A 240,527-nucleotide genomic window follows, 5' to 3' on the forward strand; every position below is an offset into this window, starting at 1 on the left:
AGGGGAGGACGGCGGGTGGGTTGTGGGAGTGGGGGTACTTTGCCTTTGCCTTTCTCTTTACTTTGAAGAAAAAAAAAAGTGAAATTGTCTGTAACTGAAATACAAAGTTGTGGCTTTTAATGTTGTTCTTTTTTTTCTCCTCATAGAATGTGATTGTTAAAGACATGCACCGAAGAAAAAAAAAATGTTTCCATGGAACTTCTTTCGGACTATATTAATAAACTGCAAATTTTCTTGTCTGTTATTTTGTATCTTGTCCTGTTTTTTTTGTTTTTTTTTTCTTTGTTTGATTGTATGTTTTTTTTAATAGTAGAAGGGGAAAAAAAGCTTTTTGGGGGGCAACTAAAATCAAACTTTTAAAGCTGTTTTTAGCATATTTTACTTGTGATTCCATACGTGCAGATTTTAAGGTCTGGTGAACATTTTTATAATGCTCCAAAGTAACAGCCAAGAGCTATGTTGAAGGTACAATGTGTAAAATCTCAGCACCTTTCGATTGCAGCCAACTGAATTCTGGTTTCTTACCCCTTCCAATTTAATTGCATAATCCTAGTTACAGTGGCTGCTGTAGGGAAAAACACACTGTGGTAGTTTTGGTAGTTTATCTGTTGTAAATGCAGGCTGTTAGTCGGCTGTTTACCTCAGCTGGCAATGCCAGGTGAAATGCGTGAAAACTAATACAAGTCGCAGAAGCTCACTTCTGCTTTTGATGGTATCCTGAACGTTTGTTAGTAAGCGCTGCTGTTGGCTGATATTAGTGAAACTTTCTTTGAAGTGGATCTAACATTGGACATTCCATTCAGTTCAGTTAAATTCAATTTTATTTATGTAGCACCAATAACAATAACTTAAAACCAGCTGTTTTAAGTTATTGTCTAGCCCACTTGTCAGCTGTCCAGAGGTGGAAGGGTGGCATGTCTCAAAGTAAGTAATAATAATGTTTAGGCATCTTTTGATGTGTTACAGCTCTGATGATGAGGATGAAAATAAGCATGTACAATTCTTAAATGATCATACATAGTTTGAAAGCAGTTTAATCCCCCCCCAAAGAAACAAAAAAAAAAACGTATAAGGTGTACAATAGGTCTGTAAGTGGTCGATCTCTTGCTAGATACATAAAACAAGATCAGGCAAAACGTGTCCGTCTCAGCTGCTGTATTTAAAATAGCAGGACAACATAGCAGCTTCCACAGACCGGCGCTCTTTCCTGTGTATTTTAAATGGATTCTTTTTTTTTAGTTTATGAGCACATCAATTTGTTGTAGCACATAATCACACACTAATCATTGTATAGTTATGAGTACATCATTTTTTTTCTATTACATAATCTCAAAAATTACTGTATCTTTAAGATTTTGTTTAATTATTTTTATTTTATTATTATTATGTATTTATTTATTTTACCAATAATCTTAAAACTGCAGAGTTGGCTGTAGCTTACGAGGTAGAGCAGGTCATCTACTAATTGGAGCTTTGGTGGTTGTCTGTTCGCTCTCTGATACATTCATTGGAGTATGGATGTCTGAAAATGTTAGAACTTAGGTGCAGACAAAACATACTTGTATGAATAAGTGAATGAGGCTGTTGTTGTTTAAGGCACTATACAAGAACCAGCCTGTCTTTGCCTTGCATTATAAAACACTTTGAGATAACTGTTGTTGTGGTTTGACACCATATAAATAAACTTGAATTGAATATTATTTTCTTAGTTAATAATTTGGTTCAGTTCTTGACTGAAAGTCAAAGTGATGTAAAATCCTTCAGAACATTTAATTTATGTACGACTTCACGGAGTGTGATGGGTTAGACAGACTCACCTCCCAGAGGTGAGCGTTGTACATGAAGTGAAACTTAGACCAAAATAACTCATTGTAACTGGAAACAAACACATTCTGGGCACTACAGCCTCACTTCACTTCTCCTGATCTGAGGAAACCACTGACTGTGTCTTTATAGGGCTGTCTGTACACACACAGTTAGTTTAGCTGGTGCCAGTAGCTAAAGCCAGTAAACCTACAATTAAATGACACTCACTAACTGATGACTGCTACGTAACTTAATAGCACCATACAGAGACAAATGTTCATAGCAATGTATTTTTTAAGTGATAAAACAAAAGAAAAAAGCCCACCGCCACCTGATTTAGCCCAACTGCTATTAAAAAAAGAAATCAGGCTTTGGAGTCTCAGAACAAATGTATGATCAAAGGAATAAACAACATTTAAACCTGCAACATAGTAAAAAAAAAAAACTGAGACTGCATTTGCTTTAAAATGACTTTAATGCAAACTGCAACACAATGCTCACACAAACAAATCTGGGATAGTAAGTGAAACAGTGGTAGCTACAGTAAACCACAGCAAATAAACACATTTAGAAAACAGTACGATGCAGCATGTAAAAAAAATGACATATTAACACATGACACAATTGGTGAGAAGTGAGTATTCACCGACCTTGTCCCAACGACGGTAAAATTTCTGATTCGTGTTAGAATTTCCTTTCATCGCAAGTGTCCTCAATCCTATAAACAGTACAGTTGTGTAGATGAAGTTGCAAAACAATCAAAATCAGCACAACTGCCAAAAATTGAGCCACAACAGTTTCTCATTGTTAACAGGTAATTTGCCATGACTGTTTGCATGAACTATATTTATTATATTTAACTATATTGATGACAACACTAACGGTCATGACGGTTTCAAATTAATAAAAGCAAAAATGGCTTATTGTTAGGCAATGATGCTAGTTTTGAATGTTATGCAACTGCTCGGTTTATAAAGCTGGGAAACCTGCGGTCAACTGAGACTGAAGAAATCAGTTGGATGAGTGATGAAACATTTCTCCCTGCAACAAGTACAGATTTCTATCTTTTTTTCAGAGCTAGCTGAAATATAATTTTGTGCTGTTCATTTTGCTTTAGGATAAACTGCTTAGTTTTCTGTGTTGTGGTGATGTTTGCAGCCCTCTGTGCTGGACTGGTGCAGGGCTAGGTGTGGTGTTCATTTTAGATGAAACCCCGCCAGATTCAATTCACGTCTGATTATTTTCCATTAACATTTTCTTACTGGTTTCCTTCAAAATGTTACATTGTATTATTGCATGGTTACATTGTAATGCTGGTTCTCTGAGTGAAGAGACTCACTCACATTCCATATGTAGCCGCTTACTTCCACCTATACTGGCTAGTGTACTTACTCAAAGAACCAGTGTTACAATGTAACCATGCATTCTTCATTCCTTCTTCCTGTTATATAACCCAAATGTTCAGTTTAACGTGTAAAAAGGTGACTGAATGTACTACAAGATAAGTTCAGTATATCTTTGTGTTGTCTGTCTTCACAAAACCTAAAAACCTCAGTTAGAGATAACGAGTATTGCAACACTGATTATCTACTTCCTTTGTCAACTCAGGCTTTCTGCTAAGTTGAGTCACCGCACACCAGAACGAAGCCCTTTGACAGATTATTTGGCTCTTTGTCTGCTAAAACGGATCAACTTACCACTATCTACTCCAATCTGAGACAACTGCTAAGTAACTGGAAAGGATATGTATACTGGGATATGTAACGGAGTGCAGAATAAAATTCAGTAATGTACAGAGCATTTAATCACTATGATCACAGCAAAAGCAGCCAAAGTTATTTTATAATAAGGTTAAAAAAAATGTCAGAATGCAAGCTGTCTAGCAATATGCAGGAGATTTAAAAGATATAAGAATTCTGCACACTAACTGGAGTTTAGTGTTTTTGGACACTCTAGTTTATGATGTTGATGAGAGCACCTCTTGAAATTCATAGGGGTTCCCCAGGTGAAGTTTACTTTGTTGGGAAGCTTCTGTTATTTCCCTCTGATGGGCAGGTGCTTGTGTTTGACTGGGAGGTGTTGCCCTACCCATTTCCTCGTAGACATCGGCTTCATGTGACTTCATACTCTGAGATCCTTTGCACTGACAGTCATTGTGAAAGGAGGAGAAAAAAGACAGAATTAACATACACTCACGATTTCCTGTGTTGAAATCAAAATGCATCATTTTCTCTCAATGCAGCATCCTCTGTGGAAATTTAAGAAGAAGTGTTAACCTAACTCAGACATGACTGTAATACCATTTTATTAGCGCTCAAATAACCTGAAATAAACTAGAAGAGGAGGGGGTTTAACTCAAAGGTGCCAACTGGCTGCACAAAGTTTTGAAACCAGTGGGGGATTCTGTGGTTAGCTGCAGAGGATCTTGATGGCAACAAACAGGCAGTGTAGGTGGAAATACTTGTGACACATTTCCACCTCTTGCCTCGTGTATATATGTATATTCAAAGTGGCACATAAAAAGCTACTCACTTTAGAAATCACCACAAATCCAGTGAAGAGCAGAAGGAGAAAAACCACAGCTGATGACAAAGTGTACACCAGAAAGGAGTAACTGGAGCCACCAAACTGAGCACCTGTAGGCACAAGGTCAAAGCATCCTACGAGGAACCAGACAGAGACGTTCAGAACCTCTGACCCTGTGCTAACATCATACTTGTTGCACAGTTGGCACAATTCTTGATTGATACTCCAAATCTCAAAACGACACAAACTCCTTCACAAACATTTGACTTGTGAATACGTTACAGATGATTTCTCATTCATTATTGCCATCTGCAAAAATGTAATAACATTAAGAAAAATGGGGAGTGCATCTTTGAACAATTATTGAATGTTTATTTCTTTACAATCCAAAAGGTCTATTGCATTATTTATAATTAGGTTAACTCTCACACATCACTGATACAAAAATCCCTGACTACTGTATACTATTCGAGACAATGAGTCATACATCCCCATTTATATCAGCAGTGTCACCAGACGTATTTGTACAGTTACTTATTTAAGCTGTCTCTCACATACAACACTGGCTCATTTGATGTCATTTACAGACTTTGTTTCGTCAGTTGTCCACATGCCCACAGACTAACTTGTAAAAAGGCAAACGGTGCTGTTGTAATACAGGGGTTATGTTTTAGAGCCTTTAAGTGCTCCGTAGCACCTGATCTAATCAATTAAAAGTTATCCAGGACCCTCTGGGAACTAAAAAGAGGAGAAAGACTGCCTCTTTAGAGTCATCCCTCCCAAGCCAAGCCTTCCTCCATGTTTGGGGAGGCAGGGGAGCATGGCTGAACCCCAGGCACACATCTCTGTCACCTCCATGTCCGCTGACCTCTGTCCTCAGCTCCATCTCCAGAGGGAAAGGCAAACAACGTGAAGTAACAGACAGGGGTACCAACAGTAAGGATTTTTCCTAAACTTTTAAAAAGCTAGGTTCACACTTTAATTCATCTTTTGATATTGTTGCTGTGTGTATGAATCTGGCACCGTGTGTTAATGAGCAAATTTATATTTAATTTCAAATTCTTACGCAAAAAGTTGATAAAAAAAACTGCATCTATGAAAAGAGAAGAAACTTGGGCAACTCAAATATTAAAATCAGACCTGAACTTTCAAGATGTTTGAGACACCGTCTTATGCTTTGTACTCCAAGAGACGGGTACTATAACTCAAACTGGCCAAAAAGAAAGTCGATGCTGGTTGTGTGTAGACCAGTCAGAGTGCCCCTGTCGACTGCTGAAATCACTAAAGCATCATTACTGGACACAATGGAAGAAGGTGACCTGGTCTGTTGAATCACGTTTTCATTTACATCACATGGCACTAGGATGAAGTATTAGAAGAAAGCAACATGACAGAGACGATGTGATGCTTTGGGCAATGTTCTGCTGGGAAACCTCGGGTCTTGGCATCCATGAGGATGTTACTTTGACACGTGCCACCTGCCTAAGCGGTTTTGCAGACCATGTACAGCTTTTCATGGACATGGACATATTCCCTGGTGGCTATGGCTTCTTTCAAAAGGATAAAGTGCCGTTGCCACAAAGCAAAAACGGTTTAGGAAAGGCTTGATGAGCACAACAACGAAGCTGACGAGTCGACTTGATTTGATGTGCTAGACAAACAAGTCCAATTCCCAATACAACAGCACCACATACTTACTTTGGAAAAGAGTAGAGAGATTTTTGCCTTTATACTCAACAGTTCTGGAAATAAACAAAAAAACCCTCTAGTTTGAATAAAAAACAAAATTGCACTCACCAGCACCAACAAGGAGGAAGAATTCCATCTTTCCACGTATGCGGTCATCTGCAGAGGAAAGATTTTCCACGACAAACTCGCAGCAGTAGCGATCTGTGTCGCTGGCGTTCAGCTGAGAGATGGTGATATTCACAGAATGAAGGCTCGGGTCTCCCCTGACGCGAATGCGGCTTTTGTCAGCAGAATTTTTAACTGTAAAGTCTTCCTTGGTGTACTTGAACAGCACTTCTTCTTCAACCAGCCAGGATCGTTTGAGTGAGACTCCCAGGGGCGCTGGGTACCTCTGTTCAATCTCACAGGGAAGAACAACGGATTCACCCTCATACTGCTTCAAGAAGTGAATCTCACTGCAAACTTGATGAAAATTTTAAAAAAGGAAAAAAAAAGAAAGGCATCACAAACAGAGAAGAACCACACGTGATTTATTTTTAGCCCGAATATATTTGTAATTTATCTCTGTCTCCTCTCGCTTTTTTATTACTCGTCTGACCAAAGCTAGCTGGGTTCTTAGGCCCTCAGATAGGGTCCTTCTTGTGATTCTACATACAGGGACGAAACTTCACTCCAGAACTTTAGAACAACTTACCACTCACGCTTTGCACCCGTGACTGTGTGGCCTCTTTTGAAAAGTAGCTTAAAACTTTTGTTCAATAGAAATTTGGGTTGTGGTTGTGGTTTGTGACCTTTTGCACAGTTTGTGTGTGTTCATTTCGCTTTCCTGGGTGATTTTTACTGATACCTATGCAAAACACTTTGTAACTGTTCCTCATCTTGAAAAGGACTATATAAATTAACTCTCTGTTTACTTAAAAGCGCATTTTCAAAAAAGTTGGGCTTGTGTAATACCATACAATGGTATACATTCAGTACATACATATAAATAAACAGTAAACAGCAGTGAAAAGTGTATATTCTAACATCATATTATAACAAATGTAAGAGATTATCCATCAGGACTTTTAAAAAGTGGCTTAGCCCAGAAATTATTCAGTGACTTTTCGGTTCAGCCTCACAGAAAAACGCAAACGATCAAACTGCCAGCCTGAGCTGTGCAAAAAAAAAAAAAAAAAAAAACTTACCAAAACCAGTCTGTGTGATGACAAAAGCCCACGAGTAAGCCAGGTACTGAATCCCAGACATCTGGTCCACTACCACAAAGCAGTAAATAAGATCTGGAGAGAATTATGAGATTATAGATGGCAGGACTCTTAAATGGACTTCAAAACTAGATTAATTGAAAATGAAACTATGTGAAACTTCATTAGCCCCACCTTCAAACCTCAAGACACAAACAAAAGGAAGTAAAAACTAACCAAGCGGTTAGTGGAATAGTTCTCCCGGCTTTCTGAGTGTAAAACACAAGTCAAAAAAAAGAAAGAAGAGGAAATTCTTTGGACAGTGGCTGCTTTTTCATCCACTTTCAGTCCAGTACAGATCATTTTCATTGACCACTAATTCTTCTTTTTTAATTTGCTTATTTGTTTGTTAGCAACTCTGACCTACACTATATTGCAGAGTCTTCTCTCAGCTTTCCAATTCATTGTATTCATGTGTTCCAGTTACTCCGAAGGCCACAGGTGTATAAAATGAAGCACCTAGGCATGCAGACTGCTTCTACAAACATTTGTGAAACAATGGGTCACTCTCAGGTTCCAGCTTGGAACAGAATTATAACAAAATGGAAGTGATTGGGAACGACAGCACTGCAGCTATGAACAGTTGTAAAGCCACAGAGTGGGGTAAACGGATCCGAGGCAGAAGTTGCCAACTTTCTGCAGAGTCAGTTGCTACTGGGGCTTGTTTTTCACGAGCTGAGCTCAGCCATAACAAGAGTACTTACAGAGAGCAACCCCTGCACCAAAGGGCAAGCTTTCTCCATGTCCTTTCATGTGATATGTTATACTCGCAGGCCTTGCAATCTTACAAGGCCTTGTTTAATGTTGTGAAATTTGATGACTGATAATATAATGTTTTGACTAATTTTCATTTTTGGTGTAACAACCAAAACTGAATTAGCTCGAGCTTGTACTAATAGCTACCGTCGCACAAAATTTGACAAAGATTTTATTCAAACAGTAGATCGCACACTCTTATAACAGAACCAGCCTCAGCTGTCGACTGGTCTGATAAACCTCATTGTGTGGGACCCCAGCAGCTGTTATAAAGTGGGGTGTTTACTAAAGCACAATGGAAAAAATAAAAAATAAAAATGAGGAAGACATGGGTGCAGTGAGACGAGAGGAGGGGAGAAGACGTTGTTTCCTGTTGTTGCAGCAGCAGAGACGGCCTCAGATACAAACTGAGGTTGTTGCTTCTCCACGTGTGGGCTGACTTGACCACAATTTGAAACGGAGGCCCTTAATATTTCTTAAATATGTGTTATTAGAAGGTAGGACTGTTATCATATATTTAGCAAGAGATTGCCAAACTGTCTCGCACGTCTATTTTTAATCAACTGAAAAGCTTACATCAGACAATATCACAAAATACCCACAACTCTATTGCATTACAAATATAAAACCATGCACAATGTTTGAAAGTTCATGCTTTATTAGAATAGAATAGAATAGAATAGAATTCAACTTTATTGTCATTGCACATGTCACAGGTACAAGGCAACAAAATGCCTTGTTTGTAGCCAAACCCACAGAAATGCGGCAACACCAATAAGTCCATGATGTCTTCCTGACAGTCCAAAAAGACTCGTATAGATTGAAATTCTTTGTTTTTACATTCATCAGAGCCCAGCGTGCCCAAATATCAAAGAGAAATTAAAAATACATGCCATGGAAGAGTTCGGGTCTAAGGAGGTTGAAGAAATAGACTCATGCCACCCACAGAAGATAAAAATCAATTGAAAAGAATTGGAATATTGGAATATTTCAATTCCAAAATGAATGTTATACATTTGTCTATGAGCCTGGGAGTAGGGATGGGAATCTACAAGAATTGGTTCTTCTAGATTAGGCTAGGGATTTGTGTTTCAGGAGCGGGACCTCGCCTCCAAACACACCCCTTCCGGGTCATATATATATATCACCCACCCAGTTCTACAAGCTGTTTGTTCTCATGTTCGGGCTCCACCTTCCATCCCCTCTGCCAGGCCTGGGAGCTGCTGCCAGTCCCCATTGAGGCCTTCCCCAAACCCCAGCTCAATTCTTGATTAAGCCATTCGCCTTTATCTCTTAAAAAAAACGCTGCCCGCCTAAAATGAAGACGTGAGCCCAGCTAGTGAGTTGGTTTGTATTGATAAACGGTAATTTTGAGACAATGCGTTTCAGCTATTTTACAGTAACATGAAAGTAATGTAACGAGTAATGGAAATTAATTACTTTCTCCTGGGAGTAATTAAGTAAATTTTTTGAGTAATTATTGTAAGGGAGTGCAGAATTATTGGGCAAATGAGTATTTTGTCCACTTCATCCTCTTCATGCATGTTGTCTTACTCCAAGCTGTATAGGCTTGAAAGCTGCCACTTGCCACCAGTTTGGCCATATTTCAGAGCTGCAACATCACTGGAGTGCCCAAAAGCACAAGGTGTGCAATACTCAGAGACGTGGCCAAGGTAAGAAAGGCTGAAAGACGACCACCACTGAACAAGACACACAAGCTGAAACGTCAAGACTGGGCCAAGAAATATCTCAAGACTGGTTTTTCTAAGGTTTTATGGACTGATGAAATGCGAGTGAGTCTTGATGGGCCAGATGGATGGGCCCGTGGCTGGATTGGTAAAGGGCAGAGAGCTCCAGTCCGACTCAGACGCCAGCAAGGTGGAGGTGGAGTACTGGTTTGGGCTGGTATCATCAAAGATGAGCTTGTGGGGCCTTTTCGGGTTGAGGATGGAGTCAAGCTCAACTCCCAGTCCTACTGCCAGTTTCTGGAAGACACCTTCTTCAAGCAGTGGTACAGGAAGAAGTCTGCATCCTTCAAGAAAAACATGATTTTCATGCAGGACAATGCTCCATCACATGCGTCCAAGTACTCCACAGCGTGGCTGGCAAGAAAGGGTATAAAAGAAGAAAAACTAATGACATGGCCTCCTTGTTCACCTGATCTGAACCCCATTGAGAACCTGTGGTCCATCATCAAATGTGAGATTTACAAGGAGGGAAAACAGTACACCTCTCTGAACAGTGTCTGGGAGGCTGTGGTTGCTGCTGCACGCAATGTTGATGGTGAACAGATCAAAACACTGACAGAATCCATGGATGGCAGGCTTTTGAGTGTCCTTGCAAAGAAAGGTGGCTATATTGGTCGCTGATTTGTTTTTGTTTTGTTTTTGAATGTCAGAAATGTATATTTGTGAATGTGGAGATGTTATATTGGTTTCACTGGTAAAAATAAATAATTGAAATGGGTATATATTTGTTTTTTGTTAAGCTGCCTAATAATTATGCACAGTAATAGTCACCTGCACACACAGATATCCCCCTAAAATAGCTAAAACTAAAAACAAACTAAAAACTACTTCCAAAAACATTCAGCTTTGATATTAATGAGTTTTTTGGGTTCATTGAGAACATGGTTGTTGTTCAATAATAAAATTATTCCTCAAAAATACAACTTGCCTAATAATTCTGCACTCCCTGTATGTATGTTTGGGCTCGCTAAAGTTGTTTGAGTTCATCCAAGCTGGTGAGAGACGGTGTCGGGGTTTCACAGGAGTTCTTCGACGAGGATTTCTTTGCTATTTAGAGGACTCCACTTCCTTTAACTTGAGAGGGGCTCGGTTTTGGGTTGGGACATTTCTCTTTGATCACCTGCTGGTAAATCGAGGGTTCAGGATGTTACTCTGCACGGTGGTGAGCTTCACGCTTACAGTCATCGAGAGAGGAAGGGTGGAGGAAAATCAAAAATCAGTGAAGGGTACAAACAGAGTTAACACACGCTCTTGATTTCCTGTGTTAAAATCAAAGTTTGTCAAATTTTCTCAAGACCACATCCTCAACCGAAACTCTTCAGAAAAGCTTAACCTGAGTCTGACCTGACCCTGAAAAAAAAGACTGCATTTTATCACTAATATGAATGTAATAAACAAGCAAGAAGAGGAGGGTTTCAAAATATGCCTCACTGAACTTTAAGAAAACATGCTGATAACTGCATGCACATGAAACCTGTGTGGTTTTTGTGGTGAGCTGCCGAGCAGGCATGACCGTAACAAGCAGCTACTTATTACACTTCCACTGTGCACGTGCGTTCTTATGTATATTCAAAGCAGCACATTGTAATCAGAAAGCCACTTTTTGCATACATCACCAAAAATCTAATGAGGAAAAGGAGAAGGAGAACTCCCACAGCTGATGACAAAGTGCACAGCAGAGAGGAGAAACTGGAACAACTATGCGACGCAAGGCCAGAACATCCTGCAAGATTCAGTTTCTCGGACACTGTGCTGCTGTCAGTTGCTTCAGCTCAATTTTAATAGTTAGTTAACCTAGTAAAAAAAATTTCAAATCCTACAAAACATTTCATTTATGAATGACAGATGATTTCTCATTCATTTGCGAACATTTCATCACATCAAGACAAATCATGAGTAACAGTTAATGGCTGCATATACTGTCATGACCTAAAAAATATTGTAGTTATTAGTTATTATAGACTATTCCATCACTTCTTTAACCCTTACTTGGCATCGCTGCTACTACTCCTCACTATCAGATACCATTCCCCATCTCCCAATTTATATCACCAGTCACTGCTGCTATCTCATTAAACTTACTCAGACATAAAATCTAAAAACATACGTAAAACTTGAATTTTATCTCTTTTTAATGTGTCTTAGTTTGATCGTGTTATTAGTTGACTGCACAGCCAAATAAGGTGAAATGGGAACATGATGCATAGCATGTGCTTCAGAGCCTCAGAGCACCGAGTCCAATCAATGAAAAGTCATCCAGTGATATTGATAGTGTTCGGAAAAGCTAGAAACTGTGGTGTGACCCACCTCGTACAGACATGCACAATGCTAGTCTCTCTAGGTTGGTACTGCTATCGGGTTGACTGTGCAGGATCAGCTGGCAGCATCATTGTTACCTGTGAATCTCTCCTGGTGTGCCCTAACTAATCAGAAGGATTGGCCATAGAGACAGAAACAGAAACAGACTTCATCCTCCAAGCAACATCCTCTGGGGCGATCGTGGCTCAAGAGTTGGCAGTTCGTCTTGTAATCGGAAGGTTGCCGGTTCGAGCCCCGGCTCCGACAGTCTCGGTCGTTGTGTCCTTGGGCAAGACAGAGGGCCCGGTGGTGCCAGTGCCCAGCAGCCTCGCCTCTGTCAGTGCGCCCCAGCTACAATGTAGCTTGCCATCACCAGTGTGTGAATGTATGGGTGGATTACTGAATGTGTAAAGCGCTTTGGGGTCCTTAGGGACTAAGTAAAGCGCTATACAAGTACAGGCCATGCCATTACCATTTACTCTGTTAGGCCCTACACCCACTGCCCTACATAGTGGACCCTGCATGGATAATAAGCAGAAGGGGAGCAAGAAGTGGCTGATATTAAAAAATAAAAAAACATAACAGCAGAGTGCAAGATGCTAGGATGCAGGCATAGATGGAACGTCAAAACCAAGTGGCCAACAGTTATCTGCTGGATTGTTTCAGGGACAGCTTGCACGTAGCAGAGGGCTGCCGTGGTCAAGAAATGACCGCAATCACTCTTCAGCTTCACTAAACATTTAAACTAAAAGAAGAAATCAAATTGTTGTATTACTAGCCTGAGCTGCAAACAAAGTTAGTGCACGGGTAAAGCAAGTAATCAATCCTGGATATCTTTTACACCACCACAAAGCACTGATTAAGCTCTGGAGGAAATCCACTGATCTAAACTATCACAGTATAAATAGTAAATGCATCAGGACTCAGAAGTTAAACCAAGGGAAAATTAATTTGCCTTGTATTCAAACCTAAAGATGCAAATAAGAGGAAGCATGCACTAACATTACAAGCTAAGCTCTTTAAACATTAAAAAGTTACTAAAACCTAGAACATAACAAGAAGCTCCCGAAGGAAACCCAGAAAGGTTCTTCAGTGTTCCTTCATGCTTTTGCTTGCAGGTTTGCTATTGAGACGATTATAGTAGCAGCCACAGTAGCGCTGACATTGAGTGCTTTTTCACATTCTTTATTTTATTTAGCCAGACCTAGGAAGCTGTCACATACATTATTCTGCAATAGCCCCATATTATACAGTACTGCAGCGATAGCATCTAACCAGTGCTGTGTAGGATTGGGGCTGTTGCAGAGTAATGTATGTGATTGCTTCCTATCACATACATTCATTGTAGACTGCTGTACTAAACTTCACCATAATTTAATTTACAGTTAATTCCATCATATCACAGGCACCATCTTACTTTCTTTGGTGTCAAAAAACACAAGGGAAATCTTTTTTAAGGTTCTGATCAATGTACAAGAATTTCATTTGTATGTCTTTTGTTTATCAGCAACATTTTCATTTTCATTTTTCTTCTGAGAGTCATTGGAAATGTGTTACTTTAACATACTGCAGTAATACTTCAATTCAATTCAGTTTTATTTGTATAGTTACCTCAAGGCGCTTTATATTGTAAGGTAAAGACACTAGAATAATACAAAGAAAACAGAAAATCCTGACAACCATATGACCCCCTATGAGCAAAGAAACTTCCAGCAGAACCAGGCTCAGGGAAGGGTCCCTTCTGTTGCTACCGTTTGGGGGTGAGCGGAGGAAGACGGGACAAAGACATGCTGTACTTGTGATCACTACAATAGAAACTTTGATTCAGTTTGCTCACTGCTCATTTATAATAAAGTCTTTAAAGAAATACCCAAATGCAAACATGTTTACAAACTGGCAATATGCACCAGATTCAAAACATATTATATATAATGGAAAGATTCTGCGTGCTAACTGGAGTCCAATTTGTTTGGACCAGATGAGTTGACAAGTTGTTGTAGTTTATGATGGTGTTGAGATGAGAGGCACTCTCTGGGTTTTGTAGTTTCAATTTAGATTTCTTCACTTCACTTCTGAACTTGGAGCACACCATTTCCTCCAGATGGAGGGGGGCTGCTGTTTGACTGGGAGACTTCATCTCCTTTTAGGTGTGAGGATGTCACTTCACATGGTGGCGCACTTTCCACTTTCATTGAAAGAAGAGGAAAACAGAGTTAACGCGCACTCTCGATTTCCCATATCGAAGTTTGTCTCAAGATGTCGTCCTCAACAGGAACTCTTACTTGACTCTGACGTGACTTACCTGGGAAAAAATACTGTATTTCAGCACTAATAAAAATTTACTAAACAAACAAGAAGAAGCGGATTTTCAAAGTGTTTCTGACTGAACTTTAAGACAAACATCCTCGTAACTGACTGAAACCACGTCATGAAACTAAGCTTTGTTTTTAATGTCTCCTGTCTTCGTCAGTGACAGGTATCTTCGTCATTAGACACTTGTACACAAACATGCAATGAAAGGTTCATAGCTGTTGTGAAACTGATGTAAAGCGTATGCTTCAGAGCCTGTAAGAGCCATGAAGAAGCCAGAGGTTGGCTGATGGTCACTAAGAGGATACCACAAAAGAGAAGGAAGACTGAAAATTTCCACTTCGAGCATGTTGTGCTTTATGGTTCCATGTGGTAAGCCTTGAGAGCTGCTCTGAAAAGCAATAACGCTTTCAGTTATATATGTATGTTTGGTTTATATCATTTTACAATCATCACAGTTTTGCTTTCTTTAACTTTTTAAAACTAAAACAGGTTTCTATTTTATAAAAATTTCACCGCTGGTTATTGCTGTGGTGATCAAAAAAAGTTTGGACGGTTGTTCGTGTGTGTGAATTCTTACGACGCTATAGCCGGTGGGCTTCAAGGTATATTTTGAAATCATATTATAAGAAATGTTAGAAAATATCCACTAGCTCTTTAAGAAAGTGACTTCCTGTGGCTCAGCTCAGAAATTACCACAGCTGCACGTACAGTTCCCACTGAAAGTTGACACCAAAATATCGAAATACCGGCCTGAGCTGCACAAAGAAATTTACCAACCCACTTTGTGTGATGACAAAAGCCCGAAGGCATGCCAGGCACTGTAACACCACCGCAAAGCACTAATTGAAGCCTAGAAGGTAATCTACTGACATAAACTGCGAGTATACAGCAAATGGATCAGGACTTTGAACATTTGAGGCAAAGTGAAACTTCGTTGGGCCCACGTTCAAACCTCAAGACACGAACAAAAGGAAATGTGTAACTAACCAACATCACAAACGTTGAAAAACACTCATGTGTTGAACATAACTGCAAGAACTTAATGGAAGAGTTTCACCACCAATTGTTCGAAGAATGACTTTGTTGTGTAATCATTATTAAAATGGTTCTAAGTAGAAGTAGTAGGAGTAGAAGTAGCATACCCAGAAAGGTTCTTGAGGGGTTCTTCAGTGAATCACTTTGTGATATCAGGGGTTTGCTAGTAGCATTGACATTACAGTGGGGCAAAAAAGTATTTAGTCAGCCACCGATTGTGCAAGTTCCCCCACTTAAAATGATGACAGAGGTCAGTAATTTGCACCAGAGGTACACTTCAACTGTGAGAGACAGAATGTGAAAAAAAAATCCATGAATCCACATGGTAGGATTCATGGATAGCACGAGCAAGACAAAACCACCCGACAATAAAAACCAGCACTATGGTGAAAAGCTGTTTACAGCTCATGATCACTTCTTGTTGTATTACTTCTTGTCAGTACTAGTCATTCTGAGAACAGCAGGCAGGAAGAGACCACAGAAATAAATAAGCAGTACACTGCACCGTTGGTGTCTGCAGACACAGTGGTTAACACTGTAGTCGTCCAGACTTTAAAGAACAAAATGTTAACTCAGTTTCACAAAGTTGGCTTTTAATCCAGAGCTGCTGCAGTTTGCTTTGTGTTGCTTTCCCTCTTTAATGCATTAGACAGAGATTACTGAGACATGTGACCACACTTCACTTCTATGAACCTGAGTGAAACCTAAGTTTCACTAAATATCTGTCTTCACCACCATTGGTCTTTATGCTCTTTGCTTTTCTGCGTCTGTTGCATCCAGCCAGAGACATGGCATACTTGTTGGAGTGCCTCTCTGGTAAGGGGGCCCCTTCTCACAAAAAAAAATCCCTTCAGGTGATGAGGAAGAGCGCCATTCAGACCCACAGAAAAAGAAGAACGGTGTGTTTTAATGCTACGGTTCAAAAGGACACATGAGGTACAGATTATCTGATGAACCCCTCCACCTGGCTGTCCTTTCAGCCTTTTTGTGCGGCATGTCTCTTTGCAGATGTCCATGAGGTGGTGTGGCTTGTTTTCAGTGACAGTGACACTGGTCACAGCTGGGTCACAGCTGCTCTATCAAAGCCCTCAGAGCTTGATTGAATTTTAGCTGTTTCTTTGCATAGTTAATTTGAGTTGTGCACCTGCAATTGTGGTGTGTGTTGACCCCTGGGCAGGTGTGAGATATTATCAGTTTTGGTCTGTGTGGAGTTTCTCCCTCTCTGCAAGTATAGTAACATAGTCAGTTCATGGGGGGTTTGTTGTGTGCTTGCTTTGGGCCTAATTGGGTTACTGAGTTGAATATTTAAACAGCCAACTGCTAAGCTTCTTAAAGTAGATAAGTAAAGGGAGGATTCCACTTTAGTTGAGGTACGTGTTTGTCTCTTTGCACTAAATGACCTGAGGCCATGCTGGGTTTCCCCCCCTTCCTGGGCCTCATGGCAGCGATAGAGGAATTTGTTGCGGTGCCATGTGAACGCTTTCTGGAAGGGGAACTAGTCAGACATCAACACTGCCAATTGTGGTTTCACCAGGAAACTTGACTAAGAGCTAATTTAGTTGTTAATATTGTATGAAAAGGAAAAAGAAAAGTTGAAGCAAAGCATAGACATGGAATAAAGAATGCTGAATATGGAGATGCCACGAAGGAAGAAATGAGGAAAACCTCAGATGACTCAGTATACTGAAAGGAGGATACTAGTGATCCACTGTGGAGACCCCCTAAAGGGTGATGGATGGACTCAACAAAAACAAGATGACAAATGAAATGAAACGTGTGCAGAAAAAACCTCCGCACGCACATCACGACAAACCAGCTTTGAATTTCAAGATGGATTTTATTGCAGCAGGTCAATAAAATATTACAAAGGATGCACATAGCCAGAAAAATATTTACGCCAAACCAGAAAGTGAACTGACCCCCACCAGCCAAGTTCAGGCACAAATGTCCAACTGCAACATTTTCTTCTGTGTGTTAACTGGAGTTGCGAGTGTCGCTCTAGGTTTTGATGCTGTTGAGAGCTGCTCTTGGAGTTTCATAGTGGTTCTCTGACGAGGATCTCTTCGCTGGGCTGTCTCTGTACTCGGAGCACCCTATGTCCTTCAGACGGAGAGGGGCCTCTTTTTGACTGGGAGACTTCATCTCCTCGTAGATAGGGGCCGGACTATGTGACTTCGCATTGTGGCGTGCTTTGCCCTGACAATCATTGAGCGAGGAAGAGAAGTAAAATAAAGACTTAACACACATTCTCAATTTCCTGTGTCAAAATCAAAGTTTGTCATTTTCTCTCAAGGCGACATCCTTAGTGGGAACTCTTAACCTGACCCTTTCTTGGAAAAAATAAAGGCCAATTTAAGCACATAATGTAAGTAAATGATACAAATTTGTTAAACTAAGAAGAAGAAGAGGGTTTTTGAAAGTGTTCTTCACTGAACTTTAAGACAAACATGTTGATAACTGGCTGCACAAAGTTGTGAAACCAGCGTGGTTTCTGTGGTGAGCTGCAGATCAGCCGTGATCTTAACAAACAGGTGCTGCTTGTGCTAATGCTTCAGTTAGATTTCACTCTCTTGCCCCTGTGTACGAGCATACTCAAGGTAGCACATCACAATCAAAAAAAGACACTCACTTTACATAACACACATCCAGTGAGGAGCAGGAGGAGGAGGAGAACGCCCACAGCTGATGACAAAACGTACAGCAGAGAGGAGTAACTGGAGCAACCGCACCAATGACCACCTGAGGAGAAGCAGAAAGAGGAAGGCGTGTTTAAAATGTGAAACTCCATACCATTCCCCTTTCTTCAACATAGACACACAATCAGAATCAGAAGTCACTTCCTTCTTAGTTTTAAGCTGCAGTTTGAATAATATACCTCAAAAGGATATCAGATAGTGTGGAAACTTCTGCAAACTTTAGGATAAACAGCTCCAAAAAAAAAAAAATCCCCTAAATGTTCATAAATAGGCAAATGTTATCAAACATCTGATAAGATTTGGTTTGCACATTAAAAGCAGGAGATATGCTAAGCAGCACAATGACCTTTAAAGCCTTAAAAACAAAGTGTACACATCCCTAAACCTGCTGAAGATTACAGGATATCTGTTTACAGAGGGGGAAATGTAGAACATCATGACACAAATGATTACAACTTTAAAATAAGACTTCATTAGAATAAAAAACAAAAAGCTTTCAGTTGTTTCCAAATTGAAGATAAGCTTAAAGGATATAGTTCACACTACATTCAGAAACAACCCCTCAATACCAGATACCATCAAAGGAAATGAGTCAGAAATATTCCTGTTCTCATCACTAGCGCTATCAGATTGATTTGGTTAGCACCTTATTAAACTTATCTCACATGCACAATATATTAATTTCTGCTATTGTCTTTGTGTTATCAGTTTTTCACATGCCTACAGAGAAAGAAAAGGGCAAAAGACATTGGAACATTGTTGATGTGAAACTAATACAGACCATAAGCTTTGCTGGCTGTAAAAGCCCCACAGCAACACAGTGTTATTGATTACATCATCAGTGGCAGCTTTGTTAGTAAAAGCTAGAAATTTTCACAATTAGTATGGAAAGAAGTTTCATCTTGAACAGCAAATACCAGTCAGCTGAAGTCACCTGGTGAGAAATTCTCACTGTGATGTGACCCACCTTGTACAGAAATAAAGAATACACGTCTCCCTAGGCTGGTACTGCTATCGGGTTGACCGTGCAGAAGCAGCTGGCAGCTGTACAAAGCACTGTCTTCTGGCTGCAGCTGCTGCAGGGTGAGGTTGTAGGTGATGCCGCCGGGGCCGGGCGCAGAGGACAACTGGACCCTCTCAACAGGGAACTGAGAAAAGGAGGAAGAACGGCTGCCGCTGTGGTGCTGCTTTGAGTTGTACAGCAGTTCTACAGGTCCCCGACCCTTCTGCCTCTTTAGAATCACCCCCTCCACGGCCAAGCCTTCCCCACGTTGGGGGAGGCAGGGGAGTACCGCCGAACCCCCAGCACATCTCTCTATCACATACTCTGGATAAGTGTCCACTGACTCAGGGACATCTCCAAAAGGAAAGGGAATAAAAACGATATAATGGATATGGGTGCCACTAGTAAGGATCAAGTTCCAAATCTGATTTTATTATGTGCATGAGTCTGGCATGATATGTTAAGGAGGAAATGTGCCATACTTAGGAAAAAAACAAACAACCAGAACTGCTCTGTTAAACTTTTAAGATGTTTGAGGCACTGCTGAGACGCTATGTTACGCTTTTTACATCCCCAAAGAAAAAAAGCTTCATCGTAGCACTGTAATATGGTTTGGAAAGTGTAAGTGTAGTTTAATGCTAAACCTAAAATAAATCAAAAAGTACACTCACCAGCACCAACAAGGAGGAAGAATTCCGTCTTTGATGGTATCTTTTCATCTGCAGAGGAAAGATTTTCCACGACAAACTCGCAGTAGTAGCGGTCTGTGTCGCTGGCGTTCAGCTGAGAGATGGTGATATTCAGAGAATAAAGGCTCGGGTCTCCACTGACGCTAATGCGGCTTTTGTCAGCAGAATTGTCAACTGTAAAGTCTTCCTTGGTGTACTTGAACAGCACTTCTTTATGATTCAGCCAGGTGCGTTTCAGGTAGACTCCCAAGGGCGATGGGTCCCTGTGTTCAATCTCACAGGGAAGAACGACAGATTCACCCTCATGCCGCTTCAAGAAGCGAATCTCACTGTGAGCTTTAGATGAAATTAAAATGACAAAAAAAAGAAGCACATCACAAACAGAGAAGAACTAAACATAATTTATTTTTAGCCCAAATTTTCATAAAACTGGGGTATGCAAAATGTAAATACCAGCAATGAAGGTGTATGTGTTTGTATACGTATACAGACAGTATGCACCTAAACAAATGTTTCTAGCGAACGATAAGCTCTTTAATGCGCCGCTCTGTTGTACTACATGCAAAATGTGGTTTGGCATTTATTGAAATAAGGAAGATATTCACTGAAAAGGATGTTATTCTCAAACCAAACGGCATTATGTGACAGATTTTCAGGTTACCAGTTCCACCAACTGGCACTCTACGCCAAGATCACAAAGTGGTGAACCACTTCCCATCTTTACTTTTGAAAGAGTGCCTCTGACTCATGATAGTATTGTATAACATAATAAGGCTTTAGCTGTTACATATTAAAAATTCAAAAGATCTCTCTACATTTTTTTCCGTTAAATGTATTGTTCAAATGATTTGCAAACCATTCTAGTTGCTTTTTAATTTCCATTTTAGATAAGCATGTTTTAAAGTGTTGGAAAAATAAAGATAATTTTCACGTATTTTTTAAAACATTTCACAGATAATTACTGCAGTGGGGGGCAACAAATATATTAAATATGAAGAGTATTGTTCAGCAGAATGTAAAACAAATTGTATGTTTGAAGTCTAGATTACAATCTATCATTGTAATAGACATTAGACTTGCCTAGTGACTATATTTCAATTTCACACTATAACAAAAGGCAAAAAGGTTCAATAAATGTGACCAGACTATTTTCACAGATTTCCAGTGCGCTCTTTTTTGCTTCTATCATTTTATCCACCAGCACTCCAAGTGACTTCAGATTCCTTCGCACAGAAATTACCCAAACCACTGTGCCGCATGCACAATTCACATTGAAAGAAAAACCAGTGATCAAACCACCACCAGCCACCAGCCTGAGGAACACAACCAAACTTACCAAACCCAATCTGCGTGATGACTACAGCCCACAAAAAAGCAAGGTATTGGATCCAAATCATCTTTTACATCACACACTTAAGATCTTGTGGGAAGCCACTGATGGAAACCATAACAGCAGAGATGCAAGTGTAAAAAACTGAATTTCAAGTGTGTCTTACAGTAAATGAAACCAAGAGGAACTCCATTAGCTCCACCTTCAAACCTCAAGACATTCACAAGAGGAAGCGCGAACAAATGAACATCACGACTGTTGGATCAGCTCCTCCTACAGCCATGAATTAAAGCATTTAACACCTCAGCTGAAACAGTTTAGGATCATATTGAGTATTTGCTGAGCACTGGCTCTAAAGAAAGAAGCAGCATGTGCTCTCTTTTGTCTTAACTTCAATTAACTTCAATAGCAGAGCTTTATTTGCATTAATTGGGTTTCACATGTTTCGGAAAAAAACTTTCCTCACATAGTATTTCTGTATGTCCCAGAGGAAATGATGCTGAAGACTCGTCCGTGAACAGGATGTGTCTGCTTTTTGATGATAATTTGCATCATTGGAGAGAGACTAGAAAATAGGTCCAGTGACTGAAGGGAGCTAAAAAGATATTTTATTACTGAAAAATTAATCAAGAAACTCAAGAAAGTACTCTGAAAACATTCAGATCTCAAGTTTTTACTGAAGAATGTAACAGCTTCAGTACATGTTAAATAAACTTGGTCTCAGCTATAAGACAATTGGATCATTCTTCAATATTAGCGATTCACCTTCTATCTACAGACAAAACTACCGAGTATTTCGTTAATCTAGATAAGAATCCTCATTGTTTCTGACTTATGGGGAATTCCAGTTATCAAAACATTCATCATGCTATTGTTCACATTCCAATTAGCAGATATAAGAAAAACAGAACAAATAGGACAGCAGTGTAATGTCATTTGAATGCATCAACAACTGAAGCATGGTAGAAAAAAGTGCATTTCGTGCAACCTCGACCTGCACAAACTAATTTCGTGCTCTAGATTTGTATCAGGAAAACCACAATTAGGTGTCAGAGGTGGCTTTATAGCATTTTTCTGAATAATGAGTCACAGTTTGAGAACTCGCTTTATTTTTGAACTGTTATCTTTACTTCAGTGGCTGAATGTGGATGCATTCAAATAAAAATCTATTAAGTAAATCTTAAGTAAGTAATACTTACTTAAGCAATTAAGTAAGTCTTACTTACTTAAGATTTACTTAATAGAATTTTATATGAAGACTTACTTAAGTAATTAAGTAAGTCTTCATAAATGAAGACAGAAAACTAAACAGCAGTGACGTTTGTAGGGTTACTGAAGTTGGGCTAGCTGGTATATAATGATGTGCTACGTGACCGCTAGCGACACAGCTATGTTAGCATAATATAAACAAGCTAACTTTCTTTCCACTTGATAAAAGTTTACGTGAGTGTTCTCGGTGGTCAGGAACAAATGTAATCGCATGGCAGGATGCTGTAAAAGGACCAAACTTCAGCCAGGAGAACAACTGAGATAATCCATCCACAATACGAGGTTAGTCATTCATATACTGCTGCATGGGCTGTGCTATAGTTACATCGTAAGGTTTTAAAAACTGAGCTTAAATAAATGATTAGCGGTAATAAAAGCCGAGAGAGGTCAACGGTGATCACTGACTTTTTTTAGGAGCTTTTTGAGATTAAATAGAAGAAAATACAAAACATTAAACATGTTAACAACACAAAAGCCATATTAAACGCAGACTACTTTAGACCCGGAAGTAGAATTCGTCACGTCATCACTTGATAATCGGTTTGCATGTCCACCATGACCAAAACCGGAAGTGACGTCATTTCGCGGAAATGTAGTTTTTTACCATCAGGACCTTACGAGTCTATACTTGTGTTTTTAAAAGTTATGTTTGACTTTATGACTTTCTGTGTCGTTTCTGGAATGCTTAGGATTCATATTGCACTACTGGAAATAGTTTATTTTGATGCATATGCTGTTTTTTTTTTGCAAATTTGCATTATAATACTTATTTTTGTTTTTCCTGCAGTATATAAAAATTGATGTATTTCAAAAATAAAACTATGAAGACACTTAAAATAAATTTCCTGTGGTGGGAAACTATTTTGTGCCACTTTTTTGTATTTACAGATAAACCTCTTAAATTTCTCTAACTAGAAATATATGTTAAAAACACAAAAACGATTTTAAATTTTTTTGTAACTTTTTTGCAATTTATGTAATTACTATACACTTAATGCATACATATCATTAAAATTTGGGCTATAATGGTTTTATTGATGTATATCAACTTGAAATGCTCCCAAAAATGGCACTACAACATGTAAAAATATAAGCTCTGGCGAACTTGGTTCTATGGTAGGTCTTAAAGGGTTAATACTGTATTGTACACCAACTACTCGATGGCAGGTGAAACAAATACCTTGATGAACTTTTGCACCTATGTGCACTAATGTGCAATAACATGTTTTACTTTAGGAGCCTTTTCAAAACATTCAAGGTCATGTGACACAGAAGAGTTAAAAACGGTAAGAACAAAAGTACCTGACAAGTCAAAACAAATTTGCATGTAAATTAACTCTGAACAGAGGATTCATGTGACAGGTGAGGAGCGGAAACAATACAATATTTAACCGGAAGCCAACAGAACTGCTGAAGGACTAGTGTGACGTGACTAACGGAAGGACTTGAAGTAACTTATTACACTAACAGAAATTAGATTCCACTGAAAGTCAAGGTTTTCACTGTTTCACAATTATTTGTATGTTAATCAGCAGTAAATCACAATTCTGACCTTAACTTGGGTTAACATGCATTTAGTGATCATGAAGTTGGGGTTAAAATCTGACTAATACTCTGTGACGGAGCAGTGACTCGTAGAGGGGCAGATAGTTTCTGAATGCCTACAAGCATGAACACGTGGATGTTATAAACCAGAATGTATTTTTTTTTTTTAGACCCGTTAAAGAAAACAAGTGTCAACAGAAAATTTCAATTATTTTTATTAAATTGACATGTATTATTTCTGTACTTTATATGACAGCTTATATTTATTTTACTATCTGGAGAGAGAAATAAAGCATCTGATACAGAAAACCGTTATGACATGAATAAGAAGCACATGTTAGACAGACTCATAGCTAAGCACATCTGAAATCCAATAGCTTGGTCTAAACATGAGCCTGATGCTAACCCCCCCCTCAAAAAAAAAAAAAAAAGAAAAAAAAAAAAAAAAACACCCAAAAAGCTGGGAAAAAAACAAAAAAACAAAACAAAACCAAAAAACACCTAACCAGTATCAATACTTTCACTTTACGTATTACAGACATTAGCTCTTATGTCAGAATTTAAGAGTTAGTTCACCCAAGTTTAAAACAACCTTCCTACTCAGCTCTCACCTGTGGTGTCCTGTTTTGCTTCTTTTTGGTTCAGATATTCTCGATACAATTTTATGTTCAGGAAAAAATGTGATATTGTTTTGGAGAATGTGTAAGACAGCAAGGTGAAGAAAAAAAAAATTCAAGTTTAGCCTAAATTTTACTGCTATATAAGACTAATCCTGAAATCATGGTGTTTTTCCCAAAAACACTTCAGGGGAAATTCATATTATCATTTTACTTATTACAAGGAACAAAAACAGTGATGATTCTTGAGACTGAAGGGAACTTCCCAGAGAACAATCACGTTGGTGTGAAACATTTGACAGAAATTCTTTAATGTCAATGTGCAAAGTTAGTAAGATGCTGGAATTTACCTAGCAAGCACAAAAACTAAGAGCAATCAGGTTAGACACCACTTGCGAAATCAGGGTGAACTGACCCTTTGACAGAAGCCCCGGTGACACTGGCGGCCCATCCCACGACTACTTACCATGTTTGTAATTTTCAAACTCAGACAGGACAAGAGAGACAAACTCAGTGCACATTTCAATGTCACTTCAGGCATAGCTCTTCTGACATCACACTAATGAGCCACAACCTTGAAACCACTCACAGATGAAGTGACACTAATCATCTTAAAATCTGCTGCTGGGAGACGTGTAGTCCAAGTGTTCATGTGCTGTGGCTGATTGGTGTGAAATTTAATAATACAAGGCCTAACATCCACATGTAGAGGATGGAGCCACACTAGAACATCATCAGGTACTTACTGAGTTTTAACTGACCTGTCATGCCAGCTGATTGGGTTTTAAGGCTGAAAAGCTGATATGGATGGGCTACAGACAAAAACAAATACAAAGCAGTAAGTGATATGGGCAGAGGAAACACTGTGCCACATCAAATACCTACAAGCACTTCTTTTTAAAAAACCTGCTATTTTTTGTTTTTAATCCATATATGCACTACACTCAGATTTGCACACCTGTGGTGTCTGTTCTTTCACAGATTGCTTTATAGACAGCAATCTGTAACAGGATAACCCCAGATGTCCGACAACTATGATACGTCTAGGATTTAAAACAAAACCACGCAGCAACACAGGCCAGCACTGTGGTAAAGACCAGCCAAACAAAGTGCTTTGGAAAATAATAATAGGCATTGATTTACTGTCATTTTAGAAATATAATGTTAAGGGGTTAGCAGTGGTCACAAGAAGACCCTCAGGTGTCTGTTCTTGCATTTTATTTTTCCTATAGAAATGACAGTGCTAGTTACTCTTTAAATTAAAAAAAAACTGCAGGGAGAAAGAGACTGCAGAAATAAGCACTACGCTGCAGACAGTGATTAACACTATAATCAAGTCTAAAGTAAATAGCAAAGACCTCACCTTAAAAAACAAATATGTTAAACTCAGCTGCTGCTGTTGGCTTTGTTTTGCTTTCCCTCTTCAATGCATAATAGAGAGATGACCACGACAGACACCAACATTATTAAAGCAGTCAACCGTGTGTGTGTGTGTGTGTGTGTAGGAGTTAATGGGTCAGAAATGAAACTTAGCTTTTCCTTCATTGCAGACTGGGTGTACTGCAACTGTATTGCTTAATTTGCAGTTAATTCCATCATATCACAGGTACCATGCAGTATTTTGGAACATAAAGTTAGCCAACATCTCAGTTTTTGGCTGGAAGTACACAAACTCAAAGCATGTAAAATCTTTATTAGGCTACTGAATTTATGTAAAGAATTTTTTTTTAAATTTATTTTTCATAATCAGTCTATTATTAAGGCAATGATTGATGCACTCAACAAAAAACAGATGATGGCAAACTTGGTCTTTGTCTACCTGATAAGATTCTGCCATTAAACAAATCCCTAAGCTGTGCAGAAAAACAAAAGACATCAGTACAAACCTTCATGACTCACCTCCACGCACGTCAGGACAAACCAGCATTGGATTTCAAGATGGATTTTATTACAACAGATTGATAAAACATTACAAAGGATGTATACAAGTAGACTTAGGACCAGGAAATATTTAAATCAAACCTGAAAAAAAGAATAAAACTAGAGCCTGATGAGTCATGGAGTTTATAGACTACGTAACTGGAACCAGTTTCTGAGACCCTCACCAACCAAGGTTGGGGACGAATGTCCAACAGCATCTAAGCATGCTGTGAGGGCCTCAATCATTCCACCAAAAGAAATAAACAAAAATATGATTAAATGTTTACAAGAGAAACTTGCCTTTGTAAGGAGTTGGTACGTTCATGAAACTCCAGCAGCTTCAAAAGAAATATGAATCATTTAAACACACTTCACTTCTATGAACCTGAGTGAAACCTAAGGGGAAAAATATATCCTCACATGTAATTAGTTAACAACGTTATAGTTGTTAAAAACTTATGTGGTGTTTGGCTCTTTTCAAATAAAGATGTTACATTAAATGTCCATGTGTTCTAACAAATATTTGTCTTCACCACCGTTGGTCTTTATGCTCTTTGCTTGCAGCTAGGTTTGAAAAAGCACAAGGGTGATAGAAAGGTGTTAACCTCAAACCTAATGTGCAGGTTGCTTTGCTGCTTCAGTAGCGTCCAGCCGGAGACATGACGGGAGGCCTCATACCCATGGGAGGGCCTCCCTGGTAAGGGGGCACCATGGGAGGCCCCTGCCCATATGGAGGCATCCCTCCAGGCATGTAGCCTGGCATGCCCTGAGGAGGGGCACCATACTGACCTACAGAGAGAAGAGCACGGAGTGTTTTAATGCTACTGTTCAAAAGGACATCTGATCTCACCTGCTGTGCACCATACACCTTCCTGTCCAAATCTACAAAATTCAATTAATTATATTTTTCAAACAGCCAAATATACTTGGGTTTTTTCCTGTTGCGGTTTCTTTTTTTAAATTAAACACCTACTTGACAGAGACTGCTGAGAAAAAGCTAAGCTTTCAATGAAATGTGAACTAAAATGATCCACAGACAGGTAATGAGCACAAGCTGGTAGAACAGTGAGTTACACAAAAAATGAGTTTGCTAGAACAGAAACAATTCTGTACACTGCCAAAAAAAACAAACAAACAAACAAACAAAAAAAAGGATTTTCTTACCATGTATGGGATGCCTCATGCCTGGCTGCTGTGGTGGCAAGCCTTGCTGTGGGGGCATTATACCACCCACAGCTGCCACTGGGGGAGCAGCCACATGGGCCTGACCAGGTCTTGGTGCAAGACGCTGGTAACGAGGAAGTTGGGCCTTCATCTCTTCCTGTTGGCAGGGACAATGCACAGAACAAACATTCAGACTAAAGAAACTTTGTTATGCCCCTTTACAGTACAAAAAAATGATGAGGAACTTGTACCAATGTTGACGTGCCCTGATTTCAGACTGAGGATGTTCAAGTTCAGAATCATCCTTTAACATAACCACAAAAGAAGAACTACTAAGTAGTATTAAGGATGTGCAACCAAAGTGTTTAGCTTCAAACATATTCTGAATATATAGCTGAATTATGATCAAGATATACAGAATCAAGCTGGTGGTCAAATACTGCACCAGTCTATTATTATCTATTGCCCAATGTGCTATTATAAATATGTATCAGTCATTACTTACTGTGAAAAGGGCAAAATAGAAAGCTCAAGCAACTTACCAGTGAGATATCCTCATCAGGGTGGATCAACTTACTAGTTGCACTCGTGGTGGTGAGGGTAGCAGGCTTACTGGTCACTGTGGCTGGGGGTTTGGCCACAGTGCTGCTAGAGGGATTAGAAGAAGTGGAAGAAGAAGAGACAGAGGGCTGGGTGTAGGCAGGGAATGTTGCTTTGGGTGGGTCAGTGGAGGCAGCTGTGCTGAGGGAACTTGAAGCTCCTGCGACTCCTGGAACAGTCTGCTGGGCCTGTGCAAAGACACCATACATATAACTGATTTTTTTTAAATTAATAATAAGATACTAGCTTAATGTTGCAATATGCAAAAAAGGAATGAAAATAACCCCAAAATAAATTCATTTTAAAAATTACAGTGAAAAGATGACATCTCAGTAACAACATTAAAAAAAATGGAAAAGTTAACTAATCATTTGATTTAAGCTTTACATTTTAAAGCACTGTAATGTACAAGTGTATTATGATTTGGTTACTCTGAAGCTTAAATACACAAATTACACATGATTTTAATAATCCCAATTAATTTGTTTCCATTTTATTTTAATTGGAACAAAGCTGTTGCACTATTTTGTCTCAACCACAGTGCAATTTTTACATTAAATGGAGAAGAACTAGAAGTATCTATAGCACTTCAGATGGGAAGAACTCGGGTTAAGGGAGAAAAATAAAAATCTTGCAAAATCTGTTGGGTACTAATTGCATCATGCTCCTGAGGTTGAGAGAGAGTGGAAGATTCTAAATAAAGTTCATCTCATCTTAGGCCTATTTTAACTAAAGCGCATGCACACTAATGAAGCTCACAAACAAAACATGTCAGTTCTTGTCAGAGATGCCCATCCTGTGACACCAACATCATGGCCAGCATGGCTATTTTGGTGCACAAGTAGACTTATGAAGCAAATATGGTTAGTATCCAGCCATGTTTAAGTTTGCAAATTCAGAATTTACAGGCAGTGTTAATAAATATTCAACATGCAGCTGCCACAGAGCACAGAATCCTGTCTGTGAGCATACTTGTAGCATATTAGGAAAGGGAGGCTGGGGAGACGCAGACTGAGGGTCTGCAGATGGAGAGGAGACAGCTGCTGTGCTGCTGTGAACACCAGAGCCCATCTGCAGCATGGTGGAAAGGAAACCACAGCGTTTGCATGTAACATGTCTACAATGTTTTTTAATCTGAATTTTACCCTTTACAACATACCCTAAACAAGGTTAGAAAGCAAAGGGACACATCAGAAACAAGAACAAATGGGAAATAAAATATGAGGGTTTTTTTTCCTCTGGTATACAAGACTAATTTTAACCAGCTTATCTGAGTGGGGTTTCTTTTATGTTCTACTTCTGACAATTTGTTTATCAATCAACCAGAAATGTAGCAAATATGAGCAAGTGACACAGACTCCAAGCCTAAATTTTGAGCCTGGAAAAATCCTGTTATGTATACAACGACATCATAAAACACCCTGTTGACGGTTTAATTCCAGATAAAGTAAACTACATTAACAACATGAGACCTAAGAAAACAATAACATCTCTTTGAGGCAAATGTCTAAAGAAGTCACTGCATGTGTGTTAGTGGGGTTACAATGCCCACCTGTGCTGCACTGGGGAAGAGAGGTTTGGTGACAGCTGGCTGGGCCGCAGGTGCGGCTGGTCGAGTGACTGCAGGGGCTGGGGCCATGTGAGGAATTCCTGGCCTTGGGGGTATGTGGGGTGGGACTGCTGTAGGATGAACCGGAACCAGGATCAGAAGTGTTTACATGATCACATTTGTCAAATTTAGTTCTTTGTGTAATATAAGTTCAACGGTTGTTTCTGAAATGCAAGCACAACTCACCCGGGGGTATCCCTGGCATCATTGGGGGCATCATCCCTCCCATTGGCATCATACTGCAAAAAGCAGAGACCCACAGAAAATTGGACACACTGATCTGACAGTGAACTACAGTAAAACTGCATTTCAGTTAGCTCCATGATTGTATTATCCCTACAGACAAAACACTGGATAGTAAAGTTACTATTAAATCAAAAGTTAGTAAATGAATTACCCTGGTGGCATTCCAGGCATTGCAGGAGGCATGCCATGCATCATGTGAGGAACACCGGGCATCATAGGAGGCATTCCTGTAACAACGGGTTAGAGAAGATTTATTTAGCAATAACTCATCATGCCACACAAACAATCAAACAAGTAGGCAAATAAACACAGCAAAAGGATACACATACATAAACTACATTTTCACAGGCTCCATTTAGTTTCTTGAATGATTTCAGTCGTATATTTAGATATTTGTGGCAAAAAACTGAAGGAGTGTGTTAAAAGCATACATGACAGATCATCTATAGGGTTAAAATAGATACAACCGCTGAACAAAAATTATTTGTTGGTGCTCTCTGGTGGACAAACTGCATTAATACTGTCAACTTTTTAAGAAGGTAGCTAAAAACTTACAAAAATACTAAGATATATACTGAGGTGGATTTGTTGGTTAATTACGGGTCATGCGTGCCCAACAATTACACCAATTATCTGAGATTGTTGATGAATTTAGAGACACATCCAGCAGGAATGTGTTATGTAACGTGCTACAGAAATCAAATTCCCATGTCTCCTTAAATGCAGCTGTGATTCAGCAGTAAAATCCATCTAGCAAAAACATTTAAAAATATTGTGAATTTGTGGATGCAAGATTTCCTAGCATTAGAATTACAATTCAATTGGAAAGAAAAAGAATACTTTTAAACTGAAATAAACCTGGAATGAACTTGAACTTCTATCGACTGGCAAAAGGAAATGAAAAGGATGTGAAGGATGGCGACATGAGAAACTACTGCAAAACAATTCAACACAATAACGGTTTTAGTTAAAAAGCAGAACTGCAACTGGAATTAAAAGTTGATCAGCTGCGAAGCCAGTTTCATATGTGTAGTTGATGCATAGATTTTTAAGTTTGTAAAAAAAAAAAAAATAAATAAAAAACCCTGCCTTGATATCCTGCAGGAGGAATCACTGGTGCTCCAGCCACAGGAGGGATCCCAGGTTGTGCCATTGGGGCAGCATAACCTGCCTGGGCCTGGACCACAGTGACCTGCTGAGCTGACGGTCCAGCTTCATCATCATCAGACTCATCAGAGTCATCCTGATTGTTTGACTTCTTCTTTTGACTCTCTGAAAACAGAAAATGTTGACACCTAAGCAAAATCTTATGTAACCCATACCATAACACTATATTAGATTACTAAGACTCGTGCATCATATTACAAACTAGGGCTGGGCCATATTATACCGTTCACGGTAATACCGGTATAATGTTAGGCAACGATAGGAAAATGAAATATCGCGATAGAATGGGAGTAAAACGCGCATGCGCAGTGCCTTTGTTTTCATACGCACATGCCGATTGTTGAGTGAAACAGATGAACCAGAATTGGTTTGTAAAAATGGTGCAACTTCCGTGATGTGGAACTGGTTTGGTGTTTGTCCGTCAGATACACGACAAAGCACATTTTTTTGCAGAACATGCAAGCGGCCGTTGTTATTGTCGTATTTGTCGGACTAAGATGCTCTTAAATCTGGGAGTAATCTGGGTCCTAAACTCCGTATGCTTCAGGTCAAACAACACTGCAGCATCACTTAGAGTTAAAAACTGTCTAAATTCTTTCATCTTTAATAAAACGATCAGCATTGCTGCTTTACCAGGTGTAACTATAAAGTGCCTCTCAACTTTAACTTCCAGGCATCCATGAAAACAAAAGTTATTACATTTAATGGAGTTAGAAGTTAGCAGGAAGCTAGCGGAAGTTAGCTCGCTAGTTTCGCTAGTTACCTAAGCATGATATAGCATGTTCTGACTGAGAGATTTCTGAAAAAAAATCAAACGTACAGCTCTGCTATCACTTCCAACATAAATGAAGACAGGAAACTAAACAGCAGTGACGTTTGTAGGGTTACTGAAGTTGGGCTAGCTGGTATATAATGATGTGCTACGTGATCGCTAGCGACACAGCTATGTTAGCATAACATAAACAGTGAAGCTGGAGGACGAACACTAACACTTTTCCACTTATAAAAGTTAACGTGAAGGTTCTTCATGGTTAGAGACAAATGCAATCGCATGGCAGGATGCTGTAAACGGACCAAACTTCAGTCAGGAGAACAACTGAGATAATCCATCCACAATACGAGGTTAGTCATTAATATACTGCAACAACATGGGAATAGAGCAGCTGCCAGAGAATTCAACATTAATGAATCAATGGTACAGAAGTGGAGGAAGCAAGAAGAATGAGTTTAATAAAGTTTGATTTATCTGACTGCTTTGTTTCGCTTAATGTGCCTTATAATCCCGTGCACCTTATGGTCCGAAAAATGCGTACTGCACACTGCAGTTTAATGTTGCAAAGCACCTCTTTTTAACTTCAGTGGATATTATACATGGTTATGCTCAGGATATGTCAGCCCATTTCTACTGGAAATGCCTTTTGGTTAAACTTTCAGCAAGGAATTTGCATTTGCACTGTTACATTTTTATAAAGCTTTAATGTACATAAAAACCAGCTTCTTATTTAAGTGAAAATAAATGGAAGGTTGTCTTTTTGCGCTAGTAATGTTGTGGAGTTGTATTTTGTCTCGCATCAATTATATCGTCGGTTATATCGTTATCGCAAATTTTCAAATATATATCGTGATAAATATTTTTGGCCATATCGCCCTGCTCTATTACAAACCCTATAATATAAACCAGGTTTTAGTCAACACAAGCACAGCCCTTGCATAGGTGAACAAACCTTGTGATTTCTGTTCTAACGTTCGCCTTCGTTCCTGCATGTCTTTATCTGGAATTCCCTCCATGCCATAGATTTCCAGCTCGATGTCTGTTCTTCCTGGAATTGCATTTGGTACGCTGTCAATCGTCTCTTTGTGCACCTGAAAAATATGCAAAGTGAGTCACCACAAACTCGAATAACTACTCGATTACCTGTAACTAATGTGTGTGTGTGTTTTTTTAAACAAAGATGCTACAAATCTTAATAAGGTTATTAATAACTAAAAACCCATACCTGCATGCAATGAATAGCCAAGCCAGGGCCAGTGTACAACTTCTTGTGGCAAATGTGGCATTTAAAATGTTTTGCCTTTTGATGCTGAATGAGGATCTTTTCATCGTCGAAGTCTCGATTACAGTACCTGGAAACTGAAGTTAAGGACTGCCCAGTAACACTGTACAAGATCGAAATTCAGCGACCATACAAGCCGGCAAAATAACATAAGAACTGCTTAAAATAACCATCACTCAGCGACTAAGTAGCGCAAATCGTCTGGTTACACAAATCTAAAGACGGATCAGTCCTGAAGATTGAATCATAAACGAAGCTAAATGCTAACATAGCCGTTAATATCCAAGGTATTATTCGATTCCTGTAACCAGCACCACGAACCCAAACTCTACTAGAAATGAAATACAACCGATACCGAGTATTTTACAGCTTTAAAAATATCTCATTAAGTAAAAATCAACCAGCAAAACTCTTAAGTTCGTGAGTGCCAGTCGCTAATGCTAACGCAAGCTTTAGGGCGTCAAGAGGTTAGTTTGGGCCTTCCCTTTGTCGAGCTAACATGTAGCCCCTCGTCTTTCCACAGCGGCACTTTATCGTCGAAACAAAAAGGATACCAGCACCATGGCTTCATCTGCTTCTTCTTTTTTCGCCCCATTTTATGAAATACTGGAAAACCGGTATCAAAACTCTAAACACTTGTCTTATTATCTGTTTGAGAACAGCATGCTGTAATCCCGTGACAAGGCCGAAAATGGCGCTTCAATGGCGGAAGTTGTAACGAACGTATTCTCGCGCGAATACGAAATGAGCGTCACAGACACGCCCAGAGGTTCAAAACAGGAAGCACGGTAGACAGGATAGCCGACAGGTGAAGTAAATAACTGATTTCACTGCAATGCAATATTCTGGCGAACCTTTGGTGCTGAATAGCACTTGGAGACTTAAAATGAAGTGTGTCTCATTCCATCATTCCTTTATAGCAAAAACACTCCCCGATGGACAGACCTCCCAAAGCCAGCTCGCCATGTAACATGCAACTGTCTTGATCATGGCCAACACACTGATGTCTCACGAAAACGTTCATGACTCACGAAGTCTTAAAACAAGAATATTAGCAGATTGGGCTGATAGTCAATGATGTCTTATTTGGAACTTAACTTACAGGACGGTTTTTCTCTTTACATATTATTTATTCTAACAGATCCGTTTACTGAAATAACTGCTGACATTTTCTTGTATTGCTATAACCATTGTTAGAAGCGTTTATCCACCAACATATTTAAAAGCTTTATGGACACTAAAACATAGTTCATGATTGACTGGCAACTGTAACCCAATAAATGTGCAAAGATCTACTTTCACCAGAAAGATGAACTAAAGTTATCATCATGATAGGTATTACGTGTTTCATATATTTTTAACAAGATTAAAAACAAGAAGTAATGATATAGCTGCATGGGCACAGATTACAGCAGGGGGATTATATCATCAATAAATAGCTGCCACATTATCCATATTTTTCTTTTAACCAGTGTTGACTTTTTTCTTGTTGCGTGGAGTCTAGAGGTTTCCATCATATAAATGGAAAAAAAATATACTAGGTGTAAAAACCACAGTTTTGTCGATAACAAAACTGGCTTTTGTGCGCCACTTTTGCATCTGAGGATGGTTTTTATTTAAAAAATGGTTTTACTATAATGTAATTTAATATACTTATATTAATATAAGTAGGGCTGCTCGATTATGGCAAAAATGATAATCACGATTATTTTCACTGAAATTGAGATCTCGATTATTTGACGATATTTATTTAACCCTTTAAGACCTACCATAGAACCAAGTCCGCCAGAGCTTATTTTTTTTTTTTTTACATGCTGTAGTGCCATTTTTGGGAGCATCTCAAGTTGCTATACATCAATACAACTGTTATAGCCCATATTTTAATAATATGTATGCATTAAGTGACCGAGGACAAGCTGATGACATAAGCTTGTCACTGGCTTGCCATCACCAGTGTGTGAATGTGTGTGTGAATGGGTGGATGACTGGATATGTAAAGCGCTTTGGGGTCCTTAGGGACTAGTAAAGCGCTATATAAATACAGGCCATTTACATAAGATGTAAGTACAACTCCTCCGGTTTCTTATGCAAAACAAATTATTGCGCTAGCTTACGCGGTTCTGGTTCTACAGGGATTTAAAGGGTTAACAATAACAATGTATTGAATAATGACTTTAAAAAAATAATATAAAATAGTGTGCAAATACTGATAACAGTGCAAATGTTTGCAATATAAAAAATAAATGAAAAATGTAAACATCTATGTTTAGTGAACTTTGCAGTGTTCCTCTGTGGTGCAGCTACTACACCGTAGCAACGTTTACACACTATGTCTACTTGACGTCTGACTCTGCGAACCCATAATGTTTCCACACCACTGAAGGTTTTTTTTTTACCTCTCTTTTCAACCAACGGCAGTCACTCTCCTCTCCAAATAACTTCTGCTTAGCTTTCCGAGCTTCCCTTGGGTTCTCTTAATCCGGTTGTTCAGTCTGACGTCACTAGCCGTGTCTGGGTCTAAACTCGCTGCAGGTCCATATATCAAACGATCACTATGGCATTACTGAGAGTTGAAAAACTGTCTAAAGTCTTTCATCTTTAATAAAATGATCAGCGTTCTGCTCAGGTGTAACAATTGAGTTTAACATCCAGGCATCCATGAAAACGGAATTTATGACATTTAAAGGAGTTAGAAGTTAGCAGGGAGTTAGCTCGCTAGCTTCTATCTAAATACAATATAGCATGTCCTGACTGCGGGGTTTTGGAAACAAATTAAAACGTACAGCTCTGTTATCACTTCCAGCATAAATGAAGACAGAAAACTAAACAGCAGTGACGTTTGTAGGGTTACTGAAGTTGGGCTAGCTGGTATATAATGATGTGCTGCGTGACCGCTAGCGACACAGCTACGTTAGCATAATATAAACAAGCTAACTTTTTTTCCACTCGATAAAAGTTACCGTGAGTGTTCTCGGTGGTCAGGAACAAATGTAATCGCATGGCAGGATGCTGTAAAAGGACCAAACTTCAGCCAGGAGAACAACTGAGATAATCCATCCACAATACGAGGTTAGTCATTCATATACTGCTGCATGGGCTGGGCTGTAGTTACATCCTAAGGTTTTAAAAACTGAGCTTAAATAAATGATTAGCGGTAATAAAAGCCGAGGGAGGTCAACAGTGATCACTGACTGTTTTAGGAGCTTTTTGAGATCAAATAGAAGAAAATACATAACATTAAACATGTTAACAACACAAAAGCCATATTAAACGCAGACTACTTTAGACCCGGAAGTAGGATCCGTCGCGTCATCACTGAACAACCGGATTGTTGTGACGGGTGTTCGAAATGCAGAGAGGTGCGCTCGATTTGCCACACGGAGCAGCGCGAGAGTAAAGCACGAGGGAGGGGCTAATAATCGGCTCAGTCATTTTTAATGATCGTTGAAAGCCCAGATCGTAATCGTGATTAAAATTCGATTAATTGAGCAGCCCTAAATATAAGGTCTGTGGGACTATTTTGATGTAGTTCTAAAGTTTTGTCACAGGATGGTGGTGTTTTCTCCTGCATAACATGCAGTCACTCCAGTAAAACGTATACAGAACCAAAAAAAATGCTCTATCTTCAGGATTATGTTCACGTAGCCAGACAGCTAAATATCTATACCTTTTGCTATTAAGTTGTTGCAATGCCAGGTGTATTTACAGCTAGGTCCATATATATTTAGACACAATACAAATACAATTATTGTTATATAATGGACATGGGCATAATGTGTAGAACTTTCATTTGAGGGTATCCACATTCAAATTGGATGAAGGATTTAGGGGTTTCAGCTCCTTAACATGTGCCACTCTCTTTTTAAAGGGAACAAAAATAATTGGACTAATTAGCCCATGTATTTCATTGGCAGGTGTGTGCATTCCTTCATTATGCCATTAATGTGGTGCTTGCATTTGGAAGAGTTCGCTGTCAACAGACAATATGCAGTCAAAGGAGCACTCCATGCAGATGAAAAAAAGCCTTCCTTTAACCTCGAAAACAGAAAAAACCATCAGAGAAAGACAACAGTGGTGGATGATCAACAAAAGCCAACCAAGTGAACAACATTCAGAGGGTATCAATATCCAAGTCCACCATAAAGAGAAGACTACATGAAAGTAAATACAGAGGGTTCGCTGCCATCTGCAAGCCACTCCTAAGCCTCAAGAAGAGAAAGGTTAAATTTAAATTTGCTTAAAAATGAAAAAACAAACAAACAAACAAACAAACCCCAAAACAAAAACAAAATCCATAAAAAAACAACATAGTCCTGAAAAAAACATTTTTTGGCAGATGAATCCAAAATCAACCTCTACCAGAATGATGGCAAAAAATGGAAGAGCTCATGATCCAAAGCATACCACATCATCTGTAAAACACGGTGGAGGCACTGTTGTGGCTTGGGCATGCATGGCTGCCAGTGGCACTCTGACACTAGTTTTTATTGATCATGTGACACAGGACAAAAACAGACGAATGAATTCTGAGATGTTCAGAGACATGTACAAAGAAATGCTCAAATCCAGCTAAATGCAGTCAAATTGATTGGGCGTCATAATACAGATGGACAATGACCCAAAACATATAGCCAAAACAACCCAGGAGTTTATTAAAGCAAAGAAGTGGAATATTCTTCAAATGCATTTCACTTGATCAAGACTAAACTTCAGACAGAAAGGCTCACAAACAAGCTGCTGCAGTAAAGGCCTGACAGTGTTAAAAAGGAGAAAACACAGCATGTGGTGATGTCCATGAGTTCAAGATGTCAGGCTGTCATTGGCAGCAATCTTTTGTTCAACCCACTGAATTAAAGCTGAAAATCTGCACTTTAACTACATCTGAGTGGTTTCATTTAAAATTCTTTGTGGTAATGTGCAGAACCAAAATTATAAAATAAACATTTGTCTCTGTCCAAATATATATGGACCTAACTGCAGTTACTAAGTAAAAGGGAAAATGGGGTTTAGGAAGAGAGACCTACTTTTCTGTCTTTCTGCTTTCCTCCTTCTTTTCTTTTATATCTCTCCTTATTTTTTGTTCTGTTTTTCTGTTTCTTTTTCTCTTTTTGCATTCCTGTTATGTTGCTCTTTCTTCAACTTTTTTCACTTTATGTTCATGCTTTCCTAATCTCTTCTGTTTATCTACTACTTCCATTTCTAGCCTTCTCCCTTTTCATCTCGGCTTTGCCTTCGTCAGTTTTTAAGGTAAGCTCCTAAAAAGACACACAAAGCATTTTATTTTCATTTTGAAAAGAAAAAATCTTACAATCCATCATATTATCATGTAACTCAAACGATGAGGTAAAATGGCATTAGCTCAGCGTTTTACATGGCTCGTGAGCCTGATGAGCCTTCTTTCTTTCTTTCTTTCTTTCTTTCTTGCTGCCAGCTCACATCTGAGACAGTCCTCCAAAGCTTTGAAATTTTTCTGGCATTCAGTTTTGCTCTGGTGGTGTTTCGACTTAATTGTTTTCAGCTTGGCCAAATGTTTTTCTACCAGTGCCATCATTTCAAGTTTGAAAATTCAGCTGTCTTGGATGAAGTTTTTCCACAGTGTTCCTACAGAGTTTTAAACTCAATGGTCACCCCCCCCCCCCCCCCCCCCCGCACCCCCCTGCCAGCTTTGCTGTTGTGTTTAGTGACAGCTTCACCTCATTGCCTTGTTTGCACTCTGTCGCTTGGTGTTTTTTGACCTTCTCACTCTCACTCGGCTGGATGCTCAGATTTTCTTTTAAGATCCAACCTTACTTCTCCTTTTCTTTCAGTTTTCTGTCAGTCTCCTCGCACATAGTGTCAAACTGTTTTTCACTGCTTTTACAAAGCTTTCCAAGTCCTGTCTGGCCATTAAAAGTGTCGACACTTTCTTGAGCTCCTTTCCAGCAAATACCTCTCCACACAGCAGCATTTTTTTCTCCTGTCAGCTCCTTGGATTTTTGTTGTTGTTGTTGTTGTTGTTGCTTGTCTTTTTAAGTCCAAAAGGGGTTTGTAGCAAGATGTGCTGCATTTTGCTGGGGTATGTGCATGTAGGTATGCGATTTCCTTAGCCTAAAAAGTTCAAAAATGAAGTAAAAATACATGTTCACAGTTAAATGCAATAAAACTATTTACATTTTGATGAGACCTAACAAGAATCTGTGAACTATGAATGAATATGAACTTTTAGCCAGCTAAACATTCATCACTTATCTTATAAATAATTTATAAAAGTTAATTATCACAAGAGTTTACTTACATGCGCAAAAGACACAGAGGATTTAATGTCAGAGAAATTTTCCATCATTCACAGATTTTTCCACTTTCAGTCCAGTCGCCAACAGTGTCTTCAGCCCTTCAGATTCAAAATGTAATGCCATGTCATGTATTTGATATCTCTCTGAATTTCCAACTTAGTTATAACTAAAAATATATTTTGCATTCAATTTGAACCCATATTGTGGACGCGGCGGATTTTTGTCCCAGATGTAATAAATTCCCTCCAAGGCATCCTGATAGATCACATTTACAAGAAATTGACAGATTTTTGACCGGTGACGCTGGAAGCTCAGGTAACACTGATAGATGAAATAGAACGGCGCACAACTTGTTTTGGCCACTAGGTGGCGATAGTACTTCAAGAACAGTACATTGGGGGTTTCAGGCTGTGGAAATTGGGTGGAAAGGCTTTCCAGAACAGCTGTTAGTAATGGTTTATATATACATTTCATTAGGAAACGCTCTCATTAGAAAACGTTCGATGGTTACTCTATCTGTACCAACATACAGTGTTGATTACGCTTATGGTCCATTACAATTTAGAGCCAAATATACATGTATTTGAGAGGTTTAGTAACCGTTAGGTAATCAACCCAAACAGGAAAATAAGGTGTAACAACATTGACAATTTTAATGTATTACAATACCCAGTATTTAAAATCAAGTCCAGACTGACCCACTGCAATGTAATAGTGATATTTTTATCACTCCTCATTACTTTTGGTCCTTTAAGTGTACTTCGTACTTGTCTCTGTGTGCACCTTCATGTTTAAACAAGGATAAATAAGTAACAAGTGTTTCTCGCAGCAGGTTGCATAAATGCTGAGATGCAACAAATGTTTCCAGACAGATTTTCCTTTCCTGCGGCCTCTCGTTTTCTTCATCAAGGTGAATGATTACCTCTGAAAGGAAAGATTTATGAAGGGGAAACACAACTGAGGCGGCTTTCCTTGGCTGCATAATGAATTTTTCATCGTAGGCCTTCAAAACTGCTACTCCATGGTTGTACCGGCTAGACAGAGAAGATGTTCAGTGACAGCTTAAGGGGTCCCTTCTCTGAATGAATTATAGCTGATTCTTGTATTCTCACACATTTCATTGATCACTCTGACATCTGCTTTTTTTCACAAAGGCTCTTACCCCAGCTCTCTACTCTCTGTATGGCCCTATAATCGCTTCCTCCAACTTTTAAGTTTACATTTAACACATAATCCTGTTTTAAAGCTGCTCAGTTTGAGCACTTTTTTCTTTGATATTGGACAATATCCTCTGTCCTTCCTTCCTTGATACTGAATCAACCGACATTAATGTTTCCAAAGAAAGTTGTTTAAATACAATCATCATAGGCATGAATGTCATGGTAATTTTTAATTTATTTGAACTGTTCTTTCCCCAGGATGGATAGATAGCAGTGACGTTCCTTAATTTGTTTGGGAACTGCTTCTTTTAACAGACTTTAAATGTTTGGGAACTGAGAAAACCACTTGCTGCATTTCTGAAAGCCAAATGTTTTCCCCATTTCTACTGAACAGCTGTTCAACACTTCAGGGCCTCCTTTGTTGTCATTTTTATTTCATAATGTGTGCAGTGAAGCTCCTCTTTATTACTTCACAAAACAGCATTTGCTCATGGATAAATTGTACACATTGTACAGATAAATGATCACACACACACGCAAAGATTGAGGTTATGGTTTTTTATTGATTAGTGTTGTTGGCAGGGTCCAAGCTGGGAGTCACAAAAATAAAGATTAGATTGGAAATCTTGGTTATGCCAAATAAACAAAATCATTTTAACTGATGTCGCTGAAGTGAAATAAAGGATAGAAGTTAATGAGTGCAATAACTAACCCTTTTATCTGTGTTTCCTTTCCCTTGTGTAAGTATACAAGTATAATAAGTATACAAACTTATATTTTCAATGATAGCTTGTCGGTGAATTGTTTTCTATTTAAATAAAGTTCACAATATTTGTAAATTTATCTAGTACTAATAAAGTTTAATATTAGCAGTCTGATTGTGTAATCCATTAGTTTAGCTGACTTTTTAATAGCAGTCCACAGAAGTTCAGCCAGTTCACATCAGAGGATGCTAAACCCACATGCCACCTCAGATCACAAGTGGTGTTTTGTGGTTTGTGATGTTTGTCTAAAAAGGCTCTATAGAAATAACATTTTACTTAATTACTTTTTAGTTTGCTTTTTAATGTTTTGTCCAAATTCATTGAAGCCATCCACAGGACGGGCCACAAGCCAGTGTCAGTCCTAGTGTCACTCCTAGTGTCAGTCCTACACCCAGATAAAAGGGCAGGACTACGTCAGGAAGAGCATCCGGCTTAAAATCTTTGCCAAATCAGACATGCGGATACAAAGACCACAGATGAGGTTCATCGATGGAGTGATGGAGGAGATGCAGAATGTTGGTGTGACAGAGGAAGATGCTTGGGACAGGGTGAGATGGAGGCAGATGATGAGTTAATCTCTAATGCAGGTTTTTGATGCGTCCTCGATCCAGCACAGCTGATTTAAATGGCTAAATTACCTCCTCAACATGTCTTGAAGTTCTCCAGAGGCCTGGTAATGAACTAATCATTTGATTCAGGTGTGTTGACCCGGGGTGAGATCTAAAACCTGCAGGACACTGGCTCTCGAGGCCTGGAGTTCCCTACCCCTGCTCTAACAGGAGCAGCCAAAAGAAGATGCAGCTGAAAGAAGACCTGCTGGTCTGTACTTCATTTCCTCCTCCTTTAATCCAACTGCCAAATGTTTTGGCATTTTGTGTTTCAATCTTTGATTAAAATATTTGAAATGATTTTATTTGATCAGTCCGGTGTGTGTGTGTATATATATCCATGTATGAAACAAATTTATTTGGTCAAGATATTTCTTGGCTTAAAATATTTGAGAACGTGCTATGACCTGCTGTCAGGATGCTGTAGTAACAGAGAGTTGGAGCCACCCCGAGCAAATGGAAAAACAATGACAAAGGCATGCATGAGTCCAAACACTCACAACAAAGATGAACAGTACACTTATTGTTGGGCACATTCAGATTCTACATTGCTAAAATATATTATTGTAAAATTGTGTGACAGATGGACAAACAGCATCATTAAAAAAACTGGTACAGAAGAGGGCAAAATCAAGCCATACGTCATCTTAACCACTTTTCTAGTTCAGGGTCAGAGGTGGACTGGGGCTTGTCTCAGGTGTTACAGAGCGAGAGGCGGGGTCCACTCTGGTCAGGCTGTCAGTCTATCACAGAGATTGCAAAAATCCAATATATCAGTATTTGTTTCTGTATAAAACTGTTTAATGCACTCCAGTATTTACATATCAAATCTAGAAAATATGCACAATGTTAAAATAGCAGTGATTTGCCCCTCATTCAGTTTTGTGCCATAGCCCTTATTATATACAATCCCAGGCCATTAATAATCAATCTTTAAATAGGACACATATAGTATATAGCTAACATATCACAATGCAGACCGACCAGACGATTTACACAACATACCAATATCACAATCTTTTTTAAAAAAATCAACAGCAAACATGTTAAAATATTAATCTGTATGTAATTACATTATGTTTGTGCCAAGCAGTTACCAGTGTAACATGAGGTTAGAATACAGTACAGTTTAAGACTTACAGCTTGGGGCTGGGGTCGCTTTCTGTCTCGGTTCAATCAATTAACAAATTAAGTTGTGTCAGGAACTAATGAGAAGACCATTGATTTCTTTGCCCAGTTGATCCTGAACTGAGAGGGAAACAACCCCAGCCCAGATGTATTCGAGGTCAGGCATGTGTGTTTGTCTACATTTGGTAATGAAGAAAAAGAAAAAAAAGATGTATTCAGAATGGCCCGGATGTCTTTACTGCTGTGTGTATTTATTACATTTCAATAAATAAACTTCTTTTAACTCTTTGCAGATTTTTATTTTCACCTTTGCAAAAACTACTTAAAATGAAAATAACTTTACTCTTCTTGGTGTCAGTAAAACATTTGTTAGAGAAAATATAGCATTCAACTGAAAAAATTAGACCTATTTCACGTCAAAAAAAGCAACACTTGTTACGGGCTGTGCTCTTGCTGCTATTAACAATGTTTTGGCATATTTTTTTAAGCAAAAAGCCTGAATGGCACTTCCGCTTCTTTTCTTTTCGCACACACAATGATACATTTGTTGCACTCCTTCCAAACACACGAAAGACACAAGTTTGAGGTTGAAATTGTGCCGAACACAAATTGACTGAACCCTGAACCCACAGTCTCCTTCAAACGGTAAATTCATAATAACCTCTGAAGGTAAACTGTGCCTACACACTCCTCCGTTTCCTGTGAAACTTGGGGAAGATTGACTATCCTGTTGCCTGTTATATCCTCTCATGCTCATGGGGTGCTTGTAATTATGACAAAACACCAGCTTAGACTAAGTTCTGATATACTCTCCTTCATTTAGAGGAGTTTCAGAGACGTCTCCCTTCAGAAAATGGTTGTAGGATTTTACTGCTGTCACCCTACACTACAGGCAATTGTGCAGAAATACTTTCATCAGGCTGATGTCTCCATGAATAGGCACCATTGGATCGAGGGAAAAGAGGCAGAGAAGGTCAGGCCATGCAGACAGCTCTTCTTCTACCTTCTGTCCCACTGGTTGATACTCTTGACACCAACATCCAGCAGACATGGAGACAAAGAACGAGTGGAGATTAACTTGTATGGTGAGTGTGAGCCAATGTAAGGCTTAACCAGAAAACGTAGCACACGTGTCCAAAAAAGTTTAGTGTAACACAGAGGGCTTCTGCATGCCAAGTATCATTGCATCGGAGCACTGGATGTATGAGTAAAGCGGTTGTCAGACAACTCTGACTGGCTCAAGATGAGGCTCAGTTAGTGAAGGCCCGGGTGACTCATCCAGCCGGGCGGTCAGGCGTCTACCAAGGGAGGAATAAAAGGGATACAGTGTCTTCTGTGCCTCTAATAAGCAACTCATGGTGGTGGGGGCAGTCGCACATCAAGCAGGCTGTAGGCAAAAATGTTCCAGAAAACAGCGCAGAGCACAAACAAGGTGTAGACACAGAAAAATATCCAAAACAGGGACTGCTCCTGGAGCCGCTGCTCATAGTTCTGCAGAACAACCACACCAAGCGTCAGGCCGACCACCACTCCTCCCAGGTGAGCTACAAAGCTGGGATTCGGGCATGGAGGAAAGGCCGGAGGGTAGAACCGGAGCCATACTGCTCGACCAAACTCTACACTCACTGTGGACAGAAAGGAGAAAGGAAGACATAATGGCAGCGAGATGTGAGCATGTAGGTGACAACAGCAGCACTTTATTAAAAATAAACAGTCCTGACTTTGAGGTAGATGAGCTATGATAAAAAAAGAAGGATGTCGAGATGTCTTAAAATAAGACATAAAGCAACAGTGAACCTTTGTTATACAAGTTTCAATTGCTCTCATCCTTTCTCTTGTGTATTTGACTTGATCTGCTCCTAACAACCTTCTAGTGGAACTGGGGGTAAAAAATTAGACAGTCCTTGTGCTGCTGCAAAATTACATTCTGAAGTTTTATGCAAAGTTATTATGAGGCTTCAGCTTCAATAGCCAGGATTATGCAAATCAAGTGGATGAGCATGTTACACACAAAGTCAATATTAGTGCAACTTTCCCTCTTGGGGTTTCACAGACATATTTTGCTACTGCGTTTATGTGGCAGGATAGTAACAGAAAGAGGGAGGATTTTTATTTGATTTAAGACTGACTGGAAGCAACTCACCCAGCTATTTGGATGGAGTGTGTCAAAGGTTACGAGCAACAGAGGAAATTTAGTTTAATTTCAGTGAATCTGGCACGACTACAGTTTTTGATTCACTGCTTGTTTAGTTGTTGTTTTCTGTTTTTGGAGAAAATCACTTTGAACTTGTCAGATCTGGGTTGCCTGGAATCCCATCTAGCCTTGCAATGAAGTTTGCTTACATCACCCCATTGCAGTGCATCACAACAATCATAGTGTCTTAGCAGCGAGAAATCCTTCATGTGCTGAAGCTCCAAAGCCAGAAAGCTTATTATTGTAGCATTTGGAGAAAATAAACACTTTTTTTTTTCAAGAACAGGAACATTTGTTTTGACATAATTAATTTCTGGTGCTGAAGTAGTAACACAGCAAAACTTTTCTGTTGAACGAGAAGTGTTAAGAGTGGGAGTGTGGCATATTTATTCAGACTTACTGCAAACCAGAGCCATGGCCATCCGAAATAACTTAAACTGACACTTCATTCCTGACCAATTCTGCAAAGAAGAGAAAGAGAGAGTGGAGAAATCATAATGAAACACATTTCTGATGATAAAGACAGAACTAACTCTGCTAGAAGAGAAAGTCCTCCTTACATACACACTCACACACACAAACAGACATGCATGACTACCTGAAATGACCTTAGATTGTGCCCTTTGTCTGAATTCACGTCAATTTTAAAGGCTCCAGAGACACTCTGACCCCCAGTCTGTTCTTGCTGTGTTAGATAATAAGATTTCAATGGAGAGGAGGAACACAAACTCCTCCATACTGACCTCAAGAATGCTGTGAAGGATGTGGCAGGATACATAATGAGAACCCCACTGCACATAATAGAGGTTCACCTTGACTGATATTTGCTACATGTGTCTAATGACCTGCTGAATGGGTTAGACCAAACAGAGTAGGCATAGAAGTCAAAGGACAGCAGAGTGCATTGAGATGGGATGCATTTTATTCGCACTCTGTCACGTAAACATGTGCACACGCTCAGATGGTTTTCTGATCTTTGAAGGAATGGGAGAAAACTGACGGTGAGGAATGCATGGCATCTGTAGATAAAGCGGCACCTGTCGAGGGGCCACTGTAGGCTACTTTGACGATACGACAATGATGTGTAGAGACAGGAACACTGAGTGATGTGGTAATCACTGATACACATGTGCGCACACATAGCATGTGCATGTAAATGGAAAACTTACCATTACTACATTGGCTAAATGTGCAGAGACCAGGGCGTAGACTCCCCCAGACGAGCCAACCACCGGTGCCGTCATATCCGTGACAGACACGGCCAGAGACCCTGCAGTGATGATAAAGGCCACATGTCAGTGAAAATTTATAAATAAATGATGACATCATTTTACTGTCTGATAATTCATTGAAGAATGATCTTTTCAGTCAATCTTTGTTAAAACCTTTGTTTAAAAAAAAAAAAAAACGCTGGGGGTTTTCTTTCTTTTTCAAAGCTGCCACTGAAATTTGAAGTAATGATCAAAGCCTAGGGGATATTTAAAAGGTGAAATTAGACAGGTATCCAAAATAGTGAAATATATAGGATTTCATTCAACCACACCTAAGAAAACTTTCAAGCGATTCAACTCCCTGACTTTCCTTAGGATTAATTCAGTTTAACTCTATTTAACAAATCTATCAATTATATACTTTCTGTTGAAAAAAAAAAAGTACTTTGAATCTCAGCTTTTAAGCAGGCAGTCACAAAAACTACTTTATTACTAGAGGAAAGACAAACTTAACCAAACCACTGACTGTATCACCGGCAACCTCTGGGGTCAGTGTGAAAGCACAAAAAACTGCAATTACCCAAAAGGCCACTTGAGGACGGCTTCAAAAGCAACTCAGTCAGACCCCCACAGACTCCTCTGTAAAAATCCCAAGTTCAACGCAAAAAGAAACATGTCTGCAGTCTAAATGTTTTGGTCTCTGTAGCCTCTGTTCCTTTACCTTGAGAAAACTATACGAGAGGCTTTTTTTTTTTTTTTTTTTTTTTACAATTTTTTTCATATCTATAAATCCTCCCTTTAAAAACTATTTTAAAGTTGCCACTTTGAATCATAGGTATGTGCATGCTGTTGCTTCTTGTGGCGGAGGTGTGGTCCCTGGCTCAGCTGCAAGGGAGGAGCGGTGCAGTGAGCTCAATGGGGCGGTGCTGGGGAGGCAGGTGAGAACACAGCTGGTGGCGTTTGGACTGATGATGGTCTTTTTTCCCCTTTTAGACGAGAGAACTGGTTGTTAGAAAAGCTGAGACCAGCGCTGACCAGAGTGTGGGTTGTTGCACAAAGAGCCCTGAATAAACATGACATCTGGGAGCATAAACAGTGTCTGTGCAGAGTGCATTCTACACTTTTTAGCATCTGGTTAGGTATAACAACCTAATGCCAGCAACTGCACTGACCAGCTCAGCAACACCAAAAGGCCTGAAAAGTTGATGATTGCAGAATTGTTTCCTTCTAGAGAGATTGTCAAGGTCTACAATCAAAACACTTTCATGAGTGTAAATAACTGGTACTTATAGCCTCTTTCTACTCAATTTGAGCACTCAAAGCACTTTCTACTGCAAGTCACAAACATTCATACAGTGGTTTAACCTATCTATGACTAAGCGTCTTATCTAACAGTGCACACGCTGAGGGCAGCTCTTGCCCAAGGATGCTTAGACATGGGAACTGGAGGAGCCGGAGATCGATCTACCAACCTTCTGATTGGTAAACAACCACTACCAATGTACTGTAACGACAGAACATATCGCAAACTACTGGTTACACTCAAGAGCAGGAAGATCATATTAGACTTTCTAAAAGAGCCCTGCACAGGTCTGGGAAAAAAAATATTTGGACAGATGAAAACTGAGCTGGTGGTGGAAGCGGAACAGCTCATGATCCAAAACATACCAGACATTATTTGTTAAACATGGTGGAGGCAATGTTATGGTTTGTGCATGTATACCTGCCAATAGAAACCAGCTAACTAGTGTTTCTGATGTGACTGCTGATAGATGCAGGAAGATGGATTCTAATGTGTAGAGGCCAATATCACCTACTCAGCTAAATGCTGCAACGCTGATTGAGCTACAGAGCACAAATGGATAATGACCCAAAAGCAAAAGCAATCCACAAGTGTTTCAAGACAAAGAAATAAAATCAAGTCAGTCACCTGATCTCAACCCAAAAGAGCATGGTTTTAAGTTGAAGATAGAAAACTGAAGTTAGAAAGTCCGACAAACAAGCGAAGGTGGCGGCAGTAAAGGCTTGGGATAAGTCCTCAAGGAAGGAAACAGCATCTGGTGATGTCCATTTGCTCTAGACTTCAGGAAGTCATTGATTATAAAGGAGTTTCATCCAAGTACTTAAAAAATCTTTATATTTGAAATTATGTTAGTTTTGTCCAATTACTCAAAATTACAAACATTATGTCATCTTAGAAATGGACCAAACTGTACATATGCTGCAAACTTTCTATAATATGACAGAATGCTACATGGTACAAGACTTTCTTGATTTTTGTGTCACATATTTCAGTCTTGAGTTTTAATTTATTCAAGAGGAAATACTCTGACAATATGTCTAATTTAAACTGCTTTCACACCAGCTGTGACCATTCGTGTACTGAATATCTATTGTGAATAGCATTTTGGCAGCTTTGCTATTAGCTATTTAATGTGGGTGTATTATATACAGACCTCCGTGAACTGAGGCTTACTCATACCGTAACAGCACACGCTATAATTTAATGTAAGACAAAAGCAATCCAAGCAAATTGGGCAGCAGCAAGGAGCTGCTCTCTTTTGTGCAACTGGTGGCAATTCATTGCATACACAAAAGATCCAATCACGCATAGCAAAGTTTAAACATGCGGACATTCAGAGGGTGAGACACATTTGTTCTCACAGCACTCACTTTACAAGAGATGGAATAAAAGGAAACAAAAAAGGCAGACATGTTTAGCTGGGCTATTCAAATGTCCAAACACTTACAGTATCTGTTATCGTCCCTTTCCTCTCACTCATTTCCTTTCTTCATTTACACTTTGCTTCTCTTTTCCTTTCCTTCACTTTTTGGCACTGAATGTTTACTGTATTGATGCAAAGTACATAACACACAACTGCCCACACTATGAAAGAGAGCACAAGGAGATGCAGATAAATATTCTCACATTCACTCTGTGTTCTTCCACTCTTGTTCTCAAAGTACGAATACGGATGCATATTACATATTTCTCCTTTAAGCAATACACAATAAAATGTGCATCATATACTCAAACGCATAGAAAATCTAATGGGGTTATTCTCCACCGTTTCTCTTCACCATCTTGATTTTGATACAGATGCTTTATTAACTTTCTATAGATGAAGATTCGATTTTTTTAATGTCTGGTACTGGTTCCAATAAATTCAAATTAAATTTTTAAAATGGAATGGAAACTCTTGAACTGGATATTTTCTATAATTCTGCACCTTTGGCCAATCCCATAATGTTTAAATTAATGTTAAAACCCAGTTTGATCAATGCTCAGTTTTACTTTCTCCTATATTTCTGTTGCTATTGCTATTTCTCCTTGATGTACAGAATTTATTACACCATACTTTATCATTCATACATGCCTTATTCCAAAAATGTTGTAAAATGTGAATAAAAAAATAAATAAAATAAAAGGAGCATCTTAGAGAAGCAGATGTTCACCAGTTTGTTGAACAACTTTAGATTGATGCCCCTCAACATTTTGAATATCTCATCATCTACAGTACATAATATCATCAAAAATCTGGAGAAATCTCTGTCCACAATGGATTAAGGCCAAACATTGGTATTTGATGGGAAAAGCATGGGGCAAAACATGAAATATTCTGTCACTGAAATCACTGCATGGACTCAAGAATTACTTCCAGTAATTTCCACAAATGTTATACTATCCACAAATACAGGTTCAAGCTCTAGCATGCAAAAAAGAAGCCTACTGGTGATGGCCAGAAGGGCCGATGGCGCGATATGGCAGCCTGTCAGTCTGCCCCAGGGCAGCTGTGGTTAGCCTCCACCAGTGTGTGAATGGGTGGATGACTGGGTGTGTAAAGCGCCTTGGGGTCCCTAGGTGGGACTAGTAAAAGCGCCATACAAATACAGGCCATTTACCATATCTAATCCTTTACTTTTAAACACTGGCACCCAACCTAACAAACAAAAAAGAACAAATAAAAAAAAGATAATCAGATTCCTACCCTAACAGATCTCTCTTTCTCTCTCTTTCACATGCGTGCACGCACGCACGCACGCACGCACGCACGCACGCGCGCACACACACACACACACACACACACACACACACACACACACACACACACACACACACAAAGAGCAACTCCACCTTCTAGTTCCTGTGTTTTGGAAGTGTGTCTCTGCAGGGTGACCTCCATCTCTGTAATTACCTTGGTTTAATAACATTATTTTAGCAGTGTGCTTCTGTGTGCACATAATCTCACACACACAAACACACACACAGACAAGGACACGGTCTCTCATAGTCATTCAGCAGGCCCCAGGAGGCCTGTAGGTTTTACAGTTGAAAGTGGCAGCTCATTTTTCTTGGCTCTTCTTCCAAACTGCAGCGAAACAGCCAGACACATGAGGAGAAATAATAACGCACATCAGTGCTCATAATGAGAAAAATCAACAGCTTGGCTGCATGTTGAGCCAACTGAATATACCGAGCCTTTACAGTAGTGTTTTATGTGTGTGCCCTTTGTAAGTGACCCCCATGTGCCCATAGTCAAGTCTTTGACTTTGTGTAGCTGCTTTATTGTCTGTGTGTCTGTTTTGTCTCGTCTGAGTCTTAGTTATCATTGTCCACTGCTGCACCTGTCTTATATCCTTTGCTCTGAAAAGCCACTTCTTGTCTGTTTTCCATAAGGGGAGCTATGACATTAAAGTGTCAGAGTGTGTGTGAGCCCTAGAGGGTCAGACACCCTTTTCTGAGTCATTACTTGACCTCTGAACTATGCCTTAACCTCTGTATGTGCCAGCTGAGCCCTTTTCTGTTTGATGCAATATTTCCTCACATAGTAACCTATGTGAGGAAATTATGTCATTATGCAGCAACAGAGTAGCTGTTTGTCCCCTAATATATAAGGATTAAGCTAAAATGTTTAAATGGCCTCAAATCAAACAAGGGGAATGTAGGGAATTCAAAGTTTTTTGTTAATATTCATTATATTTGCCTCCCCAGAACCCAGACCTCAACATTTATGGAAGCAGTGTGTCATCTTGACAGAGATGATCCCATGACAGAACAGAGAAGAAACAAAGATATAGAGCTATCACGTGTTCTTCAAAAAATCTGGAGAACTGTTCCTCCAGAGTACTTAAAGAAACTTGCATGAAAGCTTTTCTAAGAGAGGCCAGACCACGTGGAAGAATTCAATTCAGTTCAGTTCAGTTCAGTGCAAATTACAACAACAGTTGCCTCAAGATGCTTTATATTGTAACACAATATAACCGAGAAAACAAAGAAAACCTCAACAATCCAACGACCCACTATGAGCAAGCACTAAATAAATAAAGGTGGTCTTACCAAATATTGATTTAAAGCTTGTTAAAATTGTACACTCTGTTGTTCTGAAGAGAATTGTTCGTAGAGTTGTGATACAAACAAAACCAAAAATAGAAAAACTGAAAACACTTTTGTATACACATGTATGTCTACATTGAGTTGAATTGAAACAGACTCAGAAACTTTATTGTCATTGTAGCAATGAGAAATTAAACAATGCAAAAGAAGAATAGAAATTAGAATAAAAATAGTCAATTATTCCTTATTGTGCAAATTCCCTGCTGACTCGGCCTCAGGATGTCTAGAGGCAAGAACCAAGCGCACCCAAATGAGCGCACCAGTGATCATGTGCGCATCACGCAGAGGGAGAGTGAGGGACGAAAAGCAGCAGCAGAGCATGGCAGTTGTATCGCAGTTTGTGTGATTCCGTGTGCGTTAATGAGACTGTAAGTGTTATTGCCTTTGACAGGTTAACTGGTATGATAATAGTTATAGTTGTTTGTGTATGTTTAAGCTAAAGTTATGCCTCAGTACACTGCTACCACGTTAGTAGGTTTATTTAATTATTTAATTAATAAGCACTAAGTTAATACCAGTGGCCAGAATCTCCCCCAATGATTATATCCCGCGGTTAAAGGATTTTTCTGTTGTTTATTGTTTAGTTTAGCTGTTGTTAGCTTGCCACATGCTTGCCTTAGTACTAGCAACTGGGAAAATATGTGCTATTTAGCCAACTTCTGGTCTTACGGCGACCCCTTGTGGACATTGTAAAATATTGCTGTGTCTGAGTAGATGATGTGTTCTGATTGTTGTTTGGTTGTCTTTGAGCCTGCTAATTATAGTGTTACCTGTTTCTGTTTCCAGACAACCATGCTTATAGTCACCGATACTGCACCTGCCACAATTATCAGTGCATATCTTCTGTGAAGCTTCATTAAAGACAGTGAACTAAACTCCTGGACTGCTGCAGTCTTTCTGACCGAAGACTTAGGCCAGACTTGTATACCCAGCACTTCCAGTATATATATATTCTACACTTATCATGAGAGAAAAAATTACTTGCTCAGTGGCTGTGGCTATTGCGCCTTTGATTAACTCCTCATAAACCAGTCAATTATTATTCCTAATGAGTTATGCATGAGGGGCTATATTGCAGGCCATAACTCACTAGAGTCTCTTCAGAGTATTATCCGCCTTAAGTCTCAAACGCTGATTCATGTCAATTTTTATTGTACCGTTTTAAAAGTAAATAAATACATAGAAATTGAGGTCCAGAGCTTGATGACCTCATAGATGTTTATGGCCATGTGTCCCTGTGAACAAGTTCAAATTGTGCCCCTCCAATGACCTCGACTGTTTGAAAGACAAAAAAACAATCTAAAGCCGGCCTTATATTTGATTTATTACACTGATAAAAGCATCTAGTGTAAAGAATAAAAAGCTCACAGTAATTCTTTTAAAGATCCTTTACACATATGTTTGAAATCATATACAAATACTCCACAAACAGGTTCATTCATGTTAAAAAAAACTACTGGCACCTCTGAGTAGGATCCACAACAGTGCAAATAAAAGTAAGTAAGTGAGAACAGATAGTAAGGAAACACTTCTGGCAATTTAATGTAAAAGATTAATATAATTTAGGCTAAAAGGGGCAAAAACTAAACATTAAACCTCAGTGAAAACTTCCTTTTTTTAAATTTAATTTACTGTTTACTATTAGAAAGTTTCTGTTAAAGATAATCATAAATCTACAGTCTACACAATACATGTGCTGTATATGTGCCACATACACAAACATCCGGTTCTTGTTAAATATTACAGATTTTGGTTGGAGTCTTTCTGCTGCCCAATTTTACCTGCTGAGCTCAGTCAGACACAAGAAACGCAAACATGGCAGCCGGCACAACCACACTGCAACTCCCCTCTTCTTCTTGGTGGTCAATATCTAATTAACAGACATTTGTGTGTGTGTGTGTGTGTGTGTGTGTGTGTGTCTGTGTGCATATGTAAGTGTGAGTGATTTATGTGCTCATTTCCTCATCCTCATTTCACTGTGAGGTTAATGCTACAGGCCGCCGCAGCTGGTATCCCCAGGGGTGTTTGTCAGTGACCCTTGTGCGTGCACGCACAGACACACACTCTCTTACACACAATGGGGGCTCGCAGACGTGTAGAGAGAAATGTTCATGAATATTAAACAAAACCTCAACGGCTGCGATTCATATCACACAATCATTTTTTTTCAGTCTATCAGTAAAAACCCTCATTTCCCGCCACGAGGCATCATGTTTCTAAGTCTCGTCTCAAAAAGTAGCCCAATATTTCCACTCCAGTTGTTTTGCTAAAAATGACACCCCAGGGTACCAAATAAAAGGGGGGGGAAAAAACAGGAAAACAGCACTGGGGTTGATCACAGATTCAGTGAAGAAAAACGGTGCTTATGAGCTCACACATACACATGCTTTGTCTCAGCTGAACGGGCCTGAACACTCAAATTGCACCAGTGCTTGAGGTTGATAGGGGAGTAGGAAGGGAGCAGTGACATTTTGTTCAAAGCTGTGTCCGCTTTTGCTTTCTCATTGGTAGTTCCTCTCCTAATTCTCGCCCAGCTCTGCTTCACATCCATTTCTGCATTTCTCATATCCCGGCTCTCCTCTTCAGACTCTGTGTTATTAGCGTTTAAGAATTCATCACGTTTCTCTTTCTTCATCCCCCCCGATTTCATTATTACTGTGTGTGTTTCTCTGATTGAGCTTTATTTGAGATGACTCTCTTTGCTCTGCCCTTTACTGAATGAATATGGAGGACGCGGGGGCTTAAATAAGGGCTCTGAGAACCCCCTGCATCCCACCATGTCTGGTAGGAGGACAGAAACAGAAGACCATCTGTCCTGAACATGCCACACACATATGCACAGTTCTCTCCCTGACCAGTATCCACCAACACACGATGAAATCTGATAGGTGATTAAATGCATAAAACAAGCAGATGGAACAACGACGGAGCTGAAAGGGAAAACCCCGCCATGTCTGTTTGTGTTTTCATCCCTGGGTAGCAGAGAGACAGTGAAGCCACACACCTACCTGCTAACACACCACACACATAGACCAGTCCAATTCTCAGGGCACCGTGGACCATTTCTAGAGGGACGCCCACCAGCAGCTGCATGGCCATGTTCAGGCTCAGGTGTTCAATCCTGTAACATGAAAAATATATAACCCTGCACTTAATACAGTAGCAATATAAAAAGGTCATTGCAGAAATGTGAGTGGCACATGAGCTATTGAGGTCACACTGTGAGGCCTCAAAGTTTTACCATTTGTGTTTTCAATATTTTGAAACAGGATTTTGAAGACCACAACTTTGTCCTCCTTTTTAAATCAAACGAGGACCATGTTTTACAAAATTAACCCTATGTTGCATTAAATAAAACTTAAAACAAGCATTTGAGGAATTTAAAGTCATCAGGGAAGTGTTCTCTCATTAGAAAGTACAGCTTTTATACATTTCTACATCAATTTCAGATGTGGATGCTACATTCACCCTCTATACAGCCTATACATTCAGAGCAGGATACAACAAATGGAGCCCAGACTCCCCAGTTTATAGTGTAGTGTGATTTATTTTGGAAAAAAGTAATGTGTCATTCCAGAAACATTCTTCCCTAGAAACAGCCCCTTGTCATTTTGACAAGTTTCTTGAATCTAAACTGGAAGCTGGTTCCACAGAAGAGGGGCCTGAAAACTGATATGTGCATTGAAGGACATATCCTGGTCAATAATGACTCCAAGGTTCCTTACAGTGTTACTGGAGACCAAAGTAATGCCATCCAGAGTAAGAATCTGGTTAGATACCATATTTCTAAGCTTTTTAAGGCCGAGTACAATAACCTCAGTTTGATCTGAATTTAAATGCAGAAAATTTGAAGTCATCAAGGTCTTTATGAGACATTCCTGCAGTTTAACAAATTGGTGTGTATTTTTTGGTTTCATGGATAGATAAAGTTAGGTGTCATCTGCATAGCAGTGAAAATGTATGCTATGCCTTCTGATGATACTGCCTAAGGGACGCATGTAAACAGAATTGGTCCTAGCACAGAACCTTGTGGAACTCCATAATTAACCTTAGTGCAGGGGTGTCGAACTCCAGGCCTCGAGGGCCGGTGTCCTGCAGGCTTTAGATCTCACCCTGTTTCAACACACCTGAATCAAATGATTAGTTCATTTCCAGGCTTCTGGAGAACTTCAAGACATGTTTAGGAGGCAATTTAGCCATTTAAATCAGCTGTGTTGGATCAAGGACGCATCTAAAACCTGCAGGACACCAGCCTTCGAGACCTGGAGTTCGACACCTGTGCCTTATTGTGTAAAGAGTACTCTCCATTTACATGAACAAATTGGACTCTATTAGATAGATATGATACAAACCACTGCAGCGCAGTACCTGTAATACACACAGAATGCTCTAATTGTTCATTTGTAACCTTCACTAAAGCTGTTTCTGTGCTGTGATGAGCTCTGAAACCTGACTGAAACTCTTCAAATAAGCCATTCCTCTGCAGATGATTAGTTAGCTCTTTAACAACTACTCTTTCAAAATTTTTGAAGAGTATCTAGAATTTAAATTTTTGTTGCCATAGACGTCATCAAATGTTATTTTGAATTAAAACACACACACACACACACACACACACACACACTTTCTGCTGATTAACATAGCTCCTGGATTTGTTTTTGCCTTTAAGGCTTAAAAACATTTCCATAAAAATTAATATTCCTCCTCCATCTGCACAAAAAGAAAGAAAGATGGGGAAGAAATGGAGGTTGGTCAGTTTGCATACTTCTCCATTGAGGTTTATTTCTGAAGCCAATATTTGCAGTCAGTTTATGACTTAAGAATCTGTGCTGCTGAGCTGTTGACAGGATTACATGCTTTGTTAATGTGTGTGCACGCATCTATTAAGTGTCTCATAATTAACAACTAAATTTCTTACTATATTGTTTATTAGTGGTTCAAAGCAGTTGTTTTTCCATTGCAGCTTTTAAACACTGCATAATGTCATAAACACACAAATCCACCTTTAGTGTATCTAAATAAGCATGCTATATCATCGCATATGATACATTTATAATGATTTTTACCCAAATTTGCAATGAAAGAAACTTGAATATCAACAATTTCCCAGCCAGAAAACCCATGTGGCCTTATCACTCACTTATGAATGTGTAACACAACATAGCATTGCACTCAATTCCAAATCTTAAACATGTATCGTCTGCCTAATCTTGACAAATATGAAAACAGACATGAAAGTGTTGGGTTTTGCATTTCTCTCAAGCGACATGCTGTTTGATCATATTTAATTAGTTTTATGTCGCATTAAAAGTGCAAAAATGACCACTTTCATGACAAATTCCTTGTATGAGACATAGAAGTCTTTAAAAGGCAACTTTTTTCTCCTGTTTCTCTTCTGTAAACTTTAAAAGTGAAGACATGAAAGTGATAAAAAATTCTGTGATGGCAAAACACTTCTTTTTCCTCCTGCGGATGATTGGCAGGAAACGTACTGAACTCTGGCACGAAGAAGTAGTGAAACAGAAACTCTGATAAGAATCAAATTCTGGATTCATGTTTACTGGGATGGGAAATGTTTTTCACACTGTGTAAAAGTAAATGGGAGCTACCTCCTCAAAGAAGAAGAAAACATGATTTCATGAACGCTACAGAGCTTGCAAAGGCATTATCAGAAAAAAAGGGCAACTTGAATGTCACAAAGAAAGGAAAAAAAGCCATATAGGAAGGGGAAAAAATATGTCCCCAAGAGTAAATGTTTATGTTTTATATCAAAGTCTTACATGACTCACGTCTCATAATTTAATCACAAAAGTGATTAATTCACTTTTCACTTAATTCTCATGTTTTATGACACAACAGCAAAAGAAGCTAAACAGCATAATGTGAGATATGAGTCCTTTGAGATATACAGTACAATATATATAGAAGACAAACGCTTGAATTTTAGACAAAAAAAGAGAGTGGCCTCAGGGGAAAAAATCTCTCATTATTTTTATGGTTTTTTTAGTAGCATTTCCTTTGTAACTGTCCACTTTGGCCTCATTATTCCAAAACTTTCATCAAAAGGCTGAGTTCATACATTGGTAAGCTGTCAGCGAGGCAAAGGGAGGTGAAAGGATAAACAGCCCGAAAACAAGTCCAAAAAGTCTCTCTCACACACACACACACACACACACACAGACCTATTAGACACAAGGAATACACAGAAGACAAGAAACTTTTCCTCATCTGACAGTGTGCGCATGTTTATGTAAGCTATATCCTAATTAAAATCAAACAAACAAACAAAAACCCAAACAATCTCTGTATATAAATTGAGATAAAGTCTACTTGACGCCAAGCTGGCTCTCATTTAATAAACTTATCACTACCATAGCTCAACAGGAAACAAAATGCTTATAACCAGAAAAAAAACAAGTACCAAATTTGTTTTTTTTACAGGTAATTTCAGGGTTAACACCGGATTTTCAGGATTATGAAAGCGGTTCACTTCCTAGTGAGGTACATCATGATGGAAACTTGCACTGCCCGTATTCAGGTTATCTTCAGGTTTGATGAATACAATTAAAAAAAATACATTCTTTTGTTTTTTAACTTTGCAACCCTAATTCCAAATAAGTTAAGGCACTACGTAAAATGTAAATCCAGTAAATCCATATTTTATTCACAACAGACCACAGAAAACATGATTAAATGTTTCAAATGAAAAATAACAGCTCTTGAATTTGATGGCAGCAGAACATCTCAGAAAAAGTTGGGACAGGGAGAATAAAAAGGCTGGAAAAGTAAGTAGTAGAGATGGCACGATACAACTTTTTTTATGTTCGATACCAATAATGATATCATAAATTTGGATATCGGCTGATACCAATATGAATCCGATATAGTGTATTTTGTAATCAATACAATTTTTTTTATAAATATCTTGCTGCATTTTGTATAAGTTCACACTCAAGTTTTAAAAAACAAAACACTAAAACTATTCTGTTATACCTGTATGCAAAAAATACACTGCACCCAAAATATTTTCTAGTTCAGCTACACTGATCAATCTAGCAAACTTAAACCTACACCATCCTCCCTATTCTGGTATTTTAAAGAGTACTTAGCATAAATATTGAACAACCTAACTAATAGGGTTACAAACCCTATAGTTTAGTTATGCAAAAAGAAAACAGGGAACCACCCTCCACCCTGTGATGCATAATCGACTTAATGCTAATCCGCGAATCATGAACTAATCCTTCAGTACTCGAGAATCACTTTACTGACTCATGAATCATGATTCACAAGCCCAACTGACTCATCCCCGTTGCAGTTAGCAAACTAATTTTATTAGTAGAAATATATCTAGCTTATAATTAAAATTGTGGAGAAAAACACAACATCCAGTATCTTAACAAAAATATTTCTGCTCTGAGCTGGAAGAAAAAAAACCCTGAGTAGAAGCTCACATCAAGACAATAGCTCCTTGGTTCACAGTAGCATCGCTCTGCTAACATGCTAACAGCACATTTGAGCTACTCACCCCCTCCCTCCTGTGCTTCTTCCTGGTTGGCAACCAATGTTAAGGCGCATTACCGCCCCCTGGCTTACAGCACAGTGGACATTTAGATGAGAAAATATATATTTGACACATTTAAGGAAAATACTAATAAAATAAAAATAAACAAAATAAATGTTCCCTTTAGAATTTTTTTTGCTCTATAAAATAGTTGTTTTCTTTTAGAATCATTCATCTTAGCAGTATGATAAAATTGTTGATACTGAATATTTCATCATCTATATTAAATAACTTCATCAAAAAATGTCATAAAAATAATCTGTGTGCAAGGGACATGGGCAAAAATCCATATTGTATTTCTGTCCTGCTGCCTATATCAGACCAGAACGGGACAGCATACCTCTCTCAAAGTTTCAGCAGCTGGTCTCTCGTCTAAACAGGAGGGGATACTAAAGGGTGGCAAACATGGCCCTGTCCCAACTTATTTAAGAGGTGCTGTGTTGCGGATTGCTGTTCTATTTTTCTATTACTATAATCGCGTTGGTCATGAATGCACAATTTTGCTTGGCTTTGACTGTTACCTCAGAGCCCAGACTCAGTCTCCCAGCTATGATGCTTTGAAAGAAGAGAAAAAGAGTCTTTGGTCAACTAGAAAGGGTAAAGCCTATTCATCTGCTTGGAAATACTTTTTATTCAAGGGAACCAATGAGGAACAACAAATATAGAAAAAATTCAAACAAATGCACAATGTTTCAGAAGCCACTAAATCTCCGTGACCTCAGTAGTGACCAAAATGATTACAGTGTCAGCCATGATTAAGCAGCTCTATCACAGAGTCGCAGAGACATGCACCCAGCATTTAAATATTTCAAAAACAACAAAAGATAAAAGAGGTGTGCGGCTGCCATAAATGGACCCTAATCTGCTCACAGCTTGTGGTTCAATGTGATGACTGTAAGCAAATGATAGCTTTGCACACAAATACGTACACCCACACACACAAACACAGACACCCTGTGCCCTTCACAGCTAGAGAGTCCTTCCAGCCAAACCTCAGTCAGCAGCTCAGGCACGTTCGGGTGTCACAGCAGAATCCAAAAGGAAAGCAGCTAGCATAATCTGGCCTCTCAGCCTCTCTCTGCGTCTCGGCTTTGATAACTCTCTCTCGCTCTCTTCAATCACTTGGTGTGTTTTTCTGTTTCTAAATTATCCTGACGTCTCTTTTTCAGCGAATGTGTGAGAGCGCTGACAGAAACGAAGAGAAAGACATGGCGATGACTCTTGTAGGAGTCCCGTTTTTTTCCCCTGTTTGACAGGTTGGCAGAGGGTTCCAGTAAACGCTGCGTTTACAGACAGACTCAAACAAAAATAAACAAAAACTTTCCTAAAACAAATAACCTCTCTCTCTCTGTGTGTCTGACACACATGCTATTCCTTCAACTCAGGCAAGCCCAGTAATCTAGTTAGCTTGAAACAACGCAGCCACCTCAACTACTACGGCGACATAAAGCATCGCTCAGCGATCAGAAAGACAATGGGGATATTGATTGGCTGGGAGAACCCTGTTCAGAGAACAACTCCCCTCCAGATAACAGCAGCTATATATTTCTATACCACTAATGAGGCTGTGAGGAACAGGCTGCACTGTCAGGCAGATCCGTGGATACCCATGAGAAGCCCTATTGTGTCGAGATAACCGTGGCCTTTCAGGGCACTCAACAAAAGCACTGTTGAATCTTACTGTCTTTATCGCTGCTTCACCAAACTACAGAAAACCTTATTGTTAGTTCACGTTAATGGAACAACTTTAGCGCTGAACTGAGTGCAATCTCTTGCCAGTTTTCCACAAATTATTACACTATCATCAGGTGCTCAGGCTCCTCTGATTATTATTGTAGGTTACATCTTCCCACATTAGACTGAGAACTCGAGAAACACAACCGGGCAGAAACTTGTCCTGGTTTAATCTCAAAAAGCACTAATCTTTCTGAAGGCTTCACACTTGCTACAGACATCCTTCGTGTGCTTGTGATGGAAAGTGAGAGCGAGGGGAGAGAGAGCAGAGCAGGCTCTGTCTGTCTGAGAGGCTGCTCTGCTGAGGGATGTTTTGGGGCCAATATTTACATTTTGTTTTAGTGTTGGGAACTGGAGGGATCAGTGGTACTGAGCTGTTGACAGGATTACATGGTTTGTAGATGTGTGTGAGACTCTCACTCTCTGTTTCTGTGTGTGTGTGTGTGTGTGTGTGTGTGTGTGTGTGTGTGTGTGTGTGTGTGTGTGTGTGTGTGTGTGTGTGTGTGTGTGTGTGTGAGTGAGAGACACAGGGAAACAAGAAGAGAAAGCGGGCAAAATTCAAATATGGAAATATTGGTATCAGTCAGTTGCAAAGCTTTGTCAGTGCCACTTTTAATGTGAGCGCCGAGTATTATCTTGCAATACACATCAAAGTTCGTCTGCACCATTGGATAAATGAATCAGAAAACCAGCCTTGACTTTTGTTAAAGGGCACTCCATTTCTGTGTCTGTGCTCTCTGTCAGTGTTAAATCAATTACAGCTAAATAAAGAAAGACAAGACTTGTGCACTTTACACTCGATGATGCATGAGTCTATCTGAAGTGACATGAATTGGGTTACTTTGTCTCTAAAATCTATAAAAACTGAATGTATTTCAACATTATTTAAAGATCCAGAGTGAATCAGTGATTAAAGGTTTATATTCTCTGAATAAATAAGAATATTGATTTTCAGTCTGTAGGCGTTAGAATATCTTTGACAAAACACGATCCATACAAGCTGAAGAAGTTCTGCTGCAGTGTGATATAAACGATCATTCTCTGCATCAAAAAGACCAGCATCATGGATTTCACACAGCTGTGCGGTAGCTACTTGTTCAGCTATTAGCGATTAAATTATGTGGACTATCATCAAGTGCAACCTGGGCTACTGCTGCTGAAAGCAAACAGCACAAATCAGCAGCTTGATTGCAAATATGCAATATATCTGTTTAGGTGAGAGCAGCCAGCTACAGATGATGGAACATTTAAGGATTAAATTATGCAATCATAGTAATGCTTTTAAAACATGTTTGTTTTTTCTTTGTGATTAATCAATAAACTGTTCGTGCAAAAACTCACACATTCATAGGTCTCCGCTATGAAAAGCAGCTGGTCCATGTTTTCTCCATTATAGCCGAAGTCCTAAAAGCAAATCTTGTCACCCAGCAGCCATCTTGAATCTATATTAACTTTTAATCAGGATTCTTTGAGCTCTTTCTCTTCTGACAACGCATAACAGGGTTCCTGCGTACATCACATGACCGCGTGAAGCTGAATATCGTGATCATCTTTCAAACTTTTTTAAGGGCACTGTGCTGAATTCATGTCACTTTGTGTGATTATACATATGTCTGTGAAGGTTCTCAGTCATCCAGGTCATCGTAGTCTAAGGAGCTTGGAAAGAAAAGTGTCTTTTATGAGACGTTTCACCTCTCATCCGAGAAGGTTCTTCAGTTCTAAGAGTCAAATGGTGGAGAGTCCCAGATTTAAACGACACGACATCCCAGTGCATTTCCGACCCAGCAACGCACTCAGACAAAAACTGGTTCTCCCGAAAGACAAAACGCCAAAACACAAACTTAACAATGTGGTGTACGCTGTACAGTGTAACGAGGAATGCCCAGACCTCTACATTGGAGAGACCAAACAGCCACTTCATAAACGTATGGCACAACATAGAAGAGCCACCTCCACAGGACAAGACTCAGCAGTCCATCTGCATCTAAAGGACAAAGGACACTCTTTTGAGGATGCCAACGTTCACATTTTGGACAGAGAGGACAGATGGTTTGAAAGAGGAGTGAAAGAAGCCATTTATGTTCACTGTGAATGACCATCTTTGAACAGAGGCGGTGCTTTATGACACCAACTGTCTGCCATCTATAATCCAGTTTTGAGATCCCTTCCCAGACGCCTTAACAGCCACTCACACCCTGGGCCATCTGACCTCAGGAAATCACATGATAGGGTGGGGCCAGGTTTCACAATGAGCTCACCTGAAACCCTGGCTAATTGTGACCTACACCCGTTTTCACACCTTGGCTCATTGGACTAAGCAGAGGATCATCAGGGGGTCCTTTTGTCCATCTTTTGGGGGGATACTCCCACTGGGTTTAAACCTGGGGCTCTCCACCATTTGACTCTTAGAACTGAAGAAGCTTCTCGGATGAGAGGTGAAACGTCTTCAAGCAACTTAAAGAAGTCCAGACGCTTTTCTTTCCAAGTGATTATACATAGTTTCCTCAGTCAGACTGTTTAAATCCCAACAGTCCCTTTTCCCGCCAGCCACTTTCCTTGAGAACCGTAATCATTTCAGTGAGTTCCTCTGTGATTGGGGTGTGTTAAACATCACTCCATCCTTTCCAGTTTATCTTCTCACCGTGCACGAGCCCTTCCCTCGCACTGAACCAGGTTCTCTTAAGTAAATTACCATTTTATTAGTTCTCTTTATCGCCTGAAACTACATTTAGCCAGAAGAGTAATTAAACCTGGATGACCTGGCCGGAACTGAACAGATAATAATATAGTCAGAGAGGAGAGGAGCGGAGGAGGGAAGGAGGAGACTGAAGAAATGTAGAGGTGGTTTTATTAAATCTGTCAAGTTGATATTTGGTGTTTTCTCTTTTTTTGTGAAGAGTACCTGTAAAGATAACTGTTTTCTATGGTCAAATATGAGCACACATAACACACGTTACAATAATCCAACTACAAACAGTTATTAGAGGACCCGTTTCTTTCAGTCAACATTATTGGCTGCATCCATCGACTACGTTTCTCATCTCTTACTTCTTTGTCCTGCTCGGTGTGTTTGAACGAAAAATCACTGCTGTATATTTCTGTTGATGAATCTGTTGCATAACTTGTGCTGATTCACTTCAGCACCTCACATGCCTTAGGTAACACCACCCCAAGGCATCACAGTTATGCGGCACTTCAAATTAGTGTTCATCAATATGTCATATCCACCTAAAATGCTACAAGCGTACCTCCTTGATCTAAAGGCTGACATGAACACACTGTAGCAGATAACTTCATCTAAAATATGTCACCAAGTTGTTTCCAAGATCAGAAAATCTGAATGGTGGCAAAGTTATGAAAAGCAATAGATTTAAACTCACCCAGTGTGCATGAAAATGTAGCTGAGATACCTCCAGGCCTGGGCTCGTAGCTGAGGATGGTAAGGTAGGGGACTTTTAAGGAAGGATGGACTGGAAACTTGCAGGACCAAGCGGTCCATCTGGCACCCATAGTACATGAACACAGCTACCTGGGAGAGCAGAGAACAAACAATAAGTGACTTGCTGTAGTATTTATGATAAGAATAACAAATACACAAATCCATTCATAGATTATTATAGAAACAATGCAAATAAATTACTTCAGTAATTTCACAGGAGTTGAGCAAAAGCTTCTGATTTAATATTGTTTCAATCAAATTAACCTGGAAAAATCAGTGGTGGCATCAACATCAAATACTATTGTTTTTTTTGCTTTGTTTTGGTTTTTTTTAGGGGATTTGGGGGGGGCGGAGCCATCCCTTTCTCACAAAGCTTTGGATGTTTTGCATTTTGTGTTTTGTTGTTTTTTTTCTAAAATTTTTAATTTGATGATATGAAACATTAAAGTGTAAAAAACATACAAAAAACAGGAAACCAAGAAGGTGGCAAACACTTTTTCACACCACTGTATGTTTATCCTATTATTAAATGTTTTATATACACCTTATATGGGCAAACTATTATATCACCACCACCACTGACACAAGCCGGATGGATCCATGCTTTTATGTTCTTTATGCCAAATTCTGACCCCACCATCCCAATATCACAGCAGAAAAAGAGACTTCTCAAATAGGTAACATGTTATTCAGTCTTCTGTTGTACAGTTTTGGTGAGTCTCTTTTTCTCAGCTGACATCAGTAAAAAAATATATATATATGTGAAGAAATAATAATTTAAACGAATTTATCCTCTCCCAGTTACATCTCCCATCCATCGTCCATCCTCCCACCCACTACCCCCCTGCGTGTGCAGTGATTTTTCTCCCTTTGTTTGGTAGAAGGGGCAAAAAGGGTTCTTTTGACACTAAAAGTTGCAAACCACTCAGCAAGAAAGATGAAACCTGGACACATTTGGGTGTCCCAACAGAACAATGATTGCAAACACACAAAAACGAAATGGTTTAGGAATAGATAAAGCAGGCTAACATTAAACTTCTGGAATGATCTTCCCAAAACCCAAACAGATTTAAATATAGAAGAGTGTCCAAATACCCGACGAAAATCATGCCAAGAGCTTGTTGATGGCTAGTTCAGGGACATCTTGCTGAGGGACATTTAACCAAATATTAGTGGCTGTGTTTGTATTTATTTGCACCTTTATTTATAATTTTAACCCTGTGTGAATTAGAGAAAATCCATATTAAATTCAAACTTGTGCAGTCAATTAAAGATTACATTATACTAAAGAATATGTCGTACAGTCATTCCACCTGGAAAAAGAACAGCTCAGAAATCAGTAGCTCAAAATTACTACAACGATCATGTCCATGATGAGTGTAAGTAAACGCCTGACCACAACTGTATAACAGGCACACTGACATCATACTAGAGGTGCACAAGAAGGCACCGTTGAAAAGCATCATGGTCAATTCATATTAAAATGTACTATTACTAAAAGATTCATCACATTTTATGTTCCATCAACTTACCTCTGCGATGGTGATAGCCAGGATGAACCAGGGAGGGGGACAGTAGGTATAGCTGTCAAAGTACCACTTGCGGTCGACCTCACGGGGTAGCGTCTCATAGGCAACGTGGCGGACCAACCGCTGGGACAGTCCTAAGCCTGCCTCGTCTCTGAGACTGCAGCCTTTTAGCTGCCTGCTGCCCTGCAGAATCGCCCTCCGGAAACTGTTGGAGCGCTTGTTGCTCATCTATCGAAACAAACATAAAAAGAGGAAGAAGAAATATTAAGAATGGAAGAAAACTGAAGAGGAGATGGAGGTAAGTACAAATAGTTTAATATAACAGTGTAACTATAACCATCATTATTAAAACTCACTATCAGAGAGTTTTTTCAATTGCTGTATCTGTGAGAGCAGGTACGGTCATCACAAGTACACAGCTCAGAAACCCACCCGCTGATCAAATCTTCTGTTTACAAGGGGCAGCCAATCGAAATAAAGTTGCTTCAAAGGCAATGACAAGGGAGATAAAACGGCTTGTTTCATGCAGTCGATGAACTGAGGGACTGCACCAAGGCCCAGGATAAAAAAAGGATTATATTGAACCGTGAATCATTCAAAACTACCCAGGCTGAGAGTCTAAGGACAAAAAAATGAAGCAGGAATGTGTATGATTTGGTGCTGTTGGCTGAACAAAGGCATTTTTCACACTTTTGTGATATCCAATAGGTCAAATGATTGACTGACTAAGAGAATAATCTGCAGTGAACTGATAATGAACACTGCCAGCCACCCTACATTAAACAGTACAGACACGTACAGGCATTAAAAGCTAACACATCTTTTGCTGAACAAACATGTCCATCAGAAACCCGTCCATGGAAAAAAGGTGCAAAATCCACAAGAAATGAGGGTTTCCAGGCTTTATCGCATTTGTAAATGTTTCGCCATTTTCAGCAGCCTTTGTTTGAGCGTAACAGTACATTAAGAAGGTCAGAAAAGTGAGAATAATAATAGGAATGTGTTTTAGCTATCTGCCACTTAATTATCTTTACATTTTCCACAAATAACCAGACGAAAAAATGTTTGCACAAATCTTAAGAGTAACTGAGTAAGGCTTTTTGTTTTGCATAGATGGCAAAAGAAATTCTAGTTTATCCTTTCCAGCTCTCTGCCTAAATCACAGCCGTCTCTATGCCGTTTATTGCACTTGCTGTGTGTTTTATAAGATTCTTGTCCCACATCTCCATCCTTCTCTCACTCTGGCTATCGGTCCCAGTCTTTCCCTCCTCCCCCAATCTGTTTCCAGCTCCGCTCTGTTTATGTGACACTCCATAACTCAATTTTACGGCTATGTCTGTGTCTCTAGAACTGCAGGAAGCCCAGATGTGTCAGTTAGCAGATGCTACTTTAAGGCAATAAGGATGAGTGTTATTGTTTTCAGCAAGGGCAGAGATTGGGGAAAAAAACATAAATGTGTTGTGGCAGCGGAGCTGTTGGCAATAGAGGTAGATGTGGACGGTAATACTGGATCTTCAAAAGCTACAACTTTAAATTGGCTTCAAAATTGCGATGTGTAAGAAAGCTTCAATTGATGTTTATTCAAGTACGAGCACTGGCTTATCAGAAGGAACATTTTAGTTTAAAGCCAGCAGGCTTATCTTCTTGTTTACATCTTGAAAGCAAAGACATTTATCACAGCTAAGCTCAGTTTAACAGAAACTGCACGAGAAATAAAGATAAGAAGGAATACACGAAATCAGAAAAACAATAAAATCTCTGAACAGTTGTCTGATAGTTCTTCTGACGCTTTTTAATGAGACTTTTAGAGTCTTAGGACTCATTGTTTGGAGACAAACTTCAAAAAAGCCAATTATTTCAGCCTTTATATCAGTCACAGAGAACTGTGGGAAAATGATTACAGGTTACCATGGCCACTTCGAGACCGCACACCGAAGCAAGCGCTCTCACAGACATCCCCCCCAGGCAGCCATGCCCCATAAAGACAGTCAATTCTTCGTGTGAAGCAACTGTGATTCCTCTCGTCTTTGCGAGGCACAAAAGAAAGAATAATGTTCTGTCTGTTTTCTCGCTGCCAAGAGGAGAAGGGAGAGGGGCAGAAGAGGTGAGAGGCACTGATGAGCGTTCGGCTAGGAAGAGACAATTTCTCTGTTTGATCAGTGGAAAATACAATCAGAGAAAAGAGACGGAAGAAGAGGCAGAGGAAGAAACAAGTACAACAAGAAGGGGACAGAGAAGGACAAATAGGCGGAGGATCAGAAGAAATATGATGAAGGCTGAAAAGAGACTATAGAAGTGTGTTAGTATGCGGTTTATGCCTTAATGCCTCCGTTAGCTCCACCAGGTCAGCCCTGAGTTTCATCTGTTTTGTTGGATTACCCTCAGCTTTTTGGCAGAGCGCACAATGTTGGCATCAACAGAGCGGCTTTTAAAAAAGCACAGGCAAAGACACACACGCACACAAGGTGGTCACACTAAAAAAAAGTTCAACCAGGCTTAACATTTACCGCAACACACAAAACAACGTCATCCGTCCACATTCCTGGTGGACTGCTTTCCAAGCCAAGTGAAACAATTAAAACAACTTCCACTGTCATAACAGAAAATCCTTTCTCATATGCCACTGTGTGTTTTGGCATTTCCACAATGTGTCTTGGATTGCGTTTCACTGTCTCCACGTGTTTTCCTGCCTGAATGTCGACGATTGTGTCGAATCACAAAAACAAAAAGATGTTGGGAGATCTTACACCAGCATAAACAAACGTCCACATAAAAGAAGAAAAAAAACTAACATAAAGCTCAAGCTCTCTCAGGTATACATAACACAAAACAGGACATGCGAGCATGCATCATAAGTTATGAGCATTACCTGAATTTATTCCACTCGGGCGAGAAACTGAGTGGTTAAAAGTGTAGATATTTTGTAAAGTATAAACACATTACGTAGCTATTTTCTGCCCAGGAAAGCTGTAAAAAAAATGCAACACATCAGGGTGATGTATGAGAGAGAGTTAAATACAAGGAGACAAATGTAAAGGAGAATGTAATAAGCATACAAAATAAGAAAGAAATAAAGAGCTGGAACCTGCTGGTTTATTCAATGCAAGAAAGGCAGGTGGAAAGGTAAAGAGTTAGAGAGGATGAAGAAAGCGAGCGAGCAGTGATATGAAAGCTAACTGTGATGGAGCAGTGAGCAGGCAATTACTGACAATCACGCTGATGGAAGAGCTGTGGTGCAAGGGAGAGATGGCGCAACAAATAAAACCCTCACAGTTTGTCTCTGTCTGTCCTTTCCTTTGCCTCCTTTTCTGCTATTCCTCCCTACTCCTCTACTCCGCTCTTTCTTTGCTGCAGTCCTTCTTTCTCTGCCTCAAGCTCCCAGTTTGCAGTTGGTACTTTTGAGCATCGTGCCTGCGTGTTTACATACCACGCATTTCTTCAGATAGTCATAAAATGTTTCACAAGCCTTTTCACAGAGCTGTGGGTTCACATGTGAAGGATCCCACCAACAACATTTTTACTGTTGATCAATCGAAACAGTTCAATGTTAGTGTTAAGGTCATCGAAATTCAACTTACTATAAAAAAACCTTACTATGTTTTTTACAAAGCTCAGGAAATGTCTAAAGATGGTCAACCTTTGTAATCCACCAGTGCAAAGCAGTGAGTAACTGGAAGATGATGATAAATGCTTTACAAATCTGAAATTTTAGCACCTATTTACTCAAACATGCACACCTTATTACCATAACCATGAGTCACTCCTTTCTCTCTTATGTGTTTAGCTGCTGTTGGTGCTGCCTCTGTGAATGTATAAACTATACTTCACTATATTGTACACAAAGATCCACACGCACGCAGACCTCCATTCCTTTCTGTCCCACTTCCAGTTGCACACCATGACCCACAGGCTCTCACGTGACATGAATGCACCAAATAGAAAATGTCCTTTTGACATTTTTCCAAGCTTCCTACAGGCCTCATTCCTCACCCACTGTATCACACAATAAACAGCTCCGAAGAACAAGAGAGACAGGGAGAGATGGACTCTCTTACAGTCAGAGACAACAATGAATTCCCTACAGTCTGTACAGAGATGTACACCCCCACCGCATCCCTTAGCCACCCAGTAGTTATTGTGTACCACATAAGACCACTTCACAGTATCCTGGGTCAGCAGTTGAGTCTCCCACGAGGTATAGCAGCAAGAAAAAAGAAAAGAAAAGGTTATGAAGAAGCTAGCAAGGCTGAAGAGACTTGAGTGAGACCTTGGACAATCAGCGGCGGGCTGTGGTTTGAAGGTGAAACTGTAAGTGGGGCAAGGTGAGCCTTAGGAGGGGTAATTCTCACCAGACAGGGAGTTATTTCCTATTAGGAGCAATCTTGTGTAGCTGAGGTGATTTTGGAATATGGTGGATGTAAAGCTGAAAAAGTTCCAGATGTGGCAAAAAAAAAAAAACTGTTCCACAAGTCACAAATAAATCTCAGTTGCTGCACATTAGGAGACAATTAACAAGTCTTGGCCATACTTCAAACAGTTTTGGCCTCATACAGAGTACTATGAACAATTTTTAATCAGTCTTTTTAATGTCTCTAGTGTTTAGAGTTGTACTCTACTGCTTGCAACGTATGTTTTGCTTTGGCGTATTAGATATTCTTTAGCCTTCGGGTTTGTGGAAGCTTTAATGTCATCACAATTAAGAGAAAAGGTGTGACGTCCACGTGAAGTCATAAGTATTGAGTCTTTGACACTCACCAGACACTTTATTAAGTATAGTCGTTCAGCTGATCAAAAAGCAAATATCCAGTCAATCAATCACATGGCAGTAACTCAAGTAGACATGTCGACGCATATTGGTGCTAGGCACAGTATTTCAGAAACTGCTGATGTAGTGGGATTTTCTCACATAACCATCTTTATGGATAATACAGAGTTACAGAAAGTTAAATCATCTCACCAGGTTGACAAAGTCCTGATAACAGATCTTTCCATCAGCATTGCCATCAGCAAGGGCCAACAGGACTTCCAGTTTGTGGGGGTCGAGCTCAGAGCCATGGGTGGCCAGCAGGTCCCTGAACCGCTCTGTACTGATGAAGCCTGAGTTTTCGGGGTCATACTGCAAACAAAAACATATGGAAATGCAAAAGATTATTATTGATTCATTATTTGATTGATTATGTGATGATTACCTGTTTAAAAGTATTATTTAAATAGAACAGACAGAAAAATACTAGACAAACGAAACATGGTGTCTTTATGGGCACAACACTTGCAGTATATCAAACAAATAAAATAAAATAAACGTTTTAAAAAGTCTAGAGTAGTCAGTTTCACCTCGTGCACAGTTTTCTGCAAAGCCAAATATCAATACCCTAAAAACCATCAGCAGCGGTTTAGTCATGATTTGAAGATCTTGCATAAAAGAGCTCTAATTGCTCTAAAAGGCCCAACTGTGGAGATGCAGTAACTTATAACAGCTTTGAATTTCACTTTGAAATGACACCCTGCACCGCATTTAGCCACAGGCTGCTTTTTGCTCATGAGAGGAAGCATTCAGACATATCTGAAAAATAACATACCCAAGATTTTCTGACAAATCCAAATATGTCAAAAGACCTTCAGAGCAGTGATTACTAAAGCACTTAAATGGTAAAAGAGCTTTGCTTTTTTCCTCCACTCTTTTCTTTCCTTTGTGCCGTGTGGCTTCAAATCTTAAGTGCCAATTTATAGTGAAGTTGCCACTCAGCCTATGCATATATACATGCACGCACACAGACATTTAGGGGGCCAGAGGAAGGACCTCTTACAGAGGTTTTCTGATTGCAGAGAAGTGAGCAGTGTTTCTGGAATAATTCTGAGTGAAATGTGAAAAACCGAGCTGCTCATGACGCCCTAAAACAAGAAAAACAGAAAAAAGGTACAGCCATATGCGACAATATCTGTCTGGCCTCAAATTACACTAGAAAGGACTTGAATGTGTTATTTGGATGTTGGGTTGATTGTGGATTCAGACAGAAGACAGCTGCTGCCACTCTGCTTGCCTCTGTGCATGTGAGTGTGTATGCACATGTAACTCTGTCTTTCTCTATCTGTATATTTGCAAATGTGCACATCCATGCATAAAGATGTGGCATTCAGACAATATTAGCCGCCTGCCAGACTTCAACACCCCTGAACCAGATATAGTTACAGCACGCATGTGTCAGCGGTTGGGTGGAGGCGAGGAAGAAGGAACCCAAACGCAGGACTCGCAGGTAGGTGACGATTTATTATAAGGAGTGGATGAACAGATCAAAGGGAGAAAATGGCTGGCTGGACGACTGACTGAAGCACTGACTGACTAACTGAACATACAGACGGAGAGACAACATCACAATAACATCAATGACACGACATTGGACTGGTTGAACTGAGGGACATAAATACACAGGCTGAGTGATGAGAGATTAGAACCTGGTGAGTACACAGCTGAACATAATGAACTAATGATAAACGGGAAGAGGACGGAACATAATGCACATGGACCAAGGCTAACACAATAAAACAGGAAGTGGAACAGGCAGAAGATAAACAGTGAACGTGAACTGAAAATACTGGGTCACCGACCCAGGAACCCTGACAGCATGCATGCGCGTGTGTATGCAAACGTGTGGTTGCCATATGACAGCGCTAGCAGAAGCTGAGCACAGCCAGTCTGGCAGCAGGTGGTCTATGGTTGACCAAGGGACAACAGACAGAAGAGGTTCTAGCTCTCTCTAACATTGTGTGTCTTTATTTTTACATGTTATCTAACAGCGATGATGCAGTTTTCATTTAACGCAAGCCCATTTGTACATTTTCAAGCCAGTGTTATCTCTGAAATTTGCATCTAGCCTGAAACTTGTTTATATGCAGTTCGTCTGGCAGCAGACAATTAAATGCAGCTCGTTCCAGCAGGCAGTCATGTGTAGCAAGCATGCCGGTGCTACAAAGTATAGTAAGTAAAGTGTATGCTATGGACTGACTCATCAGACAATGACAGATGTTTTTAACATATGCAGTCCTTTGAAAAAACTAAGTTTACCTTCACTTGCAAAGGAATAAAGAGGTTAAGAAGCAGCAAGTGCTGATGACCAAATACACTTAATAATAACACTTAGATAATCAGCAAGTGTGAGTTTATTAGTCTGGAGCACTCAAGCGTATGTTAACACAATGCCACAATCTTCACAGGTTAGAGGTCCTAGCAAAGTGACCTCTAAGTCAGATGTTCAGAGAACGTGCAAAAAATCCAAATGCTACATCTCAACTTTACAGGCCTCAGTTAGCATGCTAAATCACGGCAAAAAAAAAAAAAAAAAAATCATGATAGAAGAATTAGAAAAAAAAGACTAAACAGCACCTGGAGAAATCACTAGACCTCTGACACAATGTCCTGTGGACAGATGAAACTTTGACGCACAACAGAATCTTTCTGCCAAAACCAAACACAGCATAGCACCACCCATCCACCACTGTCCAGCACAGTGGTGGATGGGTGATGATTTCAGCTTGTAGTCACTGTGACCATGAATTCCTCTGTATATCAAAGCATTCAGAATCAAATGTGAAATTGCAATGAGCTGAAGCACACCAGCAAACTACAACAGAGGGACGGGAAAAGAAAATGTAACTGGACTTGGTCCAGATCTCAGCCCGATCAAAATGCTGTGGCAAGACCTGCGGAGAGCTGTGCATAAACAAATGGCTGAAAACTTCAATGAACTTAAGGAACAATGTAAAGACGAGTGGGACAATTTTAATCTATCACAACGTGAGGAAGTAATAAAGTCATATAAAAAATGATGACCTGTGAAAATGTTTTTTCCACTTGACAGTAAACAGAAGAAATGACTGACAGCAGATAGTAAGTGAGACCTTTAGAGTATAGAAAGCATGATGAGAGGCTCACACGATTAATGCATGGAGTTCTCAAATGTTGAAAAGCAGTACAGTTGCAACAAAGCTGTACATTTGCAGAAGAGGAAGTAGCATGGAAAAGTGTCTAGATGTCTGTATTTTTTAAATAAGTCATAGGTTTTCCCACTTCACTATATAATCGCTGACAATCTGATCCCCTGAGAATCAGCTGTTTTCGTTTTGTTTTTATACAACAACTGATTCATTGAAACCATGCAAAATGAGTATTTTCTGATGCACAGACCCTCGAAGTACATCAGGTGGTGCATTTGAATTTGTCTTCATTTTCCCAGCCTTTTTGAGCCCTCTTACGTAAAGGAGATAGCTACATGAATTTTCAGGTGTGAAAAATGCATTTAAACTCTGATTTTTTTTAAATGGCACAAATGTTCATAGTAGGAAAGTACAATTTTGCATAGCTTCATTAAATATGTTCTGAGGGGATCAGATGGAAACCTTATTTTAGATTTGACTGATTTTACTTGGAATGGTACGGAAGAGGATTAGGGCCACTGGAAAAAAAAAGTGGGCACATCTTTTTTTTCCAGTGGCCCTAATCCTCTTCCGTAGAACGGCCTTACTACTATTCAATATTATATTCAATATCACATGAGTAATATTACATTTGATGATGTGACTACTTACTTTCACATACATATCTGTAAGCAATGTTTGGAAAATGTGACAGCAATCTGAGAAAAACCATAGTTTAATGCTAACAGATGTAGCACTGAGAAAAGACAAAATAGGACCACAAGAGTAACCTCACCAGAAGGGAGCCAAGTGCTCTTCGTGCCTAATGACCTCAAGCATACAGTGCTGTGAATAAGCATTTGCCCCCTTCCTGTTTTATTATTTTGTTGTGTATTCGTCACACTTACATATTTCAGATGATCAAAAAATTTTAATATTAGACAAAAACAACCTGAGTCGATACAAAATGCAATTATTTAATAATTAAGGGAAAAACAACTATCCAGACCTAGCAGGCCCTGTGTGAAAAAGTAATCGCCCCCTAGACCTAATAACTACTTGTGCCACTCTTGGCAGCAAGAACTGCAATTAAGCATTTTCAGTGACTGGCAGTGTGTCTTTCACATCGCTGTGGAAGAATTTTGGCCCACTCTTCTTCGCAGAATTGTTTTAATTTAGCCACACTGAAGGGTTTTCAAGCATGAACAGCCCATCCATTTTTGCATTTTTCAATATTAGACAAACAGTCACCCCTGAATATGCTCAAACTTGCACTTCTGAGTGCAACATGCTCTCTTTACTTTATGCACCACCAAAAAATCTCACTTAATGCGTAAAATGTAAACTCTCCTCTACAGAAGTAAGAACAAACCTTCTTTTGCAGATCAGTGAGCTCCCGTTGAAGACATTTTGTCATGATGAAGTAACGTCAGCCAAAGCCAGTCTCACCACTCTGAGCCAGGCAATATGTTCAGTGTGTGTGTGTGTGTGTGTGTGTGTGTGTGTGTGTGTGTGTGTGTCTGAGAGAGAGAGACCCTGTCATATTGTTTGTCCCAGACTGTGCAGGGTTATTTCAAACCAGGACTAAAGGATTACAGTCCAATCCAAGACCCCCGCCACATACACCGCCCCAATATTATCCCACACCCACCCTACTTACGAAACCCCCCCCCCCCCCCCCCCCCCCCGGCCCCCATCAACCTCCTATCACCCCCCTCCATCTATCCCCTTCACACAACACCCTCTTTACCCTACATCCATGCACCTCTCCTTCACTTATCCCCTTTACTTTCTCACTGTAAAGTAAAATACAAGAAATCCCTCAGAAGAAAAATAAATAGTTCAATAAATGTGCCTGTTATCTCTTCCCATGTCACTCACAGATGCAGACAGCCATGCATTATTTTCCTCACACACACAAACATCTTCCTCGCTCCACCCTGCAACACCACAGGCTTCATAGCTGATTGAGCACCCTCTGAAGTCAATGGGCAGACTGCTGGGGTGGAGCTGCAGAGGGACACACACTCAACAATGGACCACTGATGGCAATTTCATGCAAGGTTTAGCCAGTTCCTTCACTCCAATTAGTGATTGTTTCTTTCGATGCAGGTCCACGCAGAGAAGGACATTATATCGCACAAAAAACATTTTTGACCAAGACTCTTGGCACAAGCTAAAACTGGCACATTTAAGCAAGTTTAGTTTGTTTGTGTATCATTTAATCAATTTAATTAATTAAGTTATGAATTAAATGATTAACATTTAATTGCACTTTGCAAAGGAAATGAGTGTGAGCTGCACATAAAGATGTACTAATGCTGTTTTTAAAATTATGCACCGACGTTATTATCATCTGTCTAGCAGTTATGAAATAACTTTGAGTTTTGTTGGATGCATTTTGGCTTGTGTTGTAATAATATTTCCCAGATCTAGAATTTGAATTAGCTTCTATCCCAACACATTTCATTTTCATAATTATGTTATTGTCTCTGCTTCATAAGGCCTGTTTTGCAAGCAGCAAAGGGAGTGTGATGCAAATCTCTCAGATTAAAATAAGCACACACACACATACTCTCAAATCCTGGTACAGACATAATACCATAAAACATTCACAACCAATATTAAGGGCTTCTCAGCAGCCTGTCAGGGGGAAGAGGAGGAAAACAACAGAGGGAGGGGAGTGTGAGGGGTGTTAATGCTGAGGCCGAGGGGTGCATTTTGGACACAATGCAGGGCTTTTTGTCTTCATCCTCATTTTCACAAAGCTGAATATTAAGGAAGCAGAGGGGAGGCAGCGTGTGAGGGTCAGGGACTTTTTTTTAAGGATTTAAGTTTGCATTGAGAGCCTGGAGAAACAAAGCAGGCTGTGTAAAATATACTCAAAACAACTCGAGGATGATAAAATCGAACCCTCATTTATTTTAAGTGGCTGAAAAGAATGAAAACACTGAGATCCTCTGCTGTACTCTGGGCCTGGATTCCAAAATATTGATCACAATTTGTGTTGCTGTGTTAAAATATAAGACCGAAAGCCTTGATCTGTCTGACCTTTTAGTTTTTCAGTGACCATTGACCATGACCCCACACTGTTTTGAATCGCTGTCTCTGAGTCGTGAGCTACTAATTAGATGGTGTCTGGAACAAGAAGCACAAGCTAAGAAGAAAATTGGACAGATGACGACGTCCAAACGATCATCTTGCTCTACCACAGCTGGTGGCCACGCTCAAATCCTGCTACACCTGTGATGGGAATTTTCAGCTGCTCACTAATTTCCCAAGGAAATTCCACAGCAGATGGACATGCACGTTTGATTTGGCACAGACTGTTAGATAGGATGCCCTACCTGATGCAGCACATCCATCTATCTGGGCCTGGGACCGGCACTAGGAGTACACTAGTTTTTGACCTCATGAAGCTGATCTCAAACCAGATATCTTTTACATGTAAGGCTAATGTTTAAACGACCACATCACAGAGCCACTCAACGCCTGCTACACCAACAGTTGTGGTCAGAAGTTTACATACACTCATCCTGGGCATAAATGTCACGGTAATTTTGGGCTTTTAATGATTGCTTTTCTTGGTTAGAAAAACATCTTTAAATCACTTTAAATACAAGAACTGGGTGCACATGTTTGAATCTATTCTGGACTTTCTCGAATCCACTCAGGGTCAAATGCATACAAACAAGCTCAAATATATACATATATCGACTTCCTTAAATCTTCCACAGTGCCTTTTAACTTGTCAAGGTCAAGGCTTACTAGTGATCATGTCTGGCTACAACTGGCAGTTCTTCTTTGACAGCAGCACTCACTGGATTAACCAATATCCACAACTATTGGAGAATCCAAGGAACTCAGTGAAAAATACTAGATCTACACAGACTGGGAAGATCTTTTGGAGCTATCTCTAAACAATTTAAGATTTCAACATCACCACTTCAAACAATTGTATGTAAGTTCAAGTTATTCTGATGTATCACCGGTTTGCCAAGGTCTGTAGAAGACCCAAAGTGTTACCCTCAGATGAGAGGAAATTGGTTAGAATATTCAGGAACAACCAAGGAGCCAACAATTGCACAAGCCTGCCATGAACTAGAAACTCCTGGAACACCACCGTCACTCTCCACAGTGAAGACAGTTTGAAATCGCCATGGACTGAGAGGGTGCGGACCAAAAAAGAAGCCCCTGCTCCAAAACCCACACCTCCAAGTTCGAGTGAAATTTGTAGCTGCCCACATGGACAAGCCAAATGCCTTTTGGAGAAAAGTTTTATGGTCCGACGAGACAAAGACTGAGCTATTTGACCACCAATGCGAGAAGCTTGTTGATTGTTACCAAAATTGACTGATTTCGGTGCAGATTGATAGTAGAGATTAAACCAAATATTAGTGGGGGATATATGCATATATTTGGGTCTGTATGTATCCCAATTTAAACCCAAAATACATTAAAACTTATTTTTAGTTCAAAGAATGCCTTAAAAGCCCAAAACTACCATGACATTCATGCCCATAATGAGTGTATGCGTATGTCTTACCACAACTGTACATCAGTAAACAGTTAATAAGCTGTCAAGCCGTTAAGAACTGATGTGTTGAATGCTGAAATGGGATAATTGCACACAGTGGGAAAACTTTTTATTCTGTGTCTGACAAAACCTTTTTAATTGTTTAGGAAGAAAATGAGATCTGTTGTTCCACTGCTGACAGTAAACTTATGTATGATTTATGCAACATCAGCGGAAAACAGACTGCCAAATTTTTTGATAACCTCATCTACATTTTAGACAGGATGTACCCTGGAGGCTCTGCAGGAAGAAGTTCATACTATAGCATGTAATCACAAAATGTAGGCTGTGAGTCATTCTGACAGTCACTCTTTTCTCACTGCCTACATCAGAAATGTGGTGAAACAAACTAACAGGACAGGAAATTGAAGCTGCATCACCACAGAGCTAATTTCACACTGGAAAATAATTCATTCAGTCATACGGGTTGGTGCAGTAACAAGCGTGACATGTGTGACCTGTCTCACTGGGATGGAATGACACGCACGAGCCATTTTTCCCATTGATAATGTCACTCTATCCCATGTAAAGAATTGTTAAGTACCTGGATTACCTGAAAGCTGCAAAGGTTTGCACATGGACAAGGACGTGAGGAAATAAACAAACATGACTGCTGCCCGTGGAGTCAGTAAAGATTCCCAGTGTCACACATTTTAAGAATAACATCCTCCTGGTGGTGTAGGTACGACTATGGCTAAGTAGCAAAGCACCGCGCTGTGGCAGCACATCCAGGTTGAGAATGCAATTACATGTGTTTGAGTGTGTGCAACCACACACTGCAGGTGGTTTTAAGGAGGGATTGCTAAAAATAGACACTATCTTTAGGATGCAGTAGACTTACTTTTGGTAGTGTTATTTGATATTAAGAAGAATTAGAGAGCAGAATGCATGTAAATACAGTCAACATACAACTTTGGCTCTGCAGATGTATGCTCAGCTCAATTATTTTTTACCTAAATATTGTTATTTGGGGTATTAAGGAAAAATATATATTACATCTACATACAGTGTATCATTTATTACTTCCTTCCAGTTAAATACATGGTGTGGCATAATCCATCAGCAAGCAGCCTGTTCAGCAATATAATTACCTACAGTCATACCACACAGTCAGACAGTGTTCAGTTGTTGCTATTTTAAGGATTGTGCAGTACAAAAAAAAGCAGCTTCTGCCCGCTCGAGTTGCTGACCCACAGACAAAACAAGATTTTTGGTTATCCAGCCACTGGCATCTTGTATTTTCTACAGTAAATCAAACATCTCATTACAACTCACAGCAATGAGGCTATTCTACCGTGTCCTGTTAAATTCTTTCAGAGAACAAGTTGCTTTGCTGTAAAACACTTGGAGATGTTGAGGTTCTCCCAGATATATATATATATATATATATATATATATATATATATATATATATATATATATATATATATATATATATATATATATATATATATATTAGTGTTACAGTATTTTTATATGTAATACATCATGAAGGATGGAGCATGAAGGCAGAGCAGCTAATTGACTGTGGCTGACATTACAAAAGGCAATTTAACGAGCTGGCAGATTCTCTTTCCTAATGACTTTTGTAAAAACAGCATCTGAACTTCAACCTGCTGGTGTTAGAAACTCCGAGACACCCTGTTAAAGATTCAAAATCTGTCTCAGTAAGACTACATGACATGTTTGATCACTGAGTATGAGGACAACACTGTAATTAAATAAAAGATATGTGTGCATGGAGTCTAGAGGGAATCAGAATCAGTAATTAGCATATGAAAAATAAAAAAATCAAGCAACTTTTCTCAGGAAATCAGAGCTTGTTCAAAACATCCAGTTCCTTAACAGCTCGTCCATTTCGTGGCCCTGATGTAGCTGGAGCTTATCCCAGCTGTCATGAGTAAAAGGCAGGGTAAATCTTGGACAGGATGCCAGTCTATTGCAGGGCCAGCACAGAGAGTCAGACAACCATTCACATCCAAGTTCACACTGACACTAACTTCATATCACTAATAAAACTAACTTGCATGTCTTTGGACTGTGGGAGACGCAGTGACAACATGTAAACTCCACACAGAAAGGTCACAGCTGGCCAGCTGATTTACAACCAGGAGATCCTTGCTGTGTCCTATTCAAATCAATCATAGTAACCAATGAATATTCTTCATTAACTTGTGAATCTGATAAGAATGATTACCGAGGCCTAGCATGCAGATAAACAAGTTTATACGAAAAAGAAATTCCTGAATGAGAGTCAGCTAAAAAGAACCTTATAATTTGAGTTAACAAAGTTCAGTCAGGGCAAAGAGAAGGAAATGCAACCATTTGAAACTTGAAATGATTGGAAGAAAATCTCAGTTTGATTAGAGCGTTACATCAAACCTAAGCACACCCAAACAGAAGCACAAATACGCAAAGGTAACTGAAGATGCTAATTTTTCCTTTAATTTGTCTCACCTATAAACATGGAATACACATGTGAATTCAAAAGGGAAAACGGGAATGTAAATAAGCATGTGAACAATTTTACATGTAGATTCCTGTCTAAATACAGTCTTTGAGTGTTATTGTCTTTCTGAGCAGATACTGCACATTTACACACACACACACACACACACACACGTATTATAATTCCACTTCCCTGTGCTTCCTGAATATTCCCCTGGCATGGAGCAATTAGCAGTTCTAATAAAAAGCCCGCCTCGTTAAAGCTTGTTAGTCTCCTTGCTAATTACACTGAAGCACCAGGGAGGACAGGCAAAACCAGCGGCACCTCATTCACTGGCCATTACTCAGACCCTACAACTGAATCCACTCAAACACACTCACCTTCTCATGTTAATCAGGCTTTTCAGGATGTGACCTTGACAACAGGAGGGGTTTCCCTGTGTGATTTTTTTCCTTCTTTTGCCTTCTCTTTCATCTTTCTCACACACTCCCATTCTTTTATTTCCTTTGCTTTTTTCTTTTGCATTATCTAGCCCAGCTGAAAGAGTACATTATCAGAGTTATTGCCACTGTAAGCTGGGAGACGCTCTGTGGTTTTAGAGCTTGTCATAAGCCCCGCTAGCAGGACCCAGCCTCATTTAGGAGACTAGTTCAGGTTGAGTGGAGCCGACAGCTTGTCGGCGGGAGGCAACCCTTAATGGTAGAGGCGGAGCAGCGATGGAGAGGTGAAAAGTCAAACACTCAGACCGACAGCTGACATCACCCAAAAGACCCCAGTCAAGATTATGGGGCTATGAGCAATCATGGATGAAAATCTTCATGTTGGTGATGTGTGTGTCTTTGCACCAATTCTGGCCATTTCCATGCGAAGTGATGCATTTGAAAAAGCATTTTTCCATATTTTCCCTTTAGCAACACAAAACCACATATACAAAATTGCCATGACACATGTGTAGTATGCAGAATCCTAATGATCTATGGTGATTACTTTATTATGCCCTGATTTTTTCTTTGCCCTTTGGGTTTTTTCATTTCAATGTTCTAATAGACAAGCTACTATCAACACCTTTGTTAATATACTTTATCTGGGGCTGCACAGTTCATTGAATTTTAATGTTCACGATTTTGGCTTCCCACAATTAAAGGAACGTGACCGAGAGACACTGAAAATGCATGCTAAACTCAAAGCAAAAGCTAATGAGGCACTCCCTAAATTAGATCCATAACCTGTTCCTGCATGTGCCAGTCACAGCTGCTCCCTGCATCACACAGCTTGAGTTTTTCCGGACGAGTGTGGATGAGCAAAATTACATTAAAAGACAAATATACAACAAAACTGAAATGTCTGGCATAAGAGAAGATTAAGAGATTATCCTCCAAATGGATCACCCTCTGTTGTTTGGAAATACTTTTGATTTCCAAACAACAGCGCTTGATTTAGCCCAAGTGTTGCTAACCGAGAACTAATCATGTGCAAAAAGTGCTGTAGAGTTGTGTCTGCAATGAGCTTATTCAGCCACCTGAAAACAAACCACAAACTGTATAAGTATAATGAATGCATGAATATCAAGAAAAACTATAATAATAATAATAATAATAATAATGGATTGGATTTATATAGCGCTTTTCTAGGCACCCAAGGCGCTTTACAATACCACTATTCATTCACTCTCACATTCACACACTGGTGGAGGCAAGCTACAGTTGTAGCCACAGCTGCCCTGGGGCAGACTGACAGAAGCGAGGCTGCCATATCGCGCCATCGGCCCCTCTGGCCAACACCACTATGAATTGGTCACTTACTTAAAACATCCAATATCAACTCTGATGTCCATAAAAGTGAGCCCGTACAGCTGACAAAACTTACTGAAATCACCAACCAAAGATAGGAGCCCACTGAACACCGTGTGCATTTTAGTCATATGCATCATGCATGTACAAACACTTCAACAGGCAAGGTGAATAAACACCCTGTTTTAATTAACAGGTATGTAGCTTAATGTAAAAGTAGTGTGGTGTTGATGTTATCCGGATGCAAAGATTTGTACAGATATGAAAATGTGAAAGGAGTGTTTACATGACAATGCAATGAAAACATTTTTTGCCAACACAATTGAAGAATAATTGTGATAAATAACCACAAACAATACTGAACAAACTAAGCATGATAATCATTTTGGCCATAATCGTGCATCCCTAATTTTATTTGTTGGTTTTAAATTTAACACTACAAGGAAATAATTGGATAACAACTTAACAATTAAGTATTTTTCAAACGTGATCATCATTCTCAGAAGTTTTGTCTTGGTGCAAGTATGCTCAAATGCATGAACATCAATAATAACTCATTATTTTGAAAATTCATTTACCGAAAGGTTCAAAGCCTTGCAAACACACACATTGTAAAGCATATATACGTGTAAGACAGCACAGCAGTCAGCTCTCTTTCGAAGTAAAAAGTGCCAAATTGACGTCGGTCAGTCTGACATCAGCGGTTCTAATCTTTCCCACAGCCTGGGGCCAGTTTGACAGCTTCCAGCTCAGGCAGGCACTGATGCAGACGGGCTACCAGTCAGTAGCCCGTTTGTCGTATCATTGTTTTCTGACAGAGAACAAATTCAGTTACCCAGACAAAACCAACACCGTTCAGAGCAGAAGAATTCAGCAGCATCTAATCGTTACTTTAATTATGCTCTGCAGTGCATGTGTTATTTTTTTAAACCTCAAAGGGTAGAACTTTTTACTGAAATGAAGGAAAAACAATCAGCTCAAGTCAACTTGTCTCACACTGAAGCTGGATGACTCGCTTTAGTCTTGCTGTCACACAGATCCTCTTTTCAGTTTCATTATCATCCGTGTTCAAAATGAACTTTGAAAGCATTCAGCTGGGGAGAGATCTCCACCTGGGATAAACACAGAAAGGAAGATCCATTACCTCTCTGCTCCTCCCAGGTGGATCATCCGCCGGTGTCACTTGAAGGCTGAGTGACAAGACGTCGTGAAAGGAAGGGATGTGATGAGCAACCACAGTTTCACACCATTAATTACTCAGACTTCACCTCTCTTGTCGTGGAGGATTCTGCTGGAAAAGGTCAGCCGTCTGGCTCGCATAGAGACCAGCTCACCATGCATGTCACGGCCCCCGCTGGCCAAGCCAGTGCTCTGCCCACATCACACTTCAAACGCATGACTAATGACTCAACAAGACTTCTAATAGCCCCCCAAATGCCAAGCAGTGCCTGTTAATGCAGCCATAAAAACTTAAGACTCAAAGGCCAAGGCCACAGATGAGTAAGGGAGAAGAGAGGGAGGAAGAGAAAACAAGGGAAAAGCTAGAAATAAAGCAAAGAAACTCAGGAAAGGATTAAAAGTTATAAATATGCTGACCACTGATGGGGGTTAAGCTGGCTATCCAGTTGAGTCTTTGATCTTTTGAGATAATGGTAACATTTCTTTTGCTAAGTCGTGATAAAATAACATGAGGATGAAGTTTAAAATTATAATACTTAAAAGAATGTCCAGACTGTAGCCTACAAATGGAAGCTTGCAGGACAGAAAGTACTACAGATTCCAGGTGCCAGATAAAATTACTTCTTTTGATGCAATAACCTTCAGCTGGGCACAAAACAAGTCAATTAAGCAACATTGTGACAGAGCATACATCAGCAAGTTCAACAAGCTGAGGGAGGACCTTTCTTGTCCCAGCACAGCTCTCTATTACAACCCACTTTCATTAAATAGCAGGACCAACAATTTCTCACCCACTCCGCTTTCTTTACCTCGTTACTCATGCTTGAATATGAGCGGTGTTTTCCCCTGGGAAACTCGGGTGAAACACTGAGGGGCAAGTGTTGCACAGAACGCACACTTGAACTTGTTATTTCCCAGAGCTTGTAGCGCAAAAAGATGATTGTTGTAGGACAGAGAGCAGGATGAAGCCACTTTGCTTTGGAGTGTAAGAGACAAAGGAGCAACAAGAGAGACAAAAGAGTAATCACTGAGAAGTGCATGCAAGTAGCTCGGGGATGTGAAATACATATAATAATCAGAATAATAATATTAAGAACAATAATTATTCAAATGTCAATTTTATTAAGGCTGGCATTTTACAAACCACTTAAGGACGCAGAAGAAGATGCGTAGAAGAACAGTGTGAGAAATAAAGAAAGTCACTTAAACATAAATATGTGATATATACTACATTATATTCCAAACTATTGCTAATATTGCGTCTCTATCATGTTTGCTGACGAGGTAAACAAAACATTTACTAGTGATGACAACGGTTATTTCTGTTTATGTCTGCTCTCTGGTGAAATTACAGACACAAAAATAGTCACAACATAAATGCAACAACCTAACAATTGCAGAGCGGGCCAGAGGTGCACAAGGGTATGACCCTGAAGAGCATACTGGCCAAATGTCTGTGGGCAGAATGGTGTAACATTAAGGTCCTCACTCATTGTGACGTTCACCTGAAAAACCAGGAGAAGTGGGGAAAGAACAAAAGTAATATTTTATATAATGATAATGTATTGATAATGCTTATCTACTCCATTACCTGCTAATCTACAAAAGTGTTTTGCCATACGGGATAGTTCTGTAGGAAAAAACTCAACTTTTGTCAACTAATTCAAAACAAAAGTGTATTTCAAACTAAGGACTGAAACTATGGCACCATCAAGAAAAAGCTTTGCACTGCACTTTTGAATAACGTACAATTTAAATCCATGTATAGAACATGCACAGTATGTATCAGATCAAGTAGAAATTGAATGAAAATTTGTTTCTCTTTTTACCTTCGGCACATGTATATGTATCTATGGATATGTGCAGTTACCTGTATATTTACAGGCTTGTGTGTTCATGTACCTGTACCTGTTCATGTATAACTTTCCATGGATTTACATACATATTTGTATGGCTTCTACTACTGGATGTTACCTTATCGTAAGCCATTGCTTGTTCAAAGTGTTCAGGTTGAAGACAAAGAGACCAGGAGGCAAAAATATCAATTAAATAAAAGTTGTTATTAATAATTAAACTAGAAAAGAAGGACAAGGAGCTAACACTATCAAAAGAAGTAAAAATACAACAATGCCTAGAAGCTGCACAAAAAAACAAAAGAATCAAAAAGGTTAAATGGTCAAAAACAACCTTTCTTCACAGAGCAGGGGCCTGTTCTTCGTACCGCGCTAAGTGAGTTAGCTGGATGAGATTGTTGACGATTTCGCGTGATCCTGGATCGTTCGGTTCCCCGAAGCCCATCCGGGACTTGCTGTCATAGCAACAGAGCCGTAAGCGTAAACCTGCTGGGGAGCAGGTTTACTTTATGTAAACAGGATTAGATCGCGGCCACGCAGGTATGTCCGCGTCATTCATACGAAAGCAACAGCGATATTCCACCACTGTTTCACCATAAATAAATAACATCAATGTAACTAAAGATAATGCAGCACTTGATCCTTTTATTGATTTCACACAGATACATACAGGTCATTCCCTAAAAAAGGGAAATGTACTATTAACATTCTATTACATGTATGTGATTATTACAGATGTAATTCATATTTCAGAGTAGTAATTGTAAATTACTTCGTGTAATCAAGATGAGAGACCACGGCTATAAAAGCGAAGGTGGATTTGGGAAGCCTGTCGCAGCCATGTCCTGTCCGTTTACGCGAGCAGCCCATTGCGGAAGGTGCAAGATTGATAAGGAGAGTTTTCAGAATTCAGCGTATATTGCGGGACAGACGGGATCCTTTAGCTCAGCGCGACAGTGTGCTCATAGAGAGATATCGATTTTCCCGTGAGGGTATTATTCACTTAACCAACTTGTTGACGAGGGGGTGCAGGACCACCACCTGTCTTTTTTTTTGCTCTGCCCTTTTCTTGGTTGCTGTTATGAACAAACAAACAGATTATTTCAGGGTCTCTTTCCAAGAGACGAAAAGCAATATAAGTGATAAATATTACCATTCTGTAGAATATTCTTATATTTCACTTTTACTTGTTCCCATGTTCTAGTGGGTCCTGTTGTGGCTCTAATGTGAAAGGGGATATAATATAACATATTATAATATAATATAATGTAATATAATATTGGATAATATGGTGTGATATGATAAATCTACCCTACCGCCTACTGGTGTTGGCCAGAGGGGCCGATGGCGCGATATGGCAGCCTGGCTTCTGTCAGTCTGCCCCAGGGCAGCTGTGGCTACAACTGTAGCTGCCTCCACCAGTGTGTGAATGTGAGAGTGAATGAATAGTGGCATTGTAAAGCGCTTTGGGTGCCTTGAAAAGCGCTATATAAATCCACTCCATTATTATTGTTATTATTGAATTACTTACGAGTTTGATTTGTCAGCAACTTTCTGCCAGCCCTCTCTCCTTGCTTTTGCAGCCTTTGCAGTGTTCCCTTGCGTTTTAATTAAACTCTGAAACTCCTGAAATCCCTCACTCAAGAGTTCTTGCTCTGCTGCCGAAAAATACCGAGCGCGCTCCTTCGACATTTTCGCCGACCAATCAAAGGGTTGCCGATCAATGTTTCTACTATCGATGCGTAGCCCCTGTTGGGCCACCCAGTGATCTCACATTACTTCATCCAGCTGTACTAATCGTCAACAACAGGTGTGTTCGGGGAACCGGAATAGCGAGCTCAGAGTTAGCGCGATGATTTGGTCTTGGATGTTTCATTTGATCTTGGATGTAGTAAGCGACGTACGAAGCACAGGGCCCAGGAGTAAGAAGTCCAGACACAAACATCGCTCACAAGCTGTTAAAAAAAAAAAAAAAGGCTCTCTGGCACTGAAGCTCTGGCCTTAAGCACTCCTGGCCTAATTGCTGATTGGAGGCAGCTGCACAGAAGGGTGGCACTTAAGGCAGGAGACACCCACACAGGTATAAGTCACAGTAGTCTCAGCTAGGGTTGTAACACTCATATTGAATAGAACAGGGTTACACAGGTGTTTCATAAGTGCTCAGAGAGTGTGTGTGTGTATACATATATTTTGGTCATGTTCTAAAAGAAATACTCAGACAAATAATACAAGAACAATGCAGAGCTGTGTATGGTAAAAGTGAAGTCACTTGATGTTTAAGTCTGAGCATTAAATTGAACCAACTCTCATGTTTTTAGAAGACGAGAAAGAGTCCAAATAGAAAAACTTTCTGCACCGAAGCTAAAGTTCACTCGGCGGAGCAGCTGGTTGCACCTGGACATGTCATCCCTTCCTCCTAGTAATTCAAATTTCAAATGCATGGCATTACTTCCAAAACTCTATTCACTCAGATTAGTCTTATCAGCTCTCACAGAGACAGCTGACTTGCAGACTCTTTCGGCCACAGTATCTCCGCTCTTTCCTTTTTCCTTTCCTTTTTTTCCTGATACAGCTTCCGCTCCCTTTTGTCTTCATTTCTCCTCTCTCCACTGCTTTCCTGTTCTATGTGATGGGAAGTGCACGTAGCCGTCCACAGGTAATTGCTTTTTCTTGCGTGTAGTCTAATATACTCTCTCCGCTCGCCTTCTTTTACTCTGTCTACTTCACCATGAAACAGACAATTCTGACACAGTACATATTTCTGTATCAAAAAGCATGCAAATAAGAATATGTGAGAATACACTGCTTCATTTTATTCTTTTAATTAAAAAAATCTTTTAAAAAAGATCAGAATTATGCACTGCTACTTCTTTTAGGACCACTTCAGTATCAAAATATATTTTTTGAGTTAAGTCAGGTAAGTTGCTCATTTTGTCGCTATAACATAAATTGATTTTAGAGAGTCTGCTGTTGTGTCTGGGCAAATCAAAGCCTTGCTGGGTCACCTGTCTCACTTGACAGATTAGAAACCTTCATTGATCTTACACATACACACACACACACGCGCACAGACACGTAGGCACGAACAGAGTCATCTCAGGCCATCACAAATTAGCATGGGCTGTCACCGTTCCCTTGCCAACTGGCCAGTAACCAGGCAACGTTGATCTACGTGAAGATGTCTTCAGTGGGTACATGTGTGTGTGCACACACAGATGGAGTATATGGATAGGTGTCAGACGCAAAGGTATTACTTTAAATCTGTAGACATCTTACTGTGCTGCACGGAGATAGCATATAAACATACAACTACACACTGACATGGAAACAGCTTCGCAGTTAATTCATCTGTAAACCCTGATCAAAACTACAGGAGTGGTTTCACATTTAGTTATCATTAATGGCAATAAGTACAGTTCCCAGGTGACACTGTTTATTAAGAGATCCTCGTCTACTTAAGGCTGAGGAGGAAATCCTGCCTGAGTGGGATGCTTATTGCAAATTTATCCTTTCTACAATTGCAATGGTGCAAAAATCCGCTTAATGGTATCATTATGATACGATTGAGACATACAAGTGAAACATTAGATCAGGCTAGATATCTGAAAAATGTCAGAAACATCATTTCAGTCAGTTTATTCATGGCTGGAAGACTAAAATGATAATTGGTGTTTCATTTCTCCAAAGTTTAAGGTGGTATTAAAGTAGCTTTTTTTAAAGTGTCTCCGTCTATATTTAATGCACAGTTTTTTTGTATTTTTTATGGACTCGCTAGATTTTAATAGTGTCTGTAGAGCTGTTATGCTGTGCAACCTGTGTTCAGTGGGTCTAAGCAAACCTCTACACTGTAATATTAGTTTCTGCTGAAGGTGTGAAATTGTACAACCTCTCTCTTTTCTGTGCAGCCACTCACTGCTGTAAATACTGGCATCCTCTTTATTCTGCTTCACTAAGTAAGACCGAATAGAAAAAACATAGGCACTCTGCCTTAAGCAAATAATCTTAATAAGCAAATAATCTTAATAAGCAAATAATCTTAATAAGAAAACTCACTTCCATGTAACTATAAAGCACCTTGGAGCAGCTTAATCTAAACTGAATGTTTCTGGGTAACACAGTATCAATACCCTTGATCACCCAGCAGCATGCTGAGTATCTGTCCCATCGACATCTCTGCTAATTCCCAACACATCACAGCAGCTCACTGCACAGACAGCTGAGATCTATCACCGAGCGCCACAAAAGAGGGCTGCATACCAACTGTGTGTCCCTGAATATCCATTAACACACCCTTAGATGCACACTTCATTGCACTGTTAAATCACAAAGCCTATGTACTCTTAAAGTTTAAAACCACATTCCTTCCTGGTTTAAAGCTGTTGCAGACAAAGAGCTACTTTGGTCTGTGGGTGACAAGATGCAGTCATAATATCATCAGCAGTTTTCTTTGACAGATGCTGAATGGGGAGACATTACATTCAGGCTCTACATTTATTAGCAAGTTCTGCGGTGCTACTTGTTGGATGAAGCTTACTCCATGGAAGCCAACTGTTGCAATAACTTTGATAAACCGAGTGTGAATGAGACAACAAACTAACCATAGGTGAGTGTTACTACTGTTATTCCTATGGGTTCAATAGAGTTCTGTGATTGGATTCTGTGATTTACATCAGCGGTCCCCAAACCCCGGGCCTCGGACCGGTACCGGTCCGTGAGTCGTTTGGTACCGGGCTGCGAGAGTAGAGGCTCAGGTGTGAAATGTATGGATTTCAGGGTTTTTATCGGTTTTCAGCGTTATTTTGTTATCGTTTTTATGGGTCTTTTCACGTGTGTTATGAATAAATCTTCTTTTTTTCGGTACCGGTACTAGTTTTATTTTGTTGTATTTATCCGCGGCACCTTAAAGGCCGGTCTGTGAAAACATTGTCCGGCATAAACCGGTCCGTGGCGCAAAAAAGGTTGGAGACCGCTGATTTACATGCATGCATGCTTAGGTTTTGTTTAGTTTTTGTAAAGATTTTACTATATGAATTAAAACAGCTCAATCAGGACCAATTGAAATGTATGGCTCTGGGATCACCCCTTCAGTACAAAACATAAATCGCAACAATGAGAACAAAGATGACACTGACACATGATGCTGGGGTGGAGGTGGGTTGCAAAGCAGCCTGCAGACGGAGCAGAAACTGGCCTAAATAGAACACCCCTTAGCTTATTAGTTCGTTCTGCGAATCACATGCAAGACTTTTTACAGCTTTCAACTTTCACTGCTGTAGGGATGTCACCTGAACTGATATGTGTGGTACCATTAGTTGTCCCAACCCATAGGTATGTATCGAGACAGTACATACCTATGGGTAAAGGTATGTTCCAGTCTTCTGGAACTGAAGGAGGCAGCGTACAGCTACAAGTGGTCTAGTCTATCCTTGCATCCAGAAGAAGAAGAAGACTAGTGCGATTTCAACATTGGTTCTGCTCCAAATTATTGGTAAAAAAGGCGGAGTCTGCAATAACAGTACTGTGGCGTGGACGTGGTCTCTGGCCCGCTGCAGAGGAGGGGTGGCACGGTGAGCTCCCGGGGCAGCGCGGAGGCGGGGCTGAACAGGTGTTTGGGACGAGTGACTGATTGTGTTTGCTGTCACTATACCGCTGGTCTGTGTGCGTGTGTTGGGGTCCGACATGACAAGTACTGTGTTCAACGGGGGTTTAATAAGGGATCATAACTGATTCACCAAAGGCAAGATGCAATTGATGTTGGGCGGAAGTATTTCCAATGTAGCGAAGCACCCAAGACCTATTCAAAGAATTCAGTTTGAGTAAGTTTCAACTCACAGCAACAAAATGTGATCTTTCTTGGCCTTGTAAGCTCAACTTTTGTTTCATAGATCAAAATGTTTACAATAGCAAACGTTAAACTCTTATGCTAATGTAATGCAAATGTAACATTTGTAGATTACTCAGGAACCATCTTAACCTTTCACTCTGTGTCTTGTTAACAAAATATAATTTAAAAATTGTAAACTTTTCCACCATGTCTGTGTTTTAAAATGACTTTTTAATAAAGGAGTTTGTGTCCGCAGGATGATCGTTTTGTTTTGGCATTCAACTGGGTATCGAGAATCTTGCAGTTCTTCCGGTATTCGTACCGACTACTAAATTTCTGGTAGTGTGACATTCGTATAGTACTGAACACTGAATTCAGAATTACATATTATAATTGCATTGATGGTAAAAGCTGGTTTACCAATATTGATCTCTAGTCACGAGCATGTGTAGACTTGGATGTATGCTTGGATATCTACAGGTGGTTTTTGACATGGGGTTTAGAGTATCCAATGTCATGTGAACTTTGGCAGCAGTGGCAACAAGCTTATGGAGGGGACAAGGTATAGCAGCAAAAAGCACATTGCTAATTAAATTATACATTACATGCCAACAAACACTTTTGCAGATCCTAAGTGCATCATTGACAGAATGGCATTAATCCATGCAAAACAAAAAACTGCAACATTTTCTCCTTAAATACTATTACCTGCATTTTAGAAAGAATTGGGAAAAACTCAAATTTAAGCCTTGACATCCACGAGTGGGTGTAAGAAAAAGATGTGCTTTCAGAGTTATCTGCATTAGTATGGATGGGGTTTGATTTTGTCTGACAGAAGGCAATATGGAGCGGGACAGACTGGTTGATAGTTTAAAAGATGGGTGAAATGAGAGAGAGAGCTGTACTGCCCCCAGGGCATTTCCAGAAGCAGAGGGGATTGTAGCAGACAGAATGGCCCTCAGCAGGCTGTCTAACATGTGTTCAAATAAACACTTTACCTCCCGTCTGTGCTTGTGAAAGCATTCACACTGGAGAAAAGCATGTATGGAAACACAATTAAACACACAAACAAAGACACAAACTGGACACGCAAGACAAGACATGACTAGGAAGAAAGCTTTTTACACCACAAGAGCACAAATGTCACTTTTACAGACACACACACGTGAGCTAATCTGCCAGGAGGCATGGAGAAGTCAAAATTCATGTCAAACACACACATACACCAACAAAGTTATAACAGAGCATCCATGTCACTCAGGCAAAGGGCACAGGCAGGTCAGCGCTGAGACAAAGATGGAGATTAGTGACCTTTTCTCCCCAAACCTCCCCTTTACAACGAGGTGAGAACCCTTCATTATAGCCAGGCCAAACCCTCTATCAAACGTCCCTTCAGTGCTCAACACATTCAGCAGCTCCTCACAGGATAAGAAGGGGAACAAAAAGTGGGGAGAAACATTTGTTTAATGAGCCATTCCCCAGGCTGTCTTTCTCTCGCATTCATTCCTCTCTTTTGCTACAGGCCTGCCCTCAGGTCAGCTCTCCCCAAAACACAATCAAATCCCTGCACCACTGATGGCAGCGGTTCCATTCACCACAGAGATTTATGATCTATAATAGCTGGCAAATGGACCCGAGCTTGGGCTGCCCCAAGGGGAGGCCCCAGACTTATTTTCTTTAAATCTCAAAAAGAAAAGGGGGGAAAGGGTGAGCTGCGAGAGGCTGGGGTGAGGATGGTGGAGTTAATCTGGCTCTCAGAAACATTTTCAAGGTAGCCATCTGGGCCGGGTGGGACTTTTGAAACTGTCTGTCAATCTTAAACAAGAATTTCTCCCTTAATAGAAGAAATACACTGCATGCAAAAGGACATGTTACACCAGTATACAGAACCCTTCATTTGCTCTTTGGAGGCCACTCTGCAAGCAGTAGCTTTTATTAATCAGCTACAATCAGGCAGCCAGCCAGTTAGCTGTCTCCTGATCCTTGGCAGTAGTGGAAAGTCCCATTCGGGCACCCTCAACTTCATAATCCTATTCCCATAATCCTTAGAAATCAGCGAGCAAGAGACAATCCCCACTCTCTCCATGGTAGACTCCCCTTTCCTTTTAAGGCAGAAGAAGAAGGGAGTTCTTTCAACCCACATTACTCGAGTTTCAAAAAAACACACTGCAAATTCCTTGTAGCTTGACAAGATTTATTGTCTTAATTTTAGCCAGATTATCTTGTCCATCTTGTTTTGAACATTACAAGCTAGTTTCCAGTCTCATGTGTTAGATGATTAGACTTGTTTCAAGTATATATTACTTTTTTTCCTTATTTAGTCTGTATATCTAAAAATGAACCATTTTACATTTATTTCAAGCAAAAATAGCTTTTAGATAGAGTGTAAAACAAAAATTATCTCAAAATAAGAAACATTCACCTTTTTCCTTGAAATAAGAAAGTCACTCATTGGAAGGTATTTATTTCAGGTTTTTAAAGAAAGGACATCTTCAAGGTTATATTTTGTCATAACATAGACACTGTTTCTGAAATTGACTGGGTAATATGACGTAAAATCAAGTAGGTCTTCAACATCAGTCAGTTCAGTTGCTTGGGCAAGGTTGGGAATTGCAATTTCATAGGCAAGAAAGTCTTTGTTGAAACCCAAGGTTTCATACACCTGGTATTCAAAACAATAAAGTACACTATTAACAATAAAAATGTTTTTTACAAGTCCAAAGATAGGGTTTAAACCATTTGCTGAAATGAGTATAAGAGACCTGTCACAGATGTATTTGTTTCCATGTAAAATAAGCCACTTTACTCTAACGGCATGATGTATAGCATCTTCAATCCCCAAAAAATCTACAACCTTTGATTGCAAATGGTCCATATTAGCAACCTCTGATACAGGACCTAGTTCTTTCTCATTTACAAATATCGGATGCTCAGTTCCTGCTTCACTTTGGCAACACTCCAGCAGCTGATTGTGGTTTACAAGAGACTTGCACACATTCTTAAAGTTTAATTTGGATGACCATTGTTTAAAAAAACTGTGTTTAGACTCGAATCTCATGCACATATGACGTATTACAGGTCCCAGGGCAATAATTTGAGAGGGAAGATGCAGCATGTAATGTTGCTTTGGTATTACATTTTTTTCTGGGAATAGTTGCCTGAATTGTTTAAGATGATCTTCTATCATTTTTTTTAGTTTGGACACAGTTTGTAAAGACACAACTGGGGCAAAAAGTATTTTAACAATTTCAATTAAATCCAAAATAAACTGGATAAAGGGATTTTTCTCTACAACACTGTACAATAAGAATGGCAAAATCTTGATCAATATAAGCATTTGTCCAGAGGATTGTTTGAGTCTGTTGTCACTTGAAGCTAAAGTAGCAATACTAATTGGTGAAGGCTTGTCACGTATGTCCACTGATGAAAAAGGAAAGTTCTGCATGGCAGAATTAAACAAGTCCAAATCCAAATTTCCAGATAAAACAAGGTATTTCAACACACACTTAATTTCCATTGGTGCCACTCCTTCAAGAATTACATGCATAATATCCTGTGGCATCTGCTCTATGAGATTAAAACCTGGGAAATCAACTAATTTGCTTTGTCTATTTATGCCAAAAGTCGTTTTGAGCGAGGATTTCAAAAATTCGGTAGTTGCCCTTTCTATTTCAATGCACTGCCTAATGTGTCCGTCCAATGTCCGTCTGGTGAAACTATGTTCATTGAAATTTTCTTGCATTTCATCAAAAGTACACTCACAATGACGACATTTGCTATACGCAAAACCAACTCCTTCCTTAAATCCTGCAAGCTCATGCTGGGCAAGAGTGTCTCCACACACAGCAACAACTGCTCCGTTTAAATAAAATTCCCCATTGACAGTGTTAATCATAACACCATCGTACAGTAACTTCAAGTCCTCATTGATTCTCCGCAGTATTATATCTACCCCACACTCATCTATGTCCCTAGACTTTGCGATTGCGAGAAGTCTGATGGAAGCCAACTTTGATCTAAACTTAGGGTCTATGTTGCCTAAGGTGTAATAAAACATTAGTAGTTTATTTACACTCGCACGTGACCCTAGGGGGTTACACATTTCTATCTCATCAGAATAGAGTATCAGTTGTAAAGCAGAGTTCTTCTTTGAAAACAGTGGGTGGGTTTTGAAAATAATTCCATCATTAATGTCATACAAAAAACTGGCGTTGGAGCAACTCTGAGGTCCAGCACTGAGCATGTCAAATAGTCTTGAATTGGATAAAAGCTGTTTCAAACTTTCAATCAAAGGAATGTAGTAGAAAGACTTGTTTTTGATTGCAAGAACTCTCGATTCTCCCTTTTTAACTCTACAGGCATAATTGGAAATGATGATCTCCTCAGGTGTGACAGGGTTGAAATGCATCTGTGTTACACGGTCCTGTAGGTTTGAAGCTGCACATATGGGAAAGGGATCCTGAAAGTTGTCCAGTGTTGAAAGAACTTCTTGTTGTAAAGGTCCATTGCTGTCAGGTTGCCTTTCAAGGATGGTCTTTATTTTTCCCCTCAAGGACGTCAGAAGAGCTGTTTGATACTGTTGGACACCAAGGACAATGTTGTTGACACTCCTCTGATGGGGGAAAAAAAAACACATCAGAGACATGAAAGCGTAAATAGAAAATATAACAGAAGCAAAATGCAACTCTATTTCTTTAGCTCAAATTAATGAGCCACTGAATGTTGTAATTTACCAGTGGAGCAGTAGAAGAAGAAATCAGCCAATAATTGGCATTGTTTTGCATGACATGCCACATGCATGACTCACGTGGCACAAACACATTGCACCGAGCAAGATGGAGGAGCATGAAAGGTTACAACAGAAAAAGTGAACAAATGATTGCCTCATTTATTTTTTTTATGTAATTCTACTTCATTTGTCTTTTATGCCTAAAAGTGAACACATTTTACACTGTTAAGCCTATTTTAAACTGTTGAGTGTGCCCAGAGTTACATACATTGCAGTGAACTGCACAACTCTTGTGCTTAACTTCTTCGTAATGTACATTTGTTCTTAATAACTTATATAGGTGAAAGTAATAGCTGAATAAAACCAGCGATGAAAAACAATCAATTAATTGCAAAGATAGTGGACAGATTATGAAAAAAAAATCATTAGTTGCAGCCTTACATTGAACCAGACTTATTAACAAGTTAACAATGACACCCCCATAATATCAGATGAAGCAGTACCTGTGATAGGTGGCATTGCTCCCGCACACCAATAGCAAATGCAGCTGCACATCTGGCAAGATCAACAGTTTCTCTTTTACCCTACAGGACAAAAAGAAAAACAATTGTGTAAGAAAAATGACTCACTCAGAATGTGTTTCAAATTCCACCAGATGCAAAACAAAACAAAGAAATATTCCAAACTGTTGTACATTTTTGCTATTAAAAGATTCATACTACAATGGATAGCTAATGAAGCTGCAAATGTTATGAACAATTTAAGAGTTATTTAATGAAACTTAACCAATCTTTATGGAATCTACTCTGAAGTTAACTGAAAGAAAAATTTGAAAGCTGCTTGGTTCATGGAGCATCTAACAACAACCAAGGCAGGTACACAACACTGGTAAATAAGTTTATTTATTATGTTTAAGTATGGTAACTAAGCCTACATTGTTGTGCAAGCCTGAATTTCAGCGGATTCATGCATTTGAAATTCAGCACTGGCCTTCATACCTATTAAAATATTCTAATCAAGTAGTTTATCTTAGAAAACACATAACTTTAAAACTATAATTTTCACTTGAACTGAGTACATTTCTGAATTGGGGTAACTGTGCTTGGTTAAGGTTAAACAACACACATACATTTAAAAATTCGCGCGCGTACACACAGAAACACATAAAGTACATTACCTGATTCTGACGAGGTGTTTGAAGCTCAGCCGCGTCTTGCTCCATCACGTTCTGACTTTCCTGTCGCTCCTCCTCCAACACCTCCGATGTTACTGGGGGGTCTAGTGGTGGTGGCTCTACTTCAGTGCCATTGCCATTGCTAACAGTTTGTCTGGGTTCGGCAGTATAGTCGGCAAAAATGGCTGTACCAAAATTTTCGCCTCCTAATACATTTGCATCGGATGAAGCTGTCAGCCATCCTGTAGGCGGGTTCCCAGTGGAGATGTATTGTGGATGTGTGCGTCTGAGATGGTGGTAAAACGAGTTGAAAACACGGTAATCCTCGGCGCATCCATCGACTCCACAAATGACACGGAAATCTGGACTGCGACTGTGTGCAGTATTAATGTGACTTAAGAGAGACTTCAATGTTAACGCCACAAAGACGAAGCAAATCACACACCTCCAACAGGCCATTGTATTAGACTAAAGTCAAGCAAAAAATATGTTGCAGTGTGGAGCTGTTGCCGCGCTAGTTTGGGAAATACCAAGTTCATGGGGGGAGGGGGGTATTACAAACTGGAGCTGTAAAAACAAAAAATGGTCACAAATAAGGTAAAATGAAATAACACCTATAAGAGTTTATTTTAAATCAATGAAGAAGAAATTTACCTATCATACTGACTGTGTTTTATGAACGTACAAACCACTAAATTGTATATAGAAGCAAAAATTGAGATGTGCACCCCCTTCGTGTTCCATGTTAGTTGCTACCCAACTCCGTTTGAATTTGGAGTCACAGGAATCTTCTGCACCTGAGCATTGAAAGAAAAGCTGTAAGAGAAAACTTCGTCAAGAAAGAGAGGTAAGCAATTTTAATTTTTCGAATGTAAGTAGTGTGTAGTCTAATCACTGTTTTAAAGTCAAGCGGACAGAATAATAAATTTAATTTGAGCGCGGGAAGGAGTAATGTAGCATGCTAACGGATGCTAGCGTTAGCTTAGCAGCCCTCGCATGTGGTTCAGAGAACATTATTTAGTGAAGTATCTACTGTAATGTTGTGAGAATTCCTAGCTATGCTATTTATAAGGGGCAGTATTAGCCGTTTGTATTAACTTAAGTTAATAGGCACACTGAGAATTTCTTTCAATTAGCAAGAGAGCTAATTAACCACATTCAGGGTTTTCCAATTGTCTTTGACTGATTTACTAGCTGCTTGAATTCCCTCACAAGGTGTGGGTTTAAATTAATATTTTGATATTAATTGGATTTATTAAAGTGGGCTCAAAACAGTGTTATTCAGGAATCAGGCTGGTTGGTAAAACAAGTAGCGCTGTGTGTCGATTCAAAATTGAAACAGAAGATGGCAGCACTGTATGTACAAGGATGCCAGCTGCCGTTAAACCCCGAAGAAGAAGCTGTATCCCAGAATTCATAGCGCGGCCTAGCTCAGTTTCCAAAAATGGCGGAAGCTAGTTAGTTTTAAAATTTCTCTTATTACTCTTTCTAGGTCACAAAATAAACGTTTAACATATTTTCAGGCGAGAATGTAGCCGTGTAAACTTCAAATATCTGGACAGTTTATCAAGACACCACATATTTTCAAAAGCGCTCCGACGTTTTCGGAGAAGTCTGTTACCCACTAGCTCGATAGCTAGCCGGGGTTTAACGCTCACTAGAGCCGTGAGAACACCGGACTCCGGGCGAACCATTTTCAAAACCACCGCTGTCTTTCACTACTCAGGTGAAACATGATATATAAGTCACTTAAATAACTTAAAAATGTTATTGTTTGGCTTTTTTCAGTATTTTATTTGTTCCTGAGTAAATCGGTTTGGCTGAGATTAAAGTTATAGTTTTTACACAGCTGAATAAACGTCAAGCAGACAGCTGATTATCAGAAGTGTGAGATGCTGGAGAATATACTCCGGTGTCCTTTTATATTTTAGATAGCAATGAGCAATCTGCAAATTTCTTTAAAATGTAATAAACTATCATCTTGCCTTTATTTTTAGTTAGCACATACCTTAAACATTTAAAGCTATAAGCTAATGATCGTTATGTAAGAGCAGATACTGCTGGTGCAATAAGCTGTACATTTTACGTCCAATGGATGCATGATCTGGCAGCCCTAGTCAGCATAATCTTATTGATGAAATTCAATGACACAAATCTGGGTGAGTAAAAGTTCACCGGGCAATATTGTATAACCCTTTCAGACCTCAGCCGGGCTGTCTGGACATTTCTTTTCTATAATAGCTTTAAAAAGGGTAAAAATGTTGAACAATCAAAACGATTCTTTGACGTGAATCAATTTGATTCTCATGGGACTCAATTAAGATTCAACTTTTCAAATGTTTTTAACATAACACTAATTGTAAACATTTGTCTTGCAGGTGACTGAGCAATGGAGAAGCTGGATGATGTTACAGTATCTGTCCTTAAAGGTTATATTTGATAATATATTTATTTGTGTGTGTGTGTGTGTGTGTGTGTGTGTGTGTGTGTGTGTGTGTGTGTGTATGTGTGTATATATATATATATATATATATATATATATATATATATATTAAAAAAACAGTTATGTTTGTGCAGTTATGTGCTTGCACAGTTTAACTGGTGTTTGTCTTTTTGTTAGCTGCAAGCATTGACGAGCGCTTGCTTTTAACATTGACCCGTGATGATCTGAGGGACCTTTTTTCTGGGCCTGAGCACTTTCTCAGAAGAAAACATGTGTGGTCAATAATTCATCCTGAGGTATTATGTAAAAAATATTTAGTTCAACTAATCTCCAGAAAGTATGCTTTTATTTTAGCAGTACTTGACATTTTTATTTTCTCACCCTAAACCAGGAAGACCATCCGCTACCACAGAAACCTGAAACAACTTCTTCACCCAGGGTAGTTGCAACAGGCCCTCCAACTGCTGATGCTAATGTAAGCCAGCTGAAAACCTTGCAGCTCCCCAGTCCTCCGGAATATGTTCTGTACACCGACAGTGAGTTGGAGCAATGCCGAAAGAGTTACCTGGAGTTGGCCTGCTCCGGCAGGGAACAGGCATGCGTCATGTCAAAAGAACTGAGATGCAGATTGGTGAGAAATACAATCACAAGTATGGTGTCCCTTTTGAGAGCAAGCCAAGGCCAAATGGAGCAATACCCCTCTAAGACCGAAATCACTGCAATGGCTAAAAAAGTTGTGGAATATTATCCTATGCTGCAGGATAATGATGCAAGCGTAAAACACGTAAGTTCTTGTATTTGTGTCTCATATATAAATCATTTTGTTTTGTTCAGGGGGCATGATATATATGTATTTTCACCAGGAGAAAAGGCTGCAAAATATGAAAACACCAGTAAAAAGGCAAGGACCAACACCGGAGAGGGGACGGCCCAAGAGAAGGCTCACTGACCTCTACCCAAGGGATGAAGAAGCTGATGATGAAGATGCTGATCGCAGTTCTTCCAGTGGTGCATCTACTCTGTTATCACCTGTCAGAAATTCTGACAATGCCTCCACTTCATGTGAGTACATACTAGTAATTTTGTAAAATGGTTATCAACACACAGCCAGTAGTAGCTAATGTTTTGTGGAAGTCTACTTCAGTAACAATGAAAAACCAAAATGCTCTTGTACTTCTCTCTATCTTAGCTGACAAGGATAGTCGGCAAATACAAGCAAGACATTACAAAACATTACAAGAAATGTGTAAGAAGGCAAAACCAAACCAAGAAGATGTGTCCCAGCTATTAGACCTCGAGTTTGAAGCCAGAAGATCCTTCATTGACTCAGACACCATGAAAGAGGAGAACAGAGCTTGCCTCATCTTGGATGCATATCCATGCTTTAAAGAATTGCATCATGTAAGTTTTTGGAAGAGTTAATAAATAATCACTTTAATTTCAAATATATTTGGTGTGGTAGTAAAGTTATTTTGATTTTATTTGTCTACTTATTTTTTTAAACCTATTGTAGGCGTTGGGTGAGCTTCGCAGAATTTTGGATCCCCACAACAACAAGTTCATCAGTCAAGTAAAACTGAGATGGGAAGAATTCTGCTCCAGGGTAGAGTTCTACGGTGTGTCAAAGAAGGCAATGAATCCACCAATGACCATGGACAAAAGTAAGTTTTACCATTTGAATACAAAGTTCTCATCCTTTAAAATTTATGTTTATGAAGGTTTGTTTCTGCTTTGTCCAGCTGAAGCCCACCTTGCACTGATGAAGGCTCTTCCTCTTTCCCACACCTGCCCATCCACCAAAAAAGATGGGGAATGCTTCTGAAGCATTTTCTACATGTCCTGAAGGTAAGTTTTATAAAATTTGCTTATAAAGATCTACAGAAAATTTGGCAAACAAAATATTTCGGTCAAACATGACTCAAAAATGCTTTTTCAGTTTCAGCCGAAAGACTTAAATCTATAATTTATTGTTTTCATTAATTTATAACGTATTTAATGTACACGAGTGTGGTCACATAAGGAGTCACTTGATAAACCATAAGTCAAAACTACTATAAAATGTGTGTAACCAACAAAGAACAGGATAATGACATCTCCAACGTTATGACCAAATCCCAGCAAAAAAACATACAATTAACATAAGATGTTGACTGTCATGTCTTTTGTGTCTTGCAGCCTACAGAAGATCCAGATGCTGTCCTCCAGAAACGAAGCTTGTCATGTCCAGTAGTGATGTTCGATGGCTGCAAGTGTGTCATTGCTGTTGGTAATTTACCAATTACAACATTTGACAAAGAAAAAATTGGTGAGGCTATGATATATGTGATGGCATACTTTTATGCACTCCATCTGACTTACCCCAAATGCGTGGCAACCCTGCTGTCTGTCATTCAGACAGAAGTTCTCCAGGATGCCATTCATGAGCATGACACTACATCATCTTACAGAAAAGCCCTGGCAGAATGGCATGCATTTATTGGAAAGTAGTGTGTAAATTTCAGATAAGATTAGGAGAGGGCACTTCTGTTTTGTTTTTGTTTGTTTTTTTTTTTCAATCTGGGTCTTATTTCTAAAATGGAAAATGTTCATTTACTCACCCAGACAAGTTTTGTGGTATTTGGTGTCATTCGGAAGAAATTAGAATCTTTGTGGTCTTCCTATGTCACTCGTCAATTTTAATGGGGCAATGGCAAAACCTCTAAGGCTGTTGAAATGTTGAAACCACTTAAACTCATAATGTTGGACCTGTACTGTTCAATTGTATCTTTATTATCTGCAGGTTATTGTTAAAATGGACAAATAAAGATGGACACTTTTACTCTGTTTCAGTTTTGTTTTGTCCTTAATCAGCAATATAATCTTAAAGTAGTGTTTAGCTAAATTTAAAAAGAAGAAATATCTTTAAAATGATTTAATGTACTAGTTTTTAGATTATTTGCCTTGATTTGTTTGTTAGAATAAGTGTTTTATGCCTATTTTCAGATTTAATTTCTTCAACATTTTACTTAGAACAAGTGGTTAAAGCTTATTTTAGGTTTCAAGCCATGATTGGTTGCCTGGAATAAGTGTAAAAGACTTATTTTTAGCTTTATTATCTTATTTGTGGCCTACAATCAGTGGTTAAAGCTTATTTTAAGTTTCAATTGTTCTAATTTGTTGCCTGTAATAAGTGTAAAAGACTTATTTTTAGCTTTATTATCTTATTTGTGGCCTACAATAAGTGGTTAAAGCTTATTTTAAGTTTCAATGTTCTGATTTGTTCCCTGGAATGAGTGTAAAATACTTATTTTTAGCTTTATTTAAATCTAGATATTGTTCTTATTTCAAGAAATCTTATTAAGAAAAAAACACTTACCCCATGGGCAGATAATTTCACTTGTTTTAAGCAAATCTTCACCAAAAATAAGTGTATTTTTCTAGTATTGAGGTGGGTTTTTGCAGTGCAGAAAAAGCAGTTCAAGGTGTTTAAGATGTGAGGCAGTTATGTTGCATTCATACAGCAACCAAAGACCTCACAATCAAGTTTTTACAGGAAGTGTAGGTTATTATATAGTTTTTTCCAAAAAAACACCATATCTGACTTCTTTCAGGTTTTTTTTGTCCTTTTACGTAAATATTTGAGAATAGTTGAGACTCATACTAACATTTTCAAATAGAAACAAAATGCAACACATAAAGCTAAGTCGATCCCCATTGACTCCCATGTTCAGATGTGAAAACGTCTTCAGCTTCAACAATGGCATTAAAAATACATCCTACACTGGATGAGAGGTCTCAATTGTCTTTGTGATGCTAGTGACTTTGAAGCTTTTTAACTGAATTATTGAAGTCTTTGTTGCAGTTTAGGTGAGTAAAATTCAGGTATTTTATTAGTGCATTACTCGTCACTAAATAACAGATATTTGTGGCGATGCACCATGCAGTTTATGGATGCAGCTTGCTAAACATGCATGCTAGCCTTAGGCCTCAGACTTTCTGGCAACCGCTAGTCACTAAGGATAAATGTGAATTCTTACTAGCAGTTTCTGGATCAAACTGAGATATAGTGCTGCAGTGCAAACCTTCTTCCTGCGGTCATTAGAAGACTATGGTGGCCTACGATTTGCGTTAAAGATGGTGACTGGGCTGAAAACAAATGGCAACTGCTCTGTGAAACACATAACACAAACTGGAAACAGAAACAATTCGCCTTCAAAAAGCTGCCCCCAATATGTTGGTTGCAGCTGTAAGACAACTTTTACTTTGAAGACAAACTTTTTATATTTCTGGCTTCTGTTGTACTTTTACAAGTTTCACTTCAACTCAGGGACCATCCACAGACCAGTCCATGCAAGCTACATGTGAAAGTGGCAATCTGCTAATGACCAAAGTAACTGCAAGGTTTTTGGTGCAACATCCCCTTTGTGACTGGTTTCATCCGGAAAACAGCAAGCAACCATCAGCAACCACTCACCAACCAGTTGGGGAATACACATTATTCTCCGGCCGCTCTGTAGGCTTGTATGACAGGGGTCTTCATTGAGGAAGTCAGGGTGACATGTTACTCGTGACCCTTAAAAATAGCAACATGGCAGCGGCCAAAAAAAAAAAAGTTGAAGTTTTAAAATTGGAAATCCAGAAAACAGTGGCTAATGATGGCTACTTCCATCATTTATATACAGTCTATATTTGTAGTTAAGTGCTTGAACACAAACAAAATGACTTTAGCTACCAAAATAAAAGAGCATATTTCACTAAACACTATATCTGGTTAGCTGTTTGAAATAAGTTATAAATCAGAGTTAGCTAGGTAACAGATATGATTAATAACAGCTCCATAACTCCATTTTGCACATACCGGATTGATGAAGATGCTTCAGCTTAAATTGCAGACATACAACATCACTGGCATTTTGAGATCCCACTTGTCACTGAGTAACAAAATAGTTGCTGTATATTTGGCATACCAAATTTCCTGATCCAACCTTCATCTCTTCCTGTTCATCTCATGGATCTTATGACCAGCTTTATACTTTTTAGGGGTTTTTTTTGTGCCAAACTAAGTTAACTCTCTCCTGACCTTTTCTTGCATCTTCATATCTTCATATTTACATATCTTCAAGTTCTGAAGAAAAGTAAGCAAAAGAGTCCGTTTGACACTTTCTGTTCCCAGTCTGAGTTGAATCACCAATGTTGCCACAATATCCTCACTGAAGAATAAGAAAGAGTCGAAATAATAAGATCCATGCACAGATTTCATTAGAGTACACAAGCACACACACACACACACACACACACACATACTGTTGTGTGTGCACATGTTTGCTCTGTTGTGTCCACACTGTCTTGTGCCTGCATTGTTCTGTTCTGTCTGGTGTTGCACTGTCTTTGTTTTGTTTTGTTTTTTGCAATTTTTGCACAGTGCACTTTATGTAATCCTGTGTTGACTGTCTGTTATATGTCATATGTGATTGCACACACATAAATACCTCATTAAAAAGTGAAGTTTATTTCAGAAAGACTGTTGTAAAAATAATAAATATGGATTCTCGTTCCACCTGAAATTGAACTGTAAGTTATCGTAACCTTGGCAGTTTTTCCCCTGAAGGAGATAAGCGTTATCTAATGGCAACTTCAGTGTCAGACTCTGACAGGCACTCTGACGAGCCACTATGTCTGCAAATGTGGCTTCAGCAAACCCAGTGACGACCATAAAAATACCCCCATCTCCTTCTGTAACTCTGAGAAGATTTCTACTAAACACTGCAACAGAGGAGACAAGGTGATGGTGTTGTCACAGAACAGGCCCTGTTTTCACACTCAGCATTAACATGCAGTTTGTTTGATCTGATTCCAAGTAAACAGAGCGACTGCACCAAAATGCATTAAGGATGCGCTGTGATCACTACAGCCACATTTGGAAGTGACACAACCACATAAAAACGCAAATACCCCACTGGGCTGGCAAAGGATTAGGGATGGATTTACAGGCTGAGAATCTTCCATTATCAATGCTGTGAAATGAATCTTCTCTCACTTAATGTCAGGTTACAGCAATTCCCTCTTATGTTATCCTTACGGTTAGTGTCAGCACTCAAGACAGCACTACGAGACCAAGTGGATATACAAAAGATTTTGAGATTGCAATAAATGAGGTTTTTACTGCCCCACAGCACAAAAGTGATCGCAACAAATCCGGACAGAGTAATAAGCTGAAAGCTGAGTAACATTCATTCTGACTACAACATATCAAATTCTGATTTTTTACAGGAACGGAGCTAACTTTAGATCCACTGACTAATTATTGAGGTAAGCTGAACACAAACACATTACAACTACAAAAAAGCAACGTTGAAGATCCACAAATACTATTTATTTCTTTTAAAAGCTTTTCAATCCATATCTAGAAATATCTGCACTTTGCATGTTTTCTATTGTTGAAGGTTAATTCAGCTCAATTTACAACAGTAAAAGCTATATGAAAATTTCTATGTTGCCTATTATCTATTTGAAAAGCCTCTGTTATCTCAACCTCTGACCACTGTGTATCCTTATACATAAAAAGCCTGTTTAAGGATGTTCCCCCATGCTAACAATTATTTGAGAGACTGTATCTCAGTCAGCCAAAATATAGTCCCTATTCAGTGACATAATGTGACCAATCTATATTAAATACTGTTTGGTTAACAGTGTAATTTTATTGTGTTTCATCTAACAGTTATAATAATCAGTCATGACATTTCCCAGTTTTTAGCACAGCAGTAATTCCCGTCCTCAATTTGCCTTAAATGAGAATTACTAAGCTGAAAATTAGCTCCCTACAGTGAGTTCAACAGATATTAAATTAAACAACACACTAAGACTCAGTGTTGGTAAATTCTCCACAGATAGTGAAATGTTAGGATCAAATGCAGTAAGCTTTATTAGTCCTTTATGTTCTTGACTGGCGGGTCTTTATTCAGGGTGTGTCTAATAGCCAAAGTTCAGTCATTCATTAATTTTACCGTCATGTGAAAAATACAGTTGGTGCAGGACATTGTAGCCCTGTGGAAAAAGCAAGTACGCCCCATAGTTCAATAGCTTGTAGAAACACTTTTAGCAGCAACAAGTTGAAATAGTCATTTTCTGCATGACTTCATCGGTCTCTCACATAACTGCATAACAGGTTTAGTCCCCTGTTCTTTACAATGGTGCTTTGATTCATGGAGATTTACAATCATTTATTTATGAAAAGATCCAACCACAGGCTGAAGTCTGGACGTTGACTGAGTCATCGCAGCTCCTTGATGCTTTTCCCTTTCAGCTATTCTGTTGTAGATTTGTTGTTGTGCTTGGGATCCCTGTCCTGTTGCGTGGTCCAATTTTGGACCAAAATTTAGCTAGTGGACAGATGGCTGCACATTTGACTCTACAATACTTTGCTATACAGAGGAGTTCATGGTCTAATCAATGACTGCAAGATGCCAAGGTTACTGGAAAACAAGCCCAAGTTATTACCCGTCCACCACCGTGCTTGGCAGCTGGTATGAGGTGTTTCTGCTGATATGCTGTGTTTGGTTTTTGTCTAATGTGGCGATGTGTATTCTGGTCAAACATCTCCATTCTACGCTTATGTATTCAAAGGGCATTGTTCCATTTGTTCCATCAAGTCTTCTGGTTTGTTCAGATACAACTTCGGCTTAAACTTAAGCCATGATGTCATGTTTTAGAGAGAAGAAGCTTTCTCCTGCAAACCATTCCTAATAAGTCATAATTGTTCAGTCTTTTTCTAAGTGTACTACTAACTGAGATGTAGCTCTTGAGTCTGCTACAGTTTCTCTGAGTACTGGGGTGAATTTGCTGGGATGTCCACTCCTGGGAAGATTGTGGCATTGTGTTAAAACACACTTAAAGGCTCCAGACCAGCAAACTGCTAAAACATCTGCTTTCATAGAGGAAGTCACACTTTATGATAACTGATGATGTGCATTTGATAAGCTACACCAGTGCTGCAACTTACCCTCTAAATTCCTATGGAAACAGTACGGTTATACTTAGATTTTTACAGGACTGCATAGAGCCCTGTGAAACCTTTCATTTTCACATGACAACTGGGGCACATCAGACCCACACAGCATCTGCCAGTGCCATAGCTGAGCCATGAGAGTCAAAAACAGCTCAGATAAGCCCCGCTGTGTCTGCATTATAGGTCTGAGTTGAGAAACTGAAATGAAAATGTAAGATGCAATTTCTTGCCATCAACAAACCCAACCATCAAATCTATAAATTTACAACTTGTGTCCATGTAATGAGCAAGTGCCATAAGAGATCTAGGATCAAGCCCGAGATCTATTCTAACTTACAGCAGCGATTTATTATTTCTTACTAATATCTTAATTAAGCACACAGTCTGACATTACTGTGCTGTAAAACTATGGCAACAGTTTTTTCCCCAGTGCTGAACAACACAGGCTATTCTCTTTGAGGAGTACAAAATATATTTTGTCTAAAAACAGTTACGCCTGTCCAACCATGAGAGAAAAGGGAATCAAAGTATCTTCCCTGAAGCTCATGCTTCATAGTAAACAATGCTGAAAAACTGCTGAAATTTTTATCATCAGTGGGAACAACTCCATCTATGACCTAATTTCATATCCCTGTATTTTACCATGGGCCTTCATTGTAAAATTACATGCAGGACGTCTGGATTATGTTTTATAACCTGAATGATTCAGTGTGCAGTTTATCTTATTTACCCCTTTATGAACAGACGCCACTGCAGCAGTCAGCAGTATCAATGCTAATATTCAAAAGGATGCTAGAATTCAGTAAACATCAAATCAGAAAGTTAAGGAGTTACAATGGCTGCAGATCCTGTTTGTCTAATTTTGTGTTGCACGCTGTGATGTGGTTTTGCCCTTGGCACTGTTAGCCACTTCAGCACTTTGGACCGGCTGGCAGGCTTTGGCATCGATGCCCTGTAAGACGACACAGGGGAGACAGGATGGTATCTGTGTGAAAGCTAAGCACTGTCACTCACCTTGGACATTTGCTGAGCCTGCCGGGCTGGCCCAAGATGTCTGAGAGTTACTGACCCATCCTCTCACCCAAACAAATCAAGCGGTTATGTTGACATAAAAGAGCTTTTATATAAAATATAAAAGCTCCAAAATCTCTAATAACCCCACTAATATTTAACGTTTACTCTCAGACGCATAACAACTTTTTCTCTAACAAAATTATGTTTTAGTGTGTAAAACCTCTTTTCATCTTTTAAGGTTATATAGAGTTCAAAGTCAGAAGAAAAACTCAAATCACTACATAATAGCCTATTAAAAAGCCAGTTATTCCCTTCCTTTAGTGTAAGATAGTCCAAATACACTTTGTACACTTATATTACTTATGTTAAATAAAAATAAAAAAATAAAATTACTACCCATGCAATTTCAACATAACTCAGTTTTTTTGTAACTTTTTTTGATATTCATTGTAATTGCTTTGCAAAGAAACACCGATGTCATGAATCACATAAAAACATCAGGAAGCTTCCTTTGCTTTGCTGTGGTATGGGTAACATAGTCAGTAAGAAGGCTGCAAAAATGTGAATGATCTGGACTCCTGACTTAAAAATGCAATTCACAGAGCCTCTCTCCTGATGTGAACAGTCTGACACAACAGCTCCTGGTCCAAGATACAACGAAAAGCTCCAAAGTTTTGCCTTTCTTATCTGCAATATTCAAACTTTTGAATAAAACCCATCCAAAGTTACAAGCATTTTCTTCAATTTGACTTTCTTCTTGAAATCTAAAACTGCCAACATTCAAAACTCCTCTGGTTTACTCTGAAACTGTATACAAAAGATGGAGGAAGCCATTATGATGTCATCCATCGGTGGATGATATCCCAGAGTGAACCTCATGCTGAGCATTTTCATCACCGTCATCTTGATGTGCATAATCTTAAAGTACCGCCATTCACCAGGATGACACCCTAAGGCATACCCTTTATGGGGGTTTTATTGGTCAATGTTACATTACATTACTTTATAGGTATAACATCAAACATGGCAATAAATAAATGCAAGGGAACCTTATATACTTGAAAATAAAATAAGAAAGCAGTAAGGAAACAGTAGGATGGGGCTAAGTATCAGTATCACGTATCACTTTCTCTAGGGACACCATTATCATTGTGCTGTCACCAAATACCAACATTTCGAATAAAACACGCAGACACCCTAAAGAGAATTCTCCACTAATGTGACCTACTGAGGTCCACACACACACACACACACACACACACACACACACACACACACACACACACACACACACACACACACACACACACACATATACACACTGACAGCAAAATGCAGCTGCTAAAAATATTTTCTTATTTAGTTATTTACTTAGATGCCATGATGTATCAATTGCTACAAAATCAGTGCAATACCATCGTTACTGTGGGTAATGTGTGATGATATTATCATCTCAATCGTGACTCTATGATTACCCACATTAGTAAACAGTAAACATCTCTCTCCCTTTCTTGAAGCCAGCTTCCTGATCTTGAAACTGGGGCAGGCACCGAGTCTGAGGGAAGTCACTTGTCTGCCTAATTTATTTAACCAATCTTAATGTGGCAGACAGAGGAACCTGATGTGAGGGCTGCAGAGAGAACAACTGCTCTGCAAAAAGTTATAACGAAGCGTCCAGGCCCACAGTCCCACCTGTACCGTGTCAAGTAAATTGTTTATATTCTTCTAAGTGCGTTATTAAGTAAAGTGACACCAGTTTGGGGGTTATATACAGTCTGCTTCTGGAAAGTTGTCATGTGAACACAAACCAGAGAAGCCACTGAGCACAGACAAAAGAGAGAATGGACACATTTTCTGTTCATTTTTAAAGTGGTGTTGAGCAAGAGTTCTCCAGGCTTTCTGGAGGTCTTATATGTTTTGGAGGGGTTTTTGGACATTGGCTGCTTGGCTCCAGTGTTTATCTTTCTTATATGTGTCTATACATAGAAAAGAATCCATTTTAAATTGTGTCTGTACACATTTTACTACTAGCAGCCTGTAAAAGATAAATAAGTAAATAGATAAATAAAGGCAAACTTTGTTCCCATTTCTTTAGCAGAACTTGTGAAAAATATGAGAGACAAACAGAGTCACGTGACCTCAAAGCTGGTACAACTGTGAGTGTCTACAGCTTGGAGCTGCATTTCACACAGTGGTATTGGGAATGGTGTTGGTGTGAAAACTGATGGAAATACGGAGATAGAAAAGTGTCTTCAGATTTTGATTTACCCTGAATTATCATCTGGAAAGGTTTTGATTAGCAACAGCTTCATTTTTCAACAAAAGCAGTAAAAGCATGAATAGAAGAACACACAATAGAGCACTATCGGCCAACATCCAAAGCGTTTAATGTCCTTCAGGAAGCCTGGAGAACTACTCCTGAAGACTACTTAAAGAAACAAAGAGAGTTCAGGCTGTGCTGAAGAATAAAGGTGGTCACACCAATTATTGACTTGCAAGCTCATTAGAACTGAACAAACTTAGTTTTTGCCTTCTATACTATATTTTAATGTATGTGTGCAGATATTTCAATAAATAACTGTATCTACTTTCCATTTTCCTATAAAAAATATAAAGAAATGTCAGGTACTGTATACTGTACGCACATGTATCTATCTTCTCAGCTATGCCACCACCCATGATGTTTAAAGCAAACGTCTGCATACTTTCCATGAAAGTATGCAGACATGTGAAAGTGTTTAATCACTAAGCTTCTAAAGATTTTCATACCAAATATTGACTTTTAAGCCTATTAGAATTGAACAAACTCTGCTTTTGCCTTATGTGCTATATTTCCATGTATTTTTGGACATGTTTCAATAACATATTGCACCTATTACACCTTTAATCAAGAAATTCAGATTTTTTTCACAGTACTGTTTTGTTTTTGTGACAAATGTATGGATGGAAAATGCCCCTAAACTAAGAAAAAGGTTTTAGTAAATTTAGAGAAGTAAATCCAGAAAAATGCGATCTGAGCTCACCACCTAAAGTTTTACTGTGGGCGTAAAAAAAAAAAAGCAGCAAAAAAGAAAAAAATGCCATTACCTTTGAATTATGCATTTTTCCTCTTGTCTGCACAACAGTCTGTCATGACTGCAAACTCTCCGGAGAGACAAGGAGGTGTGGGAATAAACAAGGAGTCGCTGGAGAAGCACTTTGTTAGAACAGCGCTTCACGGACAGCTGAGCACATAGTGAGACAAAGTGATCTGAAAGCCAACAAACAATTTAGAGTTCAAACTCAGCAAATACAGCCAGCATTATGAATCCAGCACATGGGCCTAAACATCTGCGGTAGCAGTTGTCAGCTTTCGTTTGAGGTGGTTGTCAATGTGCCATCTGTCTTAGTGAGCACTAAACGCTTCTTCTACTGGGAGAAGAGAGGGGAATGAAAGAGTTGGCTCAGCTGAACACTCAGTCAGAAACATTCCTTAATGGGAAGTGCTTGACTGAAGAGGCAGAAATCAGAGCACTGAAACACACAGACAGGTATACACAGAAAACACAGGGTTATTGTACCTGTGTCAACACCACACCTGCAAGGCTTCATTGTGGACCTGCATGGCCTATGGCATAGGAATGCGTCCTAAAATTGTGGTTTTCTTGATATCTCACTGGGGAGAACATTCACACAACATCTATAAACTGAGAAAAAGGGAGTCATTTTGTATTTCATGTGCCACAAGGTTCAAGAACTGCTTAGCTTACAAGTGTGCCACACATGTAAACACACACGCACACAGCTGCTAGTTGCTGTAATGTGTAATGGGTCATGACCAGATCTGTCAACAGCTCTGCAACCTGTGGGAAGACCTGTTGATACAATGAGGAATGAATGGACCTGCAATGTGTCTTTGATCCCCTGGAGGATCAGAGTGATGACCTGCTACAAGGAAACCGGACTCTGTTAAACAGTGATCCTGCACTGCTACGTTGAAATAGACGAAGAAAGTAAACTAGCTGTCATCTGTGGAAGAATGAGCAAGATTTTTACAGCTTTTAATTTCTTCATATGACTACTTCTGTAACTCATATTGTATATCATCAATACCTACAAAGAAAAAGTGAATATTGAGTGTTCAAATGTATCCTCTTATCTAAATGAGTTTTTGCCATCTTACATTTGTGACTTTGGAGCATCTCTACATCTGATTGGTTTGGACAAAATGGTTCGCACTTAGTGTCTTGAACAATACAAATGTAAGCGCATATATAAAGTAAATAAGAGAATAAGTATATTTTATTACATTTGTTTCTCCGTGCATGATCAACTTTAAACGACAACAGGTGAAACAACTGTAGGCAACGCAAAGTGGATGATCCTGAGTTAAGCCCGTCCACTTGATGAGTGGGATTCACTCATCAAGCATCACTTTGTCGCTGATGGTTGATCACTAGTGGACATTCCTGTAGGTAACCCTCTCATTTATTTACTACCTTGTCATATGTCAATGAGTGCTATCCTGCGCTCTCAATCATTTGCCTCAACATTGAGAAAAGTTTAAATTGGACCCGCCCACTTTGCAGGTATTTCGCCCATCCTCTCTTGAAGTCATTGAATGTAACTGAGTTCCTGTGTGGACAGGGCTTTAAACTTTTCTCAACTTTAAAATAAGATATAGAAAATACCTACCAATAATCATAAAGGACTGTACACCTACAGCAGCCTCATGGCTACAGGTAACCCATCCCACGAAGCTCCTGGTGCACAGTCTTTATGCTGATGTTAATAAAAGAGGATATGTGGAATGCTGCAGTTACTGAGTCAGCAGAGCATTCATGACTCTTACACACTAAGCACCTCAACATACCTCACTCGGAAACTCTGTTCTTGACTTTATAAAATCGGCCACTTCTCAGCTGAGCTGAGATCTATTTCTTTCAGTGGAATTGTTCTCCTGAGCACTGGCATGTCTGGTTGATGATCTATTATGCGTGTTGATACTTGAGTTGTGCTTTCTGTTTAGTAGAAGTGAATAATGATTCATGAGTTAACCTGACTCGATGACTCCATCTTTTTTATATATGCTATGTTCCACACTGCAATAATATCAGTTATAGTTGATCATGAAATATCTATGACAACTGGACCAAAAACACTTGAATTCAAAGATTAAGAGGTGCAACCCAATACTTTTGGCCATAAAGTGTAGAGCAACCTCGAGCCTAGAAGCTACCAGTTGTCAGCAACAAAGCGATGTACATTGAGCAAAGTGCTTCCTTTGCGATTGCCCCTTAAATCTGGTTTTCAAACCTAAAAAACAGAATTTTTGAAATCTTAGATTGGCTTTATTTATGGGTGAAAATAAGCTTTGGTTATTTTTTTCTCACTAAAACCTTTTGCAGCATGCCTGCTAATTGGCTGTGTTGAAAAAGCTAGATCTATCTATTTTCTTCTATAATTTTCAAGGTTGTATTCCTGTTTGATAATTATAAAAAGCAAATCCTTTTGGCACTTTTGTTCAAATAACAAATAAAAGATGACAGCAAAACATGCTTGTGTAAAGCAGGAGAGGACAAAACAAGTCTGGATACCTGAGACTAAACAAAGTAAGCAAATGTGTTTGTTTGATGTCCGAACATTGGCTGATAGCTAAATCTTGTTATTATGATTTATTATGATGAATAAATAAGGAGAAAAGGAGAATTTGGAGAATTATTTTCATGCTGCAACATGAAAAGATTTTTTTTCACGTATAAATCGTGTTTGCAGGTTAAGCTGGCTTTCGGGAGCACACTGGATGTGCTTTGCCCTATGCAAAGCCCAGTGGCTTAACAGGACCATAACAATCAAACAGTCATTTTGTGTAGCTTAGGCCAGAGCCTGCGGGCTGACTGCAGGCAGCCTACAAGCGTAACATTGAGCAATAAAGGATCCAGAGTTTATGTCATGCTGGCACATACAGCACAGAGCGGGACCAAGCTTTTCTCTTAAAATTAAACTCTTCTGTTTTAACCATCAGAGCTAACTAAACCATCCCAACATTGATAAGTGGTGTTGAGAAATGCCACCGCATTAATGGTTAAAAACAGTGCAAAAATGACAGGTTACCAACAAAAGCCATCATTCAGGAATAAACTAGAACCCAGTTTCAGCCAAAACTCTCACAATCTCACAGCTAGAGAGACTACAACATGATCTTCCAGACAAAAAATAGCTTATTGTGAGCTGTGTCAGCAGTGACATAGACACGCACTCGGCTCACAATCACAATATATGTAGCCTTGCTGAAAACAATACCTCAGGCTCCTTTATCAGCCACTGATTTGATGTTTTTCGTCTGTAGCCCTTCAGTTTTTGGGCTGTTATTGTATCATTGATGAGCTAGTGCATGGTGATGTGTGGATCTGTGAACAGAGCTAATGGAAAGAGATTAAATAAAAGCACTGATGAGCAGACAGAGACTGAAGCCTTGTCACATCTGCAGTGTCATCCACTTAACTCTGATGGCAAATCGCATTTCAGAAGAACGAGACAAGAGACAGAGAGGTAATAAGTGAGATGAAAGAGAACGTAGAAAGCAGACCAGTCAGGGATGATTTGTGAAGAAGCCCCATCAGAATGTACGCACTGGCATTGGTCCTAAAAGGCAATAGGCATACCCCGCCTTCTTCACTGCCCTCCCTTGACTTCTAGTAATGGATTTACATTCTCAGGACCGGTGTGTACAAATCTACTAGATGCACATGCATACAAACACACGGCATATGGAGGTTGCCAAATTACCGAGCCATTCAGCTATCAAAAGAGACACCTCGGATTCATGTCACTGCTGTGTTTTGCACACTGTAGCCAATTACAAATAAACCGGTGCATCGTCTATCTCTCATTTACAGATCGACAGACAAGGCGGCTATTTTTACCTCTGCATAAAAGCAGAAACTGTTTTCACACTCCGCCAACTGGAACTGTGCCTTTCATTAAGGAAATCTATTTAGAGCTGAGCAGGGGAGCGGCAAAGGAGTGGGGGAAAGATGAGCACTGATTAAATCTTTCAATGAAAATGTTTGAGGCTCTCTCTGTTATTTCATCACCGCACAGGCCAGGCGCTTTGCAATAAAAATGAGGCGGAGTGTATTTTGCTTTCAGGATCCTGAATCGAGACAACACACTTCAAAAAGTGTTTGTCGTTGGCTCATCTCCAGGACTCAGCTGGTGTCAATCACATGTGTGCCGTTGGATGAGCAGGTCAGCAAACTGTGACCTCGCCATCTGTGTATGTGTCAGAGGCAATTAGGCTCATAAACACATCAGGATACTAAAAATAAAGTGGATAAAAGAGAGAAACACTAATAAGTAAATTTATACACAGAAAGCAATTAGAAGCTAATTGATATCAAGGACATAAAAGGTACAAATACAGGGAAAAAACGCCTGTCCTGGAAATATTTTGGTCAAACATTGACCATCTGATCTAGTCTCAGATTTCTTGAAAATGGGGAGCGGCAAAGGTCCTTATGATTTATCCTTTACAGTCTGCGGGTGCCATTCTTTGAAATGATGCAGGCCTTACCCTCTTCAAACACAATACCTAACTACCACTAGATTCACTCACTGCTGTTGTCTCATTGTCTAAACCTCCTTCTGTTTTTAGTGTAAGTAAAACTGATGGGGCGTGTCGAGACATCCTCTCCCTGCATGCACCGCTAATAGCAGCTGAGGCTTCCCAGTTGGCTTTCCATTAAGTGCCAGTCAACTGGGTGGTGGACCATTCGCTCATTTACTCAGACAACATGATATCCTTGTTTCCTATGGTGTGCATTGTTTCAGATTAAGTGGCAACAGAGTTGCTAAATATCACCTTTAAGATTTTTGCTTGATAACTTGTTTATCTGCATACTAGAATTAGGTGACCCCGTGTTTGAATGTTACTTAACACTAATTATAAGATATGTGTCTGTGCAACGACAGCATCGGCGGCCAAAAATTGACGTTGAGCCAGAGCCCAAATCCAGTATATGATGCTAGGAGGCTACGCCCATCATTCACAAAGTTCGTGGTTTCCCCTCGATCAGTCATGCTTGACATCTTTTAGAATATACGGGTCATGAGGAAGGAGGCACTAACCAGCAGTTTACAGGAAAATATACACTAATGTGCAAAAGTATTGAGCCAGTCTAATTTATTTGGATTTTGCTACCATGTAGTCAGACTTGCTTGTCATTTTTATTGTTGTTGAGCAATAATTCTCCACACTTTCCTGAAGTTTTTCTTTTGACATATCCACTTCTTTGCTTATGTTCAAGTGAGAACGTGTTGCCAATCCCTATACCTGGCCATTTTCACTGTTAAATCACTTTACACTGAGCTGTGAATCATTGAAGCACAAAAAAGGAACCTAAATCAAGGGATGAACCTTTTTTTCTAGACTTAACAGACAACTTAGCAAAGAACCAATCTCTGTGTATTTAGGTATTTCGTTATTTGCAGCATGTCGCTAAAACACAAAATGTGTTCCAATTATTTAGCTGAATCTATTTTTTTAAATTCCAAAAATAACATCATCTGATACTTTTTCTTCACCAAAAACATGATTATTGAAGAGCCATTGATCAATATTTTTGTGTGCCGCGTGTCACTAAATAATTTGAGGAAACTGGACATGTGAAGGTGAAAAAAAGACACTACAGAAGATGAGCAGTATCTTCAAGCCACATCCAAAAGAAAAACAGCAACAAAAAATAATAATAACAATCCAACAAAGGCCTTGCTAGAGTTGGCCCTTCAGTTGATCCATCTATGGTTCACTGAAGCCTCATCAGAAATGGTCCCAAATGAAGGATGGCTGTCAAGAATCCATTCTTAAGGAAGTGAAACAGGGAGAAAAGGCTGAGGGATGCCAAATGACACACAAATTGGACTGAAAATCACTGGTAACAGGTCTTATGGAGTGATGAATCCAAACTTGACATTTTTGGTTCAAATAATCAGAGGACTCAGGAGAGAAGCCCAACAGTGTTTTCCATCTGGAAAACACGGTGAAGGCTCGTTCATTTTAGACAGTGGGGTTGGGGATCTTTTGAAATTGATGGATTTATGAATTCGGATTTGACCAAATGCAACACCATCTGTAAACATTGTGATTGGCCATAGCCTTATCTTTCAGCACAATGATTCCAAACGAACTGCCAGTGCAGTAAAAACATACCCTGACAGAAAAGCACACAATGGAACAATATCAGTCATTGATTGGCCTCCCCGGAGCTGTGACCTCTCTGGGATCATCTTTACAGAAAATGTGAAAGAAAAAAGGCAGCCAACATCCAAAGAAGAGCTTTGAATCTCCTTCAGGAGGCCCGGAGAACTGTTCCTGAAGACTACTTCCAGAAATAAGAAGAGTTCAGGCTGTGATGAAGAATAAAGGCAGTCATACCACATACTAATTTCAAGCTCATTAGAACTGAACAAACTTTGTTTTTTCCTCACGTTTTGATAAATAACTGTATCTACTTCCCATTTTCCAGGAAGAATAAAAAGAAATGACATGTACTGTATACTGTATCTCCCCAGCTAGACAACCTTCCTAAAAGAACTATAAGACATTGATTTATGTGGCTCCAGTCAGTTGTTTTGGGATTTTCTTTGCCACCAACCATGAAGTTAAAAGGGAAACACTTTCACGGAAAGTATGCAGACATGTGAAAGTGTTTAATCACTAAGCTCCTGTGGGCGCATGCCTGGGGGATTTTCGAAGTGGCATTGGGAGCATGCTGTCAACACAAAGGCATCTGTGGACACACTTATGGATTGCACATAAACAAACACACACACAGAATCAAAGATGTATTAGTATTCACTGACAATTTATGAGAATTGACAAACAATCCTGTTGTGCGTCTTCAGTCGAGAGTTAGCTAAAGAAAAGTTTCTAAAGAAGAGGAAGACAATCTATGGTTTGTATATATCCTGCCTTTACAGGTGCTTCATCTCATTTGAGCTGAGCCACGTCGCAATCAGTACATCTGGGGACTTCTACTATCAGCAATCGCAAACGCAGATATAGTCCCAGCCCCGGTAAATAATAACTTTGAGTCTTTGCTGTGTGTACGTAGCTCTTCGCAATCAATATTGTAAGAAAATCACCATCTAGGTCAAGACAGCTAAAGGAGAGAGACGCTTTTTAGACACTTTTTTTACCAGCGGGTTGAAAAAGAAATCTTTAGCGCTCCCAGTCACACATAAAAAGCCATCTGATGTGCCTTCCCTGGCTGAGCAAAACAAATGTGTTTCCTCCATTTTACCATGTGATTTAAACATGCTTAATATGGTTTATCAAATAAATCCTAGACATAAACTGGATTGATTAAATCCACAGAAACCTTCAAAAAAAGAAAAAGAAAAAAAAGAAACATCATTATCTGAGCTCTGGTGTGCAAATCAGTCAGGGTAGAAAGAAGAATCTGTAAAGGGCCCTTTCTTTTTCTTCTGATGACATGTGCCGTGTGTAATCACGCTACAATGACTGCAGCCTTTTCAGATTTGTGTGTCTAGAGGACAAACAGAGGCTGGGACACTTTGATTATGAGGGAGAGCGAGGGCAGTGCAGCTGCTGTCCGCGCTAACAGCATCTCCTCTGCTTCATTAGATATCGCCTGTGTCTGTGTTGAGTCTCGATGTTTGTTTCAGGCGATGGGAAACATGAATCAAAGCATTCTGAGGTTTGCTCTCTTGCTTCCTGTGTGCAGAGAAAGAAAGCACTTATACAGCAACAAAATCCTCTCCAGGGACTGGAGAGAGGAGTGAGGGGGAAACAGAGCAACGCAGCACTTTGATTCCTGTCCCCAATGGTCTGAAATCCAGAAATGATAGCTGTATGTACAGAGTCACGTGGGAGCTGGTAAAATTGATAGGATGGCAAAGGGTTGTTTTTTTTTTACACAGCTCAAACTGCTTTAAAGAGTTGGGAGCAAAGCCAAAGAGTGAGGCTGAAAAGAATGAGAGAAAATGATCCTGTAGTTTCTTTGCTGTGCAAACATCACTGAGAGAGATGACAGGATAAAATGCGCGCTGTCGAGACCATACAGAGGTGTCAGGACTGATTAACAGAAAAGATGCATCATTGTCCTCAACATTAGACGCTGTATTTTTAGCTGATTTGTAACATCTAGTTATTAGAAGGTGAGATTTTCATTCGTGAGGCATTTTCAAGTTTACATACTGGGATATCTTTTAAAGAAACAAATGTATACAACCTGTCAGCCAAGAAAAACTGCTCTTTTTTTTTCGTTTAGAATCGACAGATGTTCTCAGCTGTCCTCAAATATGATGATAATATGTTATAAACGTGAAGAAAGGACTTTGTTACCTGTACTTGATTGACCTCTTACCGGTCAGTCCACTAAGTCATGACTTTTCTTTGTTTTGAAAACTTGTTTGGTGACCTGTTGCATGTCACACCCCTCTCTTCCCTTGTTCCACATCTCTGAACCATACATATTTCTATTCATTCACATCTTATATTTACCAAATAAAGTATCCAACACATGAAATAGACTTCCACACATACAGATGAACTTTGAAATGTGTATCTTTACTCATAAATCTTTGGATCTTGCTCTTTGTTTTTCAGTAGCTTTCATCTTTTGTTCCACATGCAGTAACACGGGCTGCCAGGGTGGATTAAAAGCCTTCTTTTCCTGGTCTTCAGTGGCCCATCATTTCTCTTGTCGCTTCACAGAAGCTGGGGGTCCCCGAGGTCAGCCCCTTGACAAATGGACCAACTCATTGTGTGAACCAAGAAGGAAAGGAGACCGAAAGAGTGAAAGGATATTTGTTGCTACCACGGTGAGTAGAGACCCTGCCATTTGCTTTTTTCTGACCGACGCCCACTTGAGGAAACTCCAAGCTGTGCAGCACACATGGAGACAGCGGCTTGAGAGGCCCACTTAATGCCGCCATCACTTACACACACACACCATAATCCCACGGGACCTCTGTCTCCCCCTTAAAAGTGAGGCTGACACGAGCCTCAGTCTCAACCCTAAAAATCCCAGCTGACCACTGCACTCACGCACACACACACATAAATATGCACACAATTCCCCACATGAGAAAGTGGGGGGCCCTATGCCGAGCAGGTGATGCAGTAGTCGCACACACTGCAAGCTGTGTGGGCATAAGTGTGCGTGTGTTTGTGTGATAGAGGGGGGCTCATTTGCCGTCTGTCAGTCCTGTCAGACCTGCTGCTTGCATGATCAGCCAGTCGCTGTTTCTCTTCTCCTGGGGTTTCTCGGTTGTGTGTGTCTGTGCATGTGTGTGTGCATGGTGGCATGTGTTTCTTACAAGACTGCTCTGACTCACAGATCAATCCATCCAGGTGTATCGTCCTAATTGTATTACTGGGGCCGATATCAGTTAATGACACAACCACCACAGCCCCCTCTTCTCCACGAGTTTGGTTTGACAGCGATTCGACCTGGTTACACATTATGCCGTCATACCCAGCGGGCGAAGGATTTAAAGCTGCACTAGGCAAGATTTTGATCTGAAAATATATTTATCAACTCATCCTAATTCATAAACTGGGACTGGAGGGAAAAAAGACTCAGGATTCAAGTCAATTAACCCCACGAAACTCTGATGCTACTTTTTTGTGGAACTGATCAAAGTTTAGCAGTATTTTGAAACTATAAAAAATATTAAGTAGGCACTTGTGATAGCTGAACAGAAAATATTTGCATCATATTTCTAAAATCTAAATTTTTTTTTGTTGCTTTTGTATGTCATTTCCTTTACCAGTTTGCAAAATCCCCCAGCGCAGGTTTAAATCACTTCTGTTAGTGATTAAGCCACTGTTACAGCACATTTACAATGATAAGGTCATGATCCATGGGCAATTCACACTAAAGCGCACTAAATATGGAGTTTTTAATATTAAATATCGTTGCCTCTGGTGCAATCCTGCAATCCTGATCTTGCTAAATCTTTCCTATGTTTCATGACCTTTAAGCAAGACAATGCCGTTTTTAACAGATTAATATATCTGTGTTGCTTGGAGCGGATAATAAAGATTAAGACATAGGTCACCAACAGTTCACACACAGATGAGCACCTTCAGAGACAACACAGTTCCACGATGAGTGAAACATGCATATGAAAAGTCAAGCCTAAAGGACTAAAGGTTGTGATACATACCTTGTCAAACAGAGACTTCCATTGCTGAGACAAGTAAAAAGAGAAAAAGAGCGTGTGAAGCAATGAATAAGAGGAATAGATGGGAAGAAAAATAAACTCAGAAACAGGTACCAGACAGGAGGGAAGCACCTGTTTGATAATGATGAATCTCGGCCAAAAGGGCTTCCTTCACTAAGCATTTGCCATAATTGCAGTCTTGCGATCACATGCAGCTATTATCTGATCATTACAGTCAATGAGCCGCAGCAAAAGATAACAAGGTACCAAAAGTGTGCCTCATTATGTGTAAAAGGTAGTATGCTGTGAGCGTGTGTCTTTGGAAAAGATGAAGCAAAGTGCTGGGTGCTTTTACTAACTCGGCTCTCAAAAGAATAAACAGTATTTTAAATTCCATCTCGTGTCTTTGTAAAACGCTTGTTTTTGTCAGTTGTGCCACTGAATTTAGGGACAAATGACTTTCTGAAATTAATTTTAGAGGGACTGTGTTTAACTTCGCTCAAAGAAAAAGAAGCTGAAGGTCCTGATTCATAACTGTGAAAATGTCAAAAGGTTACAGGGGTCATGTGTTCACTTGACGCCACATTGTGTAGACCTACTTCTTCTGGAGCCACTGGGATGACTTCGGTACTTTCCAAAACCTCGATCTCCTCGCCTTCTGCGTTGGCCGCCACCGCCGGAGAGATGTTCACCGGCGCCTCCCGGGTTCCGCCTGTCATTCTCAGGCTGCTCTTCTCCATACACCCACGGAGAGCAGCGATGCGGTCCTTAGGAACGACTCCACATGCTGTAGTTTAAAATCCCATGCTCCCGCCGCGATGAATTAAACGTGTGCGCACTCCGGTTATGCCCGACGCACTTTCACATAGACAGAGCAAGCAAAGCTTCATCCGCAAGGGAGAAGTTGACGTCTGACAGTTTAGTAAAAGCCAGTTAGGGGATAAAAAAAAGTATCCATACAGTGTCACACAATTTGTCAATACATCGTTAGTCAGCAGTGACAAAAGGTTTTCAGAGGTGGAGATGAGTCTTTCCGCGAAAAGAGGCGACGATCCAAGTTTGCGATGCTGGGGACGCACATTGGCAGAGCGAGTCTTCTCACTTCGAGAGGTGCGACGCAGCAGCAGCAGAACGCAGATCCAACTGAAAAAAAAATAATTACATCATCAGTAGTGACAACAACATGAAACCCAGAAAAGGGATGACGACATCGACCTATGAAGTCTCGTATGGCCTCTCCGGGCAGAGGTAAAAGTCTACTTCAGAAGCGTGGGCACATGGCACACTGGGAGAGAAGTTCAGTTATGTGCCAGCTTCTTTTTTGTGGTGCGTCACGTTACCTGGCACGCTGTTTTCTGCCGGTCGACGGCGCAGAGCGGGAAAGGCCGTCTGGTTTCTCCACCGTGCGCCGTGCAAGAAACCTCACTAGGGGGCGGGGGGCACAAAACGACCGCCTCAGACGGGATGGTTGGATCAGCTCCAGGAGACGCCGCGACTCTGCTCCATCCGCATACGTCCTTCCAGGCACAGAGGGAGTGAAGAAGAGAGGGAAGGTGGGGGCGGAGAGATAAGGGAAGGGAGGGAGAAAGGGAGAGATTTGGCCGGCGGTGAGGAGGGATCACCAGCCACTGCCTCTCGGGGGTTTCGAGGAACTCCGGCTCCCTGAGCGAGCAGCTGGCTGTCGCTGGCTCGTGGGGTTTAGGGTGATTTGTGCACGATCGTAACGACTTGTGTTCATCTTTACTGCTTAAGTGTGACCATATGGAATACAACATGCTCATTTTTTATTTTTTACTTCTTTTTATTTGTATTGTTTGTGGAAAAGTCTTGTTTTAAAAGACTTTTGTAGCTGTCGAGCACAGCTGTACCCAAAAGACAAGCCCCATCCACCCAACAATTAGAACACGCACTTGCCCTAATCTCTTCCTCCCCGTAAAACATTAAGGAAGCAGATGGTTTATTTTGGGAAAACACGATAACATTACTAAGCAAAGAATACTTCTGGAGCAGGCAGGTGTTTGTTCTTAAGCAATTTGCTCCCAAAATATAAATATTAAGCATAAAATATTCATGCAAAAATAAGGTTTAACCACAGAATCTTCTGAGGTAAAGGTAATTATGCGCCAAAAGCTGACAATTACTCTTAAAAATGATGGAGAATACCAGAGAGAATCACTGCATTGTAATCCACTATGTGTTTTGTTTTCCATGCATACACTGGTGAAGAAATTCATAAAGTTAAGTTTATGACACTTAAAATTTCCTAAGGGAGGACCCTCGCTTAATGTCCCACCATATGCTCAAATAAAAACTACAGACATAGTATCTTGGTTCAACATTTCCCTGTTAATATTTGCAGCTAGAGTGAGCATTTCACGTTTGGTCTGATCCATCTAATCTAAAACAGTCCATTCATTTAACTTTATTTTTATAGCACAAAATTACTGTAAAAGTCTACATTCACGATTTTATTTCAAGGTAAAGATTCCAAAAAAATCTCGAAGACAAACTCAACACAACAGTAAGCAAGCACTTGGCATACAGCTCTATTGTGCTATAAACACTAATTAATCATGCCCCAAAAAACAGCATACAAAATCGCTTCAGTCTAAAAGCGGGAAGGAGGGAGTGTCCAAAGCTATAAATTCCGTTTTATTTAGAGGGATATAAAATGTCCCCTCCAGCCCGCAGCTACAAAAAGCAGGGGCCCCACCTCAGACAAACACATACCAATTACCTGAGGAGACATCAAACAAACATAATAGTTGGGTGGAAGCCATGTATGAGGAGAAATTATGTGGTCTGCAGTGTGTGGGTTGATCAGTATCCATCAAGTAAACCTCCCCCAGGTACTTCGTGTTCGCATTACCATGGTAACCATATGACCAGTTGATATTTTTAACCCTGGGGGTCTCTCCCTGACTCCCACACAACAACGTGGGATTAAAGCTGAACTTTGTCATGTTGCTTAAAAAAGGAGGAAAACAGAATAATTGGTCAAAGGTCACCAGACCCAGTGTTGAGATTCTGTATTCTTATTTTGTGCTTTTTGTGCACTGGAGAGAAAAAAGTTTAATGGCAGTTTTTTGAACTTACTGTAGGTTGCACAAATAATTCACTCTTCATTACCTCACATGACCATCTCCGTGCAGGTGAAGCAGATGCATGAGCGACACCTTACGATCTGATTTGCACTTCTATTTATATCCTGAAGCAGAAACACAGCCCCAGACCATCACACTACCACCACCATGTTTGACTTTATGATGTTCTTTTTATAAAGCAGCATTTGTCTCTTCAGTCTACAGAATATTTTCTAAAAGCCTTGGGAATCATCAAAACATTTGATGGGTTTTTTACAAATCTGAGATGAACCTTTGTGTTCTTTTTGGTCACTAGTGATTTATTCATACTGGATCTCTCCCATGGATGTGCACTTCTCTCTTGTTGCTAAATTGTGAACACTGAACTGAGGCAAGTGAGGCCTGCAGTTCTTTAGATGTTGTTCTGGTTTCTTTGATTTGTCATTGAGTCTCTGTTGTTGTCATTGTCGTAGGATGGGCACTGCTGGGAAGCTTCACTACTTCACAAAGGTTCACAAAGTTTGGATAATGGCTGTCTCTGTGGTTCGCTGGAGTCCCAGAGCCTTATAAAAATGAAACGCTTTTTTAGATGGATTGATGTCAATGACTTTGATTCTCAGCTGTTTCTTTAGATTGTGGCATGATGCTTTTTGAGATCTTTTACCTGCTTCACTTTGTCAGAAAGATTCTGTTTAAGTGGCTTTAATTAGGCTTCAGTGTGGCTAATGAAATTAAAGTCAGCTTTCAAACAAACATGCATAATCACAGTTAATTGTGGGAAATTTGTTTTTCACACAAGGCTGACGATGCACTGAATTGTGACAAATATGCAAAAACCTAAGAAATCAAGGAGGTGGTAACTACTTTTTCATGACACCCTGTCTTATTGTAAAGCTCAGCCAGAATTGATCTTTTCAACTATAAAACCAGGCATAAAATCATAAAAGACACCAGAGAACCGGAAAACTTATTGTCTCAACAGCTGCAGACAGCCCAGGAATTTCCATTTAAAACAAGTACAAAACCAGCTTTGAGGTGGCTTTCACAGGTCATGTGTTAACATCAGCTGAAGAGCTGTAACCCAAGAGACAGAGGGAAAGGACAGAGGTGATGAGGAAAGAGAGTGTGAAGAAGAAACAGAGAGAGACAAGATGTTTGGTTAGAAAAACACCTGCTATGTGGGGGAACTTAGCTCATCTATAAATGAAGACCTGAACTGTATCACTTTCTTTTCGCATCCGTGTAGCTCAGGGCTGTTTGCAGGCACCAACTGCTCTTTATTAACACCATTCCTGATGGTGTGAAAGTGTTTATTTGCACTGAAATTAAAGTGACTGAGTGAATCAGTGATGGACTCATTGATTGTTAATTATTTAAATGTTGTTTTTCTTCTCTCCATTTTTATGTTTTGTATTCATTTATTTATTTGTTTGTGTATTTTGCATATCCCATACTTGCAGTAACAGATGCTGACTAAGTTTAATTAGGTTAAGTGTTTTAAAAAGTTTCCATTATTGAGTAGTTTTAGCTACTATGACCACTGTCTGCTGTAGAAAACACAATTTTTTTATTTAACTTCATATTATCTGTTGCTATAACTAGTCTGCTATTTAAAATGTATACAAGCACATTAATTTTAGCTAGACATTTGAACTAATGGCAGAAGTTATTTCACTCATTTATTCATTTGCTTTAACCAAGAACATCACAAATCTGTTATCTTTTTATATAATATATAAATATATAAAAATATATATAAGAAAAAAGACTTAAAGACTTTAAAACAGTAGTAATTAATAGAAACTAAAATTCCCAGAGATTTAAACGGAAACTCCCAGGAATTTCAATGTAGTTTATTCTGAAATACATACCAGAAAGTGCACTGGGATAAGGTGGTACTAATTTGGGTTTTTACAGGAAGGAAGAAACATTTTGATTGTAATTTTGGGTAGCAAGTAACTTCAGGTATTTTACAGTAAAGAAGAAATAAACTACACTGTATGTGACTTCAAGTAGTGAGTATCTTTAGTTATTTTAGCTGAAAAACTAGCAACAACATTAAATATATAACTATGCAGATTATGGAGTGACTTAGAGTGTTTGACCAGTCACCAGGGTAAAACATATGACAGTCAACAGTTCAAATGTTGTGGTTCACATTAATTAGGTGGTTAATATATGCCCAGCTAATTCTTGCTGGTGCCTCATTGGTCGATATGTAAGTATGTTGAATCTGATGTTGTATATCATTGGTTGTCTTTGGTTGGTTGCCTAAGCCACTTCATAATATGGCCCTTTCCCTAAAACATGCAGAATATTACTTTATTTTTCTGCTTAAAAAAACTGAATTACCTGCTAATTAAAATCATCCATCCATCCATCCATGCTTGTAGGACTTTAAATTACTTACAGTATAAATTTTGCTTTTTTCAAACTTTGTAGAAAAACAAAAAATTTGAGAAAAAAATATTGAAATTTTCTAAGCCACAGCCCGATCAGGTTTTCAGTAGGAGACATCACAGCTAGAGAGTAAGAAGTAAGGCTGTTATTCTAAGCAAAGACAGGTTTTCTCACGATTCAAGTTTCTCAGAGAGCAATAACTGGCGCTCTCTGCAGAGCCGCAGCAGACAAAAAGACAGCACATCGAGCTTTGTTCACAGAGACATAGAAAAGTACCTTCCACAATGAAGATGAGACACCAACCAGAAAAAAGCAGTCAAAGGAAGGCTGCCTCAAAGTAGTCTCTAAAGACAAGTAGTGATTTCTAAGTTTCCCTTTAAATGGAGTTTAAAGTTTTCAGTGGGCTGTGATATGCCAACATTTCACAGCGGATGACTGGGGGAATAACTAATGAAGCATACAGCATGAGATATTGCTGCGTATTGTGAAATCAATCCTGTGGGGTTCAGTCATCTGCAATGGATCAAATTCACCAAGAAGCTCTACTTCATTATTTAGAAACTTCCAGCAACCTCTGGTTTCTGTCCTTATGCGGTTTATGATGCTAAACACATCTCAAAGGATTTATACATTTTCCAGAGGTCTGGAAGATAACTTCAGAAGTTCAGCGTCTCTTATTTAATAAATCTAGGATAAATTATGGTTCAGTTTAAGCCTCTTCTGGGGTGTAGGGAGATGCTACTTTAACACAGTACTGGGTCTCACTTTAAAACATTCTGGGAGAAAAGCCCTCCACCACATTCCTCATGAAGTTATTCCAAATAGTTACAAAAAATACGCAAATTTTTTTACCAAAGCCCAAAAAAGCCTGCAGAGATTTTTCATCATTATAATTCTGTTAAATTATAAATGAGTCAGAATGATGAGCACTAATTCTAACTTGTATTTCACTGCACAGAATGAGTTGTTCTCAATTTAGGGAGAGGACCACTTGCTGAAGAGCAAAACTGGATTTAATAAGCCAAGACATTATGTCGATAACCGCAACACCGTGTGTGTGTATATATATAAAAATATAAACATGGACAGTCTTGAGTCAGAATCAGACTGTATGGCTCACAATCTGGTTTTAGCCACTGATGGAGATTTTTTTTTTTTAAGCAACGCTGCCCTCTTGTGTTAAGGTAAACCTTATTTCCAAATTGTTGCATACCGAATATAATCTGGAGAAAGACAGGCCCAGAAGAGGACAAGAGGAAAGTTAATAGTGTAATAAACATCCTGAATATAAAAGCATGAATAAAGTTACTGTTTTTCAATAATTTAATTAGTTGTGAATAAATAACGGAGTCTTCGGGAGATAACAACTTTCAAAAAAAGAAAATCTTTGAATAAAATAACTCCAGTACACCACATTGTTCAGATATATTTATTCAATGTAAACTCTTGGAAAGGCAGGGATGAATGAATACAGAAACCAAGCAGTGAAGCAAGTAGCTGCATGTGGTTGAAAATGAGCATCTAGAGAAAATTATTACACCTTTTGTAACCAGGAGAGATCAGCGAGTCCTCGATTTTGGGGACTTTACAAGCAATGAGGAGAAGCTGTGAAGACGTTGGGCTACAATAATTCTTAAAACACTGAACTGTCATCAAAAAGTTTGAAGCATGCAAACTTTATGACAAGTACTTGCATACATACAGATAAAATGTAAAGTGACCAACATAGGAAGACATGAGAGAGTGCAGCAGACCTTTCGTTTCACACATTCACTTCCACTGATATAATCTTGATCCGCTCAGGTAGCAACAAAAAATAAAAAAAATAAAGCAAACATTTAAAAAATAAAATTAAAAAAAATAATGTGCATCCAGGCATTTGGCCATTAAAGGAAATCCTCATTTCTGCCAGGTGATAATGATGAAAGATTGTGCTGTTAATAGCTCTGCAGTCAGTGCTGAAATGTGACTCAAAAGTGGCCTTTTAGACACAAATAAATCAAACGTACACATAGTCTACGCTATATACAGTATTTACATCTTCTTCTAAAGAATTACTTGCATATGGTACACATCACAAGCCTTATCGTACTGAAAGTGACACTAAATTGTTCATCATATCAGCAAGCAACCAAAAAAAAAAAATAGCTTTTTACGTAACTCAGTATGACTAATCAACCTTGTTTCTTTTCATATAAATATATTATCTTTATTTGCACAGGACAGATTGAGCAAATTAGCATTTGGTAGAAAATTAAATATTTCTTTGTATCGTCCCCAAAGAGAAACAGAAATGAAAATGCAAAAAAACAAAACCTAAATGTTTGCTTATTTGCACATAAATCTCTTTTTTTTTTATTTTTATTTTTTTTTAAACGGGGCTTATTAAACAACAGAATTATGAGTGATTTTCCATAAAGTTAATTCAATGAAAACAGGAAAATCAAAACTTCCGACTGGTCAAATTAGCTTTTATGTACCCCGGGTAGTGAGGGCTGGACTGAATGCTGAAGGATCACCGCGTTTTGAGCAGCACTCTGTACATGGCGAATCCCAGCACTGCAAACACTGTGGCTCCAACGCTCGCTCTCAGCCAGAAGGTCGAGCTCTTCAGGTCCGCTTGGCTAACGTGTCTGTTAAATAGAGGGATGCAGAGTGTAGAGACATATGTAAAGAGTTAAAAAACAAAAAAAACAACTGATTTTCCGTATCATACAACCCTGTTTTCACTTGGCTTTAAAATTCATTTTTGTGCGACTGGGTTAAAACAGCTAAGATGTAGTTACATTTGTCGCCATCATGTGTATTCATGGTGTCCGATTTAACTCACATCGTGTTACTGACTATATGACCGGTACGCCTGTGGTGGATGAGCATGGGAAAAACCACTGAGTTAAACTGATTTAAGTAGGAAACTACACTACAAAAGACATGCGGCTAAGTTTCTCCCAGACAACCCGGGCAGGTTGTTTGAGTGACTCGTGTGTTGTTGTTGGGTTATTACATCTGGATTTAACGCCGTCAACTTGTGACTGATCACCCAAGATGATGCATTTTAAAACTAAGTGTGAACAGGATCACAGATAATTCATCACTAGGACAGAAGTGACTCACAGACATCTCATCCTCTTTAACATCGAAACAAAAATTAAACTATTTCTCTTCCCCGATTAGCTCTCAACTTTCCAATAAAAGTGACAAACAGATCAAATAAGCAGTGACATTAGTTGTAAAGAAGGATCGCATAGAAATGAACATTGAGAAAATATTGATGAGCGGATGACAGAACAAGCAGAGAGCTGTGACATATTGAGACGCTGAAGCAAAAGCCAGTCAAACAGATGAGGGACTTAGAGGTTTATAGTTACGGATGCATGAGACAGCGAGACCAGAAATGAGTTGTGACAACTCTGTTAGATGAGACGGCTGAGGCACAGTGACATATGCAAAGCTGATACCAACAGAATGACAATCAGATTGAAGTCAAACACTGGGAAAAAAATGATGATGATGAAGTCTTTATAAAAAAAGAAAGCAATATCAAGATTGAGATGAAAAAACAGAATGAGCAAAATGAGGACAACTAAAAAGGACTGTAGAGGGAAAGCGAGTAAACTTAATGGCCTTTCTATTCTTCATTACAGAACAGCAGTATAAATGCAGTATAAGAAATAAAGTATGAAAGACTGGAACTTCAACAAAATCAGATTAGACAGAAGCAAGCATCATATATGCCGTGAGAAGCATTTAAACAGATCTACAGCAACACTGAAGGCTCATGTTGCTCCAGAGGAAAGTTACTAATATTGAGCAAATCGAATATTTTCTGTACATTTGTATAGGAATGAGGATATGAGGTTTTTGCATGGATGAGTTAAGGTTCACCACCATCCTCGAATTTGGCGATTAAGAATTAACGGGAAAGAACTGGTCCCTTTGGTGCAACCAGCCGGGTCTGCTGCTGTGTTACAAATGATGATGCCACAGAAAAAAAAAAGCAGCTTAAGAATGAAAACGTGAAAAACATAAAAATGATAAACGCCAACACGTCAACAAAGATAAGAGAAGTTTGTAAGAGACCTTCGGAGTACGACAGCGTAGAGTTTGGCCCTGACCGTCTGCAGCAGCTCAGAGTTGAGGAAGTTCTGACACAAGCAGAATGTGCACCGGTTACAAGTGCACATGCAGCGCAGCCGGGCGTGGCTGAGGAGAGACACAGGGTACGTACACGCACACACGCCAACAAACATACAGACAAACAGGACACATACGACAAACAAAAACAAAGTTAAAAGCTGAAAGAGGCCGCCACCATTAAAAGGCTCCAGTGTAGTTCAGATCACAAGAGAAGCAGCTTGATAAAAGGCTAAATGTTTCTCCTTTTGAGAGAAAAAGAAAATGTTACCTAATATGCTGATCTTTTAAATATTATTTCTACAAAAACAAAGAAAAGAAAATTCAAGCAAATTAAAGAATTTTTAAGAAACCTGAGAAAACAGAAACAGTGATAAAAGCAAAAAAACAAATCTCAATCTACCTGAAACCGTCACTAGAAAAGGCATTGGCCATGGAGGCGCCTCCAGCTTAAACACTTGAATCTCAGACAATAAAGTTGACCTCCTCAAGATTAAAGTCTCTGTGCAATCGTATAATAGCACAACGTGCAGCGAGGTGATTTACGTTGACAGTAAAGTGAAGCCTGACTGATGGCATGAGTGTGATGCTCAGGGAGAGATCACTATTACAGCTCAGCAGGAGGCCCGTGTATCCACAGTGGAAAACACAGTGGCATCAGACTAAAAGCAACATGTCCAGAGACCAGTGAAGTGCATTAATGCGTGTCGAGTGAGGCGCATGATGACAAATACTGACACTTGCAGACAGCAGGACCATCCCCAGAGGGGACCTGGGAATATTACACAGAGTACAGCTCTGTATTTAAACTGTCAGACTAATCTTAACCATATGGGGGGGGGGGGGGGGGGGGGGGGAGTATTCTATGATTCATCAGATTTATTTCTACAGTTGGGTCTTAAAGGGCAGAAAATCCTCAAGGACTACAGGAAACAATTAAAACTTTGCAAGTTGCCTCCTTTTACAGCAGCAAACGAGAACTGTGACTCAGCTACTTCATCACCTCAGACCACAACATCCTCTAAAACTTATGTTTGGAGCCAGAGCGAAGGATTTAGAGGACTATATTGTCGGTCCGCATTTCCAGACCCGAGGGAGATATAAAGAATGCTCTAAATTGTATTAAAAACCTCATCCAGCACCAACAGCTTTAATAAAAATTACCAAACATAAATAATATAGGATTTATGTAATCATTTGCAGGAAACAAGAAAACTATGAGATTACATCTGCAGTTAATAAATGCATATAAATCTTCCTCTTCTGGGTGATGATTTATACTCATCATATCCTTATATCATAGTTAAAGGGTTAACAATATATAAATAGAAAAAATAAAAACAGGATATCATGAAGAAAAACATATTTTCCACAAATCTTCTCATTCTAATTTGTCAGCTAAGCTCATCTCAGAGCTGCGAAACTAAAGCTGCACTTCAATTAAAACTCAGACAATGCCCTCCAATAACAGACAAGACAGCTAAGTGGGATAACTTCAGTTAGCACTAATAAATAATTGGATTTCTCTGAATTAAATACAATTCACTATGTTCTTAGTTACCTTTTTACCCTTTCGGGAATCTAATCTGAAAATGTGACTCGTAACAAAGTATCACATTTACAGTCAGGTTGATGTTTCAAATTTCTGCATACTTACGGATACATAGCCATGGTGGTAAGTTTGGTGTAGATGTCTCTGTTGGGTGCTGAGGCTGCGTTACAAGTGAAAGACTGAGGCGGGGGCATCTTGTGCCTCCGACAGAACTCCAGAGGACTGCAGCCATACATCTGCTTGACCTCTGGCAGGTCTGACTTTGCTGCAATCATCATACATGGCGTCTTGCTGTCCATGAAGTATTGCTGAAGGAGAAAGACTCGTTAATGAATGATTATGGTTGTGGTGGTCTTTTGTTTTAAGTGGACAAACATCTGTGTTTTGGTACAATGTGAACACTAAAAACAGTTTTACCTTGAAAACCTTGGCGCAGTACTCAAAGGAGTAAGGGTTGCTGACGTCATAGACTAGGCAGACGATGTCACAGGCCAGATCAGAGTCAGACAGGTAGTCGAAGTCAGGAAACACTTCGTGAAGCTGGAGAGGTAAGGTGGTTAGAATTAAGTGGTTAAAGTGGAAATACTCTCTTTTCTAAATCTCTTAATTAAAATCCACTAAGCTAGAGGAACACAGCTGAGTTTGAACCTTAGTTCCTTTAATTTGACTTCAAGGTGGCACATCCCTAGTGGTCACAGTTGCTTAAATAGTTTGTAGAATGTGTGTGGACTTTATGTTAGATGCTGAGTTTGACTCAGTTTAATGTGATCTCATTCGGCAGTGCTGCTGGCATTTTTCAATTGCTTCCTAGAATTCCAGTTTTTAAAATTTGTGTGTCTAGGAGGTGCGTTGGAGTTCATCTAGTGTTTGGAAACAGCAACTCTTGGAATGAATTTCATTTTAGGGTAAAAGTTGCAGGGACACAAATCCGTACACAGTGAGAAGTGTACAAGAAAATGTGTTTTCAGTGCATTGGTGAGGGACACACAAAGTGCTGGTTTCCCTTAGACCAGCAACTTTGTGTGTCCCCGTCTTACCCTGCTAGCCAAGTTAATGAGTGCAACCAAGTGAAAAAAACAACAACAAAAAAACAAATAAAATGAGCATTCATTGTGCTCCAGATCTGATGACCAGATCACCAGAGGGCCCCATAGACCTTTGTTGTTTCTGTTTGACACAGACATTGATGTCTTGTCTCAGTGCAGGTTTGATGTCCATGATGAAATTGCAGACACACAAGTTGAGGAATTTGTACAGGGAGCGATCTAAAAATAGCAGCTGTGCTGTAAGCAGAACCAGTGCAACCCAGAAGTGCACAAGCACATGACATTACAGAGGGAAAATGGTCAAAGTCAGATAGATAGATACTTACTTTTAGTTAACTACTGTACAGTAAGTATCTAACCAGTTTAAAAACCAACCCACAGTGATGAAAACCAAAGTGATGAGAAGCACACAACCATCCAAGGACAACAGAGTGAATCACACTCATTAATTATTTGTTCTCCAGCTGCCTATAAGTGCCAAGACAAACAGGGTTGTTGTGCTTCACTATGGATGCCAGGACAGAGGGAGTGGAATCCACCCTGGAGGGTGAACCTTTTAAAGGTCCTTTAACCAGTGTCAAAACAAACAGTGCAGTCAATGTGCAAATCAATACCATTTCAACTATTGAGTTTCATCTGCTAAATGTTGCCATCTAAAAGAAGCCAGTTTGCTATGGTATTTGATATTTTGCCTACAACTTTACAACAACTGTTCCTCTGTATCCCTGCAGCACATGAACTGTGCTTGCACTTTGTCAAAATAGGCACAGCAGTGCTAATGCCTTTGTTAAGCAAGTACAAATGCTGGCTTGACAAAAGCATTAGGCGAGCATGATAAGAAGCTTACATAGAGCGAGCTAAGAACAGCCAACCTCAAGCTGGGCTGGCCTTCATGGATCACAGTTGACAACCTCACGTACAAGACACAGCGGTACATGCACAGTACAAAATGTATTTGTACCGTTACTGAAGGTCAGCACATACATAATGTGTAATAAAAGTATAGGAGCTACATTAAAGTGCCCAATATGAGAAATAATTAGAGTAACTTTATGTTAAAAAAAAAAAATCTGCCTGGAAGACAGTGTCCACACTGCAAGGATAGAAGATATATGTGCCGTCATGTGTTTTCATTAATGATTAAAGCAGTGTGTTTGATACTCACGAGAAGGTATTTCTCCTGGCCGTAAACATAGGTTGTATTGATGGCATAGTAGGATCTGTGCTCCTCTTTAATGGTCTTCTGGCGCTGAGAAGACAGAAGAGGATCTGGCGTTAATTAAAACATGATGTGAATGACATTTTCAATACATGCAGCAATGCAAAAATATATATATTGACATAATCCCAAATGTACAGAGTTAAGGCATTTAAATAAACCTTTTTACTGGAACTTTTTTTTGATACTTGCTGTGTCTCAGAGTAAACACGTCAGTCAGGGTAAAGCAAAACATGTTTATGGCAAAGCCTGAAATCCAGTTCAGGCAGCCGAATCTAAGCCTCTCACATAATACACCCCACAAACATGCAAAACACCTTTCTGAATACCTCTTCAATATGTTACTGCATGCCTATGTGCACTGCTCATTCTATAGCTATTGCAATGCTGGTGTAGTGGATGGCTGAGCTGGTGCTTAGTTCTGCTTACCATGAGGTTTCTACCCAGAAAGGCTTGTAGGAAGCCACTCTTGCCACTGCCAATGTCTCCAAAAACATTACAGCGGAAGACGCTGCGCTGGGTCTGCTTCTTCTGCAGGTCAATCTTCTTATCCCTGGTCACTGCACGAAGGAAACCACATACAAACACAAGTACCAGAGGATCAGTTCAGACAGCTGCTGTGCACAGTCCAACAGAGTCAACTACACCATTTAACTGTTCTTAAAACAGTTTTGTGATTAAATGAGGATTACATGGTAGAGTTTACCTGTAATTCCTGCAGCTTGGGACTCCTGCTCAGCAATTATTGAGTAACCAAGATACCCCAAATACTCCAAACATCTTTGGACATCCAGATAAGTTGTTAACCTGAACAAAAGGCAGCTGAAGTTAAGACACATGAACTCATATACAGTAATGTAACTAATATTATTTTATATTTAAATGACAATATTAAAATCATCAGTTTATTATTTAAATAGTTCTTCGTTGTGTCCCTGAATTGTCCTGACCCATCAGGGCAAGGACACAGGACGTTCCTGTATCAGAATTTGGCTGTAGGGTTGTAAGTGCTGTGGGGTGGGACCTCTATTATTTGGGCTTTCCCTGACAGATCCTGCAGATAGCTTACTCAATTCAGATGCCACATGAAAACTTTGGACTCTTTGTTATGCTCTCTCCTGTCAGTGCTTTTTAGAGTGTGGTGAAAAGCACTGGAAGTGGGAGACCATTGCCACCGGGGAGGAACATTACTTTAGGGATATGTTTGGTTTACACTGTGTCCTTGTAAATGCCAGTTTCAAAGGTTTCTGTACAGGTGTCAGTGGTTTTATTGTTGTGGCTGATCAGTCAATCGGAGCAATCAACAAGCAGAAACAAATAAACATGGACACCAGTTTAATGCCTACTTACGTCCACTGTGAGAGATACCCCTGGTAGGTGATCCAGCCTTGATCATTAGTGCAAACTGTGTTATTGACATCTGGCCCCCAGGGCATGTAGGGAAAAACATCAAACAAGTCCCTCAGCTCCTCTGGTGACAAGGCACAGTCACGGTCCTAACAGACACAAGGATCAGTTACTGTGTACAGCTACACCTAAATAACGAACAGGGTGCTCGTGGCAGGAATAAGCTGTCACTTTCACTCTTTGACTCTTCTAACCTCATGGCTAATTCTCCCTGCCAATCCCTCCTCAGCTGCAAGGAGTTACATCACACCTCAGCAGGTGGTCACACTTGACTGTGGGAAAGTGCCTTCCTAAATGTCAATCAGCAACTTCTTGTTTGTGTCTCATCAGGGTGAAGGCCAACATAAATACAGAACCAGATATACAGGACTGTACCTTATCGTGTTTGTCAAAGACGCTCTGGAGGAAGAGGTAGGCATTATGGTTGAGCTCAGTAGTGCAGTCTGGGGGAATTTTCAACCTAGAGAGGGAGAAATAACATTTATTCATATTTAACACATAAAATAAATGCAAGCATATTTACAAAATGTATCAAACAAGCAAATACGGAAGGAAATGATTCAACAGAGTGCCACAAACCAACAGACGAATGGAAATATAATGAGGTGCAAGAGCAGGAGCAGATTTTAGTTGCTTAGATGTCAAAGTAAAACTCACGGAGGGAAGAGATAGTCCTGATTTAACTCCAGGTCATCATCATATCCAAATCGCCTGAGTACTGTCCAGGTTGTTTCATGGCGTCCTCGCTGAATGAACAGCGTGTGGAGAAACAAAAATCCTGGAGAGGAAAAAATAAATAGATCTCAGGAATCCCACTGTGAGGCGAGCTTGTATATACATAAGCATCAGAAATACGTCCCATCACTCCTACCTTTAAGAGTGAGGCCGTTGTCACACACGCCATCAATTAAATTCTTCCTCACCACATTTTTTACATCCTCTAACGCCTGAGGCTCCAACGGGGTGTTGAAGCACGTCCGCTATGGGCAGACAGGCAAATGTTGTTATCTGAATTAGCTCAGCGTCTCCCACCGAAAGGAGGGAACAATAAAGACCGCCTGGATATTCTATTTTAACCAGTTTACCTGAAAAAAGTTGAGCTCGTTGTCGTTGAGATTACCATCGTTATCTAGGTCTGACACTTTGAAGATTCGAGTGAGAGCTTTTACACAAAGTGGCTTCATCTGAAAAATCAGGGACACACATCAAACGTTCTTTAAACAAAAGCAGGTTCTGCTAAGAGTTCAAATCCAGCCCTTAATGCAAAACAAACTCAGAACACTAAACAGCTCAAGAGTCATGTAGTGTACATTTATCCTTACATCTTTTTTCTCTGGACAGTAGAGGGGACCAGTGGGGTGGAGAACTGCCTTTTGAGCATAGTAGAAAAGCTCGGAGATGTTCTTCAGGTTCTTTGCTGAACACTATAACAACAAGGAAGAAGAAAATGTGCACACATGTGCACACACACAGACACTCTGTTCAGTGCTGTAATGCAGTTCTGGTATCGAAGTGGTTCATTTGAAAGCCCCATTAATACGCAGTGTGAGGCTTCTTGATCTCATAAGTATTATATGCGGCACTGTGAGCAAACAGTCCAGTCAGCAAAGGGTCATCCCTGTTTACCTACCTGTGTGTGTGTGTGTGTATTTTGGTGACTAAGTAGTTGCCAGACAGGCTATTAACACACGTGATCTGTCTGAGCGGCGCGCCCGGTCCAATTAACAGACTGGAAAAAAACCCACAGGTGTCAGGAGGTAGTGAACTAACTTCAACAGAAAGCAAACTTGGTAGAAACTGGTGAGGGTTTTTTGGTTTTTCATATCGAGGAGTTGAATTCGTGCTGAATTCAAAGTTCTAAACAGGTTATGGCTTAAACTCGTGACCCTTTACAGTTGTTTGACTTCCTAGATTTAAATACTTATGCAGAAATACCACTATTTTCAGGAAGAATTAAAAAAGGGAACCAAAAGGCATCACTCACACAAATGCAACAGGCCAAATTAGGTCAGTGTTTACAAGCAAGACAACAATAGTCAATATACTGTAAGTGGCAAAGATTATCTTTAGGCTGTTATCCTCCCTAGTTTATACTTAAATATCAAGTTAGCCAATCACACTGCAGCAACTCTGTTTCTATATTAACATCCGCAAGACTTTAATTGTTTAAATGACATGTCTGTTAAGATCCCTTAAAAGCAACAATGGCTAAAGTGTGGATGTCATTATTAAGAGAAAAAAATGCCGTTCTTCTTTGTTCCTGTAAAGATGGAAGTTTCTGCACAAAGGTCATTGTAATTAATTGTTATTAACTCTGTTGTGTTTCTTCCTCTTTAGGTTCAGCACAAAATAGAAGAATGTACTGATGTCCACTGTCTGAAGCAAACTATTTAAATACTTGAATCTAAGCAGATGATTGTTCTTGCAATCTGCCATTCTGTGTTTTATTGTTGAGAAATGGTGGCAGCAATAAGAGTGGTGACTGTCTCACCTCAACGCAAGTCTCTATCTCACTGTACTGATTCATAATGGGAAGTATGGTCTCCATGCTGCTGTGCTCCACCAAATCAGACTTGTTCCCCACCAGGATCAGGGGAACCCTGAAAATGTCAACACCACAAAGCAAAGTGATTAACAGACAATAACTGCTTGATATACACCAACTAGCCCCTTTATTAGGTATACCTGTTCAAATTATTTTTAACACAAATGTCTAATCAGCCAATCACATGGCAGGAACACCATGCATTTAGACATGTGAATCTAGTTTGTGGCATTTTCCCCACACAACCATCTTTAGGGTTTACAGAGAAAACTGGCAGATCTTTGGATGAAAAGGCCTTGTTGATGCAAGAGGTCAGAGTAGAATTACCAGTGTTTCAAACATCAGCAGAAAGGCAACAGTATAAAGCACTTAAACAACAGCAACCGCTGACCAAAGACGCTGGTGGTGATGTAAAGGTGTGAGGGTAATTTTGCTGGCAAACTTTTAGGCCCCTTAGTACCCACTGAGCATCGATTAAACACTTCAGCCACCTGGGTATTTTTCCATGTCCATCCCTTTATGACCACGTCTTCTGTTGGCTGGTTCTAGTCACAAAGTTCAAATTGTCTCAAACTGATTTCTTGAACACTTGACACTGAGTTCACTGCACTCAAATAAGCTTCACAGTCACTAGATCTCAGTCTAATAGAGCACCCTTGGAATGTGGTGAAAGGGAGGAGTCACATGATGGATTTGCAGCAACTGTGTGACGCCATAATGACAAGATGCAAATCGCTGAGGAATGTCTACACCAGGGAGAGCTATGGTAGTTCTGACTGGCTCCAACCCAGTACTAGCAATGTGTACCTAATAAAGTGACCAGTGAGTATACATATCAGTTCTTTTTTTGGTGAACCTGCTTGTGTGAAATGTGACACTTCTACTGCTGCTTTTTGCTTAGAGTGAAGACACTGTAAGGGGAAAAAAAAAAAACAAAACCAAATAATCATCCTGGGAGTGTAGGTCATTACATTAACCACTACTTGAAAATTACCAGGTTTGGCTTCCTGCTACAGGACCTAATATTTTGCAGCTGCCTGTCCTGTCACACACAACTGCACAAACTGAGAATCTGATCCCACTCTCTTCTTATATTTGGTGGAAAACAAAAGCCCAGAATATTTCTGTATGTACCTGCTGTCCTTGTCTGTGTTCTCTGTAATGAGGGGGATCCAGTGGCTCGTCACCTATGAAAACACAAGTAGATACGATAAAAGATTTTCTCAGTTCAGAGAGACATGATACCCAATTCTTTAGTATCACGCTGTCACACCAGAGTCTTACATATTATACAGTTCAGCTGATATACAAACTAAATATGGAAATTCTGGCAGCAGAGGAGCTCACCTTCTCTATAGACTTCTTGTTGTTGACAGCGTAGACAATGCAAATCACATTTGCCTACAGGACAGATCAACACATAAGCATTAAGCTTTTACATGAACCCGAAAACTTTTCACTGAGCAAAGCAAAATCCACAGACTCACCTTGGAAATCTCCTGAAATAACTGCTCATCCGTCTGCTCTGCCTCTGTGGAGGGAAGATGAGCTTGCTTAAGTAAAACAAGGATGCGCCAATTCTTTATTTATAAAACACACACGCACACACACAAAGTAATGTTCCTTCAAATACCAGAGTAATCCACAATGTGTGTGGGAACTCTCTCCGGTGTAACATCAGCCGGTATGGTAATTTCTTCAGCTCGATAGGGAACCTGGGATACAGAGATGTTTAGAGCTGGCTACAGAGCGTAAATAGCACAGTCAAATCAATGCAAAATAAGGTGAATAGTGGGCACGTTTAATCCCAGATGGGTACAGTAAGTTTCTGGCAAAACAGGAATGCATTCATACCACATCTGGGAACTCCTCGCTGACCAGTGACATGATGAGAGAGGTCTTCCCCACCTTGGCTGCAGATGGAGAGAAGGAGACATATTTAGTGTGTTTAGCAAACCCTCATTACTCATAAGCATAATGTATTATTATTACTGAGACACGTTTCTGTAGATGTTTAAGAAAATACAGGTTAGATGTGTGACCCATCAATTTTAGCCTTCATTTTTGAGGACACCAGATGTCCCACTTTATGGGAGCAACTTTGGAAGTCTGTCATTTCTTGTGCAAAGAGAAAGTTGCCAATCACTGGATGCACCTCTTCTGAAACTCAAAGATGACCACCAGTCAGATATCAGATAAAATAACAATAAAAAAATGGAATACGCAGGAGTACAAAGAGCATATACCAGACTGTTAAGTACTGTATTTAGCCTGAAACTGAGAAAACGTGTGGAGACAAAGTACTTCTTCCTGCACAGACATAACCCCAATGTGTAAAACAAAGCCCATCACATTCCAATAATTCAGATGCTTGAAAGGCTGTGATGTTACCTGATAGAACCCAACTTTCAAGGAGATAGATAGATAGATAGATAGATAGATAGATAGATAGATAGATAGATAGATAGATAGATAGATAGATAGATAGATGCAAAGTGCAGTGAATTCACATGTATACTGTAGAGTACATGTGAAATTAGGGCAATCAGATTGCAATACCATCAAGAGTGTTCACCATCAAAGTGGTAAACTGAGGTTAGGTGAATAATAGAAAAGAAATTATCCGCCTAACTGCTCTAAAAAGCTACAGTGGGGGATAGCATGGCCAAGATAAGCTCCAATAACACATACAGACCTCTAAAGCACAAAGCAGTTGCAGAACGAGTGGCCTGAAACAAATACAGAGCTCATCGCGATGAAGACACTGCTCAGCATCACATGTCCAGCTGTCTGGCAGCAGCAGTGCAATTCAAAGTGTGCACTAAAAGGCTGACTCTGCAGTCAACAAACACACTGCAAACACAGCTTTATCTAAAGCCTTACTTACGCTCTCCCACTAATAATATCCTCACGTCTTTGCGCATCTTCCCCGGCGTCGTCAACCACGTCGGCAGACCGGTCTGTGTGCAACATTTATGCTCCTGTCTGTCTGGATGAAGGATACAGCCAGCCACTTCTACGCGGCCTGGCTCGCTTGCTAACAGCTACGTTCGCATTTCAGCCCCCGTCTGCTCAGCTTCAACGCAAACTCCACACGGTTAGAGAGAGCCCTACAAAACGCTGTTCTTCTTTCTTACTGTACTCTACCGTGCATACTGTCACACAGCCAGCAGGGAGCTCACACGAACAGCCAGATAACCACACAAACTTGACTGTTACAACACCATCGGCTGCTAGCTGTCGGCCACGCCCCTCCTCGGGTCAGCTGAGTGCGTAAAGCCGAGATGAGCTCGCGCAACACTTAAAAACAAAACAAAAAGTCATGTAAAAAAATAAAAATAAAACTATCCCCCATGTACTTGACCAAGAAGTGCGGCATTAATCTGCGGGTTTGAATTAAGACAGGTGTGAGCTCTATCTGCGATATTTTTTTTAGTACTGGGAAACTGGAGTGGAGTGAGAGATCTTACTTTTTCCTCTAGCTTTGAATTTCTGTCAAAAGGCGCTATCTGGAGGAAAAGAAAAAGCAGCACGTGCAAGTCTGAGGTATTAAAAGAGTGGCGGTTATGGTCTGTTTTTCTTTTTTAAGTCAAGCGGCGATACCTGCGTAATACATAGACAGAATAAGATTTATGGTAAGAAGATTGAGTTATTTCTTGTCTTACACACACACAGACTATGAAATAGACTTCTACCTTATACTGCAGGGGGTGATTTAGTTTTCTTTTAAGGACATCGGGTGTTTATTGAGATGCTTTCGGCTATTTTGCCCTTGTGTGCATTAAGGTGGATTCCACACTCCATAAGACTCCATCACTACTGATTTCCAGTCCAGGCTGCATAATTTGGCAAACCTCGGCCTTTTCTCCCTGTTTCTCTTCCTTAAGAATGGCTTCTTTACAGCCACCCTTCCACTGAAACCATTTCTGATGAAGCTTCAATAAAAGGTAGATTGATCAACTGAAGGCCAGGTGTATCTCTCACATCCTGTGTCAGTTCATTGCTTGATATTTCTCCTATTTCTTAAGAACATGACTTTCAGATACAGTTCATCTGCTATAGATAGCTTTTTTTTTTAGACCTGGCACTTCTTTTGTTCTCCATATGTCCAGTTTTCTAAGAACACACTGAACACTATTCTGAAATATGTCATGCTTCTGGCCACTAGCTCTTTGGTAATCACCTTGTTGATGCAAAAATACTATTTTATGTCATCTTGATGCATTCTCAATCCAGGTAAGTAAATCTCCAAAAGTTGATTCTGTTCATCTGGACGTAGTGTTTTCAGTGGGAGAAACGTTTTGTCATTCATCCAAGTGACTTCTTAAGTCTCAGCTGACTGCAGGTTCCCCCACTTTTACGTGAAAAGGGAAAGACCATCTCTGAATCGAGGAGGGGGTCTAAGGGTACATCTTTCACCATCTTACAATGCTGTGATTGCAGCCATTCCCCAACTCTCTGTGAATGGTTCTCATGGCCATTGATCAGTGTTCTTTGATCAGTGGTTGTTGATCAATGGTCATGAGAATTTGCATAATCATAATCAAGAAACTGACCTCGCACCCCATTGTTCCTTCAGTGGGCTGGTTTCAGTCATAATGCACATGTACTGTTTATAAGATTGGGGAAACCTGCAGTCAGCTGAGACTGAAGAAGTCACTTGGATGAGTGACGAAACATTTCTCCCACAAAATGCTACGTCCAGATGAACAGAATCAACTTTTGGAGACTATTTTATGTCTTCTGTAACTTTGGCATTTTTCACAAACCCAGCTAGAGAAATGGGAACAAATGGTGTGTTTTTCTTAAACGCTGCTAGTAATGAAGTGCCTAAAGATACAATTTTAAATGGTCACTTTGCTAATTTGTCAGGTACAAGCAGCTGACTGAACATGAGTGAAAAAGCAGCCAGTGTCCAAAGAAAAACTTCAAAAAGTCTGGAGAACAATATTACTCAAGACCACAAAAAAGAAAGTCTGGCTCCTTGGGATGGGTCAGGACTTTCACACAGCACTATATATCTACTTTTGGTAGCCTATTAAAGTTTCTCTGCACTGCAAAACTGTCAAAACAGAAGATTTTCTGGTACACTTTCTTAAGCCTTTAGCATATCCTTGTGTATGGAAGAATCAAACTTTTAGATTGAAATGTTCACTTAAAATAATAATACTATTAAAACAGCTTTTAATAAGAGATGGAGCATAAAGTAAGTGTTTCTTTAAGGCTAGCAGCTAAATTACTGTAAACTAATTGATAAACAGTGATATGTGGTCCTGGTGGTTGTTGTGGTATTCCCATCAGCCCTGATGGAACCCGCTACTTAAAATCAAAACATCTCAACAGAGGCACATATGCCTCATACAATGCCCAGCTGCACATATGTTACTGATGAGGAAGAAAGCCAGCATGTTCCCCAACAACTGGTTAACAAAAAAAGAAAGAAAGCAGTTATTTATCAAGTGTATTTAAATTATGAGTTTGAGAAATTCACAGACAGCTACAAACACAAAAAAGTATCTAAGTACATCAAAGTTAACAAAAGTATTTACAAAATAGCCATTTCAGTCTTTATTTTAATAAATACAATGTCTGTTTTCAGTGACTTTATAATGTATTACAAAAGAACGCTGACATTAATTTCAACAAAAGTGCATCAAAATCAGGAGACATTGCTTTTAATGTGCGTGGATCTTACAGAGAAACAAAGTCTCTACGGTGACAGTAGCTTCTCCACATTGCAGACAGTAAGCGCCTTAGTCGGTCTGTGGTCCTGTCTCTAATTATGTTTCTAGCCACACTGACAGGTTCGGGCGCGTCTTTGTGAGAAAAGCTTCAGGTCTGTTCTGTCCCCAAACGGTATTTTAATTTCCTTGCAAAAAAGGAAATGATTCATTTTCCTCTCCTCAGGTTGGCCTCATCTGAATATCGCAAAGAGAAAGAATTAGGAATGCTTGACAACCAAAGGAGCAAAGTTGATGCATTTTAACAACACACGGGACAACAAATTCCTACTAGAGTAGTCTTCTGGTGTCATGGGTTGAGAGATGACCTTTCTGAAAGCCATTATCCACTCGCTCTGCTCCTGCTCCTGCTCACACATAAAAACAAACTGCCTCTCCGGAGTCTCCAGTGAGATCCCGCAGCACCACCGGCTTCCCCTCGCGTTGCGGCTGCTGGTTTCTGAAACAGAGTAGCCGTGGCTCTCTGTGCCGATGAAGACAGCACCCAGCTCTGTAGCATCCTAACAGTATAAATAAACAAGGTACAACTAAATAGGATCATTATGATTATTCATTGTATTTTATGAGCATTAGAATAACTTCTTAATATCTCCAATTAAAAGAAAAAAAATGACAAATTTTTATGTTTCATTTATTTATGTAGGTGTTTCATTTTCACAAAGATATGAGCAACACAAAGATCTCTGTTCTTCATCTCTGTTCATTACCAGTGGAGATTTAAAGTATAGAAGCTTTCTGTTCATTGAGCACAGCGTGAACCAGCGCTTCTTGAATGGCTCCCGTTGCTGAAAACACATATAAACACACCAATCCAATTAGCCAGGCAGTTAAACTAAAAATAAGTAGACCCAGTAAATCCAGTTAAAAATTTTGGATAGTTCACAGACCGTCGGACCAGTTTTCTCCATGTATCCCTCCTTCAGGCAATGTGCTGTTAGCTGATGTTTTAACTGTGCAAAGAAACACCAACAAATACTGTGAGCTGAACAACAGCAGCAGCTCACAACCAGAATGATTCAACCGTGCTGACGTTGTGCGGGTTTGCACATTAAATGTGTTTAAATGGGGAGAGAACAAACCGAAATTATTATTGAATTTAACTGCCGCGAGTAGCATCATGTTTCATCTGATATATTTGTTCATGGAATAACAAGGCCTCGCCTAGCCATGTAACTGCTCTTCAGTCAATTGCCCAATTACTTTAGAGCATTTGAAAAGACTGTGTATAAAAATGGCTGTGATTCCTAAACAGTTCATACTAATTTTTTTGTTACACCAATTAAAATAAAGCTAGGGGTCTGCACTTCTATCATATCCTGACTGTTTTGGTTGAAAATCCATGGTTGTGGTGTACAGAGGCAAAAACAAATTCATTGTCCAAATATTTATGGACCTAAGTGTATAAATCCTGCCTGTGCTAGTTTTAAAGTGTATATTAAGTACAATAAAGACAAAGGAGCTTTCTCAAATGCTAAGACAAAAAAAAATTATATAAACACGTGGTACTAAAAACAGAAGACTTGTGGTTCAGCAGCAACTTTCTTGGGTGTGAAAGGTCATTTTAAAACAATCACTGAGCAAAAGCTGCGGCATTAGTAACAAAGACTTGCAGATATGAGCGGAAACTTTAAAAAGAACATTAAACAAGGCTTCGGTCGAGGCCTTGAAACCTCTGCACACTTTCTTGAACAGAAAGCCATTAAATTGGAAAGTTCTATGTAGTTAATTACAGAAAACGTTTGATGTATGAGGTATGACTTTGAGGTTGTATAATTTTACTTAGCGGCTTTTTGAGGATAGACATCACTAGCCTGAAGTAAGAGGGGTTTACATAGCTGATGACCTAATGAAAGTTTGTCTCACGTCTTTTTCTTGAAGAGTGGGGTTTTTCTTCAGGAGGTATGCCAAACGTGTTGCCCGAATAGCATTGAAAAAAGACACAATCACCTATAAGAGATCATAGACATAGGTTTTGCCAGGAAGAGTAATTGTCTCAAATAAGGTATAACTCTATGAATGTGGGATGGAAAAGAGCATGCAGCATACATCTGGGAAGATGCCCTCACCTGCCCGTCCTCGTGGTACACAAAAAGGTTCTTTGAGCGTTCATCATCCACATAGGAGATCTGCAAACCGGTAGCATGACCGATCTTCTCTGGTTGGAAGACTGCATTCAGATCCTTCATGTTGATGACAGCTTTGGGAACCTTGGACTTGGTTTTAATGAGATGATTGAGGAAGATTAGAAAAAGAGGTATTTGGCCAGAGTCAACTGAAGAATGCTTATACAGCTGTAAACTAAACGGTCTTATGACTGAAGAACTGCTCACATCCTCTTTGATGAAGTATCTGAGGGTGAAGTCTTTCTGTGAGAGCAGGAAGGTGCTTTTAAAGAACTGCTTACTGTCTTTGCCTTTCTTCCATAGTGTTGCCTCAAACAGTTCTGGAGTATCAAACAGTTCAAAGAGGTGAAGCAAATAAACTGCAGGTTAGACTTTGATGGGAAAACAAATGCTGGGTTGTCAATGTTTTGTTGACGGGGGAAGGTTTCTTTTTTTTAATTAAAAATATTGCGAGGATAATTACCTGCACTGTACACTTTTTGAAAGTAGATGTTTTCTCCTGTGAATTCCCGTCTTTCGTACTTGGCACGGATCCACTGATCCTTAAGAACGCTGAAAACAAACAAGTCCGTGAAAATGTGTAGACCTGTCACTGAGCCTTTACACTTCTCTGCTGTTCCTCTTTCTACCTGAGAAACGTGACTACTCCACTCCCATTCACTAAACAAACCGTTTGTTGTCTTTGCTTCCCACTTCCGTTGAGTTAATGAAATGAATGGGTGCCAAATGCAGTGAAAGTCACTTACACGCAATCTTTCTGCTGTGGTTGGTAGAAAAAGACCGGGACACACTTCTCAAAAATAGCTTTGGCAGCAGAATTTCCCTTCTCTTGCATGAACTAAAACCGCATAATGTGAGAGTTAAAAATAAAGGTTAGAACAAGATAATATTGTTTACATGATGAACAGACTCAAATTAGAAGGATTTATTTTAAAATGAAGCACGAAATGAAAATCTGGAGGTAACGGAGTAATAACAGAGGGAACTGGGGGGAGTGAAAAATCAAAGAAATCTAAAGGTATCCAACACCCTCTTTATAATAAAAGGAAAATGTCTAAATTTAAGAGAACATGAATAAATAATTAATCATCTGAATTCATGCTAATAATTAATACCTCTACAAGTGAATCTTCCCAATGATCCAGCCGTATGGATTTCACTTTGCTGACTGCAGGCAGATTACGATGCATCCCCGAGCAGTTCAGGCACACAAAGACGCCGAGAGTGTAAGAAGCCCAGTCAGGGTCTGCGAGCAAAAAGTGATCACAGTGTTTATTTTATAAGAAGGAACTAAGTACAGTGCAAAAAAAATAAATAAAAGTAGTCCTATGAACTGCCTAATGACCATAATGTACAAAGATTATAAAGCAAAAATCAGTGTTTCTTTTCTGCACAATTATAAAGTCGATAAACAGGCGAAAGAGTAAGCGTATAAAGCACTGTTTGCACTACCTCTGTCTTCATTTCACATAGGTACACACTGTATTAACTGTCCTCATACAGTGAAGGTGAAAAGTGGTGGAAAAAAGGAGGAACAATAAGGTCATACCACCCTATACAGCAGTTTTCTCTTCCCCTTCTGAGAGCTTATTACAGTTTTACTTGGTTATAAAATAATATTTTGGACACAATATTGTTAACTAAATAAAGCACATGACTCAGTCAGATGGGCCGTCTATTACCACTAGTGACGTAGTGAAATAAGGTAAATAAAATGTTCTCTGGAGAGAAAGTTAAAAAAAAGTATAAATAAATAAAAATCTATCAGTGCTAATCTATAAATTAAACCTGAGTCTGTTGAAGTGTACTCACCAGGAGCTCCACAGTCAGCACACAAGTTGTTACCCGGCTGTTGCACCAAATCAAGGAGAATTTTGTTATTTCTTTCAGAAGTGGCCATTGATGAAGGGCGTCTGCTTCTCTTGGGCTGACAGTCAAATCCCAACAAAACATCTACTAGGTAGTAACTCCATATTGACTCTACACACTTCACAGTACAGAGCTATTCTGCCCTGTAGCAGGTACAAACATCTCCGTGGCCAGTGGGCCAGTATTTCCTCTTAACAATGCAGCATCATGAAGTTTATTGTTCTGCACACAAACACATATATCCAGAAATAACAGAGAAAGGAAGTGAAACATACGTCACTCAGTTACTGGGTGATTGACTTACAGTATTAGGCTGCTAGGCTTGTCGCTGTTCGAAAGCTGTGAGAGCAGCAGTTTTGTTTTTAAAGTTAAGGTCAGCAGCAGTAGCAAGAAAAAGGAGGGAACTTTCCAGAATAGCTCCAAGCTTATGTGCCAGTTTTACAAACTGTTGCAAACTTATAGCCAGACTTTTGTCCTGCATCTAAATTTAACTGCTGCTGTTGTCACGAGTGGCATTCATTTGCTTTAAGTCCTGGGCTAGAATTAAGACTGGATAGGCAGATGTCAGTGAGACAGACAAAACCCACCTTTAAAAATGTACTTTTACACATCGGATAAAAATACCTCCTGTGGGGAGTTGCCACTATATTAATAAAATGTCTATAAGATGTATCTGGTGTGCCAAAATAAATCGTCAACTGCGTTCATACAGCAGATAAAGAAAAGGGGGAGATGCAAATTGCACTATTAATTTAAAAATTACAAAACCCAGAGTGAAACAGAGGAATGAAGTGGGAAAAGTCTGTGTGTCAACTAGCCTGCTTACATTTTATGACCTTGACTCACTATTCTTCAAACTCGACCTTCATCTTGGCCCCAGCTGCACAACTGTAAAATTTTGTGACTATATTTTGAATTGTTGAGGTGACAAATGCTTTTTGTTGCAGTTTCCGCTGCAGTACGTATCTTCAGCACTGCGTGTTGACAAGCTGACAAATGCACGTAGGGACAAATGCATAAGGTAACAACTGCTCAAACAACAACAGCTGCCTGAACCCACTATGAACATGAAAGTTAGAAGAACGGTGTCTCTCTTAGGAAAATTCAGTCCAAGATATGTGGTCCAAGACTCCCCTGTTGGGACCTTAAAAAGAACTATTTCCTTTCATTGTTTCCTCCACAGAAGTTGGCTGGAAAACTTAAATATAAACAAAGAAAGCTTTATTAAACACACTTGGGAAAAATGTGTTTGTTTGGTTTATAACTCTATAGCTCCTGCATAGTTCTGCTTAAACCAGTTAAATTAAACTAGAGGAAAGTAGTAACCCTGAATAGAGTTTATTTTAAGCTAACCGGAACAAAAAAAAACCTGTTCACATAGATGCAGAACAGATGGACATTCTTACTTAGTGACTGTCTGACGATTTTTGTGTCCATCCAGATTTAGAAGCGAACGTCTACTTTCTATACTGTTTATATGCAGAGAAATGGATTAAATGGTGGAAACCAAAGAAGGAAAAATGTTGCACAGATTTCAGGGAAGAGTTGAGATGGGCTCTGGGTGGTAAGGAAGAGTTAGCAGATGACTGGGAAAATACAGCAGTAATGGAAAATGGTAAATGGACTGGTTATTATAGAGCACATTTCTACTCTACTCTTTATACAACAAGCCTCATCAACCCATTCATACAAGCACCTTTTTCTATGCTGAAGTGCTTTCTAATATTCACACAAATTCACACTTTGATGGATGCATCGGAGAGCAGCTTGGCGTTAGTGTCTTGCCCAAGGATATAGGGCATTCAGATTGGAGTAGGCAGGGATCAAACCACCAACCTTCAGATTTGTAGATGAATTTGGGATTGTGGAAAGAGTTGTTGAAGCTAGGTTATTGAGAGAGGTGCTGATCAGAGCGCAGCAGTATGGCTTTATGCTGAGAAAGTTTGCTTGAGAGTGATGACGGAGAAGTATAGAGGTCACAAGGAGTTGCACTGTGTCTTTGTGGATTTAGAGAAAGCATATGATAGGGTGCCAAGGGAGAAACTGTGGTACTGGATGAGGAAGTCACAAGAGGCAGAGTATGAGGGAGTATTTGAGGGGGGTGCAGGAGCTATGAGAACAGTGACGCAGTGGTGAGGTGTTTCACCAGGAGTGACAGATGGGTAAAAGATGGGGGTGGGATTACATCAGGGATCAGCTCTGAGTCCCTTCTTGTTTGCATTGATGATGGACAGGTTGGCAGATGAGGTGAGGCGGGAGTCTCTGTGCACTACGATGTTTGGAGACAATATTGTGATCTGTAGTGAGAGCAAGAAGCAGGTGGAAGGGAGCCTGGAGAGGTGGAAGTATGCACAGGAGAGAAGAGGAATGAAAATCAGTAGCAGCAATACAGAATACATACTTATTTATTTATTTAGGACAGTGCATGTTAATGAACATAAATGTAAAAAAAAAAATTTACATGAATGTAAACATACCAGATTATAGCCAAGGGCTAATTTCCATCTGTTGTCCTTAAGCATAAAAATAGACATAATAATTCATAAAAAAATCATCATTCATTCATAATAAAAACTCCATCACCAAACTTACACATACACACCATTCTGTTCCCAAATAAAACATTAAAACTATATAACTCATACATGATCACACACTTGAATTGTCCATAACCAGTTTTTAACCTTTGCCTTAAACAAATTGAATGTCGAGCATTCTCTAATGGGTTGAGGAAGACTGTTCCACAGATGGCCACCCTGGACAGAAAGGACATTCTGCCCAAATGCTGTCCGTCTGTGGGGTATAAACAAGTCTCCTCGGATTGTAGCTCGAGTGGTCCTGTCTGAGCTTTCTTTATGCCTAATGAACTGCTTTAGTGGTGGTGGAGCAAGGGAGTGTAAGACTTTATATATTAAACTCACTCTTTTAAGTTTCACTAAGTTATTGATATTCAGTAATTTATGTTTTTTTAACACATGACAGTGGTGGTGGGAAGTCGGTTTTTTGTCAAGTAGTTTTAAACTTCTTTTATAAATGTTTTCAATAATTTTAAGTGTTGTTGGACAAGCAAGTGACCAGGACGTCAAACAATAGTCCATATGAGAGATGATCATTGAGTAAAAATAAGTTTTTGCAACATTCATATTTAAATTATTACGTATATGATTAAAATTTCGATTATTAAATTTAAGTACCTGGGACACTTTATTTATGTGACTCTTGAAGGACAATGTTGGGTCTAGAATGACCCCAAGATATTTAAATTCTGGAGCCAATTCAAGCTCTACTCGATCCAGGAATATGTTTGACTGCTTCAAGTTTAAGGGGCGTTTTGAAAAATACATACCGACAGTTTTTGAGGTGTTCAACATTAGGCATGAGTCCTCCAGCCAGCTATGCATTAATGCTAAAGCAGCTGTAAGATCTTTTGCCACCTGCTGGACACTATTTGCTTGCGTATATATAACTGCATCATCTGCATACATTTGAGTAAATATATTTGGACAGACTTCAGGTAAGTTATTGATAAAAAGAGAGAACAATAAGGGCCCAAGAACAGATCCTTGAGGAACCCCTGTATCACAGTCTAAATATGGAGATTTAACCCCATCCAACACCACACACTGTTTCCTGTGTGAGAGATATGAAGCAAACCACTGAAGAGCCTGACTGGAGATATTAAACCGAGTCAATCTGGATAACAATATCTGATGGTTTACAGAGTCGAAAGCCTTCCTCAGATCTAAAAATACAGCTCCAACACAGGGACTCTTGTCCAGCAAGCTCTTCAAGTTCTCCACTAACATACACAGGGCAGTATCTGTGGAGTGATGTGCCCGAAAGCCAAACTGCATGTAACTGGATGTAATGAGGGTTGGGTGTTTTCTAGATGAGCAGTGAGGAGTTTAACCACCCACTTCTCAGCTATTTTAGATACGACCGGGAGTATGCTTATGGGGCAATAATTAGCCATGTCAGTCTTCACACCTGCTTTGAAAATTGGTGTAACTGCAGCAATTTTCCAATCTGTTGGAACAATGGAATGTTCGAATGACATATTCAAAACATGAGTTGTTGGATACTTGTGAATGACACGGACAGAAGTGTAACAATGAAGCTGCAAATAGTAAAGGTATTGACGGAAAATTAGTTTAAGTAACTGAGGTAAACCATCTAAAGCACTGGACAATGCACAAGAGGAGTAAAGAAAAGAGTGGAGGCAGGGTGAAGTGGGTGGAGATGTGTGTCAGTGGCGATTTGCAACAGAAGGATACCAGCAAGAATGAAAGGGGAGGTTTACAAGATAGTAGCAAGACCTGCTATAATGTGTGGTTTGGAGACCTTCACCCCTAAATGCAGCAGTCGAAAAAAGATAGTTTATCATTATGTATTAAACATTAAAAATAAAAAATAAACCCAGCTCGGGAGTGGACGAATAAGCATTCTGTTATTTATCAGTTAATATTATTATTTATGGTATTATTATTTACTTATTTTGTTTAATTGTCTAATTCTTTATTTTTGCCTTTATCTCTACGACGTCCGATACATCGAGGCCTGGGAGGGATTAAGCAGCATTCCGGAACCATTTAAAGTGTTGTTGTTGTGCCACACCGACCAGTTAAAACCGTTGGACACCAAACAATCAGAGGGCGAAGTTGTTCCACCTGCATTATGCCGGCGAGCAAAACCGTCAAATATTCATTTTAACTTCAAGTAACGATAATGTGGGTCGCCAGGCGAGTTTTGTCGTCGCTGGTCAAAAGAAGTAAGAATTTTTAATGCACATATGTCGTTAGCTAGTATCGCCAGTTGTAAAATGTCGTTTCATTGCAAGCCTTTAGAAGTTGCATCTTCTTTTATGGTCTTAAATGTTCATGAACAGGTATACCTTAAGTAACTTTGGCTGAGCTCCACACTCATATTGTAAAAGTTAACACCTTAAACGTTAGACAACACATGTTGCCCCGTTGTGTTTCCAGGTCAGTATGCGGGACAGTCCGGTTTGTTTTGCCGCCCTCAGTACGGCTCCTTCCCTGAGCTGCGGTACCTTCAATGCACATGCTGCTGGAGAAGCCGGGTTCCCGTGGCGAGCTTTGAGACCCTTAACGCTAATCTGTCCTCCAGTAATGAATCCTGCAAGGATGACGCGAGCAGAACGCTGGACACCTGCTACACCCCAGAGCAGCGAGACGCTATCCTCCAGCTCCTCAACACCGCCACGCCAGGAGAGCTGGCCGGGATAAAGCTGCTGCGAGGTCGCAAGTCCCTCAACATTGTGGAGTACAGGACTAAAAACGGACCCTTTAAAACTCTGGAAAGTGTGGTGAATGTTCCACTGCTAAAGCACAAAAGTGCTGTCATTGTCTTCAACTCCATTCTCAACCCGACGGTTAAGAAGGAGAGGAAAGTGAGGATACAGCTGGCCAAGTTCATCAGGCCAGAGGTCGACAAGTCTTGGTTAGAGGTGAGCTTTTCGTGTTAACAGGTGATTTCCGGTGTGTGGTTTGTTTGTTTTTGTTTTTTTGTTGTTGTTGTTTTGTTTTTGTTTTGTTTTTTTTGGGGGGGGGGGGGGGGGTCATATGATTGTGATTTGGTGGTATATAAGTAAAATTGAATTCAATTCAATCATTATTTGACAAATAACAGAAATCACTTCTTGATAGACGATCAACATTTGACACATCCGTGTTTGAAATATCTACATTGGTCTGTATGATCACGGGCAATTCTAGGATTTTTTTTCTTAATTGTTTGCACTTAATCTCGTTTTATTTGTTGATAAGCCATCCTCTGTCAACAGTGCCCATATTTTGGATGACACAGATGTTCTGTTATGTAATTACATGATCTATGAGAATTATGAACCACATAAGTGGGTTCTTCCTGACTCAAAGTAGGCTTTTTGCACATGATATGCACATAGGTTGGTACACGTGTACTGTTCAAGACTAACAATCTGCCACCCTGCTTAGAAGTCTTTCTCCCTGTTTTTTTTTTTTTTGTAATAAGTGTTGATAAATGTTTTCATGCTTCAGTAAATTAAACCCCACGTAAACAAATGTAATCGCAGCCCCATTGATTTTCCTTTGGCAGAAGTTTAAATCTTTGGGGCCAACTTTTATGCTTGGAAAAGCATACATGATATTGTAATCAAATCAAATATCACAGGATGTTGGATAGCTGGTGATGGACTTTGCTGTGATAGGGTTTACTGTCTACTTCATAACCTTGAGCTGTTAAAAGAAAATATTAACTATGAAAAGAAAGAGCAGGATAATGCTCTCTAATCATGATTCTGTATTTGCCGATGCAGGATGCCAGTTCCATAGTGTCACTCATATGTGGGACTAATAAAATTGCCTGGGCACACGTGGACCGTGGAATGAGTGTACTGGACTGGCAACAGGTGGACTGTCCGAATTTCCTGAGGGGAACTTACATGGCTTCTGCTTATTTGCATGATGTAAGTACTTTTGTAGAGCATATTATTTCTAGTAAAGTCTAGCTAAATGAGAACGTTAATGTAGACTAACAGTCACTGTGTTTTGGAACTTTGTTTCTGTAACATAATTCATTAATTCTGTGATGCCAACAGGTGTCTTCAGTTGTGGCCCTCCTGCCATCAGCAGATTTCTACATAATAGAGAAATCTTCCATTTCAGTCCAAAACACAGCTCTGTTCCCCATCATGGCACACATGAGGGCTGTGGAGGCCATGCTTTTTGCTCTGCTGGAGCCCAAAAATTCCCTGCCAGAATCCAACATTCCTCCCAGGTGAAGTTAAAAAAAGATATCAAAAGTATTTGGTTTGAACTTGTGCTGGTCACATCTGTAATCCTGCACAAGCGAGCGTGCATGCAGAAACTTGACCCAGAAATTCTCTCCTTTCCTTTACAGGGTTCTCAACATGATGAGGACTGCTGTAGGGCGCCACTTTGGACTGATGGTGGGTGAGTCTCGAACAAGCGGGGCGCAGGCAGTTCGACAGCTCATGACAGAGTCGGTGACGCAGAAGCTTCCCAGAATAAACTTTCCCCAGGATCTGCTGGTGAAGTACAGGAATTCCTTCCAGATGGGCAGCAGAAGAGGAGGGGAGGAACTCTGTGACGCTCTCCTTCAGGCTATAGCCTTTTATGAGCTGCTCAGCGACTGCTCCTGAGAGCCACTAGCTGGACTCGTCTCGTCACCACACAACCAACAAACCTCAGAAATGGAATTCTGAGTTCTTTTGAACTTTTTTTTCCTTTGAACTTTTTGGAGATGTTTGAGTATAAGGGCTGCTCCTGTGTTTATTTCTGCTACTAACCCTGACAGGGGCAGTGACAGCTGTCGTCCTAGCATTTTGTGAAAAACCTGTTTGTGGATAAAACACAAAGGATGAAAAGCATAAAAGTTTGTGTCAAAAACCCATGTGAGTACCTGAGTACTTAAAATGCTCAGTATAATTTACAAAAAAAAGGCAAACTTTTTATTTACTTAATGGTTGCACTTGCATATAAATAAAAAACATGATTCCTCAAATAAACCATGTTAATTTCATTTCACAGTATCTGACTAAAATAAATACTGACAGGAGTAAACTGAGGTAGAGATGATGTACGGTTCAATAGTCTTTTAGGAGTCACGTGAAACCTTCTGCCAGGAGCTGCATAGTTGACTTTGAGAGGCCCAGGTGAATGTTGTTGAGGTAGTTCATACACCTATTGTGGGAGAAATTAGTATGTAAAGTGTTAGATAAATGCACAAAATGTTAGATATATTTTAAAGGGATTATTCACTCTTAAACTAAATGTACATTCCTCCACTCCCTTCTGGGGTGTAGTGTTATTTATCAATCTATATTTCTTATTATGTCAGGCTTATGATTCATGACAGAATCATAGCAGCAAGGGAACAAGTTGTTTTACAAAATGACTTCCTGTGCGGTTTCTCTACAGGTACCTCTGCTTCCTCCCATGGTCCAGACACGGGCTAGTTAGGTTAACTGGAGATACTAAATTGGCCATGTGAAAGTGAGAATGAAAGGTTGTCTGTCTCTGTGTGTTAGCCCTAGTGTGAAGAAGCGGTGTTATTTAACTCTTGTCCCCTTGAAAGCCTACTATGAGTAAATCTTTAAGCGGTTTTCTGAAACGAGTGGTTTCTGCTTATAAAACTAAATGACTGGGTGTGCATCAGAAGTTAGTGAGGGTGGTCTCTGCAGATATACTCCTGGACAAACTAAGAAACTGTTCTAAATGTTGTCAAACCACATCTTCACTGATCTACACTGAGGTGTTCAGGGAGGTTATCTGCCATTCTCTCTCACATGAACTTATTGTGATATTACAACCTCACTAGTAACATAAAATCCATCTCCATTTCCTGTCATTTATGATTGTCCCCTACTTTCGGACTCTTAAACCTTGTGTCTGACTCACCTCAGTGGCTCTTGTTTCTGTTGCTGTGCTTTATGTAAGCGGCAGATGGAGCGGAGGACCGGCATGTAGTCAACACACACAGCCCGTCTGTTCCCCAGCAAAACGAAGGGTTTACTGCTGAGAACCGTCCTGTTCAGTCTGAATCTTCTTTGGGACAAACTGGAGGCACGGGAACAAAGAAATTGGTGTTCTGCTTTATAATGTGCACAATATTAGAAATGTTTAGTGAAGCATCCACGTGCATTCATGAGCCCCCCCTCATCCTGGAGCGACATCGCAGGTAGAATGAAGTTCTATGTACTTTTCCACTAAAGATGCTTTGAGTTATTTAACTGAAATTGTTAACCTTTCATTGGTCAGTGTCTTGCTTTTTAAATGGATTTGGACAAGATTTTATCAAATGAGTGTCATGTAATGGCGCTTTCCCTTATACTTACATTATAAAGCATTTAAAAGAAGTCAACATCCTTGAAACTTAAGCAACGATAACTAAGTGTATGACTGGACAACTGAAATGGAAAGATGGTAAACAACTTGAAATGGCATTCAGAAGATGAGGTGGAGAGCAGACTCACCTTGGCTCACAGAGAGGCTGAAAACTAAAGCTGAGACTGTGTCTTTTAGAAGAGGTCAATGCAAGTCTCTCCATCAGCCTCCCCCACCTTTTGTCCTCCAGCACCTGTCTGATTTTTTGCACTTCAGTCCATGCTTCAGACGCTCTGCACAAGCACCTGTGACACCCCAAACCTTCAGCAGCAGCCTGAATGTCCAACAGCCTCTCCTGACTGTAGCTGCTGTCCTCTTCCTCCCTCATCTCATCCAACAAACCAGCCTTTAGCGCCGCTCCTGTCCACACAAATGACTCGGGTGCGCAGGAGTCGGAAACACGTGTCCCTGTGGGCGGCAGGGTGGCATCGAGGTAGGACATGATGTCAAAGAAGTCAGTCAGGGCGTCTAAACACTCACTCTCCTCTTTAGCTGCAATTTGTTGAGCCGTACTGCCTGAGTGCAGAGCTTTTGAAGGAGTCCCACTGAATGAGAATGTTTTTTCAAGGCCCAAACTGTCAGATGATGTGTTGTTATACTTCCTTCTGCTAAGCTTTGACGTATGGCTTACAGATTTGCTGTTGGTCAGTGAAGCCCTTTGATAAATGCTTCTATTGTGCTGCTCGATGTGAAGCCCAACATCAGATTGCTCGCACTGCAGCCTGGAATAAGCTACTGTTTCCAAGCATCGAACCGTAGTATGCTGAGCTGCTACAGACAGGAGAAGCTCCAGGTTCAAATAGAGAAGCGGCACGCCTCGTCTCCAGCTCTCAGCGAGAAGCATCAAGAGCTCGTCCATGTGCTTTTTAGACGAGGACTGAGAATCAAAACACGATAGATCGGAAACGTTAATTTCATTTGGAGAAATGATCATGAAGATTTATGCAGAGAAACAAATACTTGCCTTTAGAAGGTTCAGCAAATGTTCTGGAGTTACACCGCAAAGACCCAGCATGTTAGCAGAGCAGCCCGTTTTGTACGGAGGCAATGAGTCTAAATGTTCTCCTTCAGCAGCATCTGAGTCTAAAACAATAAGATTTACAGAGAATAACATAAAATTTGTTTTAAATGTTATTTATGCTTTATGTTGGAGAAACTTACACTGCACACAGATGGGTTTCTTAGACCTTCCACCACTCTGCACCCAGACCTGCAGCTGCAGCAGGCAGCGTCTGACATCACCACAGGTGAGTCTGAGTAGGCTGCTGACGTCACCTAAATCCAGCTGCACTCCCTCAGCCAGACACACCAGCTGCAGGTAACTGCACATATTCACCTTTGAAAAGATGGAGTTAATGACAGACTGAGTTATTTTTCTATTAATGAAGTTCTAATAACATTTTTCTTCTTCTATAGCACAAACATGCAAGAAGAGTGCGGCGCTACTGTCAAACACATGCATGCAGTTGTCATTGAAGCTGTGTGAGGCGGTCGAGGTAACTTTGACTTACTGCTGATGGAGTTTTGAAAATTATTTCATCCAAGCTGCCGTCGAATCGATCCTTGAATAAGGGATCTGAGGAAGACACTAGTTTAGAACCAACAGCTCATCTTTAAAAGTGAAATTCAAACTCTGCGTGTGCGTCTTTACCGTTCGTAGTCAAAATGACTGGTCTTTTAGTGGCACTCATAAAAGCCTTAATGGCTGCAAGGAAACCGACGTCATCGTCAAATATAACGTCAACCTGCAAGAGCAAGCGATAACAGTGAATCTGAAGCAAACACGGTTAACGTGTGGCTTTATATGCCAAACGGTGTCGTGCTCAGAAATGGTTTACCTCTTCAAAGAGAATAAGTGAAGTGGCTGTCTTTTTCTCTGCTACATCAGAGCCTGACGATGAGTTGCCCAGTTTCTTGTTCTCTGGCCTTTCAGATGGTGACAGGAAACCAGACTGTAAGTGATCTGCTTTGGCCTTCATCCTAAAATAGCGAGTCAGAGTGACTGTGGCTGATTTTGCTTTTGCGCTGCGACGAGAGCCTCTCAAATTCTGTGATGTTCTTCTTTTTGAGGTGGAAGTGACATTTTTAGGAAGCACCCTTTTTCCTGTTAACAGAAAATATAATTACCTGTACGGTAAAATTGTGCCTCTGTTGTTTTTCAGTAAAAGAACTGAGGGCTCTGATTACTCGTGTTACAATGAAAACAAATGATCATCACCTAGTAAAATCTCAGATTTAGAAGTGCAGGTGTTGGTGTTGAAGTAAGCCGGTTTCAGCTGGTCTTTCCCCGACGTCTCCACTAGGTGTGACTGGGTAACCTCCTTTAGCTGGGACAGAACATTGCGCCCATTGCGCTGTGAGGAACAGTTCACCTCAAACACCTTGGTTGAGAAGAAACCAAAGCATTAAGACTAGCGGTGGAGAAAAAAATTTATGGCAGGTTTTAGTGAGAGTGTGAGAAATTTATCTTACTGGATAAAACAGAGAATGACACAGTTTAACTCTGAGGACATAATTTGACAAAAAATTGTCACTGTGAGTGAAGTGTTGTGATAATATCATATTGTGGGGTGTCTGGTTATTACCACCTCCAGTGGAGACCTGATCAAAGTCAAAAATGTCACATTTTACCAGTTTTAAAATTGGAGACTCCGAGCATATCAGGTGTTGATTTTTTATAGGTACCTTCTGGGATGAGCCACAAAAATTTCAACCAGTAGAAAAGTAATATATTGTGAGAAGGATTCAATTTTAAATTTGAACTTCTGTACATTTCATATTACAGCTGTCTGTTGCCATTTTAAATTAGCTGTTTAACCACAGCTTAGTTTCATAGGGGTCGTTTGTTTTTATGTAAAGTTAGTGAAATCAAACTCATGTTAAGGATCATCGTTATTAATATTACAATGAACTAAACAGGTTATCTACGGGGATTCTTTGCTTTACTTAAATGGGAAAAAGGTTTTATTGGACATGTTTGGGATGGTGAACTGGCATTAAGATTCATCCTAACATGAATCCATGTTTGGTGGAACTGATTTCTCACAAGCCTTTGACAGCATCGCTTAAAAAACACCGGACCTTTTTGCAAATCCCACCTTGAAGCCCAGCTCCTGAGCACAGGCGTACACCGAAGCAGTCTTGCCCACACCCGACGGTCCTGTAATCAGCAGGGTGTTACCCAGTGGGTCCTCTCTGCCATCGTCTGATCCAGCTTCACCCTGGAAGTCTCCACAATCCCATGACTCTGCTCAAAAGGATACTTGTTACTTTTCCAAAAGTCACACGCATGGAATAAAAAAGAATAACATGTCTGACTGAGCAAAGCTTCACAGTGAAGAACCAGTTCATACCATTACTGTTTTCCCGTTGCTTCTTTTCCTCCATTTGTCTCTCCTTGTCACGGGCGGCTCTTAGTTTCCATTTCCTTAACCAACTGAACTCCAAGAAGAAAACATCCATAAAAAGTTTACACTCCTGATGCTGACTTCAAAAGACTAATTAATCAATTAGACTTGTGTAAATATCTTAAATTCACCTGTACAATTTATTCACAGATGCAGGATTACCAATGACCTCACTCGAATGCTGGGGACTGTACTTATCTATCCACAGCGTATCCTCAAAAAATAAATCTAGACAGAAGAAAGAAGAGAAAAAAAAGTACATTTCCTGCAATTTAAAGGGAATAAAAGCACATGTCAAACTGTTCTGAATGAGACAAGCATTACTTCTTTGAAGAGGATCACAGCTTTTCATTATGTTCGGCTCATCAAGACTTGGTTGGCTCGCCCTCTGTTGCTTCAGTCTGCGAGTGCGACTCAGCTTACTGCACCTGGGCTGTTTCTCTGCAGGGTGAACACTACTGCTTCCCAGGACATCCTGATGTGACGAGTGACCCACATCTGCAGCACTCTCTGCAGACCTCAGACGCTTCGGTACCCTCTGCAAGAGTTCATCTACCCGTTTTCTCTTTTCTTTTAAGGGATAATGCGGATATGAGGAGGAAAGAAAGGGGAACAATTATATCCTCACTGAGGAGCAAATGTACAGACAGTTGTTCAGTCTAACCTGTGAGTGCATGCTCCTGCAGCCCTTCTCCTGCCTTCTTCCTCAAAGTGTTGAGCACAGCTTGGACTGGAAATGCTGGATTAGAAGTTTGGATTTTTTCCAGGCAGCTGTGCAGAACTGAGGGTGACAGCTGTCCCTGACACCCGTCCTTTATTGTCACGTGAGAAACTGCAGGTGGACGTTTTACTGGTTGCACGTTATCACCTTGAAGAGGGAGCACGGATTGCTGCGTGCTATCCAGAGGCTGGTCCAGCTCCCCGTCGCTGCTCCGCTTTCTTTGCTGTATCGCTCGTAAGAAAATCGGAGCAATTTTAGCTCCTTTTGCGCACAAAGAATCTCTTATCTCCAGGACTGGTTGGGGGTGTGTTCCCGAAAGCCATGTAGCTGAATTTGAGCCGTTTTTATCTTTTGAATCCAGCGAGATTTCCTCTTTAGAGCAGCTCGACTCTGATAAAACTATAACCCCGGCAGTTTGCGTCACGTCTTTGCACCGGAAGTTTGAGTCTCTGACTGTTTTGACCTTTCTGAGTTTATTTCGCATCGTAAAACACGGCAAACTAATTTTTAAAAAAGGCTTTAGTTTGCAGGCTGCAGGCTGGCTATTGCCATTTTGAATTTGGCGCTTGGGTTTTACGTATGACGTCATTTGTGCGACGTTCGCGTAACACAGAAATATCGGGGTTTTTTTGTTTCTTTCAAACGAAGCTAGCTAGTTAGGGCTGTATGTAAGAAGAAAATGGTATGAGGAATATAGGACATGGAAATACACGAGTACAGTCAGTGCTACATTCATCCGCAGAGCTGAAGTGACGCTTTAAAAGTGCGCAGTGTTTCTCTGCAGTCAGAGATCGTGCGTACACAGATATCCCACACTGATACAGATTTGCCGCACTAGTTACAAAAGTTCCCAAAACCACACAAACCTTTCTCTAAAGTCTCAGACCAGCTAGTTACAGATGTTTTTACTCAAATAGAATAAAGTGCAGTGTTAGATTTTACAGCTTTTGTCACCTGTAGTGCATTTTTGTAGCATAGACATGTATTTATATGAAACCATCCAGTCTCAGTCTTGTGTATCTACTTCTATAGACTCACTTGCCACTTTGTTAAGTACACCTGTTCAGCTGTTTATTAAAATATCTGAAATGAGGCAATCACATGACAGCAACTCAGTAACTATAGACTTATAGAGGTGATTAAGAGGACCTGGTGAGTTTCAAACTGAGCACCAAAATGGTGAAAAAAAGTGATTTACTTGAACGTGGCATGGTTGTTAGTGCCAAACTGTTGGTCTTCTGGGACTAACAATCATCTCTAGGTCCCCAAAAGTTGATTCTGTTCATTTAGACGTAGCATTTTCAGTGGGAGAAATGTACAGAAAGTTGCAGTTTTGTCATTAATTGGCTGTAATGCACAAACTAAAGTGATCTTGACTACAATTTGATTGAAGGCCTATTAGATGTGTTCACTGTGCACAGGTTTCACTAAAATCCGTACAATATTCGAGCAGCAGTAGTGATTCTTGTGAATTGTGGAAGGGTAGTCAGTCAGTCCTGCAGCCAGTACATCTAAAAACAGTACAGGAATGGATAAGGACAAATGTTTTATTTCTTTAAATATAAAAATCCCCTTATCCAGAGTGTATATGCCACAATTTTCCACAGGGTGTTTTGACAACAACGTTTTTGTTTTCCACATGGACACAGAAAGCCTCCACGGATAACGGAGGGCAGAGGGAGAAATATACTGTTAATCTGGTTGTCCACAAGGGAATTCTGATGAAACTGAATGGTGATGTTCACCAATTTATGTGCACACTACTAAACACAACTACTGCTTCTTTTTTTCCCTCAAAAGAAGTGTTATGAAAAAAAAATTATACATACTTTAAATTTGTTTTTTTTACAGAACTAAGAGAATGATGAAAACATTCCCCTTTGGCATCAACTGAAACTAAAAGAACAACTTAGTTGGACCTGAAAAATCCTCCAAACAACACCATATTGCTTTGAAATGACAACTGCAACCTGTTCTTTACTAGATGCGAAACGGGGCACAGCTAAACATTTGATGTGATTACACTATACACATTTCTGTCAGCTACTCGTAACCCACGTTTAAAAATATAAAATTCAATTAATGTGTCTCCAATGTTCTCAGAGCTTGAAGTAGGGGGAAGGAAAAAACAAACAAACTGCAGGTGCCTACAACAGAAAACAGCCGACATTCATTTCTCTGATGCTTTGCACGGCACACGGTGTGATGTGCTGCTGGTTGTCCACAAACAAAATACTCAGAAAACTTGACTTCCTTGGCTTTCCTTGCACTATCATCAATGTCAAACATGATGAAATGTAATTTCGGTTTTGTTTTGTTTTTTTAGCCTGGACTGAAATCTTACTTTATTCTGTAGTCCAGGATCCATGCTTACAGTACAACACTGACAACCTTGTCAGGAAACCCCACAATCCTTTTACTGTATCGCCCTTCATTTGAAATGTCATCCATAGCAGCGAATCCAGCCCTCCACAGATGATCATGAAAAAGCTGCATTCAAGTGCTGACGCAGCATGATCACATTTTTTTCCCCCTTTCCAAATGACAATTTCAAGGTAAGCCTTCTAAATACAAACACCAAGTGCTAAAATAACCATCTAAAAAGGATACATTTTTAATCAAGGTTATTGTGTACGTGTACAAATAAACAGTGACAATGTTACCAGTACAGTTTTAACTGTAGCTGTCTAGCATACCGAAGGCAGTCGTGCCACAGTAAAAGACACTCCATTCGTTTACTCTCAGTGACACAAGGATAATTCAATGGCTCCTACAAAATGCATATTAAGTAGGTTCAACTTGCATCATTCAGTCCACAAATTCCTGGTTTGTGTAGAAGTGGGCAATTCACTTTTATATTGTTCATATTTGGTTCAGTTCAAGTTCCGAAAACTTGTTTACCTTGTATACTGGTAAATGGTAAAGCGCTTTTCTAGTCCCTAAGGACCCCAAAGCGCTTTACACAACCTGTCATCCACCCATTCACACACACATTCACACACTGGTGATGGCAAGCTACAATGTAGCCACAGCCACCCTGGGGCGCACTGGGGCGATACTGATCTGTGTCCAGTCAGTTCATCTGCTGCTCAGTTCTCCCACCTATCTAAGCACCAAAATGTCGGTAAAGTCCATTTAAGGGAGCAGGGGAGGGGGGAAGAAAAATACAGAAAAATACAACAATCATAGTTCCCTCCAGCCAGCTTTACATCAGTCTGTTAGAGCGCTTTTTGTCCTCTTGCCCTGCTGTCCCCCACTTGGGGTGATGGCATTTCCATTACAGGCTCCTGCTGGATTCTGATCCTGCTGGTCCACCTCAACTTCCGGCAGCTCTTCTTGTATCTGCCGCAGTCGGGCCATCGCACGATCGATGGTGGATGTGCTTACCAGGTTGAAGTCGTGCATGCTGACTAGGTGCAAGAGGAAGTTGCGGCAGAGGTTGCGCCGGATGATGTGAGCGCCGCGGTCCTCCACGAAAAGCATGATGGCCTGATTCATCTGGTTGTCTGCAATGAAGCTGAAGGGGGGAATAATCAAATTATACGAGTCTAGCATTTCTACAGTCAGAGGCTGTAAAAACACCATCAGCTACTTTGAAGTCACTCATTAATTTGCGGACTACCATTAGAAGCTTTGAGCTCAGCAGCTCCAGCACTGATGCTTTGGAACCAGATTTCATGAGTGTGTGTGGTAGCTACATGTCAACCAAAGGCTGCCCTGCCCTAGAGGATACCCTGCATTACTGATTTTACTCTGGGACCACTTTTAACATAATGTACAAAGAACCTTATGTGCCTTAAAAACAAAAAACAGACTGGAAACTGACAATCAAATTCAAGGCTTTTTGACACACTCATAATGGAGACATGTTTCTCACAGACATCTATGATCTGACTCTTTTACAACTAAATGTGTCACCACCTGCTGGCTACTGAAAGAATGCAGGTTTTAGAGGCTCCACACTGTGACCAAAATATGTAAAAACTACAATATAACTGCTGGGTGGTTTATTAAATTGAGCATATTCTTGAGGATTTTTTTTTTCTGATTTGTTTGGAATTGTCTGTGACGACATCCTGTTTAATCCCATTTATTATTTGCAAAAAGTTTCCCAGAGCAAAAAGTTAAGAAATAAAATAAAGTAAATAAATAAAGTCCAATATGTTTTCCCCTCACCCAGTTGAGAAAAAAAAAAAACAAAACCCTCACACAGTTGAATATAAACTAGCTACACCGTTATAAGCATCCTGCAAAATCTCTGCTTCAAACTGATATATTCAGCATACCCATGCTTCATGACGTGCAGGTTCCACAGCTTCATCACCTCCTTCTCTCCTTCATTAACGTCCGTGAACTCATCCAGTTGCTATAGTAATTAAAGAAAATAAATAAATGATACTTAAGATACACTCCAATATGAACAACTTGCCATATAAGCCAAATGTAACAGTAAAACAGTGTAATGTGTGTCGAGTTTTACATCATTACAATTGTGAATAAGCAGTAATGAAAACTCATCAGGGGCTAATCTCACAGGTTTTCTGTCACTCCTGTCAGAAGTGTAACTAACAGACTTTGTTCTACAGGGTTCGGTGAGATCAATAATGAAGTGACACATGTTGTGTATCAGTTGAAGAACAAGCTGAAGAGGTGTTCAGTGTTGGCAGCAGTTTTTCTGCCCTGAGCACCTCCAAGTTATTTATGGGTGACCGGCCAGACCCAAATGATTTCTCACTCTGTTGCTATGGTAACTCTGAAATCTTTGTTTTGCCATTTCTCAGGTTGTTTTTTTTTTTTTTTTTTTTTTATGTTTCCCTCTCATCCCAATTGTGGGGGTCTGGGAAATTCAAGGACACAATCACAACTTTTCTTTGGATTTATTTCATTGGTGAATCATTTCTCCTTTACTAAAGTTGATGACAATCAGCCTTTTACTGGGTAAAAATGACTTTATGAGCACTGGTTTCTCACCGTGGCAGTTTTCTCCCTGAGCCACTCTGGATCCCTTTCATCCTCGCTGTCTACATCCATTTCCTGAGGCCGCAGGGGCATGCAGCTATCACTGTGGAAATAAAGGCGGTTATGTCCACTGACATAGGTCCTCTGCTGCTCCAACTCTCCGTCCTCAGACTCCAGGAACTCTGAAAGACTTGGTTTGGTCCTTTTGGGCCTAGCAAGAGAAGAAGAAAATTCATTTTGTATTTAACACTGTGTAGGCTGACATTTCAGAAATATATAATTTTACTGTCGTACATATGAAATAATATTTTCAAAGCATCCCCAGTTTGAGGTGGAATTGAGGTAACCTTTAATAAAATGTACGTAACCTTGCATCCTCACCAAAATAAACATTTGCTCAGTTGTTAAAACTAGGATATAAATTTATAGGGGGTTTTTATACACTTGTCCGGATTTTTTGCCATAATTTGCGTATGAAGTTTTACGTGTTAAGGTTTGTGACTTTTAAAGTAAAGGTTTATGATAAATATGAAGATACTCCCCTCAAAGGAATCAAGTAAAAACTCTTCACGCTATTGTCGGTGTATGCTTTCATCAATTACATCTCGGCTTTCCAGACTATTATCAACCAAACTCATTTCTACCAGATACATTAGTATAAGAACATATCAGAGCTAATCCGTTTAGAGTTGCCTTCCTGCCAAGTTCCTCAGACTTTTGCTCCAAGTCTGTTTAAACCATGGTTAGTGTGCATGATCACGTCATTAACGTTAATTCAGCTCATTACCCCTTCATTAACAGACAAACGAAGAGGAAAATGAGTCAGTTCTGTTAACTCTGACTGAAGGTCGTGTGTCTACCTGGAAACCAGTACGTGAGTCACAGCGGTCCTCTTGACTGGGCCGTTGCGGCTAAAAGCAAAACCTGGCTGGCTGTGGATGTCCTGAGGGTTGCCAACGTATGAGCCGTCATAGCACTCGTTGATGGAAACGTCTATCCTTGCTCCTTTAGGGTGAGGCTGCAGATTAAGAAACAAATAAGAACTATATCATCCATTCAACTGGTAAAACAATCATTCAATGGTTAATATTTAATATGGAGCAAATGATGTGATTAGATAACAGATTAAATATTTGAGGAAAAATCAGGAATAACGACAATTAGAATAATCCCAGTCTCCTTGCACTCTTTAACTGACAAGACTGAAAACACATAACACAAGTGTATAGTTTATACAAGTGTTTTAAGATACAGCTTGCAGATTACACCCCCCCCCACACACACACACACACACACACACACACAGCATCTTTGAACTTTAAGACTGTGTGAGATCCCATGATGTCTTGTGAAGACTCATGACTTGCCCAGCCACACACACACTTATTTCTTACCACATAGTTGAAGATAAAGCGGGAGTGGGAGAGTTTGAGGTGTTTGAGCAGACTGTAGAGTTTGCTGCAGTTCAGGGTACACCAGGGACAGTGAAGATCATCTCTCGCCTCCGTCTGCTGCCGCGTATTATTGTTGTACAGAAACTGAGGAAGAACAAACCATTGATTTACTACAAGATAAACCAGAGATGGTGAACCTACAGCAGATGTAAAGCAGGGTCATAAAAATCAGAGTTACTGTCACTTATGACACGCTAAGGGCAAGCACCCAAAAGCTAAAAATTGCCGCTACATTAAGTTTTAAAAAGGTGAATGATTACTAGTGGTGCAACGGATCACGGTTGATCTGTAATCCGAACCGTGAGATTTTTTGATCCGTTGCACCACTAATGATTACAAAAAAAGGGGGAGGGGGAGGGGGGGGGGGGGGGGGATCAAAACATGACAGTAATTCTAAAACAGCTCCAAAAAACATACCACAAAGACACTGCACATTTTTATCAACCTAAACAAATGGTTCTTATAATAAGTGTGCCAGGCTCAAATGTATTCCTTACTGTTGTGTGGTGTACCTGATAAAATATACGTAGCTTCTGTCGCGGCTCACATGGGACCTGCTCTTTCTTCGTCTGAATGTCTGTGCTGACTGACTCTTTCACTGCTGACAGGAACAGATGGAGAAGTTAATTCTTGGAGAGTCACCAAATAACAAATTATGTGGACTTTTTTTGTAAACACACTGAAGGGCTTCTTTGAGAAGGAGAAATTGCATTTCCCCCCCTCCCCGCCCAGTAACAAAAGATACACAATCTAAGTGCAAATACACCTGTTGATAAAGCCCATTTCAGACATGGAATACGCAACATTGTTGTAGCTTCACCTACATGTTTATGTAATGACCTGATGACATTAAAAACACACGGTCACTGAAGAATTTCACCTTTGTTACAACACAGAGCACAAAAAGAGTTTCCTTTCCACCACAAGAGTAGAAGCACACCTAATGAGCAAATAAAGGAGGATGAGTGCTTACATTTCTGAAATGGAGAGCATAAGTGACAGGATTTAAAACTTGATGTGCAGATGAAAGGTTAAGCCACAGAGAAACAATCACAAGTGCTTAAGGTGAAAGAGATGAGAGAGATACTAACCCACCCCCTCACTAGGCAGGTCAAGCGTTCCTTTAACTATATCGTTAGTTATATTTAGTTGCATATAAGAACCCATATTGAATACTGACATTCATTCGCAAAACAAAGACTTTAGACACTCCTACTCTGTGCGCAGAAGTCCAAGAGATCTTCCAAGAAAGGTGTTGCCATGTTCCAGAAAAAAATAAAATAATTATTGCTCAATAGTCAGCGATTTCATACCTGTTCCTCTAATCTGGAACATAACCTGTCCTGGAGCAGGTTATATACGCAGCATAAGTTACCATGGCGAGCTACTCCCGTAAGAAGTAATCCACCTTTGTAGTACTGAAAACCCAAGGTTAACCCTCAAGTTGCTGAGATAAGCCAAAATCCAGCTTCACAGCAGAGACCTCTGGTCCCCTGTTCCAAAACAAACCTAAATGCAAACAGATCATTTATGACATGGTTACACTATCTTAGCATTAAATAAATTGAGCCATTAGGGGCTCTGACTAATGCTAGGGGACACTTTGGCTGAGGAGCACCACTGCAAAATGGTAACATTAGTAAGTAAAGTATATCAGTTAGCACTGGAGTCAATGTAAATAATGTTACATCCAAACAGATGGCTAGCACTCACCATATCAAAACAACCCGAGCTTTTAGAGATAATTAATAGGACCAACTCATAACTGTGTGTATGCACACATGTCAGTCCACACACAGTTACTAATGATGAGACGTCAGGCAGTGACTCATAACTGCTTTTTGCTCATTTGGAAGCATTATGCCAAATACTGATACATATAAAATACTCCCCCAAAAAATAAATAAATAATTAAGTAGCAACATTGTGCCTTTTACAGAAGGATTGACGGGATTGTTCCAACATGATGGTGACGTGCAGAGGTGCCTGCACATTTATGGGATGAAAAGCATGTCTGAAAGGGACTCAACAGCTATTTACACAGCGCCTTTTGCCAGATTCAGTTACAAATAGATCATCCCACACCAACATCATAGTGGGCGAATAATCCAAAAGCATGACCCACTCGGGTTTGTCAGAGAATCTGTTCAGGAAATCTCTTTATTTGGTGTTTTGTCTGAACCCTTTTGCAGTGCTTTTAATTAATTAGAAGATCTGGCCTTCTCTTGTCATCTGTGGACATTTTCTGGTCCTCCTCTTGAATGTAATATAAGATAAAATGTAATCCAGGGATTTTGAAAAAACCGATAGCATCACACTGATAGAATTTTTCCACGTCATTTCATTGCTCTAAATTTCTAAGTTCAAGCTACCGTGAATTGTTTTTGTACTTACTCATGAGGGCAGTTCGGTGGTTGCTGGTTCTGGTCTCCATAGGGCTGGAGCTATCCGAGTTGCGCGTAGAGAGGGGTTTAGCCACAGGAGCAGTGGACTTTCCACTGCCATCACCTGTCCAACGCAGCGTGAACTGCAATGTGGGTCCCTGAGAAAATGTCTCAAATGGTGGCAGTCTCTGTGGGACAGTCATGGTCAGTGAAGCAGTGAGGTGGACAAGAAGGAAATTAGCATTCAAGTTCAATATGACAAACACAATTACACCTTCCTTTCAGAGACCGAATCCAGCCAGCCTACCTTCCCATCAAGAATGGTTTCCCATGTGGCTCGCTTCTTGCTCACAGGGCTGTCGTCCATCCCTTGCATTGACACCTCATACTCCCCATCCAGCAGCTGCAGTCTCCTGTGGACAAAGCAGTGCATGTTTTGAGGAGTACAGGCAAAAGCGACTGGAAGAGGGACATATTTAGAACTTAAAAAGGAAAGAAAGTACAAATCCTTACCTATTCTTATCAAAGACGGTCATCTGTGCAACATAGGTCTCTGTGGTCTGTCCTTCATCCCTATGGGATGAACTTCGCTTCTTTCTATTAGGAGTATCTGTTACATCTTCATGTTTAAAAACAAACAAACAAACAACAACTGAGACCAAGAATGTAATATCTAGCCAGCAACTATTTCAGTTACAGCTGGTATCATTTTCAGATGAGATGCTCACAGAAAGAATATTCAATCCCTTATGCTACTCTCCCAACAAACTGCACTGTTAAATTATTCATCTAAATGGTGCACAGTCAAAAACAGAGCATGAAAAGGTTTTACTGTGGGATTCCTACCAATGTTTTCATTGGCCTCTCCATTCACTAGACCACTGGCATCCCTTCTCCCTGTGTGTGATACCCTGAACAGAAGCGAGTAGGACTTCACCATGTGGCTGTTGCTGGGCTCAAATTCATTGCTGGGAACCAGTAAGGAAGGGTAGGAGCCGGGCTTGGTTTGGTTACTGTCGGGATTCAAAGGCACCTGCTTTTTACCTGTAGGCACTTGCTTTATCGGGCAGCTGACATCCTGAAATACAAAAACAACCACGAGTGAGCAACGGCAGATGCATTGACATGTTGCCAAAAGTGACAGACCCAGTGTTTTACTTTACCTTGCGTTTTTTATGGCAGACTTTGACAAGTAGCACCTCTAAGGACACAGAATTTTGTTCATTTTCTGAATTCTGAGATGGCTTTTCTAGAGGGAAACAAGAGTTTGTGTCAATCACAAACAACTGTATATTCTTCTTCTTTCTTATATACATAAGAAGCATCTCTTAACATCTAAGGAGCTTGGAAAGAAAAGCGTCTGGACTTCTTTAAGTTGCTTGAAGACGTTTCACCTCTCATCCGAGAAGCTTCTTCAGTTCTAGGGTCAAATGGTTGACCTTGGACTGAGAACCTTCACAGACATATCTCTTAACATCAATTAATGTTATCCTACATGCAACTGTAAGACTGCATAGCAGTATGTTGGCACAAAAAAAAAAAAAAAAAGTGTGACTACTTTTGTCATTTCTATTCAATGTGGTTGTTTAACATGTGTCAAAGCAAAACCAAATTTCAAACAGCTGAATATTGTAGAAATTTCTGACACACCTAAGCATTTGAGTCATTTCTTTCATAGGGAAATACACAAAACACAGGTACTTGGTGAAGATTAACATGTGCTTACCATCCTTATGGAAGAACCCAGTGAATGTTAACTGTAGATGTGAGGACAAGCTAAAATAAAAAATAAAAAAATGCACAGGTGAAACTAGGTCATATCAAGTGCTACAACTGTTATTAGCTTTGTTCAATACAAAATACAGAAAACAGATGCAACACTTGTAAAGCTGTGTTACCTTGGAGAATCCTGCTCCCCCTTCATCTTCACCACTGTCTGCAACATATCATCCACTTTGAATGTTTTCCTGGAAAGAAGTCAGAGAACGTTTGTTCACAAACATCGTCAGGAACAAATCATCTTTAACCAACTATGACAGTGCATCGTTATGACAAAAAAAAAAAAAAAAAAAAGGATTCCTGTTTCTCCAGACTCCATACCTTCTGGCATTTGTTCGACCATTTCTGTGAGACATGAAGGTGAGTGTCCTGTGCAAAAATATGGGCTAAGAAAAAAAAGAGGGTGGGCGGATATCAGTCATTTTCCATCAGCAGTTTAAAGCAGTTAAATTAAGATATAAATGTGTAGAGTATTCACTTACTGCAATCAAATTCCTTGTGCGTAGAAATCTGTATATCTGAGTTGGTTCTAGAAATACAACAAGTCTTGTTTTAGACAGTATCACACCCCTCTCATACAGACTTGATCTGAAAAACCCATCTATGTAGTGCATTTCTCACATGCCAACACTTCTTCTGGTATGTGGTGACTAATTTGACATGACTCCCCCCCCAAAAAAGAGAAAAAAGTATTGGGCGTGTGTTTTAGCCTGATTTCAGTCTGATAATTGTTACCTTACTACAGTAGTCATTACGTTAAGTTAAAAACAATATTTAGGACTCCATTTGGAATTAAACCAAATGCCAGACAGTCAAAAAGGCAACTAAAAACCCCCCCACAATAAATCACAGTAAAAATGATCAGAGTAGCGGAACAATCACGCAAAGCACAGGAAAGTCTCTCGTGAACCCAAACCGTAAACTTGTACTATAATGTAACAAGTAGTGAAGTCTCACTTTCAAAGGCCTGTAGGAACAGCTCATGGTCGGCCTGAATCTGCTCCATCTTGGGCTTTTTTACAGAGTTCATCATTGCTGATGAGGCAGGGTAGACGGCGCCGTTAGCTTTGCAACTGGCCCCGCTCATAATATGACCTGAGTTCTGCGGAGTGAGACAACACCACACGTTAGAAGAAAAAAGATTAAGGCATAGGTGCGGGAAACACAACAAGTTAGCTTAGCAAAACACTAGCATTAGCACGCGAGCTAACGGCTAGAAGCACAGCGCTAACACGCTAGCCTGCCTTTTACCGCACTATTTATTCGGTTAATCAAACCGCCGTTAACAAAGCTTCCAAAATTTGTAAAGTGGCAAATATGGGGTATATGAAAAAAAGTAACGTACCCTGGCTGATGGCATTAATTTGCTGGCCTCGCTGCCTCTAGCACAAGCCTGGCAGACTCAACAGCAGAAACCTGTGAAGAGGAGGCGACAAGACGCTGGCTAGTTAGCTAGCAATGCTAGCATAGTTTACTTCAAAACAAACCTCCGGACACTCGAAGCTGTTCTGCATTCATCCGTCCGAAATACTACCAGTAGTTCTGGGTATATTGGACCCGATTATTGATATTCTATCTATAACTTGTTCTCAATGCGGTATCCCTTCAATTTGTACTGAACAACAGAGCACTGGTCAGTTGTCAGCCAATAGGAGATGAGCGGTGCCAATGCAGAACTTTGATTGGCTACTCGCTTCAGTGACGTCAGACAACGCGCTCTCGCTTTCCACGATTTTGCGGGAAATCGAGTCCATCTGCATTCATCATAACCAGACGAGCACACAGCAGCCAGAGCTCTGTCATTCACAAAATGTACTCAAGAATTCACAATTTAAACCCTACGAACCCAAATATATTCAGTCTGACTATTTATTCAATGAAAAATCAATAGCAAATCAAAGATCGGAATTAATATTTATATTTTCTGTTTTATTGCATTGACCCATTGTTGTTGAGAGGTACTTCACATTTGTACGAATATTTTCAGTAGAACATAAGGATACAGGTGCTGTAGGTTAAATTGTGCTGTAAAAGTAGAAAAGTGTGGATAAAATCTATGTTAGTAATAAAATGTGGACGCTAAGAACATTAAACAAATAACCTAAAAACCTAACATTTACTTTTTAGTTTTTAATAATGTCGACATTATTCAAACAGATTGTACTCTTCCAGCAGGTTACAATAACTGTAATATTTACACACGTGGTATAAATGCTACGATTACTGTAATTTTTAAAAGATCATATTCTAATCCATGGAAGACGTTAGAAAAAATATTACTTTATATCACGGGCGTTTCTAGGTTTTTTGTTGTAGTTTTTTTTATTAATGGGGTGGCACAGGGAGAAATAAGAACACAAAGGAGACTAATGTGTGAACCCTTGTGTCCTATTATAGATTTATTACATGAAAAGTGCTGCTGTACTCCTTCTTTTTCCTTTCTTTCTTTCTTTCTTTCTTTCTTTCTTTCTTTCTTTCTTTCTTTCTTTCTTTCTTTCTTTCTTTCTTTCTTTCTTTCTTTCTTTCAGATACTCCCTTTTGGGGCCACCACAGTAGATCATCTGCTAAATCTCACCTTTTCCATCTCACCTGTCACGCCAAACTTCTGCAAGTTGTCCTTCACTACATCCACAAACCTCTTCTGAGGTCTTTCTCTTTTGTTCCTGCCTGGCAGCTCAATATTCAACATCCTCTGTCCAGTATATCCACTACCTCTTCTCTGCACATGTCCAAACTACGTCAGCTTTGTCGCTCTAATTTTGTATCCAAAGCGTTCAACCAGGGGCGGATCTAGAGAAATTTTCTGGGGGTGGCATGATGGTAGCATGGAAATCAAATAGGGTGGCAAAATCAAAGCCTTTTTTGAAAAACACACATGCAAGTGTTACATATGGGTAAAATGATTCAAATGCAGTAAGTATACACGTTTCATACAAATATAGTCTATCACTTAATTATTTTCTGTAGCCCACATAATTAAAAATTTCAGTGACATAAAACATGTGAATTCACATTTTTATGTACTTTTGATTTACATTTGTATTTCACCTTCAAATTGTTTTAAATTATTTTTTCCCTTGCGTTGCTTGGTATCATTCTTTTTAGCTTAACCTCGTGTATCTGAATTTACAGTTATTCTTTCATTGACATACTATATTAACACAACTGATCTGAAATCAAACACAAAACATAACATCCGAGAAGTTGTTTTGTTTTTTGTTTTGTTTTTTTTTTTGTTTTTTTTTTGGGGGGGGGGGGTTAACTGTAAAAACCACAGACACGTTTAGCAAATTATTTTCATAACTTCAAATACAAATATAAATTGTAAATTTTGAAAACTTATGCACAAATTTTGAAAATTATAAAGTTATATACAACTATTTATCTAAAAATGTAGCCAATGCATCTGGCGTTTTTTGTTTGTTTGTACAACCATTTAAAAATACTACTATAACTAAAATGAGAGAGAGAACAATCAGTTGTCACAGTAAGATGCCCGATAAAATTATTTGCGCCAGTAAAAAAATTGTTCGTCTGACACAAGACAGAGGAGAACACCGCAGGGATAAACTCTGCAGGCCTGACAACAGGAGATGTATCACTCCTCTGGTTTTCCACCTGGAGATGGTGTTTACATTGAAATCTACCTTTGTGGCCTTCATTTGTACCCACTGACACACAAAACAAAACAATGACTACACAAGACACTAACTACACAATACAACATAGCACACAAACTATAAACTCCATGCTAAACGTCATAAATCTCTCGCATCTCAAAACTCTCTCTCTCTCACTCGTTGGCTTTTTTTCCCTTTTGCACTGTAATTAGAAAATGCTTTTTTGTTTTACCGTTTATTCCACGCTAAACGTGACGATAGTATTTAAAAATATATATATATATTCAGTTTAACCTGAGTTTTTCTTTTAATATATTCATTTCTCATCATGTCCATCCTGATCACTCCCAGTGAAATTCTGAACATCTTCAGCTCTTCCACCTGTCTTTTCATAAAATGGGGCTCCACAAGATTTTTAATATATATTTTTTTGTTGGATAAACCTTTTGCAACAAAAAGAAAGTATGTAGACTTTTCATTAAGTAAAATGTATAAATTATCCTACCCAAGTAATGTAGAGTAGTAAATAGTGCATTCTTTAACTATATTTAAAGTTTTTAGAATTATATGCAATACTATGTACATATGTACTATGTACATTGGATCATAATTACTGATGCATTGATGTGTGTACATATATACACATCAATGGTCCAGCTATTGATTATTTTATTATATATATATTGGAGGGTAGCTTGATATATTGCATTATTATGATGCAATTAATGTGAGGAGGCTTGTGCCAGCTCATTTCCCCCCTCGTTCATATAGTACTACATTGTGGAGAGAACTTGAAAATTATATATTGTGCAAAACAACATACGAAGTCAAAATTGAAGGGAAGGACATTATCAGTTATTTTGAAACCAAAGGAAAAAAAATTATGTACCATTGTCAATCTTTATATCTTACTAGGGAAATTCCACATACATAAATGTAAATTTTAAAACTCAACCCCATTATTGAATTTGTTTTTTACTTGAAATTGAATATTACTTAAACTCTCTTAAATTAACTTCAAATAAAAGAGGTTCATCATTGATTGAAATTCATTCAGAAATTTTCAACAAATGAGCTGTCACAGATATAATTTTCAAGTACAAAGCTATTATGAAGTCTGTCACATCCCTCTTTTTTCCTTTTATTAATTATTTACCCTTCTTATTTTCATTGTAATACTTATTGTTACTCTTATTTGCCCTGTATGTTTACTGTACAAACTGAGCTGGGATGACTGACTGTTCACGTTACAATTTCAAATAAAGTTCTGAAAAAAAAAGCTTTCCCCACTCTATATGTTCCCCTGGTGTATATCAAAATTAATCTGAGGTGAGAAAACATACACCAAATCGTTTTCGAATATAAAAGGACAGGTAAACTTTCGTTTCATCTTTAATACGTTGTGAAACAGGGAGTTTGGGAGTTTAAAACTCTGAGTTAACAAAGGTTTCCTCCAGCTCAGATTTCCTGTCGGACCTATTTGCAGACGGAACCGGAAGCTCCGCTAGTCACAACTTCCACACATGTGTAATTGGGGATAGAGTTGGCCTCTCGTGGTGTTCTGTGTACAGTTGTTATACCATTATTAAGTTTTACCAAACAGCAGCTGAACACGAGCGTTTAACGGCTGCTTCGACGAGATGGCGGAGATCGTTCAGCAGCGGATCGAGGACAGAATCCCTGAGCTGGAGCAGCTGGAGAGAGTGGGACTGTTCACCAAGAAAGAAGTCAAGTAAGGCAGCACCGAGCCTTTACACGCTGTGTCTTCCAGGAAAATAGCAAAAGAGGTGATGGGTGAGCCCATCACGTACTCTCGGACGCACTCTCAGAGAGGGCCTCGAACCTGTGAAATATTTAATTATTTACATTACAGGGCCGAGAAACTGCGAGAGATGAAGCTGAGAAAGTCTATTGATCATCTTCTTGTTCTCCAAAAAAAAAAAAACCCCAACAAAAAACGGTTTTTACTACTGATTAAATTTTGGATGATTTAGAGAAAAAAAAATCCCCCAAAATAAAGAGCAAATATAGTTAAGTGCTTAATCTGGGCAGCTGAACTTAACTTTTTGACATCTATAGTTAGCAGAAATACATGGAAGATATCGTCCTGAAGATTTAAGGAGGAAATATTGAAGATCCCTTTTGCAGATAGTTGCACATCTACATCCTTAATTAAAATCAGTGTTAGGGTTGTGAATCTCAAAGTAACTGGTGATGATCAATACATTATAGGAATATCGATACATCACCATATTTGTGTAACATCACAATAGAAATCAGCACTTGTCAGGAGAATTCCTTCTGTCTTAAACACCCCAACAAGTCATCACTTTCCAACACTTGACCTCTTCTCAGAAGTCTCTTGGACACAGCTCTATTTTCTTTACTGGGTGTATTTATTACAGAAGCTGTAGTAGTCGGGCAAGAAGTTTGATACAGGAATGGCACAGAGAATGAAAGATCTGGTGCAGACTACGCGTTGTGCTTCTGTAGTACTCCCAGGGTGATTTGAAGCCAGGCAAAGGAAAGAAAATTAACTCAGGAAGTCCAGCGTCACAGAATATGCTACCTTGATACCACTTTTCTACTCTAGTTAGGCATCAATGCACTTTCTAGTATAACTTTCATTCACAAAATCACGCATGTTTGTTTGAGTGCTTTTTTTCTGCCATGCATGTATGGCACACTGTCTTGCCCAAGGATACATGCAGACTAAAGGAGCCAGGACTCCAACCACGGATCTTCTGACTGCTGGACAACCAGCTCTACCTCCTGAGCCACAGCTGTTGTGGGGGTTAAACTTTTATCTACTAGGAGTTATTCCCTTTACTAATAATGAGGCTAATGTTTAAATAATCTCCTTAAGCGTAAAACTAGGCTCCAGATTGCTTTAAATACAGTTTTTCTACTGTTGGATTTTTATGATGTCAGAAAGAGCAAATAATACCCAGCCCTGTACCCTCTTTCACCTGCTGTTCAATCGTCCTGTTTGCAATGAGCAGCCAATGAGCAGAAAGCTGACCTAATGGAAAGCTCTGCTTTAAATTCAGTTGATCAGTCCTATAATTTGATTTCCTGTGTGGTCTGAAATTCAAACTGAGCATCTGAATATGGAACAAAGGTGATATAAATGACGTAGCATGGTAGCTGGTCTAAGTATTTCAGAAACTGGTAATTTACCTTGATTTTCTTATGCAGCTATCTGTAGAGATTGTTCTGAATAAGAGAAGCTATTGAGTGAGTGACAGTTCTCTGGGTGAAAATGCTCAAATAACCAGTTGTTTCAACCAAGGTATGCAGAAGAGCATCTCTGAACGCACAATATGTTGAATCTCGAAGCAGCAGAAGACCACACCAGGTGTCACTGTCAGCTAAGAACACTAAACTGAGGCTACAGTCTGCTCAAGCTCGCCATAATTGAACATTAGAAATTCAAAGAAGTGTTTGCGGGTCTGTTGACCCAGTTTGATGTAACACCATGAAAGCCCTAATCCATCCTGCCCTGTATTAACGTTTCAAGATGGCGGTGGTGTAATGGTGAAACTGAAGCTACAATTCACACGGGGTCATTTTCTTGGCACACTTTAGCCCCAACTGAGCATCGTTTAAATGCTACAGCCTGCTGACCATGTACGTTCCTTTGGGACCATAGTGTACCCATTGTTTTGGCTGCTTCCAGAAGAATAATATATACTGTGTCTCAAAGTTCAGATCTTTCCAAACCAGCTTCTTGAACATGACAGTGAGTTTACTGTATTCAAATGGCCTCCACGGTCATCAAATGTACGGGTCATGGATGTTCTCTGACAAACTGCAGCAACTATGTGATGCTATCATGTCAGTACGGGCTAAAATCTCTGAGGACTGTCTCCAGCATCTTGTTAAATCTATGCCCCAAAGACGTAAAGCAGTTCTGAGGATAAAAGGGGTCCAGTGTTAGCAAGGTGCACCTAAAAACTGCCCGTGAGTGTAAATTCAGTGTACAAAAAATGCATTTTATGCTGTATTTCCTAAAATTGACTTCGAAATGTCCCATTCTTCTTTTGTGCTTTCTTTTCTCCTAATAAAAAAACTGTTGGTCAGTATTAAAATTTCCATGTGAAAATATTCCCGTGTGTGTTTATGCAAGTCCTTCTCACTGATTCAACATTATTCTTCTGTTCTATTTTTCATTTAGATCAATAATCAAGAGAGTAACAGCCCTGGAGTACAAGCTTCACAGGCTGATCGTAAATAAGGAGGACTTCATTGCATACATTCAGGTAGGGGGCTGTGATGATACATCATGTTTCTTCTAAGTTTCAATAAATAAGTAAAGATCGTGAATCATGTTCAGAGACTCTCCTTTTGTTTATAGTATGAAATCAACGTTTTAGAGCTGATCAAGAAGAGAAGAGCAGTAAGTATCCTACATACCGAATCTGGTATTTTAAGCTCATGTGATTAAAAACTATATTTGTCAGGAAACCACACCTGAGAGTGACTCTACTATCCTTTTCATTTTCAGCACATACACTACCAGTTCAAGCGAGAGGAGATTGAGTACCCCATCATCCACAGAATAAATAGCATCTTTAAAAGAGCAACAAATAAGTGGAAGGTAGTGTAAATAGAGCATTTGTAATCTGTAATTATTATTCTGTATGGTTGTAATAATTAATTTATAACATCAGATTATTAAATTCAGCCATGTGTATCGAATATTTGTAACATTTTTAGACATTTTTTCCTCTAAATTTGTATGATATTATCTAATGTGTAACTGAGCCATTGCTGGAAAGTAATATGATGCTTTTTGTTAACAAACATGGCAAAAAAAAAAAAGTTAAAATTGTAGATTTTTACATTGGATTTAAATTTACAAAAGGAATGAAAGCCGAAAGGAGTGAAGAGTCACACGTCTTCTTTCCCCCGCAGGATGATGTGCAGCTATGGCTCTCACACGTTGCTTTCTGTAAGAAATGGGTATGTAAAGATCTCATCACTTGCCTTCAAGTCAGATAAGTCTGCTCTACACCGTGTCTTCTCATTCTTATAATGATCCCTTTCACTCATCAGGCCACCAAGAGCCAAATCAGCAAGGTGTTCTCAGCCATGCTTGCCATCCATCCTGACAAACCAGGTACAGAAGAAAGGGGGCATTACAAACACACTGCAATTTGCCGATGTTTAGTGGCTGGAAATGTGCATTAAAATAAATTAAACCAAGGCAGGAAATCTGTGATTGCAATCTTGGAGATGACCAAGACGAATGCTGTTAATAAACACTGCTTCCGTCCTGCTTTAGCTCTGTGGATCATGGCTGCCAAGAGCGAGCTGGAGGATAGAAATTCTTCTGAGAGCGCCAGACACCTGTTTCTGAGGGCGCTGCGATTCCACCCAAATGATAAGAAAGTCTACCAGGAGGTAAAAGATGCCAAATATCTTCTTTTTATTATTGATATTTAAGGTAACCCAGACTTAAAACTTTAAGCAACAGTTTATTCATTTAAAACATGCTCGTCTAAAATCCTCCAACCACTCTGTGTTAGTATTTCCGTATGGAGCTGCTGCATTGTGAGAAACTGAGGAAGCAGAAGATTCAGCTGGAGCAGGCTCAGATGGACCTGGTGAGCGTGAAACAAAGCAAACACAAAACAGTAGGAAGTAAGCGCGTGCATATGCTGCTCGTTGTATTTAAAACTCACTGTTCACACCTTCCAGGGTGAATATGAATTTTCTCCAGAGATCCTGAGTGGTAAACTGGCTGAGGTTGTATACAAAGATGCTACAGGGAAAATCAAAGGTAAGCTTGTCAATGGTTATTCACAGGCCTGTGCAAATATGAGAAAATATAAAATAACTTAAGTGTTTATGCTGCAAATACATTTGAATATTAAGAGCAGCATAATGCTGTCGCACTCTCTCCTGTAGCCTCCAACGCACATAGGGTCTTAACTGCTCCTCAAGACCCAGATGTTAGAAAATTCCAGGTGTAACAGAGAATATTAAAAAACAAACTCTTAATGCTAAAGTGCAGTTGTGTTGTGTGTTAAGAAAACAGCTCAGCTTTTATAAATCGCCGTAAAACTAAGCACACCTGTGTACACTATATAGGGATTGTGCTTGCATGATCTTTAGGCCTGTTTAGTAAATCTGGGCTTTAAAAATAACACATTTATTGTTTAAATAAAATGCACATAATTTGTAGAGCCGTAGATTTAAACTCTTTCTGCAAACTGTTATTTATTTAGTTTTTATTTCAGTTCAAGACCACCTATATTGTCATTAAAGTGAATTCCTTTAGCAGTGGGATATGTAAAGACTAAATGGGGATAAGAATTGGCAATTGAAATCAACCCTGAGCACAGGATACCTGTTAAAAAACGCTGAAATCACAGACTTACATATGTGGAAGGACTTTTCATGGAAAAACTGTGTAAGATTTTTATTTTTAATAATAACTCCGAAACAAAAGTCCAGACACACCAGTGCACAACTTGAATGCTTTCTGGGATGTGATCATTGTTTGGCAGATCACTTTCATGTATTCTGGCGCAGTCACATTCTTAAAACTGTTCTGGGATGGCGTTCCCACTACGGCGAAGGAGGTTTTGTCTCATAATATTGAATTTATATGTCTGACCTGCTACCTGGGGAAAATTGGACCTTAGTTTAGCTAAATGTGACAACTGTCTATTAAAAATATTTATGGTGGTGAGTAAGAACAAGCCATTGGCTTTGGAAACAACCTAGCGTGTGTCTCTACTTGTGCATCTTTTCATCCTACAGAAGCAGAGTTTGTCATCTCACTTCTGAACATAGCGGCTATTTTTGACTTCACCAAAGACCTCCAGGACTCCATCCTGCAAGAGTAATTTACTTCCAAAAGGCTTTCATTTAACTCTCTTTTACATGAACTCTGAATTCCTCAACTTCCATAGTGTTACCTTTAAGCAGTAACCTCATCTCACCTCTTGTTTCCAGCTTACAGACTAACTACACAGATGACAGCTCCACGTGGGATTTCATGGCTAAGAGGGAGCTGGAGGCCCCAGGAGCAGGAGAGGAGCTCCAGACTGCCAAAGGCAGGGCCTCAGATATAAACCGCAGAGAGGAGCGCTGCTGCCAGGTCTATGAGGAGGGCGTCAAGAGTCTAAACACTGGTAGGAGCTTCCTGATACACAGAGAGAACATATATATTTCAATTTTAAAATGAATTGTTGAGACATGATTTAGACTTTGGTGATTAATTATTAATTGTAACAATCTTCATCTGCAAATGAAGTTGGTGGGTAAACTAAGAAGTACAAGAAAGACGCCACTTTGTTAGGACATCTTACCCCTTTTACGCTCAAACCTCCTTCATTTTTCATGGCACCGATTCAACAAGGTGCTGGAAAATTTCTTCTGAGATTTTAGTTCATGTTGACTTGATAGCATCACACAGCTGCTGCAGATTTGTTGGCTGCACGTCCATGAAGTTAATCTCGTGTTCACCCCCACATCCCAAAGCTGCGGTGACTGCGGAGGCCGTTTGAGTACAGCGAACTCGTCAAGTCACGTCAAGTTTATTTATAAAGCACATTTATAAACAACCAAGGCTGACCAAAGTGCTGTACAATAAAATACAAATATAAAATACAATCGTCATGTTCAAGAAACCAGTTTGAGATGATTTAAGCTTTGTGTCACGTGCCTTGTCTTGCTGGAAGCAGCCATCAGAAGATAGATACACTGTGGTCATAAAGGGTGGTCAGCAACAATACATACGGGTGGGCTGTGGCATTTAAACAATGCTCTGTTGGTATTCAAGGGGCCAAAGTGTGCCTAGAAAACATCTCCCACACCATTATGCCAGCAGCCATAAGTGTTTGTGGATCCATGCTTTCATGTTGTTTATGTGAAATCCTCACCCTGCCATCCAAATGTCACAACAGAAATTGTGACTCAAGATTTTTCCAGTCTTCTGTTGTCCAATTATAGCGAGCCTGTGTGAACTGTAGCCTCAGCTCCCTGTTCTTAGCTGATGGGAGTGTCATCTGTGCATCAGAGATGCTCTTCTGCATCCCACGTCTGTAATGACTTACTGTTGCCTTCCTGTCAGCTTAAAGAAGTCTGGTGTAGTCTCCTCTGATGTCAGAAAGACATTTTTGCCCAGAGACGTGACGCTTACTGGATATTTTCTCTTTTTCTGGCCTTTCTCTGTAAATCCTAGAGATCACTTAAATCACCTTCCTCATTCTTATGTGCAGTTTGAACTTCAGCAGGCCCTCATGAACATGTCTGCGTGCCTACATGCATTGAATTGCTGCCATATGATTGGCTGATTAGGTATTTTCTTTAATGTGCAGCTGAGCGTGTGTGTAGCTTTTTTATGTGTCAATGCACCCATATTACCAAAACAAGAATGATCTCTTCTTGTTCTCTTCTTGTTCTTTTATTTAATTTGCACATGCTGGCAGTGGGTTAAAAGCTTTAATGGAAGAATTTTATTTTGGTCAAAACCTCCAAGAAGGAGCCCAGAAAGTTGTAAAATGTTATCCTTGTTCCTGCATGTATTCATTCACTGCTTCCGTTAGTATAAGAAACTGCTGCTTTGCCTCCCAGAGCCAATGTGGACCTGCTACGTGGCTTTCTTGTTGGAAAGGATGAAAAGGAAGACCAACGTCCAAGAGCTGAAAGAAAAAGTAAGTGAAAAGTCCTTAAGTTTGGCCTGAAGTTATTTCCTCCTCAGGTACGCTGAGAAATGTCAATGGCTTCAGTGTTTTCTGGAGTAAAAACAAGTGTTTGTATCACAGAGGCAGGAGAGGCTGCTGGGAGTGCTGCAGCGTGCCCATGACTGCTCGCTGTTGAAGGAGAATTACTACAAGAACTGGGTGAGATAAAGCCTCTTTTCAATGTGTGAATGGAATTTTAGGCACCCGTAAGCCTGTCTTCTCTTTATTTGAATGATGACCTGTCGGCTCTCATTTCGCTCAAACCACGTTTCGTTTTGGTCGGGTAAGAGCAGCGCCAGGCAAAGTCTGACAGGAACAGCAAAAATCTTTAAAACCTTGCAAGTCGTCTCTTCTTTCAGATATACACTAGCAGAGGTAACACGGAATGAAAATGTAATTGCACTGCACCGAAAACACAACATGTTATTGGAAAAGCAGAAACAACTGAGGCCGACAGTCAGAAGTTACTAACACACTGACGTTCAGGCAAATGAAACCAGTTCTATGATGATGAGAATCTCAATTAGAATAAAAATGTGGTAATTGTTGGCCTAGTGGTTAGAGGCTAATACCAAGCACTCTGAGTAATTTATGGGTTTGTGTGACTATTATTTAATAGCTGTATTTGTTTGTTAATTTATTTGGTGGTGCGACAAACACACATTGTCCAGCAATAATGAATAACAAAGTAAACAGAGTGCACATTTAGACCCAGCACATGGTGGCTTTATGGATATCCTGGTGGTTGTAAGCCTGTATTTTTTAAATCAATTGCTATGTTTCCTGTGTAGGATTATCAGTTTGTCTGGTAATGGGACTGAAATTGTTTAAAAAAACTGAAAATGGTGATAGTCGAAAAACTCCTTTAACATCAGGTTATATTCAAAAAGGAAACGATACCTTGCATTTTACTGATGTATGAATCAACCAACCTGATGTTGTCCACGTGACCAGCTCCAAATCTTGCTCTCATCGGGAGATGCTGAGGGAGCAGCAAGCGTTGCCATGACAGCCACGCAGCGCTACAGCCAATCAGTGACCATGTGGAGTTTGAGCCTGCAGACGCTGATGGAGCTAGGGAGCCGAGACATAGGCCGGTGTTTCCAGGACGCTCTCAAACACGTTAATCCCAAGGTACACACACACTGGACCGGGAGAGCCACGTTTGCTTTTCTGAAATCACATAATGGGGTTCAGTAATTTTCTCATCTTACACTATCATATAAACACTGTTCAGCACACTGAGTGGCAGCACCGCTTTAATTGTTGTCCTTGGAGAAAAGAGACATATGGATTCACTCACACACATACACACACTAGCCACCAGCAGTGCTGTATAAGTGGGCCATCTCCTTGGCCTAATTAGTCTCTGTTCAGTCATATTAATTTCCTCAACTGTCTTCATCTGCCTGAGCGCACATGAAGGCAGGTGAAAAACTAAATTTAATCGTGCAGATATTTGTGTATCAATTTACCTTTTTTAAAGGTAAAAGCTACCCCAGTGATGAAGCTGGGGGCTGTTATGGTTTAGGGCAGGAATCTGTCACAAGTGTCAAGTGCAGAGAGAATAAAGGGAAACGGTAGACATGCATGTGTATATATTAAAAAGACATTTTGCAGGTTGATGGGGCCAATAAATACGGACCAGGAACAGCAGGTCCAGAATTAGAAACGCATGCAGACGGGTACAAGGAAAGAGGGGACAAAGAAGAAGGTGCCAACTACAGAAGAGAGCAGATAGAAATTAATATCAGTTAATCAGTTCAGTGCAGACAGGAAAAAAAAGGGAGAATATTTATGGAGGCCACGCAGCAGCCTGAGTCTGACCATTAATAATTTGAAGCCCGATTTCCATCTCGGCTCAGTTTGACCTTATAAATTAGCGTTTAGAATTTCTTATGTACTCTTCTGGTCAGTGGTGAATTAAACCTTATCTTACAATCTCTCCTATATTTCAGAGTAGTCAGAACGTTCTTCTTAATTTTTCTGTTGAACCTCCCTCATAGTTGCACAGTTCTGTACAACTATGAATACGCATGCCTCGACTGAGCCGCGGGCCTTTGTAGCAGTGAATAGAATAGCTGATTATTGTTGTGGTGGGGGTTTCATAAGTCCACGGCCCTGAGAAGGAGGATTAGTACAGCTGCTTATTATGCAAGTCTTTTCTTTTGAACAAAACACCCTGTTTGAGCATGGAGAAGTGGCACACACCTCCAGGGTTGGAGGCCTGTGTATCCAACAATGTTAAGTTTCCGCATTGAAAAGCACAGAAGTGCAGATAAATCAATGGTGAAAATGTAAGCACGTTCTTTATCCTGTCATTCTGTACTCATGCCGATTCCAGAAGGTATATTGATCCTTCCCTCCTGGCTGAGAACAGATGCTGCCTGAGTGATTATTCATTTTTAAAATCTCTGCATATAATGGCAAAACCCGGTAACTAATTCTGATCTGAGCTTTGCATGCTCTGACACGTTCACTGGAGACTGAGAAGGCCAAATCCTTTCTGGTTCCTGCTGCTTCTCAAATGTGAATATCAGCTGTAGTGTCATACCGGATGATGCATAGTGTCCCTCACTTGCTATATTTACTTTAAATGATACCAATCCCACTTACGGTACTAGAAAAGATCAGAACTGACCACCCAATTGGTAGCTGTGTTTCTTACAAGCTAGCAATGATGTGCCAGTTTAAAATTGACATTAGTGTTTAATAGAAACAGTCTGATGACAGATATCCCAGGTTGGACTGTCAACACTGCTTAAGTGTTTTAACAGTGAGGCACCTCTAATACAAACTCACGATAATCCAGAAGTTCTTTTATTGACTGTTTTACGTTGTTGTTATTCATCAGTGTTAAGTCGTGAAAGTTTTGTGTCTGAACAAAATGCGTGCGCCTAATGGTTGCTTATTAATGAACAGGCGTAAGGTACATTCACATTTTTTAAGGTGGGTGAAGCTCATTCATGTAACCGCGTCTTGTCTTGACAGGAGAGTCTACCACTGTGGCAGCTGCAGTTTGAGTGGAGCAAGGCCAGCCAGAGTGCCGAGGAGACAGAAGCCATCCTCAAGGTAGTGCACCCGAATCCAGCCGTTTGAACAGCTGCAGTGTGATCTTGCTATAGCCTGCAGCATTTAGAGCAATTTATCCGCTTCATTTTTTGTGGATTTGTTTACACCGATATTTTATCGATAAGAGTTACGCTGGAAACACAGTTTTGAATTGTTAGAAATGAAATGCGCAACATAAGAAGTTAATGACAGGATAAAATATGATCCTGCACTGTAATATAAAGTACAGCAGGCAGACTGTGATCAGAAAAGGCTGAGTAAGCTAGAGATGAGATAAAGAGTAAACAATAAAAGCTAAAGCAGGCAAGATTAATAGTGTTTTTGCCTCTGAAATGAGGATATGCCTTGCAGACAGTTTGTTCTCTTGCTTGTTCCCAGAGAGGTCTGCTGTCTGCAGTCCCGGCTGTTGCCATGGAGATGAAAGAGTGCTACCTCGATTGGTCCTACTCCACTGGAGGCTACAAGAAGGCGAGGAAGACCTTTACAAGGTGAAAATCAGATAACTCTGTCTGCTCATGTAGTTTTTAATTTAGGTGATGAATGAAGCAGGAACATATAAGTTTAACGGGTCTCAAAGCACTGACCTGCAGGTGCAAAATAAACGTTCAGGATCTTTAATACCTTTTAATTAAATTGCATTTTTCTTATGTAGCTTACAGGAAAACCGCCCATTGTCCAAGGAGTTTTTCACCAGAATGATTCAAATCGAGAAGGAACAAGTACGTATATGAAGCCCAGTGACATCCTCATTCTTCTGCCTGCCACCAACTATAATGTTTATGTTGTACTGACTTCATTGATAGTTTGACACTGGAAAGATACCTTTGATGTTGCTGATAAGTGAAAACAATTAATGTGATTACAATGTTGTTTTTTCAGGAAAATCCAAAGATGAACTATCTGAGGGACTACTATGAGAGGGTGCTGCAGGAGTTCGGCACCTCCAATGAAGGTGAATTTAAATCAGGTTAAGGAGCTGGAATGAACCGGAAAGCTGGTGTTATTTATGCTTTCAGCTCAGCCAGCAAGCTCAAGTTTTAAGACGAATATTAAAGTTTGTGAGCTCATTGCTCCCCATTAATACAAACAGACCCAGGTGGATGCTGGGGTGGTGGAGGGTGTTGAGTTTATCTAGGCACAAACCCCACTGGAACACGAGACACACAATAACTGCACGACAAAACAAGTCAAGACAGAGCTCTTTGTCTTTGTGGCCCGTGAGGGAAGTCAGCCCAGGCCTTCACCTGTCCTTAGCCAACTTCAACTGATTCCTTCGCTACAGCCCTTTTTTTATTGTCAGCAAGCAAGCAATCATTCATGAATGTGCAATTACAAATACATGTGACATTCTTAAGCAGGCATATCTGAACAACATCAGTGTCTATATTCTGTGTGTGTGGGTGTGTGTAGGTGCATGTGTGTGTGTTTACAGCTGTACCATACATAGGCATATGACCTTTCAATGAACTTAAACTGTGTATGAGGTATGCAGAAAGGCAGAAGTAAGCGTCTCGCTAAATGATAAGAACAGGAACTTGCAACAGGTCATGTCTCAGACGAACATTTAAAGGTGTGAAGTCTCGCACTTATAAGAAACAGAACGATTCTGGTTTCTAAAGCTATAATGGAAATGATAACGTCGAGGCTGCTTCCTCTCAACTCATGGTACACACGCGCACACAGAATCTTATCAGACCTAATAAGGATATGATTTTTATCAGCGTACAAATGATTATATATTTCTAAGCACAAATGACAATATAAAAAATATCAATTCCAACAGAGGGGTTGAACAGCAGGAACAGTATTTACAAATTAGAGGAAGAGATTAAAAAAGAGATCGCCAAAACGAGAGGATGTGTCTTTGTATGTTATGTGAGCACAAATCAAATACAGGTTTGGACTGAACAGCTAATCAACAGTTAGAGTTATTTGATCAGACTGAGTCAGAGGACAAGAGTAAAACACGTTCAAGAGAATCTGTATCGCTAAAGAACAAAGTTAGACGAGATGGAAAATACCGGGCCACCTCCATATTGCACCTACAGGAGCTGCTCAGCCATGGAAACCCATGGCATGAAGGTCTCGGTGCATTATGTGCCCTTGCACTTGGTGACCCAACTCACAACAACAATCACCTCAACGCACTCAGTTTGACCTATATATTAAAGGAAAAAATAAATAGTATTATGCAGAAAACAACAACAATCAAATGATCCCCTTTGAGCAAGCACTTGGCAACAGTGGGGAGGAAAAACTCCCTTGTGACAGGAAGAAACCGCTGGCAGAGCCAGGCTCAGGGAGGAAGACAGTGAGTGGCATGTTACAGTATCACACTTGTAATGCTATAAGCTCTATAGAGATGTGGCTCAATACTTCTGTCCTTGTAGTGTAAAAGTATGGATAGATACAATTAGATTAAGAACCTTTAGGTTTTTTGTTTTTTTTAAACATAACTGTTTCCTGTTTCGTTTTTCTAAAGATCTGTGGCTGCAGTACATCCGCGAGGAACTCGGACCCCTCGGTCAGCCAGAGAACTGTGGAAAGATCCACTGGAGAGCCATGAAGTTTCTGGAAGGAGAGAGTGTAGAAAGATTCATTTCCAAACATGCACTCCTTCAGACTGGACACTTATAAGTAGCAGAAAAACAAGGCTGTGAGTTCAGACAACAAATACCTTGTGGAGGTTTGTCAGCTGACGAACAAGCACGTTTCTGAGTGATTCTTCCTCCCAGTCTAATTGAAGACTGGTCCCGTGCTGAATTTCTTTCGTTCCCAGCTTTGCAGTTTCTGTTGTTTGCGGTTCATTCAAAATAAACCTGCTCGTTCCTCTTTAAAGGTTCCAGCCATGTTACAAGAACAATTCTCATTTTCACAGACTTGTTTTTTTCTTATCGATTGCAGCCGTAATTTACAACAGGTGTTCGTTTTTGTTTTAAGGTCTGTGCTGCGTTTGTTAACCCCACAGTAATGACGCCCAGAGTCATTAAATACACGTTTGTCATTTTGAGAAGATAAATTTTAATGCTGTTATGAAGATGATATTAAAACAGTCTTTCATTCTTGGGTGTTTTCTCGGGTTATGGTCTGTCTGACGCAGTAAACTTACACAACCACTTTTTTCTTAACGAAGCAGTCATGTAACGGTAGCTCTCACTGTTCCAACACTTATAGATTGGAGCGGTTATTTTGATAAAAACATCCTTTTATCCTCTGAAGCATACTTTGCATCACACATTGTTTGCTGTTAGTATCAAGTATCACTTAATTCTCACCTTTTATGGTACAAAATGTTGCCTTTAAAGGTCACAAACCATAAATACGAAGCAGCAGCAGCAGTACTCTGTGAGGGAATAGCACATGTATGTTGAGTTCAAGGCCAACTAAAAAGGAAAAAACCCACACCTGCCAACATCAAAATATATTTACAGTGTGTAAGGACACTTTAAATTGTTACAGTTTATACAGCAATGTAGGAAAGTTATGAGGTATAACAATATTAATGGAAAAAGCTTATAAATAGATCATGTTACACATTAAAATCTAGTAGAAAATACACATGTAGACCTACAGTATCAAATTGTATCACTAGACAAAAGCATGTTTAACTGAAAATGATAAATACAGAGAGCGTGCGGGTGTTTACTCTTCACACCCTACAGGTTGTTAACATGAGGTCCATGTGGCAGTTTTGGGGGGAGCTTGAGATAAATTAATGACAGTCCTCTGTAGAAGATCTTTGAGACAAAACTACATCATCTCTGTCCTGAACTGACTTTTCATTGAATGAAAATATTAATTAAGGCAGAAAGTGGTATGTTTAATGATCCCACTACAAAAACAAGCAGAGCTGCAAATTTCTCTGTAAGTGGAGTTGAGCTACTTGGGTTTCCTGTTTCTAAAATTTGGGTGGGGTGGGGGGAAGCTAACCTGAGAAATATTAATGCAGTGAGGGGTACATTTTACTCTGCAGCTTCAGTCTGCAAAATCTGCAATAGAGTGCAAGGGGAGCCATATCAGCTCATGATGGTCTTTAAGGATTTATAACCGTTAAATTTGTGGAAACTGTTACAATTTCAGTATTTTAGCTATTAAAAGAAAAAAAAGTTAACATTTTATGAATATCAACAGACGAATTTCAACTTCAATCTATTGTAGCCTTTTAAAAATAGTTGGACGCTTATTAGAAGGCGTGTACTTCAGCACGTTTTAACCTACAAAACATGTTTAGGAAAAAAAGTTGGACCACATTTTAAAACAGTTAAAAATGAACTTAATATCTTGATGATCTTTAGTGTTTTCCACATTTCTACCACTTTTCTTATTTTAGGAATAAATACAGTATATGCTTGTATGTGTTCCCCCGCCAAAAAACACAAAGAAAAACCTGAAACTATACTAACTTCCATGAACACCAAAACCGAGAACCACGACTCCTGTGAGCATTTCTAATGTACCCAAAATTCTGGTTACATCACCTCCCACATGCCAACCCCAGCCCTCCACATCACACATCTTCAGAGCTTTTTAAAGAAGATGTAGGTGAAGAGTACCAACACGCCAGCAGACAACAGCCCAATCACAAACTGGTGGATGGTGATGACGTTCTCCAAGGCGTGGATGCGCTCCTCCATCGCACTGGTGTGGATGTAGTCATAGATGGAGACCCCGATGCTCCACACCGCCCATACGGCATCCACCAGCGCCTTCATGGTGGGAGAAACCATTGAGAGGGCCGCCTGCAGCTGGACGCCCACCGCATCCGCTGCTTATTGGCCCCTGCTGCACTAAAGAGAGAGCAAGAGAAGAGGGTGACACATGGTGCAGCGAGGAGATGGCGATGTGTGGGCATAATGACTGCCTGTGAAACGGCAAATACAGTTAAAGCTCTACAGCCACGAACAGAAAACATCACACAAATCAGGTTTTAAATAAACCAAACTACTGAAAAATCTGAGGGTTTCTGTGTGGAGTTTGCATTTTCTCCACGTGCCTGTGTGGGATCTTTCTGGCTACTTGGACTTCCTCCCACAGTCCACAGACATAAAGGTGAAAGAAAGGTGTAAATGCTAGTCTATGTTTTAGCCTGCAACACAACCACCTACCTGTGGAGTGAGCTCCAGCCACACCAAGACCCTGAATTTTGTTTTGTTTAATTTATTCAGGACACCTTCAGATTTAGTTTGTGTATCTGAAAAGGAGTGGGAAGACATGCACATCCACTTGGATAAGACAAGGAAAATGGATGGATGGATAGCTGTCTGCAAGTGAAACTCTTCTGTTTAAGCGATTGAGGTACGTTAATAATTATCATGAAATTACTGTATTTTTAAAATTAATTTAATAATGATAAAGACAATTTGCTTTTTACCTTCAGAATAAACAATTGTATAATATTAATGATAATTTGTTTTTCGATATTATTGCATTCTATTGTATCCAACAGAGAACTTTAATATATTCTCCTGAGAACCAGCCTATTCATTTATGTCCTCTGTAATGGACATTTCGTCTTGGTCTCTATCTTTTGACTTATTTGAGATATCTTACTACCTCCTTGCTTTCCACTGATATCGCATGTGTTTGGGTTTCCTCTATTACCTCCAAAAAGGAAGAAAATCACAAAAAAAATATGCCCAACATGAAGTCTAAAATGAAATTGGAAAAATAAATAAAATAAAATAAAAACAAAAATAAAACAAAACTCAAAAATTTAAGGATTAAGTCGGAACCATCAACATGTTTTATGCTGATAGATAAATACCCCCTGTGCTCAAGTACACACTTTCATAATTTACTCTACCAACTCACAGCTAAAAATTAAACATTTACTGCGTGATTTTTATTTCACTGAAACAAAAGCGATGACTTTAAATTATATATTTTTTTATTTTGCTAATGAAATAACCAGATAACGACTTTTTTAACGAATGAAACCAACCCAGTTTTTAACTCTTGACACAAAAACGATCAACTACTGATATATTCCTTTTAAAACTTTCGTATCTTTTTCGCACTTTTTACTGAAAACAACGCGAACCTTATTCCAACGCGCGATGACGTCACGCACCCACTGGATTCTTGGCATTACGAGCATGACAGCGTTTGGCCTTGTGGGATCAGTAACCTCGCAAACCTCACGCCTAATCCACAGTTTGAGGGGGGACGTGTTGTTGTGTTGCGCACAAACCGCTCAGGCTGTAACACTAACGCGACGAAGACGTTTCCGAAACGGAGCCAAAACTCACCGACAAGTGTCAGATGCTACAGCGATGATGAGGCCGATGATGAACATCCGTCCTGCTGTTTCTGGAGTAATGAATTATCTTGTTTATGTGGCAAACCTGAGTGTTCTTGTCAGGAACCAAATCGGTCATTGCTGGTTGGCGAGAAGTCCACCTCGATCGGAGGCATCGCTTCCGGACCGAACCTTTAAAATTAAATAGTTATCTATTTAAATCGATAATAGCAAAACTCAATGAGGGAATGAGGCAACAGATATATTTATTGGAGAAAGGCTCTAACACCTGAATACACCGGGTTAAAGTTATCATTGATTTTCTTATTAATAATAGCTTCTTTAGTACCGAGCGTCAGGTCATACGTTTATTTTGATAAGAAATCCTCCAATTTCCGGTGTTATTACTATGGGCTTTTGAAGTGAGGTGAAGCAGCTGACTGATGCCTTGTGAGGGCGTCACACAGGAGCGTCAGCAGCAAGACTAAAAGTGGAGCATGAGTTCAGGACCGAGTAGAACTCAACAGAACTGAATAAATGATCAGAACAGAGAGAACAATCACGCACAAACATTGAAAACTTTCACACAAGATTCAAACTCATCATTAAAAACGACACAGGGGCAAAAAGGACAAATCAGATGTACAAAGCCAGCATGAGAACAGCTGCAGCTGTACTTAAAGGGAAGTCCTCCATCAGGGCTGCAGCCTGTTTGATCCCACTTCCTGCCCTTTAATTATGGCTTCCTCTAATACACATCTCACCAAAAATCTGGGGCCATCAGTAGTAACGGAAAGAAAGACAGATACTTCCACAAGGAAATTCGGTGTGTTACAGCAGCAGCAGCAGCACCATAAATAATAATAATGATAACAGTGAAATTAACAATAAAACCACTATTATTGAAAGTACCACAGCCACACGTCAAAGGCCTTATGATGCAAGGGAGTGCAGTTTTTTATGCAACATTGAGAGAATAGGATTTTCAGTATAAGTGGGATTAAATAAAAAAAAAATAACACTGAAAATGTGCAAGAGACAATTCCAGCAAAGAGCAGTGCAAATGGCATTACCATGCACACTATAAGTCTGACAAACAACAGGAAGGAGGTTTGATATAGAGGTATGTGTGTGTGGACAGGTGTGATCACCTGTCACCACAAAAAGGAGAGCTGCTGTAAAGTTTAAAAGGGAAGGGTAGGAATGACTTCCCAGAACATTCATTATGGTAGTGGGATTGAAGAAGTTTGAGGGAGAAGTGTGTCCCGCTCCGTATTGTGCAGTAGGAGAGGGGGAGGTAGTTTGTCTGTGATGGAGAGCTGGTTGTCCAGTGACCTCTTGACCCTCACCGAGCTGCTCCAACATCTTATTAACCCTTTTCCTCGCGTCCTGTCCACTTCTCATGCAATCCATGGCACTAATGAAACCATATTTCAACTAAAAATAAACATTTTAGCACTGGATTATAATTTAATGTTTTAGTGTTCATGTATTCTGATCAGGCACCGATGATAATACCAAACCTTAACCTCTGAACCTCAGAAACTAGATTCAGTATTCTTTACTGTCATCAAAACAAAATGAAGACAGTACTCCTTCACATTATGCAAAAAACTTGAATGTAATAGAAAATACAATATTTATATACAATTTATTGAAAATATAATAGATGTCAGAGATATAGAATATAGTAGGCCTATCACACGTCAAATAGATGTGATATGTAATATAGACTATTGTGTGTAAGTAATGTAGAACAAAATGTAAAAGATCAAAGGAGAATGAAATGTTGCTGAGAGAATAATCAAACAATATAGTAAAAATATAACGAAATAAACGAATATAACTAACTGCAAAAGAGCTGAAAACGAAAGAACAAACAGAAGCAAAAGACGCAAAGAACATGAGATGAACTGAAGAGAATACCAACAGATATTTGACCAGAGTGAGTAAATGAAGTCAGAGAGGCTGGAATAATGGCCCACAGAGCACTATAACTAAACACACACCCGTCATGATCTCACTGAAAATACTTAACGGAGCCACGGACTGAATCCAGCTGTCACGCCGTAATTACCACCTGCTGTGGAGCGACACGTGATCGGTGATCTGCGTGAAACAATACAGGTTACATTTGAAACATACACAGAACGATGAAGTGTCACGTCACGCTGCAGCCAGCAGGTGTCGCGGCACACTAACGCGTTGCCGGTCGGGGAGGTAACGGGAGAGGTGTGATGAACCTGGGATGTATATAGCCTCCCGCACAGCATCGATAAAAGGGGAACACCTTGAGAGAGGCGCAGACGAGCCGCCGCGGAGCCGCCGGACACCGCAGCTGAGCGCGGGGGCCTCTGTGGCGCATGTGGACGGGCAAGCCAACACACCGCAGGAATGTGTGCAGTTCAGAAGCAAACGCACATGCTCGGGTTTTTACTCTGTATGTGGTGCTCGATCGTTTTCAGGTCCTCGGGCAGTGTAGTAAAGACTACGGGGTCACTTTGCTGTGCCGCTGTCGGAAACCTATAATTGGAAACGAGCCAGTGACGCGCTGAAAATAACCAGGTTAGCACTTAGTACCGGTCCATTTTGGGGAGGGCCCAACACGAGGGCGCAGCACCATATATCAGCTCTTTCCAGCTGTTTGGGAATATCCTGCTCTAGAAAAGCTGCAGCACGGCGGCAGCAGCAGCGGCGCAAGCAGGGTGCCTTTTTCTCCCGCCCCCCATTCCAGAATGGATATTGGGTGAGTGGCTGGGTGCGCACGGGGGGATCTCTCGTTGGGAAACGCAAAAGCTGTCTCTCCCTCTCTCTCTCGTTTTTTTCTTGAAGGAAGGGAGGGAGGGCGGGAGGTGGGAGACTGGCACAAGGCTCGACACTGTTGCGTCTGCATGTTTTTTCTCTTTGGACAGACAGGAAAAAAGATGGACCAGGGGGACTGTCCGACTTATTCCATAAGACAGTTCCCGGCCCCCACCCCCCCCAAAAGGATAATCTTGCTCAATTTGGGATGCGTGCAACACCAAGTGATCACATATTACTTGGGCGGCGGTGGTGCTGGTGGTGGATGGACGGTGAAGTTCAACTTCGCATGCAGACGCGATCTCCTCCAGGCAGCCAGACAAACCCACCAGACAGTCGGCGCGTATTACGTGAAGAGGTCTCCATATGGGCTATGGGATGCGAACACCTGCCCGGTACACAGGTAACTACAATCCGACGGTGTCGCCTACTTCTTCGAACACCGACAGGCAGCAGATTAGAGGGTATGTATGAACAGGCGCAGATTAAATCTTCTCGTATTTGCTCTGAAAGTGAAATCGTGCAGTCGAGAGATATTTCAGTATGTAAACCTCTGGAGTTTCCTCCTCATGCAGTCCCCGGCGACGGGACTGATGATAGTGTGTCAGAGGCTGGGTCTTTGCGGGCAAGGTGAGTCCTCATTTCATTCAACTGGCCTACAAAGTCCCAGTTTCTGGCTCATGTGACCCCCCAAGTCATAGACAATACACCTCGGCTATGTATCTATTATTAAAGAAAAGAAAAAACCTTAGGGAACAGACAGCATTTTAAAGCAGAGGTAAACCCTTTGTGTTGCAAGCAGACACATAGCTTAAAGTTACCCAGAATAATTAGTGCAAATGTTATGGCGAAACTGAGGGAAAAAAATACACTAACATAACGTGACCATAAATGAAATCCCTACACATATAAACTCCAGGCAAAATTACGCGAACATTAGTTAAATTTTAAAAGTTTATGGACAAGAAAATTACACGAATGTATTTTAAAAAGTAAAGAAAAAAACATGTCATGTTATGTGAAAATAACGATTTGAATATATCTATAGATCAAACAGTGAACGTCACTGTTTAATTATTGGCGAAAAGGTGTTTGAATAGTCAAGCTTAAACTTTTTACATACAGAAGAGTGCGTGTCAAGTGTACCCAGAAACCGAGAGCAGACGTTGTTTCCGATTTATACAATGAAGAATTTGGAGTAAAAAAACAAGACAAAAAACCCTCTGATATCCCCCCCACTGTTCTCATGTAGCTGTACAATTCGTGAGTAATTATTTTGAAAACAAATTACATTTCCCATCGTTTTTTCTTCCAAAATGGGCCAAATTAGTTTTTGTTTAACCCCCCCCCTCAAAAGAAAAGAAAGTAGGTGTATAGCAACAGTCAAAGCACTAATAAATGCAGATGAGCACTCAAGTCAGAATTTACTGTTGAAACTTGAAGCTCAAGCTCTACATAAACGCATCTCAATAAAACAGGCAGAGCTGTCAAAAATCTTAAAGTGGCCTCCTCTATTATGTCGAACAAGTGTGTCAAATGGTGAAGAAGTTGTTTTGGAGGCCTGTTTCTATATCTGTCCTGACCCTAGCATGCCGTACATACCTCACTAATGAATTTAGCATCCTGACACTAGATGCTTTATGTAATTAATAGAGCCGAGGGCAGTGGTGGCATCTCTGTGCTGCAAGCGACACGTAGGTAAGACATTTGCTGAATAATGGGATTTTTTTTTTTTTTTAAAACAAGACCTCCATGATTATTAACACACACTTAAAAGTGTCCTGTAAATGGAGCAAACTCTGCTGACATCACAGTAGGTGGGATGTCGTTACGCTGATCTTTTTTGTCACTGTTATTTATTAAACTCTTAATACTTGAACCTGAGTTGTTTTGTAGGCTGCGTATAACAGATCAGTGGCGGGCCATTTGTGTTTACAAGCCTGCCATTACTCGTTGCGTCTATAATAAGTAGCTGTGGACTGAAGTTACTGGAAAGTTGACACCTTGCAAACCTCTGGGCGTTCTAATGAAATTCATTGTGGCATCCTAATGCTAATTGGCAGCGTTACATATAGAACTATTTCACGCTCTTATAAGATAGCTATAAAGTACATTTAAAATCCAATCGGGAGAACACATTAAATGTGTCTAGTCCACCTAAGATTCGCTGAGATGCGCTCAACTATCATCACAGATTCCCTCCAACGTAGCACACTACAGTGCAATGACACATCACAGAAAACAGATAAAACCACTCCAGCCAAGAGCTCTCCATATATGCTGCAGGAGAGTACAAGCCAGTGTGAGTATGAGAGCCGAGGGCCTAGTAAGGGAGGCTTGGTGGAACGAGCCTGGTTTGAATAAGCAGCATGGCTACGGAGAGCTCTGGGATAGTCACCAAGTGTGCTGATTAAAATTGTGATATTAAACAGTGCTGGCTGCTGCCGCCTGCCAAGCCTCTCTCAGTGGCATTTCACATTGTTTAAAAGGTCCAATCGGACTCATCTCACCACTTGCTGCACAGTGTTGCTTACATCTTTTTTTTTCTTTTTTTTTTCCACCACGGCTGTCTCATATTCTCTCCTCACCATTTGTTGGCAGGGTTGTAGACTTACTTTAAATAGACTTTTCCTACAATTCCCAGGTTGTTTTCTGCTCTGGGTCACTGGGTTCACTGCTCTCCGAACATAAGTCAGCGCGTGTGTATGTTATCGTGTGCATCATATAGAAAACTCTGTGTAAGGTGACGGCCTCGGATTGTGTTTATGCTTTCTGTGAAAGCTGAACTTGTAATGAACACAGGGAGGCCTCCTTCTCGGAAATTCTGCTCTGAACTCATTCAACTCCCTTTTAAAAACGTCACTGCAAATCCCAATAAAACTCTGCCATTATAAATATACAATTCATAAATACTGGAAAGCATGCTCAGTTTCGTGAAATATATGACCCAGCCCCTTTAAAAGGTCAAACTCCAGACACGGTGGTCACTTCAGGTTGTTTCATTTCTTTAGCCAGGGCTGAACAGATACCGGAGTCATGCACCAAATCGCATTTGAAAAAGCCAGCGAATGTACTAGTAGTTTGATCTCAAAAGTTTGGAATGAGACACAAAGATAGGGAGGGAGGGAGGGAGGGAGGGAGGGAGAGAGAAAGAAAAGGCAGCAAGAAAAGTGAGGGACTTTTAGGGGCAGCTGTGTTTTATTAACCCAGTCATAATGCCCCTAAAAATCCTTATTGCTCTTGCAATGGTCAACAAATCTCCTGTTGCAGCATGTAGAGGATCTTTGAACAGCTTCCCGTGAGCAACTTGTCACACTGCAGGGCCGAGGCGCAATTAAGTGCATGCCAACGGGTCACATTCAGAGATTTTTCACCTCAGTTCAAACAGCCATAGAAATCACAATATGTTTTGAAGTGCAGAACGCGTGAAATCAAGGATACCATCTGCAGTTGTGCAGTAACCTTTGTCAAAGGTTTCACTGCATGTCTGTGGATGCACAACTGTCTGAGAACTGCACAAGCAAAATCAAAAGCATCTATTTACTAACAAATCCAACGCTTCTCTTCGGCAGACTTGAATAATATTACCATTACAGTCGTGCCAGTCTTTATAGTTTAATATGCAGACGGGAAGTCGACGCTGGGTGTCCTTCTGTGTTTTGACATTGCATTGGAGTATCAGGGGACATACTGAGATATAGAGACTGAGCGGCAGGCAGGCAGGTAGTCTGACAAATACGTCAAGCTGACAAGCATGAAGCCATATCAAAAACAATTTCAGAATATGACGATGTACAGTACAGGCTGGTAGAAATACAGGCAGACAGATGGGAGTGTAAAGACAGGTAAACAATGAAGCATCTTGACAAGACAGCAGCTATGCAGAGAGACACAGAAAATGGCTACCAGGCAGACAGAAAAACAGAAAAGGACAGGCAAGAAGACACGCACTAATAGAGGCAAGCGGGCCGTGGAGGACATGGGATCCAGGCCTGGGTGTGGTGTGGTGGGCTCTCATGGCTGGAGAGTGGATGGTGTGGAGCTCTCGATGTTGGCGAGTGAGTCATCTGAGGGAGGCTATTCTGTTGAGTTTCCCTGTGGGACGGTCGCTGAAGGAAGAGACCTCTTCACGTCGAGAGAGAGAGACAGACAAGAGGATAGGGAGTGAGGGAAAGTGTGGACGATGACTCAGGGCCACGAACCACATGGTGATGGAGAGGGGAGGGAGGAATTACTCATCAGAGCATGTGGAATCTCATACGGCTATCACAGGACTGACAGTGTGCTTCCCTCATGGCTGCTGCTCAGCCGCCATCAGTCCCTGAGGCACCAGCTCAACACCAGGCAGCGTTTCTTTTACCAGCCGAGAACAGAGGGAAGGTGGGGGGGAATCCGGGTGAGCCTGAGGTCAAATTCACAAGGGATGAGCTTTTTAGATTCTGTCATCAAAGCCAGGTCCGTTCCACTTTGGTGTAATTTGACACGTCATAAGGCACAAATTATGATAAATGAATTATTTACCAAAGCTGAACCTACTCCAGTTGCGTTGAGTCACACAAATTTTCCCCAAATGTCTCAGCTCTCGAGTGACTGACGAGCGTATGTTGGAAATACTGCATCATTATCGACCAAAGGCATTTGAATTTCAGCAGTGGCCATAATGACCCTTCTGATAACCACGTTTTGTACTCTTAAAGGTCGTTCTGGGTATCCGAGAACACGTCTGCTTACAGAGCTTGCGTTTGACCTGACACGTCGGAGTAGCTACGGTAGAAACATTGTCGGAGATCAGACAGATTCGGGCGTAAAGTCTAGAATGAGAAGTATGATCGATGTTAAATATTGAGGTATTTTGAAACGGAAGATTTACTTCAGTAACTATCGGCTTGTATTTGGGTTTTAGATTACAGCAAGTCAGTGCAGGCCTCTGCTCTTGCTCCAAATTAGGCAACACTGTCAAAATATTTTATCAAAGAAACTTTACAAAAGGAGAAGAACTGCTTTATGAATATGTATCGGTAGTGCACAGTGAACAGAGGGAGACGTTTTAAGTCTCGTTGCTTCTTTTCTTTCTGTCCAGCTCGGCTTACAAAAAAGTAGCTCTTTCATGGTTATGTGAACCCATCTTTACAGAGATAAATGTGCCACAACAGCAAGCCTGTGGACGACAGAGTTGTGCAGAGTGATGACGAGACAGAGAATAAATATAGGTAACAGGGGTAGCGGCGCAGCATGCACCGTGGCTTCTCTTCATCTGCCTGCGATTCAACAGCTTAAGTCCTCGGATATGAATGTTGGTGAACTGGGTGTTAACAGACGACTCCATGACGGAGGGGGGAGGGAGTCAGCAGAAAGTCTGAATGACTGTGAGCAAATGCACCCACATCTGTTTTATACATGCATATGTGATGCCTGCACCTGCCACACCAAACCGTTTGGTGTGCAAAAACTACGAGCAATTAATTTTTGCACACGCAGCAAATAGGCTGGCGATGAATATACGATAGTGGCATGACTCAACAGGTGAAATTGGCACGCCCATAACACTAGCATAGGCCTCATCTTACCGGTGGTGGCACAGACCCAGATCTTTCTCTAACAGAGGTTGGCATTATAGGGCGTGGGCCGACAGCACTCCAACGCCAGATGAACCACTCAAATCCAGAGCAAACACTGCAGACAAAAGGGAGACAGGGAGAAAAAACTGGAGCAGGCCTTCTCTTTGTAGATGCCTGCAGCACTGCCGTAGCCAGAGCTTGTGACACTGGCTATGGTTGGACTACACAGAGATTAATATAATCATCTATCACATATCTCTCACGGTCATTTCTTACTTGAAAGAGTAAAGCACACCTATTATGGTCTTTTCCAGCTTTAAATTTTTTATTCTTGAACTTCACTGAAGTACAGTACAGTACAGGAACAGTGTACACATAATTAATGTCATCTATGCTAAGCATTTTCCTCTAATAAACATAAAAATGTTCTTTTCTTAGAGGAACTGTTCAGCACTTTGTTAGAAAACCACCTAGAAGGGGACCTTTACTCATTTCTAAGTACATTTTTCTATGTGGGAGTCTGCTAGAGTAGCTTTGCAAGATTCACAGTTCAAAATAATCCTTATTTATGTTATACTGGGCCTCTGTGGAGCCTCTCCGTCACTCTGACTGAAATAAGCCATTTTAGTGCACTTCCCCGTTCTTTAAGGCAGATGTTCCGAAACTTTTTCTGGCACGCCCCATTTCAGAAGGCAAAAAATGTTCACACCCCACACTCAATCATTAACAGTGCAAAGAAGGATTCAAGCTGACTTTTACTTAAAGGTCAGGAGATTAACATAAGCAAACCCTTTATTTTCTCTAAAAATAACCCTTATTTTAACCCATATTTTTCACCTGGTTGTTTGAGTCCCACCTGCAGTGATTCAACACCCCACCATTTGAGAACCACTGCTTTAAGCCAGCTTTCTTCTGATTGGCTTCTGCTTGCAAACAAAAATTCTGAACAGAAGGTAAGTTTTTAGCTGCCTTTTAAAAGATACCCCAATGTTCACAGATTTCAGGCTCAGATGGAGAGATTGCTGGAGAGGGACCTGCTGGGGATGTATGGGTAAAAACTTCCACTGATGTACGCCAGTCCTTGTCCTTGCCAACTTAAGTGATTAAAAACAAGAGCAACCCAGAGATTTAACGCGAGCAACCAAAGTGAAAGCGGAGTCAGAAGTTACACAAACATTCCTGATAGAAAATTTGGCAAAAGTGGCAAGGCGAGCCGAGTTTCCATAACCATAGGCACAAATCTCTTAGGCTACGTTCACACTGCAGGTCTTAATGCTCAATTCCGATTTCTTTTATCAAATCCGATTTTTTTGTCTGCTTGTTCACACTACAAATAAAATGTGACAGCAAACGCGCTCTAGTGTGAACGCTCAAAGCGGCCCGCATGCGCAAAAGAAGACATCACACACAGCACGCTCTGTTTAGACCCAGACCAACCAGTATTGTTTGACTGATGGCCCTTAATATAAAGACTTGTTTCAGACTTTCCATTTCCCAATTTTGCTTTAAGTTATAAAGTTATTTTGTTACTTACATATGGCCTAATAATTATCTCTACTGCTGTTTTAGAGAGGAGCGGTGCTTCAAAGGATAGTTGCAGATTTCTGTCAGAATCTGCAGATTATACAGTACAAATAAAATGTTCACATTTCTCCAACGTTGTCTTCCCAGCAGTTTCACTGACATCTACACTGGATGGCCAGGGCTGATAATTGGCGTCTGTCTTGTGTCAGTGACGTAAAAGATGGATTTAATGCGACATGACCGTTCAAACAGCAGTCGCTTTCTAAAACATCAGATATGTATCGGATTCAGACCCAGATCGGATTTGAAAATATCGGATTTGTGCTGTTCACACTGTCATACCATGATTGGATATGGGTCGCATAGGGTCAAAAAGTCGGATTTGATGCGCTTTCGCCTGCAGTGTGAACGTAGCCTTAAAGGCACAAACAGGAACTTCTGTTTTTTCTTCATTAAGTTGGCAAAAATTGTCAGCTAAACAACTTTTAATAGAATCTATTCGCATAAGTTTGATGTGCAACAGAAATATCTTGGAGCTTAAAATAGATATATAACTGAATGTCATCTGCATAGCCATGCTAAGAAATGTCCTTCTGAGTGCTCAAAATGTGTTAAAGAACGAACAGATATAAGAGAAACAGTAAGGGCCCTAAAAGAGAACGCCGATAGAGACCGACCAGTATCTCAGCCTATGACAAATAACATGATTGTCATCAGTGTCAATGGCAGAGGTCAGAACAACATCAGCAAAACAGAACATTTCCCTGAACCACTTCGGATCGAGAGGTTGTTTGAGACTCTAAGAAGAGCTGTTTTGATGAGGTCTATGAAAGCCAGATTGAAATCTACCAAGATGCTTTTTTTGTCCAAACCACTTAGCTATGACATTCTCCAAAATGTTAGCAATAAAAGGTAATTTTAAGATTAGCCTGTAACTACTGAGAAGAGAGGCGACAAGCTGTTTTTCTGTTTTTAATGGGTGGATGATAGCGTTCTGGTCTTGATTAATGAAAGCAAACTGATAAGACTGAAAGACAGTTTTGAACAGAGATCTTTGTAAAATAACAGGTTGAGCTGGGGTAGGAACAGGCAGCGGAGATGCTGAAGAAAAAGTATTATTTCTCACACTACTCATTTTTTCTACAAAGAAAGTAAGAACATATTCACAATGTTCACTGGGAAAAATTGGGACAATGGGTTAAACACAAGTAAAAATGTCACTAATTGTGTAACACCCACCTCTGCTCTTTGAAACCAGGTTTTAAGACAGCACAAAAGTTTTGGTAGCGGACCCTTTTTGGATTCCATTGGTTGACTTGTGATGTTTGAGTGGGCTTCGCTTGCTTGCAGGTCTGCAGGCTGTGTAGGGGGAAGCAAAACGGGGAACACACTAGCCGAAATGCAATTTTGAACCTGTCATCTGCTGCCTGACAACAGTTTCTCTTTTTAAAAATGCATCTGCTTTCATGACCAGTGATTGGCACATCGAACAGGAACTCTTGGCCTGCTATCCGCTGGGTATACCGGAGGCCCCGAAACATCAGCTGTCCGCTAATCCAGTTTAAATCATTTGAATACTGTTCACTCTGAGACCCACACGAAATATCCCTCTGTGAATGTACATATAAAAAGTATTACAGTCACACATAAAATTGGCAGCTACTTTTAATGCATACCATGGAAATGTTTCATGGTTATGCTGGTACTACAGTGACCTGTTGGCACCAATGATTGCTTTTTATTAGATGGAGCCACAAATGTTTCCCAGTGACTGATTTACACATTATTACTGTCTCTACTAGCTAAGACATTCCTTACGTTTTGAGTGGTGGAAGTAAATCACTAGCTCCATTTATGAATAGCTTCTATGACTCAGTTCGCAGTGACTGAGTGATGTGAAAGATCCACTTATGAATTCCAGCATCGATAAATAAACTCTTGAAGAAATACATTTCAGTTGCCACTTTTTGAAGAGATCTGGAAACGGCATGCTGCAGTGGTAAATGAAACAAACAAACAAACAAAAAGCCAAGGCTTTGCTGCACACAGCAGTCAGATCATGCTGTAGGAAGACAGAAAGGTCAAAATAAACTCTGCACATGCCTCCCAGGTTTTAGCGATAAGAGAAATAAGAGAAGGAGGTGTGTCTTTTGTACACATAGCCATATGAGATCTTTAGACTTGCTGGATTATAACTGTAAACACAAATGTGGCACACAAATGCACCTGGCCATATTATTCCCTTCTGTTAGTCTTCTATAGGGTATGCGTAACTGCTTGCAGGTACTGAGCCATGACTTCAATCAGCAGCCATGCTTCATCGTCAGCTGTTTATTTTTGTCATTCTGTTTGAATATGCAAGTGCAGATACAGTGCCGATGTTTGTGTAGTATGCAGAGGAATGCAGTCCTCGTAGCTGAGAGGTGCTTTGCTGCCTGAGCTGAGTTCAAGTTCAGCCTCCTTTCCTTTTCTCTTGTCTTCTCTCTGTCTTACCCACCACAGTCCGGGGGCACATCAGGTTCCAGTTGTTTTCTGGCTATTCGGGGTCAGCGATGCACGTTGGCAGACCTCATTGGCAACTTTCTCGTTGCAGTGCAAAAATCTGTTGGAGACTGAACTCGGCTCAGCGTTTGTGTGCCCCGGTGTTGAGTAACAATGAGGTCCGCAGGGCGATTGGCAGATGTCTGTTTGGTGCTGCAGATACAGTCATGCCATTGTGTGGAGTCAGCAAGTAAAATGTGTGTGTTTGTGTGCATATGTGGATAAGGGGTGAAGAAAAGCGGCTGTTTGTTTTGGCAGGAAGATCATTTGCCAAAGAAGTGGCTCCTCAGCCAATTCTCACCAAACAAACCCGCAGCAGTGAGTGTTTTATCAGTCCAAGCACTTCAGCGGGCGAAATGAGAAGGTGGCCATTTTACTCCTCGCACTCTTTGCTGCTCTTTACAGCTAAGAGGGTTAATGGTGAGCTGCCGCTCGGCCACTTTTAGCGCGGTGTTCCATTAAATTCAAAAGCTTGCGATCCCTAAAACTTCCCTGTAACATTTGTTGTTAACAAGAGAATGAAATTAACAGTTCCAGCTAATCAGCAGCATGACAAAGCTTTATGGTTTCTCTGATCTTTTCTTCTATTTGCTATGACTCACTTGAAGCCCCATTGTCTGCTCCGAGCCAAGATCCTCCAGTCCAGAGGGCGTCGGTGCCAAGCATGGCTCTGAGGATATTACAAAAAGGGAAAACCCATCCTCCCCCAAAACCTTCTTCCATTACAGAAAAGAGGTTTTCCGCTTCAATCGAAACTGTCAGTGGAAGTTTTTCAAGCCACTTGGAAAACATCAATTGCTGCTTTTTCAGTCTTTATGTTGGCAAAATCATCAGTCACAGGAGCAGCATGATCCTTTCGTAGTAGTTTTTCAGAAGAAAAGGCAGGTTGTGCATGTGTTTTTATGTCCTTTATGCTCTCTTTTGTTGTGTGCATGTATTGTTGAGCTGCACAGCTGACAGGTCTGTGAAATATCAGCACCTGCATTGTTTTTTCTCACAGTAATCTTTGTAACTGATGTGGACATGAATATGCCGCCTGTGTGTGGAGCACATCTTTTTAGTTTTAAACGACGAGCTGTTTCATGTTGGCGCAGGAGTAATAGGCCTGAGGCGACCCAGAAATGTGCCTTCTTGGAACTTCCTTCTCATTCCTCGGGCATAAGAACAGCGGTGCAGCGCAGGCTAGACTCCAAAACCAACAGTTTTGGAAATATCTGTTACATTTGCATCCCAAATATTCAGAAGAGCTTGCATGATGTTCTTATTTGGGTTGACAGGGTTTCATTTTTCATTCTTCGTGCCTCTTGTGTTTTCTTGTCGTACTTGGCTGTTTTTGTGTTGACTTATCTCGTTGACACACAGGATGGGTAATTTTGGGCAGCGTAGATGTCTGACTGCAAACAACATGTACAACTTAGAGTCCGCGCAGGAATGGCGTAAACATGGTTTCCGATTGAGGCAAATTCCTGTGGTCATGTCGCCACTTTTAATGTTGACTTTTTTCTCCAATACACCTTCTTCTTCTTCTTTCATCGCTATGTGGAAAAAACACTTAAAGAGAACCTATTATGCTCATTCCCAACACTTATTTTTATTCTTGGACTCTACTAGAGTAGCCCTGCATGATTCAGAGTTCAAAATAATCCCTTGTTTTAATACTGTTCAGGCTCTCAGTTCAACTAGTGGAATAAGCTATTTTAACTCCCTTTACGTTAACTTTCTGCTGATTGGTAGCCCCTCACAAGCAAAGGATTTGGACGGTGGTGGGGCTTCGGTGTTATTCATATGACCAGGACATCCACATTTATTCACATTATAAAGAGCCATGACTAGAAAATAACCTGCCTGAAACTGAGTGTTTGGAGCAGTCTGAAGCCCGAGCTCGTGGCTCATTGGCTCATCACTCTAACATATTATAATATTAAAGAAAAGAAGAGTGTCACACACCTCTTTAATTGCTCTCTTTTAAATTTAATGTTGTCTGCAAATGTCTTTGACAGAAAAGTCTAATATGTTTGAGTAAATTAAATCTTAAACAGTTAAACCACACATTTCCTTTTACTCTGAATCGCATCTCCTTGTGAGGGACCAAAAATCTGTGGGCATCCTCTTTGTGGGATAATGCCTAATACAAAAATGTGAAAGAAGCCATGCCTTCTCTGTTATAAGTTAATAAAAATTCCACCTACAAGCACCTCATATAAGTGATAAAAGACTAGTTTGTTAGTTTCAAAGGGCTAATGTGTGATTTCTTGGCAACCTCAAGTCTTCTTGTTATCGTCCAGTTTCTAACAAGGTATGAGTCTGACACAAAATACCTTTGTTTACCTAATCCTTTCTGTACAGCTGTAATTGATGGAGATAAAACGAGCTAATTACTGAGCTGACAGGCCGAGTCATATTAGCCACGTTCGCGTTTCCAATCTTTATGCAAAGAGACTTTAACCATTAGGGTGTGTGCCAGCAGGATCTGAAAGCCACTCAAATCTAGAGCAAACACTGCAAACAAAAGTGTCGAGGCGATCAAAAGCGGAGCAGGCATTTCTTGTGTGCCCCTCTTTAAAAGAAAATAAATAAATAAATAGAGAGAAGGAACCTTCTTGACCTGCTTTCAGCCAATCAGCCCTTGACAACAGGCTCAACCTGAGCAAACAGTGAGGAAAGTAATCAGCTTTCACATAACCCTGATAGTAACTATCTCCTCAGAGTTATACATCAGCTGGTATTGATTAATGTGATGATGTTGTTGCCGTCCAGCACCGTGGCGTAGAGATGACTGCACTGGTGTTTTCCAGCTTTTAAACTTTGCTTGTAACTTATGTGCATAAGTGCTTAATTAGCAGTTTTCCTCCTCAGTTAATAATTATATCTGTAACATGTAAGAAAACTGCAAGGAAAATCATCACATTCTGGCATTTTAGAAAATGTGGCAGTATTTTCACATTTTTGCTTTCGAAATGACTGCAGAGATAATTGCATTAACACAGACAAGTCTGATTAATTTTCCGTCGATCTACTAACCGATCAATCACCTAATCATTTCATCCCTAAACTGAATTAAAACAAGTTGCGTCACAGCTCCTGGCTCCAGCTGCACGCTCACCCTACAGACACAGGAATGGTATCAATCTTCTCACCTAACTCTTGGCCAGAAAGAAAGTGCGCGTGCTTCTCAAAAATGCCGAGCTATTTCTTTGAAAGCTCAGGGTGCTCAAAACAAACCAGTTCATTCAAACACGCGTGCGCCAACGCATATAATGAATATAAATGGAGGACTTGAGAGATACAGTATATGCTCATCGCCAACAATTCTCAGTTTCCTTTTCCCACCACCTACATTTGGAAAGGTGTGTACGCCTGTATGGCTCCATTAAAAGGTATCGGTTTTAATCATACTTAAAAGTGATTACGTGGAGCTACAGCACAGTGAGCCTGTTCTTATTTGGAAATATTGACACAACAATGAATCACAGACTCATATCCTCTCAGTTTTCTCACGTCTGCTGACATTTCAAACTGTGCGAATAATTGCCAAATTGTCTCGGGCTGTATTAAGCCAGGGGAGGATACAAATGCCTTTAAGCAACATCAGCTGAGGAGATGTAGAGGCAACGCTGCTTATCTTACCAACAAAGCCTTAGAAACAGTTACACTTGTTTCATAAATCAACTTGTTAAAAAGCACATGCACATAAGAGAATAAGCACTCCCATTTTCCTAAAAGCTGTACGGGAGGATGGTGGTGGAAGGGGGTGGGTCAGGAGGTGATGGAGTTTGTAAGATAAACTTGGCTAAACTTTGTCAGTGTACGAAATTCCCCTCATCAGACCCCAGCCTGCCATCCTCCCCTCTCTACCCATCCGTATCCAACAGTGTGCAAAGCTAACAAAGCTAACAAAGCCAGTATTTAAAAAGCTATTAAAGAACTACACAACTTCTTTCATCATTTAAAATGTCAAAAGCTTGAATAAGCATCCCGTTTATACAATGAGCAATCCCTCCAGGAATAATTCTCAGAATTTCAGCCACTCTTCACATCATTTGTGCGAGTTTGCAGTTTTGCACTGTTGGATAGAGATCTGGTGATTGTGGAGGCAATTTGAGGATAGGGAACTCATTTAAAGAAATAGCCTGAGATGATTTGAGCTTTGTGATGTGGTGTGTTATCCTCCTGGAAGCAGCCAGAAGAAGACGGGTACACTATGGTCAGCAACAGTACTCAGATAGACTGTGGTGTTTAAAAAATGCTCAGCTGGTACTTGAGGGGCCCAAAATATGAAAATGTCTGCCACACTGATACACCACCACCACGAGGCTGAACTGTTGATACGAGGCAGGATGAATCCATGCTTTCATGTTGTTTGCACCAAATACTGACCTCACCTTCCAAATAAAGACACATCAGACCAGGCAACATTTTTCCAATTTTCCATTGTCCAATTGTGGTGAGCCTGTGCAAACTCTAACCCAAGTTTTCTGTTCTAAGCTGACAGCTAAGCAGTGAAAAAGGTATCATGACTCCTACTTGACCAAGCATAATGTTATTGGCTTGTATTTTTCTAAGGTGGTATAATGAAACAGATTACACCGTATTTTGCTAGAACACTGACCGAGATTCAGTGATCAGGGACAATGACTTTATTGCTTTCCATCGCCACAACTGACAGAACCAATATCATCTTTCTGTTGGCTCACTTGTGTGTGTGTGCGCGCTCCAAAATGTTGTGTGTTACATTCATAAAACTACAAGAGAGAATGCAAAAAAACCCAAACAAAAACTGGGCATACTGCAGTCTTTTTGACAGGATGCTGTCTGACGTCCAAAATATTGTGACGTCTGCCTGGGTTTCTATTATTCAGCTGACATAATGTTGTCTGATTGTGTCAGAAACACCAGCTGTAATATTTTAATAGTATTTATACTCTTCTCCCTGCTGTAGTTTTTGTTAAATCACTGTAAAATAACAAGAACTAAAAGGTCAGACTTTGCACAACTTTCAAGTGATCTTGACAGGATCCTTGTGGGACTAAATACGGCATGTGGGAAAATCACAGTCTTGATCATTTTCTTAAAATCTGGTAAAGCTTAAATCTTCATTGTGTTTTCAGTTTCCTTCTGAGGTTCTCTCGTCAGTCTTGTCATATAGTTAGATTAGTAATGAAGCTTTGGGCATTCTTTGTTGGCAAAATAGCAGCTCTTAAAGAGCAGGCCACATTTCCAGTGTTGATACTGTTTCACAGAGTTATGATCTCAGATCACACACATGAGAACGTATATTAGTCTTTTGCTCATGGACATTTTCATACTAAGCCACACACAGACTCCGGCAGTGTCTTCAGAAATGCTGATATAGTTAATTTTGACAGGTAATGCACAATGATCCCTGAAAAATCCTAACTAAAACAGTCATTCATTAAGGTTTTGGAATTGTGACTCGGTCGTATGGCAGTTTTTCCACCCAGTCTCATGCTGGAGGGAATTAGGTAGGTAAACATTAAAATTTGGAAGTTGGCTCTAAAACTAGAAGCCAAGAATTGTTTACTCTATTACATTAGGAGGACTCATTTGGGAAGACTTTGCTAGGGAAACGCAACTCCCCTGCAGATATTATACCTTTAGTGTCATTTTGACAAACATTTCAGTCGTAGTTTGGTGAAAAGCGGTGGGACCTGCATTAAAAACCTCTACCTGGCCGTCACCAAATTTTGTTCTTTTCTAACAGCTGCCACGGCATTGAATTCGGGCTAAGACAGACATGTTGTGTGTTAGGCATCAAGATAATTAACTGGTCACAGTCAGGTTTTCCTGGAAATTGACTGTATTAGTGAGTCTATTCTCTTATTCTCGCCTTTTCCCTTTAATTTTTTCCCCCCGCTTGGCAACTGTCACACAGAAAGCTTTGAAGTGGGTGTAAATAAGAAGACATGCATGCTTAATGAGCACGAGTAAAAATGGCTTAATACTTGTTTTCGCGATGTAGCTCTGCTTACCGAACTGAACGTCGAGGCAGCGTGACTGCTTAATTAAGCTGCCTGTTAACACAAAGAGGCCAACAGTGACATTTGCTGTGGTGACGGTCACATCATATCTGATTAACTTCAAGTTGTCGTTTGAAAGAGTCCCAAACATCTGCAACTAAACGCTTATTTTCACCTCCCGATCTCACTTGTAAAACTAAATATCCTACTGTGACTTGCCGAGCAGATGTAATGAGCCGAGATCAAATACTGAAAGTCATTCACAGACGCTGATATGTGAAAGGGCCAGAGAGTGAAAAGGAGAAAGGAAAAAAACAAGAAGTGAGGAATGGTCTTCTGCTTTCAGATTTACAGCCGCGGGGTCACCAGTAGAGTCGGAGCTGGAGCAGAGTGGTGCAGAACTCGCCTCCTCCTCCTTCCCTGCCTCCCTCCCTCCTGGCCTCCTTAGCCTCCTATGCTCACACCCAATTTTTTGGCTCTTTGTTACTGTATATAGGTCACACTGTGATCGTGTGTATATACAGGTGAATTTATTCTCCTTCCCAGCAAGCATATGGAAAGAGGTACTCAAAACATTTCCTAGAAGTAACTGAACAGAAGAACAATGTTGCATTTGAAGCAAAGGTCATGCCTTCGTGTGTTTTAGAGGAGAACTCATTCTGAACAGATCCTCACTGTAAAAAATCAAAATAATGCATTCATTGTGTCATGTATAGATTTTTATTTGAGTGTTTACGTTAAAGTAAAACGTGTTTTATGAGCTACTTTTATGGTTTTTTTATGTAAAACTCTTTACTTTAACTTCTTGCCACACACCTACAGCACTAGGAACATTTCTAGAATTCTAACGACATCTGTGTGCATGTATGCATGCGAGTGTCAACTCGGCTAAGCTCAGCTATGTTGTCATCATTTAAAGAATTTATACAGTACATTTAAGGAATCATCCCAAGCGGTGCATGTCTTTTATTTGCAGAGAAGGAGCGACGGTTATAAAGCAATATTACATTTTTTCCATGTCTTTGTTCTTGGCACAACAAACAGCAACGCTGCAGTGAGTCAATTTTATCATCGCTTATTTTTTTAAATAGATTAAACAGGACAGTTTTCCATCGCTTCTCACAGCCTCTGTAACAAAATGTAATGCTTGAGCGTGCGTGTGAATAAAAGTGCGTTTGCCCCCACTAGCTTACCTGAGCTCCCCGTGAAAAGCGAACACAATCTCAGCCTGAGCAGAAAGGCAGGATGTTTTTGATGAAGCAGTGGGCTTAATTTAGGCCCAGGCATTCTCAGTATCTGTCACCTAACTCCCAGTGATCTCAACACACAGTGTAGTTGTGCGCATGTGTGTGTGTGTCGGTTTATGTTTATCCACAGCTATAAATTCAAGAAATGTACACCGACATTCGGCCCCCCTATAAACTGTAATACCTCCCAAATATAAAGACAACGTCATACCCATTCCCCGTTTTATTTTGCTAGTAATAATGGAGCAAATAAAAACCGCAGCTTTACAACAGACACTACTATGATAGTGTCTCTCTGATAGGATTTTATTATGAATTATTAATACTGGCTATTAAAAAATAATCCCATTAACTCTGCCAAATGCTCCAAAATCTTGATTTCTTCTTCTAAAGAAGCTGGCTTGGTTATAGCTCCTGCTTGGCCATTAAGTAACCAAACAGGCGTAGGCATTGCCAGCAAACCAGCAAAAGCAAAAAGCGAGTGCCAGCAACCTCTGCCAAAGACTTCAGCTTGCACCCAGTGTTCTTCTCTTACTGGTACACAGAGAAATGATCTGCCTACTTCTTCGAATTGTACATTTTTCTATCCCTGTATGGATTTTTTTAAAAATTAAAAAATATTTTAAGAATGAAAACCTTTTGTTGCAAGCAGAAAGATTTAAGAGAAATTATGTAGATTCTTGTTTTTTTGAGCATGTACGTTTGCTGATATGGGCACGTGGATTTGCTCCTTCTTGGCCATTAAGTAACCAAGCAGGCGTAGGCATTGTCAGCAAACCAGCAAAACTAAAAGCCGAGCTCCTACAAACTGCCAGTGACTTTGTTTTGCACAGAGTGTTCTTCTCTTTGCTGGTACATAAATAAATTTTCTACCCTTTGAGTTTAAGACATTTTCCAGTCTGCATGGAAAATGTTCTTATTCATAATACTGACAAACCTCTGTTTTTAAGCAGCTGCATAACGTAATTATATGGATCTCCATTTTCTAGCTCTCTCTCCATCGTTGCTGGATGAGCATGTACATTTTTGAAAATCACAAAAGAGGACCTTGCGACGTCTGACCTCGAGCTTGGCGTCACTTTAATGCGGCATTAAACGAACGTGCTCCATCTCGTCACACGACTGCACGGAGAGCTAGGAGGAGATCTCTGTGGTCGTCATGCACCCATAACGAATGGAAAGACAAGAAGACCACACAGCAGCATGGTCAGATCAGGTTGTCAGAGACCATATATAAAATCTGGGTCAGGGTCCAGGCCGTAACCTCACTCTCACTATGGCTCCGCTCTCGCTTCTCTGTACCCGATTCCACCTTCGTCCCACGACTCTATCTTTGTGTTTTCTCCCTCTTTTAGTTGAATCGCTTCACCCACTTTCCACATCCACGTCTTTATGCATTTCATTCCCTGTCTCAACCTACTCGGCCCGAGCAATCCAGGCAGGCAGGCTGCTTGTGCTGAGCTACATGGCATCTTTAGATTATATTAAATTTATTGTGAATTCATGGCAATGAACGATGCATTTAAATACAATAATGGCAAGAATCTAAATTTGTGAATTGTTGAGATAATAGTGAAACTATATTATATTATATTATATATGTATAATGCTGCATTTTTTTCTAGAAATACCAGGGCCAGAAGACAGCATGTCATTTTTAGATGTCAACTAGGGAACTGGCTTAGTACCGCTCCTCTTTCTTTCCTTTTTTTTGGGACATTTTTGATTATAACATCTGAAAGAAAAACCACAATGGTCCCTTTGTTGGAGATGAAAGTGTTTCCAGTGTTTTTAACTCTTAATGATTTCTCTGTGTTGTTTGCTTTTAGGAAGTGAAGAAGCATTTGAACAAGAAAACGGATAATTACATCAAACTTATTTATTGTAAAGTAGAACAAAAGAATGAAAAAAATTTTTTTTACTTGTTATTTGCTGTTTTACCCACACACGAGTTATGTTCTGAAACCACTTTTAGTACTTTGAAAAAGATACTTGAGAACAGCACCCATATTTTAAAGACATACTCTGTATTCTGAGATAAGCCTCGTGACCTTTGATATGTGATTGATGTGTTTGGACTTGTTTTGTTTACCGTAGCACACAGAAATTATACTTTGCTGCCTAGCAGGCATTTTCATCTAAGAGCTACGTGAGTTCCTCTTCATATTGCTACTGGGTCCAGTTTCTGTTTATCGGGGAACATTTCCTCACATAAATCACCCGCTCTTTAAAAATAAATCCCAAAAAACATACCTTTTCTTCTATTTTGACTGTATGTGCATTAAACATATGGGATATAAATTTTAAAAATATACATTTTTGACTTTGTCTAATACATATTTTACAGAGCTAAGCTGGCTGCTAACCCTTGTTTTATAATACTGCTACTTAAACTAAATATATCAATTTCAGAATTAAGTAGAGCAACTTTTAAGTCAATTCCTTGTCAGATATTATTATTAATCTTTTAATTTGTTTTGTGTACTTTTAGAAAGTTGAATAGAAAGAGCCAGAGATAAAATTTAAGAGGTGCCACATAGTTGCCTGATCTCTAAGGCAGGCCTGGCAGGCCTGCAGCAGCTCTAACAGTGGCCTTGCTGCCATTAATAATGGGAAAATGGCAAACACTGTACAAATCAACTGGCATGAATCTCTGTGCTTCTCTACAGCACAGTCTCTCTGAACCTATTGTGGAGCTAACATGGCTGCCAGCAATAAGACATGATGACATTTATCCTGCTTTCTTGCTGGAGGCCTCCCAGTAAGGAGTTCTTGTGAACACATCTTCCGAGTGACATGGAGACGGGCCTGCAGCCACCAGCGGAGCTGAGCCGCTTTAGAGCCCTGCTGAGACCTGCGAGGCCCACAGCTTTCCCTGCCAGGGGCCTCGCTCGAAGTCAAAGTGAGTTACAACCCATGCTCTTGACACACGCATGCTAATGCAGAAGCAAGCACCCACTATGTAGGCATGCAGGCGCACGCACAGGTGGAATACATAGAGGAATATATGTGTGCAACCATAAACCAGTACAGAGGCAAAGAAATAACACTGTACGTGCAAATATATGCACACTCATACATAATGATACCCCTCTAAAAGAGATTGTAGCTCCACTGGACCACTAGATAGACTACATTTACATACAATCACACACAATCATAAATTTGGTATTTGCAGCCTAAATAAATGATATCCCTGCTTCTACCCATGCAGTAAAGTGAGCATGTCGTCCAACAGGGGCTCTATCTGTCAGGGGTAGTTTGAGATCAAGGTCCAGCAGCTGCTGGATCAGCTGGATTGATCTGTCTGGGTAAACATGAGGACTGAAAAAGAGCATGTTTGTGATTAAAGGCTTAACAGGAAGTGCGTGTGACAGTGAGAGAGAGGGAGCTTCAGTATGCTGTTTATACCCTGTACAAAAGAGAGCACTGTGTATTACCTCCATATATATGTGTGTGTGTGTTATATTGTGCTTATATCCAGCTCCATTTTAAAAAAATGTTTGGATACTGCTGGAGTCAATTTATAGCAACATCATCCTTATATTATACTGGACATTACTGGTGCAGCCCCTTAGTTCATCCTCCTTTCTTCTGATTGGCTGCCCCTCGTTAATAGAAGTCAGTGGGCGGGCGTTCTGTGCTCACAAGCGTGTACTATGTACCATTAACTGGATTGCTGCCCCTGACTGAGCCTGGTTCTGACAGAGGTTTGTTCCTGTTAAATGGGAGTTTTTCCTTCCCACTGTTGCCAAGTGCTTGTTCAGTTTAATGTTTGAATATTGGGATTTTCTCTGTTTTCTGGCCTTTACTTTACAATACATCGTGCTTCGAGGCGACGAATGTAATTTGGCAAGTTAATTCACACAACTGAAGTGAATTAAGAAAACCTCTCAAGCCACTGTAACACATTTATGACAGAAAATCAGGAAAATCATATTGGGGCTGGTTAATGTTTTTCATCGTGACTCACCTAAAAAGAGACAGTCTTCCAGGAAATGGTTACCAAAAATATTTTCCTAACCATAATCACGCAGTTTTGGTGCCTAAACATAACAAAACTGCAAAAGTGAAATTAAAAAACAACTTAAAGTTGTGACTCAACCTTTTCTGAGTTGTCACCAGATATCCAAAATTATACTGCGAATTACTGGAGACATCATCAACCCCCCCCCCACCGGGTGGAATACTCAAGGCCATTTTTTTTTATATTTTTTAGATACTGAGCAAATGAAGGAGAATTTACTTAAATGTGGTTGTAGCCACCTTAATTATCTTGCAAAGTGCCTTTAGATACAGAATAAATGTGTCAGTCCCTCTGCTCATTACAGCCAAAAGACCCTATTAAGCTCTCACATGAGGGCTGACCAACAGTTTCATGCTGGCTATATATGAATGTATCTCACAGCGATAATATATCGCGAGTGCATGTGTAGCTATATGGTTTGTGTCTAATCCCAGGAATGTTGATGTGGTCCAGAGTTTAATAAATGGAGGCGTGGGTGTGGAGTAAGAGTCCCCTGGAGCAGAGTTAAGGTCTTAATGTACTAAAAAGCCTTGACCCAGACCATATACACCCACTCACAGGGACACAGCACCTTCTCTCCAGTCCAGCACATTCTTTCATACTTTGGCTACGCAGCAAAGAAATATGCACTTAGACATACACGGAGATATGCAAGCACAACATGGACGATATGACCTTAAACAACAAACATGCGCAAAATGTACCGAGTGGCTCAAACACACACACACACACACACACACACACACACACACACAAACACATCCTTGTTGACTTGTGTTGGTCATCATTCAATGAGGAGCACATGACTTAAATCGGGTGTGGTGCATGACATCTTATCGAACAAAAGCGTCCCACAGAGAGAGCTGATGGGGGAGACGATCCCTCCCCGCTTGTCCTGTCTGTTGGGAGTCATGAGGTCTCCATCTCGTTTGCCACGCTGTGTCTCGTGGTTCAAAGTCCATAAAATGTTCAAGTTAAAAAAAAAAAAAAAATCCCCTGCTTTTAAATCTTTCAGCTGCGGTGCTGTGTTGTCAATAAATCAGCTGCTTTCCCTGAGGATAGCAACGTTATCTCCGGGAGGGAGAGGAAGTGCAAAACACTGCACGTTTTTCAAGAATGAAGCCTTTGAATTTCTTGTTATGTCCTATAAATGTCTCACCTTGAGGGTCTGATGTCTCGCAGTGAGAATGGAGGGCTTGTATTCTACACATTCAACCCGTCGCTTCTACATGCTTCTGCAGTCATGCAGAAATAAACTCAAGTATGTTTATCACAGAAGCTTTATTGTGTTTTGTCTCATTTAAGTGTCTTGCTGATAAACTTGTCATTTAACTGTCAAAATCATGACGGCTACCTCCATGTCAGATCTTACAGGGAATATTTCTTCATTTTCTCAAATGCATTGTAGCTCTGAACTTTTCTAACATTAACCAGCGGAGCTGAATATTAGAATGTAAATATCTATATCAGTTGGACCAGACATTACCCAGGCAGCCTCCTTGTAGAAAGTAAAGTCCAAATGAGCACATGTGTGAAAGGTTCAGGTAATTCACAGAGTGAGTTTGCATCACGTCCCGCCTCCTGCGCAGACTATCCAGTCGCCACTCTTTGCCCAAACCTAAACTGCACAATGCATTTCAAGTGTCACTATGCATCTATCACATGTGAGAAAAGCCAACTCTGGACAATGTGCAGACCTGATTCTCTCAACATTACCTGGAATTTATGTGTAAAACTTGCTATAGTCTCATCCACCAAAGTTGCACGTCACCATTGAGTCACCAGCTTCAGTGATAAGATTGTTTATCAGAACAAATCTTTGCAACTGTTGCAACTGTTTTGGAGTCCTGTAAGTCCTGTTAATACAGGAGAAATAATGCGCGTTGCAATTGCTCAAGTGCTTCTGTGAGAGTTAAAATGGCTAAAAAATAAATAAATCAGAACTCCACAATGACAAGAGAAGTGAAAAGAGGATTCTCAAGCTTACTCCTGAACATTCCCCTTCTCTTTCTACCTAGCTGGAAAAAGCTTGAAAAGTGTGAGCAAACTGGTGAAATCAAGCTGAGCAGGAAGGGGTAAACAGGACATTTGTGTGCATGTGTCTGTATAATCCCATCACAAGATAGTGTCGTCGAGAGCCATTGCCCCGAGGCAGCTGGCCATAGTCCATCAAGGGAACTTTAAATTAGAGTAATGCTCACTAACACAAGGTTAGACAGTTCATCTGCTGGAGAGATATGAAAAGGGGGGATTGTCTGGTGCTGTGCTGATGGCCCAGAGAAAATAGAGTGAAGAAGTTTTGAATCCCAGGCCTATACGTGGACATGGCTATTTGTAGATTGAACTGAGGCAGATGCAGACAGGGTTGGAGAGACTGAGTCCTTTGATAATCGATAATGGCCTTGACAAATGTAAGACAATGCAATATAAAAAAAAGTGAAATAAAATAAAGTTTGTCAAATGATTTGTTCCTGGTTGAGTAAAATGCTGAATAAAGTTTGTTTAAAACTAAAACTGTCTTCTTGTCCTTGTGCACAGAATATTTACTGTATAACGTTTAATTTAAATGATCAACAGTGTTTGAACTTTTTTGTCCTCCAATCTTTAAAACAAGCCCACAAATGTATCAAATGTCCCGACGCAGCTGGGCACAGTTGCTTTTGGCAAACGATGCCCAAACAGGAGTGAACAGTGTGTTGCTTACGGACTACTTAAACCTGTGGAATAATACGAATTTGGTGCTCTGACACTGTACATGTGGGACCAATTAAAGATAAACTACAGTGAACTGCACTGAACATCGTCAACCTTACAAGTATAAAAATGCAAAAGGCGCATCTGAGGGAACACGTGTGCATTTTCACGTGCTGAATCCTTCCAATAAAGTTCAGATGCGTACAAGTATGATTCATTTGGCTGCTTCAAGTTCTCCATTTATAAAAAATGGTTACAAAATATTGTCGTTTCCGTTTACGATGAGTAATCTGCTACGATTGAAAGTGCTGAAGAACTCGTGAATGGTTTACAGCATAAAACACATGAGCTTATTTAAAGCAGGAAGCTTATCCAAGAAAGCTTGCTATCAGGCTTCAACTGCTATGTAAAACTGGGTAGTTAGGCCTCCGTTGTCTATGCAAAGTGACAGCTAAAAAAAACAGTCCCCTGAGCTCTGCGGGGAGAAGAGACGTGTAAATGATCTAAGTAATCTTGTTTAGATCAGCTTTTCTGAAGATATAACTGACAAGCGCACACAAACAGGAAAAATGAGTCAGACATTCCTTGCATATGAAATGCACTCCTCTCACAAATGTTATGATAAGCTATGGTAAATGCTGCTCTTTGCTGCACTTTCACTTTACAAAAAAAAGTTCTCCTTTTTATTCTGAGAAAGAGGAATGACACAAATGCTGCAGCCGGAGATGTTCTAAAATATACCCTCTTTAACTGCAGCACTATACAGTACCTTATCTGGTATGTGTTGATATCACTATTAGTCATGTGTAAAGAATCTGTGAGTGTTTGTGAGAGTTTTGTTTCCCTAGGCAAAGTTTGGCAAACCACAAAATTCCTTTAAATCTCCCCCAACTCCACCAAATTATTAACAGCTCCAAACACAGCATATTTAAAAATGCTTTGAAATTCGAGCTTGAATAAAAGAATGAGCTCGGAAATACAAGCAGAGCGTTGGCAGGATGAATTATCATTCTGATTTTGCAGAATTTTAATAAATTCTCTCTATATTTTTATTACAGCTAATATTTTTGAGCAATAATTCACTCTCATTTGTTTAATCTTCTCATGAGCTCTCATGCCTGAACTGAGCTTTGGGAAAACACCTATCTAATGAGTTCATAGGCAAAAGTGAGGAGGGAAAAAAGCCCTTTTTACCTGCCAGTGATCCAGCACATCATATTTAAAACAAAGCAAAACAAAACAAAAACTTTAAGTGTGGGAGGCCAGTGATGTGCCCCACCCAAGTAACTACCCTTTCATAGAGTCAATGAGCCCAGCCCTGAAGCTGCATCTCCAGACTTACCAATAATTCCTAACGGCCTGACCCAGAAGCTGCATCAGGAGGCCCCGTCGCACAGCCTGTGATCCACACCCCAGAGCTGCACTGGAGGAACAGCTCACACAGCCCAGTGGGACCAGTCTTGGATGTGCAAACATGCAGGAACGCCTTATCTGTGCTGTTTTCTGACAGATACTGAACAGATACAAAGACGGCTGCAGAAAAAGAAAAAAGAAAAACAGCAAAAGCGCACCTACAGACTTTTAATATTGTTCTTCAATTCCTATATTAAAAAAGCAAATAAATAAAAAATAAACGTTACCAGTTACTAAACACAGTTACAGGGCTAAAATGTCTGCAGCAACTTGTGTGTTTATCATCGGTAAATACACACAGCTGTTAGAGTCCAGTGAACAATGCTGGCAGCTACACACCTCCAGCACAAGGGACACATTAAGAGAAATAGTAGGAGGAACTGGCCCATACTTTGTGTGTGTGAGGGAGTGTTTAATGTATAATGTCCTCACCATGAGAGTAGGATGAAAATCTTATTGCAGGCGAATGGATTGCAAAATGTTAGTGTGAAGTGGAACAGGATCTATTTAAAGCCATGTAAGTAAATACACGCTTCTTTTATGGAATTTTCTTCTACATGAATCAATCATTGGAAAGCAGAAAATGTCACACTATTCTGCTTTCATTTCTGCTTCACATATGCTCAATTCTGCTTAAAGTTCATGTCAAGTTTCAAATATCCTTTAGAATGAGGCCATTTTGCAACATCTGTAAAGTTTTATAAGTTTTCGGTACCTGGCTAAATGTGTAAGTTAATTTCAGTGCCAAGCATGGTGGCTTCTGCTCACTGTTCCCAAACAGATGAGAAGATTTAAACCAATCTTAGGGGTTAAACTGGGCCTGTGCGATTACAAACAGCATTCCAGCACCTTCAATTATTAATGAAATCAAAAAGAAAGTTTCATTCATAATATCAACCAAGTTCATTTCTCATGTCCCAAAGCCTGGAGTTCTTTCCAGCTGATGACAGATGATACTCAATCAACATATCATGAAGTAATTTCAGCCAACCAGCCGGCCTGCAGACGCTACTCACACCTTTTCCCCCCTGCATTATCCCTGTCATGGATGTAGATGACATAAAGTTGCAGTCGTACTAGTAGGTGCTACAGAAGGAGAAGAGCAAAAATGAACTTGGTTTTCTTTGTTTGAAGTAGCAGGTAATTTCAAATGCAACGCTTCAAATAACTCAGCAAATATCACCAAACACAAGCTGTTTCTCTATAATTTGGCACACAATCTGTCTTCTTAGTTAACTGCACATCTGCTGCAGCTGGGGAAGAAAATGGTCATGTGTGATAACTTCACTTCAGAGATTGTGAAAGGTGTAAGAAGTGGAAGAGAGAAGGGAAAAATTAGAAATTTAAGTCAAAACTGCATCAATTTTTTTTTAATTTAAAGCGTCTATGAGGTATCCTTTATCCCCATTTTTTATTTATTTAAATTAGATACTTTTATTTATTTAAATCAGATATTCTCCTGCGAGAATCATCCAATTTCTTGTTGTGAAATGTCTTAAAAAACTACAAAAAGAATAATTTGGTATCAAGCCCTTTTCTTTATCCCAGACCACAGGACATCCACGATCGGTCAGACCACAGGACAGTTTTCCGCTTCGTCTCAGTGCATCTTTAATTAGCTTCCACCCAGAGATGGCAGCAGCATTTCTGCATCTTGTTTACGTATGACTTTTCTTCATTGAATGGTTAAGTTTTGACTTGGACTTGTGAATGCAGGGAAAAAATGTGCACACTGACAATGTTTTTTAGAAGTTTTCTTTTGCTCCTGCAGAGATTTTCACTACAGACTTGTGTCTGTTTTCAGTGTGGAGATCACAGCCAGCGTTCAGTACTGATATTCAGCCTGTTCCCTTAGGTACAGAGATTTTCCAGGTCTCTGAATCCTAATGATACATGCACTGTAGATGATGAAATTCTGTATTTCTCTGGAAGTTCATCTTGAGAAATAAAAAGTATTTTATTATTGGGCTACCGTCTCAGTAATGCTGTTTTTAGAGAAGTTACACAACTTTCCAGTCTTTTACTGCACCGTTGCTCCCATCAACTGAAAAAAGTATCAGTATTTAATATGTTGTACTCTTTCCATCATTTTCTTCAGCTTTTCTTCTTTATTTAAGTTTTTTTTCTTTATAGGTTTATGTTTAATGTTTTAGCTGCTGTTACAGCAATTTCCCTCTTTTAAAAAAAATTAACTTTAAATATAGGGAACAAATCAATGCTTTCTATTTTTAATTTATATTTTACTCAGCCTAACTACTTCATGGAAACAGTGTTGTGCTTGTCAAGTCCCACAGAGCGAGATGATTTTACAGAAGCAATAGAGAGGCATGTTCACCTACTGGCATGTTCCACTGCTCAACCTGTTGATCAGGCTCTTTCCAAAAGGGCCTGAATGCTTATATTACTATGAGGTGTTTCCTTTTAAAAGTGGCATGTGGTTTATCTGTCTAAAGGAAGAAATTTATTTTAAAATTTGCGTAGGATGGACAATTTTGAGGTAACGAACATGTACACACTGGCAGCACCTCAGAGGGTGAAGAAATAAAACATCCGAAATAAAACGCCCTCATAAAACCAAGATAATGATGTGGGCAAAAGGCTAAATTGACAAGACGTACTTGCTGGGGAATTAATTTCAGAGTCTTAGTGTTGCAAGAGTAAGATATCTCATGTTTCAACAGCAATCCCAATGGCCTACAGCGACACATGAACCCAACATGGAACTTAGTCACTGGTATGGCTGGCTGTGAACACACACACATACACAGGAGAACCTCCCTCTTAGCAAACCGTATTTTTTTCACAGCGGCCGTTGTGAGTAGCAGACGGTTTTGCCATCCCTCTCCCAAAATAGCCGTCCATTAGCACAGGCAGGTCAGATGGATTTGAAACATCCATGGCAAACGGCGCTGGAGTGAAGGGCGGAGGGGTCAACAAGTGTGTGACCGCCTCTTGGAGGGCTCCACAGAGGTGGTTGTGGGTGGGCGTCAAATAGAGGCTTTTTTCGCAATTTTGTGACAATGAGTGCTTAACACCAAATAGGAGTGTCTAAGGAAAACTGGTAATATGTGTGTGTGTATGAATGTGTAAACAAAAGGTGGTGCATGGTTAATTTCCAATATTTGAGCATATTTATATGGAGTATTGATGTCACTTCCCTGGCGTGTACAACCTTTTGCTCATAACGCAACACAACTTTTTTCTTTTTCAAAAAAACAAAACAGAAACTAACTGGCAAAAACAGAAGTGCTGTGAGTCTGACTAAAGGATTACAGAAAATAAACCTACTGCTCCAATCAAATTTTAAAAGTGTATCAGCACAATTATTCAGAGTCATAACTGTAACATGTTTTTTTTTCCTTAAGAAAGCAACACCATTTGATCTTTTTCACGGTGCTGCTTAACTTGGCCATTTTCTATATTCACTGACATGTTTTTACCTTTACTGGTCTGGAGATTAAAGTAAATGGTGCTCTTTAAAATGTAATCTGACTGCATGTAGTGAGCGGTACAATGATAAATTACAGTATCTTTGGACAGCCTATATAAATGGTGGCTAGACTGGTACTTAAAGCATTTTTTCTTTATTACAAACCATTGTGTAAGGAGCTTGGAAAGTAGTCCTTAGACTACGATGACCTGGATGACTGAGAACCTTCACAGACATATTACAAACCATATTCACCTCGTCACCAAGCACTTTCTAACTATCAAGGACACACTGGCACACAGATGGATGCAACATGGGTATTTGGCGTTGAGTGTACTTCAGTACTGTACCTCCACCTTTTGCCACGGGTTCTGGGTAGTGACCGAAACAATTAGATCACAAATACAAGCAGGGGAAATGAGCTTACTCTGAAGGATGGCTGTCATTTGTCATTTGGGAAGGGCTTATAGTAGAGCTGCTACTTCTCCACATCAAAGGATTGCTAGCATGCCTCCTGGACATCTCTTAGGCAAGGTGTTTCAGGTTGTCCCAATGGGAGAAGGCCCAAGGGCAGACACTGGGCACGCTGGAGAGATTTATGTCTCTCAGCTGACCTGGGAATGCCACCGTGTTTCCCTGGATGAGCTGGAGGGGTAGCTGGGGAAAGGGAGGTCCGGTCTCTCTTTACACTGCCTATCCCACGACCTGTACATCACAAAATGGATGACTGGCACTTTAGTGCACATATTGCAGGCGCCAGGGATCACACCAACAACTTTCTGATTAGCAGACTATATGGTCTTATCCTCTGAGACACAACATGTGTGTAAATATGTGTGCGCAAAGACTTTCAAGTGGTCAATCTGCTGGTTAAGTGATGACATGTTAAACTGCTACTTCTTCCCGGTGGTAATTTGTTTATATTAGCATAACCGAGGCTTTATAGTTAGCCACCAGGTAACACTCATTATATGTCAACTAGCCCAACATCACTAACCCTCCAAATGTCATTGTTAATTAGTTTTCTGTCATTGCTTATGTCCAAAGTGATATCACAGCTATTTATGCTTTAGTTTTTTAGAGATATTTAAGTCAGTACACGGTGTTATCATCTTCAGCCAGAAACTAGCAAGCTAACTTCCTGCCAACTTTGAACTTAGCCAAATCTTATTTTCTTTGATGTCTGGATGTTAACCTTTATTGCACCAACTGGGAGATCAGCCACACTGGAGCCAAAAGAATATGCACCATTGTTAACTGTTACTGTTTAATTTAATTTTAGGAAGGTGACTTTGGACCCTAGAAATGGCTAATTATATCAGATTTAACAAGCGTATACAACTATGAAAGCAGTATGTAAACGCCAGCTCATTTGCAATACTGTGGTGAAACTCTTCTTTTAAAGTTGTACATGTAGTTACAAATGTCAGTTGAAGAAGGCTTTCGTACTTCTGAAACAGAATCCAGAAGTTTGGGTTTCACTTCGGCTCTATGAAAATAGCACAAGCAAATGACCCTGTGCAGGATGTTGGATTATTTTCCACTCACACAGCTCTAGATGGGAATCATCTGACAATAAGAGTTTTCAACAAAAACCCTATATCTATGTCGAGAGCAGGGTAGTGAAGTAACGCTCCAAAATATGTTAAACAAACAAATAAACAAACAGTGGCTTCTAAGAATCTATGAAATCATTTCCTGTTGACTTCCTTTATGTTTTCACACAACAATCAGAACCATGACAAAAGTTATTTGTGTACATCAGCTTAATAAAATTTTGCTAACAAATTTATAGTCAGTAAGCGAGCAATCACATGCCCCATCTGCTTTGATCAAGTCCCGTCGAAGTTACTTTTAGCCATACTAGCACGCCCAGTCTGCCAAAGAGTTGGCTAAAAGTTTAGATGACCTCAAGCCAGCGACAGCAGAGGATAGATCCCTCTTCAACTCTCTGTATGTCCCATTCACAGGCAAGAATTTGGTGTATTGATTCATCATATAAGAAGGCCGAAGCTTGACAGGCCAACTGAACATGCAGTTTCCTAATGACTTAACCACATCAACTATTTCTCTTGTGTGCCATTCACCCCCCCTTCTTCTCTCCCTTTAGGCACCAACCATAGCTAGAACATGGTGAGTCACGTTGGAACAAAAAGCCCCATTCAAAACACACATGTATACACACACACACACACACACACACACACACACACACACACACACACACACACACACACACACACACACACACACAATCAACTCTAGCCAGCCTGCCTTTTAATAAAAACTCCTTCTATTATTGAGTAACCCCCCCTCAATCTCCAGGCAGAACTGGTTTGCCACCGCCAGATCAGGCCAATCCAATTGCCGAGCAGGGATCAAGTCACCATGCTGGTGCTGCTCCCAGAAATCATCAGGAGCCAAACCTCCTGAGGTCCTCCTACCACATCACAAAGCCTGCTGCTTGGGCACATGAGTGTGTGTGTGTGACACAGAAAAGGCAGGATTAAAAGATAGAAACCATACGAGCAAACCAAATCTATTTTGAAGTACTATGACTTCCTTCCTCAAACAAGTCCTCAGCTGCCTCATTCGTCCCACATGACACACCATCATGATCACTCACTGGCCTTTAAACAAGCCTACGCTCTGTACAGGGGTGCTTTATTCATTTTATTTTATTGGCTTATTTTCACAATGTTGAGAAATATTCAGTCATCAGTCCTATCTGGTTCGCTCATTTTTTTTTCTCTTGCTGGCAATATTTATAATCCAAAGATGAGGTTGCAAAATGCTAGTGTGTTCTCACCCCAGAGAGACAAAAATTGCTTTCTGGCCACTGCAGCTGGTGTTTTCAAATGTCTGGTTTGATATTAGGGCTGCCACGATTAGTCGACTAGTCACGATTACGTCGACTATCAAAATCGTCGACGACTGATTTAATATTCGACGTGTCGTTTGAAGCTTTGTAAGATCGCAAAAGACGCAGGAATAATAGCAGGATTTAAGAGTGTAATAACGGACTGAAACAGAAGATGGCAGCACTGCATGTACAAGGATTCCAGCTGCCGTTAAACCCCGAAGAAGAAGAAGTAGCTGTGACCCAGAATTCATAGCGCGGCCCAGCTTAGTTTCCAACAATGGCGGTAGCTAGTTAGTTTTAATATTACTCTTATTATTCTTTCTGGGTCACAAAATAAACGTTTAACATATTTTCAGGCGAGAATGTAGCTGTGTAAACCTCAAATATCGGCTCAGTTTATCAGGACACCACATATTTTCAAAAGCGCTCCGACGTTTTCGGAGACGTCTGTTACCCACTAGCTCGATAGCTAGCCGGGGGCTAGGTCACTAGCGCCGTGAGAACACCGGACTCCCGGCAAATTGTTTTCAAACCCACCGCCGTCTTTCGCGACTCAGGTTAAATATATATGAGTCACTTAGATAAATTAAAAATGTTGTTGTTTGGCTTTTTTTTTTTTTTTTTTTAGTATTTTATTTGTTCCTGGGTAAATCGGTTTGGCTGAGATTAAAGTTATAGTTTTTACACAGCTGAATAAACGTCAAGCAGACAGCTGATTATCAGAAGTGTGAGATGCTGGAGAATATACCCCGGTGTCCTGTTATATTTTAGATAGCAAGGAGTTTATTAAACTTTACCGAAACAATCTGCAAATTTCATTAAAATTGAATAAACTATCATCTTGTCTTTATTTTTAGTTAGCACCTTAAAAGCTTAAAGCTGTAAGCTAATGATAGTTATATAAGCTGTAGTTTTACGTCCAGTGGATGATGATCTGATTAGTCGACTAATCGCAAAAATAATCGGTGACTAGTCGACTATCAAAATAATCGTTTGTGGCAGCCCTATTTGATATACCAGCCACAACAATTTTTGAACAATTTGATGTTTAGAGCCATGAAGTCCAACAGTTGGAGGGTGGACGTGTGTCAGCTAGGAGATCAACTGTCTTTGAGTTTTTGAATTTTGCTTCAGTGATTTTTTTTCTCACTTTGTAATGTTGCATTTACATGCTGGTTAGGGTTAAGTTAATGTATGCCCCATCACAATATTAACCCTGCATGTTTAAAAGAAATAATTTCTTACCAAGTGCATTTAAATTTGATGCCAAGGGGTTCTTCAGAAGCATGCTGATGTGATTGATTAGGAGAGACAGATCTGTATAACTCATGCCTAAAAAGGGGTGCATTAGGCATAGATGCCAAAGGTCAACTTGAAGAATTCAGGAACTTAGACAAGACAGCATTTAAAAAATATATGTGCATTATTCTAAGATGAAAATATAAATCTCATTATAAAATCAAAGTCTTGCACATAAGTTAATATAAAGTCTTGGAAAGAGATTTTATATTAAGCAGCAACGGTAGATGGTAAACATACTTAATTACTTAAGAAAGTTTAACCTTTATCTGAAGCTCTGTGAGGATCCAGCAGTCTGAAAAACCAAGTGAAGATCTTTCAATACAAATTCCGTGGACAGAAACTAAAATATAGAACTTTGCATTAAAAACATATACACTTAGAGATATCCATTTCCATATCCGTGTTACTATAATCTGTGTTTGTCTGCCTTGGTTTGTTTACGTCTTTGTCTGCAAACCCCTCCTCGATTATCAGGAGCAACCAAATGTGGCACACGGGTATGTGTTAAGCTTTGTACACACTGGAAGTTATTTGCTGTAACATGGTAACAACGGAAGAAATAAATATCCATTGGCGATGGGAAGTTGGGAAGATAAACTTCTCAACTTCCACTGAGGAAACTACCAATGGGAGTGAAGAATACCAATGATTGACTTATGACCTGGTAGTAAGGACTTTAGAAGGTTACCAGGACAACCAGAGTCTGGAATGTATAAAAGCCACCAGCTGTGAGCATCAAAGCAACGCGCAATGAGCGACTCACTTCCAGTGTGTACGTAGCTTTAGGCCACCCAAGGTTTCAGTCATTTTAGCAAATGGCTAAAATAATCTTATCACTCTGTAAGCTCTTATTAAGGCATCCTGTGGTTTCACGTTCACAACAATACCATCAAATTTAAATTCACAAATGTTGAATTATTCACGACATGTTATAATGTGATCAGTTTTCCAAGGGCAAGAACAGACCAGTCAATACTATAGTGTAGACACGTAATAGTAAATAGTATAAAGCACTACAATGCAAAACACAATGAATACAATTACATGAAAACAATACATAAATAAGTCAGTAATTGTGATTACTACTGTATCATCTTATGAAAGTATAAGTACAAAAATAAGTAATGAAAGTAATGATAGTGTTTAGTGAGAAGAAGGTAATGATAGCATTCAAATGATTTAGTAAATTACTTCTGTTTGACAACTAAATCCAACCCAACAATAGAATCAACTCATAAATAAATAATTTCTTTTCTGAACTTCACTCGGTGAGGTTTTGGTTTGAAGAACTCTCTAAAGATCTCCAGTGTATTTACACTTGTTTATTATAAATGTATGAAACATGTTTTCTCCAGGCATTGTGCCAGTATTCCCACTAACAAGAGGAATCCCTGTGTAGGTAACAAAGTATAAGTCATATGCTAGTATGTGTGTGCCTCGTTTAGAATAAGTTCATAGAGAGGTGCTTCACACAGTTTTTTGATCTCATGATCATTTGTAGTGTGACCTTTGGTAACCTGTGGTTCAAAGATTTCTGAAGAAAGTCTTCAGAAACCTGAAGCCTTTCTTCAGAAATTTGCCAGGTAACCTGGCAAATAAGAACAAGTGAAAGATATTTGCAGACTTGATTTTTGAGATTATTACATACTATGTATTTTACACTAGAAAGTCCATGAATGTAAGCACGAAATGAGCAAAGTTAGAAATGTGTTTTCTTTTATCTAACAGTTGAGTTAATTTGACTGGAAAAACGTCTTTCTGTCATGACTGTTCGCTCAAAGCATGGGAGTCAAGTTCCCAGTTGAAAAGCAAATAGAGTACTCAGCGCATTTGCGTTGATATTGTGCTTATGGTGATGGGGCGTGGAAGGCCGGAGTTATCCCTGGGGGGAAATGCCTACCTGTGAAATATGAGGCAATTATCCAAACACACACAGACCCTCCATTACTGACATCCAGTTCAGGAGTTTAACTGTCTCTGCATGTTCCCTAGCTGCATGCTGCTTAGAATACATGTATACTCCTAAAGAAAACTTTTACGTGCCAAATGCTTCCCATAAACATGCTCAAAAAGTGTCCTTAAAGTTTAAAAATGCTTCTGATCAAATTCTCATGACATGCTTTAGTGATTTAGTTGTGACTCAGAGTTATTTCAGGTATTTCACTCAGTTCAATGAGCTGTGGCAGCACACATATGTTTACTCTGGCTAACTCCCAGCGTATGCAAAGCGGCACAATCATGATCAAGGTTATAAAGTTATGGATATGAGTGGCACGTCAGTACAGTTTACTTCATGATGTTTCCTGCCTGCGGTGACTAACCTCTGCTTTTTGGCTTGCATTTAATTGCAAGAAATCACAGTCAGTAAAATCTCATTTTAGTGTTTTTTTTAGTAATATATTTTTGGCAGGAGAGTAAATTCTGATATGAAACACAAAAGATCAAATTTTGTCTTTTGGTGGGAAAAGTGTGTTAAACATGATAGTGCCAACAAGCCTTGTTTACCATCTTAATCCAATGTATCAACATGCTAACATTTACTTATTTGAACTGAACAAAGTACAGCTGTGGCTGATGGGAAGGTGTATTTGCTTTGCCAGTATTTAGTCATCCAATAGCCAAGCCAGTAGACAAATTAAAATTTTAAACTGGTGACTTGTTTAGAGGCTAAAGTTAAAGTTGCTGAGACATCTTCTTTAGAACCACAAATATGAACCTCATGTTCGTGCCTGAAGTGGTCACCAAACCAGAAAATTTCTCAGAAATCAGTCTTGATATGTTTTAATTTGGACCGAAGTTTTTCACCGACAATAGGAAGACTAACACACCAACACTGCTGTTCATTAATCTGCTAACACTGCTAAAAAGCCAAAAGTTGTAAAGCCGGCGTATCGCTATTACCTCGGGATCCCATGTCTCTAAACTGTACTAAGGCAGACCAGCACTGAATTAAAAAAAGAAAAAGGAACTGTCAGCTGCGTGGTTGATAGTTCATATTTCCAACATGTTTTTCTTTGTGAGCCCAGATTTTTCAGACTATTATGTTTGCCTATCTGCAGCATGGGTTACATCATGTGGAGAACTGATGCAATTCCCTCACTTAGCATGTAAAAGGACATATCTACAGGCAATGGTGTATTTTGTCCTTACATAGCATGAATACAGGAAGACTTTGAGTCTCTGTTAAAAAAGAAAAGGCAATAGTAATAATAGACATTGTTGAGAGGCATTTTTTCCTATTCACATTACTCTCATTTGGCTCCTGACCCAGATTTAAAAAAAAGAAAGAAAAAAAACTCCAACAAAAACGCCTAATGGGGATTGTGTAGACCTGCAGCACACTTTGTGGCATGTGCACCGCTGGGTGTGGTGAGAACAGAAGCCATGACGGAGGTTACTAAGAGGAAAGAAGAGAGCTTGGAAAGCAAGGATGAGTCAGTGTCATCAGCCAGACTGTATCTCAATATAAAGGGCAGGGGTGACAACCTGTCTTCCCCACACCCAAGCCCACTCTCCATCCCTCTCATCCACCCCTCCCGCCTTGCCCAGAAATCTAATACCAACTAAGGAGACCAGAGGGTGGTATTTTACCAAACCAATTTATAATAAACCAACACCAACTCAGTGTGAGTCACAAAGGAATTTCCCTGACACATATTTTAACCAAAGACAGTCTTTCTTACTTTCAACATCCTGTTTGAGCTCTATGGCATCAAGTAAACTAGGTCATATGCACCAAGGCCTTCAGTTCAGACACACCTCAAACATTAGCAATCGTCTAAATATGCACGAGTCTGTTTTTACTTGTGTTTGTTTAATTATAGGATGTTTACTCAGGCAATTATTTCATTTTATTTTTACTTTGTCTAGACTAACTACTTAATGGTAGTTCTTTGGTCTTATTATACTAAATGTTTTAATCTACAGTGAGGGAAATAGTTATTTAATCCCCTGCTAAGTTTTTTTTTTTTTTAAACATACTACATTAAAAGTTATAAATTGAAGTACTTGATCCGCAAGCAAATCATGACTTAGTACTTGGTGGAGAAACTCTAGCTGGCAAGCACAGCGGTAAGAAGTTTCTTGTAGTTGGATACCAGGTTTGCACACATCTCAGGCGCCATTTTGGTGATTTTTTTATAGGATTGAGGTCTGTAGCTTAATGTGCTTCTAGCCACTCCTTTGTTGCCTTGATTACATGTTTTGGGTCATTGTGATGCTGAAAGACCCACCCACCACCCAGAAAGGAAGTTCTTTTCCAAAAATTTATTGTCCATTGGCTCAATGTGGTGAAGTTGTCCTGTACAATCTTACAATCTCCAGATTGAGGGTGATTGATGGTTGTTTTATATTTGTTCCATTTCCAAATAATCGCACCAATGGCTGTCACCATCTGGCCAAGCTGCTTTCTGATGATCTTGTATCCCATTCAAACCTTGTGCAGGTCTACGGTTTTGTCCCTGACGTCCTTTGACCACTCTTTGGCCTTGCCCATGATTGTGGAAGGGAAGAAACTGAATCTGATCCAGAGTCTTTGTTGGTTGGTAGGAGATCAAATATTTTTTCACACAATAAAATGCACATCAATTTCTAACTTTTATGTAACTGTGTGCTTCTTTGTTGATATTCTGTCTCTCTCCATTAAAATGCAAATACCTTACAAATTAGAGACTGTTCATTCTTTCTAATTGAGCAAACTTACAAATGATCAAATAATTGTTGCCCAACATTGTACAACAGATTACATCAGATAACTGACAAACCACCCTCTGTGTGTGTGTGTGTGTGTGTGTGTGTGTGTGTGTGTCTCCTTTGTTGAACAGATGCATCAGACAGATGAACTGACTGCTGTGAAGAGAGTAAAATACCTGCAGAAGGAGTGTCGGATCTTTTTTTTGTTGTTATTTTTATTCTTGTATTTAAAAGATCTGTGTAGCTCTCAGGGATGTAAAAGGGAGTCTGAGCTGTAACAGGAGTGTGTGTGTGTGTGTGTGTGTGTGTACACATGTGTGAGTTTGAGCACACTGTGTGTATGTGTGTGAGATTAGAGAAGGGCAAAGAGTTGAGGTGGTGTTTGATGCTAGTCTCAGTGGCAGGCTTAAGAAAAAACAAAAACCTGTCACTCAGCTTCTCTCCACGCAATGCATACACACACAAACACACATGTGACCACCCGCATACACTACACTCACACAATCTGGCTCTCCAGCACAGACATAGACTTCTAGCAGCAACACCTCTGACCATGTAAAACCTCTCTCCCTGTGCAGGCACACACATGCAACTTTATAGGCACACACACAGAACAGTTCTAAGCATACAAATAAACCAAGTCAATTCAGCGTATAATCGGTGTATCGTAAAGGATCAATTCCTGCAGAACACGCACATGTACTGGAGTACACATTCACAGACATACAGACTTACTGTATGGATGCTGTACTCTTGTGTGTAATCGTAAAGTAAATAGGGTGCTAAGTAAACACCTAACTCAGCAACTTATTCTCTTTGTCACGTACACACATTTATCCAGCACCCTAGCTGGGAGATCTCGCTCTTTCCTTTACAGTAGGCCATTTCTTTCAACAGATTTATCACCGGTGTTGCACAACCTATTCGATTATCTGTGTCTGTGTGCCCTTCGTGAGAGAGTGACCAACTGAGCTTCTGTGATAGTGTCTCTGCGGGTGTTTGTGTGTATCAGAGGGCCGTAGGCTCAAGCTATTAAGATCAGTATAGTGGTGAGATATGTGATCTGAGGGATGCTACTTCAGAGAAGTGAACAAAGCAGATGCTGTTCCAGAGAAGAAACTGCACAAGGCCAACATACAAACCCTGGGGGACCCCTCTACAGTGCTTTGGAGCAACTATTGTATTTGGCTGAATGTATGAACGCCAACAGTTTAATCTAACACAGTATAAAGGACTGCCAAGAAAATCTGATGTGTTATTATTGTCACGTTTAACCATCTGTCTTGGGGTTTTGGTCCAAATTTCTTATTCACAAAGTTGAATAATATCAGGCCCTCCCAACAGGGACGTTTGTGACAACGCATTGATATTCCTGACAGGAACTGTCGGGGGTCTTTGGATGTGTTGTGTGAGATCTCTTCCTCACAGAGGTGAGTGACAAATAAAGAAAGAAATATTAACTATAAAGAAAAACAGATTTAAAGATAAAGAAGGACAAAGACAGCCAAAACAGAAATAATCTACAAATTACTTTCGTGAAAGGAAAATGTGTGCTGAATTTTCAAATGGAGAATAACAGTGGAGAAATTTAAGAAGGAAGGAGGAAAATAATAGAGGTCAGTGACAAATACTTCTGCAAAAAGTAAATACAAATTAAACAAATCACACACAGCCAAGTGTTCAAGATATATACCTTCACACTAGTTTCAGCACACTGTTGTTGAGCTCCATTGGCACGGAAAGATAAATCTGGAAGGCCGACTGGACAGAAATCCCAAAGCTGCCATTTTAAGGATGCAGAACTGCGGATTAGCCATGGCATGTAAAACTTCAGTGAAGAAGCAAAGTGGTCGGACAAGAAACAACAAGAATAAAAAGTCATCCAGAAAACTATTTGTGAGTCATTCGCTGGAAAAAAAAAGTCTTCAAATTATTTGTTTAACCTCCTAAGACCCGAACTCTTCCACGGCATGCATTTTTAATTTCTATTTGATATCTGGGCTGATTGTTTTTACATTCATTAGGCCCCAAAGAATTACCAGATTTTTTTTTTTACCTTATTTTTGTTTTTATGAAAAATCAGAGCCACATATGAGGATATTCGTTTAAAATTTTGATAGAACAGTAGCAGTATAATGTCCTCGTAAGTGGATATCAGGCCCTTGTAGAACAAAATTGAGTATTTTGGTCTAAATAACCCAAAATGTGATGTCCACATATGTGGACGCCGGGTCCTAGGAGGTTAAATACTTACCAGCCTGACAGACACTTTTTTTCTTTAACTATTATGATTTTAAATATGAATATTCTTCCTTCATAATAGTCTAAGAACATACATTTATTATCTGTAGTTGTTTGTAAAAATATTACAATATAATATATGTAATATATTTAAAACAAACACATTATTTGTTGTAAAATAGGCAGCTGAGATAAGCTAAGATTTCACATTGATGAGAACTGATGAGAAAGGGTCTGCTTTACATATGTATAAATACAATTTTTTAAATATATTAAAAAGTTGAGACTGATAATCAGCATTCTAGCTGTTACTATGCATTTTATTTGTACTATAAATAATATAATAATTTTGTACAAACAGACAAAAAGGAATAATAATAAATAAGTTATATTGCTAATGTGAGAATTTGATGTTGTTAGTTATGAACCTGTGATGTGAACATCGTGTCAGATCAGGTTTATAAAAAACACTTTAATAATATATAAATGTATTATCCAGGAGAAAAGAAGACCCATAAAAACCTCCCTGTAATGATTTAAATGTTATTTTGCTGTAATTTTAAAATGTAATTTTACAGTAGACCTTAATATATTACAAAATGAACACAAATTTCTATTTCTATTTCAAAATCATTCCCCGAATACCAGACCGTTAATTTAACCAGTCTAAATAATCCTGCTCACAATTTTTTAGTCAGCAATGAATTTTCTTTAAGAGAATAAAATGTGTGAGGGAAATTCTGCACTCTGTTATTTGGTTTCTGCAACATTTTAATAGCTTCAAAAGAATCCTGGCTTTTAAACACACACACACACACACACACACACACACACACACACACACACACACACACACACACACACACACACACACACACACACACACACACACACACACACACACACACACACACACACACACACACACACGTCATATGAGGGTGACTGTTTGAAACAGCCTTCTTCCACGTGTCCTGCAAACCACTCAAATGATAAAACTGGAAATCAAAATGATTTAAAATAAGGATAAAGTCAAGAAAGCGTACAGAAAAATAAGGTAACAGCTCTTTTTAAAAATACCACCTATTTGGTAACACTTACTATCCTATAGTCAATCATAATTGATCTGAAATCACTCTCCTCAGTGTGTTTTTTCAAGCCAAAGGTCCTTTTACAAAAGGAAAAGAAAACAGATATTTTAAAAACATCAGTGTCAGAAAGGATTTCAGTTTCGGTCTGTTACAGTAAAAACTGACAGAATACATTAGCCTGACTTAAATTATATCAGTATTTTTTTGTCTCCTTGAGAACTCACAGGATTAAAAATGCTATGATTTTTCTAACTGTGCTTGGCAGCAACTGGATGCCTGCAGCCGCTTCCAGCACAACAGCACAGCACACAAACATGTATGAATAAGTTATGAAACATGAATCCATTTGGTCTGCGTTCAACAGATCTTTCTCCTTTTATTGCACTTATCGAACTAGATACATCTGACAAAGCTTAAGGCCGCAATGCAGCCAAATTCTTGTAAAGGAATCCTCTGTCGATTTCACTCCGTTTTCATCGAACCTTGGTTTGCACTCTGGCAACGGGAGCAAAGCCAAGCACATTTCTCTGAGTCATCACAGAGGGGAGAGAGGGAGGGGAAACAGGAGGAGGAGAAGAAGAAGAAGGAGACGAAGAAGAAGAAGGGGGAGGAGGAGAAGCAGGAGGTGGCAAGTCTGGAGTTTCCCTCTTGCTCTTGCAGTCGAAGGCCTACACCGAGCAGCAATAAGCTGAGAAAACCGTGCTCTATTGTTTCAGGCCTGCTGGCAAAGTGAGCCTTCCTGAAACTCAGCAAACAACTATCACACAAATGGGAGACGAGCCAAAACTCTGCTCACTGAAAGACCTGCCAAAGTGGTAGAAAGCTGTTGTGTGGGAAGTTTAGAAGGACTTTTGTAGAAATTGTTGTTTTCTTTGCCTGGCAGTAAGACAAAAATACTTTCAATGTAACCTTAAAAGCGATGAGAAAACGTTGAATAAAACCTTCATCCTTGGGAAAAAAAAGAGAGGTTATAATCAAGTTGCTTCAGTCTTGCAGTGAGAGGAGAGGTGATTGATAATTAATGGTTGTCACACACCCAATCCCTAAAATATATAGTTTTGTGTTGCGGTTATGACAGTTGTCTTTTTAAAATGCTGGACAATGTTGGTAAAGTATGTCATTTAAGTGCTGTAAATGTGTCTACTGCGTGCTACTTACAGCTATTGTGGGTCAGGAGTGCAGCTATTTGTAAGAAAGGAAGAGGAAATCGACAGAACTGCCACATGATTGATGGTTTCTATGAAGCAAATAGCCACGCCTCTCCTTCTAGGAATCCTTACAAGCTTCATTTAAAAAAAAAAGAAAAAGAAAAAAAGAAACTGTTTACAACATGAGGAGCAAATGGAAATGTTGAAAAATAACTAAACCATCAGAGAGTTTTGCATCTCCAGACCAGCTGCAAGTGGAAGCTTGTCAGAGTGGCAAGCTTATTGTTATTTTTCTGGCGACAAGCAATAAGTTGAAGAAATGATAAATGAATGAAAACAGCGAGAGAAGGTCAACTGCGAGAAATGCAGCGGCGCTTCAAAAGTTTAACCCTTTATTTCTCGTCTTGGGCTCTGTTAAAATAACCGGCAGGTTCGCATGTCCCCTTGGACCTTTCAGGCAGCTCTACTGTTTGTTTTCCACTCCAACGTGGGGACAGATTTGGACAAGGGCGACTGCAGAGTCTATTTTCTCCACCTGGAAGCTTGGAACGGTGGGGAGGGAAACTCAAGACTGGTTTTACCCGCTTCCTGGAAACAGTAAAGCAAGCGGGAGGCCCCGCTGTCAGGGAAAGGGGTAGCGAAAGAGAGGGAGAGAGAAACTCTGTGACAGTGTGCACAGAGAGAGCGACTAAAGCCTCTGTCCAGCAGATAAGAAATATGTGTGAATGCATGAGTGGGCGTGTTTATTTGCCTGCCTGCCTTGTATGTGTTTGTGTGTATGTGAAATAGAAAATTACAGAATGGTAAAGAGCACACACTCCAGCCAGGGGATTTGCTGATGCCCACGAAGATCTGTTTACAGTAAGTGACCCTGATGACCCCCCCAGAGGATACAGGGCTCAGTTCCAGCACACATACATATACGCACACATCATCCCAGCCTCGCATCTCACCAGACTCTGATACAAAGTGTCGAAGGCCACCTGTTAGAAACATCCGGAAGTCTCAATTCCAGACAAAGCATGCACACCTATCGTGGCACTAAAAACACAGCCTGGAGTGAGGTGTTGTGTGGATGTGTGATAGAGGGGAAAAGAGCGAGAAATGTTCCTTGTATCCAGCAGGCGACTAAAGCCCTGCACAGACCAATTTGCAGCTGAATGAAAATGGGAAGCCGTGCATGAGGAGAGAAAACAC

General features: G+C 39.9%; 10 protein-coding genes and 2 long non-coding RNA genes across 16 annotated transcripts; 3 read left to right on the forward strand and 9 right to left on the reverse strand.

Moving 5' to 3' along the window:
* Positions 1–17,244: 17,244 nt before the first annotated feature.
* Positions 17,245–21,571, reverse strand: cd7al (cd7 antigen-like). The gene is made up of 5 exons (XM_080880409.1): positions 21,140–21,571; positions 19,786–20,139; positions 19,079–19,468; positions 18,045–18,154; positions 17,245–17,611 (listed from the first exon to the last, which is right to left on the reverse strand). Exons 1-5 carry the CDS (start codon positions 21,198–21,200, stop codon positions 17,414–17,416), a joined length of 1,113 nt encoding a protein of 370 aa, XP_080736535.1. The 5' UTR covers positions 21,201–21,571; the 3' UTR covers positions 17,245–17,413.
* Positions 21,572–26,490: 4,919 nt separating this feature from the next.
* Positions 26,491–34,055, reverse strand: znf207b (zinc finger protein 207, b). 2 transcript variants are annotated; one of them, XM_080880875.1, is made up of 10 exons: positions 33,879–34,055; positions 33,268–33,394; positions 32,995–33,133; positions 31,193–31,375; positions 30,255–30,330; positions 30,044–30,096; positions 29,801–29,925; positions 28,191–28,436; positions 27,649–27,805; positions 26,491–27,273 (listed from the first exon to the last, which is right to left on the reverse strand). In XM_080880875.1, exons 1-10 carry the CDS (start codon positions 33,917–33,919, stop codon positions 27,122–27,124), a joined length of 1,299 nt encoding a protein of 432 aa, XP_080737001.1. In that variant the 5' UTR covers positions 33,920–34,055; the 3' UTR covers positions 26,491–27,121. The 2 variants fall into 2 exon arrangements, with proteins under 2 accessions (XP_080737001.1, XP_080737000.1); XM_080880874.1 differs by having other exon boundaries at positions 29,801–29,928; positions 33,879–34,052.
* A 7,265-nt stretch (positions 34,056–41,320) lies between these two features.
* Positions 41,321–123,936, reverse strand: rhbdl3 (rhomboid, veinlet-like 3). Of its 2 annotated transcripts, XM_080879250.1 has the most exons (10): positions 123,762–123,936; positions 123,021–123,564; positions 122,425–122,448; positions 71,280–71,438; positions 66,326–66,550; positions 64,735–64,883; positions 55,065–55,177; positions 46,620–46,720; positions 45,851–45,911; positions 41,321–44,881 (listed from the first exon to the last, which is right to left on the reverse strand). In XM_080879250.1, the coding sequence occupies exons 2-10, from the start codon at positions 123,159–123,161 to the stop codon at positions 44,610–44,612; spliced, it is 1,245 nt and encodes a 414-aa protein (XP_080735376.1). In that variant the 5' UTR covers positions 123,162–123,564; positions 123,762–123,936; the 3' UTR covers positions 41,321–44,609. The 2 variants fall into 2 exon arrangements, with proteins under 2 accessions (XP_080735376.1, XP_080735377.1); XM_080879251.1 differs by lacking the exon at positions 122,425–122,448.
* Positions 96,138–98,327, reverse strand: LOC308394766. Its single transcript, XR_013971285.1, has 3 exons — positions 97,811–98,327; positions 97,137–97,217; positions 96,138–96,516 (listed from the first exon to the last, which is right to left on the reverse strand). It is a non-coding gene; the product is annotated as an uncharacterized lncRNA (long non-coding RNA).
* LOC308394765 (uncharacterized protein) lies at positions 98,754–103,209 on the forward strand. The gene is made up of 9 exons (XM_080879252.1): positions 98,754–99,533; positions 100,186–100,236; positions 100,428–100,546; positions 100,642–101,034; positions 101,114–101,312; positions 101,440–101,651; positions 101,764–101,911; positions 101,990–102,095; positions 102,426–103,209. Exons 2-8 carry the CDS (start codon positions 100,197–100,199, stop codon positions 102,070–102,072), a joined length of 1,194 nt encoding a protein of 397 aa, XP_080735378.1. The 5' UTR covers positions 98,754–99,533; positions 100,186–100,196; the 3' UTR covers positions 102,073–102,095; positions 102,426–103,209.
* A 5,391-nt stretch (positions 123,937–129,327) lies between the features above and the next one.
* rhot1b (ras homolog family member T1) lies at positions 129,328–143,046 on the reverse strand. 2 transcript variants are annotated; one of them, XM_080880008.1, is made up of 20 exons: positions 142,695–143,046; positions 141,662–141,720; positions 141,441–141,522; positions 141,295–141,338; positions 141,155–141,208; positions 140,942–140,994; positions 139,754–139,862; positions 138,585–138,686; positions 138,348–138,446; positions 138,134–138,242; positions 137,920–138,040; positions 137,638–137,722; positions 137,206–137,351; positions 136,562–136,662; positions 136,285–136,415; positions 135,802–135,885; positions 134,008–134,130; positions 133,696–133,898; positions 131,985–132,107; positions 129,328–130,537 (listed from the first exon to the last, which is right to left on the reverse strand). In XM_080880008.1, exons 1-20 carry the CDS (start codon positions 142,729–142,731, stop codon positions 130,420–130,422), a joined length of 1,983 nt encoding a protein of 660 aa, XP_080736134.1. In that variant the 5' UTR covers positions 142,732–143,046; the 3' UTR covers positions 129,328–130,419. The 2 variants fall into 2 exon arrangements, with proteins under 2 accessions (XP_080736134.1, XP_080736135.1); XM_080880009.1 differs by lacking the exon at positions 131,985–132,107.
* Positions 143,047–145,495: 2,449 nt separating this feature from the next.
* Positions 145,496–149,608, reverse strand: LOC308394835 (arf-GAP with dual PH domain-containing protein 2-like). The gene is made up of 11 exons (XM_080879398.1): positions 149,484–149,608; positions 148,787–148,917; positions 148,418–148,509; positions 148,135–148,223; positions 147,879–147,991; positions 147,615–147,761; positions 147,412–147,495; positions 146,436–146,498; positions 146,256–146,333; positions 145,820–146,048; positions 145,496–145,725 (listed from the first exon to the last, which is right to left on the reverse strand). Exons 1-11 carry the CDS (start codon positions 149,569–149,571, stop codon positions 145,697–145,699), a joined length of 1,143 nt encoding a protein of 380 aa, XP_080735524.1. The 5' UTR covers positions 149,572–149,608; the 3' UTR covers positions 145,496–145,696.
* Positions 149,609–152,017: 2,409 nt separating this feature from the next.
* On the forward strand, positions 152,018–157,047 carry tefm (transcription elongation factor, mitochondrial). The gene is made up of 5 exons (XM_080879399.1): positions 152,018–154,308; positions 154,523–155,007; positions 155,857–156,006; positions 156,139–156,317; positions 156,441–157,047. The coding sequence occupies exons 1-5, from the start codon at positions 154,266–154,268 to the stop codon at positions 156,700–156,702; spliced, it is 1,119 nt and encodes a 372-aa protein (XP_080735525.1). The 5' UTR covers positions 152,018–154,265; the 3' UTR covers positions 156,703–157,047.
* On the reverse strand, positions 156,757–163,160 carry atad5b (ATPase family AAA domain containing 5b). The gene is made up of 15 exons (XM_080879397.1): positions 162,518–163,160; positions 162,178–162,423; positions 161,985–162,081; positions 161,800–161,882; positions 161,545–161,693; positions 160,665–160,827; positions 160,285–160,550; positions 160,098–160,191; positions 159,958–160,022; positions 159,608–159,782; positions 159,411–159,529; positions 158,536–159,323; positions 157,961–158,119; positions 157,115–157,243; positions 156,757–156,896 (listed from the first exon to the last, which is right to left on the reverse strand). The coding sequence occupies exons 1-14, from the start codon at positions 163,056–163,058 to the stop codon at positions 157,165–157,167; spliced, it is 3,024 nt and encodes a 1,007-aa protein (XP_080735523.1). The 5' UTR covers positions 163,059–163,160; the 3' UTR covers positions 156,757–156,896; positions 157,115–157,164.
* A 2,012-nt stretch (positions 163,161–165,172) lies between these two features.
* On the reverse strand, positions 165,173–174,792 carry suz12b (SUZ12 polycomb repressive complex 2 subunit b). Of its 2 annotated transcripts, none has more exons than XM_080879734.1 (17): positions 174,496–174,792; positions 174,108–174,252; positions 173,633–173,679; positions 173,472–173,536; positions 173,270–173,338; positions 173,098–173,147; positions 172,535–172,620; positions 172,218–172,449; positions 171,885–171,990; positions 171,679–171,784; positions 171,382–171,559; positions 169,500–169,585; positions 168,928–169,071; positions 168,394–168,551; positions 167,546–167,744; positions 166,861–166,940; positions 165,173–166,091 (listed from the first exon to the last, which is right to left on the reverse strand). In XM_080879734.1, exons 1-17 carry the CDS (start codon positions 174,508–174,510, stop codon positions 165,785–165,787), a joined length of 2,073 nt encoding a protein of 690 aa, XP_080735860.1. In that variant the 5' UTR covers positions 174,511–174,792; the 3' UTR covers positions 165,173–165,784. The 2 variants fall into 2 exon arrangements, with proteins under 2 accessions (XP_080735860.1, XP_080735859.1); XM_080879733.1 differs by having other exon boundaries at positions 169,500–169,588; positions 174,496–174,791.
* A 3,476-nt stretch (positions 174,793–178,268) lies between these two features.
* On the forward strand, positions 178,269–191,603 carry utp6 (UTP6 small subunit processome component). The gene is made up of 19 exons (XM_080879977.1): positions 178,269–178,502; positions 180,948–181,032; positions 181,128–181,169; positions 181,278–181,370; positions 181,688–181,735; positions 181,829–181,892; positions 182,058–182,176; positions 182,302–182,379; positions 182,474–182,555; positions 183,542–183,623; positions 183,737–183,915; positions 185,360–185,439; positions 185,551–185,628; positions 186,424–186,603; positions 188,461–188,541; positions 188,920–189,029; positions 189,194–189,260; positions 189,421–189,493; positions 191,024–191,603. Exons 1-19 carry the CDS (start codon positions 178,411–178,413, stop codon positions 191,176–191,178), a joined length of 1,788 nt encoding a protein of 595 aa, XP_080736103.1. The 5' UTR covers positions 178,269–178,410; the 3' UTR covers positions 191,179–191,603.
* An 821-nt stretch (positions 191,604–192,424) lies between these two features.
* LOC308395219 lies at positions 192,425–195,733 on the reverse strand. Its single transcript, XR_013971350.1, has 2 exons — positions 194,790–195,733; positions 192,425–193,328 (listed from the first exon to the last, which is right to left on the reverse strand). It is a non-coding gene; the product is annotated as an uncharacterized lncRNA (long non-coding RNA).
* Positions 195,734–240,527: the final 44,794 nt, after the last annotated feature.

Source organism: Rhamphochromis sp. 'chilingali' (assembly GCF_963969265.1).
Source record: "Rhamphochromis sp. 'chilingali' genome assembly, chromosome: 4".
In the NCBI taxonomy this organism is placed as follows: Eukaryota; Metazoa; Chordata; class Actinopteri; order Cichliformes; family Cichlidae; genus Rhamphochromis; species Rhamphochromis sp. 'chilingali'.

Coding starts and splice junctions, on each gene's coding strand:
- cd7al (XM_080880409.1), bottom strand. CDS start 21,200: ATGATTTGGATCCAATACCTTGCTTTTTTGTGGGCTGTAGTCATCACG. Junction 20,140..21,139: donor CATCACGCAGATTGGGTTTG/GTAAGTTTGGTT, acceptor TTTCATCTAAAG/CTCACAGTGAGATTCGCTTC. Junction 19,469..19,785: donor CTTCCTCCTTGTTGGTGCTG/GTGAGTGTACTT, acceptor TTCCTTTTGGAG/ATGTCCCTGAGTCAGTGGAC.
- znf207b (XM_080880874.1), bottom strand. CDS start 33,919: ATGGGGCGAAAAAAGAAGAAGCAGATGAAGCCATGGTGCTG. Junction 33,395..33,878: donor CAGATGAAGCCATGGTGCTG/GTATCCTTTTTG, acceptor TTCAGTTTCCAG/GTACTGTAATCGAGACTTCG. Junction 30,331..31,192: donor TCCTCCTGCAGGATATCAAG/GCAGGGTTTTTT, acceptor CCGTTGTTACAG/GAATGCCTCCTATGATGCCC.
- LOC308394765 (XM_080879252.1), top strand. CDS start 100,197: ATGGAGAAGCTGGATGATGTTACAGTATCTGTCCTTAAAG. Junction 100,547..100,641: donor GGTCAATAATTCATCCTGAG/GTATTATGTAAA, acceptor ACCCTAAACCAG/GAAGACCATCCGCTACCACA. Junction 101,912..101,989: donor ACCAATGACCATGGACAAAA/GTAAGTTTTACC, acceptor TGCTTTGTCCAG/CTGAAGCCCACCTTGCACTG.
- rhbdl3 (XM_080879250.1), bottom strand. CDS start 123,161: ATGGAGAAGAGCAGCCTGAGAATGACAGGCGGAACCCGGGAGGCGCCG. Junction 122,449..123,020: donor TCCCAGTGGCTCCAGAAGAA/GTAGGTCTACAC, acceptor TACTTGTCTCAG/CAATGGAAGTCTCTGTTTGA. Junction 64,884..66,325: donor TGGCTATCACCATCGCAGAG/GTAAGTTGATGG, acceptor CTGCTCTCCCAG/GTAGCTGTGTTCATGTACTA.
- rhot1b (XM_080880008.1), bottom strand. CDS start 142,731: ATGCGCAAAGACGTGAGGATATTATTAGTGGGAGAGC. Junction 139,863..140,941: donor AACACAGACAAGGACAGCAG/GTACATACAGAA, acceptor TGACATTTTCAG/GGTTCCCCTGATCCTGGTGG. Junction 135,886..136,284: donor TTCTGGGTAGAAACCTCATG/GTAAGCAGAACT, acceptor CTGTCTTCTCAG/CGCCAGAAGACCATTAAAGA.
- LOC308394835 (XM_080879398.1), bottom strand. CDS start 149,571: ATGGCCACTTCTGAAAGAAATAACAAAATTCTCCTTGATTTGGTGCAA. Junction 148,918..149,483: donor TGCTGACTGTGGAGCTCCTG/GTGAGTACACTT, acceptor TTTTGCTCGCAG/ACCCTGACTGGGCTTCTTAC. Junction 148,224..148,417: donor CCACAGCAGAAAGATTGCGT/GTAAGTGACTTT, acceptor GTTTGTTTTCAG/CGTTCTTAAGGATCAGTGGA.
- tefm (XM_080879399.1), top strand. CDS start 154,266: ATGTGGGTCGCCAGGCGAGTTTTGTCGTCGCTGGTCAAAAGAA. Junction 155,008..155,856: donor TCGACAAGTCTTGGTTAGAG/GTGAGCTTTTCG, acceptor TTGCCGATGCAG/GATGCCAGTTCCATAGTGTC. Junction 156,318..156,440: donor GAATCCAACATTCCTCCCAG/GTGAAGTTAAAA, acceptor TTTCCTTTACAG/GGTTCTCAACATGATGAGGA.
- atad5b (XM_080879397.1), bottom strand. CDS start 163,058: ATGCGAAATAAACTCAGAAAGGTCAAAACAGTCAGAGACTCAAACTTC. Junction 160,551..160,664: donor TAAATCTGAGATTTTACTAG/GTGATGATCATT, acceptor TTCTGTTAACAG/GAAAAAGGGTGCTTCCTAAA. Junction 157,244..157,960: donor CAGAAACAAGAGCCACTGAG/GTGAGTCAGACA, acceptor CTCCCACAATAG/GTGTATGAACTACCTCAACA.
- suz12b (XM_080879733.1), bottom strand. Junction 171,560..171,678: donor AAACCATTCTTGATGGGAAG/GTAGGCTGGCTG, acceptor ACTGTCCCACAG/AGACTGCCACCATTTGAGAC. Junction 166,941..167,545: donor TCAGGGAGAAAACTGCCACG/GTGAGAAACCAG, acceptor TAATTACTATAG/CAACTGGATGAGTTCACGGA.
- utp6 (XM_080879977.1), top strand. CDS start 178,411: ATGGCGGAGATCGTTCAGCAGCGGATCGAGGACAGAATCCCTGAGCTG. Junction 181,893..182,057: donor CATCCATCCTGACAAACCAG/GTACAGAAGAAA, acceptor GTCCTGCTTTAG/CTCTGTGGATCATGGCTGCC. Junction 182,556..183,541: donor TGCTACAGGGAAAATCAAAG/GTAAGCTTGTCA, acceptor TTCATCCTACAG/AAGCAGAGTTTGTCATCTCA.